We start from the raw sequence: 288358 nt of genomic DNA, 5'->3' as shown, positions 1-288358 counted from the left end.
ACGTTTTTCATGGAAGTCATTCACGAACTTGCTGTCCATGTCTGACGTGCGACGGAAGGTGCGAAAGGAATGTGGAATTTATTGGTTTCATGCTTTAGCATTCGCCGTTTCTGCATTGCCTGTTTGCTTCTGGTCTCCCAACCGTGCGTAGCACGGGTACCTCACTAGTGTACATAATGGAACACTGAATTGGTTCACCATTCAAAAGCTAGAAGCCGATTTTTTATTTTTTTTTAGGATTAGAACGTCGACGGTCAAGGTTGCATAAAATCGCCAATTTTCTTATCGAACTTATCAAAAGCTAGGGCAAGGTCACCCAGATGGCTCAGATGGCAGAGCACTGGTACAGTTCACCAGACAGACCTGGGTTCCTGGTCTGGGAGTGTAATTTCCCCAAATATGTCAATTATTTATTTATTTATTTATTTATTTACATCAAAAGCTCAAAGGTCAAAGTTGCTTAAAATCGTTAATTTTCATTTTGTATTTTTAAAAACTGTTTTCGTCATGTTTAACATATGGAAGAAGACATATTTAACATATGGACGCTGCAGCTTTTGGGTCTCACTATCTGCCATGATCTTTCTTGGGAAAACCACATTTCCAAGCTGGCCTGCAAAGCCAGTCGCCGACTGGGCATCCTCCGTCGTGCGAAGTCCTTCCTTGGCACACCTGAGCTCCTCACCACGTACAAGGCTTTCATCCGCAGCTCAATGGAATACTGCTCTCCCCTCTGGGCTGGTGCTCCTGCCTCACACCTAGCTCGTCTTCACGCTGTTGAAAGCAAAGCATTCAGAATCATTGGAATCTCCCGTGATGAAGCTAACTCCAAGGGCCTCTCACTCACTCACCGCAGGCAGGTTGGTGGTCTTTCCGTCTTCTACCGACTCCTCTCCGGCCTTGCTCCCCCAGCTCTCTCTGTGCTCTGTCCCCCAAATATTCCTACAGGTCGCACAAGATCTGCCAGCAAGCCTCTGATGGTTAACTGCCGAAATCTCGGCTCTCTGCTCACCTTCACTCCTTCATTCCTCTTTTCTCCCGCCTCTGGAACAAACTCCCACACTCCCTTCAATCCCACTCCTCCCTCCAGGCCTTTAAAACAGCTGTTCACCACCATCTCTTATCTTCCCCCATCCAAAACCTTGATCTTTTCTACCCCCACTAATTCACCCCAGATCCACCTTGTTTGTAATTCCAACTTCTTTCCTGGTAGTCCTGGCAGTGTCCATATGTTTTATGCCTCTCCCACCCCCTTTCCCATGCCTCCCCCCCAAAGCCCTCTCCCTCCCACAGATCTCTCGATGTCTCCATGTCTCTCGGTTCCTGCTCTAAAATGTTGTGTTGTGTTGTGTTGTGTTGTGTTGTGTTTGTGTCCTTCCCCCTCTCTCCCCATCTTGTCTACCGCTCCCGATGTTATTTGTTCTATGTGTCGGCGGTTATGTGTCGGTTTGTTAGTTTGTCTTTCTGTGTGATAAATGTTCGCTCTCTCACGAGCCTCGATCTTTTATACAAAAAAAAAAAAAAAGAGAAGACATCTGAATACAAAAGGACACGGACGGGCTTTGCATTTTCAGTTGCTTTCTCATTATCATTGTTATTATTATTATTATGAATCTATACAATGTGCTTGTTTGTCCATCAATTCACGTGTCATGCTCCTTTCTACCCATTGGTTGGACAGCTGGCCTAACTCCAAAACACAATTGCTGGCCTGACTCCAAAAGTTTTCCCTTCAGTGTAAAATGGCCAAAGTGACTGTTAAAGGTATCATCAAATATTGAAAGGTGAAAGCCTGATAGGCATCACAGGCCTTGTGTAGGCTACAGTAAGTATAGGCCTCAGGCTTCAGTCCTTAGGCTTCAGACCTCTGGTGTCAGCCTATGGGTCAGTGTCATTCAAATGTATCCGAGCAATATAACCACGATGTATTATATATGCACATAGGCAGTGGGCATGTTTTTGCTTCAAACCGAGGTTATTATTTTTATTTTCGGGTGCGATTGAGGCAGCAATCTTTTGCCTATACACCACCCAAATAATTATGTGGCATTCTCTCGAGCAAGGGCTTTTACTGCGGATGTTCTGCAGGTCCTGGTATATGTCATACTAATTGTGTCTATTATTCTTCTGGGGGAGCAATAGCTATACCGGTACAGTAATACTCCAGATTGCACAAAGGATGGGTTCCTGAGATAGTCGTGCTAAAGCAATTTCGTGCAGAACGTGGCTGATAAAGCATTGTGTCAATGGGGATACATGAACTGGACTCGCTATTCTCTGGGTAGACACCATACTTCTGGGGATAAAAAAAAAAAAACCACCTTTAGAGGCCATTTTTCCCCGCAAGCGGGGGTTGGCCTTTTTTCGGGAACTGTGGTTGTTGTTGTTTTTTCGGTCCCCTTTTTGAAGCAATGTTTTACGGCCGGATGCCCTTCCTGACGCCAACCCTTTTTGCCGCCTTTAACGACAAGCAGGGATATAAGAATAATATGGGGAACATGGCCAAAAGTATGCGGACACCCCTTCTAATTAGTGGATTTGGCTGTTTAAGCCACACCCATTGCTGACAGGTATATATAATCAAGCACACAGCCATGCAATATCCATAGACAAACATTGGCAGTAGAATGGGCCATACCGAAGAGCTCAGTGACTTTCAATGTGGCACCGTCATGGGATGCCACCTTTCCAACAAGTCAGTTCGTCAAATTTCTGCCCTGCTAGAGCTGCCCCGGTCAAGTGCAAGTGCAGTTATTGTGAAGTGGAAACGTCTAGGAGCAACAACAGCTCAGCCGCAAAGTGGTAGGCCACACAAGCTTACAGAAAGGGACCGCCGAGTGCTGAAGTGCGTAGCACATAAAAATAGTCTGTGATCGGTTGCAACACTCACTACCGAGTTCCAAACTGCCTCTGGAAGCAACGTCAGCACGACAACTGTTCGCCAGGAGCTTCATGAAATCGGTCTCCATAGCCGAGCAGCCACGCACAAGCCTAAGATCACCATGCACAATGCCAAGCATCGGCTGGAGTGGTGTAAAGCTCACCGCCATTGGACTCTGGGGCAGTGTAAATGCATTCCCTGGAGTGATGAATCATGCTTCACCATCTGGCAGTCCGAGGGACGAATCTGGGTTTGGTGGATGCCAGGAGAACGCTACCTGCCTGAATGCACAGTGCCAACTGTAAAGTTTGGTGGAGGAGGAATAATGGTCTGGGGCTGTTTTTCATGGTTCGGGCTAGGCCCCTTAGTTCCAGTGAAGGGAAATCTTAACGCTACAGCATACATTGACATTAGAGATGATTGTGTGCTTCCAACTTTGTGGCAACAGTTTAAGGAAGGCCCTTTCCTGTTTCAGCATGACAATGCCCCCGTGCACAAGGCGAAGTCCATACAGAAATGGTTTATCGAGATCCGTGTGGAAGAACTTGACTGGCCTGCACAGAGCCCTGACCTCAACCCCATCGAACACCTTTGGGATGAATTGTGATGCCGACTGTGAGCCAGGCCGAATCGCCCAACATCAGTGCCCGACCTCACTAATGCTCTTGTGGCTGAATGGAAGCAACTCCCTGCAGAAATGTTCCAACATCGAGTGGAATGCCTTCCCAGAATTTCCCAGAAGCTTCCCAGAAGCCCGCCAGTTATCATATAACTTTGCTGTTATATCAGCAAAGGGGGGTGGGGGGGGGACCAACTCCATATTAATGCCTATGATTTTGGAATGAGATGTTCGACGAGTAGGCCTACATATGGGTGTGATGTTCGGGTGTCCACATACCTTTGGCCATGTAGTACATATTAACTATAGTAAATTGAAATCATGATGAGCTCTATTAAACGAATAAATATCAGCAATTAATAATACGAAAATATACATTTTGTACATTTACAGATGCTTTACCAAGGAGGTGTCTTCATGATAGCATTTTGCCCGCCGACTGCCTTCGCTCAGTAGACATGTAGGTGCCCGAGAGGGGGCTCGGGGACCGATTGCACCTGCTCCCGGAGTCCATGATAAGTTCCCAGGTTCCCCATCCGTCCACCTCGTCCCTGGGCCCAGCTCCCGACGTGAAAAAATGGACCACATTGTATAACACATCCGTGGGGTGCGGGCGATGTGAAAATCTGAGAAACCATGGCTTCGGGTAATGTTCTCTTTGCCAGTATCAGGAGTGTTATGCGGTCATTTGCTTCCTTGAAGCTGGAGGCATAATGCACTTCCTTGGAAATGAACGTGCAGGACTGTGTTCTCTTCCATACAAGCCCAGTTTCATTCACATTAAAAACTGCTCTTTCACTTGATCATATAAACTCAGCACCTTTTCCGAACCCTTCCAGTTATTTTACCCCATCATATCAACTTGTTGCCTTCGCCATAATTATAGCCTGGCTTAAGGGCATGGCGTGCTGATTCACATCCTCAATCCAAGATAAATTCTCTCCGTATTCTCCATTAAAATTGCTCCGACATCTCATTAATGTTGTAGCATCTACGGGAGTTGTGGACGGACTGCCTTATTTATTTTCTTTGTTCTTTACAATTGTCCTTAAAAACGACTCCCATAAACCAAATTCACACCCAACAGTGGTGGCACCAACACCTGACTCCATCCACCTTAACACTTTCAATTTTAGTTAATAACTTTCAGCACAATTACCAATATGGCGGCACACAGAGCAGTAAGCCAATAATGCACGGGCTGAGTGCTTGAAAGGAGAGTCGCTCAGATAAGCGCTCTTATTGGCTGCCAGCGATGTCAACACCAGTGGTTGCATCTTCGGTCAAGGCGGTGCATTTAAACTTGCAACGTTTTACTCACTTTGTGGGATTTACTCCATTGGGACATAATCCACAGGCATGGGACCAGTGGGGCTATTGATGGTATGGGTGTGGCATGTGCTAGGTGGTTGGAGCCACGCCCCCTTAAGAGGGTTTTGCGTTTTATAAAAGATGCATGAGTTCCGGTCGTGATTGAGTTCTGTTGGAATAAAGGAGCTTTGAACGAGCTAAGAAGTGTCTCGCCTTCTCGTTGTCCGCAACTCCTACATTGGTGACCCCGGCTGCTCCCAAACGTTTTTGGGGGCTTCAAACAAACATGGGGACAAGCGCAGTTTCGATTAAGCTGCCGGAGTTTTGGGAACGACAAGCTGCCGTTTGGTTCGCACAAGCTGAGGCCCAGTTCGCCATGCGGAGCATTTCTGCCGACGACATGAAGTATTATTATGTCGTGTCTGTGCTCAGCAGCTCCACTGCGACCAGGGTGGCGAGCCTTCTCCAGGATCCTTCGGAGGGCGGCAAGTATGAGACGCTAAAATCGCTGCTGATCGAAACCTTCGAGCTCACTGAGGCCGAGCGCGCCCGCCAACTTCTTTCTCGACCCGGGCTGGGCGACTCAAAGCCGTCGGAGCAGATGGACCACATGCTGTCTCTCCTGGGCAGCCGCCGGCCATGTTTCCTCTTCAGGGAGCTGTTCCTGCAGCAGCTGCCAGGACAGATACGGTCAGCCTTGGCCAACTCGCCCGTTAAGGATTTCCGCGCCCTGGCCAGGGAAGCAGACAAGTTTTTCTCTGCCAGACAGCAATGTAGTGCGGCTGCATTGGACCCCGGCCCAGTCGAGCCTGCGCCACGGGCGGACACCATTACGGACCAGCGGCGGAAGGCCCCAGGCTTGTGCCGTTACCGCGCAAAGTTTGGGCCCAAGGCCAAGGCATGCCGGCAGCTTCAGCGAGTCGGGAAACGGGGTGGCCGGCGCTCGTTAACTGCCATGAGCGTTGGCCGTTTGGGCAGTTTGCTGTTCATTTCAGACACCGACTCCGGACGTCGCTTCCTCTGCGACACAGGTGCCCAGGTGAGCATTCTACCTGCGTCGGCATCGGACCGGGAGGCCGGGAGTCACAGCCCCGCCCTGGAAGCCGCCAACGGCAGTGCTATTCAGACCTTTGGCAAACGGACCATGGCACTGTGCTTTGGCGGGCAGCGGTTTGCATGGGATTTTGTCACGGCAAAGGTGTCCACCCCCTTGCTGGGCGCTGGTTTCCTCTGCGCCAACGGCCTACTGGTGGATGTGAAAAATCGGCGACTCATTAATGCGGAGACATTCAGTTCTCTTCCATGCTCGCCGAGCGGGTCCGCCTCGATGAGGCTTGTGTGCATGCTCTCGACCTCTGATGAGTTCGCCCGCCTCCTCACCGAGTTCCCGGCCCTTACACGGCCCACCTTTTCGATTGATGCCATCAAGCACGGTGTGGAGCATCACATTCCGGCCACCAGCCCGCCTGTCTACGCCGGGGATCGACGCCTCGATCCGGCGAAACTCGCTATCACAAAGGCGGAGTTCGACACATTGGAGCGTCTTGGCATCGTGTGACGTTCCGACAGCCCATGGGCCTCGACTCTCCACATTGCGCCGAAGCCAGGTGGCGGTTGGCGCCAGTGCAGGGATTATCACCGCCTTAACGATGCCACTACCCCCGGCCGCTACCCAATCCCGCACATCCAGGATTTTTCTGCCCGCTTGGCCGGTAAAGTTATTTTTTCTAAGGTGGACCTCGTCCGTGGTTACCACCAGGTCCCCGTCCGGCCGCAGGACATTCCTAAGACCGCAGTGATTAAACAGTTCGGGCTTTTCGAATTCCTCCATATGCCTTTTGGGCTCAAGAACGCAGCCCAGGCTTTCCAGCGCCTGATGGACAGCATGTTGCGGGATTTGCCGTTTCTGTTCGTCTACCTGGACGATATCCTCATCGCCAGCACTTTCAGGACTGAGCACATGCTTCACCTCCGAGCGCTCTTTGAACGCCTCAGTCAGCACGGCCTGATCATTAACCCGGCCAAGTGCTTGTTTGGGGTGGCCTCAATTGACTTTCTCGGCCACCGCATCACGAGGGAGGGGGCCGTCCCACTGCCGTCTAAAGTGGAGTCTGCCCGTCAACAACGCCAGCTCTCCTTCATTTCCGAGTTCACAACGGACATCCAACATGTTGCTGGGAAGGACAATATGGTCGCCGATTGTCTCTCCCGGTCCATAGCTGGCGCAGTTCACCTTGGCATCGACAATGTCCGCATGGCCGCTGAACAGATCTCCGACCAGGATGTCCAGGCCTGCAGGGCAGCGGTCACAGGGCTTCGACTGTCCGATGTGCCATTCGAGGACACGGGCACCACGCTACTGTGCGACGTACCTTTGGGACAGCCTCGCCCCGTCTTACCCACCAGCTGGAGATGGCTGGTGTTCAAGGCCGTCCACGGTCTTTCTCACCTGGGCAGGAAGGCGTCGCAAAAGTTAGTGGCGGCGAAGTTCGTTTGGCACGGGCTCAGGAAGGATGTGCGCGACTGGGCCAACCCCTGCGTCGAGTGCCAACACTCAACACTCGAAGGTGCATCGCCATACCCAGGCCACATTGGCGCCATTCCCAGTGCCAGAGCGACGCTCTGACCATGTTAACGTGGACCTGGTAGGACCCCTCCCCCCCCCCCCCCTCACAGGGAATCACCCACCTCCTCACGATGATCGATAGGATCACCAGGTGGCCAGGGGCCGTCCCGCTCACATCTCCAACGTCCGCCGATGTGGCCCGGGCGTTCATCGGCACTTGGGTTGCCCGTTTTGGCCCTCCCTCGGACATCTCTTCAGACAGGGGCCCCAGTTCACTTCAGAGCTCTGGGGTGCTGTTGCCCAGGGGCTCGGGGTAAAGCTCCATCGCACCACTGCATATCATCCCCAGGCTAATGGTTTGTGTGAGAGGTTCCATCGCTCTATGAAAGCTGCTCTCAGGGCCAGCCACCGGGATGACAGTTGGGCCGACAGACTCCCGTGGGTCATGTTGGGCCTCAGGACAGCCCCGAAGGAAGATCTCCAGTCCTCATCCGCTGAGCTCGTCTATGGCCAGCCGCTGCGGGTTCCCGGGGAGTTCATGCCTGATGCCACAAGCCCCTGGTCCGCTGCCCGTCAGCGGTCGGTTCTCCAGGAGAATGCCAAGATGTTTGCACCAGTGCCCACATCTCAACATGGTTTGCCTCGGGCCCACGTCCCGCCGGATCTAGGTGCAGCGGAGAACGTTTTTGTTCGCCAGGACACGCACCGGGGGCCGCTTCGGCCGCCTTACGATCGGCCTTTCCGCATTCTGGAGGCCGGGGACAAGTTCTTCGTGGTCGTCATCGGTGGCAAACTGGACCACCTTTCGGTGGACCGCCTCAAGCCAGCTCACTTAGATCTAGGCCAGCCCCCTCAGTTGGCTCAACCCCCACGGCGGGGCCGTCCCCCGTCGGGTAAGTCCCCGGTTGGCCCGCCTACTGCCAAGCCACTAACAGTCCCTGCTCAGGTCCTCAGTCGTTTCGGCCGGGTGGTTAAGGCCCCCCGAAAACTGGCATTGCCCATGCGAGTGAATTCTGGGGGGGGGGTTACCCCATTGGGACATAATCCACAGGCACTGGACCAGTGGGGCTATTGATGGTATGGGCGTGGCGTGTGCTCGGTGGTTGGAGCCACGCCCCCTTAAGAGGGTTTTGCGTGTTATAAAAGATGCATGAGTTCCGGTCGTGATTGATTTCTGTTGGAATAAAGGAGCTTTGAACAAGCTAAGAAGTGTCTCGCCTTCTCCTTGTCCGCAACTCCTACAGCTTGATGGTTTTAAATCAATATTTTTTTTGTGTTTTAGGTAATTAAAAACTGAATATTTAGTTCACACAAAAGCGAATCCATGCTAAGTGGGGTCGCGCAGTGCGGGGTATCTTATTCCTGGCCCATTGCCAGGTTGTGAATATTTTAATTGTTCAGAATATACCCTGGACAGGTTGTTACTCCCTTGTAAGATACTACTGAAGTAGTCCACCGACAAGAATTTAGCCAGGGTACTAACATACATTGGCCTAATCTTCTCTAAAGGTACCATAGGATATTTAACATCCACAAGAAAATGCTAATCGATGGGACAGCCAGTTTAACCTGTCCTCCGAACGTTGGCACACAGGTTGATGAAAAGCAGTGGCAGAAATTCCAACATTACGGTTTATAGTCTGGTAGGCAATCAATCTCAGACAAGGCAGCTCAAAGGGAAGTACACTTCTCTGAACAATCGTGCCAATCCCACAAAGTTTTTATGCTAAACACATTTCCTAGCTTCCATGTTTGAAAGATCAGAAAAGCGAAATACAAGGTAAAAAGGGAGTGTGGGGAATTTACAAGGAGGAAAGAGTGTGTGGGGAATACAGGTCAGTGGTCTCCCTGTCTTCTACTTTCTGGTCTAACACCCTCTGCCCTTTCCGTGCTCTGCCCCCACCCCTGAACCCCAAGTTTCTGCAGGGCATACAGTTTCCCAATAACTCACTTCTGGTGAAACTCCAAAAATCCAGACCCACTGCTCTCATCCATTCATTTGTTCCTCTTTTTCCCCACCTGTGGAACCAACTTCCTCAGTCTGTTGAATCGCATTCTTCCCTCTATGGCTTCAAGACAGCCATTCACCACCATCTTAAAGCATCAACCATCCACCATCCACAACCATTATCATTTATAACCCCATTAACCCACTTCAGGGCCACCTCTTTCTGGATTTCCAGGTTACCAGGTTTCCCCCAGTCGCCTCATCCTCCTCATCCAAACTAAGAAGGCATACCTCTTAAAAGTACTCCACAGCTCGAGGTTCTGAATTCTCTCCACCTTTGTGACTCTGCAGTCTGGCAAAGTGATTTGGAATTTGGCCACGACATCCTTGAACTCGTCTGAGTCTTGGGGAACTGAAACTCGCTTCACAAGCAAACCGAAAATATGTTAGTGACTGAGATGAAGAACATTTCACAACTTCAAGATGATTATAGTAACGTGTCGTGTCAAAAAAGCTTGGTTTAGTAATTTATTAACACGTAAAATAGCTTTACACAAAGGATTAATCAATGGACAGTAATCTATATCCTGTATAATGCAGCAGGGTGTTTCTATGTATGTGTGTATGTTTGCTCTACACCCATTGGTAGGACAGCTGGCTCGACATCACCCACAATTGTAACTTTAAATAAACATACATCCACCATTTTGGATGCATAAGTAAGCCGAATACAACTTTGGAAGTGTCATATTCACAACCGCCATGCCATCCCATGAAGTTTTCCGTTCAGTGTAAGACAACCGAAGCAACCGTTAAGAGGCTCATCAAATATCAATAAGTTGGAGCCGCTAGGCGTCATGAACATTGTGAAGGCGACAGTACATGTCGGTCTCGGGTTTGAGGCCTCTGGTATATCAGTCCTCTGATGTCAAGCCTCTGGTGTCAGCCTATGGTATTATCCAAGTGAAATAACCATGATATATATATATATATATATATATATATATATATATATATATATATATATATATATATACACAGTCACGTGAAAAAGTAAGTACACCCCAAGTAAAGTTTTGACTTTTTCAACATATTTCAACATACAGCTATTTAATCTTCATTTCAACAATATTGATAGATAAAGGTGATATAATATAACAAATATCATGAAACATTTACATTTTGTAGTCCATTGTACAATTTAAATAAACATAAATGCAAATGTCGCATTTGGAAAAAGTAAGCACACCCCGACATTTATCACTATTTCAAATACCTAAAATTAGAATCAGGTGCACCAGCTCAGGTGCAAATGATTAGAACATCGTTAGAGAGGATCTTGGAGGAACCTGTCTTATTTAAACCTCAGACATTTAGTTTGGTTTGCTCTTTGTTGTTGAAGTGTGCGGTGTCACCATGCCTAGATCAAAAGAGCTCTCTGAGGCCTTCAGAAAGAAGGTTATAGATGCCTACAAGTCTGGGAAGGGATTTAAAAAGATCTCCAAACAATTTGAAATCAATCATTCGACTGTCCGGAAGATCATCTACAAGTGGAGAAGATTCCAAACAACTGCCAACTTGTTCAGGCCAGGCCGTCCCAGCAAGTTCAGCCCGAGGGCAGACCGCAAGATGCTGAAAGAAGTCTCTAAGAACCCCCAGAATGTCATCACGGGACCTACAGGTAGCTCTTGCCACTTTTGATGTCAAAGTGCACGAGTCTACCATTAGAAAGAGGCTGCACAAATTTGATCTACATGGGAGGTGTGCCAGGAGGAAACCTTTGCTGTCCAGAAAGAACATCAGGGCAAGACTAAAGTTTGCCAATGAACACCGAGGCAAAGACCAGCACTTCTGGAACAATGTGCTCTGGACAGATGAGTCAAAGGTAGAGCTATTTGGCCACAGTACCAGAAGACATGTTTGGCTAAAACCAAAGACAGCATTTGACCACAAGAACCTGATACCAACTGTAAAGCATGGTGGTGGAAATATTATGGTTTGGGGCAGCTTTGCTGCATCAGGGCGTGGGCAGCTCACCATCATAGAATCCACTATGAATTCTTCATTGTACCAGAGGGTGCTTGAGGATAATGTGAGGCCATCTGTCGGAAAGTTGAAGCTCAACCGAAGGTGGACCTTGCAGCATGACAATGACCCTAAACATACCAGTAAATCCACCAAGGAATGGCTGAAAAGAAAGAAATTGAGGGTTCTGGAATGGCCAAGTCAAAGCCCGGATCTAAATCCCATCGAGATGTGGTGGCGGGATTTGAAACGACCTGTGCATGCAAGAAACCCCTCAAACATCGCACAGCTGAAAGAATTCTGCATGGAGGAGTGGGCAAAAATTTCTCCCAGTCGATGTCTGAGACTGGTAGACAGTTATAAGAAATGCCGACTTGAGGTTGTTTCTGCCAAAGGGGGCAATACCACCTATTAGAGCCAAGGGTGTACTTACTTTTTCCACATGCGAAATTTGCATTTATGTTTATTTAAATTATACAATGGACTACAAAATGTAAATGTTTCATGATATTTGTTCTATTATATCACCTTTATCTGTCAATATTGTTGAAATGAAGATCAAATAGCTGTATGTTGAAATATGTTGAAAAAGTCAAAACTTTACATGGGTGTACTTACTTTTTACCATGACTGCATATATATTGTTGCGGATATCCTGAAGCCCGTTCCCGTTACAAAGGGGGGATTAAACCCCTTTTTTCGCCCTGGGTCTTCGGGTCCGTGAGGCCGAATCGCCACTTCCGGGCAAACGTGAAAAAGGGTATCAGGACAAATTCGCACGTACCTTTAACCCAGGCTGCCACGAAAGCGGTGATTGAGCCTCGCACGAGCCACGCTTAATCGAGTACGCCCGAGCTGTATGCGTATCACGTGACTCGTGCTGTTACTTTTATTGGAACCCGATTCGAGCGGTTTTATTCGTACCATGCGAAGCCAATGGATGGAAGGGACAGGACAGTCAAATCAGAGGAAGAACATGATTTATTATTATTTACAATGATAATGATGAAGGAAAGGGGGACACAGAACAGAGCTTAACCAGTTTAACTTATTACCCAGACACAGGGCCCACTCACTCACACGGGGAAATGGAGGAGAATGTTCACGCACTAATCTCTCCCCCATTCCCTGTGGAATGTCTCGGGATCCGTGTCCTCCAAATCAATGTTGTTGATGTGTGTGGTGTACCACTCTCGCAACTGTGATGGACCCATGTATGAAGCTTTCAGCCAATTTTGACTCTATCCTATCCTCCCATCCCAACTCTTTCGTAATCTGTGGTGATTTCAACTGCAGCCATTCCAGCTTGCTTGGATTCAGTCATTACACTAGTGTTCGAAAAATTGCAGCAAAGTCCTTTTGTGGTGCTACTGGCTTCTGCCAATCTGTTTAGTGTTGAAGGTGTCTGTCTCCCTAGTGGTCTTTAGGGGTCCACCAAGACACCACTTTTTCTGGCAGTTTAATCAAGCAAATTGAACTGGCCCTCAGTCCTCCATCTCTTTCACAGACTCGTCCAATTTTTTCACTACAAGAGCAAGGATGAGCAAGTTTATGTTGACAGTGGGGCAGCAGGGCAGCAATTGGGTAAAACTGGCAAGGGAATAAACGAACAGGAAAGGAAGAGAGAGAAAGGGATGAAACACGGAAACCAGCAAGAAAGAGGGTTGGGTTAGCAAGGGTTAATGGGGGTAATGAAGATCATGAGTCAGGATGAGGGATGACAGTGACTAGGACTAATTTTTCAGCAAACTACCCCCTCTCCTCATTCATGAGGTTCATACCTTCATGCCTCCAGCTATTCTGCCCAATGCTGGGTGGGTGGGTGGGGGGGGGGGAGGGGGGGGGGGAGACTATGACCATACATTTTCGCTCACTGGGATCCGTCATTCACCCTGTGCTACTCCCAACACCAAAACTCGATTTTGAGGCCATAGCTGCTCTATATCGTTTTTTACAGTGAGTCACAGTTTTGTTGCATTCTGCCCTCTTGACATGATGTCTGAAGTGTTGCAATGTTGTTGCAGTTTGCTCGTCGAAAAACATACATTTAGAGAAAGATATCACCAGGCTTTTACCCAATTGATGATGAAGGGAATGAATGATTTTTGCTTGTTGTTCCAACACAATGGACATTGAAACGGTGAAGATGGCCAACCTCAATCACCCTATGTAGGCCTGTGGGGTGATGTGCTCTTGGCTAGTTCATTTCCCAAAGCCTGCTGGAGGTTATCAAATATGGGTTTTTCATTCACCACAAGTGGCGCTGTGCTGTGCAAATAATGCCTGTCGATCAGGCATGTGGCCATATCTACCAATGTGTACACAAGGTGTACAGTATACAGAGATAAGCCTGGTAAGATGTTTCTCTAAATGTATGGTTTTTAACTAACAAACTCCAACAATGTTGCAATGCTTCAGACATTATGCCAAGAGGGCAGATTGCAACAAAATTGTGACACTATAAAAACTATATTGGGCGGCTACAGCCTCAAATTGGGGTTTTGGTGTTGGGAGCCGCAATGGGGTGAACGGCGAGCCCGAGTGGGTGAGGATGTACGGCCATAGACCCCCCTCGTCCTGGTAAAATACAATGATTAATGTGGTGAAGAAATTGGTAGAAAGCAGCTTGCCTATTCCTCCTGGAAAACCAACCTCACTGATGGGACTTCTCGCTAAAGCTCATACCCGTTGTTTCCTTCCTTAGATATGCCAGAATACATCAGCAGGTCAGTCTGATGTCTGAACTCACAGATGTTTCACCATCCACAAACAAATAGGTCATCTGGGTCTGGAGCATGCTCCTCATCTGTTCCTTCATTCTGAGAGGATGGGGTTGTAATGGACACTGACTATGCTATGGGTGATTGCCTTAACCTTATCTTTGTAGACAAGGCCAAGATCACCAATCCTTCTCAGACCTCAACTGTGCTTACTCAAAAACCCAGTTGGCTTACTAATTGCCTTCAGACATGGGTGATATACTTGCTGTGCCCCAACTGAAATGAGGTATAGCTTCATGAATGTTGCTTTGACAGCAAGGAGCTTCAGGTTAAAAAACGTTTTTTGTTTGATCAATGTGATCAGTAATTAAAAATGAAGTCATCACATTAAGAGGATGCAAGCTATAAAAATTCATTGTGAGCCGTCATAAACAAAAATCACCTGTGTATTGTATCTGACTCTGGTGGTAAGCAAATGACTCTGGTGGTAAGGTGAAAGTGTCTGTGCTGAGTCTGGAAGTCAATTGAAATCTCCTCACATGGCTGGCGGACTTCCTCTCTAGTCGTAGTCAACGTGTGGCCCTGAATGGGTTTCTCTCATCTCCTCTTCCTGTTCAGGCTGGAGTTCCCCAAGGCAGTGTTCTGGGCCCAGTGCTTTTTCTGGTCTTCATCAATGATCTCTCCGACTCTCTTGAAAATCCTCTCTATCTCTCTGCTGATGACTCTACTCTCTGTCGCTCCATTCCTCATCCCTCAGATCGGCAGTCTGCAGCCTCCTCACTCTCTGCAGTCCTGGACAAAATCACAGACTTGGCAAACAAGTGGAACATGTCTTTCAATCCTGACAAATCTCACACTCTTATGATGTCTCTCCGAAAAGACCGACTGGACAACCCTCCCATCCACTTTCTGAATACTCCTCTCCAAGAAGTTCTGTCACTCAAGCTTTTGGGTCTCACTATCTGCCATGATCTTTCCTGGGAAAACCACATTTCAAATCTGGCCTCCAAAGCCAGTCGCCGACTGGGCATCCTCCATCGTGCGAAGTCCTTCCGTGGCACACCTGAGCTCCTTACCACATACAAGGCTTTCATCTGCAGCTCAATGTTATACTGCTCTCCCCTCTGGGCTAGTGCCCCTGCCTCACACGTAGCTCGTCTTCACGCTGTGGAAACCAAAGCGTTCAGAATCATTGGAATCTCCCACGATGAAGCTACCTCCGAGGGCCTTTCACGTACTCACCACAGGCAGGTTGGTGGTCTTTCCGTCTTCTACCGACTCCTCTCCGGCCTTGCTCCCCCAGCTCTCTCTGGGCTCTGTCCCCCAAATATTCCTACAGGTTGCACAATATCTGCCTGCAACCCTCTTATGGTTAAACTGCGAAAATCAAGACTCTCTGCTTACGTTGATTCCTTCATTCCTCTTTTCTCCCACCTCTGGAACAAACTCCCTCACTCTCCTCAATCCCACTCCACCCCCAGGGCTTTAAAACAGCTGTTCACCACCATCTCTTATCTTCCCCCATCCAAAACCTTGATCTTTTCTACCCCTGCTAATTTTACCCCAAATCCACATTTTTGAAATACCAACTTCTTTCCTGGAAGTCCTTGGTGTCCTTGTGTTTATACTTCTCCCACTCCCCCCCCCCCCCACCCCCCTTCCCATGCCGCCTCCCCCCAAGCCCTCTCCCTCCCACACATTTCCGATGTCCCTGCTCTCAAATGTTGTGTTTATGTGCTTCCCATTCTCTCCCCATCTTGTCTACCGCTCCCCTTTTTATAGACTTTATTTGTTTGTCTGTTTGATTTGTTTGTGTGATAAAAGTTAGCTCTTTCATGAGCCTCGATTCTGTATACAAAAAAAAAAGAAAAAAAAAAGAAAAAATTCCCGAAATCTCAACGAAAAAAATCTCAACTCAAAATATATCAATTCAAAAAATTTCATCAAAAAATAAAAAATATCAACCAAAAATATCAACAAAAAATCTCATCTAAAAAAATATACTCAAAAAATAATAAAAATAAAAAAATAAAAAATGTAAACTAAAAAATTACAAAAAATAAAAAATCTCATCTCAAAAAATCTCAAAAACTCATCAAAAAATATCAGCTCAAAAAATCTCATCAAAAAACAAACAAAAAATCTCATTAAAAAACTGCATCTCAAAAATATTAACTTAAAGATTTTCATCAAAAAATAACAAAAACGCATCTCAAAAAATATAAACTCAAAAATCTAGAAAATCTCAGCTCTCATCCCCCAAAAATCTCATCTCTAAAAATATCAACAAGAAATATCAACTCAAAAATCTCATCTCAAAAAATATAAACAAAAAATATCAACTCAAAAAATCTCATCTCAAAAAATCGCATCTCAAAAAATCGCATCTCAAAAAATATCAACAAAAAAAATCAAAAAATAACATCTCAAAATGTATAAACTCAAAAATAAAAAACAACTAAAAATCAACTCCAAAATATCAACTCAAAAACTCATCTCAAAAAACTATCAACAAAAATAACAAAAAATCAACTAAAAAATCTCATCTAAAAAAATATCAACAAAAAATCTCAGCTGAAAAGCTCATCTCAAAAAATATCAACAAAAAATATCAACTCAAAAATCTCATCTCAAAAAATATAAACTCCAAAAATCTCAACTCAAGAAATCCCAGCTGAGTCATAGCAAACACTTCAGAAAGTTGGTTTTCATTTTTCCCCCTCTTTTTTCATGCTGATTTTCTGTTTATAGTCTGTTTTCTTTTCTTTTTTGTATACAAAGTCAAAGCTCCTGGAAAAGCTAGAACACTGAATGGTTCTGAACGCAACAGAACAAACGGAACAGTAGAAGAAAGAGAGGAAGAGAGAGGGGGATGGGAACATCAAGAGCAAGGTTGAAGGACAAAATAGAGGGACACTTAGACAAATAAGGGAAGTGTGGAGGCATGAGGGGAAGTGGCGGACGCTTCAGCATTTAAAAGGATAAGAGCACGGACATAGGTTGGCATCCATGGGGAGGGGAGAATTCCTCCTTATGAAATGGCCCGCTGAGTGCGTGAGAAAAGCTGCGCCATTGTTGTGGCATTGTCTGTACTCAGAGTGTCCCCGGAAATGACGGCAGTTTCCCCAAGCTCAGTGGCTGTGTTGGTGTCGTGCAACAGTCCTGTATTGTGTGTCGTATATTTGTCTGTATGTCCATGTGTGTGTGATGTGTGCGGCACTACGAACCTTAGAATTTTTTTTGAAAATAAGACATGTTTCTGGAATGTGTTGTTGTGCCTAAGCTTCTGTCTGTTTGTCCGAGTGATCATGTGATGTATAACTGAATAATGCATTTACTGCAAGTATGCTATCTTACTTTGAAGCCAATGTCAGAAACCAATGATTTGTCCCAGTTGTTCGGAATGCCAGCGAGTACAGGTCTCCTCTGTTTATCCCTGGGGAAGAAGAATAAAACAAGTAAGGAAATCTGTGGTTCCCAGAACCCTGGCAAACCAGTGGGAGAATCGTCTAGAGGTGAGACATTTACTATGTGACGTCATTATCCATCCTTTCTCGGCAATCTCATGTCAATGAAAAATGAGGTACAAAATGGAAGAACACATTCATGGAGAAATAGCAGAGGAAAGTATTCAAGAACTTTCACAATCTCATAACACGTATCAAAATACTTAGTGAAAAACAATCAATTATAAGTGATTGATTCGCAACTATTAGATCACTGCTGAGTGTGTGCCTTTAAACAAAACTACTCACTCCTTGATGAGTCTTGGCATGCTTTCTGATGATACAAACATTGGTCTCCTTCGCACATCCCTCTTCACCATCGTGATAAAGTTCTGCTGCTTCATTTCTGCAACACAAGACTTGTGAGAAACGTTGTTGACGGAGGAACGGTCTTGTTGCGCTGTTTTCCAAATGTATTACCTCCGCCACTGAAAGTGGGAGGACATTATGTGTTCACCCCTGTCTGTTTGTTTGTCAACAGGGTATCTCAAAAAGGTGTGGACGGATTCAGAAGAAATATGGTAGAGAGTTTGCGTAGGGATGTGCAGGGATACAGTGTGCATATTCTGAATCGGGGTACACCGTGATCATTCATCCCAGCAAGCTGGTACTCAATTTGCCGACCTCGGAAGGATGACAAGCTGAGTCAACCCCCCTGACATTAATTCAGCGATCGACCGGGATTCGAACCCAGGATCCTAGGATCCCAAGCCGGCACCCTAACCGCTAAGCCAACGCCAGGCTGATAGGGCCAATTACGACTTTATAGCATGATATTTCAAAAAGCTGTGGACGACATATGACAAAACTATGTGGACGATTTGAATAGGCGAGAAGAACAAGCCAATTCGATTTTGGTTCACGTCGGAATCCAGATCTGGCCTATTATTGGGATACAAAACGTAAACTTTTCAGCCTGGCAGTATGCTCTCTACCGAGTGCCAGTCTAGACGATTAAAGCATGTTTTTAAAGGACACAATAAGGATCTTCCCAGGCAGTGCAGACAATGATATGACAACAGTAATGACAATGATAATAGTTCTTGTGATCATTACTGATGCAAATTCTCACCAGAAAAGTCCATTAGGTATGCGTGACCGCCAGCGGTGAATGTCAATGTATAGCTGTCATCATCTTTATAGGCTTGTTCCAACATTTCAGATGTGACATCACATTTGCTATGCTGTGAGGTCTGGGGGGAAATGGAGAAATTTGAGAATAACAGAAAAACAGGGTTTCATCTTTTTTGTATTTGAAGGCATATTCCTGCATACCTCTGAAGAATACTCGATCCACTTTCCACACTCATCCTGCCAGTACCAACACCATTTGGTGGCAAACAAGACGCCACCAACTTTGGAGATGGTGCTGTCTGTGCTCAAGCGGCGTACAGGATGCCCTCCCAACGTCATCTTCACAAAGTCAACTGGGCAGGAAGCATTGCTGCAACTGTGAAGGTAGTCAGGAAGTAAGTGGTCTTTATGATCTCATGTAGGATATTTTACATTTTCAGAAAGGGAAATGTGACTGCAATTAAAAATGAGAAGAAATAAAACCTTCATCCTTCACATTGCCAAGTCGTGAGCAAAGAAGTTCTGGGTTTGATTCCAGACACTGTCAGTGAAGGTCATGGGTCCAACGGAACTGCCATCTGATGCTACGCCAATTGGAGGCATGAGGCATTGCATATGGGATTGTGTGTATCATCCTTTAGAGGGGATGTAAAGCCAGTTGTCCATTTGCACTTGCTTGAGGATGTTAATATCCCACAGTGTCTATTTTACCCGAGCTTAAATTCTACAGGTTGCGATTAGATTGACCAGTGTACCTCATTTGGTCTTTTTCTGGTTTATAAACATGGCAGTGGCCTCATAAAGCTCCACAAATAGTGAGAGAGGATGAGATAAGAGCAAGGTTTTACTTCAATATTGAGACTCTATCATATCTGATATAATGACTTGATCTGTGTGGCATCATCTGGCAGAATTAGTCAAATGAAAGACTTACCGAAGAGCAAGTTGAAGGGCAAATAGAGGACAGAAAATAGGTGTGGGGAGGAATGAGGGGTAGGGAAGGATGCATGGGTAGACAAGATAGATACAGAAGCAACCTCTCAGGAAGGAAAAACTGAAAAAACTGTCTGTCTATCTATCTATCTCATCCATCTATCTATGTGTATATCTATCTGTGTGTGACTATCTATCCATCCTATCTATCTGTCCTATCTATCTATGTGATTATCTATCCTGTCTATCTATATGTGTATCTATATATCTGTGTGTGACTATCTATCCATCCTATCCATCTATCTGTGTGACTATCTATCCTATATATCTATCTGTATTATGTATCTGTGTGATTATCTATCTTTCTATCTATCTATCCTATCTATCTAACTGTGTGTCACTATCTGTATATCTATCCTATCTATATGTCTGTGTATGTTGTTACATATCTATGTGAATTAATATTCAGATCTTGGCTTATCCGTGTGTAGTATATTAAGGGTTGTTGTGATTGGAGGGTCAGGAGCCCTTCTGAACCAGTGGCCGGAAACGGAAGTGACCGGAAACGGAAGAGGAAACGACACGAGGAAAAAAGGACGAGTATTCTTCTTGTTCTTCCTCGCCCCGCTCGGACGAAAGCGAAAGGTGGCCTCGACCTTGCGCTGCGTGACAAAGCGGCGTTCCGAAGCCCGTCTGGCGAGAGGAGTGCGGGGCCTGGTACGATACCGACCCGGTGGAGAAGTCAAGTTGACGTGGGGCCGTGCATCGACCCCGCGTCTGGTACCGTTCGCGGCCCCGTCTAAAAAGACGCGTATGAGTCGCAGGTTGGGGCCTAGCACGCCTGGCAAGTGGCGTGGGGCTTTTGGCTTGCTTTACCGCACCCGCTTCGCGTAGCCACGAGAGGCTGCAGCCGCGGGGCCTGGTACGATACCTGCCCGGTGGAGACGTCCACCCGGAGTTCGTTCAACCGCCCGAGTGCGGCGACGCCGACTATCATCTTGGTCAGGAGGGGCCCAGAGACATTGTGCGGGACCGAGACCATAAGGGTGTCGTGAGTACTCACCGGGACACACGTATATAAGATGGCCATCTTATTCATAGGGAATTGATTGTCATTGAAATATTGTTGATGGTGGTGTATGGTTGATTGCTCGGGGAAAATCTCCGTGGTTGTGTCATTGGAAATTGTATGGTATCAGTACCATTGGGAAATATATTCTTGAACATCAGTGTCTCGTGGGTGGAATTCATAGGGATTGCGTTGCGAAAGCGCATCTATATAATACTACTTTCTGGCGAAGGTCCTCTCACGGTCCGGGGGTCACCGAGACCAGGTAGTCACCGAGGGGACCACGTAACAGAATTGGGGGCTCGTCCAAATTACGATTCGCAATTGGGTCTACGTCCGGGATTTAAAATTGTATAAAATAATAAAATAAGAATTTTTTATTAATTAAAATTTATTAATTAATTATTAATTGGTAAAATTTTTGAGAAATTGGGGTAAAGTCTTGGGTGAAGGTTAACAGGTGTTAACGATAGGCACCATGGCGTTTGTGGCACAGAACTTTGGGGTAACCCCGAGTGAGGCACAGTTCCGAGCGTTGCTAAAGTCGGACCTCTTGAAATTGGCCAAACATTTTAACTTGGAGGTCCGAACTAATTTGAGGAAGGCAGAGTTGCAGGCCACAGTGATACAATCTATGGTGGGATTAGGAACATGGGACGAGTTAGCCTGGGAGTGGCTACCCGAAGAACCAGAAGACGTGGAGCTCCGGAAACTGGAGTTGCAGTTACGGAGCCAGGAACGGATCAAAGAAGAAGAAAGGAAAGCAGAAGAGAGGAGGGAAGAGAAACAAGCAGAGGAAAGGAGAGTGGAACGAGAACTCCAGGAAAGGTTAAAAGAAGAAGAAAGGAAAGCAGAAAAGGAAAGAGCAGAAGAAGAAAGGAAAGCAGAAGAGAGGAGGGAAGAGAAACAAGCAGAGGAAAGGAGAGTGGAACGAGAACTCCAGGAAAGGTTAAAAGAAGAAGAAAGGAAAGCAGAAAAGGAAAGAGCAGAAGAAGAAAGGAAAGCAGAAGAGAGGAGAGAAGAGAAACAAGCAGAGGAAAGGAGAGTGGAACGAGAACTCCAGGAAAGGTTAAAAGAAGAAGAAAGGAAAGCAGAAAAGGAAAGAGCAGAAGAAGAAAGGAAAGCAGAAGAGAGGAGAGAAGAGAAACAAGCAGAGGAAAGGAGAGTGGAACGAGAACTCCAGGAAAGGTTAGCAGAAGAAGAAAGGAAAGCAGAAGAGAGGAGAGAAGAGAAACAAGCAGAGGAAAGGAGAGGGGAACGAGAACTCCAGGAAAGGTTAGAAGGGAGAAAAGCAGAGGAGAGAAAAGCGGAAAGGGAATTAAAGGAACGTGACATGGAGCTTCAGCAAGAAATCAAATTCAAGGAGCTGGAGTTAATGAGAGAATGGGGAGAGGCACCACCCTTGCTGACGGGGTCGACACCTAACCAGAGAACCTGGGATGTGGGCAGACATGTGAGGCTGGTTCCACCGTTCAGTGAAAAGGAAGTCGCGAAATTTTTTCCACACTTTGAGAAAGTGGCTCGACAATTAAATTGGCCGGAGGAGGCCTGGACCATACTCGTGCAAAGTGTGCTGGTGGGGAAAGCTCAGGAAATTTATTCGGCGCTACCGATGGACCAATGTGCAGATTATGAGGTACTGAAGAAGCACATCCTCAAAGCCTATGAGTTGGTTCCGGAAGCTTACAGGCAAAAATTTAGGAATGCCAGGAAGAGGGAGAGTGAGACCCATGTGGAGTTTGCCAGAGTGAAAGAAAACATGTTTGATCGGTGGTGTGAGTCAAAAGGAGTCGGGAAAGACTTCGAAACATTGCGGGACTTGATCCTGGTGGAGGAATTTCAGCAGTGTGTCCACGAGGACATCAAAGTGTACCTGCAGGAAAAGAAAGTACCAAAGTTGTGGGACGCAGCCACCATGGCAGATGATTATGCCTTAACCCACCGAATAGGGGTCCATGAACCTACCTCCTCGCCTAGATCTCCGCAGGGGAGGTGGGGAACAGCAGGTGCGGAGAACGACAATATATGGCGGCGGCCTCGAGAGGATGAGGGGGACAACGCGGATACCCCACCTGTTCGAAGTCAGAGGGCTGTGGGCCCAAGACCAACTTATTTTTCAGGGGGCCCGAGGCAGACCACGAGTTTTTCCTCCGGGCCTACTTGCGCGTTTTGCAAGAAACCTGGACACTTGATGTCCAGTGGTTACCTCATGAAAAGGGACAACCCAGAGCGGAGTCCGACTATTACCACTCCGAATGCGATGGCTAGCGTAAGAAATCGCCATCAAAAGGGTTACCAACCATTTATTTCAGAGGGGTTTGTGTCACGGGATGGAGCCTCGACTAACCGGAAACCGGTTAGGATATTGAGGGACACAGGGGCACATCAATCTTTAATGCTTGAAGGCATTTTGCCATGGTCCGAGGAGACGGCAACGGGGGATAGTGTTCGTTTACAGGGGATTGGGGGCGGTGTTAGTGCTCCCCTTCATGTCATCCATTTGGAGTCCGATTTGGTGTCAGGACCGGTCACCGTCGGTTTACAAGCCACGCTTCCTGTAGAGGGTGTATCTGTGGTTATCGGGAATGATTTGGCCGGGGGTCAAGTTTATGGTAACCTGAGGGTTGGTCAAGAGCCCAGCAGGGAAAATAACACCACACCAGCTCGGGATGGCGACAAAAGTGCCAAGTTATTTGTAGGGGGACTGAACTTCAAAACAGAGGAAGAAGTTCTGACCTCTGTCTTCAACAGATATGGGCCGCTGGTGGACGTGCGGTTGGTAAGAGACTGGGAAACGCAACAGTCCAGAGGGTTCGGCTTTGTCACGTTTGCCAGCACAAAGACGCCAGAGAGGCAGAGAAGAATTGGAATGGCAAGGATTTGGAGGGTCGGACCATAACAGTAGGGAAGGCATTTCGTAGGCGTCGAGAGGTCTACAGGAGAGGACAACTGGGCGGTAGTTTTGGTGGTGGCCGCAATCAATATTATTATGGAGGCTCCCTGAGTTACGGCAGCTCCCGAAGGAAGGATTGGCAAAGTAGTGGCCGAGAAGGAGACCGCTATTCGTGGGACTACAGGGACAAGGGGTCCCACCAGAATTATTAGGGAAGTTCTGAGAAGTTGAAGCACTGAAGGCGGCGGAGCCGCCGAGCCAAGATTCCTACACGAATTAACCGTGAACGCCGTTCCTAAAGGCGTCCATGTAGTGAACTTTCATGCACGGACTAACCGTGAACTCCACGTTCCTCAAGGCGCCCATGTAGAGAACTTTCCTGCACGGACTAACCGTGAACTCCGCGTTCCTAAAGGCATCCATGTAGTGAATACTCGGCTTGGCCTCCCGGAAAAAGTGCTATCGAGTTGCGTAACTTTGGATCTTTGATCAACCCCTTAACCTTCATTCACAAGAAGCTGACGGTCAAAGTCAGAGGGTCATGAGAGGGAGTTTGATTTGGCAGGGACAATGTCGTTGCTGGTGTTTAGTCCAGAGGGAGTAATCTGGGGGTTTTGTGAGAGTTTGTTGCTTTATTTTTGAGTTGGGATAATTGTTGCCCAGGGGAACTGAGGATTTGGGGGTTGAGTTATCTGGTTTATTTATCCAAGTTGGCCGGCAACGAAAGTTTTCGCTGGGGTCAAACTTTCTTTCTTGAAGGGGGGGAGTGTTACATATCTATGTGAATTAATATTCAGATCTTGGCTTATCCGTGTGTAGTATATTAAGGGTTGTTGTGATTGGAGGGTCAGGAGCCCTTCTGAACCAGTGGCCGGAAACGGAAGTGACCGGAAACGGAAGAGGAAACGACACGAGGAAAAAAGGACGAGTATTCTTCTTGTTCTTCCTCGCCCCGCTCGGACGAAAGCGAAAGGTGGCCTCGACCTTGCGCTGCATGACAAAGCGGCGTTCCGAAGCCCGTCTGGCGAGAGGAGTGCGGGGCCTGGTACGATACCGACCCGGTGGAGACGTCAAGTTGACGTGGGGCCGTGCATCGACCCCGCGTCTGGTACCGTTCGCGGCCCCGTCTAAAAAGACGCGTACGAGTCGCAGGTTGGGGCCTAGCACGCCTGGCAAGTGGCGTGGGGCTTTTGGCTTGCTTTACCGCACCCGCTTCGCGTAGCCACGAGAGGCTGCAGCCGCGGGGCCTGGTACGATACCTGCCCGGTGGAGACGTCCACCCGGAGTTCGTTCAACCGCCCGAGTGCGGCGACGCCGACTATCATCTTGGTCAGGAGGGGCCCAGAGACATTGTGCGGGACCGAGACCATAAGGGTGTCGTGAGTACTCACCGGGACACACGTATATAAGATGGCCATCTTATTCATAGGGAATTGATTGTCATTGAAATATTGTTGATGGTGGTGTATGGTTGATTGCTCGGGGAAAATCTCCGTGGTTGTGTCATTGGAAATTGTATGGTATCAGTACCATTGGGAAATATATTCTTGAACATCAGTGTCTCGTGGGTGGAATTCATAGGGATTGCGTTGCGAAAGCGCATCTATATAATACTACTTTCTGGCGAAGGTCCTCTCACGGTCCGGGGGTCACCGAGACCAGGTAGTCACCGAGGGGACCACGTAACAATGTATCTGTGTGACTATCTATCTATCTATTTATCTTATCTATCTGGTTGTCACTATCTATCTATCCTATCTAATCTATCTATCCTATCTATCTATCTGTGTGTGACTATCTGTCTATCTATCTATGTAACTATCTATCTATTCTATCTATCTGTCTGTGTATCTATCTACCTATTTATGTGTATGAGTCTATGTGGGTGTATATGTGTATACATATGTATACATATGTGTATGTATATATATAAATATAAATATCTATCTGTTTGTCTGTTGTAAGAATGCCCTTGTGTAATGCCTGTGTAATGCAATTTTGTATTGTTTGTCTGTATATCTATCTATCTGATGAAAGAATGAGTGATTGTTGTAATAATGTGCCTTTGTTTTATGATGGAGAGGAGGGGAGGACAGGGAGTTGGTGCGCAGAAGGGGTGGGGAGAGCAAAGATGGGACACATTTGGGAGGTGGGAGGGTTGAGACTTTGGTAGGTGGTGAAGGGTAGGTTGCGGTGTTCTGGTGGGGGTGGAGGGTTTGAAGACTTGTGGTGGGGATGGAGTTTGAAGATATGGAGTGTGGAGGGCAAGAGCAATATTGAAATCTTTGGGTTGTGAGGGGAGGTTGAGGACTTGTGGCTCGGGAGTGTGGCTTGATGACTTGGGGTTTTGATCAATAAATAATTAATCAATTGATTGATAAATCAAAATTATCCTTTATAGACAAATCCCTTGGTCATCGTCATGTCCAAATATCAGCTTCCTAACTGAAAAGATGTCTGAGATATTGCTCAGATAAAGAAAATAAATAAGTACTTAATAAAACGATAATAATTAAGTAATTAATCAATAAATTGCTTCATCAAAAAATAAAAGATACCATTTTTTGCAAAAGCATATGCTCATTATTTTGCCTAAATTTCAGCTTCCTATGTCAAAGGATGGCTGAGATATCACCCAGACAAATAAGATAACAAGTACAGATACATTCCAAAGTACACCAACACCATGCCAAATAAATAAATGACATATCCTCCAGTGTGCAGCGTTGCTGGGGCACCTTTGGCACCCGACAATACCGCCATGCAGCACATAGAGACGGTTTTGGGAGGGAAAGATGTACAGTAATTGATTGATTAATTGCGTAATTAAAAGAAATAAATAATAATCGTAAAATAATGAACATCTTCATCAACTGGCTGATAGCATATCAAAACCACCAGTGTTTCATCCGAATCTCTAACTTTTTGAAAATTAAATTGACTAGCAACGGTGCCCGCCCTATGGGCGGGGCTTCAATTGGGAAGCCGAAATGAAAAGGCAAAATGTCAGAAATTGAAGGCAGAAATTTTTTATTTTAAACGATTCATATAAACATCCGTCAAATCATATCACATGTAAATCATCAAAATCAAAACAGGATCTTTAGAATTTCAATAAAAGCCACATCACTGTTCATATCGGTAAATATTATTCCATAGTGTTTCAAATCGTGATATCAACTGTTCGCTTTTCTTTAGGGAAAAGAATTGAATGATTTTGTCCCTCTTCTTCAGCTTAGAACTTCAGGATAGACGGCATTGCTGATAAAAGTTCCAGCTTCTTCCATCCTACCTGGCTGACCTCCTCTCCAGACACACTCCCACCCGCAACCTCCGCTCTGCTGGTACCAACCTCCTGACCTCCCCCCCATCCGGACCAAATTCAGATCCTGGGGGGACAGGGCCTTCTCCATCGCTGCTCCCACCCTCTGGAACTCACTACCTCACACCATCAGAGACTCCTCCTCACTCACCACATTCAAAACATCACTCAAGACCCACCTGTTCAGCACTGCATTCAACATTCAACCCACAGCATTTAACCCCTGACTATCACATCTCCTTCTCCCTCCTTTTGCTTTAAATATTTCCCTATTGATTCTTGTCTTTTGGCAATTGTTGTTTTCATGTTTTGTTATGCATTATGTTTTGCACTCTGTCAAAGCGCCTTTGGGCTTCATGAAAAGCGCTATACAAAATAAATGAATTATTATTATTATTATTATCACTCGGTCGATTTTGGAGTCATCATCGAGGAGGCCCATGGCAAGGCAGGCAGCTTGGTAGGTGGGATGCTCCACTCCATTGTAGGCTCTCAGGTCTCTGTAGGACTTTGGTCCGGCCACCGTGTGAAGCAACATCTGCATGTAGAAAAGCTCGCTCTGCCTTGCAGTCAGGTTTATGACTGGAATCCTTCCAATCATGTCTGAGCAGGCTTGGTTGGCATCCTCATCACTGCGATTCAGTTTCGTCACATGAACCTGCTTCTTCCAGGTATTCTGCACCCACCTGAAGTGCTTAAATACATCAGGGGAGGTGATCTTCACTTCAGTATTCTGTTTCAGCTTGAAGAATTCTGTGAGCTTTGTTTTCGGTGGACCATTGTTGACGATGTCATGCAGATCTTCTGGTTGGAACAGGACGAGTTGCTCATCTTCCAAGTGGATTGGAAGCTTCTGCACGGGAGGCTTCATCTGCTGGATAGGGAACTCGTACAGGTGCCAGTAAGCTGCAGAGGCACTGATGTATCTCGCATCCACAAAGCACTGTAATTCGTCATTGGGGATATCTCTTTCTTCTCCGTTGGCCAGCTTTATGGTAACACGGTCGCTGCCCTTGGTCACATATTTATATATGTATTTGACACTGGATACTGAGTTCACAACCTCGACGTTTATGTGGGCGTTGTATTTCAAAGACAGCAGTGGGTTGAAGGGCACAATCCATTGGTTGTTGATCTCGACATCCTGTCATCGCACCTTCTTCTTGTGTGTCCACCTTGGGATGGTGAACGGCGCCGATAGATTGGGTACGGTACGTAGAGTCCGTCACCATGGTATGCTCGACAAAGCGTTTTGGGAAGTTTTTCTCGCATACCCGTTGTGGAGACATGCATGGTGAACATTGGTTTAGAGCACCGCACGGCCAATGGATGTTGTTGCGTGTGATTATATCATGCAGTTTTGGGTTGATATGAGGATCAGGAATCTCGGCTGACACGATGCGATCAATGTCCTTGGGCTCACGTGGCTTGTCTTCATCAGCAAGTATCAGCAGGATGTGGCAATGTGGGAGTCCGCGTTTCTGATCCTCCATCATGCCGTAGTGTCTGACCGGGTCATTCGCCTTTTAACTTCCGGGATTAACTTCTGTGAATTCGGATTAACTTCCGGGTCATTCACCTAGCAGGCTGAGCTGAGTCGGTCGTCCTGTGTATTTGATTGATTCTGTTGGATTTAGCGTGTGCTGTCGTGTTGTGCTTTGTGTGAATGATTGTGATGGATCCCTGTTTCGTTTCCTGGCTTATTGCGGCGTGTCTGCCCGTGAGATTTGCATTACTTTGGTTTTTACTCGCCACCAAGTTGAAAATTTCGAACTGTAAGTACCCGCCATGTTTTTTCGTTGAGCCTTACGCAGCCCCGGTGTGCGCCTCTCAACAAGACAGTTCTTTTCCCCGTCTCACCCCATCGCTCGCCCCATCGCTCATCCCATCGCTCGGTCCACCGCTCGCCCCACCGCTCATCCCATCGCTCATCCCATCGCTCGCCCCATCGCTCGCCCCATCGCTCATCCTACCGCTCGTCCCACCGCTCACCCCATCGCTCGTCCCATTGCTCGTCCCACCGCTCATCCCATCGCTCGTCCCATCGCCCGGCCCATCGCCCGCCCCATCGCCCGTCCCACCACTTGCCCCACCGCTCGCCCCATCGCTTGCCCCACCTCTGCACGCACCGCTGCATGTGCCGAGCTTGACTATCCGCTCTAACTCCTCCATCCCGAGGCCTATTCGCTACACTCGGCAAAAACTTTTGTCTTTAAACAACACCACTCGATTGACTCCTGGACTCGTGTCAGGCCTCAGAGAACTTGAAATCGGCGTTGGTCTCCCGAGAAAACGCACAAAGCGAGGCAGGAGGAGAAAGCAGAGAAAAATACCGATTGTGATTTCTCTTTGCGACCAGCGACGGCCCAGCCCACATTTTAATAATTCCTGCGAAAAAGTGTCCCCTGTCAACTTCAATAACCTCATCTATCCCTGTAGAACATACACAGCACCAAAACAACACCGTTCTGACCTGTATCTCGCCTTATTCAATGCTCAGTCTGTAAGTAGTCCTGACAAGCGAACCAAAATTACCTCTTTTATTCAAGATAACGATATCGACGTGTTTTTTCTGACCGAAACTTGGCTCCGACCCAGTGGCGACGAAGCGAGATGTGCTGATCTCACCCCACTTGGATACACCCTGCAGTAATTTCCTCGCTCCTCTAGGGGTGGGGGCGTGGCTGTTATTTACAGAGACAACTTCTCTCCCTTTGTCTCCTTCACCACGACTTTTTCGTTCGACCATTCATCCTACGAGCTAGCCCATGTCACCTTCACTCTGTCAGAAAACACTCTTCATTTCTTCTGCCTCTACCGACCTCCACCTAACCGGAAAAACAAGCTTACTGACTCTATGTCCGTGACCCAGCTTCCTAATCTGCTCGACCACTGCAATACTCTTCCTGGTTTCGTCTTGATTCTTGGAGATTTCAACGTCCACTACGACCAACCGCAACATCCTCTCACTTCAAAGATCATTGACCTCCTTTCTACTTTTAGTCTGTCTCAGTCTGTCTCCAAACCTACACACATTAAAGGACACATCCTGGATTGGTTAGTGCACAGATGCGATGATCAGTTGGTGCAGTCCACGTCAGTGACCTGTGCTATCACCTCGGACCACTTCTGTGTCACCAGCCACCTGAGTATTGCTGTTCCTCGTCTTCAGCCCACCTTCATCACTGCCCGCAACATTCGTGCCATCGACCGTTCCGCCTTTAAAGAGGACCTTCACACCCGTCTCTCTGGCCGTTCCTATGTCACTGCAGAAGACCTCGACTGTTGCCTCCGCACAGCGTTGGACTGTCATGCTCCAGCGACACGGTGCGCCGTTCCCAGACGCAGGAGTACTCCATGGTTCAGCGCAGTCAGCGACGAAGTCAAGGTTGCCAAAAAGGAACGACGACGTGCCGAGAGACAGTGGCTGAAGACTGGCCTCACAGTCCATAAACAGTTGTATAACATAGCTAAAAGACTCGTCATAAAAATCATTCTGAAAGCAAAAACGTCATATATTTCTGATCGGATTACTAGGAGCTCCTCCTGCAAGCAACTGTTCAGCATTACCAACCGCCTGTTTGCCACCAAAAATAAATCCGTTCTTCCCACTGTATTTCCTCAAAACGAACTACCCCAACGCTTCCTGCATTTCTTTCACAATAAAATTCAGTCAATAAGAAACAATCTTGACAAGCAGTCACTCCTTTCCTTCAATGATGCTGAACACTGCTTTCACGGACGACCTCTTAGTTCGTTTACTCCTGTTACTGAGGAAATTGTCAAATGTACAATCCTCAAGGCAAACACAAAAACATGTGATCTCGACCCCCTTCCCACCGATTTGTTTATTGAGTTTTTGGACACCCTCCTCCCATTTATTACTGCAGTTATCAATGATTCTCTGACTACGGGTTCATTTCCGCTTCTCCTTAAGCAAGCTCTTGTTAAACCACTTCTTAAAAAGCCCACCCTTGACCTTAACGACATGAAAAATTACCGTCCTATCTCCAACCTGTCTTTCCTGTCAAAGATCACAGAAAGAATTGTGCTATCGCAGATGAAAGACCATCTAGTTTCAAAAAAAAAATTCAATTCTCGCCAGTCAGCATAGAGACCAGGCCATAGCACCGAGACCGCTCTCCTAAGAATAACCAATGATCTTCTGACCTCTCTTGACTGTGGTAAGGTTTCCGTTCTTGCTCTTTTGGACTTGTCTGCCGCCTTTGACACGATTGACCATAGTGTCTTAATTCGTCGTCTTGAAATCACATTTGGTATAACTGGTACTCCCCTTTCTTGGCTGATGTCCTATCTTACTGATAGAGTGCAAACAGTTGTTGTCAATGGCCAGAAATCAGCCCCTTCTCCGCTTTGCTTTGGCATTCCCCAGGGCTCAGTCCTGGGACCTATCCTCTTTCTTTTGTACACTCAGCCTCTATTTGATCTTGTTGCCAGACATTCAGTTGATCACCACGCCTTTGCGGACGGCAATCAGCTGTACAAAGGAAGCACGATTCAACAAATCGTGCCCACTGTTAAAGTGTTAGAAGGCTGTATTGCCGACGTGAAGGCGTGGATGACCCAAAACAAACTTCAGCTGAACGATGCTAAAACCGAGTCTATGATTGTAAGATCGCACAGATGTCCTCTACAATGTACAATGTTCAATGTACAACCTCTACAATGTACAACCTCTACAATGTACAAACATCTACAATGTTCACTTCCGACCACTATTCATGTTGGTGAAACCGATGTAAACTTTGTTTCGTCGGCCAAGAACCGTGGTGTGGTTTTCGACTGTAACATGACATTTTCCAAGCAAGTACTTCAAACTTGCAAATCAGCATACTTTCAGCTGCGAAAGATCGCATCCATTCGCCACTTTCTTACTCCTCAAGCTGCTCTAACTCTGGTCTGTGCCCTTGTCCTCTCAAGGCTAGACTATTGTAATTCTTTGTATGCTGGCTGCCCTCAGTTTCTCTTGGATAAGCTACAAAAGGTTCAAAACTCTGCCGCTCGTCTTGTCTGTAAGGCGAAGAAGTCTGACCATGTTACTCCGCTCCTTGAATCTTTACACTGGCTGCCTGTCTCTGCCCGTGTGCAACACAAAATTTGCACACTATGTTATAAATCATTGTGTGGAACGGGACCTCACTATCTCTCCGATTTGCTCACTCTCTATGAACCTCGGCGACGGCTTCGTTCAAGCGACGACTCTATGACCTTAGAGCCGCCGCACACCAGCACCAAGTCGTTTGGCGAGAAAATCCTTTTCCTTTGCTGCACCTCTGCTCTGGAATGACTTGCCTTCCTCTGTTCGACATGTTGACTCTCTTCCTGCCTTTAAAACCTCCCTCAAAACCTATCTGTTTCACAAGTCTTTCAAAGTCTAAGTCCTGTTTTCCCTTTGGTTTGAGGTGGGACAGAGATCGAGAGTATGTCTGTGTACATGTGCGGGGGAGGGAGGGGAGGAGGAGGGGGAGCACACATCTGTGGGTTTTGAATGGGGAGGGAGAGGAATAGGGCAAGAGTGAAGGTGTGTCTGTGTGTGTGTATGTTTGTGTATGTGTGTGCGGTGTGTGTGCGTTCACATGATAATGTAAAGCGCCATGAGGGTCGTTTACTCTGCTTGATGGGGCTATATAAGACTCCTTTATTATTATTATTATTATTATTATTATTATTATTATTAAGTAGCCCACCACTTCTCCAAGCATTCCGCTCTTCAGATCCGCCATGAGAGATTTAAGCTTGATACTGAAGACGCGTGAAGTTACGTCAGGCCGGTCGCAGGGCTGCTCTTCTGGGAAAAGTGAATTTCTGATCTCTGGCCACTGTGGGTTGCAGGAAAATATCACAAACATATCAGGTTTCCCAAGGGATCGGACAATGGCCATAGCACCTTGAAAGGCTTCAGCGTACCATCGAGGAGAGCCATAGATGGATGGTGGTAGGATAATCTTTGTTCCAGCCTGCATCTCTTCGTGGTGATCTATAGCATCCATCAGGCCTTGGTACTTGTCTGCACGGATCATCTTCTGGTTGTTTCTTGCCCACCGAAGTCTTGACGCTTCAGCCTTGGCATACTGATCGCATGCGTACTGCTGAGTAAGTCGTCGACACCTCATGACCTGATTGAAATTTTGATCTCTGATCTGAAGGCGGAACCTTGCGAACTCACTTGGGGATATAGTGCCTTGGCCTTTTGCATGAGGAATGTCGATCTTGAATCCTTCTTCACCATGCAGGAACATCAGCACATAGTGAAGAGGAGCGTAGCTCCGGTGCAGCTAGGTGATGGTTTGAAGTCCACCTTCACGCTTATAGAGGATGATGTTCAAATGGTCCACATGCTCGCCGGGTATGATGATGGATACCTCGCTTGCCGGCGGGAGGTTGTAACATCGAGCATGCTCACCTGAAGGCTGCTTTCTTGCATCCAGAACCATGGTGATGTTGTTGTCTGCTTCCATCAACTCAAGTGCAGATATCAGAGACTGGATGTTGGGATTGTTCTGATGCAGCCAGTCTTGGAGAGTCTTCAGAATGTCAATATTACCGTTGAGCTGTTCATTAAATCGCAGTCAGTTTTCCAGTTCGTCACTGTCATGGAACCATATTTGAGCGAACGTTGGATGCGATTGATCACTTTCTGGCTGGAGTGGTCCAATGTGATGGTAAACTTTACCTTGACGCTTCACCATGGGGCTGAATCCTGGCATGAAGTGCTCCTTGATTCCGATCGATGCCATGGCCAAGGCATTGTTGAACTGGCGTATCTTCTCAATAAACTCCTTTCGGTCGAACAGAACTTTGAAATCTTCAGGGTAGGTCTCGAGCAGATTGATTGCAATTTTGCCCTTCTCACAGCAGAATCCAGGTCGTTCGTCATTCCAGCAGTGGGCCTTGCAGAAGGGGCACTTACGTCCTGTATCATACAGACTTGGCAGCTTGTGACCTTGCTGCTTTGCTGGATAGGCAGCTTCTTCAAAGTGCTGGACATCAAACACTGCTCCAATCCTCCTCTTTTGCGTTAGAGCCACTTTAAGCTGGACTTTGCTAGCGCTCTGGTGTGCAGCTATGTTGCGATCTTGTTCACCAGATCTTTATTCCTCGGACTGCCTCCGAGACTGGTGTGCAGCTGTGTCACGTCCTTGTCCACCAGATCTGTATTCCTCGGACCGTGATGGGGCTCAGCGGTTTACCCGAGCATGACGGCGAAGGGCAAGGTACATGCTGGCCAGTCCAGTGTAGGGCACATGCGGCCCCAGACATCGAAGGGCATTAAACATTCATTAAAGGATTACGAAACGAAAAACATTACGAAATTACGTTCACACCGTCACGTCAAACACTACCGTGAACACATACATCGTCACAACATCGTCATAATGAGAACATCGTCACAATGAACGTTATGCAAATGCGAATGTTATGCGGGAGTCCAAACCTGAGAATGCTGGAGACCAAAGCTGAAATTGGGAAAACTAAATAGCCTATTTTACTCCCAGGGGTCCCAGGATTACCCACCCAATATATCTTTGCGATCGGTTCAGCAGTTTTTACGGAACCTTCGAACAGACAGACGGACATTTGGTGAATTATAGTAAGATAGTTATTCGAAATAAATAAATAAATAATTGATTAATCAATTAATCAATAAATAATTAATCAATAAATCAAAAATATCCTTTATAGCCAAATCACTTGGTCACTGTCGTGTCCGAATATCAGCTTCCGAGATGTAAAGGTGCCTTGGATATTGGCCAGATGAGAAAGAAAACAAAAGTGATTAATAACTAAAATAAATAAATAATAATCGTAAAAAAAAACAAAAAAACACACACACACACACACACACACACACACACACACGTCTCCCGCATTCCAGGGAATGGGTTAAACAGGGAAAATAATTGGGGAAATAATATATACTGAAACGCAAAAGAAACTTACCACTTGTTTGAAATGTAATAAAATTGTAACAGTTCAAAATAAAACAAACCAACAATTGCTAATTGAAACATTGGCATTTTATTGATGACATGTCAAGTTTTTGACCAAGATGCACCATCTCATCAGTTTGTTCTACAGTACAGAACAGCACAGGGTGCAATGTCAGTCCCCTTTCAATAGCGTGTGTGGCCACCATTGTTTTGGATACAGGCAGTGCGTCGTCGGCGTATACTGTCTACCAGTCTTTGGATGGATTGCTGCTGGATTCTGTCCCACTCAGTCCTCAATGTCTGAAGCAGCTCTGCCCGTGTCCTGGCCCTGCCAACTACGCGTCTCCCAAGCTCATCCCAAAGGTGCTCTATGGGATTCAGGTCAGGGGAGAGCGCAGGCCACTGCATGGTGTTGATGTTCTCGCCTTGGAGAAATGCAGTGGTAAAGCGAGCAGCATGGGGACAAGCGTTGTCATGCTGAAAGGTTCTCAGTTCTGGGTAGTCTAGCAGGAATGGCAGCAGATGAGGTCGCAGGATGTTATCCACATACCGCTGGGCGTTAAGATTCCCATCCACAACCACCAGTGGCGTCCTGTACCGGCCTGATATGGCGGCCCACACCATCACACTTGGGCCACCCCACCTGTTGGCTTGACGCACGCAACAATCGGCATATCGCTCGCCAGTTCTTCTCCAGACACACTCACGCCCATCAGGACTGTCCACACAGAACCTTGACTCATCGCTGAAAGCGACCTCGTTCCACTGCGCCAAGGTCCACCGCTGATGCTGCTGGCACCATCTCTGTCGGTTGCGGCGATGGGCAGCCGTCATCACGGGGCCTCTGTATGGTCTTCTGGCAGTCAGACCATAGTCATGCAGTCGTCTTCGTGCAGTATCATTGGAGATCCATGGGTTTGCACGCCCCGGAGTTTCTGCCGCAGTGCGGGATGCTGGACGGAATCGATCCCGCAGGTGATCTTAATATCTCAGGACCATCTGCCTGTCCTGCCTTGCAGTGGTGACTCTTGGCCTCCCTGATCGAGGTCTGTCATCTGCAGAGTTGTGGAGGGTGTCTCTGTCCACCAGGGCCGATATCGTCTTGTGTGAACAGCCAAGGCGTCGTGCCACCTCACGGTAGCTCAGTCCGCCTTGCAGCATGCCCAGGGCACGCTGCCGTTGATCCCTTGACAATCGTGGCATGTTGATTGAAATGCCCATTTTGCACTGGCCTTTTTAAAGCCAATATCAAGACATCACGTGCAGCTCATTAAAATCATCCCGCACCCCTTGGCTAATCACTGACAGTCAAAACGGCTGTTCAACAGCTGTGCTAGGAAGTGACCATTGAAGGTTCAAGTGACCATCCGTGACCGTTTTGTCTGACAGTGAGGACACTATTGTCCACAAATAAGTTCACACATAAGTTCACAAATAAGTTCACACAATAAGTTCACTACACGCAGTGTTATTGTTGATATTTAAAGGTTTCAAAGGTGGTAAGTTTCTTTTGCGTTTCAGTATATTTTAAAATCCTAATTCAGCAATACAATAGGGATTTGTACGTACACAATGTAAACGGCTGACCTGTTAAATTCAGGGTCGCAGAATTGCTTCTCAACATCCTCCATGTGCGGAATATCTTCCCATTGCGAGCCCCAGGGCTGCCACTGCCAGCAGTAAGGTAGATCATAGTGCATTCGAGGACATCTTTCTGTCAACAGTGAAAGAATATGCTGAAAGGTTTCATCCACTGCTGTTGATACATTCAGAGAAAAAAAAACTACCAAACAACCTTCAAGATGGGAGATAAGATTATTAGGTCACCCACTTGCTTCTGATATCTTGCTTCCACTCGCGAGGAATATCTCAGAATACCAGATCTAGTCCTGTTCTGGTTCTGAAATAAGGCTAGTATTGAATATCTCATGGGCAAGGCTATTATTGCTGTGTTGTTTAATTTCCAGTGCATACACTATGACAATTACAACACAGGTAATGTCTTTGTCTCCTCTATAGCACCTACCTGCTTACATGAGGTGCTGTAGAGGAGAACTTGTCAGTACAAAATAAAATTGACGTGGAAGAAAATGGAGTTTTCTCCCACTATGAGTTGAGTACTTGGCATTGCATTTGGGAAAGGTTCTCACCATTATTTTTGCAGTTCTTCCGGAGGTGAAAAAGACAAATGCTTGTTTTTCCCCAAACATTATCCCCAACTTTTTCTGGCTGTTTCCCTGTAAATGAAAATCATCCAAAGTTAACAATAGGGTAGGTGCATAATATCTTTATATAATGTAGTAGCGTAGATCGGGTCGCTATGCTCGCCTCACCAGGCATTGACAGAGAGGCACAGGCTTGCTTTAACTGAGGAAAATGACTGCAAGTGAGTTGCTGTGTTGTCATGATTTACACCAATCATAAGGCAAACATTTCCTTTGTACAAATGTATTTGTAACATTGGTTGTTGTTTTGTATGCAGCCTGTGGCTGCTTGGCTGCATCAATCTCTGGGGGTACGGCTGTGCAACTGGTGCAGTGCCACCTATTACCAGAAAGCTGGTAGTCATTTTTGCCAACCTTGGAAGGATGACAGGCTGGGTCAACTCACCTGGTGTTATTTAAACGGCACGACAGGGGCTTGAACTCAGGACCGTAAGGTCTCAAGTCAGCTACCTTGACCGCTAAGCCAACACCAGTCTTCAGAACATTGGTGGTGTTATTTATTGTTACTATAAAAGGTTCAAGTGGTCTAAAGCTCAAAATGGTCAAGGGTCCAAGCGGTTCAATCTATCTGAAAGGTGTTAGAGGTCCAAATGGTGTTAAGGTCTAAGAGGTCAAAATGACTGAAGGGGTGTAAAAGTTGAAAGTCTCGAGGTGAAAGGGTGAAGAAATCTTCTTCTTCTCCACCTTCTCTTGCCTTTATAAGAGATGAGGTCCAATGGTATCAAGCTATTGCCCTGCCTTGACCACTTTACTCCTCCACCTCCTCCAGTTTGCCGTTTCTTCCTTCCCGGTTCAACAGCCGTTTGAAATATCCTTCCCACACCTTCAATATTGTGCGCCCCTCTTTGTCACATGTCTCGTGCCACCATCCCTAATCACCGCCCACCTCCCCCTGGCCCCCTTCATGGCCTTGCTATATTCATCCCTGTCGTGAGCCAATTTATAGATCATGTTATTGTACACCGCTCCTTTCCTATCCCTTCCCCAGACACTGCATGACATTATCGCCGGGCATGGAAGAGGGCCTAATGATGACGCGTGCTGAAAGGGAGTACTCAGTTTCACTCTGGTTGTTTGTTTGTTGTGCACCGCTCCTTTCCTATTCCATCTCCAGGTGCTGCATAACGTCATTGCCGGGCACTGAAGGGGGCTCGGCAATGACGCGTGCTGAAAGGGAGTACTGAGTTTTCACTCTGGTTGTTTTCTTGTTTTCTTTCTTGCTTGTTTTCTTGTTGTACACCGCACCTTTCCTATGCCATCTCCAGGCGCTGCATAACGTCATTGCCAAGCACCGAAGGGGGCTCGGAAATGACACACGCTGAAGGGAGTACTCAGTTTTTACTCCAGTTGTTCGTTTTCTTGTTTTCTTGTTTGTTATTTTGTTTTCTTGTTTGTTTTTTTGTTTGTTTGTCCAAGCAATATCTCAGCCATCATTTGAGCTAGGAAGCTGAAATTTGGGCACAATAGTGAGTAAGTAGTGATTTGTGATTTGGCTGTAAAGTGATTGGCTGTAAAGGCTATTTTTTATTTATTGATTAATCAATTGATCGATTAATTATTTAATTATTCAATTAATGACTTTTTTTTTTGAAGTTGCAGATTCGGATGAAATTGTGGTGGTTTATGTGTTATATTAGCCAATTGAATAATTATTTAATTTTTTTATAATTATTATTTATTTATTTTCATTATTAATCAGTTATTTATTCTCTTTCTCATCTGGGAAATATCTCAGGCACCTTCTGAGCTAAGAAGCTGATATTTGGACATGACAATAACCAAGTGATTTGGCTGTAAAGGGTATTTTTGATTTATTGATTGATCAATAAATCGAATAATTATTTATTGATTAATAAATTAATTATTTAATTTTTTATTAATGGCTCATTTAATTTAATTTCTGAAAGTTACATCTTTGGATGAAGCACTATGGGTTTAGTTATGCTATTAGCCAATTGATTAAGAAAATATTTTTTGACAGTCTTTTATTGATTTTATTTATGCAATTAACCAATCAATTATTGTGCACCTCTCCCTCCAAATACAGTCTCTATGAGCTGCACAGCGGTATTGCCGGGCGCCAGAGGCGCTCCGGCAATGCCGCACTGGAGGATATTTAATTATTTCGCATGGGGGTAGGTGTACTTTGAATGTATATGTACGTGTTTGTTTGTTTTCTTGTTTGTTTGTTTGTTTGTTTGTCTGGGCGATATCTCAGCCATCATTTGAGCTAGGAAGCTAAAATATGGGCACAATAGTGAGCAAGTACTTTGTCAAAAACGATATTTTTTGTTTTTTGATTAATCAATTAGTTACTTAATTATTATCGATTAATTGTACACCGCTCCTTTCCTATGCCATCTCCAGGCGCTGCATAACATCATTGCCGGGCACCAAAGGGGGCTCAGCAATGACACACGCTGAAAGGGAGTACTCAGTTTTCACTCTGGTTGTTTTCTTGTTTGTTTGTCCAGGCGATATCTCAGCCATCCTTTGAGCGAGGAAGCTGAAATTTTGGCACAATAGTGAGCAAGTGCTTTGGCAAAAACAGATTTTTTGGTATTTTGATTAATCAATTAATTGATTAGTTATTTAATTATTATCGATTAATTAAGAACTTATACATTTCCTTTCTCTTCTCGCCATTATCTCAGGCACCTTTTGAGTTAGGAAGCTGATATTTGGACATGCCAATGACCAAGTGATTTGGCTGTAAAGGCTACAGTCACGTGAAAAAGTAAGTACACCCCGTGTAAAGTTTTGAGTTTTTCAAAATATTTCAACATAATGCTATTTGATCTTTATTTCAACAATGCTGATAGATAAAGGTGATATAATATAACAAACATCATGAAACATTTACATTTTGTAGCCCATTGTGTAATTTAAATAAACATAAATGCAAATTTTGCATGTGGAAAAAGTAAGTACACCAGTCGGGAGATAATGGGGCTTCCAGGACACCCATGTATTTAGATGAGACTTTTTCCCAAACTGCCCATTTTCCCCCCGATTACCGCGACACCCCCTTCTCCTTTTACATGTAAGTGAATGGGGGAGTCCTTACTTACCCTCCAAGGACCACGTGACATTCAAAATTCCTCATTGATCCTATGAATATTTGCTCATTTTCTAATTTTTTAAACAACTCCATTCTCTTATGGAACTCATCCCCATCTAGGATATTGATAAACTTTACATCAAGTACCTTTCTCTGTGCGTTTATAAAATGATATGTTTCACGGAGGGACCTGGTCTGTCCTCCTCCCGATCCACATACCATTTTAAAATTATAATATTTATTATCCGGTTGATAACCATCAAAGTTCTCACTCCACTCTAATATATTTTTCTTCCCGCCCTCCATTACCCCACTTAACAAATGAATACGTTTATCAGTCTTGAGGATCTTCTGACCAGTGATCCTCTCAACCTCTCGGATCTGGTATTTCTCACACTCATTATGTTTTCCATTTATATACCAAGGTTGATTACACCTCCACCCTTTAGTCTGGTTAATACTTGGTTCTATCATTTATTTATTTGTAAAAAAGGCGGCGGTAGCCCTTAAAATCCCTAACCCCCCTTTTTAACTTATCACTTATATATATATATATATATATATATATATCTTATCACTTATATATATCTTATCACTTATATATCTTATCACTTATATCTTATCACTTATATATCTTATCACTTATATATCTTATATAACCATAAGGGAGACTATCAATTCCATTTTCTAAAATATATCGTTTATCATCATATGCTCCTAGTGCTAGTTTATTTATCTCTTCTGAATATACTTCATGCTTATAACTCCTAATCCCTTTTACCTTTCGATATTGTTCCCCCCCACTCATCAAACATTGATAATAATGACCAAAATTTATACTTTCTTTAATTACATTTTTCTTAATCCCCTTGAGCTTCTGATCACACTTCTCCACATTCCCAACTCTATATTTATACGCATAGGCCTTTGCTCTCAATGGTATGAACTCACTCAGAATATTTCCACCAAGCTCATCCTTGAACTTTCCAATCGCCTTTTTATTTTGATTCGAGAACAGCTGACTAGTAGCATCATAGTTGCTTGTATCATAGATTAAAGAATCTGTTTTCATATCATCATAGACGTCATCTGTCTTGATACTCAGGATGAAGCTGTCCGTATCCATATACATCAACATGACGTTATCATCATACTTTGTTTTCAAATTCTCATAATAATATTCATACATCAGTAGTTTTGATAGATCGAGAACAGTAGTACCAATATAAATCGGTTTATCCATCTCAATTTCTTCTTTCATCATATGAACAGCACAAAAGTTTTCTGTAAAGATTTCAACACGCTCAAAGCTCGGTCTGTTGATTAGTTTGGAAGTTTGTTCCCAGGAAGTTGTCAACTTGACATTTTGTCTCTTTCTAACATTTTCCATAGTCTTCCCAAACACCGCGTTATTCATCAACTTATAAAAATCTTTCTCAAAGTCAGTCTTTCCAAGCGTTCTCCTTCGAGTGTTAAAATCAATATATTTCATTAACCAATAACTCTTTGAATTTCAGGACCCGATGAACTTTCTCAACAATTAGGCCATGTTTCACAAATTGTAAAAGATTTCTCTGATGTAGTACATAGTTCTTCTTATCAAAGAATGTTGTTAAAAGTTTTTCTGTTCTTGATCCCTTATAAAACGATTTCTGATATTCACTCAACCACTCTGGGTTTGTCAATTCTTTCTCACACCCGAAAGGAAGATCTTTATGTTTCTCAAAGAGTTCTTTTGGATACTTTAGATCAACCTCCAGGAAATACCCTTCTTTCCTTTCATCCAACTCTTTTTGTGTTGATCTCAGAATATTTTCTAGAACACCCTCATGATCACTCTCCCATTTCAATCCTCCATAAGGTTGTGCTTGGGACATTGCCCACCCATAGAGGTTGTTGGCGTCATAATACATGAGATAGGAACTATCTTTCTTTGGATCATAATCTGGAAGATATTTGTTATTTGCTTTTGAATATCTTGATGAGCAGACTTGTGAAATTCCCCCTCTCTTTGCTCTCTCTATCATCAGGAGCATATCAACATCGGTTATCAAATCCAAATCTTGTTTAGTCATTTTCAACATAGCACTCCAAGCAAGACCCGGTGCTGTGAAATAATGAGCAGGGTCCAAGCCATATCCAGAAAGACACACGGCTCTAAATGCTTCGAATACATCTGCTAGAAGAAGGACATCAGTCTTGAGATAGAGATCATGTTAATCACCCATATTATTGATATTGTATTTTTTCCAAACATTTTGAGCACTAGGGCATGCCCGTACTATATATATATCTAAAATTATATCCCCCCCCTCTATTTACATGAAATGGTTTGGTCCATTCGCAAAGCCAAAGCGAACGGCTTGCGAGTACGGTGACAATCCCCCCCCTCTATTTACATGAAATGGTTTGGTCCAAAGCGAACGGCTTGCGAGTACGGTGACAATCCCCCCCCCCCCCCCTCTATTTACATGAAATGGTTTGGTCCAAAGCGAACGGCTTGCGAGTACGGTGACAATCCCCCCCCTCTATTTACATGAAATGGTTTGGTCCAAAGCGAACGGCTTGCAGAGTTTGGTAAAGAAATCGCCATAGCGTGCACAAACGCGCAGGAAAGCGAATGAATCGCAAATTAGTTTTAATTAGTTTTAAAACATAGTTTAACGCCAACATAGTTTGCCAACGTGAAATAAATGAATACGCTCTCAAATGTGCCGTCCGAGGCAGAGTCTGTTCGCCACGTTCGGCACACGTGATAGCTCGCTGCTCTCTGATTGGTTGAATCGTTTTTTGGACATAGCTCGCTAACTACTTGTCCGATTAATATGAAACCTTGAAAAGGCACATCCTCGGGTCCCCAGCAATATACCTGGCAAGTTTCAAGTATATCGGACCCGTGGTTGTCGAGAAACAGCGGTCACAGACAGACACACAGAGATTACTGGCATTATAGATAGATGTACATAATCATCATCTGAAACATTGCTATTATTTAGAATATTGTAAAATCTTCTTTTGGAGGAAGTTTCTTTTCATCAAATCTTTTAAATGAATCCATATAGTCGTACGGGTAAATTCCCTTTTGTGTTAGGAGTTCCGTATCCTCATAATTATTCTCCAAACATGGAAATTTTTTCAAATTTTTAACTAGGTTAGCAAGAGGACTAGCCATGAATTTATATGTATCCAAGAATCGAATTCTTGTAGTTGGTCTTGTTGGAATGATCTTTGTAAAGGAGATGTATTTTTGATCTGTACTTGGAATAGCACTGATACTCCCAGGAGTCTTTGACAACTCTTTAATAAACAAGTGTGTATCATAATGAGCGTTGTTATGAAGAAAGACAGGAATGAAAGAGGGGAGTTGATAATTAATATTACAACTTTGATGAGCCGGACCTCTCTATTTACCAGTGAGATGACAATGGTCTCTAACCTTTAGACCTTTACCAATTTTCTCCTCACAAATATGACAGACATTGTTTTTTCTAAATTCCCTTTTCTCTTCACTCGTCAAGTACATTGGTTTATTGGTTTCTCTCATTATCGTGGTTAATCGAACACAGTCTTTTTCTAGTCGTTTCACAAACTCCTCTGGGGCATTTGAGCCTCTATACTCCTCTACCTTGTTATATTTATCACCAACGGATGATTTGATATAATAACAAAATCCGCAAGGAGTATGTTTTTGATACTTATTTGTGTATGATTCTTTTGGATCTGGAGCCGCTGTTGCTATTTTTTCCAAGATACTCTCAAAATCAGCATATATCACAAAAGGATGTTTAATTGTTTTATTTTGATCTTTGAATGAAATTTTCGAACCAGGCTTAGGAAGTGTAATGACTGTTGCTTTCTCATTTGAACAATATTGTTTATGAGTATCCAATCTCTCCTGTGAATGAAATGTATTCAAACACCGACGACATGGATAAACTTTACATTTTCTAGAATAGACTTGTGATTTAATTAATCTTGAAAAGTTCTTGATATAAGCATAATGTTCAATTTCACCAGATCGGAAATACAAGAGATCAACATGTTTTTCTTTCTCATCATCTGAGATTTGTAAAATCTGCACTTTATTCTTTTCAGTCAACCCATAGACATTTATAGAAATATTATTTAACTTTTCAAACTTTGGAATATTATTAAGAGTCATCGGAAATTTCAAATTTTTCATATTCAATTCATTTTCATATTTCATATAATTGCTTACTCTTTCAGCATGTTCTTTTGCTGGATGTAGATATGCCAGTACAGACCACAAGAAACACTTGTTATCAGTATTCTGAATATTTACTATAGCATTTTTATCTTTGATGATTTTAGGAAGTTGAATATATGATCTTGCTTGTAGTGGATCAGATTTAAAAATGTGAACATCAACAAACAGAACCTTTTCAACAGTGAGACCGCTTCCGACAATAAGATCATCAATATTATATTCACTATATTTAAGCTCATTAAAGACCTGTTCTTTATTTCTATTATAATCATTTTTATTAAGTACCATGTAAGTTGTTGTATGTAGGTAAAAGTTAAATGGTGGATCTTCCTTTTTACGAAGAACCAATTTAGCCCCCAAATAATATTTACAACTTCCCATTTCAGATATAGTCTCATCAATCTGATCATCTATTCCTTCCTTTGTAAGATCAACAGCAGCTCCCAGAGAACGGGGGACTGGATCTTTGAAACGGAACAATCTAATTTTAATATTTCCTTTGAAAGCACCATCTAAATTTTCAATCTCATAATATGGAACTTGGTGTTTCTTTGTCTTCTCATGGCGCTTCCAATCCTTCTTGAGGATGTAGTGTTGACAGCGCTCACAATAGACCTTTGGAAGAACCTTTGGTTTGAGATTCTTCAAATGTTTTTGAGTATCTAAGTGTTGCTCATACCCACTTCTCAGAACCCATGTCTTACAAATCTTACAATACTTATTATCTTTACTCTTTAAATGTTTTTGTGTTTTATAATGTTTATTGATATGTTTGTAGTTCTGCTCACAACTCTCACAGTAAGTAGAACCCATACTATTTATATAGTAAAAAAACTTCACTATATACCAGTTATCTTTTACTTAAAATAAAACATGAAAAATTGAAAATAAGAGTCAGGAAACTCAATTAAATTTGGGACAACATATTCATATGATTCTTGGTTAGGATGTGATATCTATAACTAGTCTTCTTCATATCCTTATCACAAAGATCACAATGTGTCATCTCTTCTTCTTTATAACCGTTAAGAACATTATCTAAATGATACTTTGTTTGATTATGTTTCCTTTTAATAAATACTCTAATTAGCTTATTACAAGGTTCACATCTTATCATATTTTTTTTACTCTTATCAGATGTATTAATAGCATGTTTAATGGTCCAGACATGAACATCATATCGATTGTACTGTTTATCACAGGCGGAACAATAACCAGATTTCATGTTATTTATATAGTGAGAAACTTTAAAAGAGAATAGATCGCTTTTTGAGTACAGATCAAGAGACCAGTAAATTTTTGAGTACAGATCAAGAGAATAGATCACTTTTTGAGTGCAGATCAAGAGACTAGTAAATTTTTGAGTACAGATCAAGAGAGATTATAGAGAGATTATAGAGAGATTATAGGGGAGAATGGCAAATTTTTGGGTACAGATCAAGAGAATAGTAAATTTTCGAACTGAGAATAGTAAATTTCCAAGTTCTAATCAAGAGAGATTATAGAGAGATTATAGGGAAGAATGGCAAATTTTCGAAATCAAGAGTCTACTTAATAGGAAGAATAGTAAATTTTTGGTTTCAAGAGAAGAGATCACTTTTTGAGTGCAGATCAAGAGACTAGTAAATTTTTGAGTACAGATCAAGAGAGATTATAGAGAGATTATAGGGAAGAATGGCAAAATTTTGGGTACAGATCAAGAGAATAGATCACTTTTTGAGTGCAGATCAAGAGAATAGTACATTTTTGAGTACAGATCAAGAGAGATTATAGAGAGATTATAGGGAAGAATGGTAAATTTTTGGGTACAGATCAAGAGACTAGTAAAATTTTAAGTACAGATCAAGAGAATAGATCACTTTTTGAGAGCAGATCAAGAGACTAGTAAATTTTTGAGTCCAGATCAAGAGAGATTATAGAGAGATTATAGGGAAGAATGGCAAATTTTTGGGTACAGATCAAGAGACTAGTAAATTTTTGAGTCCAGATCAAGAGAGATTATAGAGAGATTATAGGGAAGAATGGCAAATTTTTGGGTACAGATCAAGAGACTAGTAAATTTTTGAGTACAGATCAAGAGAGATTATAGAGAGATTATAGGGAAGAATGGCAAAATTTTGGGTACAGATCAAGAGAATAGTAAATTTTCGAACTGGGAATAGTACATTTTTGAGTACAGATCAAGGGAGATTATAGAGAGATTATAGGGAAGAATGGTAAATTTTTGGGTACAGATCAAGAGACTAGTAAATTTTTGAGTACAGATCAAGAGAATAGATCACTTTTTGAGAGCAGATCAAGAGACTAGTAAATCTTTGAGTCCAGATCAAGAGAGATTATAGAGAGATTATAGGGAAGAATGGCAAATTTTTGGGTACAGATCAAGAGACTAGTAAATTTTTGAGTCCAGATCAATAGAGATTATAGAGAGATTATAGGGAAGAATGGCAAATTTTTGGGTACAGATCAAGAGACTAGTAAATTTTTGAGTACAGATCAAGAGAGATTATAGAGAGATTATAGGGAAGAATGGCAAATTTTCGAATCCAAGAGTCTACTTAATAGGAAGAATAGTAAATTTTTGATTTCAAGAGAATAGATCACTTTTTGAGTGCAGATCAAGAGACTAGTAAATTTTTGAGTCCAGATCAAGAGAGATTATAGAGAGATTATAGGGAAGAATGGCAAAATTTTGGGTACAGATCAAGAGAATAGTAAATTTTCGAACTGAGAATAGTAAATTTCCAAGTTCTAATCAAGAGAGATTATAGAGAGATTATAGGGAAGAATGGCAAATTTTCGAATTCAAGAGTCTACTTAATAGGAAGAATAGTAAATTTTTGATTTCAAGAGAATATATCACTTTTTGAGTGCAGATCAAGGGACTAGTACATTTTTGAGTACAGATCAAGAGACTAGTAAATTTTTGAGTACAGATCAAGAGAATAGTAAATTTTCGAACTGAGAATAGTGAATTTTTGAATATAGGTCAAGAGAATAGTAAATTTTCAAACCTACTTAAAAGAGAATAGTAAATTTTTGATTTCAAGAGACTAGTAAATTTTCGAACTGTGAATAGTAAATTTTCGAACTGAGAATAGTGAATTTTTGAATATAGGCCAAGAGACTAGTAAATTTTCGAACCTACTTTCAAGAGACTAGTACATTTTTGAGTACAGATCAAGAGACTGGTAAATTTTCAAACTGGTAGAGACCATCAAACCTACTTAAAAGAGCATCCTTCATCTACATATCATCTGGCAGATTATCCTAGACCCACTCAAACAATGATCCTTCTACCCCTGTTCAAGCTTCATTGAGGATATTGAAGATCATGTGATGTAAGAAGGCTTTATTGAGGATATTGAAGATCATGTAATGTACGAAGGTTTTATTGGGGATATTGAAGATGACGTTGAGCATTGGCGGAGCCATAAGTCAACGTCATCTTCAATATCCCCAATAAAACCTTCGTACATTACATGATCTTCAATATCCTCAATAAAGCCTTCTTACATCACATGATCTTCAATATCCTCAATGAAGCTTGAACAGGGGTAGAAGGATCATTGTTTGAGTGGGTCTAGGATAATCTGCCAGATGATATGTAGAAGAAGGATGCTCTTTTGAGTAGGTTTGATGGTCTCTACCAGTTTGAAAATTTACCAGTCTCTTGATCTGTACTCAAAAATGTACTAGTCTCTTGAAAGTAGGTTCGAAAATTTACTAGTCTCTTGGCCTATATTCAAAAATTCACTATTCTCAGTTCGAAAATTTACTATTCACAGTTCGAAAATTTACTAGTCTCTTGAAATCAAAAATTTACTATTCTCTTTTAAGTAGGTTTGAAAATTTACTATTCTCTTGACCTATATTCAAAAATTCACTATTCTCAGTTCGAAAATTTACTATTCTCTTGATCTGTACTCAAAAATTTACTAGTCTCTTGATCTGTACTCAAAAATGTACTAGTCCCTTGATCTGCACTCAAAAAGTGATATATTCTCTTGAAATCAAAAATTTACTATTCTTCCTATTAAGTAGACTCTTGAATTCGAAAATTTGCCATTCTTCCCTATAATCTCTCTATAATCTCTCTTGATTAGAACTTGGAAATTTACTATTCTCAGTTCGAAAATTTACTATTCTCTTGATCTGTACCCAAAATTTTGCCATTCTTCCCTATAATCTCTCTATAATCTCTCTTGATCTGGACTCAAAAATTTACTAGTCTCTTGATCTGCACTCAAAAAGTGATCTATTCTCTTGAAATCAAAAATTTACTATTCTTCCTATTAAGTAGACTCTTGGATTCGAAAATTTGCCATTCTTCCCTATAATCTCTCTATAATCTCTCTTGATCAGTACTCAAAAATTTACTAGTCTCTTGATCTGTACCCAAAGATTTGCCATTCTTCCCTATAATCTCTCTATAATCTCTCTTGATCTGGACTCAAAAATTTACTAGTCTCTTGATCTGCTCTCAAAAAGTGATCTATTCTCTTGATCTGTACTTTAAAATTTACTAGTCTCTTGATTTGTACCCAAAAATTTACCATTCTTCCCTATAATCTCTCTATAATCTCTCTTGATCTGTGCTCAAAAATTTACTATTCCCAGTTCGAAAATTTACTATTCTCTTGATCTGTACCCAAAATTTTGCCATTCTTCCCTATAATCTCTCTATAATCTCTCTTGATCTGGACTCAAAAATTTACTAGTACCTTGATCTGCACTCAAAAAGTGATCTATTCTCTTGAAATCAAAAATTTACTATTCTTCCTATTAAGTAGACTCTTGGATTCGAAAATTTGCCATTCTTCCCTATAATCTCTCTATAATCTCTCTTGATCTGTACTCAAAAATTTACTAGTCTCTTGATCTGTACCCAAAAATTTGCCATTCTTCCCTATAATCTCTCTATAATCTCTCTTGATCTGTACTCAAAAATTTACTGGTCTCTTGATCTGTACCCAAAAATTTGCCATTCTTCCCTATAATCTCTCTATAATCTCTCTTGATCTGGACTCAAACATTTACTAGTCCCTTGATCTGCTCTCAAAAAGTGATCTATTCTCTTGATCTGTACTTAAAATTTTACTCGTCTCTTGATCTGTACCCAAAAAATTACCATTCTTCCCTATAATCTCTCTATAATCTCTCTTGATCTGTACTCAAAAATGTACTATTCCCAGTTCGAAAATTTACTATTCTCTTGATCTGTACCCAAAATTTTGCCATTCTTCCCTATAATCTCTCTATAATCTCTCTTGATCTGTACTCAAAAATTTACTAGTCTCTTGATCTGTACCCAAAAATTTGCCATTCTTCCCTATAATCTCTCTATAATCTCTCTTGATCTGGACTCAAAAATTTACTAGTCTCTTGATCTGTACCCAAAAATTTGCCATTCTTCCCTATAATCTCTCTATAATCTCTCTTGATCTGTACTCAAAAATGTTCTATTCTCTTGATCTGCACTCAAAAAGTGATCTATTCTCTTGATCTGTACCCAAAATTTTGCCATTCTTCCCTATAATCTCTCTATAATCTCTCTTGATCTGTACTCAAAAATTTACTAGTTTCTTGATCTGCACTCAAAAAGTGATCTCTTCTCTTGAAATCAAAAATTTACTATTCTTCCTATTAAGTAGACTCTTGAATTCGAAAATTTGCCATTCTTCCCTATAATCTCTCTATAATCTCTCTTGATTAGAACTTGGAAATTTACTATTCTCAGTTCGAAAATTTACTATTCTCTTGATCTGTACCCAAAAATTTGCCATTCTCCCCTATAATCTCTCTATAATCTCTATAATCTCTCTTGATCTGTACTCAAAAATTTACTAGTCTCTTGATCTGCACTCAAAAAGTGATCTATTCTCTTGATCTGTACTCAAAAATTTACTGGTCTCTTGATCTGTACTCAAAAAGCGATCTATTCTCTTTTAAAGTTTCTCACTATATAAATAACATGAAATCTGGTTATTGTTCCGCCTGTGATAAACAGTACAATCGATATGATGTTCATGTCTGGACCATTAAACATGCTATTAATACATCTGATAAGAGTAAAAAAAATATGATAAGATGTGAACCTTGTAATAAGCTAATTAGAGTATTTATTAAAAGGAAACATAATCAAACAAAGTATCATTTAGATAATGTTCTTAACGGTTATAAAGAAGAAGAGATGACACATTGTGATCTTTGTGATAAGGATATGAAGAAGACTAGTTATAGATATCACATCCTAACCAAGAATCATATGAATATGTTGTCCCAAATTTAATTGAGTTTCCTGACTCTTATTTTCAATTTTTCATGTTTTATTTTAAGTAAAAGATAACTGGTATATAGTGAAGTTTTTTTACTATATAAATAGTATGGGTTCTACTTACTGTGAGAGTTGTGAGCAGAACTACAAACATATCAATAAACATTATAAAACACAAAAACATTTAAAGAGTAAAGATAATAAGTATTGTAAGATTTGTAAGACATGGGTTCTGAGAAGTGGGTATGAGCAACACTTAGATACTCAAAAACATTTGAAGAATCTCAAACCAAAGGTTCTTCCAAAGGTCTATTGTGAGCGCTGTCAACACTACATCCTCAAGAAGGATTGGAAGCGCCATGAGAAGACAAGGAAACACCAAGTTCCATATTATGAGATTGAAAATTTAGATCGTGCTTTCAAAGGAAATATTAAAATTAGATTGTTCCGTTTCAAAGATCCAGTCCCCCGTTCTCTGGGAGCTGCTGTTGATCTTACAAAGGAAGGAATAGATGATCAGATTGATAAGACTATATCTGAAATGGGAAGTTGTAAATATTATTTGGGGGCTAAATTGGTTCTTCGTAAAAAGGAAGATCCACCATTTAACTTTTACCTACATACAACAACTTACATGGTACTTAATAAAAATGATTATAATAGAAATAAAGAACAGGTCTTTAATGAGCTTAAATATAGTGAATTTGATATTGATGATCTTATTGTCGGAAGCGGTCTCACTGTTGAAAAGGTTCTGTTTGTTGATGTTCACATTTTTAAATCTGATCCACTACAAGCAAGATCATATATTCAACTTCCTAAAATCATCAAAGATAAAAATGCTATAGTAAATATTCAGAATACTGATAACAAGTGTTTCTTGTGGTCTGTACTGGCATATCTACATCCAGCAAAAGAACATGCTGAAAGAGTAAGCAATTATATGAAATATGAAAATGAATTGAATATGAAAAATTTGAAATTTCCGATGACTCTTAATAATATTCCAAAGTTTGAAAAGTTAAATAATATTTCTATAAATGTCTATGGGTTGACTGAAAAGAATAAAGTGCAGATTTTACAAATCTCAGATGATGAGAAAGAAAAACATGTTGATCTCTTGTATTTCCGATCTGGTGAAATTGAACATTATGCTTCTATCAAGAACTTTTCAAGATTAATTAAATCACAAGTCTATTCTAGAAAATGTAAAGTTTATCCATGTCATCGGTGTTTGAATACATTTCATTCACAGGAGAGATTGGATACTCATAAACAATATTGTTCAAATGAGAAAGCAACAGTCATTACACTTCCAAAGCCTGGTTCGAAAATTTCATTCAAAGATCAAAATAAAACAATTAAACATCCTTTTGTGATATATGCTGATTTTGAGAGTATCTTGGAAAAAATAGCAACAGCGGCTCCAGATCCAAAAGAATCATACACAAATAAGTATCAAAAACATACTCCTTGCGGATTTTGTTATTATATCAAATCATCCGTTGGTGATGAATATAACAAGGTAGAGGAGTATAGAGGCTCAAATGCCCCAGAGGAGTTTGTGAAACGACTAGAAAAAGACTGTGTTCGATTAACCACGATAATGAGAGAAACCAATAAACCAATGTACTTGACGAGTGAAGAGAAAAGGGAATTTAGAAAAAACAATGTCTGTCATATTTGTGAGGAGAAAATTGGTAAAGGTCTAAAGGTTAGAGACCATTGTCATCTCACTGGTAAATATAGAGGTCCGGCTCATCAAAGTTGTAATATTAATTATCAACTCCCCTCTTTCATTCCTGTCTTTCTTCATAACAACGCTCATTATGATACACACTTGTTTATTAAAGAGTTGTCAAAGACTCCTGGGAGTATCAGTGCTATTCCAAGTACAGATCAAAAATACATCTCCTTTACAAAGATCATTCCAACAAGACCAACTACAAGAATTCGATTCTTGGATACATATAAATTCATGGCTAGTCCTCTTGCTAACCTAGTTAAAAATTTGAAAAAATTTCCATGTTTGGAGAATAATTATGAGGATACGGAACTCCTAACACAAAAGGGAATTTACCCGTACGACTATATGGATTCATTTAAAAGATTTGATGAAAAGAAACTTCCTCCAAAAGAAGATTTACAATATTCTAAATAATAGCAATGTTTCAGATGATGATTATGTACATGCTCAAAATGTTTGGAAAAAATACAATATCAATAATATGGGTGATTATCATGATCTCTATCTCAAGACTGATGTCCTTCTTCTAGCAGATGTATTCGAAGCATTTAGATCCGTGTGTCTTTCTGGATATGGCTTGGACCCTGCTCATTATTTCACAGCACCGGGTCTTGCTTGGAGTGCTATGTTGAAAATGACTAAACAAGATTTGGATTTGATAACCGATGTTGATATGCTCCTGATGATAGAGAGAGCAAAGAGAGGGGGAATTTCACAAGTCTGCTCATCAAGATATTCAAAAGCAAATGATCAAGCAGCCATCAATCATCTGGACTGGTCTCCCATCTCTACCACCTCTGACATCAACTCATCCTGGGAATTCTTCCAAAGTAAATTGCTCTCTCTCATGCACAGATTTATCCCATCTCGTCTTCAGTTGTCATACCCTTCCTCCCGTCCATGGTACACGGAATCTTGTGGTGAGGCTGTTGCCCAGAAACAACTTGCCTTCGTCTCCTGGAAAGCAAATCCAACGGAAGGAAATCTCATTTCCTTTCACAAAGCCCGAAACAAGTGTGTGTCCACCCTCAGGAGAGCCAGGAAACAATATCTCTCCGTTCTCAAGACCGAACTCTCTTATCTGTCTCCCTCTTCCAAATCCTGGTGGCGTCTGGTCAAATCCGTTTCTGGTGTTTGTTCCCCCTCCATCCCCTCCCTTACCTCAAACGGCTACACAGCTGACTCCGCACGTGAAAAAGCTGAATGCCTCAACTCTGTGTTTGCCTCTAAATCTTGTGTCCCAAACCCATCCCTCTCTGTACCCACCATACCCAGTCGTACCCTGCTGCTCCTGGACTCCGTGTCCTTTCCTCCTGACAAGGTGGAAAAGTTTCTGTCAACCCTCGACTCTGATTCTGCAACTGGACCCGACGGCATCAGCCCACGGGTCCTAAAATCCTGCTCTGCTGCTCTATCTCACCCTCTCTCTGTTCTCTTCACCCTCTCTTTTGCCCAAGGTCAACTGCCATCTGCTTGGAAATCAGCCAACATCACCGCTTTGCACAAAAAAGGTGCAAAAACAGATCCTAGCAACTACAGACCAATCAGCCTTCTCCCAATTATCAGCAAAGTCATGGAATCCATCATTGCTTCTGATATGAAATCTTTCCTCTTCTCCAATGGCTTGATCTCTGATCATCAATTTGGTTTCAGACCAGGTCACTCTACTCTGGACATGCTGCTTCTGCTGTCTCAACAATGGATGGAGGTCCTCAATGCCAAACAGGAAATTAGAGCTGTCTCCCTCGACATATCACGTGCCTTCGACACGGTCTGGCACCCCGCTCTGCTCACCAAACTCTCCTCCTTTGGTATCCATGGAAATCTCCACGCATGGCTGGCGGACTTCCTCTCTAGTCGTCGTCAACGTGTGGCCCTGAATGGGTTTCTCTCATCTCCTCTTCCTGTTCAGGCTGGAGTTCCCCAAGGCAGTGTTCTGGGCCCCGTGCTTTTTCTGGTCTTCATCAATGATCTCTCTGACTCTCTCGAAAATCCTCTCTATCTCTTTGCTGATGACTCCACTCTCTGCCGCTCCATTCCTCTTCCCTCAGATCGGCAGTCTGCTGCCTCCTCACTCTCTGAAGACCTGGACAAAATCACAGACTGGTCAAACAAGTGGAACATGTCTTTCAATCCTGACAAATCTCACACTCTTACTATGTCTCTCCGAAAAGATCGACTGGACAACCCTCCCATCTACTTTCTCAACAATCCTCTCCAAGAAGTTCTGTCGCTCAAGATTTTGGGTCTCACTATCTGCCATGATCTTTCTTGGGAAAACCACATTTCCAAGCTGGCCTCCAAAGCCAGTCGCCGACTGGGCATCCTCCGTCGTGCGAAGTCCTTCCTCGGCACACCTGAGCTCCTCACCACATACAAGGCTTTCATCCGCAGCTCAATGGAATACTATTCTCCCCTATGGGCCGGTGCTCCTGCCTCACACCCAGCTCGGCTTCACGCTGTTGAAACCAAAGCTTTCAGAATTATTGGAATCTCCCGCGATGAAGCTATCTCTGAGGGCCTTTCACTCACTCACCGCAGGCAGGTAGGTGGTCTTTCTGTCTTCTACCGACTCCTCTCCGGCCTTGCACCCCCAGCTCTCTCTGTGCTCTGTCCCCCAAATATTCCTACAGGTCGCACAAGATCTGCCAGCAACCCTCTGATGGTTAAACTGCCGAAATCTCTGCTCTCCGCTCACCTTCACTCTTTCATTCCTCTTTTCTCCCGCCTCTGGAACAAACTCCCTCACTCCCTTCAATCCCACTCCTCCCTCCAGGTCTTTAAAACAGCTGTTCACCACCATCTCTTATCTTCCCCCATCCAAAACCTTGATCTTTTCTACCCCCGCTAATTCACCCCAGATCCACCTTGTTTGAAATTCCAACTTCTTTCCTGGAAGTCCTGGCAGTGTCCATATGTTTTATACCTCTCCCACTGCCCCCTTCCCACGCCCCCCCCCCCCCCAAAGCCCTCTCCCTCTCTCAGATCTCTCGATGTCTCCATGTCTCTCGGTCCCTGCTCTCAAATGTTGTGTTTGTGTCCTTCCCCCTCTCTCCCCATCTTGTCTACCGCTCCCTATGTTATATGTTTTATGTGTCGGTTTGTCTTTCTGTGTGATTAATGTTCGCTCTTTCACGAGCCTCGATATTGTATAAAAAAAAAAAAAAAAAAAAAAAAAAAAAAATCTTCCAGATTATGATCCAAAGAAAGATAGTTCCTATCTCATGTATTATGACGCCAACAACCTCTATGGGTGGGCAATGTCCCAAGCACAACCTTATGGAGGATTGAAATGGGAGAGTGATCATGAGGGTGTTCTAGAAAATATTCTGAGATCAACACAAAAAGAGTTGGATGAAAGGAAAGAAGGGTATTTCCTGGAGGTTGATCTAAAGTATCCAAAAGAACTCTTTGAGAAACATAAAGATCTTCCTTTCGGGTGTGAGAAAGAATTGACAAACCCAGAGTGGTTGAGTGAATATCAGAAATCGTTTGATAAGGGATCAAGAACAGAAAAACTTTTAACAACATTCTTTGATAAGAAGAATTATGTACTACATCAGAGAAATCTTTTACAATTTGTGAAACATGGCCTAATTGTTGAGAAAGTTCATCGGGTCCTGAAATTCAAACAGAGTTATTGGTTAATGAAATATATTGATTTTAACACTCGAAAGAGAACGCTTGGAAAGACTGACTTTGAGAAAGATTTTTATAAGTTGATGAATAACGCGGTGTTTGGGAAGACTATGGAAAATGTTAGAAAGAGACAAAATATCAAGTTGACAACTTCCTGGGAACAAACTTCCAAACTAATTAACAGACCGAGCTTTGAGCGTGTTGAAATCTTTACAGAAAACTTTTGTGCTGTTCATATGATGAAAGAAGAAATTGAGATGGATAAACCGATTTATATTGGTACTACTGTTCTCGATCTATCAAAACTACTGATGTATGAATATTATTATGAGAATTTGAAAACAAAGTATGATGATAACGTCATGTTGATGTATATGGATACGGACAGCTTCATCCTGAGTATCAAGACAGATGACGTCTATGATGATATGAAAACAGATTCTTTAATCTATGATACAAGCAACTATGATGCTACTCGTCAGCTGTTCTCGAATCAAAATAAAAAGGTGATTGGAAAGTTCAAGGATGAGCTTGGTGGAAATATTCTGAGTGAGTTCATAGCATTGAGAGCAAAGGCCTATGCATATAAATATAGAGTTGGGAATGTGGAGAAGTGTGATCAGAAGCTCAAGGGGATTAAGAAAAATGTAATTAAAGAAAGTATAAATTTTGGTCATTATTATCAATGTTTGATGAGTGGGGGGGAACAATATCGAAAGGTAAAAGGGATTAGGAGTTATCAGCATGAATTATATTCAGCAGAGATAAATAAACTAGCACTAGGAGCATATGATGATAAACGATATATTTTAGAAAATGGAATTGATAGTCTCCCTTATGGTTATATAAGATATATAAGTGATAAGATATATAAGTGATAAGATATAAGTGATAAGATATATAAGTGATAAGATATATATAAGTGATAAGATATATATATATATATATATATATATATATATATATAAGTGATAAGTTAAAAAGGGGGGTTGTCATCAGCTCTAGGGATTTTAAGGGCTACCGCCGCCTTTTTTATAAATAAATAAATGATAGAACCAAGTATTAACCAGACTAAAGGGTGGAGGTGTAATCAACCTTGGTATATAAATGGAAAACATAATGAGTGTGAGAAATACCAGATCCGAGAGGTTGAGAGGATCACTGGTCAGAAGATCCTCAAGACTGATAAACGTATTCATTTGTTAAGTGGGGTAATGGAGGGCGGGAAGAAAAATATATTAGAGTGGAGTGAGAACTTTGATGGTTATCAACCGGATAATAAATATTATAATTTTAAAATGGTATGTGGATCGGGAGGAGGACAGCCCAGGTCCCTACGTGAAACATATCATTTTATAAACGCACAGAGAAAGGTACTTGATGTAAAGTTTATCAATATCCTAGATGGGGATGAGTTCCATAAGAGAATGGAGTTGTTTAAAAAATTAGAAAATGAGCAAATATTCATAGGATCAATGAGGAATTTTGAATGTCGCGTGGTCCTTGGAGGGTAAGTAAGGACTCCCCCATTCACTTACATGTAAAAGGAGAAGGGGGTGTCGCGGTAATCGGGGGAAAAATGGGCAGTTTGGGAAAAAGTCTCATCTAAATACATGGGTGTCCTGGAAGCCCCATTATCTCCCTACTTACACCCTTGGCTCTAATAGGTGGTATTGCCCCCTTTGGCAGAAACAACCTCAAGTAGGCATTTCTTATAACTGTCTATCAGTCTCTGACATCGACTGGGAGAAATTCTTGCCCACTCCTCCATGCAGAATTCTTTCAGCTGTGCGATGTTTGAGGGGTTTCTTGCATGCACAGCTCGTTTCAAATCCCCCCACAACATCTCGATGTGATTTAGATCCGGGCTTTGACTTTTCCATTCCAGAACCCTCCATTTCTTCCTTTTCAACCATTCCTTGGTGGATTTACTGGTATGTTTCGGGTCATTGTCATGTTGCAAGGTTCACCTTTGGTTGAGCTTCAACTTTCCGACAGATGGCCTCACATTATCCTCAAGCACCCTCTGGTACAATGAAGAATTCATAGTGGATTCTATGATGGTGAGCTGCCCAGGCCCCGATGCAGCAAAGCTGCTCCAAACCATAATATTTCCACCACCATGCTTTACAGTTGGTATCAGGTTCTTGTGGTCAAATGCTGTCTTTGGTTTTTGCCAAACATGTCTTCTGGTACTGTGGCCAAATAGCTCTACCTTTGACTCATCTGTCCAGAGCACATTGTTCCAGAAGTGCTGGTCTTTGCCTTGGTGGTCATTGGCAAACTTTAGTCTTGCCCTGATGTTCTTTCTGGACAGCAAAGGTTTTCTCCTGGCACACCTCCCATGTAGATCAAATTTGTGCAGCCTTTTTCTAATGGTAGACTCGTGCACTTTGACATCAACAGTGGCAAGAGCTATATGTAGGTCCCGTGATGATATTCTGGGGTTCTTAGAGACTTCTTTCAGCATCTTGCGGTTTGCCCTCAGGCTGAACATGCTGGGGCAGCCTGGCATGAACAAGTTGGCAGTTGTTTGGAATCTTCTCCACTTGTCGATGATCTTCCGGACAGTCGAATGATTGATTTCAAATTGTTTGGATATCTTTTTAAATCCCTTCCCAGACTCGTAGGCATCTATAACCTTCTTTCTGAAGGCCTCAGAGAGCTCTTTTGATCTCGGCATGGTGACGCCACACACTTCAACAACAAAGAGCAAAACAAACTCAATGTCTGAGGTTTAAATAAGACAGGTTCCTCCATGATCCTCTTTAACGATGTTCTTATCATTTGCACCTAAGCTGGTGCACCTGATTCTAATTTTAGGTATTTGAAGTAGTGATAAATGTAGGGGTGTACTTACTTTTTCCACATGCGAAATTTGCATTTATGTTTATTTAAATTATACAATAGACTACAAAATGTAAATGTTTCATGATATTTGTTATATTATATCACCTTTATCGATCAATATTGTTGAAATGAAGATCAAATAGCTGTATGTTGAAATCTGTTGAAAAGTCAAAACTTTAAATGGGGTGTACTTACTTTTTCACGTGACTGTATTTTTGATTTATTGGTTAATCAAGTAATCGATTAATTATTTAATTATTCGATTAATGACTAACAAATTTTTGGGTTTATGTGTTATATTAGTCAATTGATTAATTATTTATTTTTTTATGATTATTATTTATTTATTTTCATTATTAATCATATATTTATTTTCTTTCTCATCTGGCCAATATCTCAGGCACCTTTTGAGTTCGGAAGCTAATATTTGGACATGACAATGACCACGTGATTTGTATTTAAAGGGTATTTTTGATTTATTGATCAATCAATTAATCGACTCATTAATTTATTGATTAATAAATTAATTATTTATTATTATTATTAATGACTTATTTAATTAAATTTCTAAAAGTTACATCTTCGGATGAAGCACCAATGGTTTAATTATGTTATTAGCCAATTGATTAAGAAAATATTTTATGACAATCTTTTATTGATTTTAATTATGCAATTAATCAATCAAATATTGTGCACCTCTCCTTCCAAATACAGTCTCTATGAGCTGCACGGCGGTATTGCCGGGTGCCGGAGGCGCCCCGGCAACGCCACGCTGGAGGATATTTAATTATTTGGCATGGGGGCGGTGTACTTTGAATGTATCTGTACTTGTTTTCTTGTTTGTTTGTTTGTCCGGGCGATATCTCAGCCATCCTTTGAGCTAGGAAGCTGAAATTTCGGCACAATAGTGAACAAGTGCTTTGGCAAAATGTTATTTTTTGTTTTTTGATTAATCAATTAATTGAGAAGGCAAATATTAAGACCAAGGAGCTTTCCAAATAAGTCAGACATAAAGTAGTGGAGAAGAACTGTTCATGAGAGGGTTATAAGAAGATTTCAAAGTCACTCATGATCCCTTTGATTATGGTGAAATCCATCAATAACAAGTGGAAGACGTATCATATCACCCAGACTCTACCCAGATCAGGTCGACCATCCAAACTCAGCAGCCGGACAAGCAGGAAACTGGTTCGGGATGTCACTGTAAATCCAACAATGGCTTCAAAGACCTGCAAGGCTCTATGTCTGAGATGGGTGTGAGTGTTCATCAATCACCAATATCCCGTTCCCTTCACAAATCTGGCCTCTATGGACAGGTGGCAAGAAAGAAGCTCCTGCCTGCCTCACACCTAGCTCGTCTTCACGCTGTTGAAACCACAAAGCGTTCAGAATCATTGGAATCTCCCACGATGAAGCTAACTCCAAGGGCCTTTCACACACTCACCGCAGGCAGGTGGGTGGTCTTTCCATCTTCTACCGACTCCTCTCCGGCCTTGCCCCCCCCAGCACTCTTTGGGCTCTGTCCCCCAAATATTCCTACAGGTCGCACAAGATCTGCCTGCAACCCTCTTATTGTTAAACTGCCAAAATCAAGACTCTCTGCTCACCTTCACTCCTTCATTCCTCTTTTCTCCCGCCTCTGGAACAAACTCCCTCACTCTCCTCAATCCCACTCCACCCCCAGGTCTTTAAAACAGCTGTTCACCACCATCTCTTATCTTCCCCCATCCAAAACCTTGATCTTTTCTACCCCCGCTAATTTCACCCCAAATCCACTTTTTTGAAATACCATCCTGGAAGTCCTTGGTGTCCTTGTGTTTTATACTTCTCCAACTCCCCCCCCCCCCCCCCTTCCCACGCCTCCTCCCCCCAAGCCCTCTCCCTCCCACACATCTCCCTGCTCTCAAATGTTATGTTTGTGTGCTTCCCCTTCTCTCCACATCTTGTCTTCCGCTCCCTCTTTTATGTATTTTGTTTGTCTGGTTGATTTGTTTGTGAAATAAATGTCAGCTCTTTCACGAGCCTCGATTCAGTATACAAAAAAGAAAAAAGCAAAAAAAAAAGAGGCCTTTACCGAAAAAAGACGCATCGAAAAGCTCATATGGAGTTTGCAAAAAAGCATCTTAATAAAACTGCAGGCATGTGGAGAAGAGCTTTGTGGTCAGACAAGACAAAATTGTATTTTTTTTTGGCTACATAGTCGAGGCTCATAGAAGAGCTCGTACAGTCAACGGAACAGGATGTAACACACAAAAAAAAATGCAAAACACGCATGCCTGTGGTGGACAAAATGGATACAGATGGAAACTCTGAGGGGAAACTGGAAAATTGGAAGGAGGGACATAGGTGGGGTTGTGGAAGTCCGTTGAGGCCTTCTCTATGATTGGGTATTAATAATGTCCTCTGTTCGAGGCTCTGTTCAAAGCTTTGTCACAGCATGAGGTCATAAAGGCTCTGCTTCGTCAAAACACCTAGATACATCTTTCAAGGATAGAAAAGATCATGGTTTAGAATTGAGGACGATCTGAGATGGTGGTGAAGAGCTGTATTGAAGCTGGTTGGGATTCCAAAACTGGATGGGATTCCAAACTTCTGGCTAAAGCAATGCACGAACACATCACTCAACAAGGAGCTTTAGAGGCAGAACAGAAATGATGTAAGATAGAATTCCATGGAATGATGGCCCATTTGTTATTAAACAAGAACATGCTCGAAAATTGCAAACTTCGACAAACCAACTTATCCATAGCCTGGATAAATTACAAAAGAAACCTTTGATTGTGTCCCACATTCATGGATTATAAAATGCATGCAAGTACACAAAGTTAACCCCCAAATAGTCACACTGACAGAGAAAGCAATGATGCTCTGGAATACAACACTGACACTACCTCACTTGGAAGGAAAGATTGAAATCCCAGTAGTGAAGACATGATGTGGTATCTTACAAGGTGACAGCCTTCCCCCCCCTCCTGTTTTGTCTGGCTCTGGACCTACTGAGTAACCTCATCAATGAACTAGGACACGGATGCAATCAAACGCGCAACAGCAAAATGACCAAAGAACCAAGAAGGTTGACACTTTTATTGTACATGGATCATCTAAAATTCTTCACGCCGAATGATGACAAATTGGCAGATACAATGAAACTAGTAAAGCCCTACTCGTAGGACATTCAAATGGAATTTGGTCTTGACAAATAAAACAAAAATAACAATATTTCAATCGATCAATGTACAACAATACAGGAACTAGAAAACGAAGCATCCTACAAATTCCTCAGAAGAGAAGAAGGTCCCCAGGTACAACACAAAAAATGCGTAGAATAATCATCAGAGTACCTATGCAGAATAAGACTAATTCTGAAGTCATCCCTCTCTCCAAAGATAAAAATGAAAGCTGTAAACCAACATTCAGTACCGGTATTCCAGTGTAGCTGTGCAATTATAAACAGGCCACTATCAGAGATCAACAACCTAGACACCAAAACAAGGAAACTTCTGACTATTCATAAGCTATTCCACAAAAACTAATGCATTCCAAGGTTTTACTTGCCGAGACGAGGGGGAGGATGTCTGATGGAGCTTAGCCAAGTGCACAGAACAGCATGTGTAGGACATGCAAAGTATGTGAAAAGCTCAACAGACTATCGAATGAGATTTGTGCACGTACAAGAAAACGACCAATCAGAAAAGGTATCCTTAATCCATTTAGCTACAAACTTACAAAAACAGGTGGAAGTGTAGGATGCTACATAGGAAAACGAAACAGAAACAAATACAGCCCTGATGATTGCAAAGAAGAATATATAGCACCGCAAAGCAGGCGTAACCCCTCAGCCCATGCATAGTGAAAGGAAGCATTGATTCTAATTTGTTATTTGAAGCGAAGTTGTATACCGAGTAGGATTTTGCAGTAAATAAATTTTCGCCCATGAACCCATGAACCCATTTCGCGCCCATGAACCTTCCTCTACTCAACCCCAACACACACTGAAAAAATGGATTTAATCGGACAAGCCGTTCTGCTCGAAATTGACGGAAACCAATTTCAAGATGGCTGCCGTGGCGGCCATATAAAAAATCGCAGCGCGCCCATTTTCGAAAGGAACCTTCCTCTACGCAACCCCAACACACACTGCAAAAATGGATTTAATCGGATAAGCCGTTCTGCTCGAAATTGACGGAAACCAAAAGTTGACGGGCGCCTGGATGGCTGCCGTGGCGGCCAGATTGAAAATCGCAGCGCGCCCATTTTCGAAAGGAACCTTCCTCTACTCAACCCCAACACACACTGCAAAAATGGATTTAATCGGACAAGCCGTTCTCCTTGAAATTGACGGAAACCAAAAGTTGACGGACGCCTGGACGACGCCCGTGACGACAATACCCCTTAGCCCAATTTGAGCTGAGGGGTGAAAAGGAAAACTACAAAAATAAATATCAGCAGATATCCTTTGAAAAATGGGAGAATGACAAAAGAGCAGGAAGATTAAAAAAAAAAAGAGCTTGACAGAGCATGGATCGATAAGGAAGGGCTCATTGAAATGGCTAAGAAGTGGTCAAATTAACTGGTAGATTGAGTCATCATAAATTCCCAAGACCAAAGGCACTACACTAATGGCTTTAAGAAAATGGTGGGATTTAGCCAATCGGACAAATGAAGATTTTGTGGGGTAGAAACAGAAAGTTTATGGCCAGATGCCCTTCCTGCTGCCAACCCTGTTAGTCGCGTCTTGCGACACAGGGAATTACCAGTGAACTGGTACTCAATTTGCCGACCTCAGAAGGATGACAGGCTGAGTCAACCTCTCGGGCGTTAATTCAGCGATCGACTGGGATTTGAACCCAGGATTCTAGGATCCCAACCCGGCACCCTAAACGCTAAGCCAACACCAGGCTTGGTTTACATAGTTATGCAACTGAGAATCATCAGATTTTGCCTGTTAATCCAATTTGTTCACATTTTATGTGAATTTTTTTTAAAGTTTATCATTTGGAGTAGTTTGTGAAGACTATTTATTACTTTGATTTGAAAGCATCATGAAATAAGCTCAGGTGGAATCAAAATGTGAAAACTTTGGAGGGGGATGAATAATTTTGCCTGCCACTGCACCCATGTGGTTAACTACGCAGGCAGGGGGACAGGGTCAAGGGAGGGGGAGTGGATGGTTTGCAAGATTTTTGTGATTATTCATGAGACACTGAATAAGTTGCAAAGCTAATGATAATGAGACACTGAATAAATCACCAGTTACCTTTAGTTGCTCCAGCAGCATCGTCCACTTCGGCAATGCTAGCGCGTGGGTGCGGTGATTTAAATCTGCGGTTTCTTTCTTCCCGTGCCTCTGTTCTACAAACATGTTCTCCTGCCATTGGGTAAAGTCATAGAGAAGCATGTTACCATTTTGTTGAGCACTTTTTCAGTACACCTTAACCAAAACCTAACCAGATTGTTCTTGTCACTCACCCATCTCATCCACCAGGTTCTGTCTGAATCCGTCCAAAATGTCTTGAGTTATCATGTTATATACAGTGCCTTCAGAAGAGAGAGAGGAGAGAGAGAGCGGAGAGAGGAGAGAGGAGAGAGGGGAGAGGAGAGAGGAGAGAGAGAGACAGAGAGAGAGAGAGAGAGAGAGAGAGATACCCCAAAATGTCAAAGTTGAATTTCTTTTTTGAACTTTTTCGATATAATTGAAAAAATAAAGCAAATACCCCTGGGTGCTCACCTGGTAGAATAAAGCAGTATACTACACCGACTAAAGGTATTTTAACCAGTATCATGGTATTTTAAACCAATTTCCCCCCTCCCCTCCCCATAAACCTCCTCAGACCCCGATTTTTCTAACGCCGGGAACAAATTATGGTCCATCATGGGTGATGAATGTTGTCATCAAGTTTCATCGAAATTGCATATGTAGTTTCTGAGAAGAAAGCAAATACCTATTTTGGGTGGTCAAACCTGGTGCCACTTCGACCCCAATTAGACCCCGATTGTTTTAATGCTGCAAACAAACTTGAGTTGTATCATACCAAATATCATTCGTGCCAAGTTTGGTCACAATCCCATTAGCAGTTTTGAAGAAGAAATTGCAAGTGTTCTGACTGACGGACGGATGACGCACCATCGCATATGCTCCCCGGAACTACGTTCCAGGTGAGCTAATGAAAAGATGAAATGTCTTGAGGCAATATGTATTCAACCCCTTTGCTGTGACACTTCAAATTGAGCTCGGGTGCATCCAAATTCCTTTGATCATCCTTGAAATATCTCCACAACTTGATTGGAGTCTACCTGTGGCAAATTCAATTGATTGGACATGATTTAGAAAGAAACACGCCTTTCTATATAAGGTCACACAATTGACAGTGCATGTCAGAACAGAAACTCTGCCATTAAGTCCAAAGAACTGTCTGTAGAACTCCAATATAGAATTGTGAGGACGCCTAGATCTGGGGAAAGGTAGAAAAAAATTTCTAGAAAGTTGAAAGTTTCCAAGAGCAGAGTGAGCTTCATCATTAGGAAATGGAAAGAATATGGAACGACTCAGACTCTTCCAAGAGCTGGCTGCCCGACCAAACTGGGCAAGAAGGACCTTGGTCAGAGAGGTGACCAAGAACTCAATGACCACTCTGACAGAACTACATAGTTCCTTGGCTGAGATGTGAGAACCTGCTGGAAGGACAACAGTTTCTGCAGCACATCACAAATCTCGGATTTATGGGAAAGTAGCCAGACGGAAGCCATTCTTGAGGAAAATGCACATGACAGCACGCCTGGAGTTTTGAAAAAAGGCACATGAAAGACTTTGACAGTATGAGGTAAAAGATTCTGAGGTCTGATGAGTGAAGCATGTGTTACGCGCCCCTTCCCAGACCCCAGTCACGGTGTACCTCCGAGCCCCGAGAGGAGTCACGGCAGAAAGATGTGTTATTCTGTATGTCAAAGATCAATGGTGAAACCACACCAATTGTTACCAACAAACAAGTATTGTATTAAGATCACACAAGAATAACAGTACAACAACAATAGTAATCAATTGTACAACCAATATATATTTCCTATGATGGTACCATCAGGTTCGTACAATATAACTCACTGTGCTCCAAGTGAGCGAAAATAACATTCCCCAATGTCTCTATTCCGGCATCAAGCCAAAGTCGATCCACTCCAGTGATCGTCAGAAAGATGTCCAATCGAGACCAGAATCCCGTTCGGATGACAGTCACAGTCCCGCTGCCAAAGCTGCACAAAGGTGCCCTCAAGGCGACTGGGAAATCACACCCTCAGGTATGGACGTTCCACGGCTCCAAATCGGCGAACCACAGATTTCCCACTCAAAAGCCACGTTGCACACAAAACACCAGATTAACGTCTGAATGCGGTGAAAATGGTTGAAGCGAAGTGAAAAACCTTGAGCGATGCGCAAATCCTGCGCGAGGTAAAAATGGCCGATGGCCCGTTCTCCTGGCGTTAACGGCACTCCGATGATTCTCGTCGGAATCAACCGCAAAACCTGTCACGCAGGTTTATCTGTCACAGCGATGACAACTCTGTCGCAGGAATCCCTTTCGCAGGAAACCCAAAGTTCACTCGTGACCCTCGTTCGCCAATCGTTCGCTCCAAACCTCGAAGTAGATCGGCTTCTTGTCCGACTCACTTGCTCCGCCTTCTCTTCCTCCTCCTCCTCATCTTCCTCTTCGTTGTCGTCCGATTCCGGTTTCATTTAAAACATTAACTTTTTTGCCTTTTGAAAATAGAAATATCAATTCCCTTTAAATGACAACAATAATAATACATGGAATCAGAAATGTTTACAGTGGATGAAAACCACCACAATGGAAGTGATGAATCCGTAACACTTTCCCACCCCCCCCCCCCCCCCCCCCTCAAGAAAAAAAGTTTGAACATAGTGAAAACTTTCTTTGCAGGCAAAAACTCTTTTAACAAACAAAAGTAAAACTCACACCCAAATTATCAATTCACGTGAGCAACCATAATTAATATTCCCGAAAATAAAGCAACAAAACTTCCAAACAACCTACAGGAATTTCCAAAGTTAGTTCACTCTGGATAAAGCATCAGCAACGACATTGTCCCTGCCCTTTACATGCTCAATTTCCAAGTTGAACTCCTGCAAAGCCAAACTCCATCTCATCAACCTCTGACTTTTATTTTTCATTTTTCGAATGAAGGTTAAGGGGTTGTGATCAAAAATCCAAAGTAAAGCAAATCTATAGCACTTTTCCCGGGAGGCCGAGCTGAGAGCCAGGTTTCATGGTGGTTGGGTGGTGAGGCCTGGAAGTATTCACTGTATGGGCGCATTTAGGAACGAGGAGTTCACGGGTTAATCCATGTAGGAATCTTGGCTCGGCTGCTCCTGAGCACTCAGTGCTTCCAACTCTTCTCTTGATCATAAAAATTATAATCACAGTTGTAGAGTCGGGTGCTGTAGTCATGTGAGTAGCGATCCCCATCTCGGCTACCACCGTAATAGTCATCCCGTCGAGAGTTGCCAAAACTGCGCTGCTGCTGCTTCTGGGAGCCTCCGTAGTAATCATGACTGCGGCCGCCACCAAAACTACTACTCCCACGCCGGGAGCCATAGCCACACCTGAAACTACCTCCACGTTTTCCTCCTTTGTAGCCCCCTCGACGCCCATGGCCTGCCTTCTCTACTGTTATGGTCCGGCCATCCAAATCCTTGCCATTCAAATCCTGTTCTGCATCTTTGGTGTCCTTTGTGTTTTCAAAAGTGACAAAGCCAAACCCTCTCGACTTTTGCGTCTCCCTGTCTTTTATCAGCAGCACTTCCAAGAGTGGTCCATATTTGCCAAAGATAGAGTCCAGAACATCTTCACTTGTGTCTAAGTTCAGTCCACCTACAAAGAGCTTGCCAACATTGCCTCCGTTCCATGACTTGTGTGTGCTGATACTTAGTTTCAGGGTACTCGACAAGAAGTGCCTGTGCAAAGCGTGACATCAGCACCTTCTCCTTCTCTTCAGAGCGCTTCCTACCCATAGCACGAGTCGCTGCACAAGATGGAAAGATACCAGGAATCTCCTGCTCTAACTGTGCGATGTTATTTTCCATACTAGACTTTTCAACAAACATCGGATTACTAGAAACTCGACCACCGGCCAAATCATTCTCGACAACAAAAGAGATTCCCTCTACATGAAGAGTGGCTGGAAAACCTACGGTGACCGGTCCTGACACCAAATCAGAATTCAAATGGATGACATGATGCGGAGCTTTAACATAGCCACCAACCCCCTGTAAAAGAACACTAACACCAGTTGCCGTCTTCTCTGACAATGGCAAAATGCCTTCAAGCATCAAAGATTGATGTGCTCCTGTGTCCCTCAATACCCTAACAGGTCTCTGGTTCGTTAAGTCTCCATCCAGTGACACAAACCCCTCTGAAATAAAAGGTTTGTAACCCTCTTGAACAAGGTCGTTCTGTGATGCCATAACTTTGGCATGGGAACCTTCACAAGGCACTGTCCTCCAAGGACGATTTCTCGCATTTGCCAATGCATTCGGAGTTGCACTAGTTTGACTCCGCTCCCGATTTTTCCTTTTCAGGGCGTAACATTGGGACATCAAATGCCTAGGTTTCTTGCAAAAAGCGCAAGTAGACCCAGAGGAAAAACTCGTGGTCCGCCTGGTCTGCCCCCCGGAAGATAAGTCTGTGTTGGAACTATAGTCTTCTGATCCCTAAAAGCCGCGGTATCAGATTTGTCCCCATAGTCATCTCTTGGCCGCCTCTATGAATATTTGTTCTCCGCCCCTGAATTACCATAACTCCCCTGGCTAACTCTAGGCGGGAAGTTACCTTTGTGGAACCCCATCCTGTGTATCAAGGCATAGTCATCTGCCACAGTTGCTGCCTCATACAACTCTGGTACTTTCTTTTCATCCAGATGTACTTTAATGTCCGCGTGGACACACTGTTTGAATTCCTCCACCAAGATCAATTGTCGCAACAGGTTGAAGTCTTTCCCAATCTCCTTCGAGTCACACCACCGATCAAACAAGGTTTCCTTCATTCTGGCAAACTCCACATGGGTCTCACTCTCCCTCTTCCTGGCATACCTGAATTTTTGCCGGTAAGCTTCAGGGACCAATTCATAGGCTTTGAGAATAGTTTTCTTCACTATCTCATAATCTGCACATTGGTCAATCGGTAAAGCCGAAAATATATCTTGAGCTTTACCCACCAGAACACTTTGCACTAACATAGTCCAGGACCCCACAGGCCATTTTAGCATTTGAGCCACTTTCTCAAAGTGTAAAGAAAACTTGGCTACCTCCTTTTCATTGAAGGGTGGAACCAGCCTCACATACCGACCAACATCCCAAGTGTTCTGACTAGTTGTCGAACTAGCCGGCATGGATACTACTTCTTTCCATTCTCCCATTAATTCCAGCTCCTTGAGTTTAAGTTCCTTCTGATACTCCATGTCACGTTCCTTTAACTCCCTTTCGGCTCTCCTTTCCTCTGCTCTTTCCTGTGCTCTTCTTTCTTCTTCAGTTCTCCTTTCCTCTGCTCTTCTCTCCTCGAGTTATTTTTCAGCTCTCCTTTCCTCTGCTTTTAAGATTTCCTGGGTCTGCAGTTGCATCTCCATTTTCCGGAGCTCCACATTTTCTTTTTCCTCGGGTAACCAATCCAAGGCTACCTCTTTCCATGTTCCTTGTCCCACCAGAGATTCTGCCACCAATGCCTGCATCTCTGCTTTCTTCATATTAACTCGGACTTCCAAGTTAAAATATTTGGCCAATATCAAGAGTTCCGATCTTTTTAACGCTTGGAACTGTGCTTCATTAGGGGACGCCGCAAACTTTTCTGCATCAAACACCATGGTGACTATCAGTTAACACCTGTTAACCTTCACACTTAAAATTTCAAATATTTTATTTTTTTGAAAAATTTGAGAATGTTAGAAAAATTACAAATTTGGGAATTTTGGGGATGTTAGGGAATTCTATCCCGGACGAATGTTAGGGAATCTAATCAGCAAAGACGAGCCCCCAATTTCCGTTATGTGCTCCTCCCCAGACCCCGGTCACGGTGTACCTCCGAGCCCCGAGAGGAGTCACGGCAGAAAGATGTGTTATTCTGTATGTCAAAGATCAATGGTGAAACCACACCAATTGTTACCAACAAACAAGTATTGTATTAAGATCACACAAGAATAACAGTACAACAGCAATAGTAATCAATTGTACAACCAATATATATTTCCTATGATGGTACCATCAGGTTCGTACAATATAACTCACTGTGCTCCAAGTGAGCGAAAAGAAGAACATTCCCCAATGTCTCTATTCCGGCATCAAGCCAAAGTCGATCCGCTCCAGTGATCGTCAGAACGATGTCCAATCGAGACCAGAATCCCGTTCGGATGACAGTCACAGTCCCACTGCCAAAGCTGCGCAAAGGTGCCCTCAAGGCGACTGGGAAATCACACCCTCGGGTATGGACGTTCCACGGCTCTAAATCGGCGAACCGCAGATTTCCCACTCAAAAGCCACGTTGCACACACACACCAGATTATCGTCTGAATGCGGTGAAAATGGTTGAAGCAAAGTGAAAAACCTTGAGCGATGCGCAAATCTTGCGCGAGGTAAAAATGGCCGACGGCCCGTTCTCGTGGCGTAACGGCACTGCGATGATTCTCGTCGGAATCAACTGCAAAACCTGTCACGCAGGTTTATCTGTCACAGCGATGACAACTCTGTCGCAGGAATCCCTTTCCAGGAAACCCAAAGTTCACTCGTGACCCTCGTTCGCCAATCGTTCGCTCCAAACCCCGAAGCAGCTCGGCTTCTTGTCCGACTCACTCGCTCCGCCTTCTCTTCCTCCTCCTCCTCTTCTTCCTCTTCGTCATCGTCTGGTTCCGGTTTCATTTAAAACATTAACTTTTTTACCTTTTGAAAATAGTAATTTATATTTCCCTTAAACAACAACGATAATAGTACATGGAATCAAAAATGTTTACAGTGGATGAAAACCACAACAACGGAAATGACGAATCCGTAACACATGGCAGTGGCAGCATCATGCTATGGCGATGCTTTCCAACAGCAGGGACTGGGAGACTTGTAAGGATAGCAGAAACAATGAATGAAGCCAAATACAGTTAAATCTTTGCGGAGAACCTGCGTCAGAGTGCAAAAGACCTTAGACTGTGGCGAAGATTTATGTTCCAACAAGACAATGATCCCAAGCATACAGCCTAAGCAACACTTGAATGGCTTCAGAACAAGAACGTGAAAGAGTGGCCCAGTCAAATCCCAGACTTGAATCCCATTGAAAATCTGTGAAAAGACTTGTACATTGCTGTTTACCGACGGTCCCGATCCAACTTGACAGAGCTTGAGCAAATATGCAAGGAAGAATGGGAGAAACTTCCCAAATCCAGATGTAAAATGCTTGTGTAAAATAGATATTTCTGTATATTCATTTTTAATTATTTTATAAACATTTCTAAAAAATAAAAAAGAATCGACTGTGACATTATGGGGTATTATGTATTGAGGACAGAAGGGAGTAATGTTGACTGAGACCAGAGAGGAATGGAGGAGTATTGTGGTCAAGGTATGGCAGGAGATTGGTGCCATCGGACCTCACCCCTTATAAAAGCAAAAGGAGGAAAACAACATGTGTAGATCAGTAACAAAAAATCTCAATTTAATCCATTTTAAATTCAGGCTGTAATACAACAAAATGTGAAAAAGTCAAGGGGTGTGAGTACTTTCTGAAGACACTGTATATCATTTTGGTCCCATCTCTTCATGGTGAAGAATCACTTTTAAAAATTCTTGTATCTGGATCCGGATATGGATCTTCACCAAAATCTAATCAATTTGTCCTTATCACACCCCCAACTTGTCCTTCAAGTATCATCCGAATCCACTCCTAACTTTTTTTTTTAGAAATCATGCTCACCGACAAACAGACAGACAAACAAACAGGGGTGAATACATAACCTCTTTCCACCTTCGTTGGCGGAGGTAACTATTACATCTAAAAAACAACTTCCAACTCGGAGTCGAGATCAATAGCCGCGTATGTCGTATATCAGATCCGGTGTTATCTTCTGTCTCTATGTGAATTTGAGTGCATGCTCTGTGTGACAGCTCCCCCATTAGCCTTAGAAACCGGAGGAAAAAAATACCCAAGGAAGCTACAGACGAGAAGGTTAGGTGAGTTGAGAAAAATAGGCGGTTGGGAGAAGAAAGAGTCATGAGATGGGAGTGAAATTTATGGACATACTTTGGTGGAAAGGGTAAAATAAAAAGTTGACATTTTTAGGTGGTGTGACATGCATATGTCATCCAATACAACTACTCTGCAAATTATGTGATTCAGGGAAAAGGCATGGAGGATGGAAATCCAGGACATACTCACACAGAACACATTATTCATCCTTTTGCTACATACGCATGTGATAATCATGCAGGGAAGGTAGTAGGGGGTAGGGTGGTGTGTTGGGAGAGAGAGAGAGAGAGAGAGAGAGAGAGAGAGGGGGAGGGAGGGGGAGGGGGGGAGGGAGGGAGAGGGAGGGAGGGAGGGAGAGGGAGGGAGGGAGAGGGAGAGGGAGGGGGTGGGTGGTTAACAAGGTTTTTTTCTGTGATTCTTCATGAGACACGAAATAAGAGGGAAAGCTCAGTGTCAATGACAGAGAACAGATGTTGAGATGATGAGTTACCTTTAGTTGCTCCAGCAGCATCGTCCACTTTGGCAATGCTAGCGCGCGGGTGCGGTGATTTAAATCTGCGGTTTCTTTCTTCCCGTGCCTCTGTTCTACAAACATGTTCTCCTGCCATTGGGTAAAGTCACAGAAAAGCATGTTAGTGGATGGTTAACAAGGTTTTTTTCTGTGATTCTTCATGAGACGCTAAATAAGAGGGAAAGCTCAGTGTCAATGATCGAGAACAAATGTTGAGATGATGAGTTACCTTTAGTTGCTCCATCAACATCGCCCACTTCAGCAATGCTTGCCCGGGGGTGTGGTGATTTAAATCTGCGGTTTCTTCTTCCCCCTGCCTGCATTCTGCTGATGCCTTCTCCTTCAAATGGGTTAAAGTCATAGCAAAGCATGTTACCATTTAGTTGAGCACTATTTCAGTACACCTTAACCAAACCCTAACCAGATTGTTCTTGTCACCTACCCCTCTCATCCACCAGGTTCTATCCGAATCCGTACAAAATGTCTTGAGTTATCATGTTATATACAGTGCCTTCAGAAAGTATTCACACCCCTTGACCTTTTTCACATTTTGTTTTGTCACAGCCTGAATTTAAAATGGAATAAATTGAGATTTTTATTTGTTCACTGATCTACACAAAATACCCCAAAATGTCAAAGTTGAATTTCTTTTTTGAACTTTTTAGAGATAATTGAAAAAATAAAGCAAATACCCCTGGGTGCTCGCCTGGTAGAACAAAGCAGTATACTACACCGACTAAAGGTATTTTAACCAGTATGACGGTAATTTAAACCAATTTCTCCCCTCCCCTCCCCGTAAACCTCCTCAGACCCCGATTTTTCAAACGCCAGGAACAAACTATGGTACATCATGGGTGATGAATGTTGTCATCAAGTTTCATCGAAATTGTGCATGTAGTTTCTGAGAAGAAAGCAAATACCTATTTTTGGTGGTCAAAGCTGGTGCCACTTCGACCCCAATTAGACCCCGTTTGTTTTAATGCTGCAAACAAACTTGAGTTGTTATCATCCGAATCCACTCCTAACTTTTTTTTAGAAATCATGCTCACTGACAAACAGACAGACAAACAAACAGGGGTGAATACATAACCTCTTTCCACCTTCGTTGGTGGAGGTAACTATTACATCTAAAAAACAACTTCCATCTCGGAGTCGAGATCAATAGCCGCGTATGTCGTATATCAGATCCGGTGTTATCTTCTGTCTCTATGTGAATTTGGGTGCATGCTCTGTGTGACAGCTCCCCCATTAGCCTGAGGAACCGGAAAAAAAAAAATACCCAAGGAAGCTACAGACGAGGTCAGGTGAGTTGAGAAAAAATAGGTGGCTGGGAGAAGAAAGAGTCATGAGATGGGAGTGAAATTTATGGACATACTTTGGTGAAATGGGTAAAATAAAAAGTTGACATTTTTCTGTGGTGTTCCATGCACATGTCATCCAAGAGAACTTCTCTGCAAATTATGTTGTTCAGGGAAAAGGCATGGAGGATAAAAATTCAGAACAACTCACACAGAATACATTATTCATCGTTTTGCTACATACCCATGTGATAACCATGCAGGCAAGGGAGCGGGGGAGGTAGGTGAGGGTGGTGGTAGAGAGACAGAGAGTGGATAATTTGCAAAAAAAAATTCTGTGATTATATTCATAAGACCATAAATAAGAGGCAAAGCTCAGAATGTCAATGATAGAGAATAGATGTTGAGAGGACAAAGAGATTTTAAAATGATGAGTTACCTGTAGTTGCTCCAGGAGCATCTTCCACTTCGGCAAAGCTTGCTCGGGGGTGTGGTGATTTACACCTGGAGTTTCTTTTCCCCTGTGGCTCTTTTATATTTAAAAGTTGTCCTGTCACTGGGTAAAGCATAGAAAAACATGTTATAATTTCACTGAACACTCTTTAGTGCACAAGCTGTAGATTCATGGAAGATTAAGGTGACAGAGGGTAGGAGGGAATTTACACCATCATGGGCTAATATATAGACACAATGAGGATTACCAAAAAAGGAGAGAGAAGAGGGAAGGAAATATAGCAAACTGCATGTAAATTATGGGAGGGTTAATAAAGAGAAACAATTAATGTTCGGGATGAAGGATGACCTGAGATGGTGGTGCACTGTCAATCGGAAGACCTTGAAGAAAGATTGGGATTAATCAAACTGGGGGAAGAGGTTCTACAGGCCGGAGAAGAGAATAACAAAGGACTGCAAGTGATTGGTGGGCCTGGAAGCTGGGAGTTTCACAAGATGGAGGTTGTTGGAAGGAAGAGTGCATGTGACCTTGAGGGACTGGAGGTTCAGAGGGATGAAAGAGACGAGCAATCAAGAGCTGAGCAAGGAAAATGCAGAGGCAACCAACCTATCTGTGATGGAAGAGGAGCAAGTCCTGCAGTGCTTGTACTTCCTTGTGGGAGATGCCCTGTTGTGTGTTGTTGTTGTTGTATAGCCCCAGACTGTTCTCTCAAACAAGCGTGTGGCACAGAGTCAGCTGATTGATCTCACAGGAGCAACCCAGATATCCCCCACATCCAGGCTGGTGTACCCCCGCCTTTATGAAGTCAGGGCCATGACTGTGAGAGTGAGAGAGTGAGAGAGTGAGAGAGTGAGAGAGTGAGAGAGTGAGAGTGTGAGAGTGTGAGAGTGTGAGAGTGAGAGAGAGAGAGAGAGAGAGAGTGAGAGAGTGAGAGAGTGAGAGAGTGAGAGAGTGAGAGAGTGAGAGAGTGAGAGTGAGTGAGTGAGAGAGAGAGAGAGAGAGAGAGAGAGAGAGAAAGAGGGAAAGGGCCGCAGTCGATGGGGACCAATCGGCACTCTGACCGTGACTGCAGTGCCCTGACGAATCCGGGCTGCAGGGAAGAATGGGAAAGACTTGGCCCCTGACTTTTGCTGGGGGGGTACAACCACCGCAAAGGGGCATCCCTGATAGTTCTGTGTTGCCTGTTGTCTCTGTCTGCATGTGAGTGCATGCTGTGTGTGATATCAGATATCTATTGCTCATCACATTATCTCTACCTGATTAGATCACGGCTGTGATTGGCTAAGTTATCTTGCCATGACATCCATCTCAGTATCTTAGCTTGTGTATGCGATATTTCAAAAATCATTTAACATTTAGCTTTCACATTGCAGATATCTATTAATTATTCATGACATTATCTCAACCTAATTAGATCATGGCTGTGATTGGCTGAATTATGTTGCCATGGCAACCGTCTCAGTAGCTTGGCTTGTGCATGCGATATTTCAAAAGTTGTTCAAGATTTAGCTTTCATATTACACAGATCTATTCTGCATCGCACCCACAAGGCGAGGGATCTAGAGCATCAGCTTCTTGTTGCAAATTATGTCTTTCAGGGAAGACGCAAGGATGGAAATTCAGAAAAACTCATGCAAAATAAATTGTTTCTCCACATCCATTTGGTTAACTGTGCAGGCAGTGGGTGGGGTAGAGAGAGAGAGAGAGAGGGATGGTTTGCATGTTTTTTGCGTGATTCTTCATTCAACACTAAATAAGAGGCAAAGCTCAGCATGTCACAAAATTTACCTTCATCGACAGGGCAGCTTCGAATATTCCTTGCATCATTCAGCAACTGAGGCAATGCTTGAATCATTCTTCCTTCAAACCCTTGTTGATATAATTTTGATTCTTCATCCAATATGTTGTGTGATTTCTTGCATTGCGCTCCGTGAAAGCACTTTGCGCTCACGTGATATTTACACACGTGTAGCTTGAAGCACTTGGTGTTCATACATGTGGAATACATGTATCCAGGGCAGATCTACACAGAGAATCCTTTATCAGCCATATAATCTGATTGTTATTGCATTTTTAGGCAACATTCCCATCAATATTGACATGATGGGTATTAAAAGATCCTCACATTAGTCCAAGAAATGCAAACTTTATTATTTTTAAATTTTATATCTACACATACAACAACAACAACAACAACAACAGGCATTTTAAGGCCACTTCCCTGCAAGAGCGTGGGTTAGCCTTGCGGTCCCCATGACAATCTTCTCCATTTTGCCCTATTTTCTGCATCTCCCCTTGTTAACCCCCTTGACCGCATTTCTTCTTCGACCAGCTTTAGTCGTAATTGTCATGGTTCTCTTTTTGAGGCAATGTTTTTATGGCCGGATGCCCTTCCTGACGCCAACCCTTTTAGTCGCCTCTTACGACACGCAGGGATACGGTGTACCTATTCTAAACCTGGGTACGATTTGTTTGGCGGCTTCGAATTTACTACACATATTATTGGTATAAAATATTATTGATTTGGTATAATCAAATTGATTTGATTGATTGATCAAATTGATAATTGATAATCAAATCAAATTGATCAAATCAAATCAATCAAATCAAATCAAATCAAATAATTGATAATCAAATTGATCAAATTGATTAATTGATTTGGAATTATTATTATTGGTATAAATTAAATATATTATTGATATAAAATATACACATATTTTATATCTCCACATATTATTCGAAAATATAGTTTTCTCCTACTACATTCTTCACCAATGCATCCTCCTCTTCTGTTCTCCCCAGTGAAGCTCGTGTACCCCACGGCCGCATTCTGGTACCTATACTCTTCTCTGTTTACATAAACTATCTTACATTCCCAAAACAACCATCTGCACAACCTTTTGGATGATTCCTGTCTTTTTCATATAGTCTCTCATTCCAGGAACAGGAAAGGTGTGATTAAATCACTGCAATCAAATGGAATAAAGTCTGTTCAACACCTAGAAGAAACCTTTTCACCCAAATAAGTGTTATCTTTCTGTGTTCATACAGAATGTGTAAAATCCTCCAACCTTTTTTCTGATAAATGAATAGAAAATCTCCCGGCCGGCGACCCTGAAGCCGATGAAACACAGATAACTCCACCGCGCAACGAGTTGCTAATAAATCACAGAGGTTTCAATAAGGTTAAGTGTCAAATCCTGCTTTACCTTCCCAGCAAATTGATCATCCCAAATAAGGACTGTGCTTCCCAACGTGCCACCTTGATCAAATAAGACTGAGCATTACCGTAGATGGACACACCGACTAATGGCTACCGATGTCGGAATGGCAGGGATAAACTCCCTGTTACTACACACTATGCTTAACTAATGGAGCTGACAACCGAACAGTTTCAAAAAGATTTCCCCTAGACTCTGTCTTTTGCATCTGAGAAGGTGGAGAAGGTTCTTTCATCCCTCGACTCTGATTCTGCCACTGGACCAGACGGCATCAGCTCACGTGTCCTACAAACCTCCTCTGCTGCTCTTGCACATCCTCTCTGCCCTTTTCGCCCTGTCATCTAACCAAATACTCTCATAGCTAAAGTGCAGCACTCAACGGAAGCCTTTCATCTCCTCTCCCTGTCAAAGCTGGAGTGCCCCCAAAGCAGTGTTCTGGGCCCAGTCCTATTCCTAATCTTCATCAATTATCTCTCTGACTCTGTAAAATCCTCTTTATGTATTTGTTCATGACTCCCCCTTCTGCCAATACATCTCTCATCCTTCAGACAGGCAGGCTGCAGCCTCTTTCCTCCCTTCAGACATTGACAAAATCACAAGCTGGTCAAACACTTAGAATATGTCTTTCAATGCTGACAAATCTCACACTGTCACTACCTTTCTCCAAAAGGACCATGTGATCTACTTTCTTCCCTATGCTCTTCAGTAGGTTCAGTCTTTCAAACACCTGGGTCCCATTATCAGCCATGATCTTTCTTGGGCAAACAATATTTCAAAGGTGGCCTCCAAATCAGGACGCTGACTGGGCATCCTACATTGTACAAAGTCCTTTCTTGGTGCACCTGATCTCCAATCCACCTTCAAGGCCTTCATCAGCAGCTTGATGGAGTACTACACTCACATATTGTTCAGCTTGATACTGTGGAGATCAAGGCTTTTAAGATTACTGGTATCTCCTGCGATGAAGCTGAGTCTATGGGCTTATCCCCCCGCCATTGCAGACAAGTCGGTGGTCCCTCTGTCTTCTACCACCTCCTTTTCGGTCTTACTCCCTCTGCTCTTTCTGTGCTTTGCTCCTCCCCCTTCCCTATCCCCCCTTCCCCCCCTTCAGGTTTCTGCAGAGCTCTCAAAGTCCACCATCAACCCCTTCTGGTGAAACTACCTAAATTCAGGATCAATGCTCACCTCAACTCATTTGGTCCTCCTCAATTCTTCATTCGCGTTTCTTCTTCTTCTTCTTCTTCTTCATCCATCCTTCATCCTTCATTCTCTTCATTCTTCATTCTTCATCCAATTCTTCATCCTCTTCAATCTCATTATTCCCTCCTGATCTTCAAGACAGCTGTTCACCACCATCTCAGATTGTCCCCAATCCAAAACCATGATATTTTCTACTCTTGTTACCTCCAACCAGATCGCTCCTCCTTTTTATTTTCCAGTTTTCACTCTGTATCTATCTTGTCCACTTCATGCATGCATGTTTTGATGTTTTTGTATCTTAAATCCTGAACCGTTCAGTGTACTAGTTTCTTCCACAAGCCTCGACTACATATACATTTTTTTTGACTTTCATCACATTTCAAACCTCACCACCCTCTCTGACCCTCTCTGCCATCCACCTTTCTGCAGTTCTATAGGCTCATATTTGGCCAAGGATTGTAGGACCACATATTTCAGTCCAAATTTTCTGCTCGACTTCCTGTGGAATTACCTTCTCACCTATTTTCCCAACCTAACTATTATCTTCAGGCCTAGTGTCAACCCATTTACTTCTTAATTATCCATTCTCCACTCACTTCCTCCTTTTTGTCCAAGATTCATCTTTTAATGTGTTCATATTCTAACCTAACATTTAGCTATTTCACAAATCTCAATTTATATATAAAGTACAAAACACATTTGTTGAATCATTCAAACCCACCTCAGGAAGCAAGAAGGTGTCGTTAATCAACAAAATACGCTGCAGTGCAAATATGTCTTGTGTTTCTAAACCAGGTTCAGCTTCCTCGAGGATAACTTGGTTATGTGTATCAAAGAAGTCATGTGAATACCTGCACCTGCCCCTGATACAAGACGTAAAAAGTGGGTTAGTTATCACAGCACAAATGGTTTCATTTTACTATTTGTGTTAGAAGGAGATTTTTTTTAAACCTACATTTTTAAAGCAGAACTATACGTTGAAGGTCTGAGTGAGGATAGGAGAGATAAATTCAGTAATAGAATGCCGTTGATGATAAAGTGAGCACCTTAAGGAGTGTAAACAGATACTCTAGTACCTTCAGAAAGAATTCACACACCTTGACTTTTTTCACATTTTGTTAGGCTACAGCCTAAATTTAAAACAGATTAAACTGAGACATTTTTATCACTGCATCTACACACAATACCCTATCTACACATATTTTACAAAATAATTAAAAACGACATCCAGAAATATGTAATTTACATAAATAATCTGCTACCTGAGTCAATACTTCGTAGAAGCACATTTGGCAGTGATTACAGCTTCGAGTCTTCTTGGGTATGTCTGTAGCAGCTTTGCACATCTGGATTTGGGGAATTTTTCCCATTCTTCCTTGCAGATTTGCTCAAGCTCTGTCAAGTTGGATGGGGAGCATCAGTGAACAGCGATCTTCAAGTCTTTCCATACATTCTCAATGGGATTCAAATCTGGGCTTTGGCTCAAGGACTTGCACATTCTTGTTCTGAAGCCATTCCAGTGTTTCTTTTGTCTGTATGCTTGGGGTCATTGTCCTATTGGAACATACATCATTACCACAGTCTAAGGTCCTTTGCACTCTGAAGCAGGTTCACCTCAAGGATTTGCTTGTATTTGGTTCCATTCATTGGTCCCTCTATCCTTACAAATCTCCCATTCCCTGCCACTGAAAAGCATCCTCATAACATGATGCTGCCACCACGGTGCTTTAAGGTAGGGATGGTGTTAGATGGGCGATGAGCAATGCTCAGTTTCCGACAGCCGTAGCACTTTGCATTTAGGCCAAAGAGTTCAATTTCCATCTTATCAGACTACAGAATATTCTGCCTCATGCTCTCAGAGTCTTTCATGTGCCTTTTTGCAAACTCCAGGTGTGCTGTCATGTGCCTTTTTCTCAGGAGTGGCTTCCCTCTGGCCATGATCCCATAAACCCTCGATTTGTGAAGTGCTGTAGAGACTGTTGTCCTTCCGGCATGTTCTCCCATCTCAGCCAAGGAAATATGTAGTTCGGTCAGAGTGGTCATTGGGTACTTGGTCACCTCCCTGACCAAGCTCCTTCTTGCCCGGTTGCTCAGTTTGGTCAGACGGCCAGCTCTAGGAAGAGTCTGTGTTGTTCCATATTTTTTCCATTTTCTGAAGATGGAGCTCACTGTGCTCTTGGGACCTTTCAACATTCTAGAAATAGTTTTATAGCCTTCCCCAGATCTATGCCTCCACAAAGTTCTATCTCGGAGTTCTACAGAGAGTTCCTTGGACTTCATGGTGGAGTTTCTTCTCTGACATGCACTGTCACCTGTGGGACCTTATATAGAAAGGTGTGTTTCTTTCTAAATCATGTCCAATCAATTAAATTTGTCACAGGTAGACTCCAGTCAAGTTGCAGAGACATGTCATGGATGATCAAAGGAAATCGGATGCAGCTGAGGTCAATTTAGAGTGTCATAGCAAAGTGATTGAATACTTGATCACTTAAGACATTTCAGCTTTTCATTTTTAATTATTTTGTAAATATTTCGAAAAAAAAATTCACTGTGACATTATGGGTTAATATGTGTAGATCAGTGACAAGAAATGATTTAAAATTAAAGCTATAACACAACAAAATGTAAAAAAGTTAAAGTGTGTGTGAATACTTTCTGAAAGCGCTGTACATAATATAGTTTTTGGCACTTTCTCTCAATGGTGAAGAATCACATCAAATTATAGTATCCTGATCCATATCTGGATCTTCACTATAATCTAATCAATTGGTCCTTGATACACACCCAACCTGTCCAAGTTTCCTCCAAATATGTCCATAACGTTTTAAGATATCCTGCTCACATTCAAGCATACAGACAGAGAGACATGAAAACATAACCCCCATCCACCTTTGGTCGGGGAGGTAACAAACAGGAAGTTTACATTTCCATTTCACAAAAGAAAGGAAGAAAAAACAGAAACATTTATATCTGCAGCCTCTTACAAATAATGTTCCATACAAAACATTTCACAAAAAATTAGCATTTTTCTTATACTTTGCAAATTTCTCACCTACAGTCATGGGCAGGCATATTGGCACCCTTGCACTTTTTTGAAATAATGCACCATTTCTTCCGGAGAATTGTTGAAATTTAAAAATCTTTTGATATCCACATCTATATTTCTTTGGTTTTCAATGGAACAAAAAAAAAAAACCGGAAAAAAATACTAAATCTTAGCTTATTCCACACAGAAATCGTAAAATGGCCCAGACAATATTATTGGCACTTTTTTAGAAGTTGTTAGAAATAATTAGATTTCAAGAAGGTGATTCTCCTTTACTTTGGAATTGAACTCACCTTTGGTGAGTTGCAGGTGCCTGCAATATAAAAAATCCCTCTTTGAAAAGAAACCTTTGAAAAGAGAAAAGGAGTCATTGTGCTGTTTTGAGTCACTGTATGTACCACAATGGGCATGGAGAAAAGAAAGAAACCCAGAGAATTGTCTGAGGAGGTCAGACACAAGATTGTAGCCAAGCATGGACAATATCAAGGCTATAAGTCTATCTCCAACGACGTTGATGTTCCTGTGTCCACCATACACAATGTTATCAGGAAGTTTAAGGCCCATGGCACTGCAGCCAACCTCCCTGAACGTGGCCGCAAGAGATAACTTGATGGAAGATTGCAGAGAAGGATTGTTCGAATGGTGGAGAAAGCACCTCGATCAACTGCCAAACAGACTCAAGCTGACCTTCAGACACAATGTGCAACAGTTTCAACTCACACCATCCATCGCAAACTCCATAAAAGGGGGTTCTATGGTCGGGGACCCAGGAGGATCCCACTGCTGAGAGAGAGACATAAGAAAGCCCGATTGGAGTTTGCCAAAACACACCTGAACAAGCCTAAATCCTTCTGGGTGAATGTCCTGTGGACAGATGACACAAATTAGAACTTCTTAGTAAAGCACATCATCTCTTTGTTTACAGAAAACAAAAGGAAGCCTTCAAAGAAAAGAACTCCTTCCCTACAGTCAAACATGGAGGAGGTTCAGTGATGTTTTGAGGTTGTTGTTCTGTCTCTGGCACTGGGTACCTTGAATGTGAGCATGGCATCATGAAATCAGGAGATCACCAAGGCATTTTGGAGCGCAATGTTCAACCCAGTATCAGAAACCTGGATTTCCGTCGAAGGTCATGGGTCTTGCAGCAGGACAATGACCCCAAACACACTTCAAAAAGCACCCAGGAATAGTTCAAGACAAAACGCTGGACTGTTCTGAAGTGGCCAGCAATGAGTCCACATCTAAATCCCGTTGAACACCTGTGGGGAGATCTGAAAACAGTAGTTGGGAGAAGGCACACATCAAATCTGGGAGAACTGGGGCAGTTTGTACAAGAAGAGTGGGCCAAACTGCCAGCAGAGAGGTGTAGGAAGCTCATTCATGGCTATAGGAAGTGCTTGACGGCAGTTATTTTGTCCAAACGCTGTGCTACCAAATATGAAGGTGTCAATAATTTTGTCAATGCCATTTCTTTTTATTTTCTGATTTAAAAGTATATATTAAGTTCTGAATCAAAAACAAAGGTTCTGTAATATTAACATTGAAATAAAGAATTGTTGAGACCAAATAATTTTGTCAATTTCAACCTATTTTTGGAGAAAATTGTGAGATATTTGCTAAAAGTGCAAGGGTGCCAATATTTTTGGCCACGACTGTGTACACCATTTTGCTTCGAATACCAATCGCTTTCCAGTTATTGAATAAAAATCTCAATATAACTTTACTCGACTTACTATAAATATTATAAACAACAACAGAACATCCCCATCATCAATTTTAATGCCATCAATTTTCCTTTTTCATATTTTGTGCAATGCCACCTTTACCTGAGCAAACAGGAAATTAGCAAGGAGAGTATTTGAGCGAACATGTGAGAGGTCTGACCCTTAAATAAACACACAAGTATTGAAAGCTAATCCCAAATTTACAGCACAGGTTGTAAGAAATAGAAACAAGAAGGGTAACCTTTAACATTTAAATGTGAAAATTGTTTTCAGGATTATTACAAAATGGACACTCGTCCCACAAAATATTTGAAAACTGATGCAGTACGTGATTGGAAGGAAGAATACAATATATGATCCTCCACTGAAGATCGCCTCGTCATGACGACACAGGAGGGTTGGGAAATAATGAGGATAAGAGCTGGGCAACAGGTGTCTCCATTGAATCTTTTCTGTGCTGATTGCCATTGCAGGAGAAGTTTAATACAGCGCAGATGGAGATCCTTCTGCTTCGGAAAACGTGGGTGTACACACTGTACAGTACAATTAAACCTACACTAAAGGTACAATGAGACGGGTTTGCAGGAGAAAGATGAACTGAGAGTTCAGGAAAGATAAGAATGGATAAGTCTGTACCTGTTCTATTTATTTGGAGACTTTGCTCCCAAAGAGGTGGACATTGTGCATAAGTATGAAGTACACAACATAACACCCATACCACAATCCTAAAGAATCAGATGCCCACCAGATTCACCAGGGCGTCGGCCTGAAGCCAGCTGTCAGTTTCATTCCAAAGATCCCCAACAGATTTGATGCCTTTATCAACCAATTGCTGAATGAAGTACCTGTCAGTCGGCATGTCTCTGAGATCGGAATTGTAAAACAAAAGTTCTACAAAGAATGTGCATTTATAAAGAACCCAGAGAGAGGAGAGAGGAGAAGATCCCAAAGATCCATCCAAAAAACAGGGTACGGTCATAGCCCAATTATACAGCCTTGTGCAACAGCGACAAGCTACATTGACCCATCGTACACAACATACAGTGCATTCAGAAAGTATTCAGACCCCTTCACTTTTTTCACATTTTGTTATGTTGCAGCCTTATGCTGAAATCGTTTATATTAATTTTTTCCCTCATCAATTTACACTCAATACCCCATAATGACAAAGAGAAAACAGGATTTTAGAAAGTTTTGCAAATTTATTCAAAAGAAAAAACTGAAATATCACATTGACTAAAGTATTCAAACCTTTTGCTATGACACTTGAAATTTAGCTCAGGTGCCTCCCATTTCGCTTGGTCATCTTTGAGATGTTTCTACACCTTGATTGGAGTCCACCTGTGGTAAATTCAATTGATTGGACATGATTTGGAAAGGCACACACCTGTCTATATAAGGTCTCACAGCTGACAATGCATATCAGAGCAAAAACCAAGCCATGAGGTCGAAGGAACTACCTGCAGAGCTCAGAGACAGGATTGTGTCGAGGCACAGATCTGGGGAAGCCTACAAAAAAATTTCTGCTGCATTGAAGGTTCTCAAGAGCACAGTGGCCTCCATAATTCTTAAATGGAAGAAGTTTGGAACAACCAGGACTCTTCCTAGCCTCTTCCAACTCTTCCAACCAGGACTCAACCAGAACCAAACTGAGCAATCGGGGGAGAAGGGCCTTGGTAATAGAGGTGACCAAGAATCCGATGGTCCCACTGGCTGAGCTCCAGAGATCCTGTGTGGAGATGGGAGAAACTTCCAAAAGGACAACCATCACTGCAATACTCCACCGATCTAGGCTTTATGGCTATTGGTACACGGAATCTTGCTGACTTTATATTTTCCATGGTACACGGAATCTTGTGGTGAGGCTGTTGCACAGAAACAACTTGCTTTCGTCTCGTGGAAAGCAAATCCAACGGAAGGAAATCTCATTTCCTTTCACAAAGCCCGAAACAAGTGTGTGTCCACCCTCAGGAGAGCCAGCAAACAATATCTCTCCGTTCTCAGGACAGAACTCTCTTATCTGTCTCCCTCTTCCAAATCCTGGTGGCATCTGGTCAAATCTGTTTCCGGTGTTTGTTCCCCCTCCATCCCCTCCCTCACCTCAAACAGCCACACAGCTGACTCCGCATGTGAAAAAGCTGAATGCCTCAACTCTGTTTGCCTCTAAATCTTGTGTCCCAAACCCATCCCTCTCTGTAGCCAACATACCCAGTCGTACCCAGCTGCTCCTGGACTCTGTGTCCTTTCCTCCTGACAAGGTGTAAAAGTTTCTGTCAAACCTCGACTCTGATTCTGCAACTGGACCTGACGGCATCAGCCCACGGGTCCTAAAATCCTGTTCTTCCGCTCTTTCACTCCCACTCTCTGTTCTCTTCACCCTCTCCTTTGCTCAAGGTCATCTGCCATCTGCTTGGAAATCTGCCAACATCACCGCTTTGCACAAAAAAGGTGCAAAAACAGATCCCAGCAACTACAGACCAATCAGCCTTCTCCCAATTATCAGCAAAGTCATGGAATCCATCATTGCTTCAGATATGAAATAATTCCTCTTCTCCAATGGCTTGATCTCTGATCATCAATTTGGTTTCAGACCTGGTCACTCTACTCTGGACATGCTGCTTCTGCTTTCTCAACAATGGATGGAGGTCCTCAATGCCAAACATGAAATTAGAGCTGTCTCCCTTGACATATCACGTGCCTTCGATACGGTCTGGCACCCCACTCTGCTCACCAAACTCTCCTCTTTTGGTATCCATGGAAATCTCCACGCATGGCTGGCGGACTTCCTCTCTAGTCATAGTCAACGTGTGGCCCTGAATGGGTTTCTCTCATCTCCTCTTCCTGTTCAGGCTGGAGTTCCCCAAGGCAGTGTTCTGGGCCCTGTGCTTTTTCTGGTCTTCATCAATGATCTCTCTGACTCTCTTGAAAATCCTCTCTATCTCTTTGCTGATGACTCTACTCTCTGTCGCTCTATTCTTCATCCCTCAGATCGGCAGTCTGCAGCCTCCTCACTCTCTGCAGACCTGGACAAAATCACAGATTGGGCAAACAAGTGGAACATGTCTTTCAATCCTGACAAATCTCACACTCTTACGATGTCTCTCCGAAAAGACCGACTGGACAACCCTCCCATCCACTTTCTGAATAATCCTCTCCAAGAAGTTCTGTCACTCAAGCTTTTGGGTCTCACTATCTGCAATGATCTTTCCTGGGAAAACCACATTTCAAATCTGGCCTCCAAAGCCAGTCGCCGACTGGGCATCCTCCGTCGTGCGAAGTCCTTCCTTGGCACACCTGAGCTCCTCACCACATACAAGGCTTTCATCCGCAGCTCAATGGAATACTGCTCTCCCCTCTGGGCTGATGCTCCTGCCTCACACCTTGCTCGTCTTCACGCTGTTGAAACCAAAGCATTCAGAATCATTGGAATCTCCCGCGATGAAGCTAACTCCAAGGGCCTCTCACTCACTCACCGCAGGCAGGTTGGTGGTCTTTCCGTCTTCTACCGACTCCTCTCTGGCCTTGCCCCCCCCCCCCCCCAGCTCTCTCTGGGCTCTGTCCCGCAAATATTCCTACAGGTCGCACAAGATCTGCTTGCAACCCTCTTCTGGTTAAAATGCCAAAATCAAGACTCTCTGCTCACCTTCACTCCTTCTTTCCTCTTTTCTCCCGCCTCTGGAACAAACTCCCTCACTCTCTTCAATCCCACTCCACCCTCCAGGTCTTTAAAACAGCTGTTCACCACCATCTCTTATCTTCCCCCATCCAAAACCTTGATCTTTTCTACCTGCTAATTTCACCCCAAATCCACTTTTTTTACATACCAACTTCTGTCCTGGAAGTCCTTGGTGTCCTTGTGTTTTATACTTCTCCCACCCCCCCCCCCCTTCCCACGCCTCCTCCCCCCAAACCCTCTCCCTCCCTCACATCTCCCTGCTCTTAAATGTTGTGTGCTTTCAAGTGTTTGTGTGCTTCCCCTTCTCTTGTCTTCCGCTCCCTCTTTTTATATATTTTGTTTGTCTGGTTGATTTGTTTGTAAAGTAAATGTCAGCTCTTTCACGAGCCTCGATTCAGTATACAAAAAAAAAAAGAAACAAAAAAAAGAGTGGCCAGACGGAAGCCTCTCCTCAGTGAAAGACACATGAAAGCCCACAGAATCTTGTTTCTCACAGTCTGAGAATCCTTTAGGTGCTTATTTTGCAAACTCCAATCAGGCGTTCATGTTTACAATATATATATATATATATATATATATATATATATATATATATATATATATATATTGTAACGAATTTGAGAAGTGTAACGGTTTTGAGAAGTGTAACAATTTTGGAGAAAGTGTAACGAATGTGAAAAGTATGGTTTTGTTGTGTGTAACTGACCCTCGTAATGGAAAGAATGGTCGCAGCTCGTCCTCTTAGTTAATTCCATAAACCTACACACAGGACACGATATATCTTTTTAAATAGTTTATTTCCTTATTCTATGTAGGCTAAATATGTGTTTCCCACTAGATTGACTCTGCATTGCATCAAACGAAATAAAGCGTAGGCCCCTCCGATGATCCATGGCAGCTCAAGTGCCAGGGATTCCCCCACTTGAGCTTTGACAGCAACCGTTTATTGCAGTACTGAACTGCTGTGCAACGTGACGGCGCCTTACCTGCAGCTGCTGACCGTTTTTCGCCATTTGCGGCCATTACGAACAAGGGGAGTGGCTAGAGAAGACGGGTCGCCCCCCTCGTCATAGGGGGGAGGAGTAAGTCGGCCCCGCTCATCCAACCCAGAACAAGGGGGTTTGGCTAAGAGAGGGCGGAGCCCGAGAAAGTGCGCGAAGGTTCAGTGAGAAACCAATATAAGCCGCCGCGGGACGCACTCCACCCTCTTGCTCAGACCCCGTCCTCTTGCTTGCTGTCGCTCGTTGTTGCTGGGGAGAAGGAAGACGCCTGAACGAGCAGGTGTGTGCGAGCCATCGTGCGACCAGCTGCGCTGCAGCTAAGGGGGCAGCTAAGGGGCCGCAGGCCACGAAAAGGACGCGCCAGGCAGCAATCCACGCTGGACCCTCCATTGCCTCCCAAAACAACCATCCATCCTCAAGCCATACCTGCCTGCAATATCCCCCGTGTAAGTGTGAACGTCGTCTGTCTTGAATGTTGTCCTGGGGTTTTTAAGTAAATTGAATAGTATAAGCTAACGATTCACTGTGTGACTGCTTCTTCCATCCATTGCTTGTAAATAACTTTGATCGCTCCTTCTTTTTGCTTGTGTGTATAATAAATCCTGTTATTCCTCCATACTCTGTCTTCTTCTCTCTTCCTCTTTACATTCGGTCGCTTTAGAGGTTTCCCGATTGAATACCTGTGGCGCGATTGGTCAACGTTGGGGGAGTCGGGCTAATCAGGGATCCTGTAACGGTCGCGGTTGACCATCCGCTCGGCCCAAAGTAACATCTTGTCCGCGACCCGTAACAATATATATATATATATATATATATATATATATATATATATATATATATATATATATATATATATATATATATATATATGTGTGTGTGTGTGTGTGTGTGTGTGTGTGTGTATTAATATATATATAAATATTGTCGTGGGGCTCGCTCAGTTTCAATACGCCACGGATGGATAATCGAGCTTAACGAGGCGTTTCCAATTCAATGGCGGATCGATACACGAGCCGAGAGATTGGGGGAAAATGCCGCGGCTTACCTTCACGGCCCGATGTCTTCAATCTGAAAACCAATTAAATCAAACCAAAACGGAGTTTATGTTCAAAAAGTAAATGTGGCTTTATTGCCGGACTCTAAGAACAAAGGAACGTGCCGGTAAATAACTATAATCCTAAATTTGGAGGTCCCCGCACAAACTTCAGATACAAAACAATGGGAGAGGATGAATAAAATAAATGTCTCGTCGTGTTGTGGAATGTGGTGCGTTTTATCTGTCTGCTGTCGTCTAGGCCCCAAACTCATGTCCGGATGCGGCTCCGTGCTTGGCGGGAAGGCGGCCTCAGTCCGCTTCGTTCATGCGCCCTGCTGATCAGCGCACGCCGCTCGTCAGGCCCTGCTCGCACGATTGTCGCTCCACCGTCTTTCATCCAGCAGGCAAATTCGGATCGTAAAGGAAGAGGTCCAAATGGAGATGAAAATCACGGGCAGAAGGGTGGTCCAGGCAGGAAGAATCAAGGAATGAGAAGGGCAAGGGAAGAGATCCGGGCAGGAAGGAACCAGGGACGAGAGAGAGCAAAATGTCCACTTGCCATTCGTTTTATCGGTCGTCTTCTGACATCACTCTCTATCTCCCCCAACCAGTGCATCGTTTCTTGGTGGTCTTTCGCGCCTTCTCGCATCACCAGCGCTTGTCCTTCAATCAGCGACCTGCTTCTAGGTAGTGGTTTTGCGCCTTCTGCACCGATTGGATGTGGTGTCATTGGTTGGTGGCCAATCAGTGTGTCGCTCCTTTACCTTCCTTACCCCAATCACGGGGAAGCTTTTCGTCCCTTCCCCGACCAATCACACGTCCTTCCCTGCTCTGCCAATTGGTGGCCTGCTCTTTGCTTGCCTCTCCCCTGGCCAATCACGAGTTCTCCCTGGACGTGGCTCTCAGCCTGCCCGGCCGATGTTTCATCACCGCTGCCTGTGTATTAATCCGGTCAGTCTTATCGTCTTGTGGTGGAGGAGGAATTAATTAATGTGGTGCAAATGGGCCTATCTAATGTATAAGAGTGCGTTGCCATACGGGACACAGGTATGTTCACAGAGGGAACGACACACAATGGAGTCTTATCCTTATTTCCTAGAACTATTTATCATGCCCCATTCCTTGTAATGGGGACGAAGACACACCTTAATCCAAACAAACCGGCTAAACAAACTTATTACAGGTGAGATTTCCTATCCGACAGATGAAGCATGATACCTATGTAGATATACCTAAATCTATATGTGCCTACCCCAAAATTGATAACAATATATATTGTTACGGATCTCTACGTCGGCCCTTTTCCCCTTAAGAAGGGGGGATTAATCCCCTTGTTTGTGACTGACCGACGTGAGTCCTGAAGTTGCCCAGCTCCCTCCTGGGGAGGCAGGTGAGCAACCTCGTTCGCGACCGTGGACAAGATGTTAATTGCCGAGCGGATTAGCAGCCGCGGCACGAACCATTAGCAAGTAACTAGACTCGATTCTTAACGTTGGCCAAATCGTGCCACAGGTATCCAATGGGGAAATCACTAAAACGAAACGGATGTAAAGGAAAGAAGGCAGAGTAAGGAGGAACAGGAATTTATTACTAACTATTATGTACACAATCAAAAGTAACCAAGGAGAAGGAAAGATACGAAAATAAAGACAGAAGGATGGAAGGACCAGAAGACACAGTGCAAATACTAACTTATCTAAACAGGCTTAACTTATACCCCAGGGACAAGACACACAAAACAAACTCACGTACACAAATGGATGAATGAGGGCAGGAACGAAAGGCTGGAAGGGGAGGAAGGTTCAGTGGGAGCTTGCTCCCGCACGGGACGTCTGGCTCGACCTCGGCGGCCACCGATCCCACAGCAATCGGTTCCCGCGTAGCAGCGGGTCGAAGCTGCGTGTCACAGGGGGGCTGGACTATGGAGGTCTCAAAGCTGCGGTTTGTTCCTCAACTTTCGCAGTGCTCACTCCTCCACTGAACTTGACTTTGTTGCTCCTCCTCCACTGAACTCTCAACAACAACCACTGCTCCTCCTCCACTGAACTCTCAACAACAACCACTCAACTCTCTCCCGGTGGACTGCGGTGGGAGGCTTCGGGCGACGGGTTTTATAGCGCCACACCCTGGAACGTTCGCGAAACTGCCCGATCGTTCTTTCTCCGCCCTCTCAAGCCAAACCACTCGTGCTTGGTTGGTTGATCGGGGTTGGCTCACTCCTCCTTCCTATGACGAGGTGGAGACACGCCCTTCTTCTCCGAACTGACCGCGTGCTCAAGGGAGGGCGAATACAGTTGGCAAATGCGGTTGGCAATGGAGGCTTTGGGAATGGAGGCTTTGGGAATGGAGGCTTTGGGGAATTTGAAAAGGGAACTATCTTATGTCATTTGGTACAATGCAGAGTCAACTAGTGGGAAACAGACCCTTAAACTACATAGAATAATAAATAACTATTTAGAAGGGTATATGATGGCCTACGTGCTTGCGATGGAGTAACTAAGAGGACGACCTTTGACCTTTACACACAAAGGAGGTATTTACAAGGAATCATTACACTACTTAGAGGGTGATATTTACACAAAGAAAAACACAGGATTCTCAAATCCGCAACAATATGTATGTATATATGTATGTATGTATGGATGTATGTATGTATGTATGTATGTATGTATGTATGTATGTATGTATGTATGTATGTATATATATATATATATATATATATATATATATATATATATATATTGTTGCGGATATGAGGACTGTATATTTTTTTGATTGTGTAAATTATTATTATTGTTTATTCTGCGCCCCCTGCCTCCGGAGCTGTGTAAAGGTGAAAGGGCATCCCATAATTAGTCCACAAGCATACACGTCAGCCAAATAATAGAATACCCCTGTTTGATTGTTATATCTTATTCTGTGTTTTAGAGTAAGGCTGTGTCTCCCATTAATTGAAGTACTCCATTGCACCAGTGAAAGAGAATAGATCCCCTTTCATTCCCATCCCCAAAATCTCCATTTCCTTTCACATCCCCTTTCGTCATTGCCGAGCCGCGATTGCCAATTACCTCCCCTCCAAAACCACCATTGAACAAGTGCCCGCCCGTCGTCATCAAGGGGGGAGCCAGAGGGTCGCATGACCAACCAGGGCCGAGGTGAGCACACCGATGGGCGTGTCCAAAAGGCCGGCGGCTTGATCGCTGGAGGCACTATAAAGGCGCGCGCGCAAGAAGAGTGGGGGGAGTCAGAGTCAGTCAGAGAGTCAGTGGAGTCGGTGGTCAGTTGGTTGCGTTGGTTGCGGTGAGGAGTCGGTGGTGGTGGTCAGTTGGTTGCGTTGGTTGCGGTGAGGAGTCGGTGGTGAGGAGTGAGTGGACCAAGAAAGAGTTGAGGGTTGGACCAGACGCGTCAGACGAGTCCTGGCAAAGCACGCGACGTCCACAGCAGCCACAACAGCAGCTTGGGGCCTGAACGGCGGTTTTGAGCAGGGCCGCAAAGGAACGGCGGCTGCTAAACGCGCCGATCGTGCTGCAGGACCCCCTTGGACCTTCCTCTCCCTCCAGCCATCCACCTCCTGCCTTTCCACCCTTCTTGTGTACGTGAGTTTGTTTTGTTTGTTCTGTCCCTGGGTTAATTAAGTCTGTATAAGCTAGTATTTGCACTGTGTCACCTGCGTCTTATGTGTTGTAAATAAACTTGATTGCTCCTTTTTGCTTGTGTGTGTACAATAAATCCAATTACTCTTCTGTCCGTCTTCTCGTCTTATTCCTTTTCCTCTTTGCATTTCGTCGTTTTAGTCTTTTCCCAGATTGGGCAGCTGCGGTGCGATACGGCCAAAGTTCTGGGTGAATCGGGTGAGTCGGGGATCCTGTAACGGTCGCGGTTGGACCATCCGCTCGGCCCATCATACCATCTAAACCGCGATCAGTAACAATTGGTTGTCAGGAGTTGGGATTCGGACCTGGGACTAAATTTGTTAGGCCCAAATTTTGGAACACCAATTGTGTTATTACAGTAACAATTGGTGTCGGGAAGTGGGATTGGACCCGAAGCGCGCCTAACGCGCTCAAAATTACAAAATACCGAAATTGCTTTTGTTTTACAAAACCCGAATTTTGAAATCGCGCCATGGCTGGTCAAGGCGACGGAATGCCGGTGGGAGAGATAGACGGGGTAGAATCGACCCAGGACCTCGGGGAAATGTATGTGGAGGAAGGAGAGGAGGAGAACATTGGCAATGTGGTTGAGGGGGTATCAGATGCACAAAATGGCGTCCTCGCGCACGTGGGTGTAGCGGCACCAAATTTAGCCGCGCCCGTGGTCGCGGCAGCCGAGCCAGAGATGCCAATGAATTTGGACCTGTTTATGAAACAGATGATGGCCTTTATGGTAAAAACAGACGATAATTTCAAAGGGACGGAAAACAGGATAGGGGGCCAAATGGGACAAATGGGGAACCGGATGGAGGCTCAGAGTGAGCAATTGGGGGTAATGAGGGACGAAGCGAGGGGTACCGGTGAGGGATTAGACAAGAAATTTGGGAAGTTAGACGATAAATTTGAGGGGTTAGACAACGGGATAAAAGAGGTGAAAAATGGGTTAATGGGGTTAGAAAATAGGATGGAGGACAAATTGCGGGAAATAGGGGAACAATCTGCCCGGGAAATCAAACGAATGGGGAACCAGATAGAGGAGGTAAAAATCGGGGTAGAAACCAAATTGGATGCTCAGAGGGATGAATTGGGACAGATGAGGGTGGCATCTACAAAACAGATGGAGGAGATGAAAGAGGGGATACGACGAGGTGTGAGTGAGGAGGTCTCGGGGCTACACGAGGAGGTGAAGCGAGGTGAGAAGCGTATGGAGAAAGAGGTGAGAAATAATACGGCTAGGTTACAGGGGGGAATAGAGGGTCTGACGGAGGGAGTAGAACAGCTGACAGTAGGACAAAGGGAATTAGCGGACCAAGTGGAAAAGAACACGGCAATAATCGGAGGGTTAAAGGCGACACAAAAAGAAATTAAAAACGAATTAATAGCGACACAGAGGCAATGTCAGATGGTACGTGAGGGGTTGACGAAGAAGTTGGACGAGGTGACAGAGGTAATGGAGACAAAGGACCGGCAGGTGAGGAAGCACATAGAGACGGTCACGGTAGCCTTAGAGGACGAACTTGAGGAGACGCACCGGGAAATAAAAGCGGTGAAGCAAAAATTAGAGGAAGTGGAAGAAGAGGTGAGTGAAATTAAGAAGGGACGGACAGAAACTAAGAGGGAGATAAAGGAGGAAGGAATGGAATATGTACAAGGTCGGTGCTCAAATCGTGATGTCGTGCTCACTAACCAAATAAAGAGTTTGCAGGTGGCAAAAGAGGTGCGGAGACGAGGTGCCAAGGTGAGTGGCGAAATATTCGGCAATGTATATGATGTGAGGAAAGCTTCAGTCGGCTTGGGGGTTGTTATGGATCCGGGTGTTCGTGAGAGGCCGTTGGTGAAGTGTGTGACAGGTCAGGTGTGCGAAAAACGAGGTGTGCGAGAATGTCCGACCATGGGGTGTGTGAGGAAAAAGTGCGCGCCGACCAGTGAGTGTGCTGTCGAGAGTGAGTTGGTCGAAGCGCGTGTGCGAGGGGGTACATGGAAGCGCGGTGTGGTGAGTGTTACGGAGGAAGTAACGAGAGAGTGTACACCTGTGGTGAGTGTTACAGAGGAAGTAACAAGAGAGTGTACACCTGTGGTGAGTGTTACAGAGGAAGTAACGAGAGAGTGTACACCTGTGGTGAGTGTTACAGAGGATGTAACGAGAAAATGCACGCCTGTGGTGAGTGTTACAGAGGATGTAACGGGAGAGTGTGCGCAAGAGTGTGCGCGAGAAAGGTGTGTAACGGACAGGTGCATGGGGAAAGAGTGCGCTGTCGAGAGTAAGGGTGAGTGCGCTGTCAAGAATGGAGGTGAAAGTAGTGAGAGTGACACGGAGCGTGAGTTGGTTGTGACAGGTGAGCGAGGATGTACACCTGGAATGGAAGGATGCACACCTGGAATGGTAGAGCGTGTGTGGGAATGCACACTTGAGTTGGTCGTGAGGCACGTGGTTGGGTGTGCGGGTGAGAGCACACCTGTGATGGTCACAGAGGAGGTGACCGAGGAAGGGGTGCGAAGAGGTGTGTTGGTGAGGTGTGCGAGCGACGAATGTGTGCCAAGGTGTTCGGTGGTCAGGTGTGTGACCAAGTCTGTGGGCGGAATGAGTGTACCGAGGTGTGTAAGGAAAGGTATGAGGAGCATGGGAACAGCTGGAGGGATGAGCGAGAAAGGGGTAGCGTATGCTTGTAAGCATGCAGGTGAGGCATCGACGGTAACCGGGTTAGCGGTTAGAGCGACTTATAGCCGAATCGGGCCCTCGGTGCGTGCCGGGCTTCGCGTGCCGCGAGAACCAGCGGGGATCCGAGTCACGGCGGGTTCGAAAGGACCGCCGTACGGGATCCACGCTGTGCCTCGCTTGGAACGGCCGCGTCCGGGCTCCACTAGGCGGAGCGGGCAGCCCGATAGGAAGGGTCGTCATGGCGACCACTTTCTATTGAGACGTGCCGGCAGGTCGAGATCGGGACATTGGATGGCTCCACGCCGAGGTGGTGCGTGGGATCTCGGCCCGGGTAAGCCCCCGTCCCTGCCCCGAATGCGGGACGTATCCAGCCGCTGGCACAAAACAACCCGCGTTCATTGCTCGGCTGTACGAAGCCGGGCTGTAGACGTGAATTGGCGCACCGAGAGGATCTAATAAGTAGACGGGTGATGAGGTTAGTGTTTTGGACCCAAAATTAGAAAAAGGCAAAATTTGATGATTGGTACGGTGATTAGCAGTAAATAACAAATTTTTGATTTGTTGGATTTGGACGAGCGAAATTGATAGTAGGGAACGCCCCCATGTGGTGGGATGGCAACTCTGTCATCCCTCACAGGGGGGGGGCAAAGGAGCACTAGGTTTATGGGGTTTATGGCAGTGAAAACTAGCCCGGGTGGGTTAGGATATTGTGTGTAGGGACCTAGAAGATGACATTAGGTAACGTTAAGGATTAGTTAGTGACAAGGATACCTGTAGTGGGGACGCAGGTAGATTAGTGTGGATTATAATGACGTGGGAGCGCAATAGTTTAAAGGGGCGACTGGGAAGCGCAAGTTTCAGAGGGGAGTAGTTAGCTGAGATGATGCCGTGTGTTTGAGGATTGAACAGGTGTGATTGCACAGGTGTGCAACTGGACAGGTGGATGGAGCAGTGTATGAGTGAGTGAGTGGTGATGTGTATTGTGATGACCAAATGGTCCAGGAAGAAAGGAGGGTGCAGGTGGCACCAGGTATGATTGCACAGGTGTGCAACGACAGGTGAATGGAGGACAGGTGTATGGAATAAATGGTATGGAGTATTGGAATGGATGGTCGTGGAGTGAGTATGGTGGAAATTGTGGAGTGGAGTGGATGGTGCGAAGGTGTGAATGGGGGAAGAGTGGACCCCATCACGGATACCCGGGGCGGGTAGTGTAAGTGTTAGGTAGAGGGTATAGGTAAATTGTGGTTGGATATTGGCATCTGTGGTGCGGGTGGAAGAATGGTGATTGGATGGGTGCATTAGTGTTGTGGAAATGGCTGGGCGTGTAGCCTGTTAGTGTGTGTAGTTGGTTTGGGCACTCCACCACTGTGAGGATGTCGGCCAGGTGAGGCCGCAGGTGGGCTCTGGGAGCCGGTAGTAGTTGTTGTGGATGGGGCCCGAGGATCCGGAGGACGGACCCGGGTAGCCCAGTGCCAGAGGGCACCGAGTGGGGTGACAGAGCCAGGAGGGGCCTTCCCCAGTTGGATAGGTTAGGGTGAGGAGCTAGGTAAGCTCGGGTGGCAACTACAGTGGTGGAGGTGTGCAGGTGGGTAGACCTGCTGGGAGAGCTACACGTCGCAGCCCAGAAATTGTGCGAGGGCACCGGGAGATGAATCGGGGGAGTGAGACCCCAAATTGAGAAGCACCACAGTTTGGTCAATGGGAATTGGTTTTTAGAACCCATTGTGTAAGTTGGCCAAGGGATTTGCAGGGAAAGACCCCGGGTAGTGTAAAGTGTGTTAAAGTCATTTAGAAAGTAGTTAGGATGAAGTCTCCTCGCACCATCTGCATCCACTCACCTGAGGTGACAGGAACTCCACACCATGCCATGTTTTGATTATTTTTTACTGTGCAAATGTTTGGATTGTGAGACGCATCATGACGTGGGTGTGACATTGTGCTTTGATGTTCCATCTCATCCTCCTTATGAGGATTGATGATGAATTGGGTGATGGCAAATTTTGAAGTAGAGGGATTGTGGAGACGAATTTGGTATAAAGGAAATATGGGGAGACGTGACAGTAGCGACGGATTGGTAATGTGTAGATTTTTGTACATATGGGGTAAGGGCAAGGGTAGTGTAGGTGACAGGGGGGTGACGTACGGTAGGGACGAGCTTTCTCATTTCGCTCTCCGTACGCATTTCGCCTTGCATTGTTTTTTTGATGTGTACCCTTGTGACCTTACCCCTCGCTCAATTGTCTCTTTTGTCTCCCACATGACCTGTACGCCATTGGGTGCCGAGGGGAGCGTGCGTGAGTCCTCCATTGTGCGCCCGGAATTCCCAGAACCAGCTGTCTGCATCGATGCACCACATTATGGACCACAGGTCTGTGGCCGAGTACCACTTATGGACCCCATGGGTTGGGGCATGGCCCCTCTGCTGGAACCGGCCATGAGGGCCCGAAATCTTGCTGGCGGACCTTGGCCACAGGGCACCGATGCCCCACAGGTGAACCACACTAGTCGGCTCTGTGGGCCATAAATAAAATCAAATAAAAAGGACACATTGGGTGCATTTGTCAGTTCAAATAGGCCGCCAGTAAGAAAATGAAAGAATGACAACATCTGGAAGACCAAATAATAATAACCAGCAGAGGGAGCCGAAGAGCAAGAGATCACCTGCAGGGTTCGGGGTTGTTGATTTTATTTTTATTGAACATGCATTGAACACTGATGAACTATGGTGACTGCACCGATTGGTGCTTGAGGGTGCTTGTATTGGTGCGGTTTTGGGTGCTTTCATGGTGCGTCGATGCAGAGCAGACTGTCTCCCCCCCCAGAAAGAACAATCACAGGTCCTGGGTTAGTTTTGTAAATAAAAATAGCGTCATTGTAAATAATGCTTCCCACCGTCAGTGTATAGTTTGAAGACCATTCCGCAATTCGGTTAACTGTGGGCGTAAGTCTGTTAGGCAGGGTGCAATGGAGCAGCGGGACACATTTATTTATGTTTTAAAACTGTCGCACTCAGGGTCAGGTTAAAAGTAGAGGGAACTACACCTACGTGTCACACTAAAAATAAAAGTTGTAGGCCCGGGCCGTGCCTAAGAGGAGGAGGGTGCAGTGTTGCGGATATGAGGACTGTATATTTTTTTGATTGTGTAAATTATTATTATTGTTTATTCTGCGCCCCCTGCCTCCGGAGCTGTGTAAAGGTGAAAGGGCATCCCATAATTAGTCCACAAGCATACACGTCAGCCAAATAATAGAATACCCCTGTTTGATAGTTATATCTTATTCTGTGTTTTAGAGTAAGGCTGTGTCTCCCATTAATTGAAGTACTCCATTGCACCAGTGAAAGAGAATAGATCCCCTTTCATTCCCATCCCCAAAATCTCCATTTCCTTTCACATCCCCTTTCGTCATTGCCGAGCCGCGATTGCCAATTACCTCCCCTCCAAAACCACCATTGAACAAGTGCCCGCCCGTCGTCATCAAGGGGGGAGCCAGAGGGTCGCATGGCCAACCAGGGCTGAGGTGAGCACACCGATGGGCGTGTCCAAAAGGCCGGCGGCTTGATCACTGGAGGCGCTATAAAGGCGCGCGCGCAAGAAGAGTGGGGGGAGTCAGAGTCAGTCAGAGAGTCAGTGGAGTCGGTGGTCAGTTGGTTGCGTTGGTTGCGGTGAGGAGTCGGTGGTGGTGGTCAGTTGGTTGCGTTGGTTGCGGTGAGGAGTCGGTGGTGAGGAGTGAGTGGACCAAGAAAGAGTTGAGGGTTGGACCAGACGTGTCAGACGAGTCCTGGCAAAGCACGCGACGTCCACAGCAGCCACAACAGCAGCTTGGGGCCTGAACGGCGGTTTTGAGCAGGGCCGCAAAGGAACGGCGGCTGCTAAACGCGCCGATCGTGCTGCAGGACCCCCTTGGACCTTCCTCTCCCTCCAGCCATCCACCTACTGCCTTTCCACCCTTCTTGTGTACGTGAGTTTGTTTTGTTTGTTCTGTCCCTGGGTTAATTAAGTCTGTATAAGCTAGTATTTGCATTGTGTCACCTGCGTCTTATGTGTTGTAAATAAACTTGATTGCTCCTTTTTGCTTGTGTGTGTACAATAAATCCAATTACTCTTCTGTCCGTCTTCTCGTCTTATTCCTTTTCCTCTTTGCATTTCGTCGTTTTAGTCTTTTCCCAGATTGGGCAGCTGCGGTGCGATACGGCCAAAGTTCTGGGTGAATCGGGTGAGTCGGGGATCCTGTAACGGTCGCGGTTGGACCATCCGCTCGGCCCATCATACCATCTAAACCGCGATCAGTAACAATATATATATATATATATATATATATATATATATATATATATATATATATATATATATATATATTATATATATATATATATATATATCTGTGCAGCGTCTCTGTCCTGTGTTGTGTTGTCTTGTGTTGTGTTGTGTTGTCTTGTGTTGTCACTGAACTACTTTCTCAAACTTTTGTGAAATCGTACCAAACTTCTGGTATGCACATATCTCTCCCGTCGGTATGTCCTAAGGGTATTTTTTTTTGAAAAACTTTCCAATTTTGTTTTTGGGAATTTTTTGGGGGAATTTTTTTTTTTCAACTTAAGTCTTCAACTTCAATTGTTTATAAAATGTGATATCACGTATATTACAAATACATATGTGCAAAATAATTGTTTGAATTATGATTGGTTTTAAACAAGACAAAACGGCAACTCGGGTACAGTCATTTATCTATATATCTACACATCTGGGCAGTGTCTGTGTTGTCACTTAACGACTTCCTCAAACTTTTGTTTCCGTGGTTGTGAAGTGTTTTTAATAACGTTGTGGTGGTTTTGAATCACGTGGTGGTGAGGTATTTTGAATTATGTGGTGGTGAGGTGTTTTTAAATCACATGGTGGTGAGGTGTTCAAAATCACATGGTGGTGAGGTGTTTTGAATTACGTGGTGGTGAGGTATTTAGAATTACGTGGTGGTGAGGTCTTTTTAATTACTAGGGCATGCCCGTACTATATATATATCTAAAATTATATCCCCCCCCCCTCTATTTACATGAAATGGTTTGGTCCATGAAATGTTTTGGTTCATTCGCAACGCCAAAGCGAACGGCGAACGCTTTACATGAAATGGTTTGGTCCATGAAATGTTTTGGTCCATTCGCAACGCCAAAGCGAACGGCGAACGGCTTGCGAGTACAGTGACAATCCCCCCCCCCCCCCCCCTCTATTTACATGAAATGGTTTTAATTAGTTTTAAAACATAGTTTAACGCCAACATATGGCATGCCCGTACCCGTACTATCCGTAATGGCGCACGCTCTCACAGGAGCTCCGGAAGGTCGCATATCGCAGGAAAGCGAAAGAATCGCAAATTAGTTTTAATTAGTTTTAAAACATAGTTTAACGCCAACATAGCGCCAACATAGTTTGCCGACGGGAAATAAATGAATACGCTCTCAAATGTGCCATCCGAGGCAGAGTGTGTTCGCCACGTTCGGCACACGCGATAGCTCGCTGCTCTCTGATTGGTTGAATCGTTTTTTGGACATAGCTCGGTAAGTAATTGTCCGATTAATATGAAACCTTGAAAAGGCACATCCTCGGGTCCCCAGCAATATACCTGGCAAGTTTCAAGTATATCGGACCGGTAGTTGTCGAGAAACAGCGGTCACAGACAAACAAACAAACAAACAAACATACACACAGAGATTACTGGAATTATAGATAGATGTGGTGGTGAGGTGTTTAGAATTAGTTGGTGATGAGGTGTTTTGAATTATGTGGTGATGAGGTGTTTTGAATTACTTGGTGGTGAGGTTGTTTTTAAATGACGTGGTGGTGAGGTGTTTTTTAATTTTGTGGCTGTGAGGTGTTTTTTATAACATGTTTTAGGGCTGTGAGGTGTTTTTATTATGTGTTTTATGGCTGTGAGGTGTTTTTATTATGTGTTTTATAGCTGTGAGGTGTTTTTAATTTTGTGGTGGTGAGGTGTTTTTATTATGTGTTTTATGGCTGTGAGGTGTTTTTATTACATGTTTTAGGGCTGTGAGGTGTTTTTATTACGTGTTTTATGGCTGTGAGGTGTTTGAATTTCGTGGTGGTGAGGTGTGTTTTTATTACGTGGCTGTGAGGTGTTTTTATTAAGTGCTTTATGGCTGTGGGGTGTTTTTTATTACGTGTTTTATGGCTGTGGGGGTGTTTTTAATTTTGTGGTGGTGAGGTGTTTTTATTACGTGTTTTATGGCTGTGAGGTGTTTTTATTACGTGTTGTTATGGCTGTAGGGGTGTTTTTAATTTTGTGGTGGTGAGGTGTTTTTATTACGTGTTTTATGGCTCTGAGGTGTTTTTATTACGTGTTTTATGGCTGTGAGGTGTTTTTATTACGTGTTTTATGGCTGTGGGGTGTTTTTAATTTGTGTGGTGGTGAGGTGTTTTTATTACGTGTTTTATGGCTGTGAGGTGTTTTTATTACGTGTTTTATGGCTGTGGGGTGTTTTTAATTTTGTGGTGGTGAGGTGTTTTTATTACGTGTTTTATGGCTGTGAGGTGTTTTTATCACGTGTTTTATGGCTGTGAGGTGTTTTTATTACGTGTTTTATGGCTGTGAGGTGTTTTTATTACGCGTTTTATGGCTGTGAGGTGTTTTTATTACGTGTTTTATGGCTGTGAGGTGTTTTTATTACGTGTTGTATGGCTGTGGGGTGTTTTTATTACGTGTTTTATGGCTGTGAGGTGTTTTTATTACGTGTTCTATGGCTGTGAGGTGTTTTTATTACGTGTTCTATGGCTGTGAGGTGTTTTTATTACGTGTTCTATGGCTGTGAGGTGTTTTATTATGTGTTTGATGGCTGTGAGGTGTTTTATTACGTGTTTGATGGCTGTGAGGTGTTTTTTATTTCGTGGTGGTGAGGTGTTTATATTACGTGTTTTATGGCTGTGAGGTGTTTTGAATTTCGTGTTCTATGGCTGCGAGGTGTTTTTATTACGTGTTCTATGGCTGTGAGGTGTTTTTATTACGTGTTCTATGGCTGTGAGGTGTTTTTATTACGTGTTCTATGGCTGTGAGGTGTTTTTATTACGTGTTCTATGGCTGTGAGGTGTTTTATTACGTGTTTGATGGCTGTGAGGTGTTTTTTATTTCGTGGTGGTGAGGTGTTTTTATTACGTGTTTTATGGCTGTGAGATGTTTTGAATTTCGTGGTGGTGAGGTGTTTTTATTACGTGTTTTATGGCTGTGAGGTGTTTTGAATAACTTGGTGGTGAGGTGTGTTTTGAATTCCGTGGTGGTGAGGTGTAATCGTCCCAAACTTCCAGTCTGCACCTACCCCTCCCCTATGTTTGTGCTGAGGGGTTCTTTCTTGAAAAAAAAACATTCAACCTGAATCTTCAACCTAAATTGCCTATAAAAATGTAATATCACAAACACAACAAATACATTTGTGCAAAATAATTGTTTGTATTATGATTGGTGTAAATCATGACAACACAGCAACTCAGGTACAGTCATTATCCTCAGCTAAAATAAGCCCGTTCCTTAGTAACGACGCTTGGTGAGGCGAGCGCAGCGAACTGAGCCAAGCTAAGATATATATATATATATATATATATATTAAAGGTGGGCGCGATTCGGAAAATTTTAAGTCCGCTTACCGCTTATCCGCTCCGCCAGCCCGTGTAGTCCGATTCGCTTATCCGCTTCAGCGGCCAAAAATCTTAGTCCGCTTACCGCTTATCCGCTTCGATTCGATTTTTTTGAAGCGCTTCGACGTTTTAAAAGCGATTTTTGACGTTTCTAAAGGGAATTTAATGCTTTTTAAGCCTAAATAGCCATTTCTAACTACTACAAAGACAAACAAAGCTTTTAAGATCAAAAATATACATTTTTATTTAAATAAAATTTATTCAAAATTTATTGAAATAAAGTTTTCCACTCGACTCTACTCTACGCTACAGTTAATTTAAATATAATTTTAATATATGCAAGTTACATTAAAGAAAAATCAATTTGCCCGTCCTTTCTTTGACAAGAGAGTCTACTAGTCAACAGACTAGCAGTCTGTTGACTAGTCCTCGTCTTCCTCCTCCACCTCGTGGGCCTTCTTGAGGATTTGGAGGTTGCCCTTCATGAAGACGAGGGCCTCGAAGTTCGGTGCAGCCAGGGCCGACCTCTTAGGCCTGAGGATGTCCGACCCGTAGCTGAACACGCGCTCGACCGAGGCAGAGCTCGGGAGCGGCGTGTTCTGCCTGAGAAATAGAGTTACCCAAGCATCACGGAACTCAAGCGGGAAGAGATTGGGCGAGAGCCGAGTTGTTAGGGTTTCACTTATTATTCACTTAAATTAATATTCACAATTCTAGAGTAACGGCTCAGGCGAACAGCTGATTTGGCGAATCGCGATGCGCTTTAATTTTTCGGTAGTCCGCTTACGCTTATCCGCTTCGGTTTCCGGGGGTTGTTCCGATTCGCTTATCCGCTTCGAAAACGTTAGTCCGCTGCAGCGGATAAGCGGATAAGCGGACTTTCGAAGCGGACCGCCCACCTTTGATATATATATATATATGTATATATATATGTATACACAAAGAATTAAGTTAAGCACCCCCCCCCCCCGTTTTTTTACAACCTCGCACATTACAAGTTTGTTGTCGTCAAAACAGTGTAATATACCCATGATATTGCTATATTTTCTGGAGAAGTGATATTATGGTCACATAAAAACATAACAATCATGCCGTTTTCAATATTTTATTCTGAATAATTTAAGGTGAAATTTTTTGGGAATTTTAGGCATATTTTCACCTCAATTTAAGTATGGAGCTATAGGTCCATCACGGACAGTGTGGATGACGTTTATGTTTTCTAACGTACAGTCATTGTTCTGAGAAGACCTCTAGCGATCTTTGCGTCAATAACGTGTGTAGGACCCACGTGATCGGATCACTGACTCAACCAATCACATTTTTTCACTTTGATCACTCAATTTCATCAATGGCTAATTGCTAATGTCATACCAATCATTATTTGATCTCACATACCTTAGAATATATGCCAATGTATACATATACACAAAGAATATATATTAGGGGGTGCTTACCTTAATTCGTTGTGTAGGGGTGCTTAACTTAATTCTTTGTGTATATATATATATATATATATATATATATATATATATATATATATATATATATATATATATATATATATATATATATATAACTAAAGAAGCACACTAACCCTATGACATGACGCTGACATCATGTGCATAAATTATACCTACTTGTTGATGAGCATGGCAGAGACAATGTGTCAGCGTGGCAGGCTACACTTGTTGCTAACAGGTTGTGCAGCAATTGATGGGGTGAGACTCAATCTGTGCCTTGCTTCCTCGTCAAGTTAGGGCGTTCAACCTGTGTATATTAAGGGCTTAGATTGGTCACAAATAACAATTTGCAGTATGTTGGCCTGATGAGGGAAAAATAAGCCCTCGTCTGGACGGCATGGTGTTGAAGTTGTGGGGACTCTCTCCTATGGAGGAGGGGTCCAATCGTTTGACCATGCATTCTGGCCCTTCGGGGTCAGGATGCATGTGTTTTGATTGACCGGCCGCACACCCTTCACTGTTAAGGTATGCATTACACATTCTCAGGCTGCTCCGAGCCAGGACCCATGACGAAGGAGTGGTCGTCGCATTCGGCATTGCGAAGAGCTCTCGATGGGCTCGCAAAGTCGAGTCCAGCGAACTGGTGGAAGAGTTACCCATGAGTTTTACCAAGATGTTTCCCAAACTAAACTGGAGAGACCCTCCGAACTCGCAGAGAACCCGGTACACATACTCGACCATGTTGCGGTCCGACATGTAATGGCAGGTCAGCGTTGAAACACTGCGGTTGTGGACGTGTCTTACACAAAAACACAATGGCTACAGGGGGTCCTCTTGTACTCGACGTCACAGCGCTTCAGATATATATATTCTTTGGAAAAATGCCAAAGGCATAGAAAAGGCTCCTTTATATGGTATGTGCCATGTGGCAAACTATAGAAAAGAAGGGACATTCCAAAACTTGTAGAAAAATGCCAAACAATCGAAAATAAGGGATATTTAAAAAATATCGTGTGCATGCTGGAATACCCTTGTGTTCTTAGGAGGAACCAAGTTATGCTCTTGAAAAGTTCACATCAAGGGGCACCCTACATCTGGCAAATAAAATACATTTACTTCTTCATGCAGCTGTATGAATCAAATTGGCACCCCTTTGTATGTGTATATGTATATGTATATGTATATGTATATGTATATTTTAGGCTGGTGTTGGTTTAATGGTTAGGGTGCTGGCTTGGGATTCTGGGGTCCTGAGTTCAAATCCTGGCCGGTCATTGAATTAACACCAGGTGGGGTTGATTCAGCCTGTCATCCTTCCAAGGTCGGCTGGCACCCGAACCGCTAAGCCAACACCAGCCTGTCCGTTGTAGCGATGTGAAAGGTAATATTTAATGATCCCTGGCCCCATTGCGTAGTGGGTGTAGGGAAGTGTTTTAGCCCCCCACAAAAAATAAATGGGGCAACACCAGGTACCCCTGATAGTATTATATAAAACCAAAAAACATGGGTGGTGAAGCCTCGGTCCAGGTGAAGCCTCAGTGGATCCACGTGAGAATGTCTATTAATTACGTACTGCTTGAAGATGAATTGGGCTATGAGTACGTCTATTCATAATACGTGACTATGTCTATTAATTTTGTACCATTGAAATGTGCCTTTTCGACCTTTTGGAACCCTTAGATGCAATATTCCTTTAGACACCTTAAACCTCTTAAGACCCTTTAGTTTCGACCATTTCAGACCTTCAAACTTTTTGATCCCCTTAGATCACCCCTAGACACATCCACATTGGACCCTTTAATACCCTTTAGACCTTTCCACCTTTCAACCCCTTAAGACAATTTTCAGACCTTTAGACCTTCAGATCTTTTGGACTCCATTGCTCTTATTCAATTCAGAGTGCGTAGTTAAGCCACTGTACTGCACTGTGTGTGCACCCTCATCTAATGTCAACATACGCATCACATGTTACTATTGTTGCCATGTATTGATGCTAAGACTCGCACTGTACTTCTGTCAATTATATTACATGGGATTGGACCATGAGTGAGGCTATGAATTACATATTATTGCACCGTTACTACGTCTAAACCCATCAATTCGGCATGTAGACCTTTTAGACCATTAAACCGTTATATCGTCAGCCCTTGTACAGTGCAGGAACTTTCTTCCGTCCGTAGAGTTTGCAGACATACACGCACGCAGTTTGCAGACATGTCGTGGACTTGTCGCCATTGAAGTGTGACAGACATTAAATAAAGTTGGTGATTGAAAATGAAAATACAGTCCGGAAACAAGTAAGAAAAACTCTTCTTTTTTTTTTACTGTACGGTACTAAGCATGCAGGGATGGTATGCCAAAAAGTATGGAATAAATTATGTGATCCATAAGCAGATCATTTCGTACGTCATGTGTGTCTGGGTCGTGTAGCTATGATTAGTAGATCATGAGCAGACTCTAATCATTCTCTAAAACACGTAACCTGTGCTACCAGGGCCCACCGCTTGGTGAAAATAATGTACAGTGTTTAAAATAACAACGATGCCTGGTGAGATCAGAGTAAAAGTTCTTTCTTACCTGAATTTGCACTGTCCGCGTACGTTTTTGCGGCACAGGTGTAACTTGGTACAACGACCACCGGCCAAACACCCTTCACTGATCAGGTATTCGTTACACATTCTCAGGCTGCTCCTAGCCAGGACCCAGGACGAAGGAGTGGTGGTCGCCTTCGGCATTGCGAAGAGCTCTGGATGGGCTCGCAAAGTCGGGTCCAGCGAACTGGTGGAAGAGTTACCGATGAGTTTTACCAAGAGAGCCCCGAACTGGAGAGACCCTCCGGACTCGCAGAGAACCCGGTACACATACTCGACCATGTTGCGGTCCGACATGTAATAGCAGGACAGCGTTGAAACACTGCGGTTGTAGACGTGTCTTTCACAAAAACACAATAGCTACCGGGTCCTCTTGTACCCGACGTCACAGCGTGACGTCATTTCAGGGAAACTCGACCAACTCTCACCCTCTCGCGGTGTTTCCCAGAAGTTGCCGAACACGTGATACACATTTAAGAAGAGGAGGCCGTTTGGTTGATCATGCCTGCACTCTATCAACATCACATTTATAGTTTATCTATTTCATTGGGGGTGGTGGGAAGTGAGAAATGGGGTGCGGACAGGTATTTATCACCTCCTCCACCGAAAGTGGACAAAGGTTATTTTTTCATCCCTATTTGTCTGTCTGTCTGTAAGCAGTTGTTGTCAAAAGTTGCAGACAGATTTGAACAAAACTTAGTGGAGAGCATGGGTATGTGACACGGACAAATTTATTAGATTTTGGTGAAGATCCAGATGTAGATATTAGAATTTTGAAGTAATTATTCATAATTCAGGGATTGGGCTAAAAACGATATATACAGAATATCTATACTACAAGAGAGCCGTTTGTCCATGTGTGTGTGTGTGTATCTGTGTCGCCATCTTTATCATATATGGCTGAACGGATATTTGTCAAACTTTCAGAGGTTCATCAGTGGCTACCAAGGAGCGTTTTATGCAAAAAAATAATAAAATTCTTTTCTTTTTTTAATTAAAAAAAATCGCTTTATTGTGCCTGAACCTTTGTAGCTATATGAAAGGTAATATTAAAGTACTAGCATAAAGCCCGTCAAAAATGACTGGTTAGAACAGTTTATTCGACAGTACAGCCTTGTGAACATGCCAAAGTCTGAAGCCTGGGCCTAGTGTCAGGTGTGCTTATATCTTCTTTATTTATTAGATGTCTTACAGACGTACATGAACACTCGATTTACTCTGCGCCCTTTGCACGTCATGTGCAGCAAACTTCACCTCCCTGTGCCTTGTATTTATTGTGATTAAAAAAAAAACGCTTCCGTACACCGACCTTGAGGCTCGGTTTGCAAGCCACCATCTACATTTCCAATGTAAGAGACATAATAATTACCCTTCTTTTGGGTCTTCGGAGTCCGCAGGGTCTTTTGGGTCCTCTGGTGCATTTGGGAGTTTTGGGTATTCAAGCTATTTTGCATCCTTGGGATATTTTTTGTCTTTTGTGTCCTCTGGGTCATTTGGGTCCTCAGGGTCTTTTGGGTCAAATGAGTCTTTTGGGTCCTCTGGATCTTTGGGGTCCTCGGGTCTTTTCGGTCATCTGGGTCTTTGGGGTATTTTGGGTCTTTGGGGTAATTTGGGTCTTTGGGGTCAACTGCGCCCTCAGGGTCTTTAAGGGTCTTTTTGGTGTGTTGAATTGACATCCTACAGACGTAAATGAACACTCAGTTTACTCTGCGCACTTTGCACGTCACGTTCAGCTAATTTTTATCTTCCTACGGCCTACGCTGTGTATTGATTGTAGTTTAAAAAAAACCGCTTCCGTACACTGACCTTGAGGCTCGGTTTGCAAGCCACCGTCTACAATTCCAATGTAAGAGACATACAGTCACGTGAAAAAGTAAGTACACCCCATGTAAAGTTTTGACTTTTTCAACATATTTCAACATACAGCTATTTGATCTTCATTTCAACAATATTGATAGATAAAGGTGATAGAATATAACAAATATCATGAAACATTTACATTTTGTAGTCCATTGTATAACTTAAATAAACATAAATGCAAATTTCACATGTGGAAAAAGTAAGTACACCCCTACATTTATCACTACTTCAAATACCTAAAATTAGAATCAGGTGCACCAGCTCAGGTGCAAATGAGTAGAACATCGTTAGAGAGGATCTTGGAGAAACCTGTCTTATTTAAACCTCAGACATTTAGTTTGGTTTGCTCTTTGTTGTTGAAGTGTGTGGCATCACCATGCCTAGATCAAAAGAGCTCTCTGAGGCCTTCAGAAAGAAGGTTATAGATGCCTACGAGTCTGGGAAGGGATTTAAAAAGACCTCCAAACAATTTCAAATCAATCATTCGACTGTCCGGAAGATCATCTATAAGTGGAGAAGATTCCAAACAACTGCCAACTTGTTCAGGCCAGGCCACCCCAGCAAGGTCACCCCGAGAGCAGACCGCAAGATGCTGAAAGAAGTCTCTAAGAACCCCAGAATGTCATCACGGGACCTACAGGTAGTTCTTGCCACTGTTGATGTCAAAGTGCACGAGTCTACCATTAGAAAGAGGCTGCACAAATTTGATCTCCATGGGAGGTGTGCCAGGAAGAAACCTTTGCTGTCCAGAAAGAACATCAGGGCAAAACTAAAGTTTGCCAATGAACACCGAGGCAAAGACCAGCACTTCTGGAACAATGTGCTCTGGACAGATGAGTCAAAGGTAGAGCTATTTGGCCACAATACCAGAAGACATGTGTGGTGAAAACCAAAGACAGCATTTGACCACAAGAACCTGATACCAACTGTAAAGCATAATGGTGGAAATATTATGGTTTGGGGCAGCTTTGCTGCATCAGGGCCTGGGCAGCTCACCATCACAGAAGTCCACTATGAATTCTTCATTTTACCAGAGGGTGCTGGAGGATAATGTGAGGCCATCTGTTGGAAAGTTGTGGCTCAACCGAAGGTGGACCTTGCAACATGACAATGACCCTAAACATCTATCTATAATTCCAGCAATCTCTGTGTGTCTGTGTGTCTGTGTGTCTGTGACCGCTGTTTCTCGACAACCACGGGTCCGATATACTTTAAACTTGCCAGGTATATTGCTGGGGACCCGAGGATGTGCCTTTTCAAGGTTTGAAATTAATCGGACAAGTACTTACCGAGCTATGTCCAAAAAACGCTTCAACCAATCAGAGAGCAGCGAGCTATCACGTGTGCCGAACCGTTAATGCAATGCAAGCGTTAATGCGTTAATGCAAAGCTTTTCTTTTTTTCCCTCTTCTCTTTCTACTTTTCCTTGCGATTAAATTGCAAACAGCCAAAATACGTTGGCGCTAATTGAATAATTGGCCATTAACACTAAAATAATCGTAACTGCGATATGCCAACTTCCGGACAGTGAAGCCTTCCCTGTTGTTGTTGTTTGCAGCAGCTGTTTGCAGCAAGGCAAGGCTTTTCTTTTTTTCCCTCTTCTCTTTCTACTTTGCCTTGCGATTAAATTGCAAAAAGCCAAAATACGTTGGCGCTAATTGAATAATTGGGCATTAACACTAAAATAATCGTAACTGCGATATGCCAACTTCCGGACAGTGAAAACTTCACTGTTGTTGTTGTTTGCAGCAGATGTTTGCAGCAAGGCAAGGCTTTTCTTTTTTTCCCTCTTCTCTTTCTACTTTTCCTTGCGATTAAATTGCAAACAGCCAAAATACGCTGGCGCTAATTGAATAATTGGCCATTAACACTAAAATAATCGCGTACGGGTAGCATTTTTTTTTTTTTTTAGCAAGGAACGGGCACCCACGTACGGGCAATGCCCTAGTATCAGTAAATCCACCAAGGAATGGCTGAATAGAAAGAAATGGAGGGTTTTGGAATGGCCAAGTCAAAGCCCAGATCTAAATCCCATCGAGATGTTGTGGGGGGATTTGAAACAAGCTGTGCATGCAAGAAACCCCTCAAACATCGCACAGCTGAAAGAATTCTGCATGGAGGAGTGGGCAAAAATTTCTCCCAGTCGATGTCAGAGACTGATAGACATTTATAAGAAACATCTACTTGAGGTTGTTTCTGCCAAAGGGGGCAATACCACCTATTAGAGCCAAGGGTGTACTTACTTTTTCCACATGCGAAATTTGCATTTATGTTTATTTAAATTATACAATGGACTACAAAATGTAAATGTTTCATGATATTTGTTATATTATATCACCTTTATCTATCAATATTGTTGAAATGAAGATCAAATAGGTGTATGTTGAAATATGTTGAAAAAGTCAAAACTTTACATGGGGTGTACTTACTTTTTCATGTGACTGTAATTACTCTTCTTTTGGGTTTTCAGAGTCGTAAGGGTCTTTTGGGTCCTCTGGTTAATTTGGGTCTTTTGGGTGCACAAGCTCTTTTGCATCCTTGGGATCTTCTGGTTCATTTGGGTCTTCGGGGCTTTTAGGTCATTTGAGTCCTTTGGGTCCTCTGCCTCTTTGGGGTCCTCGGGTCTTTTCAGTCATATAGGTATTTTGGGGCTTTGGGATAATTTGTGTCTTTGGGTTCCACTGGGTCCTCAGGGTCTTTTTGGTGTTATGGATTGTTTGGTTTTGTGGGGTCGTTGAGGGTCTTCAGGGTATTTTGGCTTTTCAAGGACTTTTAGGTCTTCTGGGTGTTTTTGATTTTTTTTTGGTTTTTGGGATATTTTGGGTCTCTCGGGTCTTTGTGGTCTTTTTGGTGTTTTGGGTCTTTGATGTATTTTGAGTCCTCGGGGTCTTTTGGGTTTTTGTGTCTTTTCGGTCTTCTGGGTCTTAAAGGGTCTTTGAGATTTTTGGGTCCTTGGGGTATTTAAGGGTCTTCTGGGTCTTTTGGATCTTCAAGGTATTTTTAGTCTTCAGGGTCTTTTGGGTCTTCTGAGTATTTAAGGGTATTTGTGGTCTTTGGATCTTCAGGCTCTTTTGGGTCTTTGGGGTATTTTGGGTTTTTGGCGTCTTTTGGGTATTGGTGGTCTTTTGAGTATTTAAGGGTCTTGAGGTCTTTTCACTCTTTTGGGTCTTCAGTGTCTTTATGGGTCTTTGGGCAATTTTGGGTCTTCATGGCCTTTTGGGTTTTTTGGGGTGTTTTGGGTCTTTAAGGGTCTTGCGGTCATTTGGGTCTTCTGGATATTTAAAGGTCTTTGGGGTCTTTTGAATCTTTGGGTTTTTTGAGTGTTCAGGGTATTTTCGCTGTTCGTGGTCTTTTGGGTATTTAAGGGTCTTTAGGGGACTTTTGCGTCGTTATGGTCTTTTGGGTCTTTAAGGGTATTTGGTGTATTTTGGGTCTTTGGGGTCTTTGAGGGTCTTGGGGTCTTTTCAGTCTTTTAGGTCTTCGGGGTCTTTATGGGTCTTTGGGGAATTTGGGGTCTTCAGTGTCTTTTGGGTTTTTCGGTTTTTTGGGGGTTTTTTTTGTTTCTTTTCTTTTTTTTGGTATGCAGGATCGAGGCTCATGAAAGAGCGAACATTTATCATACAAAAATCAAACAGACACACAAAACATATAATAAGGGTAGCGGTAGACAAGATGGGGAGAGAAGGGGAAGCACAAACACAACATTTGAGAGCAGGGACATCGGGAGATCTGTGAGAGGGAGGGGGTGGGGGGGAGGCGTGGGAAGGGGAGGGGGAGGGGAGGGTGGGAGAAGTATAAAACACAAGGACATTGCAAGGACATCCAGGAAAGAAGTTGCGATTTCAAAAAAGTGGATCTGGGGTGAAATTAGCCGGGGTAGAAAAGATCAAGGTTTTGGATGGGGGAAGATAAGAGATGGTGGTGAACAGCTGTTTTAAAGACCTGGAGGGAGGAGTGGGATTGAAGAGAGTGTTAGAGTTTATTCCAGAGGTGGGAGAAAATAGGAATGAAGGAGAGAAGGTGAGCAGAGAGTCTTGATTTTGGCAGTTTAACCATAAGAGGGTTGCAGGCAGATATTGTGCGACCTGTTGGAATATTTGGGGGACCGAGCCCAGAGAGAGCTGGGGGAGCAAGGCCGGAGAGGAGTCGGTAGAAGACAGAAAGACCACCAACCTGCCTGCGGTGAGTAAGTGATAGGCCCTCGGAGTTAGCTTCATCGCGGGAGATTCCAATGATTCTGAAAGCTTTGGTTTCAACAGCGTGAAGCCGAGCTAGTTGTGAGGCAGGAGCACCGGCCCAGAGGGGGGAACAGTATTCCATTGAGCTGCGGATGAAAGCCTTGTATGTGGTGAGGAGCTCAGGTGTGCCAATGAAAGACTTCGCACGACGGAGGATGCCCAGTCGGCGACTGGCTTTGGAGGCCAGATTTGAAAAGTGGTTTTCCCAGGAAAGATCATGGCAGAAAGTGAGACCAAAAGCTTGAGTGACAGAACTTCTTGGAGAGGCTTGTTCAGAAAGTAGATGGGAGGGTTGTCCAGTCGGTGTTTTCGGAGAGACATAGTAAGAGTGTGGGATTTGTCAGGATTGAAAGGCATTTTCCACTTGTCTGTGATTTTGTCCAGGTCTACAGAGAGTGAGGAGGCTGCAGACTGCCGATCTGAAGGATGAGGAATGGAGCGGCAGAGAGTGGAGTCATCAGCAAAGAGGTAGAGAGGATTTTCAAGAGAGTCAGAGAGATCATTGATGAAAACCAGAAAATTTAAGAGTCTTTTGGGTCTTCGGGGTATTTTGGGTGTTTTGGGTCAATTGGGGTTTCTATGACTTTTCTGTCTTTTGGGCCTTTGGGGACTTCTGGGTCTTCATGGTCTTTTGTATCTTTAACAGTCTACATGGTATTTTGGGTCTTTGGGTATTTTGTGTGTTTCGGGTCTATTTGGTCTTCTGTGTCCTTGAGGTCTTAGGGTCTTTTGGTATTACCAAATTTTTGGTATTTGGGGTCCATTGGGTCTTTGGGGTCTTTTCAGTATTTTGGGTCTTTGGGGTCTTTTGGGGCTTCAGCATATTTTGGGTCTTTGGGGTATTTTGGGTTTTTGGGGTCCATTGGGTCTTTTTGGTCTTTTGGGTCTTCAGAGTCCTTGGCATCTTCTGAGTCATTGGGGTCTTTTGGGTCTTCTATGTCATTTGGGTCCTTGGAGTTGTTTGGATATTTTGGATCCTCAGGGTCTTTTGGGTCTTCAGGGTATTTTGGGTCCATTGAGTCTTCAGGGACTTTTCAGTCTTTTGGGTCTTTGGGGTCCTTTGGGTCTTTGGGGTATTTTTGGTCTTCAGAGTCCTTGGGGGTCTTCTGAGTCATTGGGGTCTTTTGGGTCCTCTTTGTCATTTGGGTCCTTGGGGTTGTTTGGGTCTTTTAGATCCTCGGGGTCTTTTGGGTCTTCAGGGTATTTTGGGTCTTCAAAGTGCTTGGGGTCTTCTTGGTCCTTGGGATCTTCTAGGTCTTCACTATCTTTTGTGTCTTTAACAGTCTACTGGGTATTTTGGGTGTTTGGGTCTATTGGGGGCTTCGGGGTCTTCTGGGTGGGTCCTTGAGGTATTTTGGGTCTTCGGCATATTTTGTGTATTTGGGGTATTTTGGGTGTTTTGGGTTCATTGGGTCTGTTTTGGTCTTTTGGGTCTTCCGGGTATTTTGTATCTTCAGAGTTCTTGGGGGTCTTCTGGGTCCTTGGGGTCTTTTGGGTCCTTTTTGGCATTTGGGTCCTTTTTGGCATTTGGATCTTCACGGTCTTTTCGGTCTTTGGGGTCTATTGGGCCTTCGGGGTATTTTCAGTCGTTTGGGTCTTTGGGGTCCTTTGGGGTATTTTGGATCTTCGGGGTATTTTGGGTCTTCAGAGCCCTTGGGGTCTTCTGGGTCCTTGGGGTCTTCTAGGTCTTCATTATCTTTGTGTCTTTAACAACGTTGCCTCAACGTTGCATTCCTCCATGTTTTTCCCATCTGCCCCATCTTCCCTCAATCGATCTGCATCTCGTTTTATCACCACCACCTCTTTCAATTCGGATTTGGACAAGATTTCCCAGTGGGGCAAATGTATTCAGGTTAAATTTAATGCTTCTAAAACTAAATTTCTTCCCATCTCTCTCAAAAACTCCTCTCAACTCTCCAATCTCCTTTGAAAGCTCCACAATTACACCATGTGATACAATAAACCTACGAGGTATTACCCTCCTGGAATCCACACATTACACAAATAGCTAAATCTGCCTCAAAGAAACTGGGAGTCCAGTTCAGATGTCGAAGATTTTTCTCCTCTCAACAGTTGCTTCAACTATATTGTCGTGTGATTCCCCTCGGTGAAGACCAGGAAATCACGGAAGGAAGCGAGCATTAATTTGAGGCAATGATCAAATGCGGACTTCGCTATTATATGCGCGGGAGGAAGGGAGAGGAAGATGAAGAAGCGGGAGCTTTTACCTGTGGTCCCAAGCAGTCTTCAAACCTGCAGGAAATAATCCAAACTGAAGACGGAATTTATGTACAAAGATAATAGATTTATTTTACGGAACCCCAGACAATGTAACGCGCCGATAAAAACTAAAACTAAAAATGAAAAAATGTATGAAACTAAAACCTAGCTTGGGATCCCACATACCTCACTTCAACAACAGACAAAGGAAGAATTAATGAAAGAAACCGTTGTGTTATGTGTGGTGTGGCTTATCTCTGTCTGCAGTCAGCGATCTTCTGGCTCGAGCACAGTCCGGACATAGCTCCGGTTTTAGCGGGAGGAAGGCCGACAGGTCGTTGGCGCAAACCAGGCTTCGACGCGCCCTTGCTCGCACGCTGCGAGGCCAGTGCACGCTGCCGTGGCAAGCCTTGCGTCCCCGCGCGATCGCTCTCGATGTCCGGAACCAAAGGAGAGAGAGTCGATGGCGGAGGAAAACGTAAGGGCCAGCGGGAGAAGAAGATAAGATAGTCCAACATGAGAAGGGGGTCCAGCGCATGAAGGCAGTCCAAAATGAGAGGGCAGAAGAAGAAGAAGGGACAAAATATCGGCCAGCCAGTTGCTTTATCGCTCCTCGTCTGACCTCACCGGCCCTCCCTACCAATCAGCGCGTCGCTTCTTGCTCGCCACTCACATCCCTCAATCCGAGGGAAGCTTCTTGCCCCTCCCCTGGCCAATCACCAGTCCTCTCCCACTCCGCCAATTGGCGGCCCTCGTCCTGTGGTGTCTTCCTTCTATCAATCCCAGGGAAGCTTCTTGCCCCTCCCTTGACCAATCACAAGCTCTTCCTTACTCTAGCAATCGGTGGCCTGCTTCTTACTCGCCCTGCCTCGATCTCCCCATCAACCCTTCGACCAATCCTTCGCAAGGTGGGCGTGACCTCAGCCTGCCTGAGCAATGAGTGTTTGTATGCAAGTTGGTGTTGTAGCTGGCTGCGGCTCCATCGGCAGTGCCCCGAACTGGCTTCCGGTGAGTCTTATTGTACTTGTGGCAAAGGGGAATTTAAGTAGTGTGTGCGATAATGGGCCTAACTAATGTCTATGGTGCGTTGTCATACGGGACACATGGATGATCACAGGTTTGACACACAGGGGAATTAGCATAATCCCGACAACTACTTAACATGCCCCATTCCTCATAATGGAGACAAAGATACACTTAATCCGACATACGGGCGAGACAGGTCCTCTACTTATTTACATCGAGATGGTTCTTGCTACCCACGATCATCAGAGCACCTACCTATGCAGATCTATCTAAATCTATATATCCACCTACCCCACCGGCATAACAATATAAAGGATTGATTCGTCCTTGTATAGAGTACTGCTCTCACATCTGGGGAGGTTCCAGCTCCACATACATACTGGACAGAATTGAATAAAAAGTAATTCGACTTATCAACTCTCCCAATCTGACCTCAAAACTTGACCCGCTCAAATTACGTTGCAAAGTTGGCTCTCTTTCTCTTTTCTACAGATATTACTTCGGTTTCTGCTCCCAAGAACGTGCTGCTTGTATACCTCCACCATTAGCGAGACCACGGAATACTCGACAAGCCACTACATCTCATAATTATTGTGTGGCCATTGGCAACTCAAGGGTGGGCCATTATGATGTTTGTTTCTTCCCCTCCACTGCCAAACTCCTCTGGAACTCTTTACCTTCACATGTCTTTCCAAACACTTATGATCTTCCCCTTTTCAAAAAGCAGATGAACACTCAGTTTACTCCGTGCACTTTGCACGTCACCTTCAGCTAATTTTATCTCCCTACGGCCTATGCTGTGTATTTATTGTAGTCAAAAAAAATCCCAGGGAAGACTCATTATTTATTGAGTCTTGTGGTCTTGTGGCATCCAACGGGGGACGTGGCCTGTAGGAAGGGGTCCTATAAATGTTTTTAAATTTTTTTTTGCAATTGATGGTTAAGGTTTCGTGGTTTAGGTTTCGTGGTTAAGGTAGTTTTGTGTGTGTTGCTGTTTTTTTTTCTTCTTCCCCAGGAGTTAGGTACGAGGATTCTAAGGGTTGTAAATATTTGAAATGTGAATTTTTGCTAAAGGGGGTAGAACGTTAAGGAGAATAAGTAAGTCGCTGCTTACTGGGTCTTTATTGCAAGTAAGCGCTCGCTTCCCACAGCCCTCCTGATTTATTTCAAAGGCTAATTAAGTGTGAGTCGGTAAGTCTAAGTGTTAAGACTGTTAAGGGGGGGGGGGGGGGGGGGGCTGTGTCACATTTGTTGGGAGTAGACAATGATTACCTTAGAACCAGGTAGAATGTTTCGATAATAGTGTGCTCTGACTGTCGTGAAGAAGAAGAACCATCTCGTACCATAAGTAGGGACTTTGTATTAGACCGGACTGTCATGTAAGTGTATCTTCGTCCCCATCAGAGGAGTGGGGTATGTTAATCAGCTCAGGGATTATGGGTAAATTAATCCGCTGTGTGTCGATGCCTCTGTAATTTATTCATTTGTTCCTTATGACACCGCAATAGACACATAGCCAAGCCACGCAATTGACACCCTAATTAATACACTAATTGATTTTTTTAAACCACCGGAAATCATGCATGAAGCACTACCGCTGATTACCCCGATGTGGTGAGGACACAGGACAGGCAAGGCTGAGAGCCACGCCCCGAAAAGCAGTGATTGGTCGGGGTTTTGATTGACAAGCACTGATAGAGGTGGCACGCACTAGTTGGATGATTTTTTATCACCATACCCAGCAGGGTGGGTGTTTTGCACCAGCCTCTTTCGTCCTCACGATCGTCTCGGCTTCACGCTGTTGAAACAAAAGCCTTCAGAATCATTGGTATAACCCATGATGAAGCTGATTCTGAGGGTCTTTCACTCTCTCACCACAGGCAGGTTGGTGGTCTTTCTGTCTTCTACCGACTCCTCTCCAGCGGAGCTCCACCTGCTCTGTCTGTGCTCTGTCCCCCAAATATTCCTTCAAGTCGCACAAGATCTGCCAGCAACCCTCTTCTGGTGAAACTGCCAAAATCAAGACTCTCTATTCACTTTCACTCTTTCATTCCTCTTTTCTCCCACCTCTGGAACAAACTCCCCCACTCTATTCAATCCCACTCCTCCCTCCAGGCATTTAAAACAGCTGCTCACCACCATCTATTATCTTCCCCCTTCCAAAACCTTGATCTTTTCTACCCCCGTTAATACACCCCAAATCTAACTCTTTCAATCTCCGACTTCATTCCTGAAATTCCTGGTAGTGTCAATTTGTTTCACACCGTGTACCCCTCCCCCTCTCCTCCTCCCCCGCACCCACCCTCCCCCACCCAGCCATCTCCCTTCCACAGATCTCCCGATGTCCCTGTGCTCTACTGTTGTGCTTGTGTGCTTCCCACTCTCTCCCTATCTTGTCTCCCACTCCCTTTATTCTATGTTTTATGTGTCCATTTGTTTTTTGTGTTCAATGTGCTAGCTCTTACACGAGCCTCAATCTGGTATACAGAAAAAAACAAAAAAAACAACTCATACTCCATCAACCCGAACAGTGGGTAAACAGCCAGTCACTCCCGCCAGGGAGTAATGCATTCGATCGTGTCCGTCCGTGTGTGTGTGTGTGTGTGTGTGTGTGTGTGTGTGTGTGTGTGTGTGTGTGTGTGTGTGTGTGTGTGTGTGTGTGTGTGCGCGTACGTGTGTTCGTATGTTCGTATTGTTACGGTCCGTGGTTAAGGATGTTGTGTGCCAAGCGAAGGCACCGCGGCCGAACAGTTGTTCCCCGACTAAACCCGATTCACCCAAACGTTGGCCGTATCGCGCCACAGATATTCAATGTGGAAAAGACTAAGACGACGAATGCAAAGAGGAAGAAGAAGAAGACGTACAGAAGAGTAACGGGGTTTATTATTTACACACACATAAGCAAAAAGAGCAGTCATGATTATTTTCAGGTGACATGAAAACGCAGGTGACACAGTGAAAATTACTAGCTTATACAGACTTAGTTTACTACCCAGGACAGCACGAACAAAACAAACTCACGTACGCAAATGGATGGAAGGGTAGGAATCGTTGGGAGGGATGAGCAGGTGGGATCACAGGGCACAGCGAGCGGGTCCACTCCGGGCGGTAAGCGGGGAGCCGGCAGCTCCTTGTATTCGGCTTTACAGCGCACGCCGGCAGCTCCTTGTATTCGGCTTTACAGCGCACGCCGGCAGGGTCACTCGCTGCCCCATCAGGGCTTCACGCGGCTGGGTGAAACGGGGCTGGACTCATCTGCCGTATCTCTGGTGTATCTTCTTTCTCTCTCTTGGACCTCCCAACCCAGCTCTCTCTTGGACCCTTTCTTTGTCGTGTACCTCTCCACGCAGCTCAGCTCGTATTCCCTGCCTCTCACTTCTCTTTTTAGGGAACGTCCTGCTGTGGGTTATATAGGCCCCGCCCCTCAACCTTTGCGAACCTCCTTGCTGTTCCTTTCCACACCCTCTCCAAGTCCAACCCCTTGTTGGTTGAGTGGGGCTGACTCACTCCTCCCCTCTCTGACCAACCAACCAACCACGAACAACCAAGTCCGTGACAGGCCCCGCACCCCCACCTCCGGGCCGACCGGGCGACCGGAATGAATCCCGGTGTCCCGATCCGAACCTTCAGAGCGGGCCGGCTGGGGAGTGACTGGCACCCCGTACCTGCACTTTCCGTCCCTGCGGTCCCAAATACCGGAACCACCCGAATACCACTTTATTCGACAAAATGAGGTGCGGCCTACATCTAGGCAAGGCTTTGACGTCATCGCGCTTTAACCTTAAAAGACTTATTTGATATAAGTTAATATTTTGATATAAGCCTTAGAAAACCAACCCGATAGAAGTCAATACCTCCAACGACACAGGCGCGCATTCGTGCCACGTGACGTGGTGACGTCATCGCACTTTCACCTTAAAAGACTTATTTGATATAAGTTAATATCTTGATATAAGCCTTAGAAAACCAACCCTATAGAAGTCAATACCTCCAACGACACAGGCGCGCATTCGTGCCGCGTGACGTCATCGCGCTTTCACCTTAAAAGACTTATTTGATATAAGTTAATATTTTGATATAAGCCTTAGAAACCCAACCCTATATAAGTCAATACCTCCAACGACACAGGTGCGCATTCGTGCCGCGTGACGTGGTGACGTCATCGCGTTTTCACCTTAAAAGACCTATTTGTTATAAGTTAATATTTTGAATTCGTCGGTCAATTTTTGTCCAATCTTTGCAATAACCCGGTGCAATAATCGAAAACCGATTCAAAATGGCCCCTCGCTACGATTTTCCACGATCACATTTTGTTTTCACCACTTCAAATCGACCGAATTTCACCAAATAAGATACCACACTTGATGCGGGGATCTCATTTTCGTGGCAAAACTGTACACAGAATTCACATTCGTTGTGAAATGGAGCCGTGCACCATAAAACCAAAATTTCCTCGGAATCGAGTCGTGCCGGGGACGTGATGATGTCACTGCGTTTACAGGCTTAACCGGCAATTTTATATAAGTTAATATTTTGAATAACTCGGTCAATACCAGTCCGAATTTCGCCAAATAAAGGTTCCCGTTATCCACAGATACCCCTGTATCCTCCTAGAGGCGAAGTCAGGATGAATTTCGCAAAAAATAAAGTCCTTCGGCGACGAAAATTTAGCATGGGGTTTTCCTATGTAAATTTACCCTGAAGTAATTTTACCGAAAATCCTGGAAATTTCGCGGGGCCAGTTTCTGTCGAGTGTTAAGACGTACTAGCGACTGCGAAATCCGGAATCAGCATTAAAATCCGAGCCTCCGTTAGTTCTAAGGGCCCCCCACAACAAATCGCATATATTTCTAATGAAAAAAAAACTCCGGAGTTCCTAAATCCCAAATCCCATGCCATCCGATGTCAATCCATATATCCACACCTCGCTACGAACGTTATGCATCTAATGATAAGCATAAGAACCATCAAAAAATATTTTAAAACCACTTTATTGGACAAAATGAGGTGCGGCCTAGCATCTAGTCAAGACCAAGTCACCCAGGCCGACCACGCATCCCGACCCCAAATTCCTCATCGACGATAACTAAACAATATATTATATGACTCGCACCGTACATACCTCCTTCTAGTTCTTGTTCTTGTCTTGATATACTCACTCAGACTCACCCTCGCACAGGTAACTGTCCAGTGCACTCTATCACGACTGAATCCTCTCAGCTCTCCCAAATGGCGTCTGCTCTGCCTCGTGTCCAGTCCAACCCTTGTTCGTGGTTGGTTGAGTGGGGCTGACTCACTCCTCCCCTCTCTGACGAGGTGGGGACCCGCCTTTCTTCCCCAAACCTGCCTCGTGGTCAATGGCGGCTTTGGAGGGGATGTAATTGGCAATCGAGGCTTGGCAATGACGAAAGGGGGAAAGTGGAAGGAATCTACTCTATTTCACTTGGTGCAATGGAGTGTCATGCTACTGGAAGACAAGGCCTTACCCTAAAACACATAATAAGATATAAGCTACTGAACAAGGGTCTTATAGTGTCCTGCAATGTGGTGTTTCATGGAATTAACTACCGGGACGCCGTTTTTACCTTTACACAACTCTGGAGGCAGGAGGGGCCATATTCAAACAATGTTACACAACAATTTCCAACACAATACACACAATCAAAAAAAATGCAATCCTCATATCCGCAACAGTATGTTTGTGAACAAGATATCTGGAAAAGTTCTGAACGGATTTGGATGAAAGTTGGTGGGATGATTGCCCTTGGGATAAGGAAGAATTGATTCGTTTTTGGTGAAGCTCAGGATATTATTCCGGATGCAGGAATTTTTTGAAGGATTTTTTACCATTGGAAGATAGGGCTCATTTTTTTTTTAACATTATCTTCTTCGATATATTGTTGCGGTTTTGAGTCTGTCAAGTGAGTTTAATAAAGGTTAACGTCTGTCCCCCATAGTTAGTCACACAAGCAACATGTATTTCCGCACGGAGAGGCTCGAGTGGAGTGGACGAATAGTGATATTGTTGGTGAATGGTACCCGGCGTAGGGGAATGGTAGCTTTACCATTCCTCACACTTTGGGGCTCATGAGCATTAGATTATGGGGATGGCAGTGACATGCACATGGAGGGACCAGCGATGGTTACCTCCATCGGGCACCGAAGCTAGCCGAGGGCGGGCTAGGTTAATTGTTAGGGAATCAGCAGACAGTAGGGACAAGATTTAAGTAGTGACATTTGTACAGGTAGAGGGGACATAGAGAGATTAGGTGGTTGATAACGACAAAGGGTGTGCTTAGTGTAAGGGAAGACGGGGAAGCACGAGTTTTAGGGGAAGCAGTTAGATGATGCTGTATGTGTGAGGATTTGTGTATTGAGACAGATGGAATTGTGTTTGAAGTGTGAGAATTGACTTGCATGGTGTGCAAGGTGAAAGAAGTGTGTGAGCACAAGAGGTGTGCCAGAGATTTGGTGTGTGAGAAAATATGGTGCGGAATGCTTGGTGCGGAATAAAAGGTGTGGAATGCATGGTGCGAACGAGTGAATGCAGGGAGATGGACCCCTTCACGAATACCCGGGGTGGGTAGTGTAAAGCCAGGTAGAGGGCTTAGGTAAATTGTTTGGATATTGACACCTGTGGTGCGGGAAGTAGCAAGAAGTGCTTGGTTGGGTGCATGAGTCTATGAAATGGCTGGGCGTGTGGGCTTTGTTGGTGCTTATGGTTATTGGAGCACTCTGCCATTGGTAGTTTGTCGGCCAGGTGAGGCCGCAGGTAGGCTATGGGAGCCAGTCAGAGTAGTCGTGAGTAGTGTTCAATGGGGCCCGAGGATCCAAGAGAAGGGCCCGGGTAGCCCAATGCCAGAGAGGGCATCAGAGGGGTAAAGAGCCAGGGAGGGCCTTCCCCAGTTAGGTAGTCACAGGAGCAGGTAAGCTCAGGTGGCGACTTCAGTGGCGGAGGTGCGCAGGTAGGTAGACCTGCTAGTGGAGCCACACGACACAGCCCCGAAATTGTGCAAGGGCACAGTATGAAAAATTTGGGAGTGAGACCCAAATTCGTAGGGCACCGCAGAGTGGTCAATGGGGAATTCGGTTTTTAGAACCACATAGTTTAAAGATGGCCGATTGGCAGGGTATGACCCCGGGTAGTGTAAATGAGTTAATGTAACTAGTGTAGTTAGGATGAGAGAATTCCCTTCACGCCATCCACATCCATTCACCGACGATGACAAAGCTCCACACCAGCACCAAGGCTTTGTAAACTGTTGAGTGTGTAAGACGCATCACAACGTAAGAAGACAATGTGGGTGTTCCATTCCTTCCTTCCAGGGAGGGATTGGGAGACGAATTCGGTTTAGAGGGGGATATGGGAGACAGGACGTAGTGACGAATTTGTAAATACAGGGAAGGGCATGGGTAGTGTAAGCTGACGTTGGGGGGCACGGACGGTTCGGGACGAGCTTGCTCTGCTCGTTCTTCCGCGCCCCTCATGCTGCATAACCTTGTATTGCTGTGTACCTCTGTGCCCTTTCCGCTTTGCCGGTTGTGCTTTGTCTCTCTCCCACCCCAGGACCATTTTAGAGGTGGAACTGTGCAGCTGCACCTTGCTATACCTGTGCAGCACCCCTGCTGCACTTTGCTACAACTGTGCAGATTAACTGTGCGGCACTTTGCTGCTGTGCCCATTGCATTTGTTATAACTTTGCTGCACATGTGCAGCACTTGCTGCCACAGACACTTTGCTGCACATTACCACATTACACATTATGGACCACACGTTTTGTGGCCTTACACTTTGCTGCAGACTCACCTTGCATCTTCGGACCACGTGTTTTGAGTGGCATCAATGTCACGCAGTTGGACCACATAGGGTTGGCCCTGCTGGCAAATAAAAACGAACACACTTTTTGTACATTTTTATTATGGGTGTGCTAGGAAAGAAGAACTGTAAGTTTTATGCACGCAGAAGATGCAGGAAGCAAGAAGATGCCAGATAACAGCAGAAATGTGAAACGTGAACTTTTTGAAATGTGTATTTGTGCATTGCTGTGCTTTCTTTCCCCTCCATTCTTCTTTCCAAAAAGGACAGGTCCTGGGTCATAGAATTGTAAATAAGGTTATGGTTTTGTGCTTGTATATAAAATGCTGCCCACCGGCTTTATGTTTAGTTTGAAAATAATCCCGCAATTCGGTTAATTGTGGGTGCGAGTCTGTCAGTTAGCTACTCAACGCAGTAGGTGGGACATATTTAGTGTTATAAACTGTCGCATACACGGGTTAGGGTAAATGTTAGGGGGAACCACATCTAAGTGTCACACATAATTAAAAGTTAGTCCCAACTCTTTCTCAAAACCGGTCGTTCCAGTTTTTGTAGGTTCAACTCGGGGACGAGTCTGACAAGGGAGGGGGGCGGTGTTGCGGTTTTGTCTCTCAAGTGAGTTTAATAAAGGTTAAAGTCTGTCCCCCATAGTTAGTCACACAAGCAACATGTAGCCTCGCGATAGTATAGTTACGTCTTAGTATTTGTAAGCTTAGTCCTTTTCCTTTGTTAGTTCTGCGTTGAGTAGGAGCCAGGAGAATAGGCCCTACTTGCCACCGATTTTCCAGCCACCCTAGCCTCGATCCAGTTTGTTAAGCATTGGTTGATCATTGGGCGCGTTAACACAAGGCAGGCCTAGGACCGTCGGGGCGGAGTCGAGGTGGAGCGATGGAAGTGCTGACAGTAAGCACGAGCCGCCAATCAGAGCTCAAAGGTGGTGGCGGTGGCGTGGCGTCAGAGGGCGTGGTGAGAAGAGTCGGGTGAGTTCCAGAAGGTTCGGGGGGCGTAGCTATAAAACCGGCTGCGCAAAAGCCCTCAAGGAGGACTCGCAGAGAAAGATAAGAGGACTGCTACCTGAGAGGACTTGTATGAGAGAACTTGCGGTAAGAGGACTCGCAGAGGAACGGAGGACTGCTGCCTGAGAGGACTCGCATTGTAAAGGATTGGCAAAAGAACCTGATAAGCAGTGAAAGCTGATGAACTTGACGAACTTGCACGAGAACGCGTGCGCTAACCAGCTCGGAGTGTATAGAAGAAGAGGAGTTGGCCGCTACATATACGCGGGCGCAGCCAGACGCGCTTATAACGAATATAGCGCATTTTCAGATGCGCGAGTGAGCAAAGCTGAATAACTGCCAGCCGCACTAAAGTCTGCCCTCTACCGTTCCGCCCCATCATCTGCTTGTTCGAGAGACGCGCTACGAGTCCCTGCCTTCGCCTGCCACCATCTTCACGGGACGTGCCGGGGACCGTGGAGAACTGGACGGGAACCATCTCTGGACACGTTGGGGAACACCTGCCCATCTGCAATACCCTGTGTGAGTGTGAGATGGGCCCATTGTCCAAGGGATAAGTTAAGACTGCTTAAGGATGTCTCTGTGTCTCTTCGTCCTTGAACTGTATATACGTGTGGGAATAATTAAACCCATTTTGTTCTTCCTTTCTTCCTGATTCGATCGTTCCTGTGGTTTCTCCATTTGACTAAGCGTGGCACGAATAAGATCGCTCCAATCTGGTTCCAACATTTAAGACTGCGCGGCCCACGTGTACGCAATCCGCTCGGCGTACGCAAAACCACACGTGGTTCATGTGAGGCTTGTTTCCTCGCTCCCAGGGCAGCGCGGGGAATTAGGTACGAACAAAAAGTAGTCCCGAAACCCTACGCCACGTGTGTCCGGGAGGGACGTAATAAGTCTCGGTTCCGCCAGGCCCAGTAAAGACAAGGGGATTAATCCCCCTTGCTAAGGGGACGAAGGCCGGCGTAGAGAACCATAACAATATCTCCTCTCCTTCTCCCTCCTTTGTGCTTTTAATATTTCCCTATTGATTCTTCTTTTTTTGCAATTGTTTTTATGTTTTGCTATGCATTATGTTTTGCACTCTGTCAAAGCGTCTTTGGGCTTCCTGAAAAGCGCTATATAAAATAAATGCATTATTATTATTATTATTAATAATCTTCTATATATTCTATATATATTCTTCTATATCTATATATATATAAAAGAAAGTTTTTGTTTGTTTGTTTCATTTATTAGTATATGCTTAAATATCATTAAACATTAAATACAGTTAAGTACATTATATAGTACTATTAAACAATGTAAAGTGTTATTAAATATGAGCCAAATTGAGCCATTATGTTATATTAACTTATATTGTTCATGCCCAGGTTGTCTGTTTTACTGCATTAAAGCTTTTATTCTTAAATGATGTTTTTCTCCTCGAATTCCGAGATATATCAAAATAAATTCTCTGACAGTTAGGGCCTACTTTCTTTTTCATTTATTGTTTTGGGGAGAGGGGATGTTAAACAAATCGTATTATTCCAACTTGACCCACGGCGGGAGTATGCGCTCTACTGAGTGGCGTTCTAGTTAGGTATATAACACCATGATTGGAGTCAGACTTGTATCAGTATAGGAGATAACAGAGGCTAGCTTAGAAATGAATAAAGAAAACGAAATGTGAATATGAGAAGGATATCACAACGAATATAGTCGCGTTGACGAGGCCTGCGAGGACGAAGGTCTAGCACTGCACATTTCCCCTTATGAGCTCGCCTACAAATTGTTGTTAAAAGCAATCCTAGATGAGAACTACAAATTACACATATGTTGTCCCCTTTCTCTGTTTAAGGAACCAGCGTATCCTGACGAATGGAAATCCCTCGTAATCAACACTCATCCTTTGCCAATGCCTTGCTGAACTGTTCATGAACCTATCCATCCTCCTTTTCCCTCAAAACAGGAGTGTTGTAAAGTATCCTATGAGTACCTTACAATTCGTACCTTCCCTACTCTCTCTCCACCTCTCAAAGGCGTGCCGAGGAAGGTCAGAGGTGAATAAGGTCAGAGGTCCGAAACAAATAATGTTGTTGAGCAGCGGAAGCGGAGGTCTAGGAAGGTCAGAGGTGATATAATTTGCTTCACATTTCTGATGTTATCTGCGATCAGGTTTCTGTGTGGAATCCTTGATCGTAGCAGATAACTCAATGGTAACGTTTCGCTCCTCACCATCCAGATTTTCCTATCTTTTAACGCAATGGCAATTTTTTGGGGAAACTGACGTCAGAAATCGGTATAATGGGGCCATTTTCAGCCAGCACAATGTGCAAACGACACCACGTGCGGGCCGCCATATTGGATTGAGGAAGCAGGAGACGAGTGTCGGCCTATGCATGGACGCCGTTGATTGGCTTCTCGCCACGTTCATGTGGCAGCTGAACACAATTTTTCGGCGGTTGTTCTCTTGTTAATGTGCAAATAGAAACGTGGGAACATTGGTGTTTCCTAATTTCAACATCATAAAGTACATGTGATATGGAAATTGGGTTGCCTAAAAATTTTTTGCATCCAGATGACAGCTGAGGGATTTTGGCCCACGGTCTAATACATTAAGGTGTGATATCAACTTAACCTGTTAATTACAGAGGCTGGATAAATGAACATTATAATAAATAAAAAATTCTAACGATTTAAATGGGATGGGCTGCGCACTTGGTGCAGATGGGGCAAGAGAGAATGGCAAAGAGAGCAGATAGGTTGAGGGAAGAAGGTAGGAGGAAAAGCGGTAGACCGTGGTTGAGATGTAAGGATTGTGGGAAGAGGGAAAATCAGTAAATCAGGAAAGTGGGGGTGCTTGGAGAGTGGAGAGAGTTGGCTGAGGACATAGGGAGGTGGAGTATTGTGATCAAGGCAGGGCAGGAGCATGGTGCCATTGGACTTCACCCCTTATAAAGGAAGAGGAGGAGAAGAAGAAGAAGAAGATACAATTGATGAGGTTTAAATTCATGAAAAATCCCAAAAATACCCATTTGGACCTTATTTAACCTTGAAATTCAAGATCGATGGTGGCATCCACCCACATTTTCTTCCTCTTCCTATGAATGATTGATCTAGCATGGTTGCCTGGTATTATCAAACAATGACGTCAAAAGTGCAAAATCCAATGTTGGCTGGTCCATTACGAGAAATATTAGGTTTTTGGCAGTGTAAGGTTATAATTGTTGCTCCTGATATTTTTTCCTTCATTTTACCCTTCTTTTCAGTGCATTCAGAAAGTATTCAGACCCCTTCACTTTTTTCACATTTTGTTATGTTGCAGCCTCATGCTAATATCGTTTAAATTCATTTTTCCCCTCATCAATCTACACTCAATACCCCATAATGACAAAGAGAAAACAGGATTTTAGAAAGTTTTGCAAATTTATTGAAAAGAAAAAACTGAAATATCACATTTACATAAGTATTCATACCCTTTGCTATGACACTTGAAATTTAGCTCAGGTGCCTCCCATTTCTCTTGATCATCTTTGAGATATTTCTACATCTTGATTGGAGTCCACCTGTGGTAAATTCAATTGATTGGACATGATTTGGACAGGCACGCACCTGTCTATATAAGGTCTCACAGCTGACAATGCATATCAGAGCAAAAACCAAGCCATGAGGTCGAAGGACCTGCCTGCAGAGCTCAGAGACGGGATTGTGTCGAGGCACAGATCTGGGGAAGCCGACAAAAAACCTCTGCTGCATTGAAGGTTCCCAAGAGCACAGTGGCCTCCATAATTCTTAAATGGAAGAAGTTTGGAACAACCAGGACTCTTCCTAGAGCTGGCCGCCCGGCCAAACTGAGCAATCGGGGCCTTGGTAATCGAGGTGACCAAGAACCCGATGGTCACTCTGGCTGAGCTCCAGAGATCCTGTGTGGAGATGGGAGAAACTTCCAGAAGGACAACCATCACTGCAACACTCCACCGATCTGGGCTTTATGACAGAGTGGCCAGACGGAAGCCAAACAGTTCAATCTTGGTTTAATCAGACCACAGAATCTTGTTTCTCACAGTCTGAGAATCCTTTAGGTGCTTTTTTGCAAACTCCAAGTGGGCTTTCATGTGTCTTTCACTGAGGAGAGACTTCCGTCTGGCCACTGAAGTGAAGGGGTCTGAATACTTTCTGAATGCACTGTACATGGAAAGATGAGTCCAGTGACTGACCTAGACCTTTTTGACTCATTGTTAACAGCTGCAACGTTTAGGTTTCAAACCATTCATCACGGAGGTCTGGAGTGCCGTTCTCCCCTTTGGGTTCAATTCCTAACATCACATCCCTTTCCTGGAGTATGGGGAATCCAAAACTCTCAACATCATTAACATCTCACACGATGAGGCCGAAGCACAGGGCCTGTTGCTCTCACATCGCAGACCGATCGGTGACCTCTCAGTCTTTTACCCACCTTTCCTCCGCTCTATCCCGCCCGCTCAGCCCTCTGCAACTCCAGAAATCCAGACTTTATACATACCTCAATTATTTTGTTACTCTCTCCTCTCTTATGTAGAACTGCCTTCAAGATATGGATCAATTGCACTCTTCACTCTATAGCGTGACACATCAAAGTGCGCCAACCACCATTCCAGGTCATCCCCCACACCCTCACCTTTATCCATGATCTGTTGTTCCCACATCAACCCTAAATAACCCAACCGGCTTATTTTCAGGTTAGTGGTTCCTCCCCTCCTCTTTGTCTGTCTGTCCATTCCCTTGCTTGTGTCCAAATGTGGAAATGTGGCCCCACTGTTTGATCGTCCTGCAGTATACGTTGCCTTTCACCAGGCTCCTCCAAGAGCCTTGATCTTGTCTAACAACTAAAAGTAGAGCAGTGATATGACCACTACCGGATTTGAAGTCACACAATGTTTTTTAAACACAGATGTCAAGGCTCATGGAAGAGGTGAATGACAGTGGAATGATGGTTCACACCATGGTAGAGGGAGTGGAACAAATAAATGTATGAGGGACTTGCGAGAGCAATCGGATCGATAAATCATTGGGGTAAGGGGGTGACGAGATTTCCAAGGAAATGCATTCTGAACCTGCCAGCAGTCAATGGCTACCGTGTTCCCAGCAGAGGGCGGACAAGTATTACTATTCACCACCGACGCAAACAACTTACAGAAGAAGTCTTTTTTTCACTTCAAAGGTTCAATGCTCTCCTCAAATTCTAACCAATCAAAGGCAGGGAGTGTATATTCACCTTCCCTCCCAGGCACCTCCTCCCCCGCCTCCACCCACCAAACCATCCCACCAACCTCATCCTTTCTCTTATCGATGTCACAGAGTCAACATTTTTTGGCAACCATCTATCTATAATTCCAGTAATCTCTGTGTGTATGTATGTTTGTTTGTCTGTGACCGCTGTTTCTCGACAACCACGGGTCCGATATACTTTAAACTTGCCAGGTATATTGCTGGGGACCCGAGGATGTGCCTTTTCAAGGTTTCATATTAATCGGACAAGTAGTTACCGAGCTATGTCCAAAAAACGATTCAACCAATCAGAGAGCAGCGAGCTATCACGTGTGCCGAACGTGCCGAACAGACTCTGCCTCGGACGGCACATTTGAGAGCGTATTCATTTATTTCACGTTGGCAAACTATGTTGGCGTTAAACTATGTTTTAAAACTAATTAAAACTAATTTGCGATTCTTTCGCTTTCCTGCGCGTTTGTGCACGCTATGGCGATTTCTTTACCAAACTCCGCAAGCCGTTCGCTTTGGACCAAACCATTTCATGTAAATAGAGGGGGGGGATTGTCACCGTACTCGCAAGCCGTTCGCTTTGGACCAAACCATTTCATGTAAATAGAGGGGGGGGATATAATTTTAGATATAGATATAGTACGGGCATGCCCTAGTTATGTCTAACTCCAATGAAATATTTCCTTTTCTCCAATGACCTCATCTCAGATCACCAATTTGGTTTTAGACCAGGTCACTCCATCTTGGCCATGCTGCTTCTACTCACCCAACTATGGATGGAAGCCCTCAATGTCAGACATGAAATCAGGGCTGTTTCTCCAGACACACATCTCGTGCTTGTTATACAGTCTGGCATCCTGCCTTACTCTCCAAACTCTCTGCCTATGGCATCCATAGCCAACTCCACGCATGGCTAACTGACTTTGTCTGCTCTCGTAGCCAACGCGTGGTGCTCATGCGAATCTTTCCTTCTCCTCTCTCTGTCAAGGCATTTTAAAAGCAATAATCACTCAGCTGGGATGCTATTATAAGCTGCAGAACTTTAAAAAAAACAGGATCACTTGAATAATATTATGTACCACCAAAAGTACCCGGCTTTGCCGGACAATGCCGGATCCATCCCCCCACACCTTCCCCTCTGCCCTCCGACTCATTTCCCTCCCTCATTCCACCCCTCCCCCTCCCTACAGACACACACCCCACCCCTTCCACTTCCTCCTCCCATCCCACACCCCCTCCTTCCAGATTCCCAACCCACCCCTTCCCCTCCATCCTCCGACTCATTTCCCTCCCCCACTCCACCCTTCCCATCCCCACAGACACCCACCACACCCCTTCCCCTCCCTCCTCCGACTCATTTCCCTCCCTCATTCCACCCCTTCCCCTCCCTACGGACACCTACCCCACCCCTTCCACTTCCTCCTCCCATCCCACACCCCCTCCTTCCGGATTCCCACCCGACACCTTGTCCTCCCTCCTCCCACAACACCCCTTCCCCTCCCTCTTGACCCCCACCCCACCCCACCCATTCCCCTCCATCATTCCACCCCTTCCATCCCCTCCTCCCACTCCACACCCCTTCCTCCAGACTCCCACCCTTCCCTTCCTCCAGACTCCCACCCTCCCTCCCTCCAGACTCCCACCACATCCCTCCAGAATCTCACCCCTTCCCCACGACAGGTGGCGCCTCATGTGTTTATAAGGTATGAATTATGAGACAATTACTGTTTAAAACCACTAGTAAGGTGTATCATGGTAAAAAGTGTGATCCCATTAAGGTTCGTCGCGATTAACCTTGGGAGCTCAGAGGAGTAGTGTCACAAAGAAACAAACAACGTCTAGTCATTCTGTTTTACATGGAAGATAACATCGCTCCAAGTTCCGAATCAAATCCTAAATGAAAGCAGATCACACAAAAAGGGGAAGCACTACGATGTCGTATAAAAAAAAAAAAATCACACCAGATAACACCGCACGACACCGCAGCACTTTGTACTTTGATCCATGGACCAGTTATTACAAAGGAGAATAGGATGTAGTTTAGTTGTGTTTCGCAGCGTGACTGTGCGTGCAGAGTGAACTGCGTACCGTGATGCGGGGTAGTGCAGGTGACTGAACGAACACACACACACACACACACGTTCATTATTTTTTTTGCCTGTGAATTAACACTATCGTAGTGCAGTGCAACGCAGGTAACTGAACTTCGTACGTAATACCTCATCGTTCACTTCAACTCACCACGCTCCTCACTTGGCACTGGTGCAACGTAAAGAGGCCGCACCGCAGGTCTCTCTCAAAATAACACCCGTCTCTAGCATATTCAACCCGTCGCTTCGCTGAATATGGAGGAGGGCACTTCTTTTTAAGTATCATGGCGTTCTCAGAACCACGAGGCTCTATATGTACCACACACCCAGACATAAAAGCGGTGAACAAAGAAGCATTTAGGTAATCCATAATGTTATATGGATTTGCCGCTCAATTGTAAAAAAATCTCAGAACCGCCTTGCACAGTCGGGAATTAATGCCTCTTCAAATGGCCGAAAATGTTTGGCAGATCCGACATGCCAAACGCGCCTTTTTAATACTTTGAAATATACACAATATTTCCCCTCATATAGAGTTCATCATATAGGGTCTGTCACATACAGAGAATGTTTAAAAAAAAAAAGAGATGCTTCAAACCAAGCAGCTGGTAGAGCGCTGACCAAGTAGCTTAATCACTCGAGCAAACACTCCAACGAAACGGTTGAAGAATACTTTGTTTACCTTATGACCTTGTCTTGAATGTCGATTTGTAATTTTATTTTCAACAAGTCAGGAGACGACGATGGTTCACGAGCGAGCGGTATTCAATGACAAAGGACGGACTATAACCGAAACAGGCCCGGACAGGCCAGGCCCGGAAATGTCAAAACGAAGGTTACTGACCTTGAAATGATAGAAAATAATGTATAATCAGTTATGAGGTTAGTTAGCGACACAATACCGAAAATTCGGTTCGATTCCGACAACTTTGAAAATTTGACCTCTGTGACCTTCAAAGGTCAAAGGTCGAAGATTCTGAAATTTGTTGGAAAACTTGTATTTCATGATGTCTGTGGTAATATAAGATCATGTACTACATTTCACCCCATCAGGAAGCGAACAATGTAATAAAACCATCAAAAATCGACTTTTCTAAATTTCATGACCTTGTGACCTTGACCTTGGGGTGAAAATATAAAATCGAGCTCCGTGGGGCTAGACACATGACATTGGCCTAACCAAATACCGAAACCCCTGTCAGATTCCACCAACTCCCCCGGAGAAGATGTAGCTTGAACTCGATTACCCCCTAAAAAGACATCTTTTTCGGGCGTGGCTCCGCCCACAATGGGCGCAATACGCCCACTCTAGGCAGGACACAACTAGATCATGATGTCAACCTCCCACCCAAGTTTCATCAAGATCGGATGATATCATCGGGTAGTTATGCTGCAGACAGACAGACAGACAGACAGACACACACACACCCATGACGAATATAGTGGTCACTCTGTTTGATAACTCGTGAACCAATATAGCTATAGGTTCACAAATACTAATTACCACAATATTGTAGCGAAAACACCAGAAAATTTGACAAAAGCAGCGACTATAAAAACACCAGCGGCAACGAAAATAGCGCGTGCAGATGAAACCACGTGATTCGAAGCGTCATTGTAATTGGGTAATAATGACTGCTCTGACCGGAGCGCATGAGAAGGTTCAAAAAGTAAATTAGCATCGAGTTTTAGCTTTGTAGGTATATTGATACATGTAAGTGCCTTTGTCACTTCGATGGGAAGTGTCTATTCTCAAATACTGGTCCAAATGCATTTCCTTCGGGGTAAATCATCCTGGCAGTTCTCTGTTCCTGGATTGCTGGGAGTATCATGCTCTCGGTAATCTCCGTCTGCTTCCCCCATTTGGTCTCAAGTGTGTTAGGGCGGTTAAGGGGTTGGGGTTGGACCTCCCCCCGGTTAACTCAGCCAATAAAGTGTCCCTATGGCCGTCTTGGACCCTCGTGGTTCCAAGAATTGACTTGGATTTACAGAGTATGACAGACAGGGACAATCCCGTCATGACAAGTAACATGGCTGTGGAATTCATTCACAAGTTCTGGAGTCAATCTCTCCATGCTTATCCAGATGGCTCCAAAGATCCGGGTCTTGGCCGCACTGCGGCTGCCTTCTGCATCCCCGATGTGAAGGTGACCAAGGCTTTCAGGCTTTCAGACCACCTGTCGGTATTTTCGGCAGAACTTTATGCAATTGTTTTGGCTCTTGAATGGATTATAGACTTTTATCCCCTCAGCGCGGTCATATTTTCCGACTCTCTCTCGGCTCTGATAGCGCTTAGGTCGTTCCAGCCTGTCAGTCGGAACGAATTGGTTCTGGATGTAGTTCACCTCGTAAGTTTGGCCCATTGGTCGTCGGTCGTCGATCTATGCTGGGTCCCGGCCCATGTGGGCATTGCAGGCAACGAAGCGTGTCATCAGGCGGCCAAACACGCCCTCAATCTGGATTTCGAAACCCCGGTTCCGCTAGGCCAGGCAGACCTCTCTAATTTAATTAAACAGAAAATTAATGTTATATGGCAAAGTCAGTGGGACTCCTCCCCTAAGGGGAGGTGGTGTCACAAGGTGCATCCATCGATCGTGTCCATGGGGTCGTCTCCCCGGCTCCCTCGCAGAGAGCAGTCTATCTTATCTCGACTTAGAATTGGACATTGTTTTCTCAATTTTTATCTTCACAGGATCGGGTGCCATCCCTCGGGGTGGTGCGATCGGTGTAAGGTTCCCGGAGATCTGGACCATGTTTTTAGCCGCGTCGCAGACGCTGCTCATAGAGTGCCCTCTGCTGTTGTTGTTGTTCTTGTTCTTGCAGAGAAGACAAAACCACAAAGCTCCACCCATTCTGGGAACCATAGCTCCACCCATTCTGGGAGAGGATTCATATAAACAAATATCCACCATTTTATTAACTCGCATAGCTTTGAGGCCTGTTTTGTAGGCCCGTGGTGTCTTGCTCTCTCACACAGTTTTATTTCAAATCAAATTCGATATATCATTTCATTTTTCACAGTCGCTAACATAGTTTTAGACTCGGTTGAAAAAAAATGGGAAGAAAATCCCATGAAAGTTGCCGTTTATAGAACAAAATTAATTCTCAAAGGCCTGTAACTTCAAGTCCATTGAGATATTTTTTTTTTAAATCGCGGCATGGTCAGTCATACACCGCCTGAAATAACAGATGGGAAAATGCCGAGATATATTAAAAATTCGTCCATTTGATGACAATCGTCACGATGAAATATTTAATTTATACGTCGTCACAATAATGTGGAGAGAGGAGCATAGCTTCGTTCACGTGTCGCCACACACGGGAAATTGCCGAGATATATATTTTTTAAATCGCGGCATGGTCGCGGCATGGTCATGGCATGGAAAAATAACATCAAGTAATCGAATCAATAGGAATGTCCTGTGCCTATAACATCGACGTTATAGGCACAGCTGCATCTAGGCATTGTGTAATATCGACGCGGCTTTTGTTTTAATTAAAACTTTTTGTGCTTGTTTCTTTTTGTCCGCGTTATAATAATGCTAGATCTCGTCTTCAGCTTTCTGTCCGCGGAATGGGGATCACGTGGTCAGGTCTGCCGGAAGCCTTTTGCTGGCTGGATCTGAAACATCCTGGGTTTTGTAGATCAGTTTTAAAGTTCATCAAAGATACGGGGTTAGCAGTGTGAGGCTCTCGTTTTTCTAGTGTAAACCTCCTGGTTTAGTTTTGTTTGGATGTTAGGGTGCGTGGCGTATAGAGAGCCTTGCGGCTCTGAAAGCACCATTAAACCTCAAAAAAGAAGAAGAAGAAGAGATACATGTAAGCTGAGCTTATGGAAAATGTTTTTTGTTGTTATAACTAACTACAGGTATATTTTTATAAAAATTAATAAATTTCTGCTAAAATTTGGTGTCACCCCCTCTGATAGTGTCACCCGGTGCGGTCCGCACCCCCCGCGTGACGCCAGTGATGAAAAGCAATGAAAGGAAGGAGCCATCACGATCTTACACACAATGAGAAAATTCTCCACAGCTCACTTTATCGCCATGGCTTGCAGTCCACTGGCCAAACAGTTCATTATGATGTCCTTTGGAAAGCATGTTTGTTTTGGTGCCCAGGTCTTTCACCTGGCCTCACCTGTATAGGTTTTACTAGCCTATTCCACTTGAAGGTTTACAACAACAGCCTCCTCTGTGCACATTTTACCATAGGTACAAATTACCCCTGACAGAAACCTAATGCAATTGTAATTCTCCCGTACTCAATCACCGATCCATGCTATTCTTAACACAATGTCTGGATCTCCCTCTCCCCTCCTCCCCTTCTATGTAACATTTTCATGCTCTTCTATTTATTTTGTTCCGGCATCTCAGGCTCTGATAGATTTGGGCCTACCCGTTATTTTTTTCAACTGTTACCCATACCCACTGCCCATGTGTCCACCCACATCCCCCCACCCCAGGGATTCACCACCCTCACTTTAATCCCCTCCTTATACACATGTTCAATTTGAGCAAAAATGATTTACCTCACTTCTTGTTTGCTTTAGGTTGACCATGTGTTTGACAGGCTCTGCGTCCTCCCTCACCCACGTCTTGCAAAAGTTTGCCCCCGTTAAACCAGTCCCTTTCTACCCTGCCTCAAAACCTTTTCCTTTCTTCCTTCTCAAAACGACATAAAACCACAATAATTAAATGTCATTTTAGACTTCTGGAACTTCCGATTGATTGACAGTCCTGCCAGATGTAGGTTCGCACGTGTATTTCAGAGTTCCAGATGGCAGAACACAAGTGCTCACCTTTTGTTGTTTTTTGTATTTGTCATCCTGATTTTGGGTCAGGTGTTGTTTTTTTCTGCTATCATTCAAGGTTGCAGTTGTGTTTGTAAAAGATTAACGGGTAATTGTATTTGTTTTATTTGGAAGCATCCAGGGTAAGGCAGAGACTAGTTGGTCAGACTAAGGCAGACTAAGGGGAATTAAACAAAATAGAAGATTACAAATGGTGCAATAAGCGCTTGGGATGGACCTTATCAGGGATAGTAGAAACAGACGGTTGTCAATGATGAAGGAAACAGCTCACATGAAGATATTTATTGTGAGGTTGAAAGAACAAATAGATACCTTCGACCAGGTATCGGAGTGTGAAGAATTTGTTGAGAAAGTTGCTTACATTTGTGGAGTGAATTTGCAGAGAAGATTGGCAATGGTGAGGGTGCAGTAAGTGCAGGCAATGGTGAGGGTGTAGTAAGTGCAAGCAATGGTGAGGGTGTAGCGAGTGCAGGCAATGGTGACGGTGTAGCGAGTGCAGGCAATGGTGAGGGTGTAGCGAGTGCAGGCAATGGTGAGGGTGTAGCGAGTGCAGGCAATGGTGAGGGTGTAGTTAGTGCAGGCAACGGTGAGGGTGCAGCGAGTGCAGGCAATGGTGAGGGTGTAGCGAGTGCAGGCAATGGTGAGGGTGTAGTAAGTGCAGGCAATGGTGATGGTGTAGTAAGTGCAGGCAATGGTGAGGGTGTAGTAAGTGCAGGCAATGGTGAGGATGTAGCGAGTGCAGGAAATGGTGAGGGTGTAGCGAGTGCAGGCAATGGTGAGGGTGTAGCGAGTGCATGCAATGGTGAGGGTGTAGCAATTGCAGTCAATGGTGAGGGTGTAGTAAGTGCATGCAATGGTGAGGGTGTAGTAAGTGCAGGCAATGGTGAGGGTGTAGCGAGTGCAGGCAATGGTGAGGGTGTAGCGAGTGCATGCAATGGTGAGGGTGTAGTAAGTGCAGGCAATGGTGAGGGTGAAGCGAGTGCAGGCAATGGTGATGGTGTAGCGAGTGCAGGCAATGGTGAGGGTGCAGCGAGTGCATGCAATGGTGAGGGTGTAGTAAGTGCAGGCAATGGTGAGGGTGTAGTAAGTGCAGGCAATTGTGAGGGTGTAGTAAGTGCAGGCAATGGTGAGGGTGTAGTAAGTGCAGGCAATGGTAAGGGTGTAGCGAGTGCAGGCAATGGTGAGGGTGTAGCGAGTGCAGGCAATGGTGAGGGTGTAGCGAGTGCATGCAATGGTTTGGGTGTAGTAAGTGCAGGCAATGGTGAGGGTGTAGTAAGTGCAGGCAATGGTGAGGGTGTAGCGAATGCAGGCAATGGTGAGGGTGTAGCGAGTGCAGGCAATGGTGAGGTTGTAACAAGTGCATGCAATGTTGAGGGTGTAGCGAGTGCAGGCAATGGTGAGGGTGTAGCGAGTGCATGCAATGGTGAGGGCGTAGCGAGTGCAGGCAATGGTGAGGGTGCAGTGAGTGCAGGCAATGGTGAGGGTGCAGTGAGTGCAGGCAATGGTGAGGGTGTAGCAAATGCAGGCAATGGTGAGGGTGCAGTGAGTGCAGGCAATGGTGAGGGTGCAGTGAGTGCAGGCAATGGTGAGGGTGTAGCAAGTGCAGGCAATGGTGAGGGTGTAGGCAATGGTGAGGATGCAGGCAATGGTGAGGATGCAGGCAATGGTGAGGATGTAGGCAGTGGTGAGGGTGTAGGCAGTGGTGAGGGTGTAGGCAATGGTGAGGGTGTAGACAATGGTGAGGATGCAGGCAATGGTGAGGGTGTAGGCAATGGTGAGGGTGTAGGCAATGGTGAGGATGCAGGCAATGGTGAGGGTGTAGGCAGTGGTGAGGGTGTAGGCACTGATGATGTAGCAAATGCAGGCAGTGGTGAGGGTATAGGCAGTGGTGATGGTGCAGGCAGTGGTGATGATGTAGCGAATGCAGGCAGTGGTTAGGGTGTAGGCAGTGGTGAGGGTGTCGGCAGTGGTGAGGGTGTAGGCAGTGTTGAGGGTGTAGCGAGTGCAGGCAATGGTGAGGGTGTAGGCAGTGATGATGTAGCGAATGCAGGCAGTGGTGAGGGTGCAGGCAGTGGTGAGGGTGCAGGCAGTGGTGAGGGTGCAGGCAGTGATGATGTAGCAAATGCAGGCAGTGGTGAGGGTGCAGGCAGTGGTGAGGGTGTGCCTGCTGCTTGTCTATCTGAAGGATGAGGGAATATTTAAATCAGATCACGAGATATTAATTATTTCTGCTCGTGGGATTTGACCGCATTTCTCTTTTCAATAAAATGACGAAGTTGTGCTCAACACAGTAAAGAAAAATAACAAGTTTCTGTTGCAAACATGGACTTCAGCAACTTTGTGCATAACACTCACAAAGCCAAGTAAGGGTTCCTGAACTTTAGAATATCCAAGCAGAAGGCGGATGTCGTCCAAACTTACATTGATTTAAAATCTAAACAAAAGCGAAACACTTTGCACTCCGGCATAACATTGTACACAGGAAAGCAACTGACGACTGTTTTATCTTCTCCCCCTCTACCCCGCGCACATGAATACATACTTGGAGCAAGAACATTTGTGAAACCCCCTCCTTCTACAAACAATTCACAATTACTAGGTGGTTGTAGAAATTGCTCCTTCACCTGAAATAGTTCAATATCCGGCAATAATCAGAAATTTCCCGAAACCTGGAGATCTTTCCACACCTGAAAGTCGAACTTCAATGTTATGATTTGTCACCTTTTTACTTCACTCAACTTTAAAATGAACATTTTGATTGAACAAGCATTGCAGTCATAAATTAATAAACAATTCGTTTCATATCGAATCATGTGCATAAGTATACACTGGAATAATACACCACCCGCACCATCATTCGGAAACGATTTGTGACAAACATGTTCGGTTTTTTACAGAACATTATTATTTTCACAAACTTTATTATATTTTTAGGATCGTACGGATTGTTATTGGAATATTATGAAAATACACTTATCATTCAAGTTTACATAAGCTTGCATTTAATTATTTATTCAACTTGCTCCCAGACTTCAATTATTTACTACCAGACTTCAATAATTTCATTATTCAACAACTTCGGACAACTTCAACCTGGGGTTATGGCTGGAATGTCCGCTCCAAGTCTGGCAGGTTTGCGAACCCTACCCAAGTCTGAGTCATACCAAAGACTTTAAAAATGGTATGTGCTGCTTCCTTGCTTGACATTCAGCATTTAAAAGGATAAGAGCACGGACAATCCCCATAGGTTGGCATCCACGGGGAGGAGGAAATTCCTCCGTAGGAATGCCCTGGAGAGTGCAGTGAGGCAAATGATGCCATTGTTGTGGCTTCGCTGGCACCCAATGTGGGATAATGCTGCATCATAGGCTTCGGTGCAATAATGAGGACCCTTGCATCTCCGAGTACGAGACATCACCTTGCCTTTCTGCTGGTGGAATGATTTTTTTTCATGATTTTTTCGTTTCTTGCAAAAAGTTTCTTTTGTTTTTCGTTTCTTTCGTGTCACACAAAAAAATCATTCTTAAACGAAAGAATTATGAATCACTTATTTTGCCCTATGGTTCCAGACTTAAGGGACACCCTGTGGGTATATATATATATATATATATATATCTGTGCAGTCTGTCTGGTCCTGTGTTGTCACTGAACTACTCCCTCAAACTTTTGTGAAATCCTACCTAACTTCTGGTATGCACCTACCTCTCCCGTGTGTATGTCCGAAGGGTATTGTTTTTGAAAAAATTTCCAATTATGTTTTTATTTTTTTGAAATTTCTTTTGAAAAAAAGTTTTTTTTCAACTTCAGTCTTCAACTTATATTGTTTATGAAATGTAATATCACGTATTTGACAAATACATTTATGCAAAATAATTGTTTGTATTATGATTGGTGTAAATCATGACAACACAGCAACTCAGGTACAGTCATTATCCTCAGCTCAAATAAAACATGGTGCTGAGGTGTTTTAAATTACTTGGTGGTGAGGTGTTTTAAATTACTTGGTGGTGAGGTGTTTTAAATTATGTGGTGGTGAGGTGTTTTAAATTATGTGGTGGTCAGGTGTTTTAAATGATGTGGTGGTGAGGTGTTTTAAATGATGTGGTGGTCAGGTGTTTTAAATGATGTGGTGGTGAGGTGTTTTAAATGATGTGGTGGTGAAGTGTTTTAAATGATGTGGTTGTGAGGTGTAATCGTCCCAAACTTCCAGTCTGCACCTACCCCTCCCCGATGTATGAGTGGAGGGGTTCTTTTTTGAATCGTTTTTTTTTCAACCTAAATCTTCAACCTAGATTGCCTATAAAAATGTAATATCACAAACGCTACAAATAAATTTGTGCAAAATAATTATTTGTATTAGGATTGGTGTAAATCAAGCCAACACAGCAACTCAGGTACAGTCATCATCCTCAGCTAAAACAAGCCCGTTCCTCAGTAAAGACGCGTGGTGAGGCGAGCAGAGCGAGCCGAGCCAAGCTAGTATATATGTATATATGTATATATATATATTATACATATATCTGTGCAGTGTCTATCTTGCCCTGTCTTGTCTTGTCACTGAACTACTCCCTGAAACTTTTGTGAAATCGTACCAAACTTCTGGTATGCACATATCTCTCTCCCGTCGGTATGTCCTCAGGGTATTTTTTTTGAAAAATTTTCCAATTTTCTTTTTTTTCCTTTTTTGGATTTTTTTGGGGAAATTTTTTTTTTTCAACTTTAATTGTTTATGATAGTTATTATCACGTATGTTACAAATACATTTGTGCAAAATAATTGTTTGAATTATGATTGGTGTAAACCATGACAAAACGGCAACTCAGGTGCAGTCATTTATCTATATATCTACATATCTGGGCGGTGTCTGTGTTGTCACTTAACGACTCCCTCAATCTTTTGTTTCCGTGGTTGTGAAGTGTTTTTAATAACGTGGTGGTGGTTTTGAATCACGTGGTGGTGAGGTATTTTGAATTATGTGGTGGTGAGGTGTTTTTAAATGACGTGGTGGTGAGGTGTTTTTAAATCACGTGGTGGTGAGACATTTATAATTACGTGGTGGTGAGGTGTTTTTAATTATATGGTGGTGAGGTGTTTTGAATTGGTTGGTGATGAGGTGTTTTGAATTACTTGGTGTTGAGGTGTTTTGAATTACGTGGTGGTGAGGTGTTTTGAATTACTTGGTGGTGAGGTGTTTTGAATTACGTGGTGGTGAGGTGTTTTGAATTACTTGGTGCTGTGGTGTTTTGAATTACATGGTGGTGAGGTGTTTTTAATTATATGGTGGTGAGGTGTTTTGAATTGGTTGGTGATGAGGTGTTTTGAATTACGTGGTGGTGAGGTGTTTTGAATTACTTGGTGCTGTGGTGTTTTTAATTTCGTGTTTCGTGGCTGTGAGGTGTTTTTAATTTCGTGTTTCATGCCTGTGAGGTGTTTTGAATTGGTTGGTGATGAGGTGTTTTGAATTACTTGGTGTTGAGGTGTTTTGAATTACGTGGTGGTGAGGTGTTTTGAATTACGTGGTGGTGAGGTGTTTTGAATTACTTGGTGGTGAGGTGTTTTCAATTTCGTGGTGGTGAGGTGTTTTGAATTACGTGGTGGTGAGGTGTTTTGAATTACTTGGTGGTGAGATGTTTTTAATTTCGTGTTTCGTGGCTGTGAGGTGTTTTTAATTTCGTGTTTTGTGGCTGTGAGATGTTTTTAATTTCGTGTTTTGTGGTTGTGAGGTGTTTTTAATTTCGTGTTTTGTGGCTGTGAGGTGTTTTTAATTTCGTGGCTGTGAGGTATTTTTAATTTCGTGTTTTGTGGCTGTGAGGTGTTTTTAATTTCGTGTTTCGTGGCTGTGAGATGTTTTTAATTTCGTGTTTCGTGGCTGTGAGGTGTTTTTAATTTAGTGTTTCATGCCTGTGAGGTGTTTTTAATTTAGTGTTTTGTGGTTGTGAGGTGTTTTTAATTTCGCGTTTCGTGGCTGTGAGATGTTTTTAATTTCGTGTTTCGTGGCTGTGAGGTGTTTTTAATTTCGTGTTTTGTGGCTGTGAGATGTTTTTAATTTCGTGTTTTGTGGTTGTGAGGTGTTTTTAATTTCGTGTTTTGTGGCTGTGAGATGTTTTTAATTTCGTGTTTCGTGGCTGTGAGATGTTTTTAATTTCGTGTTTTGTGGTTGTGAGGTGTTTTTAATTTCGTGTTTTGTGGTTGTGAGATGTTTTTAATTTCGTGTTTCGTGGCTGTGAGATGTTTTTAATTTCGTGTTTCGTGGCTGTGAGGTGTTTTTAATTTCGTGTTTTGTGGCTGTGAGATGTTTTTAATTTCGTGTTTCGTGGCTGTGAGGTGCTTTTAATTTCGTGTTTTGTGGCTGTGAGGTGTTTTTAATTTCGTGGCTGTGAGGTATTTTTAATTTCGTGTTTTGTGGCTGTGAGGTGTTTTTAATTTCGTGTTTTGTGGCTGTGAGGTGTTTTTAATTTCGTGTTTTGTGGCTGTGAGGTGTTTTTAATTTCGTGTTTTGTGGCTGTGAGGTGTTTTTAATTTCGTGTTTTGTGGCTGTGAGGTGTTTTTAATTTCGTGGCTGTGAGGTATTTTTAATTTCGTGTTTTGTGGCTGTGAGATGTTTTTAATTTCGTGTTTCGTGGCTGTGAGGTGTTTTTAATTTCGTGTTTTGTGGCTGTGAGATGTTTTTAATTTCGTGTTTCGTGGCTGTGAGGTGCTTTTAATTTCGTGTTTTGTGGCTGTGAGGTGTTTTTAATTTCGTGGCTGTGAGGTATTTTTAATTTCGTGTTTTGTGGCTGTGAGGTGTTTTTAATTTCGTGTTTTGTGGCTGTGAGGTGTTTTTAATTTCGTGTTTTGTGGCTGTGAGGTGTTTTTAATTTCGTGTTTTGTGGCTGTGAGGTGTTTTTAATTTCGTGTTTTGTGGCTGTGAGGTGTTTTTAATTTCGTGTTTTGCGGCTGTGAGGTGTTTTTAATTTCGTGTTTTGTGGCTGTGAGGTGTTTTTAATTTCGTGGCTGTGAGGTGTTTTTAATTTCGTGTTTTGTGGCTGTGAGGTGCTTTTAATTTCGTGTTTCGTGGCTGTGAGGTGCTTTTAATTTGGTGTTTCGTGGCTGTGAGGTGCTTTTAATTTCGTGTTTCGTGGCTGTGAGGTGCTTTTAATTTGGTGTTTCGTGGCTGTGAGGTGTTTTTAATTTCGTGTTTCGTGGCTGTGAGGTGTTTTTAATTCGGTGTTTCGTGGCTGTGAGGTGTTTTTAATTCGGTGTTTCGTGGCTGTGAAGTGTTTTTAATTTCGTGTTTCGTGGCTGTGAGGTGTTTTTAATTCGGTGTTTCGTGGCTGTGAGGTGCTTTTAATTTCGTGTTTCGTGGCTGTGAGGTGCTTTTAATTTCGTGTTTCGTGGCTGTGAGGTGTTTTTAATTACGTGTTTCGTGGCTGTGAGGTGTTTTTAATTACGTGTTTCGTGGCTGTGAGGTGCTTTTAATTTGGTGTTTCGTGGCTGTGAGGTGTTTTTAATAACGTGGTGGTGGTTTTGAATCACGTGGTGGTGAGGTATTTTGAATTATGTGGTGGTGAGGTGTTTTGAATTACTTGGTGTTGAGGTGTTTTGAATTACGTGGTGGTGAGGTGTTTTGAATTACTTGGTGGTGAGGTGTTTTGAATTACGTGGTGGTGAGGTGTTTTGAATTACTTGGTGCTGTGGTGTTTTGAATTACATGGTGGTGAGGTGTTTTTAATTATATGGTGGTGAGGTGTTTTGAATTGGTTGGTGATGAGGTGTTTTGAATTACGTGGTGGTGAGGTGTTTTGAATTACTTGGTGCTGTGGTGTTTTTAATTTCGTGTTTCGTGGCTGTGAGGTGTTTTTAATTTCGTGTTTCATGCCTGTGAGGTGTTTTGAATTGGTTGGTGATGAGGTGTTTTGAATTACTTGGTGTTGAGGTGTTTTGAATTACGTGGTGGTGAGGTGTTTTGAATTACGTGGTGGTGAGGTGTTTTGAATTACTTGGTGGTGAGGTGTTTTCAATTTCGTGGTGGTGAGGTGTTTTTAATTTCGTGTTTCGTGGCTGTGAGGTGTTTTTAATTTCGTGTTTCATGCCTGTGAGGTGTTTTTAATTTCGTGTTTCGTGGCTGTGAGATGTTTTTAATTTCGTGTTTCGTGGCTGTGAGGTGTTTTTAATTTCGTGTTTTGTGGCTGTGAGATGTTTTTAATTTCGTGTTTTGTGGTTGTGAGGTGTTTTTAATTTCGTGTTTTGTGGCTGTGAGGTGTTTTTAATTTCGTGGCTGTGAGGTATTTTTAATTTAGTGTTTTGTGGCTGTGAGGTGTTTTTAATTTCGTGTTTCGTGGCTGTGAGATGTTTTTAATTTCGTGTTTCGTGGCTGTGAGGTGTTTTTAATTTAGTGTTTCATGCCTGTGAGGTGTTTTTAATTTAGTGTTTTGTGGTTGTGAGGTGTTTTTAATTTCGCGTTTCGTGGCTGTGAGATGTTTTTAATTTCGTGTTTCGTGGCTGTGAGGTGTTTTTAATTTCGTGTTTTGTGGCTGTGAGATGTTTTTAATTTCGTGTTTTGTGGTTGTGAGGTGTTTTTAATTTCGTGTTTTGTGGCTGTGAGATGTTTTTAATTTCGTGTTTCGTGGCTGTGAGATGTTTTTAATTTCGTGTTTTGTGGTTGTGAGGTGTTTTTAATTTCGTGTTTTGTGGTTGTGAGATGTTTTTAATTTCGTGTTTCGTGGCTGTGAGGTGTTTTTAATTTCGTGTTTTGTGGCTGTGAGGTGCTTTTAATTTCGTGTTTTGTGGCTGTGAGGTGTTTTTAATTTCGTGGCTGTGAGGTATTTTTAATTTCGTGTTTTGTGGCTGTGAGGTGTTTTTAATTTCGTGTTTTGTGGCTGTGAGGTGTTTTTAATTTCGTGTTTTGTGGCTGTGAGGTGTTTTTAATTTCGTGTTTTGTGGCTGTGAGGTGTTTTTAATTTCGTGTTTTGTGGCTGTGAGGTGTTTTTAATTTCGTGGCTGTGAGGTGTTTTTAATTTCGTGTTTTGTGGCTGTGAGATGTTTTTAATTTCGTGTTTCGTGGCTGTGAGGTGTTTTTAATTTCGTGTTTTGTGGCTGTGAGATGTTTTTAATTTCGTGTTTCGTGGCTGTGAGGTGCTTTTAATTTCGTGTTTTGTGGCTGTGAGGTGTTTTTAATTTCGTGGCTGTGAGGTATTTTTAATTTCGTGTTTTGTGGCTGTGAGGTGTTTTTAATTTCGTGTTTTGTGGCTGTGAGGTGTTTTTAATTTCGTGTTTCGTGGCTGTGAGGTGCTTTTAATTTGGTGTTTCGTGGCTGTGAGGTGTTTTTAATTTCGTGTTTCGTGGCTGTGAGGTGTTTTTAATTCGGTGTTTCGTGGCTGTGAGGTGTTTTTAATTCGGTGTTTCGTGGCTGTGAAGTGTTTTTAATTTCGTGTTTCGTGGCTGTGAGGTGCTTTTAATTTCGTGTTTCGTGGCTGTGAGGTGTTTTTAATTTGGTGTTTCGTGGCTGTGAGGTGTTTTTAATTCGGTGTTTCGTGGCTGTGAAGTGTTTTTAATTTCGTGTTTCGTGGCTGTGAGGTGTTTTTAATTCGGTGTTTCGTGGCTGTGAGGTGCTTTTAATTTCGTGTTTCGTGGCTGTGAGGTGCTTTTAATTTCGTGTTTCGTGGCTGTGAGGTGTTTTTAATTACGTGTTTCGTGGCTGTGAGGTGTTTTTAATTACGTGTTTCGTGGCTGTGAGGTGCTTTTAATTTGGTGTTTCGTGGCTGTGAGGTGCTTTTAATTTCGTGTTTCGTGGCTGTGAGGTGTTTTTAATTCGGTGTTTCGGTGCTGTGAGGTGCTTTTAATTTCGTGTTTCGTGGCTGTGAGGTGTTTTTAATTACGTGTTTCGTGGCTGTGAGGTGCTTTTAATTTCGTGTTTCGTGGCTGTGAGGTGTTTTTAATTCGGTGTTTCGGTGCTGTGAGGTGCTTTTAATTTCGTGTTTCGTGGCTGTGAGGTGTTTTTAATTCGGTGTTTCGGTGCTGTGAGGTGCTTTTAATTTGGTGTTTCGTGGCTGTGACGTGCTTTTAATTCGGTGTTTCGGTGCTGTGAGGTGCTTTTAATTTGGTGTTTCGTGGCTGTGAGGTGCTTTTAATTTCGTGTTTCGTGGCTGTGAGGTGCTTTTAATTCGGTGTTTCGGTGCTGTGAGGTGCTTTTAATTTGGTGTTTCGTGGCTGTGAGGTGCTTTTAATTTCGTGTTTCGTGGCTGTGAGGTGTTTTTAATTCGGTGTTTCGGTGCTGTGAGGTGCTTTTAATTCGGTGTTTCGGTGCTGTGAGGTGCTTTTAATTTCGTGTTTCGTGGCTGTGAGGTGCTTTTAATTTCGTGTTTCGTGGCTGTGAGGTGTTTTTAATTTCGTGTTTCGTGGCTGTGAGGTGTTTTTAATTCGGTGTTTCGGTGCTGTGAGGTGCTTTTAATTCGGTGTTTCGGTGCTGTGAGGTGCTTTTAATTTCGTGTTTCGTGGCTGTGAGGTGCTTTTAATTTCGTGTTTCGTGGCTGTGAGGTGCTTTTAATTTCATGTTTCGTGGCTGTGAGGTGTTTTTAATTTCGTGGTTGTGAGGTACAACACAACACAGCAACTCAGGTACAGTCATTATCCTCAGCTAAAATAAGCCCGCACCTCAGTAACGACGCTTGGTGTGGTGAGCGCAGCGAGCCGAGCCTAGCTAGTACTAGTATATATGTATATATGTATATATACTCTAGATATACTAGCTAGTATATATGTGTCCCGTAACTACTCCCTCAGTTTTGGGGCTAGCCCTGCCAAACCTTTTGTAGAACGTTTTGGGATCCATGCGGATGTCGTAAGGTAGGTAGGAGGTTTCATAAATTCCTCAATAAAATTATGATTTTGAAATTGACTCGACATGAAGTAGTAGTATCCCTCCGCCAGGTACATTTTGTATCCCACTGATAAGCCGGTTCTTGATTCGGACTTGAACCAAAATCTAATCGGCTTTTTTGTCACCTACCCAAGTCATCCCCCAAGTTTTGTCATAACTCGTCCATAACATTTTTCAATATCATGTTATATATCGCTTTTTATCCAATCTCTCAATGGTGAAGAATCACTCGAAAATTTTTCTTATCGTATCCGAATCCAAATTCAGATCTTCACCAAAATATAACTGATTCGTCTTTGTCACACACCCAATCGGTCCACCAAGTTTCGTCCAAATTCGTCCATAACTTTTAGCGATATCATGCTCTATGTCACTTTTGGCCCAATCTCTCAATGTTGAAGAATCACTTCAAAAATTATCCTAACCGGATCCGAATCCGGATCTTCACCAAAATTTCATCATTTCGTCCTTGTCATATACACTACCTGTCTGCAAAATTTTGTCTGTATCCATCCACAACTTATTAAGATGTCTTGTTCACAGACAAATCAAATAGAGAGACGGGGGTGAAAACATAACCTCCATCCACCTTCGGTGGCGGAGATAATAATGGCAAGCACAGAACCTTGAATTGAACCCAATAAAACTACAATGGGACGGACACCTTGAAATGCCGCTAGAGAGACAAAGGCACGAGCGTAATCCAGAACTGAACGTGCAGTTGCTCCGATATTGGGATAGTGCAATGTTTTATGTGACATTTATCAATATCTGGTCAAAGCTGAGCGACAAAGACACGAAATGAGAAATCGAAAAAATGATTGTAAAGTGAAAACAATGAATATTTCCTCACTCTCTCATTACTTTAGTTAACTTGATTTACTCTATATTTTTCGGGGACCATTTGAAGCTATGAATAATTTTACTGTTCACCCTGTTTACCTTGTGTGCTGAAATTTTCTTGCTATTGTAGGCTGCACCGATCAGACTTTTGAGTTGCAGTTGGCCTGATGCAGGGAGTTGGTGCTTGGATTGTGTGTGTTGATGTACCAGTGTTATGGTACATCTGAGATGTACTTGCTGGGAGATCAGTCATGGGTGTTGGTGTTGGCCTGATGGAGGGAGTTGGTGCTTGGATTGTGTGTGTTGATGTACCAGTGTTATGGTACATCTGAGATGTACTTGCTGGGAGATTAGTCATGGGTGTTGGTGTTGGCCTGATGGAGGGAGTTGATGCTTGGATTGTGTGTGTTGATGTACCAGTGTTATGGTACATCTGAGATGTACTTGCTGGGAGATCAGTCATGGGTGTTGGTGTTGGCCTGATGGAGGGAGTTGATGCTTGGATTCTGTGTGTTGATGGACCAGTGTTATGGTACATCTGAGATGTACTTGCTGGGAGATTAGTCATGGGTGTTGGTGTTGGCCTGATGGAGGGAGTTGGTGCTTGGATTGTGTGTGTTGATGTACCAGTGTTATGGTACATCTGAGATGTACTTGCTGGGAGATCAGTCATGGGTGTTGGTGTTGGCCTGATGGAGGGAGTTGATGCTTGGATTCTGTGTGTTGATGGACCAGTGTTATGGTACATCTGAGATGTACTTGCTGGGAGATTAGTCATGGGTGTTGGTGTTGGCCTGATGGAGGGAGTTGGTGCTTGGATTGTGTGTGTTGATGTACCAGTGTTATGGTACATCTGAGATGTACTTGCTGGGAGATCAGTCATGGGTGTTGGTGTTGGCCTGATGGAGGGAGTTGGTGCTTGGATTGTGTGTGTTGATGTACCAGTGTTATGGTACATCTGAGATGTACTTGCTGGGACATTAGTCATGGGTGTTGGTGTTGGCCTGATGGAGGGAGTTGGTGCTTGGATTGTGTGTGTTGATGTACCAGTGTTATGGTACATCTGAGATGTACTTGCTGGGAGATCAGTCATGGGTGTTGGTGTTGGCCTGATGGAGGGAGTTGATGCTTGGATTGTGTGTGTTGATGTACCAATGTTTTGGTACATCTGAGATGAAGTTGCTGAAAGATTTTGTCATGGGTGTTGGTGTTGGCCTGATGGAGGGAGTTGATGAGAGAGCTTGAGAGACATGCTTGAGATATAAAATAATGATTATGCAACAGGTCAGGCTGTCACACTCATCTCACTGTACTTTATATATGAGCTACTGTACTTGATACTGTCACACTCATCTCATTGTACTTTATATATGAGCTACTGTACTTGATACTGTCACACTCATCTCACTGTACTTTATATATGAGCTACTGTACTTGATACTGTCACACTCATCTCACTGTACTTTATATATGAGCTACTGTACTTGATACTGTCACACTCATCTCATTGTACTTTATATATAAGATACTGTATTTGCTGGCTTAACTCTTGTCTCACTGTACTTCATATACGAGCTACTGTACTTACTGTCTTCAAACTCATCTCACTGTACTTTATATACAAGATACTGTATTTGCTGTGTGCATGTCTCAAGCTTGGTTGTGTGTTGCATAATGTCATTGTAATGTTGCATAATCATAATCTCAATCTCAAGCATAATCTCAAGATTATGTTTGTTGATGTACCAATGTTTTGGTAAATCTGAGATGTACTTGCTGGGAGATCAGTCATGGGTGTTGGTGTTGGCCTGATGGAGGGAGTTGATGCTTGGATTATGTGTGTTGTTGTACCAATGTTTTGGTAAATCTGAGATGTACTTGCTGGGAGATTAGTCATGGGTGTTGGTGTTGGCCTGATGGAGGGAGTTGATGCTTGGATTATGTGTGTTGATGTACCAGTGTTATGGTACATCTGAGATGTACTTGCTGGGAGATTAGTCATGGGTGTTGGTGTTGGCCTGATGGAGGGAGTTGATGCTTGGATTATGTGTGTTGATGTACCAGTGTTATGGTACATCTGAGATGTACTTGCTGGGAGATTAGTCATGGGTGTTGGTGTTGGCCTGATGGAGGGAGTTGATGCTTGGATTATGTGTGTTGATGGACCAGTGTTATGGTACATCTGAGATGTACTTGCTGGGAGATTAGTCATGGGTGTTGGTGTTGGCCTGATGGAGGGAGTTGATGATTGGATTATGTGTGTTGATGTACCAGTGTTATGGTACATCTGAGATGTACTTGCTGGGAGATTAGTCATGGGTGTTGGTGTTGGCCTGATGGAGGGAGTTGATGCTTGGATTATGTGTGTTGATGTACCAGTGTTATGGTACATCTGAGATGTACTTGCTGGGAGATTAGTCATGGGTGTTGGTGTTGGCCTGATGGAGGGAGTTGATGCTTGGATTATGTGTGTTGATGTACCAGTGTTATGGTACATCTGAGATGTACTTGCTGGGAGATTAGTCATGGGTGTTGGTGTTGGCCTGATGGAGGGAGTTGATGCTTGGATTATGTGTGTTGATGTACCAGTGTTATGGTACATCTGAGATGTAGTTGCTGGGAGATTAGTCATGGGTGTTGGTGTTGGCCTGATGGAGGGAGTTGATGCTTGGATTATGTGTGTTGATGTACCAATGTTTTGGTAAATCTGAGATGTACTTGCTGGGAGATTAGTCATGGGTGTTGGTGTTGGCCTGATGGAGGGAGTTGATGCTTGGATTATGTGTGTTGATGTACCAGTGTTATGGTACATCTGAGATGTGCTTGCTGGGAGATTAGTCATGGGTGTTGGTGTTGTCCTGATGGAGGGAGTTGATGCTTGGATTCTGTGTGTTGATGTACCAGTGTTATGGTACATCTGAGATGTGCTTGCTGGGAGATTAGTCATGGGTGTTGGTGTTGGCCTGATGGAGGGAGTTGATGCTTGGATTGTGTGTGTTGATGTACCATTGTTTTGGTAAATCTGAGATGTACTTGCTGGGAGATTAGTCATGGGTGTTGGTGTTAGCCATGGTTGTGTTGGTGTTGGGTGTGGTGTTGGTGTTGGGTGTGGTGTTGGTGTTGGGTGTGGTGTTGGTGTTGGTGTTGGTGTTGGTGTTGGCCAACCCGTTGGTGTTGGCCATTGGTTGTGTTGGCCATTGGTTGTGTTGGCCATGTTGGCCATTGTTAGCGTTGGCCTAGGTATAACGGAGGTAGTTTGAGTTGGGGTGTAACGAAGTGGATTTTGGGTATGTACAGTAGCTTGCTTTACGACGTGCACATATTCAATGATGTACTCTGGATACATCTGATCACGCTCAAACACTACAAAGATGGATGGGTTTCCCTCATCGTCAACACAGCTGTCGTACATAAGCAAAGATGATCCAGGCTTTGATGGAGGACGTAAGTAAGTTGATGAACCCGTTGTGAACTGTCCCACAAGGACACTCACCAGGAACATGAACCGACACCCACGGGCATCGTCCTTTGTGTAGGCATCCGAATATTCGGCATCACGTGCAAAGTAGCTTCCTGGGGGTAGTCAGGACAAAATATGTGGGTAGTGATCTCGATACCAACAAAATGAACTGTCAAATGATCCATTTCATATCTGGTCAACTGACACTTTCTTTGGATTAATGGTTTGGAGTATAAATGGTGACGAGAAGCAAATCTTACCTTTTCCGTACACGGTGCCATTTGTGCCGCAGATGCGCCAGTCAAAGTTCTGCAGGCAAATGGCTGGGATGTGATTTGGGCTTGTCCCGTGGAACAGTTGTTTTTCTTCCACCATCATCCCTTTGTTATGCATCTTCATCCTTTCCTGTTTTCTGAGGCATCGCAGAAAGGATGAAGGGTAGATGTGAGAAAGAGGGGAGAGGAATGTATTCCGCATTTTATATCACCAAATTCTCGTTCTGCAAACGTTTGCCTTCATAAATGGTATTTTATTAGCACGTCCCCCATTCAGCTGGAGACAGGGGTTTGCAATCGTGTGTGTGTGTGTGTGTGTGTGTGTCTGTGTCTGTCCAGGCCGTAACGTGTTTACCATTTGAGTTTTGTCATCAAATGTTCAACATAGCTTTATTATGATAATATGGAGAAGACAAATTAATAAGTTCGTCAAAAGGTCAAAGGACAACGTCACAAAATCGTCAATCTTCATCAGACATTTTAATATCAAATTTCATCTCGTTATTTTATCGTCCGTGCGTTATTGTTTGATTATAGTTAGTTTTGGTTTGATTTTCCTGTAACTCGTAATTAATTAATCGTGTTCTGCTCCTCGTGTGCGGCCTTGTAGTTGTACCCCCGTCGGTGTTTGTTAACTTAAGCGTGTTTTGCTTGGCTCTTAGTTTTTTCCCTTCTACCCCGAACATAATACTCTGTCTAACGTTCTAAATCCCCACCCCCCCCCCCCCCCAAAAAAAAACAAACAAAAAAAACCCAAAAACATTTAGTTTTCCTTTCTCCACGTGTACTGTTGTCTCATCCTGTATTTTCTGTCCAGGTGTGCTGTTGGCCCCGCCCCCATTATCTCCTTGCCATCCACCGTTTGCCCTGTTCACGTGACTCGTGGAGGTCCCTCTAGGCTCTCCCCCCGTTGGTATTTTGTGCATATAAGATTGCTCACGGTTCTGTTTAAATATTATTTAAATATGTTTAACCTTTCCCCTTCAGTGTTTTATTCAGTGGTATATTACAACACGCTGTTTTTCTTCCTATTTAAAAGGCTTTTCTCAATTTCCTCTCCAACTAATTCCACTTCAAAAAAAAGAAATTCAATATCTTATACGTCTCCCTCACCACATGGTCTAAATTCACATTCATTCCACCCCTCCTCCATCGTTCTGAATCGGATTGCTAACTTGAAAATCACAACAAACCCAAGTTGTTATCAATGTTCGTCTTTCATTAATCATCCACTTTCTAAACTCCCCTCTTGCCACTCCCATCCAAATCCCCCCCCTTGCACCTACACTCCTAAACTCCCCCCTTGCCCCTGTACTCTTAAACTCCCCCCTTGCCCCTCCACTCCTGAACTCCCCCCTTGCCCTTCCCCTCCTAAACTCCCCCCTTGCCCCTCCCATCCAAATCCTCCCCCTTGCCCCTCCACTCCTGAACTCCCCCCTTGCCCTCTCCTCCTAAACTTCCCCCTTGCCCCTCTCCTCCTAAACTTCCCCCTTGCCCCTCCCCTCCAAATCCCCCCCCCTTGCTCCTACACTCCTAAACTCCCCCCTTGCCCCTCCACTTCTAAACTTCCCCCTTGCCCCTTCCCTCCTAAACTCCCCCCTTGCCCCTCCCCTCCTAAACTCCCCCCTCACTCCTCCCCTTCAAAACTTCCCCCCAACCCCTCCCATTCAAATCTCCCCCCATACCATTCCTCTTCAATTCTCCCTCCTCAAAGCTGCCTCCTCCCCACTTCGTCTCCCTTCTATCTCATACCACCACCCCCCCAACCTTCTACTTTCCTCTGCCCCCCCTCAAACAACCCCTCGCTGTGCCTCATCCCTTCACCATCAAACCTTTCATCCTCCTCATCCTTCCCTTTCTTGGAACTCTTCTGCAATCTCTGACACACTATCAACTGCTCTCCCTACCTCCCCCTCTCATCCTTCATCTTACCCTACTCCTCCCCTCCCCTCCCCTGTCCTGTACCCGATGCTCCCCCTCTCTCTTCATTAACGGCATGGACCTCAAACATCCGGGGCCTTCGCTCAAACCTGACTGATCTCTCCATACAGGTTGCTTCTGACAATCCAGACTTGATCTGCTTAACAGAGACTTTCCTCCTTCAAGATGTCTCTGATTCCTTAATATCTCTTCCTGGTTACTCCCTCCTCTGGTATGATAGACCTGAGCCTCGGCCTGGTGGTGGGGTGGCTATCTTTATCAAAAACTCTCTTCCTCACTCTCCTTGCACTGCCCTCTCTCCTCCTCACCCCCAGGAGTACCTCTGGCTACGGCTTCCTCTCCGCTCCCACCTTTTGTTCATATGTGTTCTGTACCGTCCCCCAAACAGTGATGACTCCATCGACATTTCACTGTCTGACAACATGGACCAACTTCTATCCACTCATCCCAACTCTCTCTTCCTCATATGTGGTGACTTCAACTGTCATCATGCCACCTGGTTGGGTGTGGGTTCCTCTCTCACCAGTCATGGCACCTCAGCAAAGGACTTCTGTGACTCACTGGGATTGACACAATCTGTCAATTTCCCGACCCGGATCTCAGCCAATGGAGTATCTTCTCTTCTAGACTTGGTTATGACAAACTTCCCTGCTAATGTCTGCTGCTCTTCCTCTGCTCCAATCGGTTCTTCTGATCATGTGCTTGTCAAAGTGGACATCTCTCTGGCCATTCTCAGAGAGCCTCCTCAGCGTCAACGAGTCTGGCATTTCACTCAGGCCGACTGGGACGGTCTTCAAGCAGCCATCAATCGTCTGGATTGGTCTCCCATCTCCACTGCCTCTGACATCAATTCTTCCTGGGAATTCTTCCAAAGCAAACTGAACTCTCTCATGCACAGATTTATCCCATCTCGCCTTCAGTTGTCTTACCCTTCCTCCCGTCCATGGTCCACTGAATCTTGTGGTGCTCTCGGGTGATGTGTTTGTGTGCTTCCCCTCCTCTCGCCATCTTGTCTTCCGCTCCCTCTTTTTGTATGTTTTGTTTGTCTGGTTGATTTGTTTGTGGAATAAATGTTAGCTCTTTCACGAGCCTCGATTCAGTATACAAAAAAAAACCCTCTGATGGTTAAACTGCCGAAATCAAGACTCTCTGCTCACCTTCACTCTTTCATTCCTCTTTTCTCCCGCCTCTGGAACAAACTCCCACACTCCCTTCAATCCCACTCCTCCCTCCAGGTCTTTAAAACAGCTGTTCACCACCATCTCTTATCTTCCCCCATCCAAAACCTTGATCTTTTCTACCCCCACTAATTCACCCCAGATCCACGTTGCTTGAAATTCCAACTTCTTTCCTGGAAGTCCTGGCAGCGTCCATATGTTTTATACCTCTCCCACCCCCCCCCCCCCCCCCCTTCCCATGCCTCCCCCCCAAAGCCCTCTCCCTCCCACAGATCTCTCGATGTCTCCATGTCTCTCGGTCCCTGCTCTCAAATGTTGTGTTTGTGTCCTTCCCCCTCTCTCCCCATCTTGTCTACCGCTCCCGATGTTATTTGTTTCATGTGTCTGTTTGTCTTTCTGTGTGATTAATGTTCGCTCTTTCACGAGCCTCGATCTTGTACACACAAAAAAAACAAAAAAAACAAAAAAACAAATCTTTATCATTAAAACGCTTATTTCTGACGTTTGTAATCGGAACTTCTCTCCAGCTATTGCTCCTGTCACCCTATGATATGTGTGATACTATGTAGTTATGACTAACCCTTCCATATAAGCATACCTATGTCTCCAAATGTCTATAAGTGTGGAATAAAAGCTGAAAAATCAGTGAAAAGTTTTGAATAACACGCGCCATTTTGTTTTACGCACAGTGAGACGCTGCACTTGATACCGAGGAGAAGAAGACGTCCCGATGTTTGCCAGACGCGCAGCGACTCGAGAGGCATGCTACGCCTTTTCATACAAATAACACTATTTATGCCCGTGATTTTCACGGGTTACCGCTCGTCTCACTATGATTCACCAAATGTCTGTCCATCTGTCTGTCCGTTCAAAGGTACCGCAAAAACGGCTGAATCAATCGCAACGATATTTTGGGTGGGTAATCCTGGGACCCCCTGGAGTAAAATAGGCTGTATTGTTTTTCCAATTTTCCAGTTTTTCCAAACACGATGGAATAATATTTACCGATATGAACAGTGATGTGGCTTTTGTTGAAATTCTACAAATACTGTTTAGATTTTGATGAGAATTATGAACCTGCCGCGAATGCGGAAGTGGACAGATGACGGCAATGTGCGGGTTTGATAACATCCCAATAAAACCGTCATTCCATCGTAATGTTAAATTGTTAAACGTTAATCGTGTTAATCGTTTTATTCAAGTATCAATTGATGATTAGAATTGAGTGAATACAATTACGATTTTGAATTGGTAATTGGGTCCACCCAACCATACGGAACTTCACATCAGGATTTAAATATTTGTTTATGTCCCAAAATTTTTTTTTTTTTTGTATACAGAGTCGAGGCTTGTGAAAGAGCTAACATTTATCAAACATACAAATCAAACAAACAAGCAAACAAAGTATATAAAAATGGGAGCGGTCGACAAGATGGGGAGAGAAGGGGAGGAAGCACACAAACACAACATTTGAGGGCAGGGACATCGGGAGATGTGTGGGAGGCAGAGGGCCTGGGGGGGAGGCAGGATAGGTATAAAACGCAAGGACACCAAGGACTTCCAGGAAAGAAGACAAAAGTCACCTCAAAAAAGTGGATTTGGGGTGAAATTAGCGGGGGTAGAAAAGATCAAGGTTATGGATTGGGGAAGATAAGAGATGGTGGTGAACAGCCGTTTTAAAGACCTTGAGGGAGGAGTGGGATTGAAGAGAGTGAGGGAGTTTGTTCCAGAGGCGGGAGAAAAGAGGAATAAAGGAGTGAAGGTGAGCAGAGAGTCTTGATTTTGGCAGTTTAACCAAAAGAGGGTTGCAGACAGATCTTGTGCGATCTGTAGGAATATTTGCGGGACAGAGCCCAGAGAGAGCTGGGGGAGCAAGGCCGGAGAGGAGTCGGTAGAAGACGGCAAGACCACCAACCTGCCTGCGGTGAGTAAGTGAAAGGCCCTCGGAGATAGCGTCATCGCGGGAGATTCCAATGATTCTGAACGCTTTGGTTTCAACAGCGTGAAGATGAGCTAGGTGTGAGGCAGGAGCACCAGCCCAGAGGGGAGAGCAGTATTCCATTGACCTGCGGATGAAAGCCTTGTATGTGGTGAGGAGCTCAGGTGTGCCAAGGAAGGACTTCGCACGACGGAGGATGCCCAGTCGGCGACTGGCTTTGGAGGCCAGCTTGGAAATGTGGTTTTCCCAGGAAAGATCATGGCAGATAGTGAGACCCAAAAGCTTGAGTGACAGAACTTCTTGGAGAGGATTATTCAGAAAGTAGATGGGAGGGTTGTCCAGTCGGTCTTTTCGGAGAGACATCGTAAGAGTGTGAGATTTGTCAGGATTGAAAGACATGTTCCACTTGTTTGCCCAGTCTGTGATTTTGTCCAGGTCTGCAGAGAGTGCAGGGCGAATGAGGAATGGAGCGGCAGAGAGTGGAGTCATCAGCAAAGAGATAGAGAGGATTTTCAAGAGAGTCAGAGAGATCATTGATGAAGACCAGAAAAAGCACAGGGCCCAGAACACTGCCTTGGGGAACTCTGGCCTGAACAGGAAGAGGAGATGAGAGAAACCCATTCAGGGCCACACGTTGACTACGACGAGAGAGGAAGTCCGCCAGCCATGTGTGGAGATTTCCATGGATACCAAAGGAGGAGAGTTTGGTGAGCAGAGCGGGGTGCCAGACCGTATCGAAGGCACGTGATATGTCAAGGGAGACAGCTCTAATATCCTGTTTGGCATTGAGGACCTCCATCCATTGTTGAGACAGCAGAAGCAGCATATCCAGAGTAGAGTGACCTGGTCTGAAACCAAATTGATGATCAGAGATCAAGCCATTGGAGAAGAGGAAAGATTTCATATCAGAAGCAATGATGGATTCCATGACTTTGCTGATAATTGGGAGAAGGCTGATTGGTCTGTAGTTGCTAGGATCTGTTTTTGCACCTTTTTTGTGCAAAGCGGTGATGTTGGCTGATTTCCAAGCAGATGGCAGTTGACCTTGAGCAAAAGAGAGGGTGAAGAGAACAGAGAGAGGGAGTGAAAGAGCGGAAGAACAGGATTTTAGGACCCGTGGGCTGATGCCGTCAGGTCCAGTTGCAGAATCAGAGTCGAGGGTTGACAGAAACTTTTCCACCTTGTCAGGAGGAAAGGACACGGAGTCCAGGAGCAGCTGGGTACGACTGGGTATGGTGGGTACAGAGAGGGATGGGTTTGGGACACAAGATTTAGAGGCAAACACAGAGTTGAGGCATTCAGCTTTTTCACGTTAGGAGTCAGCTGTGTAGCCGTTTGAGGTAAGGGAGGGGATGGAGGGGGAACAAACACCAGAAACAGATTTGACCAGACGCCACCAGGATTTGGAAGAGGGAGACAGATAAGAGAGTTCGGTCTTGAGAACGGAGAGATGTTGTTTCCTGGCTCTCCTGAGGGTAGACACACACTTGTTTCGGGCTTTGTGAAAGGAAATGAGATTTCCTTCCGTTGGATTTGCTTTCCAGGAGACGAAGGCAAGTTGTTTCTGGGCAACAGCCTCACCACAAGATTCCGCGTACCATGGACGGGTGGAAGGGTATGACAACTAAAGACGAGATGGGATAAATCTGTGCATGAGAGAGAGCAATTTACTTTGGAAGAATTCCCAGGATGAGTTGATGTCAGAGGTGGTAGAGATGGGAGACCAGTCCAGATGATTGATGGCTGCTTGAAGACCATGCCAGTTGGCCTGAGTGAAATGCCAGACTCGTCGACACTGAGGAGGCTCCCTGAGAATGGTCAGAGAGATGTCCACTTTAACAAGCACATGATCAGATGAGCTGATTGGAGCAGAAGAAGAGCAGCAGACATTTTCAGGGAAGTTAGTCATAACCAAGTCCAGAAGAGAAGATGCTCCGTTGACTGAGATCCGGTCGGGAAATTGACAGATTGTGTCAGTCCCAGTGAGTCGCAGAAGTCCTTTGCTGAGGAGCCATGGCTGGTGAGAGGGGTACCCACACCCAGCCAACTGGCATGGTGACAATTGAAATCACCACATATGAGGAAGAGAGAGTTAGGATGAGTCGACAGAAGTTGGTCCATATTATCAGACAGCGAGATGTAGATGGAGTCATCACTGTTTGGTGGACGGTACAACACACATATGAACAAGAGGTGGGAGCGAAGGGGAAGCCGTAGCCAGAGGTATTCCTGGTGGTGAGGTGGAGAGAGTGCAGTGCAGGGCGAGTGAGGAAGAGAGTTTTTGATAAAGATAGCAACCCCACCTCCAGGATGAGGCTCAGGTCTATCATACCGGAGGAGGGAGTAACCCGGGAGAGATACTAAGGAATCAGAGACATCATGAAGGAGGAAAGTTTCTGTTAAGCAGATCACGTCTGGTTTGACAGAAGCAACCTGTATGGAGAGATCAGTTGAGTTTGAACGAAGGCCCCGGATGTTTGAGGTCCATACCGTTAATGAAGAGGAAGGGGGAGCATCGGATACAGAACAGGGGGGAGGAGGGGTAGGGTAAGATGTGGAAGAGGTGGAAGAGGTAGGGAGAGCTGTTGAAGGTGTGTCAGAGATTTCAGAATAGCTCGGAGAAAGGGAAGGATGGGGCAGACAAAAGGTTTGATGGTGATTGGGTGAGGCACAATGAGGTGTTATTTGAGGAGGGGGAAGAGCGAGGCAGAAGGTTGGGGGAGATGGAGGTGAGAGTTGGAATAGGGAAGAAGTGGGGAGGACGCTTTGAGGAGGGGGAGTGAGAGGGGGGAAATTGAGAAGAAATGAGGGTGGGGAGATTTGAAGGGGAGGGGTGAGGGGGGAGTTTTGGAGGGAAGGGACAAGGGGATGGATTTGAAAGGGATGGGATATGGGGGAGATTTGGAGGGGAGGGGTGAGGGGGGAGTCAAGGAGGGGAGGGGCGAGGGGGAGTCTTGGAGGGGAGGGGTGTGGGGGGATTTAGGAGAGAAGGGGAAAGGGGGGAGATTTGAAAGGGATGGGTGATGGGGAGGATTAGGAGGGGAGTGGCAAGGGGGAAGATTTGGAGGGGAGGGGTGATGGGGAAGATTTGGATGGGAGGGGTTATGGGGAAGATTTGGAGGGGAGGGGTGAGATTGGATTTTAGAAAGTGTACGATTAATGGGAAACGAACATTTATTGCAAAATGAGTTTCTTGTGACCTTCGAGTCAAAAATACGTTTAAGGACGCTGGAGGGAGGATGGAGTGCAGGAGAGTTTAGGGAATGTAGAAAAAAGGCACTATAAGAGATGGAATTTTTTTTGGGATGGATAGATTTGGTGAGCAAGTCGAAAGCAACCTTTTAAAGAAGAAGAAGAAAAAGGTGTTATAATATATGACGGAATACAGAACTTCAGGGGAAAGTGTAAACATTATAAGGTTAATAACAGTGAACAGTAATAACTGTTATTACAGTAATAACAGTAAACGTCATTCGAAGAACGAACGAACGAATAAGAACGAATAAACGAATGAGAACAAAGAATAAGAACAGAGAAGGAAATGTATTTTTTGTTTTTTTTTGAGTTGATTTTAAACAAGGAAGTAGGCTATGGGGTGAAAAGACTGGGAAAAGCAGAGAACGAAAGTTATTGGAGCACAAAAGACGGACCGCTGAGAGGAAAACGAAGCCTCAAGGTTGTACACTGTACAAGGCCTCAAAAGACACGGCACGATTTAACACGATTTTCTATACAGGTACGAAAAGATTTGCACCGAAAATCTTCCTCGGGACACACGATACGTACAACACCATAAAATAAATACAGTTATAACGAAAATACAAATGGGAACAATTACTTAACTTCGATTTCGATGGAGAGTGTGGACAGCTGCGAATAAACGAAAACCTCGCCGGCCAATGTTGTTGAAACACAATGTCCACACAATGCCAATGTGTGGACAGCTGCGAATGTTGTGAAAAGTTAATTTTTTATATTAACGTTATTTAATTTGTGATTGGAGTTATGCTGTTTGGAATAAAAAAGAGATATCGAGTTCAAGTGAATGACGAAACGCCGTGATGGTTTCTACTTTCTGAATGTGAAATTCGCGGATCGCCATATGCAGATTCGCCATTGACTGGGTATGGAACAAATGTACCTGTGTGGCGGACACAAGCAAGGTACACGAATTCAGCGCACCAGCAGGTGGCGCGAACGTCCAGGCGGGGAACTGGAAGGCATGCCCCGCCTATCGACCGATCGGCCACGCCCGGGGACGAGGCGTGGCCTCGGCACATATATGCGGGCTCTAAGCTCGGGCCCGCTCAGTGCTGCAGTTCGAGCTTTGACAATAAAGACTCTTTGGTTTTATAAAACGCGTTGTGGCCTACTTCTTTGGCAAGCAAGTTGTGTGCGCAGCACCACACTTCACTGGTGACCCCGATTGGTTCAGCCGTTGCTGACCACAGAACGCGCCATGGCCAACAACGCAGTCGCGGTAAAGCTCCCGGAGTTTTGGGAAGCACAGGCCGAGGTGTGGTTCGTGCAGGCCGAAGCACAATTCCAGCTTCGAGGCATAACGGCGGACGAGACACGTTACTACCACGTGGTCGCCTCCCTCGGGCCCGGCACAGCCGCCCAAGTCGTGTCCATCCTGCGGCTCCCGCCGGCCGACCACAAGTACGAGGCGCTCAAATGTCTCCTCATCGCCACGTTCGGCCTCACGGAGTTCAAACGGGCCGACCGCCTCCTGGACCTTCCGAACTCGGCGACACACGACCATCTGTGCGGATGGATCATATGCTGTCGTTGCTGGGGGACCAAGCCCCGGATTTCTTATTTCGAGCGGTTTTTCTATGCCAGCTACCTGCACAGGTACGCCTCGCACTGGCCGGTTCCAACATAAGGGAACCCCGCGCCCTGGCCGTAGAGGTCGACAAGTTCTTCGCGGCTTGCGACACGCGGTCGAGTTACAGTGCGGCCGTCGTGGATCCCGAGGCAGATGGTGCTGCGTCCCTCGTGGCCACTGCCACGCCCCGCCCACCACCACCGCCGCTGAGAAAACCGCGGCCTCCGCCGCCCCCGCCGCAAGCCTGGTGCCGTTTCCACGCCAGGTTCGGCCACAAGGCTAGGACGTGTCGCCCGCCGTGCTCTTTTCAGAAGTCGGGAAACGCCCGGGCCAGCGCTCGGTAGCGACCCTGAGCGTCGGCCATTCCGGCAACCTCCTATTTATCACGGACACCTTGTCGGGCGCCGTTTCCTCTGCGATACAGGAGCGCAGGTGAGCGTCATCCCAGCCTACACGTCCGACAAGCGAACCGCGGGCCGGGGCCCCGCGTTGCTTGCAGCCAATGGTACACCCATACGCACATTGGGGAAGCGCTGCCTCTCCCTGCGGTTCGGAGGGCAGCGCTTCCAGTGGGCATTCGTAACCGCCAGCATGCCCATGGCATTGCTCGGTGCGGACTTCCTCTGTGCGCATGGGTTGTTGGTTGACGTAAAGCGCAGACGGCTCGTCCAGGCCGAAACCTTTAGTTCGCTTGCTTGTTCGCTGAGCAGCTCGTTGAGCGGCTCACTGAGCGGCTCACCGAGCGGCTTGCCAAGCGGCTTGCTAGACTGTTCCGTCCCGGCGAGTTTAGTTTGCACGCTTCCGGCAGCGGACGACTTTACCCGCCTCCTCGCCAGTTTCCCAGCCCTCACGCGGCCCACCTTCTCAGCGGTGGCCGTTAAACATGGGGTGGAGCATCCCATCCCCACGGTCGGGCCGCCGGTCTATGCCCAGGCATGCCGACTCGAGCCCACGAAGCTCGCGGTGGCAAAAGCGGGGTTCGCCACGCTGGAGCGGCTGGGGATCATACGGCGCTCCAATAGCGCTTGGGCCTCGCCGCTGCACATCGTGCCGAAGCCCGGCGGGGGATGGCGGCCGTGCGGGGACTACCGCCGCCTCAACGATGCCACCACCCCCGACCGCTACCCAGTCCCACACATTCAGGACTTTTCCGCCCGGTTGGCCAACACGACCGTGTTTTCAAAGGTGGACCTCATCCGGGGCTACCATCAGGTCCCCGTCCGACCGGACGACGTCCCGAAGACGGCCGTCATCACCCCTTTCGGCCTCTTTGAATTTCTCTGCAGTTCAAGCTTTGACAATAAAGACTCTTTGGTTTTATAAAACGCGTTGTGGCCTACTTCTTTGGCAAGCAAGTTGTGTGCGCAGCACCACACTTCACCTGTTTGTTTGCGAACGGGTACGTTTTTCATGGAAGTTCTTCAGGAACTTGCTGTCCATGTCTGATATGCGACTGAAGGTGCTACAGGAATGTGGAATTTATTGGTATCATGCTGTAGCATTCGCCGTTTCTGCATTGTCCTGTTGCCTCCGGCCTCCCAACCGTGCGTAGAAGCTAGAAGCCGATTTTATCAAAAGCTAGAAGTTTATCAAAAGCTAGGGCAAGGTCACCCAGATGGCTCAGATGGCAGAGCACTGGTACAGTTCAACAGATAGACCTGGGTCCCTGGTCTGGGGGTGTAATATCCCCACATATGTCAATTATTTATTTATTTATTTATTTACCTCAAAAGCTCAAAGGTCAAAGTTGCTTAACATCGTTAATTTTCATTTTGTATTTTTTAAAACTGTTTTCGTCATGTTTAGCATATGGAAGAAGAGAAGACGTCTGAATACAAAAGGACACAGACGGGCTTTGCATTTTCATTTGCTTTCTCATTATTATTGTTGTTATTATTATTACTAGGGCATTGCCCGTACTATATCTATATCTAAAATTATATCCCCCCCCTCTATTTACATGAAATGGTTTGGTCCAAAGCGAACGGCTTGCGAGTGGTGACAATCCCCCCCCTCTATTTACATGCAATGGTTCGGTCCAAAGCGAACGGCTTCCGGAGTTTGGTAAAGAAATCGCCATCGCGTACACAAACGCGCAGGAAAGCGAATGAATCGCAAATTCGTTTTTATCAGTTGTAAAACATAGTTTAACGCCAACATAGTTTGCAAACGTGAAATAAATGAATACGCTCTCAAATGTGCCATCCGAGGCAGAGTGTGCCCGCCACGTTCGGCAAACGCGATCGTTCGCTGCTCTGTGATTGGTTGAAGCGTTTTTTGGACATATCTCGGTAAGTAATTGTCCGATTAATTTCAAACCTTGAAAAGGCACATCCTCGGGTCCCCAGCAATATACCTGGCAAGTTTCAAGTATATCGGACCGGTAGTTGTCGAGAAATCGTTGTCGCATACAAACACACAGACAGACACACAGAGATTACTGGAATTATAGATAGATTATGAATCTATACAATATGCTTGTTCATCCATCAATTAAAGTGTAATGCTCCTTTCTACCCATTGGTTGGACAGCTGGCCTGACACCAAAACACAATTGCTGGCCTGACTCCAAAAGTTTTCCCTTCAGTGTAAAATGGCCAAAGTGACTGTTAAAAGTTTGATCAAATATTAAAAGGTGCAAGCCTGATAGGCATCACAGGCCTTGTGAAGGCTACAGTAAGTTTGTCCTCGGTTGCAACAATCACTACCGAGTTCCAAACTGCCTCTGGAAGCAACGTCAGCACAACAACTGTTCGCCAGGAGCTTCATGAAATGGGTTTCCATGGCCGAGCAGCTGCGCACAAGCCTAAGATCACCATGCGATGCTAAGAGTCGGCTGGAGTGGTGTAAAGCTCGTCACCATTGGACTGTGGAGCAGTGTAAATGCGTTCTCTGGAGTGATGAATCACGCTTCACCATCTGGCAGTCTGAGGGACGAATCGGAGTTTGGCGGATGCCAGGAGAACGCTACCTGCCTGAATGCTTAGTGCCAACTGTAAATTTGGTGGAGGAATAATGATCTGGGGCTGTTTTTCATGGTTCAGGCTTGGCCCCTTAGTTCCAGTGAAGGGAAATCTTAACGCTACAGCATACATTGACAATTCCAGATGATTCTGTGCTTCCAACTTTTCAGCAACAGTTTGGGAAAGGCCCTTTCCTGTTTCAGCATGACAATGCCCCCGTGCACAAGGCGAAGTCCATACAGAAATGGTTTATCGAGATCCGTGTGGAAGAACCTGACTGGCCTGCAAAGAACCCTGACCTCAACCCCATCGAACACCTTTGGGATGAATTGGAATGTGGACTGCCAGCCAGGCCTATTCGCCCAACATCAGTGCCCGACATCACGAATGCTCTTGTGGCTGAATGGAAGCAACTCCCTGCAGCATTGTTCCAACATCGAGTGGAAAGCCTTCCCAGAAGAGTGGAGGCTGTTGTAGCAGCAAAGCGGGGGACCAACTCCATATTAATGACCATGATTTTGGAATGAGATGTTCGACGAGTACAAAGGGTGTGATGTTCGGGTGTCCATATACTTTTGGCCATGTAGTATATATTAACTATAGTAAATAGAAATCATGATGAACTCCATTAAACGAATCAATATTGTTGTCAGTGGGGTAAAGCAATATCTAGAGCCAGGTAGATCTGAATAGGTAACATGCTTTGACTGTCGCGATAGGGAATCTACCTGTAATAAGTTCTGTATGTTTAGTCCGGTTTGTCGGGTTAAGATGTCTGCTTGTGAACATACCAGGATGTTTGAGTGTTAGATAGGGTAGGGATTAAGATAAACCCCTGTGCGTCACACATGGTAATCAAACCTTTGTCCCTTATGGCAATGTATTCTCATATAGACACTTAGACAGGCCCTGTAGTGCACACAGTAAGTAAATTCCCTTCCCTGACAAGGACTTCGGAAGGGAACAGGCAAGAGGCCAGTTCGGGGCACCGCCGCATGGGCCGCAGTCAGCTACACCTCCGGCAGGCCTCGAGTAGCACGAGCTATGACCACGCTACAGGTCTGTGATTCGGTGGAGGGCACTGATTGGGTGGCGCGCCAAGGCTGACGTCACAGCCGCAAGGTGATATCGGGGCGCGCCGAATGACATTTTCCCTCTTGCAGATCCAGCAGTTCGTCTGGCAGATCCAGCAGTTCGTCTTGCACATCCGGCTTTTCTTGCTTGCGCAGCTTCCTCTGGCAGCTCAAACTCTCTTGCGCACGTCCCTCCCTGGCTGTCTTGTGCCCTCTGCGTTTTTCCTCTTGGTCTTGAGAGGTCCTGGTGGGCTTGGCTCGCCATCTTCATGGTGCTTGGATCGGTGCTTTTGGAGCGAGGGACCTCGTGGTGTGCGATCGAAATGGAGCTTGGAGCGAGGCTCGGTGGCGTGCGAGCGGGGCCGAATGGAGCCGTGTTTGGACGGCAGACAATACAAGACGACAGACGAGATAAGGCTGCACTCACACCCCACATTTACAAGTACACGACGTTTCCTTTTATTAATTCATCTCCTCTTGTTCGTTTCTGAGTCTGGTGTGTGGGTTCCCAATATAGGAGTTAGTTTATTTCATTGCCGTCGCGTTTCATTGTATCGGGTCCGTGAATAAATCTTTATTTTTGTACATTCTGATTTGTCGTTCGTGAGTTGATTAATTTCCCCGCAGCTGCCGTCGGTTTGCTGAAGATAAGCGCTTCTCCCGCTTCTTCCTCTTCCCCTCTTCTTCCTCCCGCGTTTCATAAGTAGAGTCCGTGTTTGGTCGTCGCCTCCATTAAAGCCGTTCTGGTCTTCCGCGGTCCCTGGTATTAACCGGAGGGATTCGCAAGACAACTGGGGCTCAGGAGCCGGGAATGGCAATGAAATTAAATTCACAGGTGAATGGGGAATGCCTACAGGGAAATGGGAAATGCGCACAAGTGAATGTGGAGTGCTCACAGGTAGATGGGGAGACTGCATGTGAAGAGGTGAATGGGGAATGCGCACAGGTGAACATGGAGTGTCCACAGGTGAGCGTGGAGTGCCAAAATTGTAATGGGGAGTGTTTCCCACCTGCTGGCCTGGAGGTTTATCGGGACCGGGTGGGTGCCGCAACACCCCAACAGGGGGAGCAATTTGAATCCTTGCAGCACCAGGGCGGTGGTGCAGAGCGATAGGGGATAACATTATTGGGGGTCCGAGTAATGGAGCCGGACCGGGTATTTATTGGGGAAGGCCTTTCTGGGCCAGAAATGATTTGTGGTGATGATGGGGATGACGAGGATGATGTGATACGGCGGCTGGGGACCTGGGACAGTCCCATTGAGGTAGGGTCCAAAGGAGCAGGCCCAAAGGATCTCCCGATCCCAAAGGACCAGGCCCAAAGGAGTTTGGAGCAGGAGGTGAGTCGGTCCGAGGAGGTGGTTGTGGTGACCGAGGGGACCCTCACCGTGCATAACAATTGGGAACAGGATGCTCCAAAATTACAGAACCAGTTGGGGGAGTGTGTTGGCTCCGGGCTGGATTCGGGCAGAGGGATCGGGAGATCGAGCCTCTGAAGATTTTGTCCCCATAGGGAATTGGGAGCAGCTGCAGGGCAGGGCAGAACAACCTGGGGTTGTTACCTGCAGCTGCGGTTTGGCAGTGGAAATGAAAATTTCTAAAAGGAAATTTAAAATTAAATGGAAATGGGAAATGGATTTGGCACAGCCATGGAGGGAGTTGATCCCCGGGCTGCTGGATTTGGACATGGAGAGGTCAATGGTGATGGCCTCGGGCAAAAGTTGCCTATTTGGAAATTTTGTTATGCCGGCCAGCTGGGGGGCTGAGCTGGCGAGATTTGGACGTGGCTCCAGCCAAGGGTGTCGTGTTACGACCTGGGCCCCATGGGGGGTCTGGTGGAGTGTGGCGTCCCTTGTCTGTCGAGGTGCCGTCCGAGCGGGTGGCTCAGGCCGACAGGGTCACTGGACCCTGGTGGGGGTTAAGACCTCCAGGGGGTCCGAGGTGGTTTCTCAAGCCTGGGATGGCTTATATTGAGGACCACTAGGGGGAGGTGTTGTGGGTCGCGCTTTGGTGGTGGCACTGCAGACGGCCAACTTGGGCCTGATGTCGTGACCATCCGGGCATGCAGCCTGGCACCCTCTCCCTGTGACTCTGGGACAGCCGGCATGTGGTGACCTGCCATGCCGTGCTGGTCTATGGACGCTGGTCGAACCGAATGGACAGGGATGGACATAGCCTGCCGGACAACCATTGGGGCATCTCTGGAACGTGATGGTGTGAGAATGACCTTCCACAGATGTTCTGTTATGATTTATGGACTCTCGGTTTGGGAAGAGAGCAATGGGGTTGTTGAATCGGGAATTTGTAACGTGCCGAGCATATGGGCCATGCTCGGGTGGCATGTGTATGGCAAAGCATCTTTCTTTGGTGAGGTTAGTGAAATGTGAAAAATATTTGGCATGGGTAATCTGTGGGTTAGATGTAAATTTAAGGGTGAATTTTGTGAAGAGAAATGGTGGTCACTGCACAGTGACACCATTATTGATCCAGGTGTGTAGACCAAATTTTTGGAGGCTGTGATAAAAATTGATAGGGTAGCAGGACACAGCTTTCAACCGGTTGCGGGGGCGACTGTGCTGATATTTGGGACGCGGAGTCATGGGGATGGAGTTGGGGGTCTGGGGGTCTGGGGGTCAACGTGGTGCTATGGGTGTCCGAGGGGTGTGGACCATGTCTTCTGGGTGAGTCTCCTGGTGGAGCATGGCTGATGTCTGGACCTTGGTGTGGTCAAGTGTGGGTGGGCACTGGGGGGCTGCAGTTCTGTGGACTGGGGGATGGGGGCAGCGTAGGTGACGTGAAGGGAATGCCACGCACTGCGACTGTCTCCCCCACGGCCGAGGTTGTGCGTGCGGTAGTGTTTGTGGCAGCAGGTGCTCACCACATTGGCCAGCTGGGGCTGGTCCAGCTGTGTTCCTCGCAGGGGGGCCAAAGGATGGATGGTGGGTCACCCCCTATGGACACTCATGGGCCATGTTGGCGTTTCGACTGCTCGGCTTGTCCCGATGACCCTTGCATTGTAGAGGTGCGGAGCTGTCGTGGCCACAGGTAGTTGTGTAGTGATAATCACCGTTGGATGCGGATCCACATACCTGCCAGTATAGTGGGGAGAAAAGTGAAATTTGGAAGAATTTGATTGGTCCAATGTGAAATTTTGGGATTTTATGGGTGGATGGCACTTTGGACCTGACCAACCATAGTTACCTGTATATCAAGGTAGGAGTAAGGCCTTGATGTGTACTGTCCCAGGCTTCAGGATTTGCTTATGGAAATTTTGGGGACATGTAATTTGGAGTTGGAGGCGGGTGAGAGTGATGACATGGTCGGTGAGGGGATTGGAATGTGTGTCACACAGAGTCTTGTGGGTGGCGTTTGTGTTAGTGTTGTGGTGATGTGTTTTTATGTGTTCGTATGGTTGGACATAATTGAGGATGAGTGATGATTATTGTGCTTTTGGAAATGGAAATGTAATGATTTGAAATGTGAACTGGGGATTTCACAAGAAGCATGTCATGGCAACTTTTTGTAACACCATCGATGGAAATGTATTGAGAATTGAATGGCAGTGGGGGAGGAAATGTGTTTTGGGATCTTGTGGGTGGGGAAGGTGTGTGTGTGTCCGTAGGTACAGATCAGGCTCTGAGGACCAATGCCTGCGGCCCACCTCTGTGGCAATTACCCCTGGCAGCCGGTGGTATCTGGAAATTGGAGCTCGTCGGTGGAGGGTCTGGTTGGGCGCCCTGGGGTAAAGGAGACCCCCGGTGACCCGTGGAGCTGCGTGGCAGCAGGAGGCAATGGAGCCTGGTGGGTGGAGACTCTCACCGGCAGGGTAACGGCGGAAAGGGCTGTTGGGCTGTCACTGGGCCAAGAGTTATAGGGGGGGGGGGGGGCAATGAACTTGTAAGTTGGTTGACTTGTTTTGGGACTGCGGGCTCCACAGCCTGAAGCGCCCCCACCATCTTGTTGTGCGGTACCTCCCCGCTGCCTAGTAGAAATGAGCACACACACGTATATGACATCAATGCCATGGTCCTGCAGGGGGGTGAAATACGTGCTTGGTTATGATTTTGTGTGTAAGGAGTTTTGGAATGAGTATGCGTGGATAAGGGGTTTGTGTTGAATGAATGTGGGCTAAATCCACCGAGCCATGTCAATCACCTGTGACACCTGGACACGGCCCGTGGATATTTATGGGTATATTGGGATGGCCCCGCAGGTAAGGTTGCATCTTGTGGCATCCACCGGGGGACGCGGTCTGTAGACCGGGGTTGTATAAATGTTCATGGAGTTCTGAATTTTTGTAAGGGTAAGTTTTGTGGTTAAGGTAGATTTTGGTGTGTTGTTTGTTTCCTCCCTCCGCAGGAATGACCTGAATCATTGTACATATATGATTGCATGGTTGTTAAGGGGATTAGCATGTTATGGAGTATAGGTAGGAAGTCCGACTCACTTCCCACATCCCTCCTGATTTATTTCATAGGTTAATTAAGTGTGTGACAGTAAGTGTTAAGACTGGAGTGGTGGCGCCTGCAGTGAACCTAGCAGCAGCTACGGTTCCAGGGGGGGGGGGGGGGGTGGGGGCTGTGTTTTGTCGGTGGGGTAAAGCATTATCTAGAGCCAGATAGATCTGAATAGGTAACATGCTTCGACTGTCGCGATAGGGAATCTACCTGTAATAAGTTCTGTATGTTTAGTCCGGTTTGTCGGATTAAGATGTCTGCTTGTGAACATACCAGGATGTTCGAGTGTTAGATAGGGTAGGGATTAAGATAAACCCCTGTGTGTCACACCTGGTAATCAAACCTTTGTCCCTTATGGCAATGCATACTCATATAGACACTTAGACAGGCCCTGTAGTGCTCACAGAAAGTAAATTCCCTTCCCTGGCAAGGACTACGGAAGAGAACAGGCAAGAGGCCAGTTCGGGGCACCGCCGCATGGGCCACAGCCAGCTACACCTCCGGCAGGCCTCGAGTAGCACGAGCTATGACCACGCTACAGGCCTGTGATTCGGTGGAGGGCACTGATTGGGTGGTGTGCCAAGGCTGACGTCATGGCCGCAAGGTTATATGCCGAACGACATTTTCCCTCTTGCAGATCCAGCAGTTCGTCTGGCAGATCCAGCAGTTCGTCTTGCACATTCGGCTCTTCTTGCTTGCGCAGCTTCCTCTGGCAGCTCGAACTCTCTTGCGCACATCCTTCCCTGGCTGTCTTGTGCCCTCTGCATTTTTCCTCTTGGTCTTCAGAGGTCCTGGTGGTCTTGGCTCGCCATCTGCGTGGTGCTAGGAGCGGTGCTTTTGGAGTGAGGGACCTCGTGGTGTGCGATCGACATGGAGCTTGGAGCGAGGATCGGTGGCGCGCGAGCGGGACCGAACGGAGCCTTGTTTGGACGGCAGACAATACAAGTCGACAGACGAGATAAGGCTGCACTCACACCCCACATTTACAAGTACACGACGTTTGCTTTTATTAATTCATCTTCCCTTGTTCGTTTCTGAGTCTGGTGTGTGGGATCCCAATATAGGAGTTAGTTTATTTCATTGCCGTCACGTTTCATTGTATCGGGTCCGTGAATAAATCTTTATGTTTGTACATTCTGATTTGTCGTTCATGAGTTGATTAATTTCCCCGCAGCTGCCGTCGGTTCGCTGAAGATAGGTGCCTCTCCCGCTTCTTCCTCTTCCCTTCTTCTTCCACCCACATTTCATAAGTAGAATCCGTGTTTGGTCGTCGCCTCCATTAAAGCCGTTCTGGTCTTCCGCGGTCGCTGGTATTAACCGGAGGGATTCGCACGACAATATTAGCAATTAACAATACGAAAATATACATTTTGTACATTTACAGATGATTTACCAAGGAAGTGTCTTCATGCTAGCGTTTTGTCCGCCGACTGCATTCGCTCTGTAGACATGTAGATGCCCGAGAAGGGGCTCGGGGACCGATTGCACCTGCTCCCGGAGTCCATGAGAAGTTCCCAGGTTCCCCATCCCGCCACATCGTCCCTGGGCCCAGCTCCTGACGTGAAAAAATGGACCACATTGTATTTGTGTTACATGCTGCTCCCCAAACCCCGGTCATGGTGTACCTCCGAGCCCCGAGAGGAGTCACGGCAGAAAGATGTGTTATTCTCTGTGTCAAAGATCAATGCTGAAACCACACCAATTGTTACCAACAAACAAGTATTGTATTTAGGTCACACAAGAATATCAGCACAAAAACAATAGTAATCAATTGTACAACCAATATATCATTCCTATGATGATACCATCGGTTTCGTACAATATAACTCACTGTGCTCCAAGTGAGCGAAAAGAACATCCCCAATGTCTCTATCCCGGCATCAAGCCAAAGTCGATCCACGCTCCAGTGATCGTCAGAACGATTTCGTATTGAGACCAGAATCCCGCTCGGTTGACAGTCACACTGCCAAAGATGGGCAAAGGTGTCCTCAAGAGGCGACTGGGAAATCACACCTTCGGGTATGGAGGTTCAACGGCTCCCAATCGGCGAACCGCAAATTCCCACTCAAAATCCACGTTGCACACACACACCAGGCTAATGTCTGCATGCAGTGAAATGGTTGAAGCGAGGTGAAAAGCCTGGAGCGATGAAATATCGGGTGCGAGGCAAAATGGCCAACGGGCCCGTTTTCGAGGCTTAACGGCACTCCAATGATTCTCTTCGGAATCAACCGCAAAATCTGTCACGCAGGTTTATCTGTCACAGCGATAACAACTCTGTCGCAGGAATCCCTTTCCCAGGAAACCCAAAGTTCACTCGTGCCCCCCGTTCGCCAGCGTCTCCTCCAGACCTCAAAGCAGCTCGGCTTTCTTGTCCGACCTCCCTTGCTCCGCCTCCTCTTCCTCCTTCTTCTTCGTTGTCCAGTTCCCAATCCGGTTTCCGGTTTCTTTTAAAACACTAACTTTTTCACCTTTTGAAAACAGTTCATAAACAATAATAGCTCATAAACAATAAACAATAATAGAAAACAGTTCATAAACAATAAACCTTTTGAAAGCAATAATAGTACATGGAACCAAAAATGTTTACTGTGGATGAGAACCACAACAACGGAAGTGACGAATCCGTAACACTTCCCCCCGTCAAGAAAGAAAGTTTGAACATAGTGAAAACTTTCTTTTCCTGCAAAAACCCTTTTAACAAACAAAAGTAAAACTCACACCCAAATGGTCAATTCACGTGAGGAACAATAATTAATATTGCCCAAAATAAAGCAACAAAACTTCCAAACAACCTACAGGAATTTTCAAAGTTAGTTCACTCTGGATAAAGCATCAGCAACGACATTGTCCCTGCCCTTTACATGCTCAATTTCCAAGTTGAACTCCTGCAAAGCCAAACTCCATCTCATCAACCTCTGATTTTTATTTTTCATTTTTTGAATGAAGGTTAAGGGGTTGTGATCAGTGAAGCCTTTTATAGGAAAGGTAGTAGTTCCCAGATACACCTCATAATGCTGAAGCACTAGCAGGAGAACAAGGGTCTCTTTTTCCACGGTGGCATAATTTGCCTGATGTTTGTTAAACTTTTTCGAATAGTAGCACACCGGGTGATCCACGCCATCCTCATCTTCCTGTAATAGAACTGCCTTAGCCCCCACATCACTTGCATCAATGGCCAACTTGAATGGTTCTTGAAAATCCGGGGCTGCTAGGACAGGAGAGCTCATTAATATCGCTTTGACGTGGGCAAAGGCTGCCTGACATTTGTCATCCCAAACAAACTTGGTCTCTTTCCTCAGCAAATTCGTTAAAGGGGCTACCACATCAGAAAAATTCCTGCAGAACCGCCGGTACCAACCAGCCATACCCAAGAATCTCATAAGCTCCTTCTTCCCTTTTGGAACTTGGAAGCGATCAATGGCTTCTATCTTGGCTGTCACCAGTTGCACCTGACCCTGACCTACTACATGGCCGAGGAACACCACCTGTGCTTTTACAAACTCACTCTTAGATAAGTTGATGGTCAACCCTGCCTCGGTCAATTTCTTGAAAAATGCATGAATTTGTTTAATATGATCTTCCATGGTCATGGTGTGGATGATGACATCATCCAGATAAGCCTCCACCCCCTCAAGGTCTGCAATAAGCTTATTAATCAGCCGTTGAAATGTAGCAGGCCCATTTTTCAATCCAAAGGGAAGAACCTTGTACTGATACAACCCATTTGGTGTGACTAAAGCCGAGATTTCCTTGGCTCTATCAGTAAGAGGAATCTGCCAATACCCTTTCAGCAAGTGAAATTTAGTTACAAATTTAGCTGGGCCTATTCTATCAAGGCAGTCATCAATCCTCGGGATGGGACATGAGTCGGTCTTGGTCACTGCATTAACCCGTTTTAAATCCGTACAACAGCGAAAACTGCCATCGGGTTTTGGAACCAACACACATGGTGAGCTCCATTCACTGCTGCTTGGTTCGATGATGTCATTCTCCAACATATACTGAACCTCCTTCCGAAGATACTCCATCTCCACAGGGTTCATCCGATAGGGGTGTTGCTTCACAGGAGTGGCTTCCCCCACCTCAATATCATGATATACCAAGTCAGTACGACCAGGTACATCTGTGAACAAATGTGCAAACTCACAGATTAGGCTGGATAGTTGTCCTTGTTGTTCCCTCGTCAAATGACCTAATTTCTCATCTGAATGACTCAACACTTCCGTGTTCCTCAATCTGGGACAAGCCTGGTCATCAAAGTTATCAAACTTCACATCGGCCTCAACCTCTGGATTCTCTTGCACCCCAACTACAGGTGAGACAGGTGAGACAGGAACCATTTTCTCCACAGGCTTCCTCTCATAATATTTCTTCAGTCGGTTGACATGACACAGCTGCCGCTTTTTCCGTCGGTCGGGAGTTGTCACCACGTAATCTGTTTCATTAACCCTCCTTTCGATTGCATAGGGACCAAAATACCTAGCCTGCAGTGGCTGACCTGGAACAGGAAGCAACCCTAACACTCGGTCCTCAGGACTGAAATTTCTTATCTGAGATTTCTTGTCATGTCTCACTTTCATTTTATCCTGTGTCACTTTCAAGGTTCTCCTCGCAACTTTACAAGCCTTTGCCAATCTGTGCCTAACCGTTGACATATACTCCACCACTGTTGGCTGTGACTCCTCCTGTAGCCACTGTTCTTCCACCAATTTCAATGGTCCTCGCACTGCGTGTCCAAACACAAGTTCAAAAGGACTGAATCCCAATGACTCCTGAACGGATTCCCTCATAGCAAACAACAATAGGGGTATTCCCTCATCCCAATCCTTGTCACATTCAAAACAGTACGTTCTGATCATATTCTTCAATGTCTGGTGAAACCTTTCCAAGGCCCCTTGGCTCTCGGGATGATAAGTACTTGATCTTACTTGTTCCACTCCCAACAGGTGTACCACTTGCTGAAAAAGTGTTGACATGAAATTTGAACCCTGATCAGACTGGATGACCTCAGGTAGGCCAACCAAAGTGAAAAATTTAATCAAGGCCTTCGCAATAACTGCCGCAGTAATTTTTCTAAGAGGCACTGCCTCTGGTAACCTTGTGGAAGCGCACATGATGGTCAGCAAATACTGATGTCCAGCCTTAGTTTTAGGTACAGAACCGACACAGTCAATAATGACACGGCTGAATGGCTCTTCACAAGCTGGAATTGGTTTTAAAGGTGCGGATGGGACTTTCTGATTAGGTTTTCCCACCAGCTGGCAAGAGTGGCAAGACTTACAGAACTCCGCCACATCACGTCGCAATCCTGGCCAGAAAAAATGTTCCAATATTCTTTCACATGTCTTGTTCCCTCCAAGGTGCCCGGCCAAAGGTGTCTCATGTGCCAAACTCAATATCTCCTTCCGGTATGGCGGTGGCACCACAATTTGATAATGAACTTTCCACTCATCGTTTGCTGGCACCTCCGGTGGTCTCCATTTTCTCATTAGTATTTGTCCCCTTTCATGAAGTAACCAACAGGTATCTTCATAGCCTCTTCCTCTGTAACGGCTTTATCAATCAAACTCCGGAGCTCCGAATCTCCGTGTTGTTCTTCAACAAGTCTCTTTCGGACCAGCACCGTTTGTTCAATCTCGTTCCCAGATGTCTCCGACGGACACTCCATTTCCTCTTTTGTACCAGATGCCACCTTTTCCTTAAGTTCCTTGATGTCACTCCCTTTCCTATTACCTCTTTCAGTATTTTACTCCAATACCTCGAAGGAACCTAAATCCACATCGCCTTCCTTCTCCTTCTCTTCAGAACGCTTCCTACCCATAGCACGAGTCACTGCACAGGATGGAAAGATACCCGGAATCTCCTGCTCTAACTGTGCGGTGTTATTTTCCATACTGGGCTTTTCAACCAACATTGGATAACCAGAAACTCGACTACCGGCCAAATCATTCCCGATAATAAAAGAGATTCCCTCTACAGGAAGAGTGGCTTGTAAACCTACAGTGACCGGTCCTGACACCAACTCAGACTCCAAATGGATGACATGAGGAGGAGCTTTAACAAAGCCACCAGTCCCCTGTAAAAGAACACTAACACCAGTTGCCGTCTTCTATAACAATGGCAAAATGCCTTCAAGCATCAAAGACTGATGTGCTCCTGTGTCCCTCAATACCCTAACAGGTCTCTGGTTCGTTAAGTCTCCATCCAGTGACACAAACCCCTCTGAAATAAAAGGTTTGTAACCCTCTTGGACAAGGTCGTTCTGTGATGCCGTAACTTTGGCATGGGAACCTTCACAAGGCACTGTCCTCCAAGGACGATTTCGCGCATTGGCCAATGCATTCGGAGTTGCACTAGTTTGACTCCACTCCTGATTTTTCCTTTTCAGGGCGTAACATTGGGACATCAAATGCCCAGGTTTCTTGCAAAAAGCGCAAGTAGGCCCGGAGGAAAAACTCGTGGTCTGCCTCGGGCCCCCCGGGAGATAAGTATGTCTTGGAACTGCAGTCTTCTGATCCCTGAAAGTCGCGGTATCAGATTTGTCCCCATAGTCCTCTCAAGGCCGCCTCCAAGAAAATTTGTTCTCCGAACCTGATTTGCCGTAACTCCCCTGGCTAACTCAGAACGATGTCGTATTGAGACCAGAATCCCGCTCGGTTGACAGTCACACTGCCAAAGATGGGCAAAGGTGTCCTCAAGAGGCGACTGGGAAATCACACCTTCGGGTATGGAGGTTCAACGGCTCCCAATCGGCGAACCGCAAATTCCCACTCAAAATCCACGTTACACACACACACCAGGCTAATGTCTGGATGCAGTGAAATGGTTGAAGCGAGGTGATAAGCCTGGAGCGATGAAATATCGGGCGCGAGGCAAAATGGCCAATGGGCCCGTTCTCGAGGCTTAACGGCACTCCAATGATTCTCTTCGGAATCAACCGCAAAACCTGTCACGCAGGTTTATCTGTCACAGCGATAACAACTCTGTCGCAGGAATCCCTTTCCCAGGAAACCCAAAGTTCACTCATGACCCCCGTTCGCCAGCGTCACCTCCAGACCTCAAAGCAGCTCGGCTTTCTTGTCTGACCTCCCTTGCTCCGCCTCCTCTTACTCCTCCTTCTTCTTTGTCGTCCAGTTCCCGATCCGGTTTCCGGTTTCTTTTAAAACACTAACTTTTTCACCTTTTGAAAACAGTTCATAAACAATAAACAATAATAGAAAACAGTTCATAAACAATACACCTTTTGAAAACAATAATAGTACATGGAACCAAAAATGTTTGCAGTGGAAGTGACGAATCCATAACAATAGCACATCCGTGGAGTGTGGGCGATGTGAAAATCTGAGAAACCATGGGTTCGGGTGATGTTCTCTTTAGCAGTGTCAGGAGTGTTATGCGGTCATTTGCTTCCTTGAAGCTAGAGGCATACTGCTCTTCCTTGGAAATGAACATGCAGGACTGTGTTCTCTTCCATACAAGCCCAGTTTCAACCACATTAAAAACTGCTCTTTCACTTGATCATATAAACTCAGCACCTTTTTTTTTTTGTATACAAGATCGAGGCTAGTGAAAGAGCGAACATTTATCACACAGAAAGACAAACCGACAAACCGACACATAACCGACAAACCGACACATAAAACAAATAACATCGGGAGTGGTAGACAAGATGGGGAGAGCGGGGGAAGGACACAAACACAACATTTGAGAGCAGGAACCGAGAGACATGGAGACATCGAGAGATCTGTGGGAGGGAGAGGGCTTTGGGGGGGAGGCATGGGAAAGGGGGTGGGAGAGGCATAAAACATATGGACACTGCCAGGACTACCAGGAAAGAAGTTGGAATTACAAACAAGGTGGATCTGGGGTGAATTAGTGGGGGTAGAAAAGATCAAGGTTTTGGATGGGGGAAGATAAGAGATGGTGGTGAACAGCTGTTTTAAAGACCTGGAGGGAGGAGTGGGATTGAAGGGAGTGTGGGAGTTTGTTCCAGAGGCGGGAGAAAAGAGGAATGAAGGAGTGAAGGTGAGCAGAGAGCCGAGATTTCGGCAGTTTAACCATCAGAGGCTTGCTGGCAGATCTTGTGCGACCTGTAGGAATATTTGGGGGACAGAGCACAGAGAGAGCTGGGGGAGCAAGGCCGGAGAGGAGTCGGTAGAAGACAGAAAGACCACCTACCTGCCTGCGGTGAGTGAGTGAAAGGCCCTTAGAGATAGCTTCATCGCGGGAGATTCCAATGATTCTGAAAGCTTTGGTTTCAACAGCGTGAAGCCGAGCTAGATGTGAGGCAGGAGCACCAGCCCATAGGGGAGAACAGTATTCCATTGAGCTGCGGATGAAAGCCTTGTATGTGGTGAGGAGCTCAGGTGTGCCTAGGAAGGACTTCGCACGACGGAGGATGCCCAGTCGGCGACTGGCTTTGCAGGCCAGCTTGGAAATGTGGTTTTCCCAAGAAAGATCATGGCAGATAGTGAGACCCAAAAGCTTGAGTGACAGAACTTCTTGGAGAGGATTGTTGAGAAAGTAGATGGGAGGGTTGTCCAGTCGATCTTTTCGGAGAGACATAGTAAGAGTGTGAGATTTGTCAGGATTGAAAGACATGATTGAGGATGTGAATCCGACCCCTTCCAGTTATTTTACCCCATCATATCAACTTGTTGCCTTCGCCATAATTATAGCCTGGCTTAAGGGTATGGCGTGCTGATTCACATCCTCAATCCAAGATAAATTCTCTCCGTATTCTCCATTAAAATTGCTCCGACATCTCATTAATGTTGTAGCATCTACGGGAGTTGTGGACGGACTGCTTTATTTTTTTTCTTTGTTCTTTACAATTGTCCTTAAAAACAACTCCCATAAACGAAATTCACACCCAACAGTGGTGGCACCAACACCTGACTCCATCCACCTTAACACTTTCAATTTTAGTTCATAACTTTCAGCACAATTACCAATATGGCGGCACACAGAGCATTAAGCCAATAATGCACGTGCTGAGTGCTTGAAAGGAGAGTCGCTCAGATAAGCGCTCTTATTGGCTGCCAGCGATGTCAACAGCAGTGGTTGCATCTTCGGTCAAGGCGGTGCATTTAAACTTGCAACGTTTTACTCGCTTTGTGGGATTGACTCCATTGGGACATAATCCACAGGCACGGGACCAGTGGGGCTATTGATGGTATGGGCGTGGCATGTGCTCGGTGGTTGGAGCCACGCCCCCTTAAGAGGGTTTTGCGTTTTAGAAAAGATGCATGAGTTCCGGTCGTGATTGAGTTCTGTTGGAATAAAGGAGCTTTGAACGAGCTAAGAAGTGTCTCGCCTTCTCGTTGTCCGCAACTCCTACATTGGTGACCCCGGCTGCTCCCGAACGTTTTCGGGGGCTTCAAACGAACATGGGGACAAGCGCAGTTTCGATTAAGCTGCCGGAGTTTTGGGAACGACAAGCTGCCGTTTGGTTCGCACAAGCTGAGGCCCAGTTCGCCATTCGGAGCATTTCTGCCGACGACATGAAGTATTATTATGTCGTGTCTGCGCTCAGCGGCTCCACTGTGACCAGGGTGGCGAGCCTTCTTCAGGATCCTCTGGAGGGTGGCAAGTATGAGACGCTAAAATCGCTGCTGATCGAAACCTTCGAGCTCACTGAGGCCGAGCGCGCCCGCCAGCTTCTTTCTCTACCCGGGCTGGGCGACTCAAAGCTGTCGGAGCAGATGGACCACATGCTGTCTCTCCTGGGCAGCCGCCGGCCATGTTTCCTCTTCAGGGAGCTGTTCCTGCAGCAGCTGCCAGGACAGATACGGTCAGCCTTGGCCAACTCGCCCGTTAAAGATTTCCGCGCCCTGGCCAGGGAAGCAGACAAGTTTTTCTCTGCCAGACAGCAATGTAGTGCGGCTGCACAGTCGAGCCTGCACCGCGGGCGGACACCGTGGCGGCCGCCATTACGGACCAGCGGCGCAAGGCCCCAGGCTTGTGCCGTTACCACGCAAAGTTTGGGCCCGAGGCCAAGGCATGCCGGCCACCCTGCAGCTTCAGTGAGTCGGGAAATGGGGTGGCCGGCGCTCGTTAACTGCCATGAGCGTTGGCCGTTTGGGCAGTTTGCTGTTCATTTCAGACACCGACTCCGGACGTCGCTTCCTCTGCGACACAGGTGCCCAGGTGAGCATTCTACCTGTGTCGGCATCGGACCGGGAGGCCGGGAGTCACAGCCCCGCCCTGGAAGCAGCCAACGGCAGTGCTATTCAGACCTTTGGCAAACGGACCATGGCACTGTGCTTTGGCGGGCAGCAGTTTGCATGGGATTTTGTCACGGCAAAGGTGTCCACCCCCTTGCTGGGCGCTGATTTCCTCTGCGCCAACGGCCTACTGGTGGATGTGAAAAATCGGCAACTCATTAATGCGGAGACATTCAGTTTTCTTTCATGCTCGCCGAGCGGGTCCGCCTCGACGAGGCTTGCGTGCATGCTCTCGACCTCTGATGAGTTCGCCCGCCTCCTCACCGAGTTCCCGGCCCTTACACGGCCCACCTTTTCGGCCGTTGCCATCAAGCACGGTGTGGAGCATCACATTCTGACCACCAGCCCGCCTGTCTACGCCGGGGGTCGACGCTTCGACCCGGCAAAACTCGCTATTGCAAAGGCGGAGTTCGACACGTTGGAGCGTCTTGGCATCGTGTGACGTTCCGACAGCCCATGGGCCTCGACTCTCCACATTGCGCCGAAGCCAGGTGGCGGTTGGCGCCCGTGCAGGGATTATCACCGCCTTAACGATGCCACTACCCCCGGCCGCTACCCAATCCCGCACATTCAGGATTTTTCTGCCCGCTTGGCCGGTAAAGTTATTTTTTCTAAGGTGGACCTCGTCCGTGGTTACCACCAGGTCCCTGTCCGGCCACAGGACATTCCTAAGACTGCAGTGATTAAACTGTTCGGGCTTTTCGAATTCCTCCATGTGCCTTTTGGGCTCAAGAACGCAGCCCAGGCTTTCCAGCACCTGATGGACAGCGTGTTGTGGGATTTGCCGTTTCTGTTCGTCTACCTGGACGATATCCTCATCGCCAGCGCTTTCAGGACGGAGCACATGCTTCACCTCCGAGGGCACTTTGAACGCCTCAGTCAGCACGGCCTGATCATTAACCCGGCCAAGTGCTTGTTTGGGGTGGCCTCAATTGACTTTCTCGGCCACCGCATCACGAGGGAGGGGGTCGTCCCACTGCCGTCTAACGTGGAGTCTGCCCATCAACAACGCCAGCTCTCCTTCGTTTCCGAGTTCACAACGGACATCCAACATGTTGCTGGGAAGGACAATACGGTCGCCGATTGTCTCTCCCGGTCCATAGCTGGTGCAGTTCACTTTGGCATCGACAATGCCCACATGGCGGCTGAACATATCTCCGACCAGGATGTCCAGGCCTGCAGGGCGGCGGTCACAGGGCTTTGACTGTCCAATGTGCCGTTCGAGGACACGGGCACCACGCTACTGTGTGACGTATCTTTGGGACAACCTCGCCCCGTCGTACCCACTAGCTGGAGACGGCTGGTGTTCAAGACTGTCCACGGTCTTTCTCACCCGGGCAGGAAGGCGTCGCAAAAGTTAGTGGCAGCGAAGTTCGTTTGGCACGGGCTCAGGAAGGATGTGCGCGACTGGGCCAACCCCTGCGTCGAGTGCCAACACTCGAAGGTGCATCGCCATACCCAGGCCCCATTGGCGCCATTCCCAGTGCCAGAGCGACGCTTTGACCATGTTAACGTGGACGTGGTAGGACCCCTCCCCCCCTCGCGGGGAATCACCCACCTCCTCATGATGATCGATAGGATCACCAGGTGGCCAGGGGCCATCCCGCTCACATCTACAACATCCGCCGATGTGGCCCGGGCATTCATCGGCACTTGGGTTGCCCGTTTTGGCCCTCCCTCGGACATCTCTTCAGACAGGGGGCCCCAGTTCACTTCAGAGCTCTGGGGTGCTGTTGCCCAGGGGCTCGGGGTAAAGCTCCATCGCACCACTGCATATCATCCCCAGGCTAATGATTTGTGTGAGAGGTTCCATCGCTCTATGAAAGCTGCTCTCAGGGCCAGCCACCGGGATGACAGTTGGGCCGACAGACTCCCGTGGGTCATGTTGGGCCTCAGGACAGCCCCTAAGGAAAATCTCCAGTCCTCATCCGCTGAGCTCGTCTATGGCCAGCCGCTGCGGGTTCCCGGGGAGTTCATGCCTGACGCCACAAGCCCCTGGTCCGCTGCCCGTCAGCGGTCGGTTCTCCAGGAGAATGCCAAGATGTTTGCACCAGTGCCCACATCTCAACATGGTTTGCCTCGGGCCCACGTCCCGGCGGATCTAGGTACAGCCTAGAACGTCTTTGTTTGCCAGGACGTGCACCGGGGGCCGCTTCGGCTGCCTTACGATCGGCCTTTCCGCGTTCTGGAGGCCGGGGACAAGTTCTTCGTGGTCGTCATCGGCGGAAAACCGGACCACCTTTCGGTGGACCGCCTCAAGCCAGCTCACCTAGATCTAGGCCAGCCCCCTCAGTTGGCTCAACCCTCACGGCGGGGCCGTCCCCCGTCGGGTAAGTCCCCGGTTGCCTCAGTTGTCTCAACCCCCACGGCGGGGCCGTCCCCCGTCGGGTAAGTCCCCGGTTGGCCCGCCTACCGCCAAGCCGCTAACAGTCCCTGCTCGGGTCCTCAGTCGTTTCGGCCGGGTGGTTAAGGCCCCCCGAAAACTGACATTGCCCGTGCGAGTGAATTCTGGGGGGGGGGGGGGGGCGCATGTGGGGGTTACCCCATTGGGACATAATCCACAGGCACTGGACCAGTGGGGCTATTGGTGGTATGGGCATGGCGTGTGCTCGGTGGTTGGAGCCACGCCCCCTTAAGAGGGTTTTGCGTGTTATAAAAGATGCATGAGTTCCGGTCGTGATTGATTTCTGTTGGAATAAAGGTGTCAATAAAGGTGTCAAAATAAAGTGTCTCGCCTTCTCCTTGTCCGCAACTCCTACAGCTTGATGGTTTTAAATCAATATTTTTTTGTGTTTTAGGTAATTAAAAACTGAATATTTAGTTCACACAAAAGCGAATCCATGCGAAGTGGGGTCGCGCAGTGCGGGGTATCTTATTCCTGGCCCATTGCCAGGTTGTGAATATTTTAATTGTTCAGAATATACTGTAGCGGTTCCCGCTGAATGTACACAATCGCCTTGCACCTGCCAGGACGCGGCCAGGGCGCGATCGCCATGCCGGGCTCGTCCGGACGGGCCCAGACGCGCCTCTCCTGGGCATGCCCGGACTCGCTGTTCCCGGGCACGCCCGAACCTCCCGGGCACGCCCGGTCTCGTCTTTCCCGGGCATGCCCGCTCTTGCCTTTCCAGGGCTCGCCCAGAGTGTCCGGGCATGCCCGCTCTCGCCTTTCCAGGGCTCACCCAGAGCGCTCGGGCACGCCCAGCCTCGACTTGCCAGGCCGCGTCCAGGACGCCCGGGCATGTCCAGACTCGCCTTTCCAGGGCTCGCCCAGAGCGTCCGGGCATGCCCGCTCTCGCCTTTCCAGGGCTCACCCAGAGCGCTCGGGCACGCCCAGCCTCGACTTGCCAGGCCGCGTCCAGGACGCCCGGGCATGTCCAGACTCGCCTTTCCAGGGCTCGCCCAGAGCGTCCGGGCATGCCCGCTCTCGGCTTTCCAGGGCTCGCCCAGAGCGCTCGGGCACGCCCAGCCTCGACTTGCCAGGCCGCGTCCAGGACGCCCGGGCATGTCCAGACTCGCCTTTCCAGGACTCGCCCTTGACACCCGGACATGCCTGGTCTCGGTTTTCCCGGGCAAACGCCCCGGCATAAATGTGTATATATATTGCTGCCCGATAAACGGGCTTGTCAGAATACCTGAGCTGTTTTGTTTCAATAAAGCAACTCGGACGAATTCCGTCTTTGGTCGCGTCAATTCTTTCGACTCGCGTTGGAGCGCAGCTCCTTCAATACTCTGGACAGGTTATTACTCTCTTGTAAGATACTAGTGAAGTAGTCCACCGACAAGAATTTAGCCAGGGTACTAACATACATTGGCCTAATCTTCTCTAAAGGTACCATAGGATATTTAACATCCACAAGCAAATGCTAATCGATTGGACAGCCAGTTTATCCTGTCCTCCGAACGTTGGCACACAGGTTGATGAAAAGCAGTGCCTGAAATTCCAACATTACGGTTTATAGTCAGGTAGGCAATCAATCTCAGACAAGGCAGCTCAAAGGGAAGTACACTTCTCTGAACTATCGTGCCAATCCCACAAAGTTTTTATGCTAAACACATTTCCTAGCTTCCATGTTTGAAAGATCAGAAAAGCGAAATACAAGGTAAAAAGAGAGTGTGGGGAATTTACAAGGAGGAAAGAGTGTGTGGGGAATACAGGTCAGTGGTCTCCCTGTCTTCTACTTTCTGGTCTAACACCCTCTGCCCTTTCCGTGCTCTGCCCCCACCCCTGAACCCCAAGTTTCTGCAGGGCATACAGTTTCCCAATAACTCCCTTCTGGTGAAACTCCAAAAATCCAGACCCACTGCTCTCATCCATTCATTTGTTCCTCTTTTTCCCCACCTGTGGAACCAACTTCCTCAGACTGTTGAATCGCATTCCTCCCTCTATGGCTTCAAGACAGCCATTCACCACCATCTTAAAGCATCAACCATCCACCATCCACAACCATTATCATTTATAACCCCATTAACCCACTTCAGGGCCACCTCTTTCTGGATTTCCAGGTTACCAGGCTTCCCCCAGTCGCCTCATCCTCCTCATCCAAACTAAGAAGGCATACCTCTTAAAAGTACTCCACAGCTCGAGGTTCTGAATTCTCTCCACCTTTGTGACTCTGCAGTCTGGCAAAGTGATTTTGAATTTGGCCACGACATCCTTGAACTCGTCTGAGTCTTGGGGAACTGAAACTCGCTTCACAAGCAAACCGAAAATATGTTAGTGACTGAGATGAAGAACATTTCACAACTTCAAGATGATTATAGTAACGTGTCGTGTCAAAAAAGCTTGGTTTAGTAATTTATTAACACGTAAAATAGCTTTACACAAAGGATTAATCAATGGACAGTAATCTATATCCTGTATAATGCAGCAGGGTGTTTCTATGTATGTGTGTATGTTTGCTCTACACCCATTGGTAGGACAGCTGGCTCGACATCACCCACAATTGTAACTTTAAATAAACATACATCCACCATTTTGGATGCATAAGTAAGCCGAATACAACTTTGGAAGTGTCATATTCACAACCGCCATGCCATCCCATGAAGTTTTCCGTTCAGTGTAAGACAACCGAAGCAACCGTTAAGAGGATCATCAAATATCAATAAATTGGAGCCGCTAGGCGTCATGAACATTGTGAAGGCGACAGTACATGTCGGTCTCGGGTTTGAGGCCTCTGGTATATCAGTCCTCTGATGTCAAGCCTCTGGTGTCAGCCTATGGTATTATCCAAGTGAAATAACCATGATATATATATATATACACAGTCACGTGAAAAAGTAAGTACACCCCAATTAAAGTTTTGACTTTTTCAACATATTTCAACATACAGCTATTTGATCTTCATTTCAACAATATTGATAGATAAAGGTGATATAATATAACAAATATCATGAAACATTTACATTTTGTAGTCCATTGTACAATTTAAATAAACATAAATGCAAATGTCGCATGAGGAAAAAGTAAGTACACCCCGACATTTATCACTATTTCAAATACCTAAAATTAGAATCAGGTGCACCAGCTCAGGTGCAAATGATTAGAACATCGTTAGAGAGGATCTTGGAGGAACCTGTCTTATTTACACCTCAGACATTTAGTTTGGTTTGCTCTTTGTTGTTGAAGTGTGCGGTGTCACCATGCCTAGATCAAAAGAGCTCTCTGAGGCCTTCAGAAAGAAGGTTATAGATGCCTACGAGTCTGGGAAGGGATTTAAAAAGATCTCCAAACAATTTGAAATCAATCATTCGACTGTCCGGAAGATCATCTACAAGTGGAGAAGATTCCAAACAACTGCCAACTTGTTCAGGCCAGGCCGTCCCAGCAAGTTCAGCCCGAGAGCAGACCGCAAGATGCTGAAAGAAGTCTCTAAGAACCCCCAGAATGTCATCACGGGACCTACAGGTAGCTCTTGCCACTTTTGATGTCAAAGTGCACGAGTCTACCATTAGAAAGAGGCTGCACAAATTTGATCTACATGGGAGGTGTGCCAGGAGGAAACCTTTGCTGTCCAGAAAGAACATCAGGGCAAGACTAAAGTTTGCCAATGAACACCGAGGCAAAGACCAGCACTTCTGGAACAATGTGCTCTGGACAGATGAGTCAAAGGTAGAGCTATTTGGCCACAGTACCAGAAGACATGTTTGGCTAAAACCAAAGACAGCATTTGACCACAAGAACCTGATACCAACTGTAAAGCATGGTGGTGGAAATATTATGGTTTGGGGCAGCTTTGCTGCATCAGGGCGTGGGCAGCTCACCATCATAGAATCCACTATGAATTCTTCATTGTACCCGAGGGTGCTTAAGGATAATGTGAGGCCATCTGTCGGAAAGTTGAAGCTCAACCGAAGGTGGACCTTGCAGCATGACAATGACCCTAAACATACCAGTAAATCCACCAAGGAATGGCTGAAAAAAAAGAAATTGAGGGTTCTGGAATGGCCAAGTCAAAGCCCGGATCTAAATCCCATCGAGATGTGGTGGCGGGATTTGAAACGACCTGTGCATGCAAGAAACCCCTCAAACATCGCACAGCTGAAAGAATTCTGCATGGAGGAGTGGGTAAAAATTTCTCCCAGTCGATGTCTGAGACTGGTAGACAGTTATAAGAAATGCCTACTTGAGGTTGTTTCTGCCAAAGGGGGCAATACCACCTATTAGAGCCAAGGGTGTACACTTACTTTTTCCACATGCGAAATTTGCATTTATGTTTATTTAAATTATACAATGGACTACAAAATGTAAATGTTTCATGATATTTGTTCTATTATATCACCTTTATCTGTCAATATTGTTGAAATGAAGATCAAATAGCTGTATGTTGAAATATGTTGAAAAAGTCAAAACTTTACATGGGTGTACTTACTTTTTACCGTGACTGTATATATATTGTTGCAGATATCCTGAAGCCCGTTCCCGTTACAAAGGGGGGATTAAACCCCTTTTTTCGCCCTGGGTCTTCGGGTCCGTGAGGCCGAATCGCCACTTCCGGGCAAACGTGAAAAAGGGTATCAGGACAAATTCGCACGTACCTTTAACCCAGGCTGCCACGAAAGCGGTGATTGAGCCTCGCACGAGCCACGCTTAATCGAGTACGCCCGAGCTGTATGCGTATCATGTGACTCGTGCTGTTACTTTTATTGGAACCCGATTCGAGCGGTTTTATTCGTACCATGCGAAGCCAATGGATGGAAGGGACAGGACAGTCAAATCAGAGGAAGAACATGATTTATTATTATTTACAATGATAATGATGAAGGAAAGGGGGACACAGAGCAGAGCTTAACCAGTTTAACTTATTACCCAGACACAGGGCCCACTCACTCACACGGGGAAATGGAGGAGAATGTTCACGCACTAATCTCTCCCCCATTCCCTGTGGAATGTCTCGGGATCCGTGTCCTCCAAATCAATGTTGTTGATGTGTGTGGTGTACCACTCTCGCAACTGTGATGGACCCATGTATGAAGCTTTCAGCCAATTTTGACTCTATCCTATCCTCCCATCCCAACTCTTTCGTAATCTGTGGTGATTTCAACTGCAGCCATTCCAGCTTGCTTGGATTCAGTCATTACACTAGTGTTCGAAAAATTGCAGCAAAGTCCTTTTGTGGTGCTACTGGCTTCTGCCAATCTGTTTAGCGTTGAGGGTGTCTGTCTCCCTAGTGGTCTTTAGGGGTCCACCAAGACACCACTTTTTCTGGCAGTTTAATCAAGCAAATTGAACTGGCCCTCAGTCCTCCATCTCTTTCACAGACTCGTCCAATATTTCACTACAAGAGCAAGGATGAGCAAGTTTATGTTGACAGTGGGGCAGCAGGGCAGCAATTGGGTAAAACTGGCAAGGGAATAAACGAACAGGAAAGGAAGAGAGAGAAAGGGATGAAACACGGAAACCAGCAAGAAAGAGGGTTGGGTTAGCAAGGGTTAATGGGGGTAATGAAGATCATGAGTCAGGATGAGGGATGACAGTGACAAGGACTAATTTTTCAGCAAACTACCCCCTCTCCTCATTCATGAGGTTCACACCTTCATGCCTCCAGCTATTCTGCCCAATGCTGGGTGGGTGGGTGGGGGGGAGACTATGACCATACATTTTCGCTCACTGGGTTCCTCTCTCACCAGTCATGGCACCTCAGCAAAGGACTTCTGTGACTCACTGGGCTTGACACAATCTGTCAATTTCCCGACCCGGATCTCAGCCAATGGAGTATCTTCTCTTCTAGACTTGGTTATGACTAACTTCCCTGCTAATGTCTGCTGCTCTTCTTCTGCTCCAATCGGTTCTTCTGATCATGTGCTTGTCAAAGTGGACATCTCTCTGGCCATTCTCAGAGAGCCTCCTCAGCGTCGACGAGTCTGGCATTTCACTCAGGCCGACTGGGATGGTCTTCAAGCAGCCATCAATCGTCTGGATTGGTCTCCCATCTCCACTGCCTCTGACATCAATTCTTCCTGGGAATTCTTCCAAAGCAAACTGATCTCTCTCATGCACAGATTTATCCCATCTCGCCTTCAGTTGTCTTACCCTTCCTCCCGTCCATGGTACACTGAATCTTGTGGTGAGGCAGTTGCCCTGAAACAACTTGCCTTTGCCTCTTGGAAGGCTAATCCAACTGAAGGAAATCTCAGTTCCTTCCACCAAGCTCGGAACAAGTGTGTGTCTACCCTCAGGAGTGCCAGGAAGCACTATCTCTCCTCTCTCAAGAATGAACTCTCTAACCTGTCTCCTTCCTCCAAATCCTGGTGGCGTCTGGTCAAATCCGTTTCTGGTGTTTGTTCCCCCTCCATCCCCTCCCTTACCTCAAATGGCCACACAGTTGACATCGCACGAGACAAAGCCGAATGCCTCAACTCTGTGTTTGCCTCAAAATCCTTAGTCCCAAACCCATCTCTCTCTGTTCCCACCTTTCCCAGTCGAACCAAACTGCTCCTGGACTCTGTGACCTTCTCTCCTGACAAGGTAGAGGAGTTTTTGTCAAACCTCGACTCTGATTCTGCAACTGGACCAGATGGCATCAGCCCACGGGTCCTAAAATCCTGCTCTGCCGCTCTATCTCACCCTCTCTCTGTTCTTTTCACCCTATCTTTTGCTCAAAGTCATCTGCCAGCATCCTGGAAATCAGCAAACATTACCGCTTTACACAAAAAAGGTGCAAAAACAGATCCTTGCAACTACAGACCAATCAGCCTGCTCCCAATTATCAGCAAAGTCATGGAATCCATCATTGCTTCGGATATGAAATCTTTCCTCTTCTCCAATGGCTTGATCTCTGACCATCAATTTGGTTTCAGACCAGGTCACTCTACTCTGGACATGCTGCTTCTGCTGTCTCAACAATGGATGGAGGTCCTCAATGCCAAACAGGAAATCAGAGCTGTCTCCCTTGACATATCACGGGCCTTTGATACGGTCTGGCACCAAGCTCTGCTCACCAAACTCTCCTCCTATGGTATCCATGGAAATCTCCATGCATGGCTTGCGGACTTCCTCTCTGGTCGTAGTCAACGTGTGGCCCTGAATGGATTTCTCTCATCTCCCCTTCCTGTTCAGGCTGGAGTTCCCCAAGGAAGTGTGCTGGGCCCTGTGCTTTTTCTGGTCTTTATCAATGATCTCTCCGACTCTCTGGAAAATCCTCTCTATCTCTTTGCTGATGACTCCACTCTCTGCCGCTCCATTCCTCTTCCCTCAGATCGGCAGTCTGCAGCCTCCTCACTCTCTGAAGACCTGGACAAAATCACAGACTGGTCAAACAAGTGGAACATGTCTTTCAATCCTGACAAATCTCACTCTCTTACTATGTCTCTCCGAAAAGATCGACTGGACAACCCTCCCATCTACTTTCTCAACAATCCTCTCCAAGAAGTTCTGTCGCTCAAGCTTTTGGGTCTCACTATCTGCCATGATCTTTCTTGGGAAAACCACATTTCCAAGCTGGCCTCCAAAGCCAGACGCCGACTGGGCATCCTCCGTCGTGCGAAGTCCTTCCTCGGCACACCTGAGCTCCTCACCACATACAAGGCTTTCATCCGCAGCTCAATGGAATACTGTTCTCCCCTCTGGGCTGGTGCTCCTGCCTCACACCTGGCTCGGCTTCACGCTGTTGAATCCAAAGCTTTCAAAATCATTGGAATCTCCCGCGATGAAGCTATCTCTGAGGGCCTTCACTCACTCACCGCAGGCAGGTAGGGGGTCTTTCTGTCTTCTACCGACTCCTCTCCGGCCTTGCTCCCCCAGCTCTCTCTGTGCTCTGTCCCCCAAATATTCCTACAGGTCGCACAAGATCTGCCAGCAACCCTCTGATGGTTAAACTGCCGAAATCTCGGCTCTCTGCTCACCTTCACTCTTTCATTCCTCTTTTCTCCCGCCTCTGGAACAAACTCCCACACTCCCTTCAATCCCTCTCCTCCCTCCAGGTCTTTAAAACAGCTGTTCACCACCATCTCTTATCTTCCCCCATCCAAAACCTTGATCTTTTCTACCCCCACTAATTCACCCCAGATCCACCTTGTTTGAAATTCCAACTTCTTTCCTGGAAATCCTGGCAGTGTCCATATGTTTATACCTCTCCCACCCCCCCCCCCCCCTTCACATGCCTCCCCCCCAAAGCCCTCTCCCTCCCACAGATCTCTCGATGTCTCCATGTCTCTCGGTCCCTGCTCTCAAATGTTGTGTTTGTGTCCTTCCCCCTCTCTCCCCATCTTGTCTACCGCTCCCGATGTTATTTGTTTTATGTGTCTGTTTGTCTTTCTGTGTGATTTATGTTCGCTCTTTCACGAGCCTCGATCTTGTATACAAAAAAAAAAAAAAAAAAAAAAAAAAAAAAACTGGGATCCGTCACTCACCCTGTGCTACTCCCAACACCAAAACTCGATTTTGAGGCCATAGCTGCTCTATATCGTTTTTTACAGTGAGTCACAGTTTTGTTGCATTCTGCCCTCTTGACATGATGTCGGAAGTGTTGCAATGTTGTTGCAGTTTGCTCGTCGAAAAACATACATTTAGAGAAAGATATCACCAAGCTTTTACCCAATTGATGATGAAGGGAATGAATGATTTTTGCTTGTTGTTCCAACACAATGGACATTGAAACGGTGAAGATGGCCCACCTCAATCACCCTATGTAGGCCTGTGGGGTGATGTGCTCTTGGCTAGTTCATTTCCCAAAGCCTGCTGGAGGTTATCAAATATGGGTTTTTCATTCACCACAAGTGGCGCGTTGCTGTGCAAATAATGTCTGTCGATCAGGCATGTAGCCATATCTACCAATGTGTACACAAGGTGTACAGTATACAGAGATAAGCCTGGTAAGATGTTTCTCTAAATGTATGGTTTTTAACTAACAAACTCCAACAATGTTGCAATGCTTCAGACATTATGCCAAGAGGGCAGATTGCAACAAAATTGACACTATAAAAACTATATTGGGCGGCTATAGCCTCAAATTGGGGTTTTGGTGCTGGGAGCCGCAATGGGGTGAACGGCGAGCCCGAGTGGGTGAGGATGTACGGCCATAGACCCCCCTCGTCCTGGTAAAATACAATGATTAATGTGGTGAAGAAATTGGTAGAAAGCAGCTTGCCTATTCCTCCTGGAAAACCAACCTCACTGATGGGACTTCTCGCTAAAGCTCATACCCGTTGTTTCCTTCCTTAGATATGCTAGAATACATCAGCAGGTCAGTCTGATGTCTGAACTCACAGATGTTTCACCATCCACAAACAAATAGGTCATCTGGGTCTGGAGCATGCTCCTCATCTGTTCCTTCATTCTGAGAGGATGCGGTTGTAATGGACACTGACTATGCTATGGGTGATTGCCTTAACCTTATCTTTGTAGACAAGGCCAAGATCACCAATCCTTCTCAGACCTCAACTGTGCTTACTCAAAAACCCAGTTGGCTTACTAATTGCCTTCAGACATGGGTGATATACTTGCTGTGCCCCAACTGAAATGAGGTATAGCTTCATGAATGTTGCTTTGACAGCAAGGAGCTTCAGGTTAAAAAACGTTTTTTGTTTGATCAATGTGATCAGTAATTAAAAATGAAGTCATCACATTAAGAGGATGCTAGCTATAAAAATTCATTGTGAGCCGTCATAAACAAAAATCACCTGTGTATTGTATCTGACTCTGGTGGTCAGCAACTGACTCTGGTGGTAAGGTGAAAGTGTCTGTGCTGAGTCTGGAAGTCAATGGAAATCTCCTCACATGGCTGGCGGACTTCCTCTCCAGTCGTAGTCAACGTGTGGCCCTGAATGGGTTTCTCTCATCTCCTCTTCCTGTTCAGGCTGGAGTTCCCCAAGGCAGTGTTCTGGGCCCAGTGCTTTTTCTGGTCTTCATCAATGATCTCTCCGACTCTCTTGAAAATCCTCTCTATCTCTCTGCTGATGACTCTACTCTCTGTCGCTCCATTCCTCATCCCTCAGATCGGCAGTCTGCAGCCTCCTCACTCTCTGCAGTCCTGGACAAAATCACAGACTTGGCAAACAAGTGGAACATGTCTTTCAATCCTGACAAATCTCACACTCTTATGATGTCTCTCCGAAAAGACCGACTGGACAACCCTCCCATCCACTTTCTGAATACTCCTCTCCAAGAAGTTCTGTCACTCAAGCTTTTGGGTCTCACTATCTGCCATGATCTTTCCTGGGAAAACCACATTTCAAATCTGGCCTCCAAAGCCAGTCGCCGACTGGGCATCCTCCATCGTGCGAAGTCCTTCCTTGGCACACCTGAGCTCCTTACCACATACAAGGCTTTCATCTGCAGCTCAATGTTATACTGCTCTCCCCTCTGGGCTAGTGCTCCTGCCTCACACGTAGCTCGTCTTCACGCTGTTGAAACCAAAGCGTTCAGAATCATTGGAATCTCCCACGATGAAGCTACCTCCGAGGGCCTTTCACGTACTCACCACAGGCAGGTTGGTGGTCTTTCTGTCTTCTACCGACTCCTCTCCGGCCTTGCTCCTCCAGCTCTCTCTGGGCTCTGTCCCCCAAATATTCCTACAGGTTGCACAAGATCTGCCTGCAACCCTCTTATGGTTAAACTGCGAAAATCAAGACTCTCTGCTTACCTTCACTCCTTCATTCCTCTTTTCTCCCACCTCTGGAACAAACTCCCTCACTCTCTTCAATCCCACTCCTCCCTCCAGGTCTTTAAAACAGCTGTTCACCACCATCTCTTATCTTCCCCCATCCAAAACCTTGATCTTTTCTACCCCTGCTAATTTTACCCCAAATCCACTTTTTTGAAATACCAACTTCTTTCCTGGAAGTCCTTGGTGTCCTTGTGTTTATACTTCTCCCACCCCCCCCACCCCCCTTCCCATGCCGCCTCCCCCCAAGCCCTCTCCCTCCCACACATTTCCGATGTCCCTGCTCTCAAATGTTGTGTTTATGTGCTTCCCATTCTCTCCCCATCTTGTCTCCCGCTCCCCTTTTTATAGACTTTATTTGTTTGTCTGTTTGATTTGTTTGTGTGATAAAAGTTAGCTCTTTCATGAGCCTCGATTCTGTATACAAAAAAAAAAGATAAAAAAAGATAAAATTCCCGAAATCTCAACGAAAAAAATCTCAACTCAAAATATATCAATTCAAAAAATTTCATCAAAAAATAAAAAATATCAACCAAAAATATCAACTCAAAAAATCTCATATCAAAAAATATACTCAAAAAATAACAAAAATAAAAAAATAAAAAATGTAAACTAAAAAATTACAAAAAATAAAAAATCTCATCTCAAAAACTCATCAAAAAATATCAGCTCAAAAAATCTCATCAAAAAACAAACAAAAAATCTCATTAAAAAACTGCATCTCAAAAATATTAACTTTGAAGAATTTCATCAAAAAATAACAAAAACGCATCTCAAAAAATATAAACTCAAAAATCTAGAAAATCTCAGCTCTCATCCCCCAAAAATCTCATCTCAAAAAATATCAACAAGAAATATCAACTCAAAAATCTCATCTCAAAAAATATAAACAAAAAATATCAACTCAAAAAATCTCATCTCAAAAAATCTCATCTCAAAAAATCGCATCTCAAAAAATCGCATCTCAAAAAATATCAACAAAAAATATCAAAAAATAACATCTCAAAATGTATAAACTCAAAAATAAAAAACAACTAAAAATCAACTCCAAAATATCAACTCAAAAACTCATCTCAAAAAACTATCAACAAAAATAACCAAAAATCTCAACTAAAAAATCGCATCTCAAAAAATATCAACAAAAAATATCAACTCAAAAATCACATCTCAAAAAATATAAACTCCAAAAATCTCAACTCAAGAAATCCCAGCTGAGTCATAGCAAACACTTCAGAAAGTTGGTTTTCATTTTTCCCCCTCTTTTTTCATGCTGATTTTCTGTTTATAGTCTGTTTTCTTTTCTTTTTTGTATACAAAGTCAAAGCTCCTGGAAAGGCTAGAACACTGAATGGTTCTGAACGCAACAGAACAAACGGAACAGTAGAAGAAAGAGAGGAAGAGAGAGGGGGATGGGAACATCAAGAGCAAGGTTGAAGGACAAAATAGAGGGACACTTAGACAAATAAGGGAAGTGTGGAGGCATGAGGGGAAGTGGCGGACGCTTCAGCATTTAAAAGGATAAGAGCACGGACATAGGTTGGCATCCATGGGGAGGGGAGAATTCCTCCTTATGAAATGGCCCGCTGAGTGCGTGAGAAAAGCTGCGCCATTGTTGTGGCATTGTCTGTACTCAGAGTGTCCCCGGAAATGACGGCAGTTTCCCCAAGCTCAGTGGCTGTGTTGGTGTCGTGCAACAGTCCTGTATTGTGTGTCGTATATTTGTCTGTATGTCCATGTGTGTGTGATGTGTGCTGCACTACGAACCTTAGAATTTTTTTTGAAAATAAGACATGTTTCTGGAATGTGTTGTTGTGCCTAAGCTTCTGTTTGTTTGTCCGAGTGATCATGTGATGTATAACTGAATAATGCATTTACTGCAAGTATGCTATCTTACTTTGAAGCCAATGTCAGAAACCAATGATTTGTCCCAGTTGTTCGGAATGCCAGCGAGTACAGGTCTCCTCTGTTTATCCCTGGGGAAGAAGAATAAAACAAGTAAGGAAATCTGTGGTTCCCGGAACCCTGGCAAACCAGTGGGAGAATCGTCTAGAGGTGAGACATTTACTATGTGACGTCATTATCCATCCTTTCTCGGCAATCTCATGTGAATGAAAAATGAGGTACAAAATGGAAGAACACATTCATGGAGAAATAACAGAGGAAAGTATTCAAGAACTTTCACAATCTCATAACACGTATCAAAATACTTAGTGAAAAACAATCAATTATAAGTGATTGATTCACAACTATTATATTCACCGCTGAGTGTGTGCCTCTAAACAAAACTACTCACTCCTTGATGAGTCTTGGCATGCTTTCTGATGATACAAACATTGGTCTCCTTCGCACATCCCTCTTCACCATCGTGATAAAGTTCTGCTGCTTCATTTCTGCAACACAAGACTTTTGAGAAACGTTGTTGACGGAGGAACGGTCTTGTTGCGCTGTTTTCCAATTGTATTACCTCCGCCACTGAAAGTGGGAGGACATTATGTGTTCACCCCTGTCTGTTTGTTTGTCAACAGGGTATCTCAAAAAGGTGTGGACGGATTCAGAAGAAATATGGTAGAGAGTTTGCGTAGGGATGCGCAGGGATACAGTGTGCCTATTCTGAATCGGGGTACACCGTGATCATTCATCCCAGCAAGCTGGTACTCAATTTGCCGACCTCGGAAGGATGACAAGCTGAGTCAACCCCCCTGACATTAATTCAGCAATCGACCGGGATTCGAACCCAGGATCCTAGGATCCCAAGCCGGCACCCTAACCGCTAAGCCAACGCCAGGCTGATAGGGCCAATTACGACTTTATAGCATGATATTTCAAAAAGCTGTGGACGACATATGACAAAACTATGTGGACGATTTGAATAGGCGAGAAGAACAAGCCAATTAGATTTTGGTTCACGTCGGAATCCAGATCTGGCCTATTATGGGGATACAAAACGTAAACTTTTCAACCTGGCAGTATGCTCTCTACCGAGTGCCAGTCTAGACGATTAAAGCATGTTTTTAAAGGACACAATAAGGATCTTCCCAGGCAGTGCAGACAATGATATGACAACAGTAATGACAATGATAATAGTTCTTGTGATCATTACTGATGCAAATTCTCACCAGAAAAGTCCATTAGGTATGCGTGACCGCCAGCGGTGAATGTCAATGTATAGCTGTCATCATCTTTATAGGCTTGTTCCAACATTTCAGATGTGACATCACATTTGCTATGCTGTGAGGTCTGGGGGGAAATGGAGAAATTTGAGAATAACAGAAAAACAGGGTTTCATCTTTTTTGTATTTGAAGGCATACGTATTCCTGCATACCTCTGAAGAATACTCGATCCACTTTCCACACTCATCCTGCCAGTACCAACACCATTTGGTGGCAAACAAGACGCCACCAACTTTGGAGATGTTGCTGTCTGTGCTCAAGCGGCGTACAGGATGCCCTCCCAACGTCATCTTCACAAAGTCAACTGGGCAGGAAGCATTGCTGCAACTGTGAAGGTAGTCAGGAAGTAAGTGGTCTTTATGATCTCATGTAGGATATTTTACATTTTTAGAAAGGGAAATGTGACTGCAATTAAAAATGAGAAGAAATAAAACCTTCATCCTTCACATTGCCAAGTCGTGAGCAAAGAAGTTCTGGGTTTGATTCCAGACACTGTCAGTGAAGGTCATGGGTCCAACGGAACTGCCATCTGATGCTACGCCAATTGGAGGCATGAGGCATTGCATATGGGATTGTGTGTATCATCCTTTAGAGGGGATGTAAAGCCAGTTGTCCATTTGCACTTGCTTGAGGATGTTAATATCCCACAGTGTCTATTTTACCCGAGCTTAAATTCTACAGGTTGCGATTAGATTGACCAGTGTACCTCATTTGGTCTTTTTCTGGTTTATAAACATGGCAGTGGCCTCATAAAGCTCCACAAATAGTGAGAGAGGATGAGATAAGAGCAAGGTTTTACTTCAATATTGAGACTCTATCATATCTGATATAATGACTTGATCTGTGTGGCATCATCTGGCAGAATTAGTCAAATGAAAGACTTACCGAAGAGCAAGTTGAAGGGCAAATAGAGGACAGAAAATAGGTGTGGGGAGGAATGAGGGGTAGGGAAGGATGCATGGGTAGACTAGATAGATACAGAAGCAACCTCTCAGGAAGGAAAAACTGAAAAAACTGTCTGTCTATCTATCTATCTCATCCATCTGTCTATGTGTATATCTATCTGTGTGTGACTATCTATCCATCCTATCTATCTGTCCTATCTATGTGATTATCTATCCTGTCTATCTATATGTGTATCTATATATCTGTGTGTGACTATCTATCCATCCTATCCATCTATCTGTGTGACTATCTATCCTATATATCTATCTGTACTATGTATCTGTGTGATTATCTATCTTTCTATCTATCTATCCTATCTATCTAACTGTGTGTCACTATCTGTATATCTATCCTATCTATATGTCTGTGTATGTATCTGTGTGACTATCTATCTATCTATTTATCTTATCTATCTGGTTGTCACTATCTATATATCCTATCTAATCTATCTATCCTATCTATCTATCTGTGTGTGACTATCTGTCTATCTATCTATGTAACTATCTATCTATTCTATCTATCTGTCTGTGTATCTATCTACCTATTTATGTGTATGAGTCTATGTGGGTGTATATGTATGTGTATGTATATATATAAATATAAATATCTATCTGTTTGTCTGTTGTAAGAATGCCCTTGTGTAATGCCTGTGTAATGCAATTTTGTATTGTTTGTCTGTATATCTATCTATCTGATGAAAGAATGAGTGATTGTTGTAATAATGTGCCTTTGTTTTATGATGGAGAGGAGGGGAGGACAGGGAGTTGGTGCGCAGAAGGGGTGGGGAGAGCAAAGATGGGACACATTTGGGAGGTGGGAGGGTTGAGACTTTGGTAGGTGGTGAAGGGTAGGTTGCGGTGTACTGGTGGGGGTGGAGGGTTTGAAGACTTGTGGTGGGGATGGAGTTTGAAGATATGGAGTGTGGAGGGCAAGAGCAATACTGAAATCTTTGGGTTGTGAGGGGAGGTTGAGGACTTGTGGCTCGGGAGTGTGGCTTGATGACTTGGGGTTTTGATCAATAAATAATTAATCAATTGATTGATAAATCAAAATTATCCTTTATAGACAAATCCCTTGGTCATCGTCATGTCCAAATATCAGCTTCCTAACTCAAAAGATGTCTGAGATATTGCTCAGATAAAGAAAATAAATAAGTACTTAATAAAACGATAATAATTAAGTAATTAATCAATAAATTGCTTCATCAAAAAATAAAAGATACCATTTTTTGCAAAAGCATATGCTCATTATTTTGCCTAAATTTCAGCTTCCTACGTCAAAGGATGGCTGAGATATCACCCAGACAAACAGGATAACAAGTACAGATACATTCCAAAGTACACCAACACCATGCCAAATAAATAAATGACATATCCTCCAGTGTGCAGCGTTGCTGGGGCACCTTTGGCACCCGACAATACCGCCATGCAGCACATAGAGACGGTTTTGGGAGGGAAAGATGTACAGTAATTGATTGATTAATTGCGTAATTAAAAGAAATAAATAATAATCGTAAAATAATGAACATCTTCATCAACTGGCTGATAGCATATCAAAACCACCAGTGTTTCATCCGAATCTCTAACTTTTTGAAAATTAAATTGACTAGCAACGGTGCCCGCCCTATGGGCGGGACTTCAATTGGGAAGCCGAAATGAAAAGGCAAAATGTCAGAAATTGAAGGCAGAAATTTTTTATTTTAAACGATTCATATAAACATCCGTCAAATCATATCACACGTAAATCATCAAAATCAAAACAGGATCTTTAGAATTTCAATAAAAGCCACATCACTGTTCATATCGGTAAATATTATTCCATAGTGTTTCAAATCGTGATATCAACTGTTCGCTTTTCTTTAGGGAAAAGAATTGAATGATTTTGTCCCTCTTCTTCAGCTTAGAACTTCAGGATAGACGGCATTGCTGATAAAAGTTCCAGCTTCTTCCATCCTACCTGGCTGACCTCCTCTCCAGACACACTCCCACCCGCAACCTCCGCTCTGCTGGTACCAACCTCCTGACCCCCCCCCCCCCCCCCCCATCCGGACCAAATTCAGATCCTGGGGGGACAGGGCCTTCTCCATCGCTGCTCCCACCCTCTGGAACTCACTACCTCACACCATCAGAGACTCCTCCTCACTCACCACATTCAAAACATCACTCAAGACCCACCTGTTCAGCACTGCATTCAACATTCAACCCACAGCATTTAACCCCTGACTATCACATCTCCTTCTCCCTCCTTTTGCTTTAAATATTTCCCTATTGATTCTTGTCTTTTTGCAATTGTTGTTTTCATGTTTTGTTATGCATTATGTTTTGCACTCTGTCAAAGCGCCTTTGGGCTTCATGAAAAGCGCTATACAAAATAAATGAATTATTATTATTATTATTATCACTCGGTCGATTTTGGAGTCATCATCGAGGAGGCCCATGGCAAGGCAGGCAGCTTGGTAGGTGGGATGCTCCACTCCATTGTAGGCTCTCAGGTCTCTGTAGGACTTTGGTCCGGCCACCGTGTGAAGCAACATCCGCATGTAGAAAAGCTCGCTCTGCCTTGCAGTCAGGTTTATGACTGGAATCCTTCCAATCATGTCTGAGCAGGCTTGGTTGGCATCCTCATCACTGCGATTCAGTTTCGTCACATGAACCCGCTTCTTCCAGGTATTCTGCACCCACCTGAAGTGCTTAAATACATCAGGGGAGGTGATCTTCACTTCAGTATTCTGTTTCAGCTTGAAGAATTCTGTGAGCTTTGTTTTCGGTGGACCATTGTTGACGATGTCATGCAGATCTTCTGGTTGGAACAGGATGAGTTGCTCATCTTCCAAGTGGATTGGAAGCTTCTGCACGGGAGGCTTCATCTGCTGGATAGGGAACTCGTACAGGCGCCAGTAAGCTGCAGAGGCACTGATGTATCTCGCATCCACAAAGCACTGTAATTCGTCATTGGGGATATCTCTTTCTTCTTTGTTGGCCAGCTTTATGGTAACACGGTCGCTGCCCTTGGTCACATATTTATATATGTATTTGACACTGGATACTGAGTTCACAACCTCGACGTTTATGTGGGCGTTGTATTTCAAAGACAGCAGTGGGTTGAAGGGCACAATCCATTGGTTGTTGATCTCGACATCCTGTCATCGCACCTTCTTCTTGTGTGTCTGACCACCTTGGGATGGTGAACGGCGCCGATAGATTGGGTAAGGTACGTAGAGTCCGTCACCATGGTATGCTCGACAAAGCGTTTTGGGAAGTTTTTCTCGCATTCCCGTTGTGGAGACATGCATGGTGAACATTGGTTTAGAGCACCGCACGGCCAATGGATGTTGTTGCGTGTGATTATATCATGCAGTTTTGGGTTGATATGAGGATCAGGAATCTCGGCTGACACGATGCGATCAATGTCCTTGGGCTCACGTGGCTTGTCTTCATCAGCAAGTATCAGCAGGATGTGGCAATGTGGGAGTCCACGTTTCTGATCCTCCATCATGCCGTAGTGTCTGACCGGGTCATTCGCTTTTTAACTTCCGGGATTAACTTCTGTGAATTCGGATTAACTTCCGGGTCATTCACCTAGCAGGCTGAGCTGAGTCGGTCGTCCTGGGTATTTGATTGATTCTGTTGGATTTAGCGTGTGCTGTCGTGTTGTGCTTTGTGTGAATGATTGTGATTGATCCCTGTTTCGTTTCCTGGCTTATTGCGGCATGTCTGCCCGTGAGATTTGCATTACTTTGGTTTTTACTCGCCACCAAGTTGAAAATTTCGAACTGTAAGTACCCGCCATGTTTTTTCGTTGAGCCTCACGCAGCCCCGGTGTGCGCCTCTCAACAAGACAGTTCTTTTCCCCGTCTCACCCCATCGCTCGCCCCATCGCTCATCCCATCGCTCGTTCCATCGCTCATCCCATCGCTCGCCCCATCGCTCGCCCCATCGCTCATCCCAACGCTCGTCCCACCGCTCACCCCATCGCTCGTCCCATTGCTCGTCCCATTGCTCGTCCCACCGCTCATCCCATCGCTCGTCCCATCGCCCGGCCCATCGCCCGCCCCATCGCCCGTCCCACCACTTGCCCCACCGCTCGCCCCATCGCTTGCCCCACCTCTGCACGCACCGCTGCATGTGCCGAGCTCGACTATCCGCTCTAATTCCTCCATCCCGAGGCCTATTCGCTACACTCGGCAAAAACTTTTGTCTTTAAACAACACCACTCGATTGACTCCTGGACTCGTGTCAGGCCTCAGAGAACTTGAAATCGGCATTGGTCTCCCGAGAAAACGCACAAAGCGAGGCAGGAGGAGAAAGCAGAGAAAAATACCGATTGTGATTTCTCTTCGCGACCAGCGACGGCCCAGCCCACATTTTAATAATTCCTGCGAAAAAGTGTCCCCTGTCAACTTCAATAACCTCATCTATCCCTGTAGAACATACACAGCACCAAAACAACACCGTTCTGACCTGTATCTCGCCTTATTCAATGCTCAGTCTGTAAGTAGTCCTGACAAGCGAACCAAAATTACCTCTTTTATTCAAGATAACGATATCGACGTGTTTTTTCTGACCGAAACTTGGCTCCGACCCAGTGGCGACGAAGCGAGATGTGCTGATCTCACCCCACTTGGATACACCCTGCAGTAATTTCCTCGCTCCTCTAGGGGTGGGGGCGTGGCTGTTATTTACAGAGACAACTTCTCTCCCTTTGTCTCCTTCACCATGACTTTTTCGTTCGACCATTCATCCTACGAGCTAGCCCATGTCACCTTCACTCTGTCAGAAAACACTCTTCATTTCTTCTGCCTCTACCGACCTCCACCTAACCGGAAAAACAAGCTTACTGACTCTATGTCCGTGACCCAGCTTCCTAATCTGCTCGACCACTGCAATACTCTTCCTGGTTTCGTCTTGATTCTTGGAGATTTCAACGTCCACTACGACCAACCGCAACATCCTCTCACTTCAAAGATCATTGACCTCCTTTCTACTTTTAGTCTGTCTCAGTCTGTCTCCAAACCTACACACGTTAAAGGACACATCCTGGATTGGTTAGTACACAGATGCGATGATCAGTTGGTGCAGTCCACGTCAGTGACCTGTGCTATCACCTCGGACCACTTCTGTGTCACCAGCCACCTGAGTATTGCTGTTCCTCGTCTTCAGCCCACCTTCATCACTGCCCGCAACATTCGTGCCATCGACCATTCCGCCTTTAAAGAGGACCTTCACACCCGTCTCTCTGGCCGTTCCTATGTCACTGCAGAAGACCTCGACTGTTGCCTCCGCACAGCGTTGGACTGTCATGCTCCAGCGACACGGTGCGCCGTTCCCAGACGCAGGAGTACTCCATGGTTCAGCGCAGTCAGCGACGAAGTCAAGGCTGCCAAAAAGGAACGACGATGTGCCGAGAGACAGTGGCTGAAGACTGGCCTCACAGTCCATAAACAGTTGTATAACATAGCTAAAAGACTCGTCATAAAAATCATTCTGAAAGCAAAAACGTCATATATTTCTGATCGGATTACTAGGAGCTCCTCCTGCAAGCAACTGTTCAGCATTACCAACCGCCTGTTTGCCACCAAATATAAATCCGTTCTTCCCACTGTATTTCCTCAAAACGAACTACCCCAACGCTTCCTGCATTTCTTTCACAATAAAATTCAGTCAATAAGAAACAATCTTGACAAGCAGTCACTCCTTTCCTTCAATGATGCTGAACACTGCTTTCACGGACGACCTCTTAGTTCGTTTACTCCTGTTACTGAGGAAATTGTCAAATGTACAATCCTCAAGGCAAACACAAAAACATGTGATCTCGACCCCCTTCCCACCGATTTGTTTATTGAGTTTTTGGACACCCTCCTCCCATTTATTACTGCAGTTATCAATGATTCTCTGACTACGGGTTCATTTCCGCTTCTCTTTAAGCAAGCTCTTGTTAAACCACTTCTTAAAAAGCCCACCCTTGACCTTAATGACATGAAAAATTACCGTCCTATCTCCAACCTGTCTTTCCTGTCAAAGATCACAGAAAGAATTGTGCTATGGTAGATGAATGACCATCTAGTTTCAAAAAAAAATTTCAATTCTCGCCAGTCAGCATAGAGACCAGGCCATAGCACCGAGACCGCTCTCCTAAGAATAACCAATGATCTTCTGACCTCTCTTGACTGTGGTAAGGTTTCCGTTCTTGCTCTTTTGGACTTGTCTGCCGCCTTTGACACGATTGACCATAGTGTCTTAATTCGTCGTCTTGAAATCACATTTGGTATAACTGGTACTCCCCTTTCTTGGCTGATGTCCTATCTTACTGATAGAGTGCAAACAGTTGTTGTCAATGGCCAGAAATCAGCCCCTTCTCCGCTTTGCTTTGGCGTTCCCCAGGGCTCAGTCCTGGGACCTGTCCTCTTTCTTTTGTACACTCAGCCTCTATTTGATCTTGTTGCCAGACATTCAGTTGATCACCACGCCTTTGCGGACGACAATCAGCTGTACAAAGGAAGCACGATTCAACAAATCGTGCCCACTGTTGAAGTGTTAGAAGGCTGTATTGCCGACGTGAAGGCGTGGATGACCCAAAACAAACTTCAGCTGAACGATGCTAAAACCGAGTCTATGATTGTAAGATCGCACAGATGTCCTCTACAATGTACAATGTTCAATGTACAACCTCTACAATGTACAACCTCTACAATGTACAAACATCTACAATGTTCACTTCCGACCACTATTCATGTTGGTGAAACCGATGTAAACTTTGTTTCGTCGGCCAAGAACCGTGGTGTGGTTTTCGACTGTAACATGACATTTTCCAAGCAAGTACTTCAAACTTGCAAATCAGCATACTTTCAGCTGCGAAAGATCGCATCCATTCGCCACTTTCTTACTCCTCAAGCTGCTCTAACTCTGGTCTGTGCCCTTGTCCTCTCAAGGCTAAACTATTGTAATTCTTTGTATGCTGGCTGCCCTCAGTTTCTCTTGGATAAGCTACAAAAGGTTCAAAACTCTGCCGCTCGTCTTGTCTGTAAGGCGAAGAAGTCTGACCATGTTACTCCGCTCCTTGAATCTTTACACTGGCTGCCTGTCTCTGCCCGTGTGCAACACAAAATTTGCACACTATGTTATAAATCATTGTGTGGAACGGGACCTCACTATCTCTCTGATTTGCTCACTCTCTATGAACCTCGGCGACGGCTTCGTTCAAGCGACGACTCTATGACCTTAGAGCCGCCGCACACCAGCACCAAGTCGTTTGGCGAGAAAATCCTTTTCCTTTGCTGCACCTCTGCTCTGGAATGACTTGCCTTCCTCTGTTCGACATGTTGACTCTCTTCCTGCCTTTAAAACCTCCCTCAAAACCTATCTGTTTCACAAGTCTTTCAAAGTCTAAGTCCTGTTTTCCCTTTGGATTGAGGTGGGACAGAGATCGAGAGTATGTCTGTGTACATGTGCGGGGGAGGGAGGGGAGGAGGAGGGGGAGCACACATCTGTGGGTTTTGAATGGGGAGGGAGAGGAATAGGGCAAGAGTGAAGGTGTGTCTGTGTGTGTGTATGTTTGTGTATGTGTGTGCGGTGTGTGTGCGTTCACATGATAATGTAAAGCGCCATGAGGGTCATTTACTCTGCTTGATGGGGCAATATAAGACTCCTTTATTATAATTATTATTATTATTATTATTATTATTATTATTAAGTAGCCCACCACTTCTCCAAGCATTCCGCTCTTCAGATCCGCCATGAGAGATTTAAGCTTGATACTGAAGACGCGTGAAGTTACGTCAGGCCGGTCGCAGGGCTGCTCTTCTGGGAAAAGTGAATTTCTGATCTCTGGCCACTGTGGGTTGCAGGAAAATATCACAAACAGATCAGGTTTCCCAAGGGATCAGACAATGGCCATAGCATCTTGAAAGGCTTCAGCGTACCATCGAGGAGAGCCATAGATGGATGGTGGTAGGATAATCTTTGTTCCAGCCTGCATCTCTTCGTGGTGATCTATAGCATCCATCAGGCCTTGGTACTTGTCTGCACGGATCATCTTCTGGTTGTTTCTTGCCCACCGAAGTCTTGACGCTTCAGCCTTGGCATACTGATCGCATGCGTACTGCTGAGTAAGTCGTCGACACCTCATGACCTGATTGAAATTTTGATCTCTGATCTGAAGGCGGGACCTTGCGAACTCACTTGGGGATATAGTGCCTCGGCCTTTTGCATGAGGAATGTCGATCTTGAATCCTTCTTCACCTTGCGGGAACATCAGCACATAGTGAAGAGGAGCGTAGCTCCGGTGCAGCTCAGTGATGGTTTGAAGTCCACCTTCACGCTTATAGAGGATGATGTCAAATGGTCCACATGCTCGCCGGGTATGATGATGGATACCTCGCTTGCCTGCGGGAGGTTGTAACATCGAGCATGCTCACCTGAAGGCCGCTTTCTTGCATCCAGAACCATGGTGATGTTGTTGTCTGCTTCCATCAACTCAAGGGCAGATTTCAGAGACTGGATGTTGGGATTGTTCTGACGCAGCCAGTCTTGGAGAGTCTTCAGAATGTCAATATTACCGTTGAGCTGTTCATTAAATCGCAGTCGGTTTTCCAGTTCGTCACTGTCATGGAACCATATTTGAGCGAACGTTGGATGCGATTGATCACTTTCTGGCTGGAGTGGTCCAATGTGATGGTAAACTTTACCTTGACGCTTCACCATGGGGCTGAATCCTGGCATGAAGTGCTCCTTGATTCCGATCGATGCCATGGCCAAGGCATTGTTGAACTGGCGTATCTTCTCAATAAACTCCTTTCGGTCGAACAGAACTTTGAAATCTTCAGGGTAGGTCTCGAGCAGATTGATTGCAATTTTGCCCTTCTCACAGCAGAATCCAGGTCGTTCGTCATTCCAGCAGTGGGCCTTGCAGAAGGGGCACTTACGTCCTGTATCATACAGACTTGGCAGCTTGTGACCTTGCTGCTTTGCTGGATAGGCAGCTTCTTCAAAGTGCTGGACATCAAACACTGCTCCAATCCTCCTCTTTTGCGTTAGAGCCACTTTAAGCTGGACTTTCCTAGCGCTCTGGTGTGCAGCTGTGTTGCGATCTTGTTCACCAGATCTTTATTCCTTGGACTGCCTCCGAGACTGGTGTGCAGCTGTGTCACGTCCTTGTCCACCAGATCTGTATTCCTCGGACCGTGATGGGGCTCAGCGGTTTACCCGAGCATGACGGCGAAGGGCAAGGTACACGCTGGCCAGTCCAGTGTAGGGCACATGCGGCCCCAGACATCGAAGGGCATTAAACATTCATTAAATATTAAACGTTCATTAAAGGATTACGAAACGAAAAACATTACGAAATTACGTTCACACCGTCACGTCAAACACTACCGTGAACACATACATCGTCACAACATCGTCATAATGAGAACATCGTCACAATGAACGTTATGCAAATGCGAATGTTATGCGGGAGTCCAAACCTGAGAATGCTGGAGACCAAAGCTGAAATTGGGAAAACTAAATAGCCTATTTTACTCCCAGGGGTCCCAGGATTACCCACCCAATATATCTTTGCGATCGGTTCAGCAGTTTTTACGGTACCTTCGAACAGACAGACGGACATTTGGTGAATTATAGTAAGATAATTATTCGAAATAAATAAATAAATAATTGATTAATCAATTAATCAATAAATAATTAATCAATAAATCAAAAATATCCTTTATAGCCAAATCACTTGGTCACTGTCGTGTCCGAATATCAGCTTCCGAGATGTAAAGGTGCCTTGGATATTGGCCAGATGAGAAAGAAAACAAATGTGATTAATAACTAAAATAAATAAATAATAATCGAAAAAAAAAAAACACACACACACACACACACACACACACACACACACACACACACACACACACACACACACACACACACACACTCCCGCATTCCAGGGAATGGGTTGAACAGGGAAAATAATTGGGGAAATAATATATACTGAAACGCAAAAGAAACTTACCACTTGTTTGAAATGTAATAAAATTGTAACAGTTCAAAATAAAACAAACCAACAATTGCTAATTGAAACATTGGCATTTTATTGATGACATGTCAAGTTTTTGACCAAGAGATACACCATCTCATCAGTTTGTTCTACAGTACAGAACAGCACAGGGTGCAATGTCAGTCCCCTTTCAATAGCGTGTGTGGCCACCATTGTTTTGGATACAGGCAGTGCGTCGTCGGCGTATACTGTCTACCAGTCTTTGGATGGATTGCTGCTGGATTCTGTCCCACTCAGTCCTCAATGTCTGAAGCAGCTCTGCCCGTGTCCTGGCCCTGCCAACTACGCGTCTCCCAAGCTCACCCCAAAGGTGCTCTATGGGATTCAGGTCAGGGGAGAGCGCAGGCCACTGCATGGTGTTGATGTTCTCGCCTTGGAGAAATGCAGTGGTAAAGCGAGCAGCATGGGGACAAGCGTTGTCATGCTGAAAGGTTCTCAGTTCTGGGTAGTCTAGCAGGAATGGCAGCAGATGAGGTCGCAGGATGTTATCCACATACCGCTGGGCGTTAAGATTCCCATCCACAACCACCAGTGGTGTCCTGTACCGGCCTGATATGGCGGCCCACACCATCACACTTGGGCCACCCCACCTGTTGGCTTGACGCACGCAACAATCGGCATATCGCTCGCCAGTTCTTCTCCAGACACACTCATGCCCATCAGGACTGTCCACACAGAACCTTGACTCATCGCTGAAAGCGACCTCGTTCCACTGCGCCAAGGTCCACCGCTGATGCTGCTGGCACCATCTCTGTCGGTTGCGGCGATGGGCAGCCGTCATCACGGGGCCTCTGTATGGTCTTCTGGCAGTCAGACCATAGTCATGCAGTCGTCTTCGTGCAGTATCATTGGAGATCCGTGGGTTTGCACGCCCCGGAGTTTCTGCCGCAGTGCGGGATGCTGGACGGAATCGATCCCGCAGGTGATCCGAATATCTCAGGACCATCTGCCTGTCCTGCCTTGCAGTGGTGACTCTTGGCCTCCCTGATCGAGGTCTGTCATCTGCAGAGTTGTGGAGGGTGTCTCTGTCCACCAGGGCCGATATCGTCTGGTGTGAACAGCCAAGGCGTCGTGCCACCTCACGGTAGCTCAGTCCGCCTTGCAGCATGCCCAGGGCACGCTGCCGTTGATCCCTTGACAATCGTGGCATGTTGATTGAAATGCCCATTTTGCACTGGCCTTTTTAAAGCCAATATCAAGACATCACGTGCAGCTCATTAAAATCATCCCGCACCCCTTGGCTAATCACTGACAGTCAAAACGGCTGTTCAACAGCTGTGCTAGGAAGTGACCATTGAAGGTTCAAGTGACCATCCGTGACCGTTTTGTCTGACAGTGAGGACACTATTGTCCACAAATAAGTTCACACATTTACTACACGCAGTGTTATTGTTGATATTTAAAGGTTTCAAAGGTGGTATGTTTCTTTTGCGTTTCAGTATATTTTAAAATCCTAATTCAGCAATACAATAGGGATTTGTACGTACACAATGTAAACGGCTGACCTGTTAAATTCAGGGTCGCAGAATTGCTTCTCAACATCCTCCATGTGCGGAATATCTTCCCATTGCGAGCCCCAGGGCTGCCACTGCCAGCAGTAAGGTAGATCACAGTGCATTCGAGGACATCTTTCTGTCAACAGTGAAAGAATATGCTGAAAGGTTTCATCCACTGCTGTTGATACATTCAGAGAAAAAAAAACTACCAAACAACCTTCAAGATGGGAGATAAGATTATTAGGTCACCCACTTGCTTCTGATATCTTGCTTCCACTCGCGAGGAATATCTCAGAATACCAGATCTAGTCCTGTTCTGGTTCTGAAATAAGGCTAGTATTGAATATCTCATGGGCAAGGCTATTATTGCTGTGTTGTTTAATTTCCAGTGCATACACTATGACAATTACAACACAGGTAATGTCTTTGTCTCCTCTATAGCACCTACCTGCTTACATGAGGTGCTGTAGAGGAGAACTTGTCAGTACAAAATTAAATTGACGTGGAAGAAAATGGAGTTTTCTCCCACTATGGGTTGAGTACTTGGCATTGCATTTGGGAAAGGTTCTCACCATTATTTTTGCAGTTCTTCCGGAGGTGAAAAAGACAAATGCTTGTTTTTCCCCAAACATTATCCCCAACTTTTTCTGGCTGTTTCCCTGTAAATGAAAATCATCCAAAGTTAACAATAGGGTAGGTGCATAATATCTTTATATGATGTAGTAGCGTAGATCGGGTCGCTATGCTCGCCTCACCAGGCATTGACAGAGAGGCACAGGCTTGCTTTAACTGAGGAAAATGACTGCAAGTGAGTTGCTGTGTTGTCATGATTTACACCAATCATAAGGCAAACATTTCCTTTGTACAAATGTATTTGTAACATTGGTAGTCGTTTTGTATGCAGCCTGTGGCTACTTGGCTGCATCAATCTCTGGGGGTACGGCTGTGCAACTGGTGCAGTGCCACCTATTACCAGAAAGCTGGTAGTCATTTTTGCCAACCTTGGAAGGATGACAGGCTGGGTCAACTCACCTGGTGTTATTTAAACGGCACGACAGGGGCTTGAACTCAGGACCGTAAGGTCTCAAGTCAGCTACCTTGACCGCTAAGCCAACACCAGTCTTCAGAACATTGGTGGTGTTATTTATTGTTACTATAAAAGGTTCAAGTGGTCTAAAGCTCAAAATGGTCAAGGGTCCAAGCGGTTCAATCTGTCTGAAAGGTGTTAGAGGTCCAAATGGTGTTAAGGTCTAAGAGGTCAAAATGACTGAAGGGGTGTAAAAGTTGAAAGTCTCGAGGTGAAAGGGTGAAGAAATCTTCTTCTTCTCCACCTTCTCTTGCCTTTATAAGAGATGAGGTCCAATGGTATCAAGCTATTGCCCTGCCTTGACCACTTTACTACTCCACCTCCTCCAGTTTGCCGTTTCTTCCTTCCCGGTTCAACAGCCGTTTGAAATATCCTTCCCACACCTTCAATATTGTGCGCCCCTCTTTGTCACATGTCTCGTGCCACCATCCCTAATCACCGCCCACCTCCCCCCGGCCCCCTTCATGGCCTTGCTATATTCATCCCTGTCGTGAGCCAATTTATAGATCATGTTATTGTACACCGCTCCTTTCCTATCCCTTCCCCAGACACTGCATGACATTATCGCCGGGCATGGAAGAGGGCCTAATGATGACGCGTGCTGAAAGGGAGTACTCAGTTTCACTCTGGTTGTTTGTTTGTTGTGCACCGCTCCTTTCCTATTCCATCTCCAGGTGCTGCATAACGTCATTGCCGGGCACTGAAGGGGGCTCGGCAATGACGCGTGCTGAAAGGGAGTACTGAGTTTTCACTCTGGATGTTTTCTTGTTTTCTTTCTTGCTTGTTTTCTTGTTGTACACCGCACCGTTCCTATGCCATCTCCAGGCGCTGCATAACGTCATTGCCAAGTACCGAAGGGGGCTCGGAAATGACACACGCTGAAGGGAGTACTCAGTTTTTACTCCAGTTGTTCGTTTTCTTGTTTGTTTTTTTGTTTTCTTGTTTGTTTTTTTGTTTGTTTGTCCAGGCAATATCTCAGCCATCATTTGAGCTAGGAAGCTGAAATTTGGGCACAATAGTGAGTAAGTAGTGATTTGTGATTTGGCTGTAAAGTGATTGGCTGTAAAGGCTATTTTTGATTTATTGATTAATCAATTGATTGATTAATTATTTAATTATTCAATTAATGACTTTTTTTTTTGAAGTTGCAGATTCGAATGAAATTGTGGTGGTTTATGTGTTATATTAGCCAATTGAATAATTATTTAATTTTTTTATAATTATTATTTATTTATATTATTAATCAGTTATTCATTCTCTTTCTCATCTGGGCAATATCTCAGGCACCTTCTGAGCTAAGAAGCTTATATTTGGACATGACAATAACCAAGTGATTTGGCTGTAAAGGGTATTTTTGATTTATTGATTGATCAATAAATCGAATAATTATTTATTGATTAATAAATTAATTTAATTTTTTATTAATGGCTCATTTAATTTAATTTCTGAAAGTTACATCTTTGGATGAAGCACTATGGGTTTAGTTATGCTATTAGCCAATTGATTAAGAAAATATTTTTTGACAGTCTTTTATTGATTTTATTTATGCAATTAACCAATCAATTATTGTGCACCTCTCCCTCCAAATACAGTCTCTATGAGCTGCACAGCGGTATTGCCGGGCGCCAGAGGCGCTCCGGCAATGCCGCACTGGAGGATATTTAATTATTTCGCATGGGGGTAGGTGTACTTTGAATGTATATGTACGTGTTTGTTTGTTTTCTTGTTTGTTTGTTTGTTTGTCTGGGCGATATCTCAGCCATCATTTGAGCTAGGAAGCTAAAATATGGGCACAATAGTGAGCAAGTACTTTGTCAAAAAGGATATTTTTTGTTTTTTGATTAATCAATTAGTTACTTAATTATTATCGATTAATTGTACACCGCTCCTTTCCTATGCCATCTCCAAGCGCTGCATAACATCATTGCCGGGCACCAAAGGGGGCTCAGCAATGACACATGCTGAAAGGGAGTACTCAGTTTTCACTCTGGTTGTTTTCTTGTTTGTTTGTCCAGGCGATATCTCAGCCATCCTTTGAGCGAGGAAGCTGAAATTTTGGCACAATAGTGAGCAAGTGCTTTGGCAAAAACAGATTTTTTGGTATTTTGATTAATCAATTAATTGATTAGTTATTTAATTATTATCGATTAATTAAGAACTTATACATTTCCTTTCTCTTCTCGCCATTATCTCAGGCACCTTTTGAGTTAGGAAGCTGATATTTGGACATGCCAATGACCAAGTGATTTGGCTGTAAAGGCTACAGTCACGTGAAAAAGTAAGTACACCCCGTGTAAAGTTTTGAGTTTTTCAAAATATTTCAACATAATGCTATTTGATCTTTATTTCAACAATGCTGATAGATAAAGGTGATATAATATAACAAACATCATGAAACATTTACATTTTGTAGCCCATTATGTAATTTAAATAAACATAAATGCAAATTTTGCATGTGGAAAAAGTAAGTACACCCTTGGCTCTAATAGAGCTAATATTGCTAATATCTAATATTGCCCCCTTTGGCAGAAACAACCTCAAGTAGGCATTTCTTATAACTGTCTATCAGTCTCTGACATCGACTGGGAGAAATTCTTGCCCACTCCTCCATGCAGAATTCTTTCAGCTGTGCGATGTTTGAGGGGTTTCTTGCATGCACAGCTCGTTTCAAATCCCCCCACAACATCTCGATGTGATTTAGATCCGGGCTATGACTTTTCCATTCCAGAACCCTCCATTTCTTCCTTTTCAACCATTCCTTGGTGGATTTACTGGTATGTTTCGGGTCATTGTCATGTTGCAAGGTTCACCTTTGGTTGAGCTTCAACTTTCCGACAGATGGCCTCACATTATCCTCAAGCACCCTCTGGTACAATGAAGAATTCATAGTGGATTCTATGATGGTGAGCTGCCCAGGCCCCGATGCAGCAAAGCTGCCCCAAACCATAATATTTCCACCACCATGCTTTACAGTTGGTATCAGGTTCTTGTGGTCAAATGCTGTCTTTGGTTTTTGCCAAACATGTCTTCTGGTACTGTGGCCAAATAGCTCTACCTTTGACTCATCTGTCCAGAGCACATTGTTCCAGAAGTGCTGGTCTTTGCCTTGGTGGTCATTGGCAAACTTTAGTCTTGCCCTGATGTTCTTTCTGGACAGCAAAGGTTTCCTCCTGACACACCTCCCATGTAGATCAAATTTGTGCAGCCTTTTTCTAATGGTAGACTCGTGCACTTTGACATCAACAGTGGCAAGAGCTATATGTAGGTCCCGTGATGATATTCTGGGGTTCTTAGAGACTTCTTTCAGCATCTTGCGGTTTGCCCTCGGGCTGAACTTGCTGGGGCGGTCTGGCATGAACAAGTTGGCAGTTGTTTGGAATCTTCTCCACTTGTCGATGATCTTCCGGACAGTCGAATGATTGATTTCAAATTGTTTGGATATCTTTTTAAATCCCTTCCCAGACTCGTAGGCATCTATAACCTTCTTTCTGAAGGCCTCAGAGAGCTCTTTTGATCTCGGCATGGTGACGCCACACACTTCAACAACAAAGAGCAAAACAAACTAAATGTCTGAGGTTTAAATAAGACAGGTTCCTCCATGATCCTCTTTAACGATGTTCTTATCATTTGCACCTAAGCTGGTGCACCTGATTCTAATTTTAGGTATTTGAAGTAGTGATAAATGTAGGGGTGTACTTACTTTTTCCACATGCGAAATTTGCATTTATGTTTATTTAAATTATACAATAGACTACAAAATGTAAATGTTTCATGATATTTGTTATATTATATCACCTTTATCAATCAATATTGTTGAAATGAAGATCAAATAGCTGTATGTTGAAATCTGTTGAAAAAGTCAAAACTTTAAATGGGGTGTACTTACTTTTTCACATGACTGTATTTTTGATTTATTGGTTAATCAAGTAATCGATTAATTATTTAATTATTCGATTAATGACTAACAAATTTTTGGGTTTATGTGTTATATTAGTCAATTGATATAATTTTTTTTTTTTAATGATTATTATTTATTTATTTTCATTATTAATCATATATTTATTTTCTTTCTCATCTGGCCAATATCTCAGGCACCTTTTGAGTTAGGAAGCTAATATTTGGACATGACAATGACCACGTGATTTGTATGTAAAGGGTATTTTTGATTTATTGATCAATCAATTAATCGACTCATTAATTTATTGATTAATAAATTCATTATTTTTTATTATTATTAGACTTATTTAATTAAATTTCTAAAAGTTACATCTTCGGATGAAGCACCAATGGTTTAATTATGTTATTAGCCAATTGATTAAGAAAATATTTTATGACAATCTTTTATTGATTTTAATTATGCAATTAATCAATCAAATATTGTGCACCTCTCCTTGCAAATACAGTCTCTATGAGCTGCACGGCGGTATTGCCGGGTGCCGGAGGCGCCCCGGCAACGCCACGCTGGAGGATATTTAATTATTTGGCATGGGGGCGGTGTACTTTGAATGTATCTGTACTTGTTTTCTTGTTTGTTTGTTTGTCCGGGCGATATCTCAGCCATCCTTTGAGCTAGGAAGCTGAAATTTCGGCACAATAGTGAACAAGTGCTTTGGCAAAATGGTATTTTTTGTTTTTTGATTAATCAATTAATTGAGAAGGCAAATATTAAGACCAAGGAGCTTTCCAAATAAGTCAGACATAAAGTAGTGGAGAAGAACTGTTCATGAGAGGGTTATAAGAAGATTTCAAAGTCACTCATGATCCCTTTGATTATGGTGAAATCCATCAATAACAATTGGAAGACGTATCATATCACCCAGACTCGACCCAGATCAGGTCGACCATCCAAACTCAGCAGCCGGGCAAGCAGGAAACTGGTTCGGGATGTCACTGTAAATCCAACAATGGCTTCAAAGACCTGCAAGGCTCTATGTCTGAGATGGGTGTGAGTGTTCATCAATCACCAATATCCCGTTCCCTTGACAAATCTTCACAAATCTATCCTCTATGGACAGGTGGCAAGAAAGAAGCTCCTGCCTGCCTCACACCTAGCTCGTCTTCATGCTGTTGAAACCACAAAGCGTTCAGAATCATTGGAATCTCCCACGATGAAGCTAACTCCAAGGGCCTTTCACACACTCACCGCAGGCAGGTGGGTGGTCTTTCCGTCTTCTACCGACTCCTCTCCGGCCTTGCCCCCCCCAGCACTCTTTGGGCTCTGTCCCCCAAATATTCCTACAGGTCGCACAAGATCTGCCTGCAACCCTCTTATTGTTAAACTGCCAAAATCAAGACTCTCTGCTCACCTTCACTCCTTCATTCCTCTTTTCTCCCGCCTCTGGAACAAACTCCCTCACTCTCCTCAATCCCACTCCACCCCCAGGTCTTTAAAACAGCTGTTCACCACCATCTCTTATCTTCCCCCATCCAAAACCTTGATCTTTTCTACCCCCGCTAATTTCACCCCAAATCCACTTTTTTGAAATACCAACTTCTGTCCTGGAAGTCCTTGGTGTCCTTGTGTTTTATACTTCTCCAACTCCCCCACCCCCCCCCCCCTTCCCACGCCTCCTCCCCCCAAGCCCTCTCCCTCCCACACATCTCCCTGCTCTCAAATGTTATGTTTGTGTGCTTCCCCTTCTCTCCACATCTTGTCTTCCGCTCCCTCTTTTTATGTATTTTGTTTGTCTGGTTGATTTGTTTGTGAAATAAATGTCAGCTCTTTCACGAGCCTCGATTCAGTATACAAAAAAGAAAAAAGCAAAAAAAAAAGAGGCCTTTACTGAAAAAAGACGCATCGAAAAGCTCATATGGAGTTTGCAAAAAAGCATCTTAATAAAGCTGCAGGCATGTGGAGAAGAGCTTTGTGGTCAGACAAGACAAAAATTGTATTTTTTTTTGGCTACATAGTCGAGGCTCATAGAAGAGCTCGTACAGTCAACGGAACAGGATGTAACACACAAAAAAAAATGCAAAACACGCATGCCTGTGGTGGACAAAATGGATACAGATGGAAACTCTGAGGGGAAACTGGAAAATTGGAAGGAGGGACATAGGTGGGGTTGTGGAAGTCCGTTGAGGCCTTCTCTATGATTGGGTATTAATAATGTCCTCTGTTCGAGGCTCTGTTCAAAGCTTTGTCACAGCATGAGGTCATAAAGGCTCTGTTTCGTCAAAACACCTAGATACATCTTTCAAGGATAGAAAAGATCATGGTTTAGAATTGAGGACGATCTGAGATGGTGGTGAAGAGCTGTATTGAAGCTGGTTGGGATTCCAAAACTGGATGGGATTCCAAACTTCTGGCTAAAGCAATGCACGAACACATCACTCAACAAGGAGCCTTAGAGGCAGAACAGAAATGATGTAAGATAGAATTCCATGGAATGATGGCCCATTTGTTATTAAACAAGAACATGCTCGAAAATTGCAAACTTCGACAAACCAACTTATCCATAGCCTGGATAAATTACAAAAGAAACCTTTGATTGTGTCCCACATTCATGGATTATAAAATGCATGCAAGTACACAAAGTTAACCCCCAAATAGTCACACTGACAGAGAAAGCAATGATGCTCTGGAATACAACACTGACACTACCTCACTTGGAAGGAAAGATTGAAATCCCAGTAGTGAAGACATGATGTGGTATCTTACAAGGTGACAGCCTTCCCCCCTCCTGTTTTGTCTGGCTCTGGACCTACTGAGTAACCTCATCAATGAACTAGGACACGGATGCAATCAAATGCGCAACAGCAAAATGACCAAAGAACCAAGAAGGTTGACACTTTTATTGTACATGGATCATCTAAAACTCTTCACGCCGAATGATGACAAATTGGCAGATACAATGAAACTAGTAAAGCCCTACTCGTAGGACATTCAAATGGAATTTGGTCTTGACAAATAAAACAAAAATAACAATATTTCAATCGATCAATGTACAACAATACAGGAACTAGAAAACGAAGCATCCTACAAATTCCTCAGAAGAGAAGAAGGTCCCCAGGTACAACACAAAAAATGCGTAGAATAATCATCAAAGAGTACCTATGCAGAATAAGACTAATTCTGAAGTCATCCCTCTCTCCAAAGATAAAAATGAAAGCTGTAAACCAACATTCAGTACCGGTATTCCAGTGTAGCTGTGCAATTATAAACAGGCCACTATCAGAGATCAACAACCTAGACACCAAAACAAGGAAACTTCTGACTATTCATAAGCTATTCCACAAAAACTAATGCATTCCAAGGTTTTACTTGCCGAGACGAGGGGGAGGATGTCTGATGGAGCTTAGCCAAGTGCACAGAACAGCATGTGTAGGACATGCAAAGTATGTGAAAAGCTCACACTATCGAATGAGATTTGTGCACGTACAAGAAAACGACCAATCAGAAAAGGTATCCTTAATCCATTTAGCTACAAACTTACAAAAACAGGTGGAAGTGCAGGATGCTACATAGGAAAACGAAACAGAAACAAATACAGCCCTGATGATTGCAAAGAAGAATATATAGCACCGCAAAGCAGGCGTAACCCCTCAGCCCATGCATAGTGAAAGGAAGCATTGATTCTAATTTGTTATTTGAAGCGAAGTTGTATACCGAGTAGGATTTTGCAGTAAATAAATTTTCGCCCATGAACCCATGAACCCATTTCGCGCCCATGAACCTTCCTCTACTCAACCCCAACACACACTGAAAAAATGGATTTAATCGGACAACCCGTTCTGCTCGAAATTGATGGAAACCAATTTCAAGATGGCTGCCGTGGCGGCCATATAAAAAATCGCAGCGCGCCCATTTTCGAAAGGCACCTTCCTCTACTCAACCCCAGCACAAACTGCAAACATGGATTTAATCGGACAAGCCGTTCTGCTCGAAATTGACAGAAACCAATTTCAAGATGGCTACCGTGGCGGCCATATTGGAAATCGCATCGCGCCCATTTTCGAAAGGAACCTTCCTCTACGCAACCCCAACACACACTGCAAAAATGGATTTAATCGGATAAGCCGTTCTGCTCGAAATTGACGGAAACCAAAAGTTGACGGGCGCCTGGATGGCTGCCGTGGTGGCCAGATTGAAAATCGCAGCGCGCCCATTTTCGAAAGGAACCTTCCTCTACTCAACCCCAACACACAGTGCAAAAATGGATTTAATCGGACAAGCCGTTCTCCTTGAAATTGACGGAAACCAAAAGTTGACGGACGCCTGGACGACGCCCGTGACGACAATACCCCTTAGCCCAATTTGAGCTGAGGGGTGAAAAGGAAAACTACAAAAATAAATATCAGCAGATATCCTTTGAAAAATGGGAGAATGACAAAAGAGCAGGAAGATTTAAAAAAAAAAGAGCTTGACAGAGCATGGATCGATAAGGAAGGGCTCATTGAAATGGCTAAGAAGTGGTCAAATTAACTGGTAGATCGAGTCATCATAAATTCCCAAGACCAAAGGCACTACACTAATGGCTTTAAGAAAATGGCGGGATTTAGCCAATCGGACAAATGAAGATTTTGTGGGGTAGAAACAGAAAGTTTATGGCCAGATGCCCTTCCTGCTGCCAACCCTGTTAGTCGCGTCTTGCGACACAGGGAATTACCAGTGAACTGGTACTCAATTTGCCGACCTCAGAAGGATGACAGGCTGTGTCAACCTCTCGGGCGTTAATTCAGCGATCGACTGGGATTTGAACCCAGGATTCTAGGATCCCAACCCGGCACCCTAAACGCTAAGCCAACACCAGGCTTGGTTTAAATACTTATGCAACTGAGAATCATCAGATTTTGCCTGTTAATCCAATTTGTTCACATTTTATGTGAATTTTTTTAAAGTTTATCATTTGGAGTAGTTTGTGAAGACTATTTATTACTTTGATTTGAAAGCATCATGAAATAAGCTCAGGTGGAATCAAAATGTGAAAACTTTGGAGGGGGATGAATAATTTTGCCTGCCACTGCACCCATGTGGTTAACTACGCAGGCAGGGGGACAGGGTCAAGGGAGGGGGAGTGGATGGTTTGCAAGATTTTTGTGATTATTCATGAGACACTGAATAAGTTGCAAAGCTAATGATAATGAGACACTGAATAAATCACCAGTTACCTTTAGTTGCTCCAGCAGCATCGTCCACTTCGGCAATGCTAGCGCGTGGGTGCGGTGATTTAAATCTGCGGTTTCTTTCTTCCCGTGCCTCTGTTCTACAAACATGTTCTCCTGCTATTGGGTAAAGTCACAGAGAAGCATGTTACCATTTTGTTGAGCACTTTTTCAGTACACCTTAACCAAAACCTAACCAGATTGTTCTTGTCACTCACCCATCTCATCCACCAGGTTCTGTCTGAATCCGTCCAAAATGTCTTGAGTTATCATGTTATATACAGTGCCTTCAGAAGAGAGAGAGGAGAGAGAGAGCGGAGAGCGGAGAGCGGAGAGCGGAGAGCGGAGAGCGGAGAGCGGAGAGAGAGAGAGAGAGAGAGAGAGAGAGAGAGAGAGAGAGAGAAAGAGAGAGAGAGAGAGAGAGAGAGACTTGACTTTTATGTCCTTTTATTACAAAAGTATAAAATGAAGATTTTTTACAGTCAAAACAAAATAAACAAAACAGTTACATGCAATTTTACCATTCGGGAAGTCAAAACCAACAAACTGTTAAGCTACCAAAAAAAACACAGAAGGATATTTAATAAGGACTAGAGAGAAAGCACCAAATGACCCTCAGATATTTCACAAAAATCCTTTACACACCACATTCTTTCAAAAAGTTCAAGTTGGCTGGAAAGCGAATAACAGTAAAAATCAAGTTTTATCCGGCTCTCGCAAAAAGCTCTGAGCATTGCTACAGTATCTGTACTGTACAAGTCATTGTTTATCTTTGATTTTCTGGTTTTGTAAATTGCCAATTTTGCTTGGGAGATAAAGAAGTTTGCAAGAATTGTTGCTTGGATGTTTAAGGGGCCACTTGGCCCTAAAATAAACATTGGAAAATTGAAATCAATGGAAAGACGTGCAAATAGCACTTTCAAGAAAACAAAGAGAGGAGTTAAACGACTGCATTGAATATACGCATGGGCCAAGGTTTCTCTCTGTCCACAAAAGGGACACTGATCACTTGTCGCTTGTGAAAAGCGGTGAATGAGAGAGTTTGTGGGTATTATCCAATGTGCGATTCTCCATTGGAGATCACCAGCACGTTTTGGCACAGGATTTTTATAATACCATCCCCAGTTTGGGGAGAAAGGAGGAGTGTGTGGCAGGACTGCAGACCACTTACAAGGTGCTGGGGAAGACAAGGAGGGGAAAAGAGCTTTTAAACATTGGAAATATAAGGTTTTGCGGTTACCACTGGAAGAGGAAAAGGAACGGCCAAAATTTATTGGCTCCAAGTTTTCAGAGGCCGACAAAAGAAGGTTGGGGAAAGGAGAGAGGCTCGGCTCAGAGGGAGGTACAGGACGAACCAACCAAGGTTGGGAGGTACCGTAGGCATGAAGCACCACCCTTAGACATCTGTCTAGTTGGCGAGATGATCTGACGCCAGTCGCCAAGGCAATAGCAGCAACACTTAGCCACTTGTCATTTGCATCGTCTCTAAGGTGGCACACTTTGGTTATTGATGCAGCCACAAACTTTTGAATGAAGGCCCTGCTGCTTCCAAAACCTTCAAAAAGTGAGTTGCAAAACAGTGGCTCGTTGAAGAACATGGATCTCTCGTACGTAGTACGATCCCGATGGCTTTTGAGAGCTTGCCATGCATTTAACAAACTTCGGTAGAAAGAGGGGAGTGAAGAGAGATCAAACATTGTCAAGTCCATTAGAAAAAGCTCCTTAGCATGACCGAAATTCTCAAACCGACCCAAAATGCAGCATGCAAGTTGCCTCCAAAGCACAACAGGCTCATGCAAAATGGACCATATCGTACGTAGACGAAAAGCCATGATTCGGCATTTTACATTGACAAGTCCTTGACCACCCTCAGGTATCGGCAAATTTAATCTTTCCGGTCGTAGCCAATGCATTCCAGACCAGAAGAAATGAGTGACGCTCTTCTGTATTCCGTCGATTAACCCAGCAGGTGGTTGCAGAGCCAAGACCTTGTGCCACAGAATGGAGGTAACCAGGTTGTTTATGACCAATACTCTGCCGCGGTAAGACAATTGGCGGAGTAGGCCTTTCCATTTTATTAAAAGCAGTTCAATGCGTTCAGGCAAACCTTCCCAGTTATGCCTGATGAAATCTCCAGGACCTAGAAAAACTCCCAAAAACTTGATCCCATCTCTTCTCCAAGCAATATTTGTGGGGAGAAGCGGGGGTGAAGGGGGGGTGGGGAGAATGGGGGGTGGGAAAGGGATTCGAGCCACAGTGCCTCAGTCTTTTTCCAATTGATTTTTGCTGATGAGGCTCTGTTAAAAAGTGCTAAAGCATGCATCATCTTAGCAATATCATCAGAGTTTTTGATACACACACATATATCATCAGCGTAGGCAATAGTCTTTATAGTGTGGTTTAAACCTCTCACAGTGAAACCAGTCAAAGACTTTCGAAGCGTGTTTAAGAGGGGTTCAAGGGAAAGGGTGTACAAAGCACCTGACAGTGGGCAGCCCTGCCTAACACCTCTTTTAATACAAAAGGGGGGCACAAGCTCATTATTTATGTTTAGCAGGGCAGATACGTTTGAATAACACATATGTATACATGATAAAATAAAGGGTCCAAAACCAAATCGATTTAAGACTTCGGACAAGTATTCATGCGAGACGTAATCAAAAGCCTTCTCCTGATCTAGGAAAACAAGGCCAACACTTTCATGATGAATATCACAAACATCAATCAAATCACGAATAACAGAAATACTGTCATGGATATTACGACCAGGAACACAATAAGTTTGGTCCATGTCTACAATGTTCTTTAGGAAGGGTGAAAAACGTAAGGCAATAGCTTTGGAAAAGATCTTGTAATCAGTACATAGTAGTGATATTGGCCTCCACTGGGAGATGAGTAAAGGGTCGCCTTTCTTTGGAAGCAAGGTAAGTACTGCTCTTCTGCAGCTCAGCGGGAGTTCCTTCTTTTCGAGGCTTTCCTGGAAGACTGATAGCAGTTCAGGGCCAATTAGGTCCCAGAAAGATTCGAAAAATTCTGACGGTAGACCGTCGATGCCAGGTGATTTCCCTTTGCCAAGGCTCTTTAATGCGATGGAGAGTTCCTCAAGTGTGAGTGGTTTCTCCAGGCTCTGCCTTTGCTCTGGGGTTAAGGTGGAAACACCGTCAAATAAGTGAGAGACACCATTTAGGTCAACTTCTTTTGTTTTATAAAGGTTGGAGAAAAAGAGTCTAGCTTCCCTCTTGATTCCTTCAGGGTGAGTGATGACAGAATTGTCAGGGCGTTTTAGAGCAGTAATTTGGGGGTGAGGAGCCTTCGATTCAAAATCAAAGAAATATCGGGTTGGCGTGTCCAAAAGGTTGAGCTGCTGAAACCGTAATCTTTTTAATGCCCCTTGGGTTTGGTTCTCAATTATTGTATTAAGGAAAGCTTTCTTTTCTTTCAGTCTCAGTTCTTGTTGGGGAGAAGAGTGAGTTTTTAAATTTGTTTGAATTTGTAGAATTTCCTTTTCTAAAGTAGCCTTTGTTCTACGTTCCTCTTGTGTTCTTAGGAAACAAAATTGTTGACAAAATCCTCTACATTGGGCCTTTATGTTGTCCCACCACAAACGCTGATCTGTAAACTGGTGTTTTTGATTTAATAGAACAGACCATACGTCTTTGAAAGCAGCCCTAAAGGAGGGGTTTTCTAAGATGGTGACATTAAGCTTCCAGAAAGAATGGCGATTCAAGGACAGATGTGAATGGTAATTCACAGTAATTAAATGGTGATCTGAAAAACCAGAAGGCAAAATTCCAGTGGTAGGGGAGAGATTAAAAAATGGTGAATTTATATAGATCCGGTCGAGCCTAGCTAGGGATACTTGGTTGTTTGTGATCTTGCTCCAGGTAAATTGATGCGTCGTGGGATTTTGTTGCCGCCAAAGATCCTGAAGCTTAAAATCCCTTATTATCTCTGCTAATAATTTAGCTGGTCCGGGATGGGGCTCCGCACCGTTCCTATCTAGGTTTGGTTGTAGAGTGCAGTTAAAGTCACCTGCCATTACAATACACCTGTGCAGGTCTATTTGCCTCATATAAGGCCCTAATCTAGCGTAGAAGCGTTGCCGCTCAGTGCTATTTGAAGGGGCATAAACGTTCAACAAAGTAAAATTTGTGTTATTAATAACAAATTCTAGGGAGGCTAGATGCCCCGGGATTATGTTTTTAAAGGAAAGTTTTGATGGATGGAAATGGGGATTCAAAAGAAAAGCCACTCCCGCAGTTCGGGAATTAGCATCACTAAAAAAATTGGTCGTTTTCATCATCCGGTTCCATTCTGCATGGGATGCTGGCGTAGTATGGGTTTCCTGCAAGAAAAGTACGTCTAAAGTTTTCTGTAGTGCAAGGTTCACCACTTGGAGTTTGCGCAGCTGACTCGCGCCACCATTTATATTTAAGCTTCCAAATCTCATTTGTTTTGTTCATCTTTTGCTCTCACAATGTACTTTTTCAGCCTGCTACATTGGGCTTCTGTGAAATGGTGGTCGCTAGGCCGGCGGATGATGTTCCTTGCCGTGTCGATAAACCCGTGCAGGTCAGAGAAGTGATCTTTAATGTCTACGTGTCTCTTTCTAAAAGTGTGGTTGAGGAATTTCAATATTTGGGCTGGTAAGACGTTGGATTCGCTTGTTGTAGGGAACTCCTCAATTTCGTAAGATTCCTCATCTGACATGTCGGAACCACTGTCTGGGAAACTTTCAATTCCTGGTTCTTGGGGCTCTGAGGTAACTTGTGCTGTGCAGGTGTCATCCTGCTCCATATTAATAGGAGCAGGGGGGGGGTAGTGGAATTGAAGGAGCTTCGGGTAGTGGGAGGGGTGCGGGGGAAACCGTCGCCGGTTTGACAGTTTGAGGTTCTCCATCAGTTTTACCAATGTGCTCAGGCATGTTATGTAAGACCGCCAGCACAGGTACTGCTGGGGTTAGAATATTTTCATTGTGCTCAGAAATTGGAGCCGCTGGAAGTACGATCAGGTTTTCTGCTATCACGTTTCCTCCTATTTTTACGATCGGGTCTTGATGCACTTCGGCATCATTCACAGAAGGACACGGAACAGCTTTAATTTTCCCTTGAGGAGGGATGTAATTCCCCTCCGTTGCATTGTGGGGGAAAGTCTCAGGTAAGGGCTGGGGATCTACATTCTCATGCATGAGCAGTTCGTACCGGTTGCTGGTAGTAGTTTGGTCGGACAGAGGCATTCCCGCAATGTTTGACTGAAAAACTACCACCTTTTCGTTACGAGGTGTAACTGAATCCTGGGGTGTTTTTCTCTTCCTTAATGAGGAAACAAGTGTAAACCCATCCCAGATGTTCATGTTCGTTTTATCAGCGGTCGTTAAATTTGGTGCGATGTCATCCGAGACAGTAGTTGGGGGAGTTTGACCGTCAGTGTTGGGAGGTAGTGGGGGGTCTGAGACAGTAGTTGGGGTAGTTTGTCCGTCAGTGTTGGGAGGTAGTGGGGGGTCTGGGACAGTAGTTGGGGTAGTTTGTCCGTCAGTGTTGAGAGGTAGAGGGGGCACAGTATTGTCTAGAGAGCCTGTCTGCTCGATCACAGAGGGTGCAGTTCGGGGACAGAAACGTTTTAAATGTCCGAACTTTCCACAAGTGAAGCATTTTAATGTCTCGGTTGACGCATATACTTGGTAGTCGTGATCTTTTATACGGAATTTAATTACCACGTTTAATACTTTGTCCACGTTGGATGTGGGAAGTACAATGTATGCCTGGCGTCGGAAAGACATGACGTGCTTCGCCTGTTCACTCCGACAGCCCAGCGGCAGCATTTTGATCTGGGACACGACTGTACCATAGCGCGATAGTTCCGCTAACAGCGACTCATTTTTTACAAACGGGGGGACGTTGGATAGGAGTATTTTGACAGCTGGGGTATCGAGTGGGGAAACTAAGACGAAATGTCCATTGTCTGTGGACAGACCAGCCGCGACAACCTCATGCACGAGGCTTTCCTCGGCTAAAAAAACAACGATACGTTTATTCATCCGTGACGCTGCACGGATCTTTTCCATTCCAATGATATTCCCAATAGCAATAACAATGTGTTCCACACTAACCTCATCGGGAGGAACGCACACCACGCCATGCTTCCGTGTGAGAGCTTCGAAAGCCGCATACGGGGAACGTGTCGACATTTTACTAATTCAAATTACCCGGGCTAAGCCGAGTTGGGGTCGGGGGAAAAGGAAGGGGTCGGGGGAAAAAGGGGAATGGTCGGGTATAGTTTTCTGTAAAGCAAGGGGGAAAAAAACCGCAAGGAAAACGCCACTCGGCATGTACCAGCACGAGAAAACGAACGCGGTAAAACACACCTCTTAATGAGGAAAGGGGCGAAAACCCATCGCAACTCCTTAGAGTGTCGATAGGAATACGACTCACCCGTCGACCTCACCGAAAGGTGTGGGCTCTCTCTCTCTCTGTATCTCAGAGGAAAAAAGTAGAAAAAGCTAGAAGAGAAAGAAAAAGAATCGAGACAGCAACACATGCAAGGGATGTACTAGGGGGGAAAGGGGAGGTGTGGGGGGGGGAAGGGAGGGGTGTGGGGGGGGGGGAGCGGGCAGAGGGAGGGTAGGACGGGTAGGATAGAACGGGTAGGATGAGGAGTTGCAGCAGCGGGTTGTTGAACTGGGGTGGTGGGGGCAGACAGAGAGTAGGCAAACGTGAGGATAAGAAGAAAAGTGGAAGAAACAGAAATTAAGAAAGACAACGAGCAAGGGGGGGGGGGGGTAGAAAGATCAAAGGTTGGAGCAGCTCACACCTCACCACACATGCACGGCTGCCATCTTGCCACGCCCAACAGCTAACAGCCAGCAGGGGGCGAGAGAGAGAGAGAGAGAGAGAGAGAGAGAGAGAGAGAGAGAGAGAGAGATAGATACCCCAAAATGTCAAAGTTGAATTTCTTTTTTGAACTTTTTCGATATAATTGAAAAAATAAAGCAAATACCCCTGGGTGCTCACCTGGTAGATTAAAGCAGTATACTACACCGACTAAAGGTATTTTAACCAGTATCATGGTATTTTAAACCAATTTCCCCCCTCCCCAATAAACCTCCTCAGACCCCGATTTTTCTAACGCCGGGAACAAATTATGGTCCATCATGGGTGATGAATGTTGTCATCAAGTTTCATCGAAATTGCATATGTAGTTTCTGAGAAGAAAGCAAATACCTATTTTGGGTGGTCAAACCTGGTGCCACTTCGACCCCAATTAGACCCCGATTGTTTTAATGCTGCAAACAAACTTGAGTTGTATCATACCAAATATCATTCGTGCCAAGTTTGGTCACAATCCCATTAGCAGTTTTGGAGAAGAAATTGCAAGTGTTCTGACTGACGGACGGATGACGCACCATCGCATATGCTCCCCGGAACTACGTTCCAGGTGAGCTAATGAAAAGATGAAATGTCTTGAGGCAATATGTATTCAACCCCTTTGCTGTGACACTTCAAATTGAGCTCGGGTGCATCCAAATTCCTTTGATCATCCTTGAAATATCTCCACAACTTGATTGGAGTCTACCTGTGGCAAATTCAATTGATTGGACATGATTTAGAAAGAAACACGCCTTTCTATATAAGGTCACACAATTGACAGTGCATGTCAGAACAGAAACTCTGCCATTAAGTCCAAAGAACTGTCTGTAGAACTCCAATATAGAATTGTGAGGACGCCTAGATCTGGGGAAAGGTAGAAAACAATTTCTAGAAAGTTGAAAGTTTCCAAGAGCAGAGTGAGCTTCATCATTAGGAAATGGAAAGAATATGGAACGACTCAGACTCTTCCAAGAGCTGGCTGCCCGACCAAACTGGGCAAGAAGGACCTTGGTCAGAGAGGTGACCAAGAACTCAATGACCACTCTGACAGAACTACATAGTTCCTTGGCTGAGATGTGAGAACCTGCTGGAAGGACAACAGTTTCTGCAACACATCACAAATCTCGGATTTATGGGAAAGTGGCCAGACGGAAGCCATTCTTGAGGAAAATGCACATGACAGCACGCCTGGAGTTTTGAAAAAAGGCACATTAAAGACTCTGACAGTATGAGGTAAAAGATTCTGAGGTCTGATGAGTGAAGCATGTGTTACGTGCCCCTTCCCAGACCCCAGTCACGGTGTACCTCCGAGCCCCGAGAGGAGTCACGGCAGAAAGATGTGTTATTCTGTATGTCAAAGATCAATGGTGAAACCACACCAATTGTTACCAACAAACAAGTATTGTATTAAGATCACACAAGAATAACAGTACAACAACAATAGTAATCAATTGTACAACCAATATATATTTCCTATGATGGTACCATCAGGTTCGTACAATATAACTCACTGTGCTCCAAGTGAGCGAAAATAACATTCCCCAATGTCTCTATTCCGGCATCAAGCCAAAGTCGATCCACTCCAGTGATCGTCAGAAAGATGTCCAATCGAGACCAGAATCCCGTTCGGATGACAGTCACAGTCCCGCTGCCAAAGCTGCACAAAGGTGCCCTCAAGGCGACTGGGAAATCACACCCTCAGGTATGGACGTTCCACGGCTCCAAATCGGCGAACCACAGATTTCCCACTCAAAAGCCACGTTGCACACAAAACACCAGATTAACGTCTGAATGCGGTGAAAATGGTTGAAGCGATGTGAAAAACCTTGAGCGATGCGCAAATCCTGCGCGAGGTAAAAATGGCCGACGGCCCGTTCTCCTGGCGTTAACGGCACTCCGATGATTCTCGTCGGAATCAACCGCAAAACCTGTCACGCAGGTTTATCTGTCACAGCGGTGACAACTCTGTCGCAGGAATCCCTTTCGCAGGAAACCCAAAGTTCACTCGTGACCCTCGTTCGCCAATCGTTCGCTCCAAACCTCGAAGTAGATCGGCTTCTTGTCCGACTCACTTGCTCCGCCTTCTCTTCCTCCTCCTCCTCATCTTCCTCTTCGTCGTCGTCCGATTCCGGTTTCATTTAAAACATTAACTTTTTTGCCTTTTGAAAATAGAAATATCAATTCCCTTTAAATGACAACAATAATACATGGAATCAGAAATGTTTACAGTGGATGAAAACCACCACAATGGAAGTGATGAATCCGTAACACTTTCCCACCCCCCCCCCCCCCCCCTCAAGAAAGAAAGTTTGAACATAGTGAAAACTTTCTTTGCAGGCAAAAACTCTTTTAACAAACAAAAGTAAAACTCACACCCAAATTATCAATTCACGTGAGCAACCATAATTAATATTCCCGAAAATAAAGCAACAAAACTTCCAAACAACCTACAGGAATTTCCAAAGTTAGTTCACTCTGGATAAAGCATCAGCAACGACATTGTCCCTGCCCTTTACATGCTCAATTTCCAAGTTGAACTCCTGCAAAGCCAAACTCCATCTCATCAACCTCTGACTTTTATTTTTCATTTTTCGAGTGAAGGTTAAGGGGTTGTGATCAAAAATCCAAAGTAAAGCAAATCTATAGCACTTTTTGAAGGAGGCCGAGCTGAGAGCCAGGTTTCATGGTGGTTGGGTGGTGAGGCCTGGAAGTATTCACTGTATGGGCGCATTTAGGAACGAGGAGTTCACGGGTTAATCCATGTAGGAATCTTGGCTCGGCTGCTCCTGAGCACTCAGTGCTTCCAACTCTTCTCTTGATCATAAAAATTATAATCACAGTTGTAGAGTCGGGTGCTGTAGTCACGTGAGTAGCGATCCCCATCTCGGCTACCACCGTAATAGTCATCCCGTCGAGAGTTGCCAAAACTGCGCTGCTGCTGCTTCTGGGAGCCTCCGTAGTAATCATGACTGCGGCCGCCACCAAAACTACTACACCTACGCCGGGAGCCATAGCCACACCTGAAACTACCTCCACGTTTTCCTCCTTTGTAGCCCCCTCGACGCCCATGGCCTGCCTTCTCTACTGTTATGGTCCGGCCATCCAAATCCTTGCCATTCAAATCCTGTTCTGCATCTTTGGTGTCCTTTATGTTTTCAAAAGTGACAAAGCCAAACCCTCTCGACTTTTGCGTCTCCCTGTCTTTTATCAGCAGCACTTCCAAGAGTGGTCCATATTTGCCAAAGATAGAGTCCAGAACATCTTCACTTGTGTCTAAGTTCAGTCCACCTACAAAGAGCTTGCCAACATTGCCTCCATCCATGACTTGTGTGTGCTGATACTTAGTTTCAGGGTACTCGACAAGAAGTGCCTGTGCAAAGCGTGACATCAGCACCTTCTCCTTCTCTTCAGAGCGCTTCCTACCCATAGCACGAGTCGCTGCACAAGATGGAAAGATACCAGGAATCTCCTGCTCTAACTGTGCAATGTTATTTTCCATACTAGGCTTTTCAACAAACATCGGATTACTAGAAACTCGACCACCGGCCAAATCATTCTCGACAACAAAAGAGATTCCCTCTACATGAAGAGTGGCTGGAAAACCTACGGTGACCGGTCCTGACACCAAATCAGAATTCAAATGGATGACATGATGCGGAGCTTTAACATAGCCACCAACCCCCTGTAAAAGAACACTAACACCAGTTGCCGTCTTCTCTGACAATGGCAAAATGCCCTCAAGCATCAAAGATTGATGTGCTCCTGTGTCCCTCAATACCCTAACAGGTCTCTGGTTCGTTAAGTCTCCATCCAGTGACACAAACCCCTCTGAAATAAAAGGTTTGTAACCCTCTTGAACAAGGTCGTTCTGTGATGCCATAACTTTGGCATGGGAACCTTCACAAGGCACTGTCCTCCAAGGACGATTTCTCGCATTTGCCAATGCATTCGGAGTTGCACTAGTTTGACTCCGCTCCCGATTTTTCCTTTTCAGGGCGTAACATTGGGACATCAAATGCCCAGGTTTCTTGCAAAAAGCGCAAGTAGACCCGGAGGAAAAACTTGTGGTCTGCCTGGTCTGCCCCCCGGAAGATAAGTCTGTGTTGGAACTATAGTCTTCTGATCCCTAAAAGCCGCGGTATCAGATTTGTCCCCATAGTCATCTCTTGGCCGCCTCTATGAATATTTGTTCTCCGCCCCTGAATTACCATAACTCCCCTGGCTAACTCTAGGCGGGAAGTTACCTTTGTTGAACCCCATCCTGTGTGTCAAGGCATAGTCATCTGCCACAGTTGCTGCCTCATACAACTCTGGTACTTTCTTTTCATCCAGATGTACTTTAATGTCCGCGTGGACACACTGTTTGAATTCCTCCACCAAGATCAATTGTCGCAACAGGTTGAAGTCTTTCCCAATCTCCTTCGAGTCACACCACCGATCAAACAAGGTTTCCTTCATTCTGGCAAACTCCACATGGGTCTCACTCTCCCTCTTCCTGGCATACCTGAATTTTTGCCGGTAAGCTTCAGGGACCAATACATAGGCTTTGAGAATGGTTTTCTTCACTATCTCATAATCTGCACATTGGTCAATCGGTAAAGCCGAAAATATATCTTGAGCTTTACCCACCAGAACACTTTGCACTAACATAGTCCAGGACCCCACAGGCCATTTTAGCATTTGAGCCACTTTCTCAAAGTGTAAAGAAAACTTGGCTACCTCCTTTTCATTGAAGGGTGGAACCAGCCTCACATACCGACCAACATCCCAAGTGTTCTGACTAGTTGTCGAACTAGCCGGCATGGATAATACTTCTCTCCATTCTCCCATTAATTCCAGCTCCTTGAGTTTAAGTTCCTTCTGATACTCCATGTCACGTTCCTTTAACTCCCTTTCGGCTCTCCTTTCCTCTGCTCTTTCCTGTGCTCTTCTTTCTTCTTCAGTTCTCCTTTCCTCTGCTCTTCTCTCCTCGAGTTATTTTTCAGCTCTCCTTTCCTCTGCTTTTAAGATTTCCTGGGTCTGCAGTTGCATCTCCATTTTCCGGAGCTCCACATTTTCTTTTTCCTCGGGTAACCAATCCAAGGCTACCTCTTTCCATGTTCCTTGTCCCACCAGAGATTCTGCCACCAATGCCTGCATCTCTGCTTTCTTCATATTAACTCGGACTTCCAAGTTAAAATATTTGGCCAATATCAAGAGTTCCGATCTTTTTAACGCTTGGAACTGTGCCTCATTAGGGGACGCCGCAAACTTTTCTGCATCAAACACCATGGTGACTATCAGTTAACACCTGTTAACCTTCACACTTAAAATTTCAAATATTTTATTTTTTTGAAAAATTTGAGAATGTTAGAAAAATTCCAAATTTGGGAATTTTGGGGATGTTAGGGAATTCTATCCCGGACGAATGTTAGGGAATCTAATCAGCAAAGACGAGCCCCCAATTTCCGTTATGTGCTCCTCCCCAGACCCCGGTCACGGTGTACCTCCGAGCCCCGAGAGGAGTCACGGCAGAAAGATGTGTTATTCTGTATGTCAAAGATCAATGGTGAAACCACACCAATTGTTACCAACAAACAAGTATTGTATTAAGATCACACAAGAATAACAGTACAACAACAATAGTAATCAATTGTACAACCAATATATATTTCCTATGATGGTACCATCAGGTTCGTACAATATAACTCACTGTGCTCCAAGTGAGCGAAAAGAAGAACATTCCCCAATGTCTCTATTCCGGCATCAAGCCAAAGTCGATCTGCTCCAGTGATCGTCAGAACGATGTCCAATCGAGACCAGAATCCCGTTCGGATGACAGTCACAGTCCCACTGCCAAAGCTGCGCAAAGGTGCCCTCAAGGCGACTGGGAAATCACACCCTCGGGTATGGACGTTCCACGGCTCCAAATCGGCGAACCGCAGATTTCCCACTCAAAAGCCACGTTGCACACACACACCAGATTATCGTCTGAATGCGGTGAAAATGGTTGAAGCAAAGTGAAAAACCTTGAGCGATGCGCAAATCTTGCGCGAGGTAAAAATGGCCGACGGCCCGTTCTCGTGGCGTAACGGCACTGCGATGATTCTCGTCGGAATCAACTGCAAAACCTGTCACGCAGGTTTATCTGTCACAGCGATGACAACTCTGTCGCAGGAATCCCTTTCCAGGAAACCCAAAGTTCACTCGTGACCCTCGTTCACCAATCGTTCGCTCCAAACCTCGAAGCAGCTCGGCTTCTTGTCCGACTCACTCGCTCCGCCTTCTCTTCCTCCTCCTCCTCCTCTTCTTCTTCTTCCTATTAGTCGTCGTCCGGTTCCGGTTTCATTTAAAACATTAACTTTTTTACCTTTTGAAAATAGTAATTTCTATTTCCCTTAAACAACAACGATAAATAATAGTACATGGAATCAAAAATGTTTACAGTGGATGAAAACCACAACAACGGAAATGACGAATCCGTAACACATGGCAGTGGCAGCATCATGCTATGGCGATGCTTTCCAACAGCAGGGACTGGGAGACTTGTAAGGATAGCAGAAAGAATGAATGAAGCCAAATACAGATAAATCTTTGCAGAGAACCTGCGTCAGAGTGCAAAAGACCTTAGACTGTGGCGAAGATTTATGTTCCAACAAGACAATGATCCCAAGCATACAGCCTAAGCAACACTTGAATGGCTTCAGAACAAGAACGTGAAAGAGTGGCCCAGGCAAATCCCAGACTTGAATCCCATTGAAAATCTGTGAAAAGACTTGTACATTGCTGTTTACCGACGGTCCCGATCCAACTTGACAGAGCTTGAGCAAATATGCAAGGAAGAATGAGAGAAACTTCCCAAATCCAGATGTAAAATGCTTGTGTAAAATAGATATTTCTGTATATTCATTTTTAATTATTTTATAAACATTTCTAAAAAATAAAAAAGAATCGACTGACATTATGGGGTATTATGTATTGAGGACAGAAGGGAGTAATGTTGGCTGAGAACAGAGAGGAATGGAGGAGTATTGTGGTCAAGGTATGGCAGGAGATTGGTGCCATCGGACCTCACCCCTTATAAAAGCAAAAGGAGGAAAACAACATGTGTAGATCAGTAACAAAAAATCTCAATTTAATCCATTTTAAATTCAGGCTGTAATACAACAAAATGTGAAAAAGTCAAGGGGTGTGAGTACTTTCTGAAGACACTGTATATCATTTTGGTCCCATCTCTTCATGGTGAAGAATCACTTTTAAAAATTCTTGTATCTGGATCCGGATATGGATCTTCACCAAAATCTAATCAATTTGTCCTTATCACACCCCCAACTTGTCCTTCAAGTATCATCCGAATCCACTCCTAACTTTTTTTTTAGAAATCATGCTCACCGACAAACAGACAGACAAACAAACAGGGGTGAATACATAACCTCTTTCCACCTTCGTTGGCGGAGGTAACTATTACATCTAAAAAACAACTTCCAACTCGGAGTCGAGATCAATAGCCGCGTATGTCGTATATCAGATCCGGTGTTATCTTCTGTCTCTATGTGAATTTGAGTGCATGCTCTGTGTGACAGCTCCCCCATTCGCCTTAGAAACCGGAGGAAAAAAAATACCCAAGGAAGCTACAGACGAGAAGGTTAGGTGAGTTGAGAAAAATAGGCGGTTGGGAGAAGAAAGAGTCATGAGATGGGAGTGAAATTTATGGACATACTTTGGTGGAAAGGGTAAAATAAAAAGTTGACATTTTTCTGTGGTGTTCCATGCACATGTCATCCAAGACAACTTCTCTGCAAATTATGTTGTTCAGGGAAAAGGCATGGAGGATAAAAATCCAGGACATACTCACACAGAACACATTATTCATCGTTTTGCTACATACCCATGTGATAACCATGCAGGCAAGGGAGCGGGGGAGGTAGGTGAGGGTGGTGGTAGAGAGACAGAGAGTGGATAATTTGCCAAAAAAAATTACGTGATTATATTCATAAGACCATAAATAAGAGGCAAAGCTCAGAATGTCAATGATAGAGAATAGATGTTGAGAGGACAAAGAGATTTTAAAATGATGAGTTACCTGTAGTTGCTCCAGGAGCATCTTCCACTTCGGCAAAGCTTGCTCGGGGGTGTGGTGATTTACACCTGGAGTTTCTTTTCCCCTGTGGCTCTTTTATATTTAAAAGTTGTCCTGTCACTGGGTAAAGCATACAAAAACATGTTATAATTTCACTGAACACTCTTTAGTACACAAGCTGTAGATTCATGGAAGATTAAGGTGACAGAGGGTAGGAGGGAATTTACACCATCATGGGCTAATATATAGACACAATGAGGATTACCAAAAAAGGAGAGAGAAGAGGGAAAGAAATATAGCAAACTGCATGTAAATTATGGGAGGGTTAATAAAGAGAAACAATTAATGTTCGGGATGAAGGATGACCTGAGATGGTGGTGCACTGTCAATCGGAAGACCTTGAAGAAAGATTGGGATTAATCAAACTGGGGGAAGAGGTTCTACAGGCCGGAGAAGAGAATAACAAAGGACTGCAAGTGATTGGTGGGCCTGGAAGCTGGGAGTTTCACAAGATGGAGGTTGTTGGAAGGAAGAGTGCATGTGACCTTGAGGGACTGGAGGTTCAGAGGGATGAAAGAGACGAGGAATCAAGAGCTGAGCAAGGAAAATGCAGAGGCAACCAACCTATCTGTGATGGAAGAGGAGCAGGTCCTGCAGTGCTTGTGCTTCCTTGTGGGAGATGCCCTGTTGTGTGTTGTTGTTGTTGTTGTTGTTGTATAGCCCCAGACAGTTCTCTCAAACAAGCGTGTGGCACAGAGTCAGCTGATTGATCTCACAGGAGCAACCCAGATATCCCCCACATCCAGGCTGGTGTACCCCCGCCATTATGAAGTCAGGGCCATGAGAGAGTTAGAGAGTTAGAGTTAGAGTTAGAGTTAGAGAGAGAGAGAGAGAGAGAGAGAGAGAGAGAGAGAGAGAGAGAGAGAGAGAGAAGAGGGAAAGGGCCGCAGTCGATGGGGACCAATCGGCACTCTGACCGTGACTGCAGTGCCCTGACGAATCCGGGCAGCAGGGAAGAATGGGGAAGACTTGGCCCCTGACTTTTGCTGGGGGGTACAACCACCGCAAAGGGGCATCCCTGATAGTTCTGTGTTGCCTGTTGTCTCTGTCTGCATGTGAGTGCATGCTGTGTGTGATATCAGATATCTATTGCTCATCACATTATCTCTACCCGATTAGATCACGGCTGTGATTGGCTAAATTATCTTGCCATGACATCCATCTCAGTATCTTAGCTTGTGTATGCGATATTTCAAAAATCATTTAACATTTAGCTTTCACATTGCAGATATCTATTAATTATTCATGACATTATCTCAACCTAATTAGATCATGGCTGTGATTGGCTGAATTATGTTGCCATGGCAACCGTCTCAGTAGCTTGGCTTGTGCATGCGATATTTCAAAAGTTGTTCAAGATTTAGCTTTCATATTACACAGATCTATTCTGCATCGCACCCACAAGGCGAGGGATCTAGAGCATCAGCTTCTTGTTGCAAATTATGTCTTTCAGGGAAGACGCAAGGATGGAAATTCAGAAAAACTCATGCAAAATAAATTGTTTCTCCACATCCATTTGGTTAACTGTGCAGGCAGTGGGTGGGGTAGAGAGAGAGAGAGAGAGGGATGGTTTGCATGTTTTTTGTGCGATTCTTCATTCAACACTAAATAAGAGGCAAAGCTCAGCATGTCACAAAATTTACCTTCATCGACAGGGCAGCTTCGAATATTCCTTGCATCATTCAGCAACTGAGGCAATGCTTGAATCATTCTTCCTTCAAACCCTTGTTGATATAATTTTGATTCTTCATCCAATATGTTGTGTGATTTCTTGCATTGCGCTCCGTGAAAGCACTTTGCGCTCACGTGATATTTACACACGTGTAGCTTGAAGCACTTGGTGTTCATACATGTGGAATACATGTATCCAGGGCAGATCTACACAGAGAATCCTTTATCAGCCATATAATCTGATTGTTATTGCATTTTTGGGCAACATTCCCATCAATATTGACATGATGGGTATTAAAAGATCCTCACATTAGTCCAAGAAATGCAAACTTTATTATTTTTAAATTTTATATCTACACATACAACAACAACAACAACAACAACAGGCATTTTAAGGCCACTTTCCCTGCAAGAGCGTGGGTTAGTCTTGCGGTCCCCATGACAATCTTCTCCATTTTGCCCTATTTTCTGCATCTCCCCTTGTTAACCCCCTTGACCGCATTTCTTCTTCGACCATCTTTAGTCGTAATTGTCATGGTTCTCTTTTTGAGGCAATGTTTTTATGGCCGGATGCCCTTCCTGACGCCAACCCTTTTAGTCGCCTCTTACGACACGCAGGGATACGGTGTACCTATTCTAAACCTGGGTACGATTTGTTTGGCGGCTTCGAATTTACTACACATATTATTGGTATAAATTATTATTGATTTGGTATAATCAAATTGATTTGATTGATTGATCAAATTGATAATTGATAATCAAATCAAATTGATCAAATCAAATCAATCAAATCAAATCAAATCAAATAATTGATAATCAAATTGATCAAATTGATTAATTGATTTGGAATTATTATTATTATTGGTATAAATTAAACATATTATTGATATAAAATATACACATATTTTATATCTCCACATATTATTCGAAAATATAGTTTTCTCCTACTACATTCTTCACCAATGTATCCTCCTCTTCTGTTCTCCCCAGTGAAGCTCGTGTACCCCATGGCCGCATTCTGGTACCTATACTCTTCTCTGTTTACATAAACTATCTCACATTCCCAAAACAACCATCTGCACAACCTTTTGGATGATTCCTGTCTTTTTCATATAGTCTCTCATTCCAGGAACAGGAAAGGTGTGATTAAATCACTGCAATCAAATGGAATAAAGTCTGTTCAACACCTAGAAGAAACCTTTTCACCCAAATAAGTGTTATCTTTCTGTGTTCATACAGAATGTGTAAAATCCTCCAACCTTTTTTCTGATAAATGAATAGAAAATCTCCCGGCCGGCGACCCTGAAGCCGATGAAACACAGATAACTCCACCGCGCAACGAGTTGCTAATAAATCACAGAGGTTTCAATAAGGTTAAGTGTCAAATCCTGCTTTACCTTCCCGGCAAATTGATCATCCCAAATAAGGACTGTGCTTCCCAACGTGCCACCTTGATCAAATAAGGCTGAGCATTACCGTAGATGGACACACCGACTAATGGCTACCGATGTCGGAATGGCAGGGATAAACTCCCTGTTACTACACACTATGCTTAACTAATGGAGCTGACAACCGAACAGTTTCAAAAAGATTTCCCCTAGACTCTGTCTTTTGCATCTGAGAAGGTGGAGAAGGTTCTTTCATCCCTCGACTCTGATTCTGCCACTGGACCAGAAGGCATCAGCTCACGTGTCCTACAAACCTCCTCTGCTGCTCTTGCACATCCTCTCTGCCCTTTTCGCCCTGTCATCTAACCAAATACTCTCATAGCTAAAGTGCAGCACTCAACGGAAGCCTTTCATCTCCTCTCCCTGTCAAAGCTGGAGTGCCCCCAAAGCAGTGTTCTGGGCCCAGTCCTATTCCTAATCTTCATCAATTATCTCTCTGACTCTGTAAAATCCTCTTTATGTATTTGTTCATGACTCCCCCTTCTGCCAATACATCTCTCATCCTTCAGACAGGCAGGCTGCAGCCTCTTTCCTCCCTTCAGACATTGACAAAATCACAAGCTGGTCAAACACTTAGAATATGTCTTTCAATGCTGACAAATCTCACACTGTCACTACCTTTCTCCAAAAGGACCATGTGATCTACTTTCTTCCCTATGCTCTTCAGTAGGTTCAGTCTTTCAAATACCTGGGTCCCATTATCAGCCATGCTCTTTCTTGGGCAAACAATATTTCAAAGGTGGCCTCCAAATCAGGACGCTGACTGGGCATCCTACATTGTACAAAGTCCTTTCTTGGTGCACCTGATCTCCAATCCACCTTCAAGGCCTTCATCAGCAGCTTGATGGAGTACTACACTCACATATTGTTCAGCTTGATACTGTGGAGATCAAGGCTTTTAAGATTACTGGTATCTCCTGCGATGAAGCTGAGTCTATGGGCTTATCCCCCCGCCATTGCAGACAAGTCGGTGGTCCCTCTGTCTTCTACCACCTCCTTTTCGGTCTTACTCCCTCTGCTCTTTCTGTGCTTTGCTCCTCCCCCTTCCCTATCCTCCCCTCCCCCCCTTCAGGTTTCTGCAGAGCTCTCAAAGTCCACCATCAACCCCTTCTGGTGAAACTACCTAAATTCAGGATCAATGCTCACCTCAACTCATTTGGTCCTCCTCAATTCTTCATTCGCGTTTCTTCTTCTTCTTCTTCTTCTTCGTCCATCCTTCATCCTTCATTCTCTTCATTCTTCATCCTTCATCCAATTCTTCATCCTCTTCAATCTCATTATTCCCTCCTGGTCTTCAAGACAGCTGTTCACCACCATCTCAGATTGTCCCCAATCCAAAACCATGATATTTTCTACTCTTGTTACCTCCAACCAGATCGCTCCTCCTTTTTATTTTCCAGTTTTCACTCTGTATCTATCTTGTCCACTTCATGCATGCATGTTTTGATGTTTTTGTATCTTAAATCCTGAACCGTTCAGTGTACTAGTTTCTTCCACAAGCCTCGACTACATATACATTTTTTTTGACTTTCATCACATTTCAAACCTCACCACCCTCTCTGACCCTCTCTGCCATCCACCTTTCTGCAGTTCTATAGGCTCATATTTGGCCAAGGATTGTAGGACCACATATTTCAGTCCAAATTTTCTGCTCGACTTCCTGTGGAATTACCTTCTCACCTATTTTCCCAACCTAACTATTATCTTCAGGCCTAGTGTCAACCCATTTACTTCTTAATTATCCATTCTCCACTCACTTCCTCCTTTTTGTCCAAGATTCATCTTTTAATGTGTTCATATTCTAACCTAACATTTAGCTATTTCACAAATCTCAATATATATATAAAGTACAAAAAACATTTGTTGAATCATTCAAACCCACCTCAGGAAGCAAGAAGGTGTCGTTAATCAACAAAATGCGCTGCAGTGCAAATATGTCTTGTGTTTCTAAACCAGGTTCAGCTTCCTCGAGGATAACTTGGTTATGTGTATCAAAGAAGTCATGTGAATACCTGCACCTGCCCCTGATACAAGACGTAAAAAGTGGGTTAGTTATCACAGCACAAATGGTTTCATTTTACTATTTGTGTTAGAGGAGATTTTTTTTAAACCTACATTTTTAAAGCAGAACTATACGTTGAAGGTCTGAGTGAGGATAGGAGAGATAAATTCAGTAATAGAATGCCGTTGATGATAAAGTGAGCACCTTAAGGAGTGTAAACAGATACTCTAGTACCTTCAGAAAGAATTCACACACCTTGACTTTTTTCACATTTTGTTAGGCTACAGCCTAAATTTAAAACAGATTAAACTGAGACATTTTTATCACTGCATCTACACACAATACCCTATCTACACATATTTTACAAAATAATTAAAAACGACATCCAGAAATATGTAATTTACATAAATAATCTGCTACCTGAGTCAATACTTCGTAGAAGCACATTTGGCAGTGATTACAGCTTCGAGTCTTCTTGGGTATGTCTGTAGCAGCTTTGCACATCTGGATTTGGGGAATTTTTCCCATTCCTCCTTGCAGATTTGCTCAAGCTCTGTCAAGTTGGATGGGGAGCACCAGTGAACAGCGATCTTCAAGTTTTTCCATACATTCTCAATGGGATTCAAATCTGGGCTTTGGCTCAAGGACTTGCACATTCTTGTTCTGAAGCCATTCCAGTGTTTCTTTTGTCTGTATGCTTGGGGTCATTGTCCTATTGGAACATACATCATTACCACAGTCTAAGGTCCTTTGCACTCTGAAGCAGGTTCACCTCAAGGATTTGCTTGTATTTGGTTCCATTCATTGGTCCCTCTATCCTTACAAATCTCCCATTCCCTGCCACTGAAAAGCATCCCCATAACATGATGCTGCCACCACGGTGCTTTAAGGTAGGGATGGTGTTAGATGGGCGATGAGCAATGCTCAGTTTCCGACAGCCGTAGCACTTTGCATTTAGGCCAAAGAGTTCAATTTCCATCTTATCAGACTACAGAATATTCTGCCTCATGCTCTCAGAGTCTTTCATGTGCCTTTTTGCAAACTCCAGGTGTGCTGTCATGTGCCTTTTTCTCAGGAGTGGCTTCCCTCTGGCCATGATCCCATAAACCCTCGATTTGTGAAGTGCTGTAGAGACTGTTGTCCTTCCGGCATGTTCTCCCATCTCAGCCAAGGAAATATGTAGTTCAGTCAGAGTGGTCATTGGGTACTTGGTCACCTCCCTGACCAAGCTCCTTCTTGCCCGGTTGCTCAGTTTGGTCAGACGGCCAGCTCTAGGAAGAGTCTGTGTTGTTCCATATTTTTTCCATTTTCTGAAGATGGAGCTCACTGTGCTCTTGGGACCTTTCAACATTCTAGAAATAGTTTTATAGCCTTCCCCAGATCTATGCCTCCACAAAGTTCTATCTCGGAGTTCTACAGAGAGTTCCTTGGACTTCATGGTGGAGTTTCTTCTCTGACATGCACTGTCACCTGTGGGACCTTATATAGAAAGGTGTGTTTCTTTCTAAATCATGTCCAATCAATTAAATTTGTCACAGGTAGACTCCAGTCAAGTTGCAGAGACATGTCATGGATGATCAAAGGAAATCGGATGCAGCTGAGGTCAATTTAGAGTGTCATAGCAAAGTGATTGAATACTTGATCACTTAAGACATTTCAGCTTTTCATTTTTAATTATTTTGTAAATATTTCGAAAAAAAAATTCACTGTGACATTATGGGTTATTATGTGTAGATCAGTGACAAGAAATGATTTAAAATTAAAGCTATAACACAACAAAATGTAAAAAAGTTAAAGTGTGTGTGAATACTTTCTGAAAGCGCTGTACATAATATAGTTTTTGGCACTTTCTCTCAATGGTGAAGAATCACATCAAATTATAGTATCCGGATCCATATCTGGATCTTCACTATAATCTATTCAATTGGTCCTTGATACACACCCAACCTGTCCAAGTTTCCTCCAAATATGTCCATAACGTTTTAAGATATCCTGCTCACATTCAAGCAAACAGACAGAGAGACATGAAAACATAACCCCCATCCACCTTTGGTCGGGGAGGTAACAAACAGGAAGTTTACATTTCCATTTCACAAAAGAAAGGAAGAAAAAACAGAAACATTTATATCTGCAGCCTCTTACAAATAATGTTCCATACAAAACATTTCACAAAAAATTAGCATTTTTCTTATACTTTGCAAATTTCTCACCTACAGTCAAGGCAGGCATATTGGCACCCTTGCACTTTTTTGAAATAATGCACCATTTCTTCCAGAGAATTGTTGAAATTTAAAAATCTTTTGATATCCACATCTATATTTCTTTTGTTTTCAATGGAACAAAAAAAAAAAAACGGAAAAAAATACTAAATCTTAGCTTATTCCACACAGAAATCGTAAAATGGCCCAGACAATATTATTGGCACTTTTTTAGAAGTTGTTAGAAATAATTATATTTCAAGAAGGTGATTCTCCTTTACTTTGGAATTGAACTCACCTTTGGTGAGTTGCAGGTGCCTGCAATATAAAAAATCCCTCTTTCAACCAGTTTGAAAAGAGAAAAGGAGTCATTGTGCTGTTTTGAGTCACTGTATGTACCACAATGGGCATGGAGAAAAGAAAGAAACCCAGAGAATTGTCTGAGGAGGTCAGACACAAGATTGTAGCCAAGCATGGACAATGTCAAGGCTATAAGTCTATCTCCAACGACGTTGATGTTCCTGTGTCCACCGTACACAATGTTGTCAGGAACTTTAAGGCCCATGGCACTGCAGCCAACCTCCCGGGACGTGGCCGCAAGAGAAAACTTGATGGAAGATTGCAGTGAATGATTGTTAGAATGGTGGAGAAAGCACCTCGATCAACTGCCAAACAGACTCAAGCTGACCTTCAGACACAAGGTACAACAGTTTCAACTCGCACCATCCGTCGCAAACTCCATGAAAGGGGGTTCTATGGTCGGAGACCCAGGAGGATCCCACTGCTGAGAAAGACATAAGAAAGCCCGATTGGAGTTTGCCAAAACACACCTGAACAAGCCTAAATCCTTCTGGGTGAATATCCTGTGGACAGATGAGACAAATTAGAACTTCTTAGTAAAGCACGTCATCTCTTTGTTTACAGAAAACAAAAGGAAGCCTTCAAAGAAAAGAACTACTTCCCTACAGTCAAACATGGAGGACTTGCACTTGCACACTCCCAAAACAAGTGATGTTTTGAGGTTGTTGTTCTGCTCTGGCACTGGGTACCTTGAATGTGAGCATGGCATCATGAAATCAGGAGATCACCAAGGCATTTTGGAGCGCAATGTTCAACCCAGTATCAGAAACCTGGATTTCCGTCGAAGGTCATGGGTCTTGCAGCAGGACAATGACCCCAAACACACTTCAAAAAGCACCCAGGAATAGTTCAAGACAAAACGCTGGACTGTTCTGAAGTGGCCAGCAATGAGTCCACATCTAAATCCCGTTGAACACCTGTGGGGAGATCTGAAAACAGTAGTTGGGAGAAGGCACCCTTCAAATCTGGGAGAACTGGAGCAGTTTGCACAAGAAGGGTGAGTCAAACTGCCAGTAAAGAGGTGTGGGAAGCTCATTCATGGCTATAGGAAGCGCTTGACTGCAGTTATTTTGTCCAAACGCTGTGCTACCAAATATGAAGGTGTCAATAATTTTGTCAATGCCATTTCTTTTTCTTTTCTGATTTAAAAGTATATATTAAGTTCTGAATCAAAAAGAAAGGTTCTGTTATATTAACATTGAAATAAAGAATTGTTGAGACCAAATAATTTTGTCAATTTCAACCTATTTTTGGAGAACATTGTGAGATATTTGCTAAAAGTGCAAGGGTGCCAATATTTTTGGCCACGACTGTGTACACCATTTTGCTTCGAATACCAATCGCTTTCCAGTTATTGAATGAAAATCTCAATATAACTTTACTCGACTTACTATAAATATTATAAACAACAACAGAACATCCCCATCATCAATTTTAATGCCATCCATTTTCCTTTTTCATATTTTGTGCAATGCCACCTTTACCTGAGCAAACAGGAAATTAGCAAGGAGAGTATTTGAGCGAACATGTGAGAGGTCTAACCCTTAAATAAACACACAAGTATTGAAAGCTAATCCCAAATTTACAGCACAGGTTGTAAGAAATAGAAACAAGAAGGGTAACCTTTAACATTTAAATGTGAAAATTGTTTTCAGGATTATTACAAAATGGACACTCGTCCCACAAAATATTTGAAAACTGATGCAGTACGTGATTGGAAGGAAGAATACAATATATGATCCTCCACTGAAGATCGCCTCGTCATGACGACACAGGAGGGTTGGGAAATAATGAGGATAAGAGCTGGGCAACAGGTGTCTCCATTGAATCTTTTCTGTGCTGATTGCCATTGCAGGAGAAGTTTAATACAGCGCAGATGGAGATCCTTCTGCTTCGGAAAACGTGGGTGTACACACTGTACAGTACAATTAAACCTACACTAAAGGTACAATGAGACGGGTTTGCAGGAGAAAGATGAACTGAGAGTTCAGGAAAGATAAGAATGGATAAGTCTGTACCTGTTCTATTTATTTGGAGACTTTGCTCCCAAAGAGGTGGACATTGTGCATAAGTATGAAGTACACAACATAACACCCATACCACAATCCTAAAGAATCAGATGCCCACCAGATTCACCAGGGCGTCGGCCTGAAGCCAGCTGTCAGTTTCATTCCAAAGATCCCCAACAGATTTGATGCCTTTATCAACCAATTGCTGAATGAAGTACCTGTCAGTCGGCATGTCTCTGAGATCGGAATTGTAAAACAAAAGTTCTACAAAGAATGTGCATCTATCTATAATTCCAGTAATCTCTGTCTGTACGTTTGTACGTTTGTACGTTTGTACGTTTGTCTGTGACCGCTGTTTCTCGACAACCACGGGTCCGATATACTTTTAACTTGCCAGGTATATTGCTGGGGACCCGAGGATGTGCCTTTTCAAGGTTTCATATTAATCGGACAATTACTTACCGAGCTATGTCCAAAAAACGATTCAACCAATCAGAGAGCAGCGAACTATCGCGTGATTAGCCGTTCGCCGTTCGCTTTGGCGTTGCGAATGGACCAAACCATTGCATGTAAATAGAGGGGGGGGTTCTGTGGTCGTTGCGAATGGACCAAACCATTCATGTAAATAGAGGGGGGGGTTCTGTGGTCGTTACTGCCACGTGGTTTCAAAGTTTTTTTTTGTTGTTGTTGTTTGCACGCATGTTTTTTTGCACCCACGTACGGGCACGCCCTAGGATGTTTACACACACACACCCCTACACAAATTTTTTTTTTTTTTTTTTTTGGCAAGGAACGGGCACCCACGTACGGGCACGTCCTAGCTTATATATAGTACGGGCATGCCCTAGTATAGATAATACAACGAACTCGTGAGATCAGGAAAAGCAACTTTCAGAAACACGTTTTACATTTTTAACTCCGTGCTTCGTGTAAATGTGTCAGGTCGATGATTACAAACTACTGAAGAGCCGGGGCTCTTGCTGCATACGGACGAAATGACGGGCAAGACACAAACTCGTTTATAAAGAACCCAGAGAGAGGAGAGAGGAGAAGATCCCAAAGATCCATCCAAAAAACAGGGTACGGTCATAGCCCAATTATACAGCCTTGTGCAACAGCGACAAGCTACATTGACCCATCGTACACAACATACAGTGCATTCAGAAAGTATTCAGACCCCTTCACTTTTTTCACATTTTGTTATGTTGCAGCCTTATGCTGAAATCGTTTATATTAATTTTTTCCCTCATCAATTTACACTCAATACCCCATAATGACAAAGAGAAAACAGGATTTTAGAAAGTTTTGCAAATTTATTCAAAAGAAAAAACTGAAATATCACATTGACTAAAGTATTCAAACCTTTTGCTATGACACTTGAAATTTAGCTCAGGTGCCTCCCATTTCGCTTGGTCATCTTTGAGATGTTTCTACACCTTGATTGGAGTCCACCTGTGGTAAATTCAATTGATTGGACATGATTTGGAAAGGCACACACCTGTCTATATAAGGTCTCACAGCTGACAATGCATATCAGAGCAAAAACCAAGCCATGAGGTCGAAGGAACTACCTGCAGAGCTCAGAGACAGGATTGTGTCGAGGCACAGATCTGGGGAAGCCTACAAAAAAATTTCTGCTGCATTGAAGGTTCTCAAGAGCACAGTGGCCTCCATAATTCTTAAATGGAAGAAGTTTGGAACAACCAGGACTCTTCCTAGCCTCTTCCAACTCTTCCAACCAGGACTCAACCAGAACCAAACTGAGCAATCGGGGGAGAAGGGCCTTGGTAATAGAGGTGACCAAGAATCCGATGGTCCCACTGGCTGAGCTCCAGAGATCCTGTGTGGAGATGGGAGAAACTTCCAAAAGGACAACCATCACTGCAATACTCCACCGATCTAGGCTTTATGGCTATTGGTACACGGAATCTTGCTGGCTTTATATTTTCCATGGTACACGGAATCTTGTGGTGAGGCTGTTGCACAGAAACAACTTGCTTTCGTCTCGTGGAAAGCAAATCCAACGGAAGGAAATCTCATTTCCTTTCACAAAGCCCGAAACAAGTGTGTGTCCACCCTCAGGAGAGCCAGCAAACAATATCTCTCCGTTCTCAGGACAGAACTCTCTTATCTGTCTCCCTCTTCCAAATCCTGGTGGCGTCTGGTCAAATCTGTTTCCGGTGTTTGTTCCCCCTCCATCCCCTCCCTCACCTCAAACAGCCACACAGCTGACTCCGCATGTGAAAAAGCTGAATGCCTCAACTCTGTTTGCCTCTAAATCTTGTGTCCCAAACCCATCCCTCTCTGTAGCCAACATACCCAGTCGTACCCAGCTGCTCCTGGACTCTGTGTCCTTTCCTCCTGACAAGGTGTAAAAGTTTCTGTCAAACCTCGACTCTGATTCTGCAACTGGACCTGACGGCATCAGCCCACGGGTCCTAAAATCCTGTTCTTCCGCTCTTTCACTCCCACTCTCTGTTCTCTTCACCCTCTCCTTTGCTCAAGGTCATCTGCCATCTGCTTGGAAATCTGCCAACATCACCGCTTTGCACAAAAAAGGTGCAAAAACAGATCCCAGCAACTACAGACCAATCAGCCTTCTCCCAATTATCAGCAAAGTCATGGAATCCATCATTGCTTCAGATATGAAATAATTCCTCTTCTCCAATGGCTTGATCTCTGATCATCAATTTGGTTTCAGACCTGGTCACTCTACTCTGGACATGCTGCTTCTGCTTTCTCAACAATGGATGGAGGTCCTCAATGCCAAACATGAAATTAGAGCTGTCTCCCTTGACATATCACGTGCCTTCGATACGGTCTGGCACCCCACTCTGCTCACCAAACTCTCCTCTTTTGGTATCCATGGAAATCTCCACGCATGGCTGGCGGACTTCCTCTCTAGTCATAGTCAACGTGTGGCCCTGAATGGGTTTCTCTCATCTCCTCTTCCTGTTCAGGCTGGAGTTCCCCAAGGCAGTGTTCTGGGCCCTGTGCTTTTTCTGGTCTTCATCAATGATCTCTCTGACTCTCTTGAAAATCCTCTCTATCTCTTTGCTGATGACTCTACTCTCTGTCGCTCTATTCTTCATCCCTCAGATCGGCAGTCTGCAGCCTCCTCACTCTCTGCAGACCTGGACAAAATCACAGATTGGGCAAACAAGTGGAACATGTCTTTCAATCCTGACAAATCTCACACTCTTACGATGTCTCTCCGAAAAGACCGACTGGACAACCCTCCCATCCACTTTCTGAATAATCCTCTCCAAGAAGTTCTGTCACTCAAGCTTTTGGGTCTCACTATCTGCAATGATCTTTCCTGGGAAAACCACATTTCAAATCTGGCCTCCAAAGCCAGTCGCCGACTGGGCATCCTCCGTCGTGCGAAGTCCTTCCTTGGCACACCTGAGCTCCTCACCACATACAAGGCTTTCATCCGCAGCTCAATGGAATACTGCTCTCCCCTCTGGGCTGATGCTCCTGCCTCACACCTTGCTCGTCTTCACGCTGTTGAAACCAAAGCATTCAGAATCATTGGAATCTCCCGCGATGAAGCTAACTCCAAGGGCCTCTCACTCACTCACCGCAGGCAGGTTGGTGGTCTTTCCGTCTTCTACCGACTCCTCTCTGGCCTTGCCCCCCCCCCCCCAGCTCTCTCTGGGCTCTGTCCCGCAAATATTCCTACAGGTCGCACAAGATCTGCTTGCAACCCTCTTCTGGTTAAAATGCCAAAATCAAGACTCTCTGCTCACCTTCACTCCTTCTTTCCTCTTTTCTCCCGCCTCTGGAACAAACTCCCTCACTCTCTTCAATCCCACTCCACCCTCCAGGTCTTTAAAACAGCTGTTCACCACCATCTCTTATCTTCCCCCATCCAAAACCTTGATCTTTTCTACCTGCTAATTTCACCCCAAATCCACTTTTTTTACATACCAACTTCTGTCCTGGAAGTCCTTGGTGTCCTTGTGTTTTATACTTCTCCCACCCCCCCCCCCCCCTTCCCACGCCTCCTCCCCCCAAACCCTCTCCCTCCCTCACATCTCCCTGCTCTTAAATGTTGTGTGCTTTCAAGTGTTTGTGTGCTTCCCCTTCTCTTGTCTTCCGCTCCCTCTTTTTATATATTTTGTTTGTCTGGTTGATTTGTTTGTAAAGTAAATGTCAGCTCTTTCACGAGCCTCGATTCAGTATACAAAAAAAAAAAGAAACAAAAAAAAGAGTGGCCAGACGGAAGCCTCTCCTCAGTGAAAGACACATGAAAGCCCACAGAATCTTGTTTCTCACAGTCTGAGAATCCTTTAGGTGCTTATTTTGCAAACTCCAAAATCAGGCGTTCATGTTTACAATATATATATATATATATATATATATATATATATATATATATATATATATATATATATATATATATATATATATATATATATATATATATATATATTGTAACGAATTTGAGAAGTGTAACGGTTTTGAGAAGTGTAACAATTTTGGAGAAAGTGTAACGAATGTGAAAAGTATGGTTTTGTTGTGTGTAACTGACCCTCGTAATGGAAAGAATGGTCGCAGCTCGTCCTCTTAGTTAATTCCATAAACCTACACACAGGACACGATATATCTTTTTAAATAGTTTATTTCCTTATTCTATGTAGGCTAAATATGTGTTTCCCACTAGATTGACTCTGCATTGCATCAAACAAAATAAAGCGTAGGCCCCTCCGATGATCCATGGCAGCTCAAGTGCCAGGGATTCCCCCACTTGAGCTTTGACAGCAACCGTTTATTGCAGTACTGAACTGCTGTGCAACGTGACGGCGCCTTACCTGCAGCTGCTGACCGTTTTTCGCCATTTGCGGCCATTACGAACAAGGGGAGTGGCTAGAGAAGACGGGTCGCCCCCCTCGTCATAGGGGGGAGGAGTAAGTCGGCCCCGCTCATCCAACCCAGAACAAGGGGGTTTGGCTAAGAGAGGGCGGAGCCCGAGAAAGTGCGCGAAGGTTCAGTGAGAAACCAATATAAGCCGCCGCGGGACGCACTCCACCCTCTTGCTCAGACCCCGTCCTCTTGCTTGCTGTCGCTCGTTGTTGCTGGGGAGAAGGAAGACGCCTGAACGAGCAGGTGTGTGCGAGCCATCGTGCGACCAGCTGCGCTGCAGCTAAGGGGGCAGCTAAGGGGCCGCAGGCCACGAAAAGGACGCGCCAGGCAGCAATCCACGCTGGACCCTCCATTGCCTCCCAAAACAACCATCCATCCTCAAGCCATACCTGCCTGCAATATCCCCCGTGTAAGTGTGAACGTCGTCTGTCTTGAATGTTGTCCTGGGGTTTTTAAGTAAATTGAATAGTATAAGCTAACGATTCACTGTGTGACTGCTTCTTCCATCCATTGCTTGTAAATAACTTTGATCGCTCCTTCTTTTTGCTTGTGTGTATAATAAATCCTGTTATTCCTCCATACTCTGTCTTCTTCTCTCTTCCTCTTTACATTCGGTCGCTTTCGAGGTTTCCCGATTGAATACCTGTGGCGCGATTGGTCAACGTTGGGGGAGTCGGGCTAATCGGGGATCCTGTAACGGTCGCGGTTGACCATCCGCTCGGCCCAAAGTAACATCTTGTCCGCGACCCGTAACAATATATATATATATATATATATATATATATATATATATATATATATATATATATATATATGTGTGTGTGTGTGTGTGTGTGTGTGTGTGTATTAATATATATATAAATATTGTCGTGGGGCTCGCTCAGTTTCAATACGCCACGGATGGATAATCGAGCTTAACGAGGCGTTTCCAATTCAATGGCGGATCGATACACGAGCCGAGAGATTGGGGGAAAATGCCGCGGCTTACCTTCACGGCCCGATGTCTTCAATCTGAAAACCAATTAAATCAAACCAAAACGGAGTTTATGTTCAAAAAGTAAATGTGGCTTTATTGCCGGACTCTAAGAACAAAGGAACGTGCCGGTAAATAACTATAATCCTAAATTTGGAGGTCCCCGCACAAACTTCAGATACAAAACAATGGGAGAGGATGAATAAAATAAATGTCTCGTCGTGTTGTGGAATGTGGTGCGTTTTATCTGTCTGCTGTCGTCTAGGCCCCAAACTCATGTCCGGATGCGGCTCCGTGCTTGGCGGGAAGGCGGCCTCAGTCCGCTTCGTTCATGCGCCCTGCTGATCAGCGCACGCCGCTCGTCAGGCCCTGCTCGCACGATTGTCGCTCCACCGTCTTTCATCCAGCAGGCAAATTCGGATCGTAAAGGAAGAGGTCCAAATGGAGATGAAAATCACGGGCAGAAGGGTGGTCCAGGCAGGAAGAATCAAGGAATGAGAAGGGCAAGGGAAGAGATCCGGGCAGGAAGGAACCAGGGACGAGAGAGAGCAAAATGTCCACTTGCCATTCGTTTTATCGGTCGTCTTCTGACATCACTCTCTATCTCCCCCAACCAGTGCATCGTTTCTTGGTGGTCTTTCGCGCCTTCTCGCATCACCAGCGCTTGTCCTTCAATCAGCGACCTGCTTCTAGGTAGTGGTTTTGCGCCTTCTGCACCGATTGGATGTGGTGTCATTGGTTGGTGGCCAATCAGTGTGTCGCTCCTTTACCTTCCTTACCCCAATCACGGGGAAGCTTTTCGTCCCTTCCCCGACCAATCACACGTCCTTCCCTGCTCTGCCAATTGGTGGCCTGCTCTTTGCTTGCCTCTCCCCTGGCCAATCACGAGTTCTCCCTGGACGTGGCTCTCAGCCTGCCCGGCCGATGTTTCATCACCGCTGCCTGTGTATTAATCCGGTCAGTCTTATCGTCTTGTGGTGGAGGAGGAATTAATTAATGTGGTGCAAATGGGCCTATCTAATGTATAAGAGTGCGTTGCCATACGGGACACAGGTATGTTCACAGAGGGAACGACACACAATGGAGTCTTATCCTTATTTCCTAGAACTATTTATCATGCCCCATTCCTTGTAATGGGGACGAAGACACACCTTAATCCAAACAAACCGGCTAAACAAACTTATTACAGGTGAGATTTCCTATCCGACAGATGAAGCATGATACCTATGTAGATATACCTAAATCTATATGTGCCTACCCCAAAATTGATAACAATATATATTGTTACGGATCTCTACGTCGGCCCTTTTCCCCTTAAGAAGGGGGGATTAATCCCCTTGTTTGTGACTGACCGACGTGAGTCCTGAAGTTGCCCAGCTCCCTCCTGGGGAGGCAGGTGAGCAACCTCGTTCGCGACCGTGGACAAGATGTTAATTGCCGAGCGGATTAGCAGCCGCGGCACGAACCATTAGCAAGTAACTAGACTCGATTCTTAACGTTGGCCAAATCGTGCCACAGGTATCCAATGGGGAAATCACTAAAACGAAACGGATGTAAAGGAAAGAAGGCAGAGTAAGGAGGAACAGGAATTTATTACTAACTATTATGTACACAATCAAAAGTAACCAAGGAGAAGGAAAGATACGAAAATAAAGACAGAAGGATGGAAGGACCAGAAGACACAGTGCAAATACTAACTTATCTAAACAGGCTTAACTTATACCCCAGGGACAAGACACACAAAACAAACTCACGTACACAAATGGATGAATGAGGGCAGGAACGAAAGGCTGGAAGGGGAGGAAGGTTCAGTGGGAGCTTGCTCCCGCACGGGACGTCTGGCTCGACCTCGGCGGCCACCGATCCCACAGCAATCGGTTCCCGCGTAGCAGCGGGTCGAAGCTGCGTGTCACAGGGGGGCTGGACTATGGAGGTCTCAAAGCTGCGGTTTGTTCCTCAACTTTCGCAGTGCTCACTCCTCCACTGAACTTGACTTTGTTGCTCCTCCTCCACTGAACTCTCAACAACAACCACTGCTCCTCCTCCACTGAACTCTCAACAACAACCACTCAACTCTCTCCCGGTGGACTGCGGTGGGAGGCTTCGGGCGACGGGTTTTATAGCGCCACACCCTGGAACGTTCGCGAAACTGCCCGATCGTTCTTTCTCCGCCCTCTCAAGCCAAACCACTCGTGCTTGGTTGGTTGATCGGGGTTGGCTCACTCCTCCTTCCTATGACGAGGTGGAGACACGCCCTTCTTCTCCGAACTGACCGCGTGCTCAAGGGAGGGCGAATACAGTTGGCAAATGCGGTTGGCAATGGAGGCTTTGGGAATGGAGGCTTTGGGAATGGAGGCTTTGGGGAATTTGAAAAGGGAACTATCTTATGTCATTTGGTACAATGCAGAGTCAACTAGTGGGAAACAGACCCTTAAACTACATAGAATAATAAATAACTATTTAGAAGGGTATATGATGGCCTACGTGCTTGCGATGGAGTAACTAAGAGGACGACCTTTGACCTTTACACACAAAGGAGGTATTTACAAGGAATCATTACACTACTTAGAGGGTGATATTTACACAAAGAAAAACACAGGATTCTCAAATCCGCAACAATATGTATGTATATATGTATGTATGTATGTATGTATGTATGTATGTATGTATGTATGTATGTATGTATGTATGTATATATATATATATATATATATATATATATATATATTGTTGCGGATATGAGGACTGTATATTTTTTTGATTGTGTAAATTATTATTATTGTTTATTCTGCGCCCCCTGCCTCCGGAGCTGTGTAAAGGTGAAAGGGCATCCCATAATTAGTCCACAAGCATACACGTCAGCCAAATAATAGAATACCCCTGTTTGATTGTTATATCTTATTCTGTGTTTTAGAGTAAGGCTGTGTCTCCCATTAATTGAAGTACTCCATTGCACCAGTGAAAGAGAATAGATCCCCTTTCATTCCCATCCCCAAAATCTCCATTTCCTTTCACATCCCCTTTCGTCATTGCCGAGCCGCGATTGCCAATTACCTCCCCTCCAAAACCACCATTGAACAAGTGCCCGCCCGTCGTCATCAAGGGGGGAGCCAGAGGGTCGCATGACCAACCAGGGCCGAGGTGAGCACACCGATGGGCGTGTCCAAAAGGCCGGCGGCTTGATCGCTGGAGGCACTATAAAGGCGCGCGCGCAAGAAGAGTGGGGGGAGTCAGAGTCAGTCAGAGAGTCAGTGGAGTCGGTGGTCAGTTGGTTGCGTTGGTTGCGGTGAGGAGTCGGTGGTGGTGGTCAGTTGGTTGCGTTGGTTGCGGTGAGGAGTCGGTGGTGAGGAGTGAGTGGACCAAGAAAGAGTTGAGGGTTGGACCAGACGCGTCAGACGAGTCCTGGCAAAGCACGCGACGTCCACAGCAGCCACAACAGCAGCTTGGGGCCTGAACGGCGGTTTTGAGCAGGGCCGCAAAGGAACGGCGGCTGCTAAACGCGCCGATCGTGCTGCAGGACCCCCTTGGACCTTCCTCTCCCTCCAGCCATCCACCTCCTGCCTTTCCACCCTTCTTGTGTACGTGAGTTTGTTTTGTTTGTTCTGTCCCTGGGTTAATTAAGTCTGTATAAGCTAGTATTTGCACTGTGTCACCTGCGTCTTATGTGTTGTAAATAAACTTGATTGCTCCTTTTTGCTTGTGTGTGTACAATAAATCCAATTACTCTTCTGTCCGTCTTCTCGTCTTATTCCTTTTCCTCTTTGCATTTCGTCGTTTTAGTCTTTTCCCAGATTGGGCAGCTGCGGTGCGATACGGCCAAAGTTCTGGGTGAATCGGGTGAGTCGGGTATCCTGTAACGGTCGCGGTTGGACCATCCGCTCGGCCCATCATACCATCTAAACCGCGATCAGTAACAATTGGTTGTCAGGAGTTGGGATTCGGACCTGGGACTAAATTTGTTAGGCCCAAATTTTGGAACACCAATTGTGTTATTACAGTAACAATTGGTGTCGGGAAGTGGGATTGGACCCGAAGCGCGCCTAACGCGCTCAAAATTACAAAATACCGAAATTGCTTTTGTTTTACAAAACCCGAATTTTGAAATCGCGCCATGGCTGGTCAAGGCGACGGAATGCCGGTGGGAGAGATAGACGGGGTAGAATCGACCCAGGACCTCGGGGAAATGTATGTGGAGGAAGGAGAGGAGGAGAACATTGGCAATGTGGTTGAGGGGGTATCAGATGCACAAAATGGCGTCCTCGCGCACGTGGGTGTAGCGGCACCAAATTTAGCCGCGCCCGTGGTCGCGGCAGCCGAGCCAGAGATGCCAATGAATTTGGACCTGTTTATGAAACAGATGATGGCCTTTATGGTAAAAACAGACGATAATTTCAAAGGGACGGAAAACAGGATAGGGGGCCAAATGGGACAAATGGGGAACCGGATGGAGGCTCAGAGTGAGCAATTGGGGGTAATGAGGGACGAAGCGAGGGGTACCGGTGAGGGATTAGACAAGAAATTTGGGAAGTTAGACGATAAATTTGAGGGGTTAGACAACGGGATAAAAGAGGTGAAAAATGGGTTAATGGGGTTAGAAAATAGGATGGAGGACAAATTGCGGGAAATAGGGGAACAATCTGCCCGGGAAATCAAACGAATGGGGAACCAGATAGAGGAGGTAAAAATCGGGGTAGAAACCAAATTGGATGCTCAGAGGGATGAATTGGGACAGATGAGGGTGGCATCTACAAAACAGATGGAGGAGATGAAAGAGGGGATACGACGAGGTGTGAGTGAGGAGGTCTCGGGGCTACACGAGGAGGTGAAGCGAGGTGAGAAGCGTATGGAGAAAGAGGTGAGAAATAATACGGCTAGGTTACAGGGGGGAATAGAGGGTCTGACGGAGGGAGTAGAACAGCTGACAGTAGGACAAAGGGAATTAGCGGACCAAGTGGAAAAGAACACGGCAATAATCGGAGGGTTAAAGGCGACACAAAAAGAAATTAAAAACGAATTAATAGCGACACAGAGGCAATGTCAGATGGTACTTGAGGGGTTGACGAAGAAGTTGGACGAGGTGACAGAGGTAATGGAGACAAAGGACCGGCAGGTGAGGAAGCACATAGAGACGGTCACGGTAGCCTTAGAGGACGAACTTGAGGAGACACACCGGGAAATAAAAGCGGTGAAGCAAAAATTAGAGGAAGTGGAAGAAGAGGTGAGTGAAATTAAGAAGGGACGGACAGAAACTAAGAGGGAGATAAAGGAGGAAGGAATGGAATATGTACAAGGTCGGTGCTCAAATCGTGATGTCGTGCTCACTAACCAAATAAAGAGTTTGCAGGTGGCAAAAGAGGTGCGGAGACGAGGTGCCAAGGTGAGTGGCGAAATATTCGGCAATGTATATGATGTGAGGAAAGCTTCAGTCGGCTTGGGGGTTGTTATGGATCCGGGTGTTCGTGAGAGGCCGTTGGTGAAGTGTGTGACAGGTCAGGTGTGCGAAAAACGAGGTGTGCGAGAATGTCCGACCATGGGGTGTGTGAGGAAAAAGTGCGCGCCGACCAGTGAGTGTGCTGTCGAGAGTGAGTTGGTCGAAGCGCGTGTGCGAGGGGGTACATGGAAGCGCGGTGTGGTGAGTGTTACGGAGGAAGTAACGAGAGAGTGTACACCTGTGGTGAGTGTTACAGAGGAAGTAACAAGAGAGTGTACACCTGTGGTGAGTGTTACAGAGGAAGTAACGAGAGAGTGTACACCTGTGGTGAGTGTTACAGAGGATGTAACGAGAAAATGCACGCCTGTGGTGAGTGTTACAGAGGATGTAACGGGAGAGTGTGCGCAAGAGTGTGCGCGAGAAAGGTGTGTAACGGACAGGTGCATGGGGAAAGAGTGCGCTGTCGAGAGTAAGGGTGAGTGCGCTGTCAAGAATGGAGGTGAAAGTAGTGAGAGTGACACGGAGCGTGAGTTGGTTGTGACAGGTGAGCGAGGATGTACACCTGGAATGGAAGGATGCACACCTGGAATGGTAGAGCGTGTGTGGGAATGCACACTTGAGTTGGTCGTGAGGCACGTGGTTGGGTGTGCGGGTGAGAGCACACCTGTGATGGTCACAGAGGAGGTGACCGAGGAAGGGGTGCGAAGAGGTGTGTTGGTGAGGTGTGCGAGCGACGAATGTGTGCCAAGGTGTTCGGTGGTCAGGTGTGTGACCAAGTCTGTGGGCGGAATGAGTGTACCGAGGTGTGTAAGGAAAGGTATGAGGAGCATGGGAACAGCTGGAGGTATGAGCGAGAAAGGGGTAGCGTATGCTTGTAAGCATGCAGGTGAGGCATCGACGGTAACCGGGTTAGCGGTTAGAGCGACTTATAGCCGAATCGGGCCCTCGGTGCGTGCCGGGCTTCGCGTGCCGCGAGAACCAGCGGGGATCCGAGTCACGGCGGGTTCGAAAGGACCGCCGTACGCGATCCACGCTGTGCCTCGCTTGGAACGGCCGCGTCCGGGCTCCACTAGGCGGAGCGGGCAGCCCGATAGGAAGGGTCGTCATGGCGACCACTTTCTATTGAGACGTCCCGGCAGGTCGAGATCGGGACATTGGATGGCTCCACGCCGAGGTGGTGCGTGGGATCTCGGCCCGGGTAAGCCCCCGTCCCTGCCCCGAATGCGGGACGTATCCAGCCGCTGGCACAAAACAACCCGCGTTCATTGCTCGGCTGTACGAAGCCGGGCTGTAGACGTGAATTGGCGCACCGAGAGGATCTAATAAGTAGACGGGTGATGAGGTTAGTGTTTTGGACCCAAAATTAGAAAAAGGCAAAATTTGATGATTGGTACGGTGATTAGCAGTAAATAACAAATTTTTGATTTGTTGGATTTGGACGAGCGAAATTGATAGTAGGGAACGCCCCCATGTGGTGGGATGGCAACTCTGTCATCCCTCACAGGGGGGGGCAAAGGAGCACTAGGTTTATGGGGTTTATGGCAGTGAAAACTAGCCCGGGTGGGTTAGGATATTGTGTGTAGGGACCTAGAAGATGACATTAGGTAACGTTAAGGATTAGTTAGTGACAAGGATACCTGTAGTGGGGACGCAGGTAGATTAGTGTGGATTATAATGACGTGGGAGCGCAATAGTTTAAAGGGGCGACTGGGAAGCGCAAGTTTCAGAGGGGAGTAGTTAGCTGAGATGATGCCGTGTGTTTGAGGATTGAACAGGTGTGATTGCACAGGTGTGCAACTGGACAGGTGGATGGAGCAGTGTATGAGTGAGTGAGTGGTGATGTGTATTGTGATGACCAAATGGTCCAGGAAGAAAGGAGGGTGCAGGTGGCACCAGGTATGATTGCACAGGTGTGCAACGACAGGTGAATGGAGGACAGGTGTATGGAATAAATGGTATGGAGTATTGGAATGGATGGTCGTGGAGTGAGTATGGTGGAAATTGTGGAGTGGAGTGGATGGTGCGAAGGTGTGAATGGGGGAAGAGTGGACCCCATCACGGATACCCGGGGCGGGTAGTGTAAGTGTTAGGTAGAGGGTATAGGTAAATTGTGGTTGGATATTGGCATCTGTGGTGCGGGTGGAAGAATGGTGATTGGATGGGTGCATTAGTGTTGTGGAAATGGCTGGGCGTGTAGCCTGTTAGTGTGTGTAGTTGGTTTGGGCACTCCACCACTGTGAGGATGTCGGCCAGGTGAGGCCGCAGGTGGGCTCTGGGAGCCGGTAGTAGTTGTTGTGGATGGGGCCCGAGGATCCGGAGGACGGACCCGGGTAGCCCAGTGCCAGAGGGCACCGAGTGGGGTGACAGAGCCAGGAGGGGCCTTCCCCAGTTGGATAGGTTAGGGTGAGGAGCTAGGTAAGCTCGGGTGGCAACTACAGTGGTGGAGGTGTGCAGGTGGGTAGACCTGCTGGGAGAGCTACACGTCGCAGCCCAGAAATTGTGCGAGGGCACCGGGAGATGAATCGGGGGAGTGAGACCCCAAATTGAGAAGCACCACAGTTTGGTCAATGGGAATTGGTTTTTAGAACCCATTGTGTAAGTTGGCCAAGGGATTTGCAGGGAAAGACCCCGGGTAGTGTAAAGTGTGTTAAAGTCATTTAGAAAGTAGTTAGGATGAAGTCTCCTCGCACCATCTGCATCCACTCACCTGAGGTGACAGGAACTCCACACCATGCCATGTTTTGATTATTTTTTACTGTGCAAATGTTTGGATTGTGAGACGCATCATGACGTGGGTGTGACATTGTGCTTTGATGTTCCATCTCATCCTCCTTATGAGGATTGATGATGAATTGGGTGATGGCAAATTTTGAAGTAGAGGGATTGTGGAGACGAATTTGGTATAAAGGAAATATGGGGAGACGTGACAGTAGCGACGGATTGGTAATGTGTAGATTTTTGTACATATGGGGTAAGGGCAAGGGTAGTGTAGGTGACAGGGGGGTGACGTACGGTAGGGACGAGCTTTCTCATTTCGCTCTCCGTACGCATTTCGCCTTGCATTGTTTTTTTGATGTGTACCCTTGTGACCTTACCCCTCGCTCAATTGTCTCTTTTGTCTCCCACATGACCTGTACGCCATTGGGTGCCGAGGGGAGCGTGCGTGAGTCCTCCATTGTGCGCCCGGAATTCCCAGAACCAGCTGTCTGCATCGATGCACCACATTATGGACCACAGGTCTGTGGCCGAGCACCACTTATGGACCCCATGGGTTGAGGCATGGCCCCTCTGCTGGAACCGGCCATGAGGGCCCGAAATCTTGCTGGCGGACCTTGGCCACAGGGCACCGATGCCCCACAGGTGAACCACACTAGTCGGCTCTGTGGGCCATAAATAAAATCAAATAAAAAGGACACATTGGGTGCATTTGTCAGTTCAAATAGGCCGCCAGTAAGAAAATGAAAGAATGACAACATCTGGAAGACCAAATAATAATAACCAGCAGAGGGAGCCGAAGAGCAAGAGATCACCTGCAGGGTTAGGGGTTGTTGATTTTATTTTTATTGAACATGCATTGAACACTGATGAACTATGGTGACTGCACCGATTGGTGCTTGAGGGTGCTTGTATTGGTGCGGTTTTGGGTGCTTTCATGGTGCGTCGATGCAGAGCAGACTGTCTCCCCCCCCAGAAAGAACAATCACAGGTCCTGGGTTAGTTTTGTAAATAAAAATAGCGTCATTGTAAATAATGCTTCCCACCGTCAGTGTATAGTTTGAAGACCATTCCGCAATTCGGTTAACTGTGGGCGTAAGTCTGTTAGGCAGGGTGCAATGGAGCAGCGGGACACATTTATTTATGTTTTAAAACTGTCGCACTCAGGGTCAGGTTAAAAGTAGAGGGAACTACACCTACGTGTCACACTAAAAATAAAAGTTGTAGGCCCGGGCCGTGCCTAAGAGGAGGAGGGTGCAGTGTTGCGGATATGAGGACTGTATATTTTTTTGATTGTGTAAATTATTATTATTGTTTATTCTGCGCCCCCTGCCTCCGGAGCTGTGTAAAGGTGAAAGGGCATCCCATAATTAGTCCACAAGCATACACGTCAGCCAAATAATAGAATACCCCTGTTTGATAGTTATATCTTATTCTGTGTTTTAGAGTAAGGCTGTGTCTCCCATTAATTGAAGTACTCCATTGCACCAGTGAAAGAGAATAGATCCCCTTTCATTCCCATCCCCAAAATCTCCATTTCCTTTCACATCCCCTTTCGTCATTGCCGAGCCGCGATTGCCAATTACCTCCCCTCCAAAACCACCATTGAACAAGTGCCCGCCCGTCGTCATCAAGGGGGGAGCCAGAGGGTCGCATGGCCAACCAGGGCTGAGGTGAGCACACCGATGGGCGTGTCCAAAAGGCCGGCGGCTTGATCGCTGGAGGCGCTATAAAGGCGCGCGCGCAAGAAGAGTGGGGGGAGTCAGAGTCAGTCAGAGAGTCAGTGGAGTCGGTGGTCAGTTGGTTGCGTTGGTTGCGGTGAGGAGTCGGTGGTGGTGGTCAGTTGGTTGCGTTGGTTGCGGTGAGGAGTCGGTGGTGAGGAGTGAGTGGACCAAGAAAGAGTTGAGGGTTGGACCAGACGTGTCAGACGAGTCCTGGCAAAGCACGCGACGTCCACAGCAGCCACAACAGCAGCTTGGGGCCTGAACGGCGGTTTTGAGCAGGGCCGCAAAGGAACGGCGGCTGCTAAACGCGCCGATCGTGCTGCAGGACCCCCTTGGACCTTCCTCTCCCTCCAGCCATCCACCTACTGCCTTTCCACCCTTCTTGTGTACGTGAGTTTGTTTTGTTTGTTCTGTCCCTGGGTTAATTAAGTCTGTATAAGCTAGTATTTGCACTGTGTCACCTGCGTCTTATGTGTTGTAAATAAACTTGATTGCTCCTTTTTGCTTGTGTGTGTACAATAAATCCAATTACTCTTCTGTCCGTCTTCTCGTCTTATTCCTTTTCCTCTTTGCATTTCGTCGTTTTAGTCTTTTCCCAGATTGGGCAGCTGCGGTGCGATACGGCCAAAGTTCTGGGTGAATCGGGTGAGTCGGGGATCCTGTAACGGTCGCGGTTGGACCATCCGCTCGGCCCATCATACCATCTAAACCGCGATCAGTAACAATATATATATATATATATATATATATATATATATATATATATATATATATATATATATATATATATATATATATATATATATCTGTGCAGCGTCTCTGTCCTGTGTTGTGTTGTCTTGTGTTGTGTTGTGTTGTCTTGTGTTGTCACTGAACTACTTTCTCAAACTTTTGTGAAATCGTACCAAACTTCTGGTATGCACATATCTCTCCCGTCGGTATGTCCTAAGGGTATTTTTTTTTGAAAAACTTTCCAATTTTGTTTTTGGGAATTTTTTGGGGGAATTTTTTTTTTTCAACTTAAGTCTTCAACTTCAATTGTTTATAAAATGTGATATCACGTATATTACAAATACATATGTGCAAAATAATTGTTTGAATTATGATTGGTTTTAAACAAGACAAAACGGCAACTCGGGTACAGTCATTTATCTATATATCTACACATCTGGGCAGTGTCTGTGTTGTCACTTAACGACTTCCTCAAACTTTTGTTTCCGTGGTTGTGAAGTGTTTTTAATAACGTTGTGGTGGTTTTGAATCACGTGGTGGTGAGGTATTTTGAATTATGTGGTGGTGAGGTGTTTTTAAATCACATGGTGGTGAGGTGTTCAAAATCACATGGTGGTGAGGTGTTTTGAATTACGTGGTGGTGAGGTATTTAGAATTACGTGGTGGTGAGGTCTTTTTAATTACTAGGGCATGCCCGTACTATATATATATCTAAAATTATATCCCCCCCCTCTATTTACATGAAATGGTTTGGTCCATGAAATGTTTTGGTTCATTCGCAACGCCAAAGCGAACGGCGAACGCTTTACATGAAATGGTTTGGTCCATGAAATGTTTTGGTCCATTCGCAACGCCAAAGCGAACGGCGAACGGCTTGCGAGTAAAGTGACAATCCCCCCCCCCCCCCCCCTCTATTTACATGAAATGGTTTTAATTAGTTTTAAAACATAGTTTAACGCCAACATATGGCATGCCCGTACCCGTACTATCCGTAATGGCGCACGCTCTCACAGGAGCTCCGGAAGGTCGCATATCGCAGGAAAGCGAAAGAATCGCAAATTAGTTTTAATTAGTTTTAAAACATAGTTTAACGCCAACATAGCGCCAACATAGTTTGCCGACGGGAAATAAATGAATACGCTCTCAAATGTGCCATCCGAGGCAGAGTGTGTTCGCCACGTTCGGCACACGCGATAGTTCGCTGCTCTCTGATTGGTTGAATCGTTTTTTGGACATAGCTCGGTAAGTAATTGTCCGATTAATATGAAACCTTGAAAAGGCACATCCTCGGGTCCCCAGCAATATACCTGGCAAGTTTCAAGTATATCGGACCGGTAGTTGTCGAGAAACAGCGGTCACAGACAAACAAACAAACAAACAAACATACACACAGAGATTACTGGAATTATAGATAGATGTGGTGGTGAGGTGTTTAGAATTAGTTGGTGATGAGGTGTTTTGAATTATGTGGTGATGAGGTGTTTTGAATTACTTGGTGGTGAGGTGTTTTTAAATGACGTGGTGGTGAGGTGTTTTTAATTTCGTGGCTGTGAGGTGTTTTTATAACATGTTTTAGGGCTGTGAGGTGTTTTTATTATGTGTTTTATGGCTGTGAGGTGTTTTTATTATGTGTTTTATAGCTGTGAGGTGTTTTTAATTTTGTGGTGGTGAGGTGTTTTTATTATGTGTTTTATGGCTGTGAGGTGTTTTTATTACATGTTTTAGGGCTGTGAGGTGTTTTTATTACGTGTTTTATGGCTGTGAGGTGTTTTGAATTTCGTGGTGGTGAGGTGTTTTTATTACGTGGCTGTGAGGTGTTTTTATTAAGTGCTTTATGGCTGTGGGGTGTTTTTATTACGTGTTTTATGGCTGTGGGGTGTTTTTAATTTTGTGGTGGTGAGGTGTTTTTATTACGTGTTTTATGGCTGTGAGGTGTTTTTATTACGTGTTTTATGGCTGTGGGGTGTTTTTAATTTTGTGGTGGTGAGGTGTTTTTATTACGTGTCTTATGGCTCTGAGGTGTTTTTATTACGTGTTTTATGGCTGTGAGGTGTTTTTATTACGTGTTTTATGGCTGTGGGGTGTTTTTAATTTTGTGGTGGTGAGGTGTTTTTATTACGTGTTTTATGGCTGTGAGGTGTTTTTATTACGTGTTTTATGGCTGTGGGGTGTTTTTAATTTTGTGGTGGTGAGGTGTTTTTATTACGTGTTTTATGGCTGTGAGGTGTTTTTATCACGTGTTTTATGGCTGTGAGGTGTTTTTATTACGTGTTTTATGGCTGTGAGGTGTTTTTATTACGCGTTTTATGGCTGTGAGGTGTTTTTATTACGTGTTTTATGGCTGTGAGGTGTTTTTATTACGTGTTGTATGGCTGTGGGGTGTTTTTATTACGTGTTTTATGGCTGTGAGGTGTTTTTATTACGTGTTCTATGGCTGTGAGGTGTTTTTATTACGTGTTCTATGGCTGTGAGGTGTTTTTATTACGTGTTCTATGGCTGTGAGGTGTTTTATTATGTGTTTGATGGCTGTGAGGTGTTTTATTACGTGTTTGATGGCTGTGAGGTGTTTTTTATTTCGTGGTGGTGAGGTGTTTTTATTACGTGTTTTATGGCTGTGAGGTGTTTTGAATTTCGTGTTCTATGGCTGCGAGGTGTTTTTATTACGTGTTCTATGGCTGTGAGGTGTTTTTATTACGTGTTCTATGGCTGTGAGGTGTTTTTATTACGTGTTCTATGGCTGTGAGGTGTTTTTATTACGTGTTCTATGGCTGTGAGGTGTTTTATTACGTGTTTGATGGCTGTGAGGTGTTTTTTATTTCGTGGTGGTGAGGTGTTTTTATTACGTGTTTTATGGCTGTGAGATGTTTTGAATTTCGTGGTGGTGAGGTGTTTTTATTACGTGTTTTATGGCTGTGAGGTGTTTTGAATAACTTGGTGGTGAGGTGTGTTTTGAATTCCGTGGTGGTGAGGTGTAATCGTCCCAAACTTCCAGTCTGCACCTACCCCTCCCCTATGTTTGTGCTGAGGGGTTCTTTCTTGAAAAAAAAACATTCAACCTGAATCTTCAACCTAAATTGCCTATAAAAATGTAATATCACAAACACAACAAATACATTTGTGCAAAATAATTGTTTGTATTATGATTGGTGTAAATCATGACAACACAGCAACTCAGGTACAGTCATTATCCTCAGCTAAAATAAGCCCGTTCCTTAGTAACGACGCTTGGTGAGGCGAGCGCAGCGAACTGAGCCAAGCTAAGATATATATATATATATATATATATATATATTAAAGGTGGGCGCGATTCGGAAAATTTTAAGTCCGCTTACCGCTTATCCGCTCCGCCAGCCCGTGTAGTCCGATTCGCTTATCCGCTTCAGCGGCCAAAAATCTTAGTCCGCTTACCGCTTATCCGCTTATCCGCTTCGATTCGATTTTTTTGAAGCGCTTCGACGTTTTAAAAGCGATTTTTGACGTTTCTAAAGGGAATTTAATGCTTTTTAAGCCTAAATAGCCATTTCTAACTACTACAAAGACAAACAAAGCTTTTAAGATCAAAAATATACATTTTTATTTAAATAAAATTTATTCAAAATTTATTGAAATAAAGTTTTCCACTCGACTCTACTCTACGCTACAGTTAATTTAAATATAATTTTAATATATGCAAGTTACATTAAAGAAAAATCAATTTGCCCGTCCTTTCTTTGACAAGAGAGTCTACTAGTCAACAGACTAGCAGTCTGTTGACTAGTCCTCGTCTTCCTCCTCCACCTCGTGGGCCTTCTTGAGGATTTGGAGGTTGCCCTTCATGAAGACGAGGGCCTCGAAGTTCGGTGCAGCCAGGGCCGACCTCTTAGGCCTGAGGATGTCCGACCCGTAGCTGAACACGCGCTCGACCGAGGCAGAGCTCGGGAGCGGCGTGTTCTGCCTGAGAAATAGAGTTACCCAAGCATCACGGAACTCAAGCGGGAAGAGATTGGGCGAGAGCCGAGTTGTTAGGGTTTCACTTATTATTCACTTAAATTAATATTCACAATTCTAGAGTAACGGCTCAGGCGAACAGCTGATTTGGCGAATCGCGATGCGCTTTAATTTTTCGGTAGTCCGCTTACGCTTATCCGCTTCGGTTTCCGGGGGTTGTTCCGATTCGCTTATCCGCTTCGAAAACGTTAGTCCGCTGCAGCGGATAAGCGGATAAGCGGACTTTCGAAGCGGACCGCCCACCTTTGATATATATATATATGTATATATATATATATATATATATATATATATATATTAACTAAAGAAGCACACTAACCCTATGACATGACGCTGACATCATGTGCATAAATTATACCTACTTGTTGATGAGCATGGCAGAGACAATGTGTCAGCGTGGCAGGCTACACTTGTTGCTAACAGGTTGTGCAGCAATTGATGGGGTGAGACTCAATCTGTGCCTTGCTTCCTCGTCAAGTTAGGGCGTTCAACCTGTGTATATTAAGGGCTTAGATTGGTCACAAATAACAATTTGCAGTATGTTGGCCTGATGAGGGAAAAATAAGCCCTCGTCTGGACGGCATGGTGTTGAAGTTGTGGGGACTCTCTCCTATGGAGGAGGGGTCCAATCGTTTGACCATGCATTCTGGCCCTTCGGGGTCAGGATGCATGTGTTTTGATTGACCGGCCGCACACCCTTCACTGTTAAGGTATGCATTACACATTCTCAGGCTGCTCCGAGCCAGGACCCATGACGAAGGAGTGGTCGTCGCATTCGGCATTGCGAAGAGCTCTCGATGGGCTCGCAAAGTCGAGTCCAGCGAACTGGTGGAAGAGTTACCCATGAGTTTTACCAAGATGTTTCCCAAACTAAACTGGAGAGACCCTCCGAACTCGCAGAGAACCCGGTACACATACTCGACCATGTTGCGGTCCGACATGTAATGGCAGGTCAGCGTTGAAACACTGCGGTTGTGGACGTGTCTTACACAAAAACACAATGGCTACAGGGGGTCCTCTTGTACTCGACGTCACAGCGCTTCAGATATATATATTCTTTGGAAAAATGCCAAGGGCATAGAAAAGGCTCCTTTATATGGTATGTGCCATGTGGCAAACTATAGAAAAGAAGGGACATTCCAAAACTTGTAGAAAAATGCCAAACAATCGAAAATAAGGGATATTTAAAAAATATCGTGTGCATGCTGGAATACCCTTGTGTTCTTAGGAGGAACCAAGTTATGCTCTTGAAAAGTTCACATCAAGGGGCACCCTACATCTGGCAAATAAAATACATTTACTTCTTCATGCAGCTGTATGAATCAAATTGGCACCCCTTTGTATGTGTATATGTATATGTATATGTATATGTATATGTATATTTTAGGCTGGTGTTGGTTTAACGGTTAGGGTGCTGGCTTGGGATTCTGGGGTCCTGAGTTCAAATCCTGGCCGGTCATTGAATTAACACCAGGTGGGGTTGATTCAGCCTGTCATCCTTCCAAGGTCGGCTGGCACCCGAACCGCTAAGCCAACACCAGCCTGTCCGTTGTAGCGATGTGAAAGGTAATATTTAATGATCCCTGGCCCCATTGCGTAGTGGGTGTAGGGAAGTGTTTTAGCCCCCCACAAAAAATAAATGGGGCAACACCAGGTACCCCTGATAGTATTATATAAAACCAAAAAACATGGGTGGTGAAGCCTCGGTCCAGGTGAAGCCTCAGTGGATCCACGTGAGAATGTCTATTAATTACGTACTGCTTGAAGATGAATTGGGCTATGAGTACGTCTATTCATAATACGTGACTATGTCTATTAATTTTGTACCATTGAAATGTGCCTTTTCGACCTTTTGGAACCCTTAGATGCAATATTCCTTTAGACACCTTAAACCTCTTAAGACCCTTTAGTTTCGACCCTTTCAGACCTTCAAACTTTTTGATCCCCTTAGATCACCCCTAGACACATCCACATTGGACCCTTTAATACCCTTTAGACCTTTCCACCTTTCAACCCCTTAAGACAATTTTCAGACCTTTAGACCTTCAGATCTTTTGGACTCCATTGCTCTTATTCAATTCAGAGTGCGTAGTTAAGCCACTGTACTGCACTGTGTGTGCACCCTCATCTAATGTCAACATACGCATCACATGTTACTATTGTTGCCATGTATTGATGCTAAGACTCGCACTGTACTTCTGTCAATTATATTACATGGGATTGGACCATGAGTGAGGCTATGAATTACATATTATTGCACCGTTACTACGTCTAAACCCATCAATTCGGCATGTAGACCTTTTAGACCATTAAACCGTTATATCGTCAGCCCTTGTACAGTGCAGGAACTTTCTTCCGTCCGTAGAGTTTGCAGACTACGCACGCAGTTTGCAGACATGTCGTGGACTTGTCGCCATTGAAGTGTGACAGACATTAAATAAAGTTGGTGATTGAAAATGAAAATACAGTCCGGAAACAAGTAAGAAAAACTCTTCTTTTTTTTTTACTGTACGGTACTAAACATGCAGGGATGGTATGCCAAAAAGTATGGAATAAATTATGTGATCCATAAGCAGATCATTTCGTACGTCATGTGTGTCTGGGTCGTGTAGCTATGATTAGTAGATCATGAGCAGACTCTAATCATTCTCTAAAACACGTAACCTGTGCTACCAGGGCCCACCGCTTGGTGAAAATAATGTACAGTGTTTAAAATAACAACGATGCCTGGTGAGATCAGAGTAAAAGTTCTTTCTTACCTGAATTTGCACTGTCCGCGTACGTTTTTGCGGCACAGGTGTAACTTGGTACAACGACCACCGGCCAAACACCCTTCACTGATCAGGTATTCGTTACACATTCTCAGGCTGCTCCTAGCCAGGACCCAGGACGAAGGAGTGGTGGTCGCCTTCGGCATTGCGAAGAGCTCTGGATGGGCTCGCAAAGTCGGGTCCAGCGAACTGGTGGAAGAGTTACCGATGAGTTTTACCAAGAGAGCCCCGAACTGGAGAGACCCTCCGGACTCGCAGAGAACCCGGTACACATACTCGACCATGTTGCGGTCCGACATGTAATAGCAGGACAGCGTTGAAACACTGCGGTTGTAGACGTGTCTTTCACAAAAACACAATAGCTACCGGGTCCTCTTGTACCCGACGTCACAGCGTGACGTCATTTCAGGGAAACTCGACCAACTCTCACCCTCTCGCGGTGTTTCCCAGAAGTTGCCGAACACGTGATACACATTTAAGAAGAGGAGGCCGTTTGGTTGATCATGCCTGCACTCTATCAACATCACATTTATAGTTTATCTATTTCATTGGGGGTGGTGGGAAGTGAGAAATGGGGTGCGGACAGGTATTTATCACCTCCTCCACCGAAAGTGGACAAAGGTTATTTTTTCATCCCTATTTGTCTGTCTGTCTGTAAGCAGTTGTTGTCAAAAGTTGCAGACAGATTTGAACAAAACTTAGTGGAGAGCGTGGGTATGTGACACGGACAAATTTATTAGATTTTGGTGAAGATCCAGATGTAGATATTAGAATTTTGAAGTAATTATTCATAATTCAGGGATTGGGCTAAAAACGATATATACAGAATATCTATACTACAAGAGAGCCGTTTGTCCATGTGTGTGTGTGTGTATCTGTGTCGCCATCTTTATCATATATGGCTGAACGGATATTTGTCAAACTTTCAGAGGTTCATCAGTGGCTACCAAGGAGCGTTTTATGCAAAAAAATAAAATAATTCTTTTCTTTTTTTAATTAAAAAAAATCGCTTTATTGTGCCTGAACCTTTGTAGCTATATGAAAGGTAATATTAAAGTACTAGCATAAAGCCCGTCAAAAATGACTGGTTAGAACAGTTTATTCGACAGTACAGCCTTGTGAACATGCCAAAGTCTGAAGCCTGGGCCTAGTGTCAGGTGTGCTTATATCTTCTTTATTTATTAGATGTCTTACAGACGTACATGAACACTCGATTTACTCTGCGCCCTTTGCACGTCATGTGCAGCAAACTTCACCTCCCTGTGCCTTGTATTTATTGTGATAATAAAAAAAAACGCTTCCGTACACCGACCTTGAGGCTCGGTTTGCAAGCCACCATCTACATTTCCAATGTAAGAGACATAATAATTACTCTTCTTTTGGGTCTTCGGAGTCCTCAGGGTCTTTTGGGTCCTCTGGTGCATTTGGGAGTTTTGGGTATTCAAGCTATTTTGCATCCTTGGGATATTTTTTGTCTTTTGTGTCCTCTGGGTCATTTGGGTCCTCAGGGTCTTTTGGGTCAAATGAGTCTTTTGGGTCCTCTGGATCTTTGGGGTCCTCGGGTCTTTTCGGTCATCTGGGTCTTTGGGGTATTTTGGGTCTTTGGGGTAATTTGGGTCTTTGGGGTCAACTGCGCCCTCAGGGTCTTTAAGGGTCTTTTTGGTGTGTTGAATTGACATCCTACAGACGTAAATGAACACTCAGTTTACTCTGCGCACTTTGCACGTCACGTTCAGCCAATTTTTATCTTCCTACGGCCTACGCTGTGTATTGATTGTAGTTTTTAAAAAAACCGCTTCCGTACACTGACCTTGAGGCTCGGTTTGCAAGCCACCGTCTACAATTCCAATGTAAGAGACATACAGTCACGTGAAAAAGTAAGTACACCCCATGTAAAGTTTTGACTTTTTCAACATATTTCAACATACAGCTATTTGATCTTCATTTCAACAATATTGATAGATAAAGGTGATAGAATATAACAAATATCATGAAACATTTACATTTTGTAGTCCATTGTATAATTTAAATAAACATAAATGCAAATTTCACATGTGGAAAAAGTAAGTACACCCCTACATTTATCACTACTTCAAATACCTAAAATTAGAATCAGGTGCACCAGCTCAGGTGCAAATGAGTAGAACATCGTTAGAGAGGATCTTGGAGAAACCTGTCTTATTTAAACCTCAGACATTTAGTTTGGTTTGCTCTTTGTTGTTGAAGTGTGTGGCATCACCATGCCTAGATCAAAAGAGCTCTCTGAGGCCTTCAGAAAGAAGGTTATAGATGCCTACGAGTCTGGGAAGGGATTTAAAAAGACCTCCAAACAATTTCAAATCAATCATTCGACTGTCCGGAAGATCATCTATAAGTGGAGAAGATTCCAAACAACTGCCAACTTGTTCAGGCCAGGCCACCCCAGCAAGGTCACCCCGAGAGCAGACCGCAAGATGCTGAAAGAAGTCTCTAAGAACCCCAGAATGTCATCACGGGACCTACAGGTAGTTCTTGCCACTGTTGATGTCAAAGTGCACGAGTCTACCATTAGAAAGAGGCTGCACAAATTTGATCTCCATGGGAGGTGTGCCAGGAAGAAACCTTTGCTGTCCAGAAAGAACATCAGGGCAAAACTAAAGTTTGCCAATGAACACCGAGGCAAAGACCAGCACTTCTGGAACAATGTGCTCTGGACAGATGAGTCAAAGGTAGAGCTATTTGGCCACAATACCAGTAGACATGTGTGGTGAAAACCAAAGACAGCATTTGACCACAAGAATCTGATACCAACTGTAAAGTATAGTGGTGGAAATATTATGGTTTGGGGCAGCTTTGCTGCATCAGGGCCTGGGCAGCTCACCATCACAGAAGTCCACTATGAATTCTTCATTTTACCAGAGGGTGCTGGAGGATAATGTGAGGCCATCTGTCGGAAAGTTGTGGCTCAACCGAAGGTGGACCTTGCAACATGACAATGACCCTAAACATATCAGTAAATCCACCAAGGAATGGCTGAATAGAAAGAAATGGAGGGTTTTGGAATGGCCAAGTCAAAGCCCAGATCTAAATCCCATCGAGATGTTGTGGGGGGATTTGAAACAAGCTGTGCATGCAAGAAACCCCTCAAACATCGCACAGCTGAAAGAATTCTGCATGGAGGAGTGGGCAAAAATTTCTCCCAGTCGATGTCAGAGACTGATAGACATTTATAAGAAACATCTACTTGAGGTTGTTTCTGCCAAAGGGGGCAATACCACCTATTAGAGCCAAGGGTGTACTTACTTTTTCCACATGCGAAATTTGCATTTATGTTTATTTAAATTATACAATGGACTACAAAATGTAAATGTTTCATGATATTTGTTATATTATATCACCTTTATCTATCAATATTGTTGAAATGAAGATCAAATAGGTGTATGTTGAAATATGTTGAAAAAGTCAAAACTTTACATGGGGTGTACTTACTTTTTCACGTGACTGTAATTACTCTTCTTTTGGGTTTTCAGAGTCGTAAGGGTCTTTTGGGTCCTCTGGTTAATTTGGGTCTTTTGGGTGCACAAGCTCTTTTGCATCCTTGGGATCTTCTGGTTCATTTGGGTCTTCGGGGCTTTTAGGTCATTTGAGTCCTTTGGGTCCTCTGCCTCTTTGGGGTCCTCGGGTCTTTTCAGTCATATAGGTATTTTGGGGCTTTGGGATAATTTGTGTCTTTGGGTTCCACTGGGTCCTCAGGGTCTTTGAGGGTCTTTTTGGTGTTATGGATTGTTTGGTTTTTGTGGGGTCGTTGAGGGTCTTCAGGGTATTTTGGCTTTCAGGGACTTTTAGGTCTTCTGGGTGTTTTTGATTTTTTTTTGGTTTTTGGGATATTTTGGGTCTCTCGGGTCTTTGTGGTCTTTTTGGTGTTTTGGGTCTTTGATGTATTTTGAGTCCTCGGGGTCTTTTGGGTTTTTGTGTCTTTTCAGTTTTCTGGGTCTTAAAGGGTCTTTGAGATTTTTGGGTCCTTGGGGTATTTAAGGGTCTTCTGGGTCTTTTGGATCTTCAAGGTATTTTTAGTCTTCAGGGTCTTTTGGGTCTTCTGAGTATTTAAGGGTATTTGTGGTCTTTGGATCTTCAGGCTCTTTTGGGTCTTTGGGGTATTTTGGGTTTTTGGCGTCTTTTGGGTATTGGTGGTCTTTTGAGTATTTAAGGGTCTTGAGGTCTTTTCACTCTTTTGGGTCTTCAGTGTCTTTATGGGTCTTTGGGCAATTTTGGGTCTTCATGGCCTTTTGGGTTTTTTGGGGTGTTTTGGGTCTTTAAGGGTCTTGCGGTCATTTGGGTCTTCTGGATATTTAAAGGTCTTTGGGGTCTTTTGAATATTTGGGTTTTTTGAGTGTTCAGGGTATTTTCGCTGTTCGTGGTCTTTTGGGTATTTAAGGGTCTTTAGGGGACTTTTGCGTCGTTATGGTCTTTTGGGTCTTTAAGGGTATTTGGTGTATTTTGGGTCTTTGGGGCCTTTGAGGGTCTTGGGGTCTTTTCAGTCTTTTAGGTCTTCAGGGTCTTTATGGGTCTTTGGGGAATTTGGGGTCTTCAGTGTCTTTTGGGTTTTTTGGTTTTTTGGGGGTTTTTTTTGTTTCTTTTCTTTTTTTTGGTATGCAGGATCGAGGCTCATGAAAGAGCTAACATTTATCATACAAAAATCAAACAGACACACAAAACATATAATAAGGGTAGCGGTAGACAAGATGGGGAGAGAAGGGGAAGCACAAACACAACATTTGAGAGCAGGGACATCGGGAGATCTGTGAGAGGGAGGGGGTGGGGGGGAGGCGTGGGAAGGGGAGGGGGAGGGGAGGGTGGGAGAAGTATAAAACACAAGGACATTGCAAGGACATCCAGGAAAGAAGTTGCGATTTCAAAAAAGTGGATCTGGGGTGAAATTAGCCGGGGTAGAAAAGATCAAGGTTTTGGATGGGGGAAGATAAGAGATGGTGGTGAACAGCTGTTTTAAAGACCTGGAGGGAGGAGTGGGATTGAAGAGAGTGTTAGAGTTTATTCCAGAGGTGGGAGAAAATAGGAATGAAGGAGAGAAGGTGAGCAGAGAGTCTTGATTTTGGCAGTTTAACCATAAGAGGGTTGCAGGCAGATATTGTGCGACCTGTTGGAATATTTGGGGGACCGAGCCCAGAGAGAGCTGGGGGAGCAAGGCCGGAGAGGAGTCGGTAGAAGACAGAAAGACCACCAACCTGCCTGCGGTGAGTAAGTGATAGGCCCTCGGAGTTAGCTTCATCGCGGGAGATTCCAATGATTCTGAAAGCTTTGGTTTCAACAGCGTGAAGCCGAGCTAGTTGTGAGGCAGGAGCACCGGCCCAGAGGGGGGAACAGTATTCCATTGAGCTGCGGATGAAAGCCTTGTATGTGGTGAGGAGCTCAGGTGTGCCAATGAAAGACTTCGCACGACGGAGGATGCCCAGTCGGCGACTGGCTTTGGAGGCCAGATTTGAAAAGTGGTTTTCCCAGGAAAGATCATGGCAGAAAGTGAGACCAAAAGCTTGAGTGACAGAACTTCTTGGAGAGGCTTGTTCAGAAAGTAGATGGGAGGGTTGTCCAGTCGGTGTTTTCGGAGAGACATAGTAAGAGTGTGGGATTTGTCAGGATTGAAAGGCATTTTCCACTTGTCTGTGATTTTGTCCAGGTCTACAGAGAGTGAGGAGGCTGCAGACTGCCGATCTGAAGGATGAGGAATGGAGCGGCAGAGAGTGGAGTCATCAGCAAAGAGGTAGAGAGGATTTTCAAGAGAGTCAGAGAGATCATTGATGAAAACCAGAAAATTTAAGAGTCTTTTGGGTCTTCGGGGTATTTTGGGTGTTTTGGGTCAATTGGGGTTTCTATGACTTTTCTGTCTTTTGGGCCTTTGGGGACTTCTGGGTCTTCATGGTCTTTTGTATCTTTAACAGTCTACATGGTATTTTGGGTCTTTGGGTATTTTGTGTGTTTCGGGTCTATTTGGTCTTCTGTGTCCTTGAGGTCTTAGGGTCTTTTGGTATTACCAAATTTTTGGTATTTGGGGTCCATTGGGTCTTTGGGGTCTTTTCAGTATTTTGGGTCTTTGGGGTCTTTTGGGGCTTCAGCATATTTTGGGTCTTTGGGGTATTTTGGGTTTTTGGGGTCCATTGGGTCTTTTTGGTCTTTTGGGTCTTCAGAGTCCTTGGCATCTTCTGAGTCATTGGGGTCTTTTGGGTCCTCTATGTCATTAGGGTCCTTGGAGTTGTTTGGATATTTTGGATCCTCAGGGTCTTTTGGGTCTTCAGGGTATTTTGGGTCCATTGAGTCTTCAGGGACTTTTCAGTCTTTTGGGTCTTTGGGGTCCTTTGGGTCTTTGGGGTATTTTAGGTCTTTGGGGTATTTTTGGTCTTCAGAGTCCTTGGGGGTCTTCTGAGTCATTGGGGTCTTTTGGGTCCTCTTTGTCATTTGGGTCCTTGGGGTTGTTTGGGTCTTTTAGATCCTCGGGGTCTTTTGGGTCTTCAGGGTATTTTGGGTCTTCAAAGTGCTTGGGGTCTTCTTGGTCCTTGGGATCTTCTAGGTCTTCACTATCTTTTGTGTCTTTAACAGTCTACTGGGTATTTTGGGTGTTTGGGTCTATTGGGGGCTTCGGGGTCTTCTGGGTGGGTCCTTGAGGTATTTTGGGTCTTCGGCATATTTTGTGTATTTGGGGTATTTTGGGTGTTTTGGGTTCATTGGGTCTGTTTTTGGTCTTTTGGGTCTTCCGGGTATTTTGTATCTTCAGAGTCCTTGGGGGTCTTCTGGGTCCTTGGGGTCTTTTGGGTCCTTTTTGGCATTTGGGTCCTTTTTGGCATTTGGATCTTCACGGTCTTTTCGGTCTTTGGGGTCTATTGGGCCTTCGGGGTATTTTCAGTCGTTTGGGTCTTTGGGGTCCTTTGGGGTATTTTGGATCTTTGGGGTATTTTGGGTCTTCAGAGCCCTTGGGGTCTTCTGGGTCCTTGGGGTCTTCTAGGTCTTCATTATCTTTGTGTCTTTAACAACGTTGCCTCAACGTTGCATTCCTCCATGTTTTTCCCATCTGCCCCATCTTCCCTCAATCGGTCTGCATCTCGTTTTATCACCACCACCTCTTTCAATTCGGATTTGGACAAGATTTCCCAGTGGGGCAAATGTATTCAGGTTAAATTTAATGCTTCTAAAACTAAATTTCTTCCCATCTCTCTCAAAAACTCCTCTCAACTCTCCAATCTCCTTTGAAAGCTCCACAATTACACCATGTGATACAATAAACCTACGAGGTATTACCCTCCTGGAATCCACACATTACACAAATAGCTAAATCTGCCTCAAAGAAACTGGGAGTCCAGTTCAGATGTCGAAGATTTTTCTCCTCTCAACAGTTGCTTCAACTATATTGTCGTGTGATTCCCCTCGGTGAAGACCAGGAAATCACGGAAGGAAGCGAGCATTAATTTGAGGCAATGATCAAATGCGGACTTCGCTATATATGCGCGGGAGGAAGGGAGAGGAAGATGAAGAAGCGGGAGCTTTTACCTGTGGTCCCAAGCAGTCTTCAAACCTGCAGGAAATAATCCAAACTGAAGACGGAATTTATGTACAAAGATAATAGATTTATTTTACGGAACCCCAGACAATGTAACGCGCCGATAAAAACTAAAACTAAAAATGAAAAAATGTATGAAACTAAAACCTAGCTTGGGATCCCACATACCTCACTTCAACAACAGACAAAGGAAGAATTAATGAAAGAAACCGTTGTGTTATGTGTGGTGTGGCTTATCTCTGTCTGCAGTCAGCGATCTTCTGGCTCGAGCACAGTCCGGACATAGCTCCGGTTTTAGCGGGAGGAAGGCCGACAGGTCGTTGGCGCAAACCAGGCTTCGACGCGCCCTTGCTCGCACGCTGCGAGGCCAGTGCACGCTGCCGTGGCAAGCCTTGCGTCCCCGCGCGATCGCTCTCGATGTCCGGAACCAAAGGAGAGAGAGTCGATGGCGGAGGAAAACGTAAGGGCCAGCGGGAGAAGAAGATAAGATAGTCCAACATGAGAAGGGGGTCCAGCGCATGAAGGCAGTCCAAAATGAGAGGGCAGAAGAAGAAGAAGGGACAAAATGTCGGCCAGCCAGTTGCTTTATCGCTCCTCGTCTGACGTCACCGGCCCTCCCTACTAATCAACGCGTCGCTTCTTGCTCGCCACTCACATCCCTCAATCCGAGGGAAGCTTCTTGCCCCTCCCCTGGCCAATCACCAGTCCTCTCCCACTCCGCCAATTGGCGGCCCTCGTCCTGTGGTGTCTTCCTTCTATCAATCCCAGGGAAGCTTCTTGCCCCTCCCTTGACCAATCACAAGCTCTTCCTTACTCTAGCAATCGGTGGCCTGCTTCTTACTCGCCCTGCCTCGATCTCCCCATCAACCCTTCGACCAATCCTTCGCAAGGTGGGCGTGACCTCAGCCTGCCTGAGCAATGAGTGTTTGTATGCAAGTTGGTGTTGTAGCTGGCTGCGGCTCCATCGGCAGTGCCCCGAACTGGCTTCCGGTGAGTCTTATTGTACTTGTGGCAAAGGGGAATTTAAGTAGTGTGTGCGATAATGGGCCTAACTAATGTCTATGGTGCGTTGTCATACGGGACACATGGATGATCACAGGTTTGACACACAGGGGAATTAGCATAATCCCGACAACTACTTAACATGCCCCATTCCTCATAATGGAGACAAAGATACACTTAATCCGACATACGGGCGAGACAGGTCCTCTACTTATTTACATCGAGATGGTTCTTGCTACCCACGATCATCAGAGCACCTACCTATGCAGATCTATCTAAATCTATATATCCACCTACCCCACCGGCATAACAATATAAAGGATTGATTCGTCCTTGTATAGAGTACTGCTCTCACATCTGGGGAGGTTCCAGCTCCACATACATACTGGACAGAATTGAATAAAAAGTAATTCGACTTATCAACTCTCCCAATCTGACCTCAAAACTTGACCCGCTCAAATTACGTCGCAAAGTTGGCTCTCTTTCTCTTTTCTACAGATATTACTTCGGTTTCTGCTCCCAAGAACGTGCTGCTTGTATACCTCCACCATTAGCGAGACCACGGAATACTCGACAAGCCACTACATCTCATAATTATTGTGTGGCCATTGGCAACTCAAGGGTGGGCCATTATGATGTTTGTTTCTTCCCCTCCACTGCCAAACTCCTCTGGAACTCTTTACCTTCACATGTCTTTCCAAACACTTATGATCTTCCCCTTTTCAAAAAGCAGATGAACACTCAGTTTACTCCGTGCACTTTGCACGTCACCTTCAGCTAATTTTATCTCCCTACGGCCTATGCTGTGTATTTATTGTAGTCAAAAAAAAATCCCAGGGAAGACTCATTATTTATTGAGTCTTGTGGTCTTGTGGCATCCAACGGGGGACGTGGCCTGTAGGAAGGGGTCCTATAAATGTTTTTAAAATTTTTTTTGCAATTGATGGTTAAGGTTTCGTGGTTTCGGTTTCGTGGTTAAGGTAGTTTTGTGTGTGTTGCTGTTTTTTTTTCTTCTTCCCCAGGAGTTAGGTACGAGGATTCTAAGGGTTGTAAATATTTGAAATGTGAATTTTTGCTAAAGGGGGTAGAACGTTAAGGAGAATAAGTAAGTCGCTGCTTACTGGGTCTTTATTGCAAGTAAGCGCTCGCTTCCCACAGCCCTCCTGATTTATTTCAAAGGCTAATTAAGTGTGAGTCGGTAAGTCTAAGTGTTAAGACTGTTAAGGGGGGGGGGGGGGGCTGTGTCACATTTGTTGGGAGTAGACAATGATTACCTTAGAACCAGGTAGAATGTTTCGATAATAGTGTGCTCTGACTGTTGTGAAGAAGAAGAACCATCTCGTACCATAAGTAGGGACTTTGTATTAGACCGGACTGTCATGTAAGTGTATCTTCGTCCCCATCAGAGGAGTGGGGTATGTTAATCAGCTCAGGGATTATGGGTAAATTAATCCGCTGTGTGTCGATGCCTCTGTAATTTATTCATTTGTTCCTTATGACACCGCAATAGACACATAGCCAAGCCACGCAATTGACACCCTAATTAATACACTAATTGATTTTTTTAAACCACCGGAAATCATGCATGAAGCACTACCGCTGATTACCCCGATGTGGTGAGGACACAGGACAGGCAAGGCTGAGAGCCACGCCCCGAAAAGCAGTGATTGGTCGGGGTTTTGATTGACAAGCACTGATAGAGGTGGCACGCACTAGTTGGATGATTTTTGATCACCATACCCAGCAGGGTGGGTGTTTTGCACCAGCCTCTTTCGTCCTCACGATCGTCTCGGCTTCACGCAGTTGAAACAAAAGCCTTCAGAATCATTGGTATAACCCATGATGAAGCTGATTCTGAGGGTCTTTCACTCTCTCACCACAGGCAGGTTGGTGGTCTTTCTGTCTTCTACCGACTCCTCTCCAGCGGAGCTCCACCTGCTCTGTCTGTGCTCTGTCCCCCAAATATTCCTTCAAGTCGCACAAGATCTGCCAGCAACCCTCTTCTGGTGAAACTGCCAAAATCAAGACTCTCTATTCACTTTCACTCTTTCATTCCTCTTTTCTCCCACCTCTGGAACAAACTCCCCCACTCTATTCAATCCCACTCCTCCCTCCAGGCATTTAAAACAGCTGCTCACCACCATCTATTATCTTCCCCCTTCCAAAACCTTGATCTTTTCTACCCCCGTTAATACACCCCAAATCTAACTCTTTCAATCTCCGACTTCATTCCTGAAATTCCTGGTAGTGTCAATTTGTTTCACACCGTGTACCCCTCCCCCTCTCCTCCTCCCCCGCACCCACCCTCCCCCACCCAGCCATCTCCCTTCCACAGATCTCCCGATGTCCCTGTGCTCTACTGTTGTGCTTGTGTGCTTCCCACTCTCTCCCTATCTTGTCTCCCACTCCCTTTATTCTATGTTTTATGTGTCCATTTGTTTTTTGTGTTCAATGTGCTAGCTCTTACACGAGCCTCAATCTGGTATACAGAAAAAAACAAAAAAACAACTCATACTCCATCAACCCGAACAGTGGGTAAACAGCCAGTCACTCCCGCCAGGGAGTAATGCATTCGATCGTGTCCGTCCGTGTGTGTGTGTGTGTGTGTGTGTGTGTGTGTGTGTGTGTGTGTGTGTGTGTGCGCGTATGTGTGTTCGTATGTTCGTATTGTTACGGTCCGCGGTTAAGGATGTTGTGTGCCAAGCGAAGGCACCGCGGCCGAACAGTTGTTCCCCGACTAAACCCGATTCACCCAAACGTTGGCCGTATCGCGCCACAGATATTCAATGTGGAAAAGACTAAGACGACGAATGCAAAGAGGAAGAAGAAGAAGACGTACAGAAGAGTAATGGGGTTTATTATTTACACACACATAAGCAAAAAGAGCAGTCATGATTATTTTCAGGTGACATGAAAACGCAGGTGACACAGTGAAAATTACTAGCTTATACAGACTTAGTTTACTACCCAGGACAGCACGAACAAAACAAACTCACGTACGCAAATGGATGGAAGGGTAGGAATCGTTTGGAGGGATGAGCAGGTGGGATCATAGGGCACAGCGAGCGGGTCCACTCCGGGCGGTAAGCGGGGAGCCGGCAGCTCCTTGTATTCAGCTTTACAGCGCACGCCGGCAGCTCCTTGTATTCGGCTTTACAGCGCACGCCGGCAGGGTCACTCGCTGCCCCATCAGGGCTTCACGCGGCTGGTTGAAACGGGGCTGGACTCATCTGCCGTATCTCTGGTGTATCTTCTTTCTCTCTCTTGGACCTCCCAACCCAGCTCTCTCTTGGACCCTTTCTTTGTCGTGTACCTCTCCACGCAGCTCAGCTCGTATTCCCTGCCTCTCACTTCTCTTTTTAGGGAACGTCCCGCTGTGGGTTATATAGGCCCCGCCCCTCAACCTTTGCGAACCTCCTTGCTGTTCCTTTCCACACCCTCTCCAAGTCCAACCCCTTGTTCGTGGTTGGTTGAGTGGGGCTGACTCACTCCTCCCCTCTCTGACCAACCAACCAACCACGAACAACCAAGTCCGTGACAGGCCCCGCACCCCCACCTCCGGGCCGACCGGGCGACCAGAATGAATCCCGGTGTCCCGATCCGAACCTTCAGAGCGGGCCGGCTGGGGAGTGACTGGCACCCCGTACCTGCACTTTCCGTCCCTGCGGTCCCAAATACCGGAACCACCCGAATACCACTTTATTCGACAAAATGAGGTGCGGCCTACATCTAGGCAAGGCTTTGACGTCATCGCGCTTTCACCTTAAAAGACTTATTTGATATAAGTTAATATTTTGATATAAGCCTTAGAAAACCAACCCGATAGAAGTCAATACCTCCAACGACACAGGCGCGCATTCGTGCCACGTGACGTGGTGACGTCATCGCGCTTTCACCTTAAAAGACTTATTTGATATAAGTTAATATCTTGATATAAGCCTTAGAAAACCAACCCTATAGAAGTCAATACCTCCAACGACACAGGCGCGCATTCGTGCCGCGTGACGTGGTGACGTCATCGCGCTTTCACCTTAAAAGACTTATTTGATATAAGTTAATATTTTGATATAAGCCTTAGAAACCCAACCCTATATAAGTCAATACCTCCAACGACACAGGTGCGCATTCGTGCCGCGTGACGTGGTGACGTCATCGCGTTTTCACCTTAAAAGACCTATTTGTTATAAGTTAATATTTTGAATTCGGTCAATTTTTGCCCAATCTTTGCAATAACCCGGGGCAATAATCGAAAACCGATTCAAAATGGCCCCTCGCTACGATTTTCCACGATCACATTTTGTTTTCACCACTTCAAATCGACCGAATTTCACCAAATAAGATACCACACTTGATGCGGGGATCTCATTTTCGTGGCAAAACTGTACACAGAATTCACATTCGTTGTGAAATGGAGCCGTGCACCATAAAACCAAAATTTCCTCGGAATCGAGTCGTGCCGGGGACGTGATGATGTCACTGCGTTTACAGGCTTAACCGGCAATTTTATATAAGTTAATATTTTGAATAACTTGGTCAATACCAGTCCGAATTTCGCCAAATAAAGGTTCCCGTTATCCACAGATACCCCTGTATCCTCCTAGAGGCGAAGTCAGGATGAATTTCGCAAAAAATAAAGTCCTTCGGCGACGAAAATTTAGCATGGGGTTTTCCTATGTAAATTTACCCTGAAGTAATTTTACCGAAAATCCTGGAAATTTCGCGGGGCCAGTTTCTGTCGAGTGTTAAGACGTACTAGCGACTGCGAAATCCGGAATCAGAATTAAAATCCGAGCCTCCGTTAGTTCTAAGGGCCCCCCACAACAAATCGCATATATTTCTAATGAAAAAAAAACTCCGGAGTTCCTAAATCGCAAATCCCATGCCATCCGATGTCAATCCATATATCCACACCTCGCTACGAACGTTATGCATCTAATGATAAGCATAAGAACCATCAAAAAATATTTTAAAACCACTTTATTGGACAAAATGAGGTGCAGCCTAGCATCTAGTCAAGACCAAGTCACCCAGGCCGACCACGCATCCCGACCCCAAATTCCTCATCGACGATAACTAAACAATATATTATATGACTCGCACCGTACATACCTCCTTCTAGTTCTTGTTCTTGTCTTGATATACTCACTCAGACTCACCCTCGCACAGGTAACTGTCCAGTGCACTCTATCACGACTGAATCCTCTCAGCTCTCCCAAATGGCGTCTGCTCTGCCTCGTGTCCAGTCCAACCCTTGTTCGTGGTTGGTTGAGTGGGGCTGACTCACTCCTCCCCTCTCTGACGAGGTGGGGACCCGCCTTTCTTCCCCAAACCTGCCTCGTGGTCAATGGCGGCTTTGGAGGGGATGTAATTGGCAATTGAGGCTTGGCAATGACGAAAGGGGGAAAGTGGAAGGAATCTACTCTATTTCACTTGGTGCAATGGAGTGTCATGCTACTGGAAGACAAGGCCTTACCCTAAAACACATAATAAGATATAAGCTACTGAACAAGGGTCTTATAGTGTCCTGCAATGTGGTGTTTCATGGAATTAACTACCAGGACGCCGTTTTTACCTTTACACAACTCTGGAGGCAGGAGGGGCCATATTCAAACAATGTTACACAACAATTTCCAACACAATACACACAATCAAAAAAAATGCAATCCTCATATCCGCAACAGTATGTTTGTGAACAAGATATCTGGAAAAGTTCTGAACGGATTTGGATGAAAGTTGGTGGGATGATTGCCCTTGGGATAAGGAAGAATTGATTAGTTTTTGGTGAAGCTCAGGATATTATTCCGGATGCAGGAATTTTTTGAAGGATTTTTTACCATTGGAAGATAGGGCTCATTTTTTTTTTAACATTATCTTCTTCGATATATTGTTGCGGTTTTGAGTCTGTCAAGTGAGTTTAATAAAGGTTAACGTCTGTCCCCCATAGTTAGTCACACAAGCAACATGTATTTCCGCACGGAGAGGCTCGAGTGGAGTGGACGAATAGTGATATTGTTGGTGAATGGTACCCGGCGTAGGGGAATGGTAGCTTTACCATTCCTCACACTTTGGGGCTCATGAGCATTAGATTATGGGGATGGCAGTGACATGCACATGGAGGGACCAGCGATAGTTACCTCCATCGGGCACCGAAGCTAGCCGAGGGCGGGCTAGGTTAATTGTTAGGGAATCAGCAGACAGTAGGGACAAGATTTAAGTAGTGACATTTGTACAGGTAGAGGGGACATAGAGAGATTAGGTGGTTGATAACGACAAAGGGTGTGCTTAGTGTAAGGGAAGACGGGGAAGCACGAGTTTTAGGGGAAGCAGTTAGATGATGCTGTATGTGTGAGGATTTGTGTATTGAGACAGATGGAATTGTGTTTGAAGTGTGAGAATTGACTTGCATGGTGTGCAAGGTGAAAGAAGTGTGTGAGCACAAGAGGTGTGCCAGAGATTTGGTGTGTGAGAAAATATGGTGCGGAATGCTTGGTGCGGAATAAAAGGTGTGGAATGCATGGTGAGAACGAGTGAATGCAGGGAGATGGACCCCTTCACGAATACCCGGGGTGGGTAGTGTAAAGCCAGGTAGAGGGCTTAGGTAAATTGTTTGGATATTGACACCTGTGGTGCGGGAAGTAGCAAGAAGTGCTTGGTTGGGTGCATGAGTCTATGAAATGGCTGGGCGTGTGGGCTTTGTTGGTGCTTATGGTTATTGGAGCACTCTGCCATTGGTAGTTTGTTGGCCAGGTGAGGCCGCAGGTAGGCTATGGGAGCCAGTCAGAGTAGTCGTGAGTAGTGTTCAATGGGGCCCGAGGATCCAAGAGAAGGGCCCGGGTAGCCCAATGCCAGAGAGGGCATCAGAGGGGTAAAGAGCCAGGGAGGGCCTTCCCCAGTTAGGTAGTCACAGGAGCAGGTAAGCTCAGGTGGCGACTTCAGTGGCGGAGGTGCGCAGGTAGGTAGACCTGCTAGTGGAGCCACACGACACAGCCCCGAAATTGTGCAAGGGCACAGTATGAAAAATTTGGGAGTGAGACCAAAATTCGTAGGGCACCGCAGAGTGGTCAATGGGGAATTCGGTTTTTAGAACCACATAGTTTAAAGATGGCCGATTGGCAGGGTATGACCCCGGGTAGTGTAAATGAGTTAATGTAACTAGTGTAGTTAGGATGAGAGAATTCCCTTCACGCCATCCACATCCATTCACCGACGATGACAAAGCTCCACACCAGCACCAAGGCTTTGTAAACTGTTGAGTGTGTAAGACGCATCACAACGTAAGAAGACAATGTGGGTGTTCCATTCCTTCCTTCCAGGGAGGGATTGGGAGACGAATTCGGTTTAGAGGGGGATATGGGAGACAGGACGTAGTGACGAATTTGTAAATACAGGGAAGGGCATGGGTAGTGTAAGCTGACGTTGGGGGGCACGGACGGTTCGGGACGAGCTTGCTCTGCTCGTTCTTCCGCGCCCCTCATGCTGCATAACCTTGTATTGCTGTGTACCTCTGTGCCCTTTCCGCTTTGCCGGTTGTGCTTTGTCTCTCTCCCACCCCAGGACCATTTTGGAGGTGGAACTGTGCAGCTGCACCTTGCTATACCTGTGCAGCACCCCTGCTGCACTTTGCTACAACTGTGCAGATGAACTGTGCGGCACTTTGCTGCTGTACCCATTGCATTTGTTATAACTTTGCTGCACATGTGCAGCACTTGCTGCCACAGACACTTTGCTGCACATTACCACATTACACATTATGGACCACACGTTTTGTGGCCTTACACTTTGCTGCAGACTCACCTTGCATCTTCGGACCACGTGTTTTGAGTGGCATCAATGTCATGCAGTTGGACCACATAGGGTTGGCCCTGCTGGCAAATAAAAACGAACACACTTTTTGTACATTTTTATTATGGGTGTGCTAGGAAAGAAGAACTGTAAGTTTTATGCACACAGAAGATGCAGGAAGCAAGAAGATGCCAGATAACAGCAGAAATGTGAAACGTGAACTTTTTGAAATGTGTATTTGTGCATTGCTGTGCTTTCTTTCCCCTCCATTCTTCTTTCCAAAAAGGACAGGTCCTGGGTCATAGAATTGTAAATAAGGTTATGGTTTTGTGCTTGTATATAAAATGCTGCCCACCGGCTTTATGTTTAGTTTGAAAATAATCCCGCAATTCGGTTAATTGTGGGTGCGAGTCTGTCAGTTAGCTACTCAACGCAGTAGGTGGGACATATTTAGTGTTATAAACTGTCGCATACACGGGTTAGGGTAAATGTTAGGGGGAACCACATCTAAGTGTCACACATAATTAAAAGTTAGTCCCAACTCTTTCTCAAAACCGGTCGTTCCAGTTTTTGTAGGTTCAACTCGGGGACGAGTCTGACAAGGGAGGGGGGCGGTGTTGCGGCTTTGTCTCTCAAGTGAGTTTAATAAAGGTTAAAGTCTGTCCCCCATAGTTAGTCACACAATCAACATGTAGCCTCGCGATAGTATAGTTACATCTTAGTATTTGTAAGCTTAGTCCTTTTCCTTTGTTAGTTCTGCTTTGAGTAGGAGCCAGGAGAATAGGCCCTACTTGCCACCGATTTTCCAGCCACCCTAGCCTCGATCCAGTTTGTTAAGCATTGGTTGATCATTGGGCGAGTTAACACAAGGCAGGCCTAGGACGGTCGGGGCGGAGTCGAGGTGGAGCGACGGAAGTGCTGACAGTAAGCACGAGCCGCCAATCAGAGCTCAAAGGTGGTGGGGGTGGCGTGGCGTCAGAGGGCGTGGTGAGAAGAGTCGGGTGAGTTCCAGAAGGTTCGGGGGGCGTAGCTATAAAACCGGCTGCGCAAAAGCCCTCAAGGAGGACTCGCAGAGAAAGATAAGAGGACTGCTACCTGAGAGGACTTGTATGAGAGAACTTGCGGTAAGAGGACTCGCAGAGGAACGGAGGACTGCTGCCTGAGAGGACTCGCATTGTAAAGGATTGGCAAAAGAACCTGATAAGCAGTGAAAGCTGATGAACTTGACGAACTTGCACGAGAACGCGTGCGCTAACCAGCTCGGAGTGTATAGAAGAAGAGGAGTTGGCCGCTACATATACGTGGGCGCAGCCAGACGCGCTTATAACGAATATAGCGCATTTTCAGATGCGCGAGTGAGCAAAGCTGAATAACTGCCAGCCGCACTAAAGTCTGCCCTCTACCGTTCCGCCCCATCATCTGCTTGTTCGAGAGACGCGCTACGAGTCCCTGCCTTCGCCTGCCACCATCTTCACGGGACGTGCCGGGGACCGTGGAGAACTGGACGGGAACCATCTCTGGACACGTTGGGGAACACCTGCCCATCTGCAATACCCTGTGTGAGTGTGAGATGGGCCCATTGTCCAAGGGATAAGTTAAGACTGCTTAAGGATGTCTCTGTGTCTCTTCGTCCTTGAACTGTATATACGTGTGGGAATAATTAAACCCATTTTGTTCTTCCTTTCTTCCTGATTCGATCGTTCCTGTGGTTTCTCCATTTGACTAAGCGTGGCACGAATAAGATCGCTCCAATCTGGTTCCAACATTTAAGACTGCGCGGACCACGTGTACGCAATCCGCTCGGCGTACGCAAAACCACACGTGGTTCATGTGAGGCTTGTTTCCTCGCTCCCAGGGCAGCGCGGGGAATTAGGTACGAACAAAAAGTAGTCCCGAAACCCTACGCCACGTGTGTCCGGGAGGGACGTAATAAGTCTCGGTTCCGCCAGGCCCAGTAAAGACAAGGGGATTAATCCCCCTTGCTAAGGGGACGAAGGCCGGCGTAGAGAACCGTAACAATATCTCCTCTCCTTCTCCCTCCTTTGTGCTTTTAATATTTCCCTATTGATTCTTCTTTTTTTGCAATTGTTTTTATGTTTTGCTATGCATTATGTTTTGCACTCTGTCAAAGCGTCTTTGGGCTTCCTGAAAAGCGCTATATAAAATAAATGCATTATTATTATTATTATTAATAATCTTCTATATATTCTATATATATTCTTCTATATCTATATACATATATATAAAAGAAAGTTTTTGTTTGTTTGTTTCATTTATTAGTATATGCTTAAATATCATTAAACATTAAATACAGTTAAGTACATTATATAGTACTATTAAACAATGTAAAGTGTTATTAAATATGAGCCAAATTGAGCCATTATGTTATATTAACTTATATTGTTCATGCCCAGGTTGTCTGTTTTACTGCATTAAAGCTTTTATTCTTAAATGATGTTTTTCTCCTCGAATTCCGAGATATATCAAAATAAATTCTCTGACAGTTAGGGCCTACTTTCTTTTTCATTTATTGTTTTGGGGAGAGGGGATGTTAAACAAAACGTATTATTCCAACTTGACCCACGGCGGGAGTATGCGCTCTACTGAGTGGCGTTCTAGTTGGGTATATAACACCATGATTGGAGTCAGACTTGTATCAGTATAGGAGATAACAGAGGCTAGCTTAGAAATGAATAAAGAAAACGAAATGTGAATATGAGAAGGATATCACAACGAATATAGTCGCGTTGACGAGGCCTGCGAGGACGAAGGTCTAGCACTGCACATTTCCCCTTATGAGCTCGCCTACAAATTGTTGTTAAAAGCAATCCTAGATGAGAACTACAAATTACACATATGTTGTCCCCTTTCTCTGTTTAAGGAACCAGCGTATCCTGACGAATGGAAATCCCTCGTAATCAACACTCATCCTTTGCCAATGCCTTACTGAACTGTTCATGAACCTATCCATCCTCCTCTTCCCTCAAAACAGGAGTGTTGTAAAGTATCCTATGAGTACCTTACAATTCGTACCTTCCCTACTCTCTCTCCACCTCTCAAAGGCGTGCCGAGGAAGGTCAGAGGTGAATAAGGTCAGAGGTCCGAAACAAATAATGTTGTTGAGCAGCGGTAGCGGAGGTCTAGGAAGGTCAGAGGTGATATAATTTGCTTCACATTTCTGATGTTATCTGAGATCAGGTTTCTGTGTGGAATCCTTGATCGTAGCAGATAACTCAATGGTAACGTTTCGCTCCTCACCATCCAGATTTTCCTATCTTTTAACGCAATGGCAATTTTTTGGGGAAACTGACGTCAGAAATCGGTATAATGGGGCCATTTTCAGCCAGCACAATGTGCAAACGACACCACGTGCGGGCCGCCATATTGGATTGAGGAAGCAGGAGACGAGTGTCGGCCTATGCATGGACGCCGTTGATTGGCTTCTCGCCACGTTCATGTGGCAGCTGAACACAATTTTTCGGCGGTTGTTCTCTTGTTAATGTGCAAATAGAAACGTGGGAACATTGGTGTTTCCTAATTTCAACATCATAAAGTACATGTGATATGGAAATTGGGTTGCCTAAAATTTTTTTGCATCCAGATGAC

At 44.8% G+C, this 288358-nt stretch overlaps 2 protein-coding genes across 4 annotated transcripts in view; both read right to left on the bottom strand.

Moving 5' to 3' along the window:
- The window catches only part of LOC137424643 (protein mono-ADP-ribosyltransferase PARP12), a 109898-nt gene extending 2238 nt beyond the window's left edge, over positions 1-107660 (bottom strand). For 2 of the 3 annotated variants that reach the window (XM_078772402.1, XM_078772404.1), the window contains exons 1-14: positions 107232-107655; positions 79481-79622; positions 76127-76361; positions 74324-74440; positions 72816-72926; positions 72566-72676; positions 64104-64214; positions 36970-37056; positions 36407-36533; positions 18852-19026; positions 18649-18769; positions 17826-17922; positions 17428-17506; positions 9617-9747 (exon numbers count right to left, since the gene is read on the bottom strand). In XM_078772402.1, coding sequence (XP_078628528.1) covers positions 9617-9747; positions 17428-17506; positions 17826-17922; positions 18649-18769; positions 18852-19026; positions 36407-36533; positions 36970-37056; positions 64104-64214; positions 72566-72676; positions 72816-72926; positions 74324-74440; positions 76127-76361; positions 79481-79622; positions 107232-107542 — 1955 coding nt within the window. In that variant the 5' untranslated portion in view covers positions 107543-107655. Of the gene's footprint in view, positions 1-9616; positions 9748-17427; positions 17507-17825; positions 17923-18648; positions 18770-18851; positions 19027-36406; positions 36534-36969; positions 37057-64103; positions 64215-72565; positions 72677-72815; positions 72927-74323; positions 74441-76126; positions 76362-79480; positions 79623-107231 lie in introns of all 3 variants that reach the window. The other variant, XM_068112329.2, reaches the window with a different exon arrangement.
- A 32193-nt stretch (positions 107661-139853) lies between these two features.
- On the bottom strand, positions 139854-268822 carry LOC144890731 (protein mono-ADP-ribosyltransferase PARP12-like). Its single transcript, XM_078772413.1, has 15 exons — positions 268414-268822; positions 240537-240678; positions 237179-237413; positions 235479-235595; positions 220557-220670; positions 210934-211020; positions 210371-210497; positions 198032-198206; positions 197825-197945; positions 197002-197098; positions 196603-196681; positions 186168-186298; positions 152984-153135; positions 152757-152836; positions 139854-140989 (listed from the first exon to the last, which is right to left on the bottom strand). The coding sequence occupies exons 1-15, from the start codon at positions 268722-268724 to the stop codon at positions 140777-140779; spliced, it is 2181 nt and encodes a 726-aa protein (XP_078628539.1). The 5' UTR covers positions 268725-268822; the 3' UTR covers positions 139854-140776.
- Positions 268823-288358: the final 19536 nt, after the last annotated feature.

Source organism: Myxine glutinosa, chromosome 1 (genome assembly GCF_964187855.1).
Source record: "Myxine glutinosa chromosome 1, kmMyxGlut1.1, whole genome shotgun sequence".
Lineage (NCBI taxonomy): Eukaryota > Metazoa > Chordata > Myxini > Myxiniformes > Myxinidae > Myxine > Myxine glutinosa.
This window is presented reverse-complemented; position numbering and strand designations above follow the sequence as displayed.

What these genes read in the sequence shown, in the direction of transcription:
- LOC144890731 (XM_078772413.1), bottom strand. Translation starts at nt 268,724, where the DNA reads ATGTCGGACCGCAACATGGTCGAGTATGTGTACCGGGTTCTCTGCGAG. An exon ending in TGCTCCTGGAGCAACTACAG is followed by an intron (nt 220,671 to 235,478) that starts GTAACTCATCAT and finishes TTTACCCAATAG; the next exon opens with CAGGAGAACATGTTTGTAGA. An exon ending in ATGCCAAGACTCATCAAGGA is followed by an intron (nt 196,682 to 197,001) that starts GTGAGTAGTTTT and finishes CTTCTTCCCCAG; the next exon opens with GGATAAACAGAGGAGACCTG.